At 37.0% G+C, this 284,435-nt stretch overlaps 5 protein-coding genes, 2 long non-coding RNA genes and 90 other non-coding genes across 98 annotated transcripts; 94 read left to right on the top strand and 3 right to left on the bottom strand.

Moving 5' to 3' along the window:
• Positions 1-10,376: 10,376 nt before the first annotated feature.
• kcnk10a (potassium channel, subfamily K, member 10a) lies at positions 10,377-65,080 on the bottom strand. Its single transcript, NM_001318375.2, has 7 exons — positions 65,018-65,080; positions 57,665-58,047; positions 30,364-30,481; positions 26,961-27,121; positions 21,153-21,345; positions 15,973-16,115; positions 10,377-13,148 (listed from the first exon to the last, which is right to left on the bottom strand). Exons 1-7 carry the CDS (start codon positions 65,070-65,072, stop codon positions 12,492-12,494), a joined length of 1,710 nt encoding a protein of 569 aa, NP_001305304.1. The 5' UTR covers positions 65,073-65,080; the 3' UTR covers positions 10,377-12,491.
• Positions 65,081-113,040: 47,960 nt separating this feature from the next.
• Positions 113,041-132,842, top strand: meis2b (Meis homeobox 2b). The gene is given in 13 exon segments (NM_130910.1): positions 113,041-113,478; positions 113,601-113,833; positions 114,618-114,759; positions 114,950-115,000; positions 115,407-115,457; positions 115,615-115,761; positions 117,339-117,453; positions 124,614-124,753; positions 126,606-126,682; positions 129,191-129,249; positions 129,332-129,421; positions 129,509-129,595; positions 131,641-132,842. Coding segments are annotated over 12 exon segments (1,182 nt in total). The 5' UTR covers positions 113,041-113,460; the 3' UTR covers positions 129,568-129,595; positions 131,641-132,842.
• An 8,525-nt stretch (positions 132,843-141,367) lies between these two features.
• On the bottom strand, positions 141,368-166,919 carry LOC147832125 (uncharacterized). Its single transcript, XR_015518175.1, has 4 exons — positions 166,772-166,919; positions 166,135-166,319; positions 143,351-143,484; positions 141,368-141,981 (listed from the first exon to the last, which is right to left on the bottom strand). It is a non-coding gene; the product is annotated as an uncharacterized LOC147832125 (long non-coding RNA).
• Positions 166,920-169,106: 2,187 nt separating this feature from the next.
• On the top strand, positions 169,107-176,438 carry znf770 (zinc finger protein 770). Its single transcript, XM_087298043.1, has 3 exons — positions 169,107-169,208; positions 172,314-172,456; positions 172,538-176,438. Exon 3 carries the CDS (start codon positions 172,568-172,570, stop codon positions 176,189-176,191), a length of 3,624 nt encoding a protein of 1,207 aa, XP_087154169.1. The 5' UTR covers positions 169,107-169,208; positions 172,314-172,456; positions 172,538-172,567; the 3' UTR covers positions 176,192-176,438.
• Positions 176,439-182,541: 6,103 nt separating this feature from the next.
• On the top strand, positions 182,542-182,839 carry LOC147832124 (signal recognition particle RNA). Its single transcript, XR_015519304.1, has one exon.
• Positions 182,840-183,076: 237 nt separating this feature from the next.
• On the top strand, positions 183,077-183,188 carry trnal-caa (transfer RNA leucine (anticodon CAA)). The gene is made up of 2 exons: positions 183,077-183,114; positions 183,154-183,188. It is a non-coding gene; the product is annotated as a tRNA-Leu (tRNA).
• Positions 183,189-189,577: 6,389 nt separating this feature from the next.
• trnal-caa (transfer RNA leucine (anticodon CAA)) lies at positions 189,578-189,689 on the top strand. Its single transcript has 2 exons — positions 189,578-189,615; positions 189,644-189,689. It is a non-coding gene; the product is annotated as a tRNA-Leu (tRNA).
• Positions 189,690-189,781: 92 nt separating this feature from the next.
• On the top strand, positions 189,782-189,893 carry trnal-uaa (transfer RNA leucine (anticodon UAA)). Its single transcript has 2 exons — positions 189,782-189,819; positions 189,848-189,893. It is a non-coding gene; the product is annotated as a tRNA-Leu (tRNA).
• A 1,644-nt stretch (positions 189,894-191,537) lies between these two features.
• On the top strand, positions 191,538-191,649 carry trnal-caa (transfer RNA leucine (anticodon CAA)). Its single transcript has 2 exons — positions 191,538-191,575; positions 191,604-191,649. It is a non-coding gene; the product is annotated as a tRNA-Leu (tRNA).
• Positions 191,650-191,741: 92 nt separating this feature from the next.
• On the top strand, positions 191,742-191,853 carry trnal-caa (transfer RNA leucine (anticodon CAA)). Its single transcript has 2 exons — positions 191,742-191,779; positions 191,808-191,853. It is a non-coding gene; the product is annotated as a tRNA-Leu (tRNA).
• A 352-nt stretch (positions 191,854-192,205) lies between these two features.
• trnal-caa (transfer RNA leucine (anticodon CAA)) lies at positions 192,206-192,317 on the top strand. The gene is made up of 2 exons: positions 192,206-192,243; positions 192,272-192,317. It is a non-coding gene; the product is annotated as a tRNA-Leu (tRNA).
• A 267-nt stretch (positions 192,318-192,584) lies between these two features.
• On the top strand, positions 192,585-192,696 carry trnal-caa (transfer RNA leucine (anticodon CAA)). Its single transcript has 2 exons — positions 192,585-192,622; positions 192,651-192,696. It is a non-coding gene; the product is annotated as a tRNA-Leu (tRNA).
• A 120-nt stretch (positions 192,697-192,816) lies between these two features.
• On the top strand, positions 192,817-192,928 carry trnal-caa (transfer RNA leucine (anticodon CAA)). Its single transcript has 2 exons — positions 192,817-192,854; positions 192,894-192,928. It is a non-coding gene; the product is annotated as a tRNA-Leu (tRNA).
• A 556-nt stretch (positions 192,929-193,484) lies between these two features.
• Positions 193,485-193,596, top strand: trnal-caa (transfer RNA leucine (anticodon CAA)). Its single transcript has 2 exons — positions 193,485-193,522; positions 193,551-193,596. It is a non-coding gene; the product is annotated as a tRNA-Leu (tRNA).
• Positions 193,597-193,892: 296 nt separating this feature from the next.
• trnal-caa (transfer RNA leucine (anticodon CAA)) lies at positions 193,893-194,004 on the top strand. Its single transcript has 2 exons — positions 193,893-193,930; positions 193,959-194,004. It is a non-coding gene; the product is annotated as a tRNA-Leu (tRNA).
• A 584-nt stretch (positions 194,005-194,588) lies between these two features.
• trnal-caa (transfer RNA leucine (anticodon CAA)) lies at positions 194,589-194,700 on the top strand. The gene is made up of 2 exons: positions 194,589-194,626; positions 194,655-194,700. It is a non-coding gene; the product is annotated as a tRNA-Leu (tRNA).
• Positions 194,701-195,228: 528 nt separating this feature from the next.
• Positions 195,229-195,340, top strand: trnal-caa (transfer RNA leucine (anticodon CAA)). Its single transcript has 2 exons — positions 195,229-195,266; positions 195,295-195,340. It is a non-coding gene; the product is annotated as a tRNA-Leu (tRNA).
• Positions 195,341-195,432: 92 nt separating this feature from the next.
• trnal-caa (transfer RNA leucine (anticodon CAA)) lies at positions 195,433-195,544 on the top strand. The gene is made up of 2 exons: positions 195,433-195,470; positions 195,499-195,544. It is a non-coding gene; the product is annotated as a tRNA-Leu (tRNA).
• Positions 195,545-195,664: 120 nt separating this feature from the next.
• trnal-caa (transfer RNA leucine (anticodon CAA)) lies at positions 195,665-195,776 on the top strand. Its single transcript has 2 exons — positions 195,665-195,702; positions 195,731-195,776. It is a non-coding gene; the product is annotated as a tRNA-Leu (tRNA).
• Positions 195,777-195,868: 92 nt separating this feature from the next.
• Positions 195,869-195,980, top strand: trnal-caa (transfer RNA leucine (anticodon CAA)). The gene is made up of 2 exons: positions 195,869-195,906; positions 195,935-195,980. It is a non-coding gene; the product is annotated as a tRNA-Leu (tRNA).
• Positions 195,981-196,332: 352 nt separating this feature from the next.
• Positions 196,333-196,444, top strand: trnal-caa (transfer RNA leucine (anticodon CAA)). The gene is made up of 2 exons: positions 196,333-196,370; positions 196,399-196,444. It is a non-coding gene; the product is annotated as a tRNA-Leu (tRNA).
• Positions 196,445-196,536: 92 nt separating this feature from the next.
• On the top strand, positions 196,537-196,648 carry trnal-caa (transfer RNA leucine (anticodon CAA)). The gene is made up of 2 exons: positions 196,537-196,574; positions 196,603-196,648. It is a non-coding gene; the product is annotated as a tRNA-Leu (tRNA).
• A 120-nt stretch (positions 196,649-196,768) lies between these two features.
• Positions 196,769-196,880, top strand: trnal-caa (transfer RNA leucine (anticodon CAA)). The gene is made up of 2 exons: positions 196,769-196,806; positions 196,835-196,880. It is a non-coding gene; the product is annotated as a tRNA-Leu (tRNA).
• Positions 196,881-197,612: 732 nt separating this feature from the next.
• trnal-caa (transfer RNA leucine (anticodon CAA)) lies at positions 197,613-197,724 on the top strand. Its single transcript has 2 exons — positions 197,613-197,650; positions 197,690-197,724. It is a non-coding gene; the product is annotated as a tRNA-Leu (tRNA).
• Positions 197,725-198,020: 296 nt separating this feature from the next.
• Positions 198,021-198,132, top strand: trnal-caa (transfer RNA leucine (anticodon CAA)). Its single transcript has 2 exons — positions 198,021-198,058; positions 198,087-198,132. It is a non-coding gene; the product is annotated as a tRNA-Leu (tRNA).
• A 120-nt stretch (positions 198,133-198,252) lies between these two features.
• trnal-caa (transfer RNA leucine (anticodon CAA)) lies at positions 198,253-198,364 on the top strand. Its single transcript has 2 exons — positions 198,253-198,290; positions 198,330-198,364. It is a non-coding gene; the product is annotated as a tRNA-Leu (tRNA).
• Positions 198,365-198,484: 120 nt separating this feature from the next.
• trnal-caa (transfer RNA leucine (anticodon CAA)) lies at positions 198,485-198,596 on the top strand. Its single transcript has 2 exons — positions 198,485-198,522; positions 198,551-198,596. It is a non-coding gene; the product is annotated as a tRNA-Leu (tRNA).
• Positions 198,597-198,920: 324 nt separating this feature from the next.
• Positions 198,921-199,032, top strand: trnal-caa (transfer RNA leucine (anticodon CAA)). Its single transcript has 2 exons — positions 198,921-198,958; positions 198,987-199,032. It is a non-coding gene; the product is annotated as a tRNA-Leu (tRNA).
• A 296-nt stretch (positions 199,033-199,328) lies between these two features.
• Positions 199,329-199,440, top strand: trnal-cag (transfer RNA leucine (anticodon CAG)). The gene is made up of 2 exons: positions 199,329-199,366; positions 199,395-199,440. It is a non-coding gene; the product is annotated as a tRNA-Leu (tRNA).
• Positions 199,441-200,024: 584 nt separating this feature from the next.
• trnal-caa (transfer RNA leucine (anticodon CAA)) lies at positions 200,025-200,136 on the top strand. Its single transcript has 2 exons — positions 200,025-200,062; positions 200,091-200,136. It is a non-coding gene; the product is annotated as a tRNA-Leu (tRNA).
• A 528-nt stretch (positions 200,137-200,664) lies between these two features.
• On the top strand, positions 200,665-200,776 carry trnal-caa (transfer RNA leucine (anticodon CAA)). Its single transcript has 2 exons — positions 200,665-200,702; positions 200,731-200,776. It is a non-coding gene; the product is annotated as a tRNA-Leu (tRNA).
• A 92-nt stretch (positions 200,777-200,868) lies between these two features.
• trnal-caa (transfer RNA leucine (anticodon CAA)) lies at positions 200,869-200,980 on the top strand. The gene is made up of 2 exons: positions 200,869-200,906; positions 200,935-200,980. It is a non-coding gene; the product is annotated as a tRNA-Leu (tRNA).
• Positions 200,981-201,100: 120 nt separating this feature from the next.
• Positions 201,101-201,212, top strand: trnal-caa (transfer RNA leucine (anticodon CAA)). The gene is made up of 2 exons: positions 201,101-201,138; positions 201,167-201,212. It is a non-coding gene; the product is annotated as a tRNA-Leu (tRNA).
• Positions 201,213-201,304: 92 nt separating this feature from the next.
• Positions 201,305-201,416, top strand: trnal-caa (transfer RNA leucine (anticodon CAA)). The gene is made up of 2 exons: positions 201,305-201,342; positions 201,371-201,416. It is a non-coding gene; the product is annotated as a tRNA-Leu (tRNA).
• Positions 201,417-201,768: 352 nt separating this feature from the next.
• On the top strand, positions 201,769-201,880 carry trnal-caa (transfer RNA leucine (anticodon CAA)). The gene is made up of 2 exons: positions 201,769-201,806; positions 201,835-201,880. It is a non-coding gene; the product is annotated as a tRNA-Leu (tRNA).
• Positions 201,881-201,972: 92 nt separating this feature from the next.
• Positions 201,973-202,084, top strand: trnal-caa (transfer RNA leucine (anticodon CAA)). Its single transcript has 2 exons — positions 201,973-202,010; positions 202,039-202,084. It is a non-coding gene; the product is annotated as a tRNA-Leu (tRNA).
• A 120-nt stretch (positions 202,085-202,204) lies between these two features.
• trnal-caa (transfer RNA leucine (anticodon CAA)) lies at positions 202,205-202,316 on the top strand. Its single transcript has 2 exons — positions 202,205-202,242; positions 202,271-202,316. It is a non-coding gene; the product is annotated as a tRNA-Leu (tRNA).
• Positions 202,317-202,408: 92 nt separating this feature from the next.
• Positions 202,409-202,520, top strand: trnal-caa (transfer RNA leucine (anticodon CAA)). Its single transcript has 2 exons — positions 202,409-202,446; positions 202,475-202,520. It is a non-coding gene; the product is annotated as a tRNA-Leu (tRNA).
• Positions 202,521-202,640: 120 nt separating this feature from the next.
• trnal-caa (transfer RNA leucine (anticodon CAA)) lies at positions 202,641-202,752 on the top strand. Its single transcript has 2 exons — positions 202,641-202,678; positions 202,707-202,752. It is a non-coding gene; the product is annotated as a tRNA-Leu (tRNA).
• A 92-nt stretch (positions 202,753-202,844) lies between these two features.
• On the top strand, positions 202,845-202,956 carry trnal-caa (transfer RNA leucine (anticodon CAA)). Its single transcript has 2 exons — positions 202,845-202,882; positions 202,922-202,956. It is a non-coding gene; the product is annotated as a tRNA-Leu (tRNA).
• Positions 202,957-203,308: 352 nt separating this feature from the next.
• On the top strand, positions 203,309-203,420 carry trnal-caa (transfer RNA leucine (anticodon CAA)). Its single transcript has 2 exons — positions 203,309-203,346; positions 203,375-203,420. It is a non-coding gene; the product is annotated as a tRNA-Leu (tRNA).
• A 296-nt stretch (positions 203,421-203,716) lies between these two features.
• trnal-caa (transfer RNA leucine (anticodon CAA)) lies at positions 203,717-203,828 on the top strand. Its single transcript has 2 exons — positions 203,717-203,754; positions 203,794-203,828. It is a non-coding gene; the product is annotated as a tRNA-Leu (tRNA).
• A 120-nt stretch (positions 203,829-203,948) lies between these two features.
• On the top strand, positions 203,949-204,060 carry trnal-caa (transfer RNA leucine (anticodon CAA)). The gene is made up of 2 exons: positions 203,949-203,986; positions 204,015-204,060. It is a non-coding gene; the product is annotated as a tRNA-Leu (tRNA).
• A 92-nt stretch (positions 204,061-204,152) lies between these two features.
• Positions 204,153-204,264, top strand: trnal-caa (transfer RNA leucine (anticodon CAA)). Its single transcript has 2 exons — positions 204,153-204,190; positions 204,219-204,264. It is a non-coding gene; the product is annotated as a tRNA-Leu (tRNA).
• Positions 204,265-204,384: 120 nt separating this feature from the next.
• trnal-uaa (transfer RNA leucine (anticodon UAA)) lies at positions 204,385-204,496 on the top strand. The gene is made up of 2 exons: positions 204,385-204,422; positions 204,462-204,496. It is a non-coding gene; the product is annotated as a tRNA-Leu (tRNA).
• Positions 204,497-204,848: 352 nt separating this feature from the next.
• trnal-caa (transfer RNA leucine (anticodon CAA)) lies at positions 204,849-204,960 on the top strand. The gene is made up of 2 exons: positions 204,849-204,886; positions 204,915-204,960. It is a non-coding gene; the product is annotated as a tRNA-Leu (tRNA).
• A 282-nt stretch (positions 204,961-205,242) lies between these two features.
• Positions 205,243-205,354, top strand: trnal-caa (transfer RNA leucine (anticodon CAA)). Its single transcript has 2 exons — positions 205,243-205,280; positions 205,309-205,354. It is a non-coding gene; the product is annotated as a tRNA-Leu (tRNA).
• A 584-nt stretch (positions 205,355-205,938) lies between these two features.
• On the top strand, positions 205,939-206,050 carry trnal-caa (transfer RNA leucine (anticodon CAA)). The gene is made up of 2 exons: positions 205,939-205,976; positions 206,005-206,050. It is a non-coding gene; the product is annotated as a tRNA-Leu (tRNA).
• Positions 206,051-206,142: 92 nt separating this feature from the next.
• On the top strand, positions 206,143-206,254 carry trnal-caa (transfer RNA leucine (anticodon CAA)). Its single transcript has 2 exons — positions 206,143-206,180; positions 206,209-206,254. It is a non-coding gene; the product is annotated as a tRNA-Leu (tRNA).
• Positions 206,255-206,374: 120 nt separating this feature from the next.
• Positions 206,375-206,486, top strand: trnal-caa (transfer RNA leucine (anticodon CAA)). Its single transcript has 2 exons — positions 206,375-206,412; positions 206,441-206,486. It is a non-coding gene; the product is annotated as a tRNA-Leu (tRNA).
• Positions 206,487-206,838: 352 nt separating this feature from the next.
• trnal-caa (transfer RNA leucine (anticodon CAA)) lies at positions 206,839-206,950 on the top strand. Its single transcript has 2 exons — positions 206,839-206,876; positions 206,905-206,950. It is a non-coding gene; the product is annotated as a tRNA-Leu (tRNA).
• A 92-nt stretch (positions 206,951-207,042) lies between these two features.
• On the top strand, positions 207,043-207,154 carry trnal-caa (transfer RNA leucine (anticodon CAA)). Its single transcript has 2 exons — positions 207,043-207,080; positions 207,109-207,154. It is a non-coding gene; the product is annotated as a tRNA-Leu (tRNA).
• A 296-nt stretch (positions 207,155-207,450) lies between these two features.
• Positions 207,451-207,562, top strand: trnal-caa (transfer RNA leucine (anticodon CAA)). Its single transcript has 2 exons — positions 207,451-207,488; positions 207,517-207,562. It is a non-coding gene; the product is annotated as a tRNA-Leu (tRNA).
• A 120-nt stretch (positions 207,563-207,682) lies between these two features.
• Positions 207,683-207,794, top strand: trnal-caa (transfer RNA leucine (anticodon CAA)). Its single transcript has 2 exons — positions 207,683-207,720; positions 207,749-207,794. It is a non-coding gene; the product is annotated as a tRNA-Leu (tRNA).
• A 324-nt stretch (positions 207,795-208,118) lies between these two features.
• Positions 208,119-208,230, top strand: trnal-caa (transfer RNA leucine (anticodon CAA)). The gene is made up of 2 exons: positions 208,119-208,156; positions 208,185-208,230. It is a non-coding gene; the product is annotated as a tRNA-Leu (tRNA).
• A 120-nt stretch (positions 208,231-208,350) lies between these two features.
• trnal-caa (transfer RNA leucine (anticodon CAA)) lies at positions 208,351-208,462 on the top strand. The gene is made up of 2 exons: positions 208,351-208,388; positions 208,417-208,462. It is a non-coding gene; the product is annotated as a tRNA-Leu (tRNA).
• Positions 208,463-208,554: 92 nt separating this feature from the next.
• trnal-caa (transfer RNA leucine (anticodon CAA)) lies at positions 208,555-208,666 on the top strand. The gene is made up of 2 exons: positions 208,555-208,592; positions 208,621-208,666. It is a non-coding gene; the product is annotated as a tRNA-Leu (tRNA).
• Positions 208,667-208,786: 120 nt separating this feature from the next.
• On the top strand, positions 208,787-208,898 carry trnal-caa (transfer RNA leucine (anticodon CAA)). The gene is made up of 2 exons: positions 208,787-208,824; positions 208,853-208,898. It is a non-coding gene; the product is annotated as a tRNA-Leu (tRNA).
• Positions 208,899-208,990: 92 nt separating this feature from the next.
• On the top strand, positions 208,991-209,102 carry trnal-caa (transfer RNA leucine (anticodon CAA)). Its single transcript has 2 exons — positions 208,991-209,028; positions 209,068-209,102. It is a non-coding gene; the product is annotated as a tRNA-Leu (tRNA).
• A 352-nt stretch (positions 209,103-209,454) lies between these two features.
• Positions 209,455-209,566, top strand: trnal-caa (transfer RNA leucine (anticodon CAA)). The gene is made up of 2 exons: positions 209,455-209,492; positions 209,521-209,566. It is a non-coding gene; the product is annotated as a tRNA-Leu (tRNA).
• A 296-nt stretch (positions 209,567-209,862) lies between these two features.
• trnal-caa (transfer RNA leucine (anticodon CAA)) lies at positions 209,863-209,974 on the top strand. The gene is made up of 2 exons: positions 209,863-209,900; positions 209,929-209,974. It is a non-coding gene; the product is annotated as a tRNA-Leu (tRNA).
• A 120-nt stretch (positions 209,975-210,094) lies between these two features.
• On the top strand, positions 210,095-210,206 carry trnal-uaa (transfer RNA leucine (anticodon UAA)). The gene is made up of 2 exons: positions 210,095-210,132; positions 210,161-210,206. It is a non-coding gene; the product is annotated as a tRNA-Leu (tRNA).
• A 92-nt stretch (positions 210,207-210,298) lies between these two features.
• On the top strand, positions 210,299-210,410 carry trnal-caa (transfer RNA leucine (anticodon CAA)). Its single transcript has 2 exons — positions 210,299-210,336; positions 210,365-210,410. It is a non-coding gene; the product is annotated as a tRNA-Leu (tRNA).
• Positions 210,411-210,530: 120 nt separating this feature from the next.
• On the top strand, positions 210,531-210,642 carry trnal-caa (transfer RNA leucine (anticodon CAA)). The gene is made up of 2 exons: positions 210,531-210,568; positions 210,608-210,642. It is a non-coding gene; the product is annotated as a tRNA-Leu (tRNA).
• A 352-nt stretch (positions 210,643-210,994) lies between these two features.
• Positions 210,995-211,106, top strand: trnal-caa (transfer RNA leucine (anticodon CAA)). Its single transcript has 2 exons — positions 210,995-211,032; positions 211,061-211,106. It is a non-coding gene; the product is annotated as a tRNA-Leu (tRNA).
• A 282-nt stretch (positions 211,107-211,388) lies between these two features.
• trnal-caa (transfer RNA leucine (anticodon CAA)) lies at positions 211,389-211,500 on the top strand. Its single transcript has 2 exons — positions 211,389-211,426; positions 211,455-211,500. It is a non-coding gene; the product is annotated as a tRNA-Leu (tRNA).
• Positions 211,501-212,084: 584 nt separating this feature from the next.
• On the top strand, positions 212,085-212,196 carry trnal-caa (transfer RNA leucine (anticodon CAA)). Its single transcript has 2 exons — positions 212,085-212,122; positions 212,151-212,196. It is a non-coding gene; the product is annotated as a tRNA-Leu (tRNA).
• Positions 212,197-212,288: 92 nt separating this feature from the next.
• On the top strand, positions 212,289-212,400 carry trnal-caa (transfer RNA leucine (anticodon CAA)). Its single transcript has 2 exons — positions 212,289-212,326; positions 212,355-212,400. It is a non-coding gene; the product is annotated as a tRNA-Leu (tRNA).
• Positions 212,401-212,520: 120 nt separating this feature from the next.
• On the top strand, positions 212,521-212,632 carry trnal-caa (transfer RNA leucine (anticodon CAA)). Its single transcript has 2 exons — positions 212,521-212,558; positions 212,587-212,632. It is a non-coding gene; the product is annotated as a tRNA-Leu (tRNA).
• Positions 212,633-212,984: 352 nt separating this feature from the next.
• trnal-caa (transfer RNA leucine (anticodon CAA)) lies at positions 212,985-213,096 on the top strand. Its single transcript has 2 exons — positions 212,985-213,022; positions 213,051-213,096. It is a non-coding gene; the product is annotated as a tRNA-Leu (tRNA).
• Positions 213,097-213,188: 92 nt separating this feature from the next.
• trnal-caa (transfer RNA leucine (anticodon CAA)) lies at positions 213,189-213,300 on the top strand. Its single transcript has 2 exons — positions 213,189-213,226; positions 213,266-213,300. It is a non-coding gene; the product is annotated as a tRNA-Leu (tRNA).
• Positions 213,301-213,652: 352 nt separating this feature from the next.
• On the top strand, positions 213,653-213,764 carry trnal-caa (transfer RNA leucine (anticodon CAA)). Its single transcript has 2 exons — positions 213,653-213,690; positions 213,719-213,764. It is a non-coding gene; the product is annotated as a tRNA-Leu (tRNA).
• Positions 213,765-214,060: 296 nt separating this feature from the next.
• On the top strand, positions 214,061-214,172 carry trnal-caa (transfer RNA leucine (anticodon CAA)). Its single transcript has 2 exons — positions 214,061-214,098; positions 214,127-214,172. It is a non-coding gene; the product is annotated as a tRNA-Leu (tRNA).
• Positions 214,173-214,292: 120 nt separating this feature from the next.
• On the top strand, positions 214,293-214,404 carry trnal-caa (transfer RNA leucine (anticodon CAA)). The gene is made up of 2 exons: positions 214,293-214,330; positions 214,359-214,404. It is a non-coding gene; the product is annotated as a tRNA-Leu (tRNA).
• Positions 214,405-214,496: 92 nt separating this feature from the next.
• Positions 214,497-214,608, top strand: trnal-caa (transfer RNA leucine (anticodon CAA)). Its single transcript has 2 exons — positions 214,497-214,534; positions 214,563-214,608. It is a non-coding gene; the product is annotated as a tRNA-Leu (tRNA).
• A 120-nt stretch (positions 214,609-214,728) lies between these two features.
• trnal-caa (transfer RNA leucine (anticodon CAA)) lies at positions 214,729-214,840 on the top strand. The gene is made up of 2 exons: positions 214,729-214,766; positions 214,806-214,840. It is a non-coding gene; the product is annotated as a tRNA-Leu (tRNA).
• A 352-nt stretch (positions 214,841-215,192) lies between these two features.
• On the top strand, positions 215,193-215,304 carry trnal-caa (transfer RNA leucine (anticodon CAA)). Its single transcript has 2 exons — positions 215,193-215,230; positions 215,259-215,304. It is a non-coding gene; the product is annotated as a tRNA-Leu (tRNA).
• A 282-nt stretch (positions 215,305-215,586) lies between these two features.
• Positions 215,587-215,698, top strand: trnal-caa (transfer RNA leucine (anticodon CAA)). The gene is made up of 2 exons: positions 215,587-215,624; positions 215,653-215,698. It is a non-coding gene; the product is annotated as a tRNA-Leu (tRNA).
• Positions 215,699-216,282: 584 nt separating this feature from the next.
• trnal-caa (transfer RNA leucine (anticodon CAA)) lies at positions 216,283-216,394 on the top strand. Its single transcript has 2 exons — positions 216,283-216,320; positions 216,349-216,394. It is a non-coding gene; the product is annotated as a tRNA-Leu (tRNA).
• A 92-nt stretch (positions 216,395-216,486) lies between these two features.
• Positions 216,487-216,598, top strand: trnal-caa (transfer RNA leucine (anticodon CAA)). Its single transcript has 2 exons — positions 216,487-216,524; positions 216,553-216,598. It is a non-coding gene; the product is annotated as a tRNA-Leu (tRNA).
• Positions 216,599-216,718: 120 nt separating this feature from the next.
• trnal-caa (transfer RNA leucine (anticodon CAA)) lies at positions 216,719-216,830 on the top strand. The gene is made up of 2 exons: positions 216,719-216,756; positions 216,785-216,830. It is a non-coding gene; the product is annotated as a tRNA-Leu (tRNA).
• Positions 216,831-217,182: 352 nt separating this feature from the next.
• On the top strand, positions 217,183-217,294 carry trnal-caa (transfer RNA leucine (anticodon CAA)). Its single transcript has 2 exons — positions 217,183-217,220; positions 217,249-217,294. It is a non-coding gene; the product is annotated as a tRNA-Leu (tRNA).
• Positions 217,295-217,386: 92 nt separating this feature from the next.
• Positions 217,387-217,498, top strand: trnal-caa (transfer RNA leucine (anticodon CAA)). The gene is made up of 2 exons: positions 217,387-217,424; positions 217,453-217,498. It is a non-coding gene; the product is annotated as a tRNA-Leu (tRNA).
• Positions 217,499-217,794: 296 nt separating this feature from the next.
• trnal-caa (transfer RNA leucine (anticodon CAA)) lies at positions 217,795-217,906 on the top strand. The gene is made up of 2 exons: positions 217,795-217,832; positions 217,861-217,906. It is a non-coding gene; the product is annotated as a tRNA-Leu (tRNA).
• Positions 217,907-218,026: 120 nt separating this feature from the next.
• trnal-caa (transfer RNA leucine (anticodon CAA)) lies at positions 218,027-218,138 on the top strand. The gene is made up of 2 exons: positions 218,027-218,064; positions 218,093-218,138. It is a non-coding gene; the product is annotated as a tRNA-Leu (tRNA).
• A 352-nt stretch (positions 218,139-218,490) lies between these two features.
• Positions 218,491-218,602, top strand: trnal-caa (transfer RNA leucine (anticodon CAA)). Its single transcript has 2 exons — positions 218,491-218,528; positions 218,568-218,602. It is a non-coding gene; the product is annotated as a tRNA-Leu (tRNA).
• A 352-nt stretch (positions 218,603-218,954) lies between these two features.
• Positions 218,955-219,066, top strand: trnal-caa (transfer RNA leucine (anticodon CAA)). Its single transcript has 2 exons — positions 218,955-218,992; positions 219,021-219,066. It is a non-coding gene; the product is annotated as a tRNA-Leu (tRNA).
• A 92-nt stretch (positions 219,067-219,158) lies between these two features.
• Positions 219,159-219,270, top strand: trnal-caa (transfer RNA leucine (anticodon CAA)). The gene is made up of 2 exons: positions 219,159-219,196; positions 219,225-219,270. It is a non-coding gene; the product is annotated as a tRNA-Leu (tRNA).
• Positions 219,271-219,390: 120 nt separating this feature from the next.
• trnal-caa (transfer RNA leucine (anticodon CAA)) lies at positions 219,391-219,502 on the top strand. Its single transcript has 2 exons — positions 219,391-219,428; positions 219,457-219,502. It is a non-coding gene; the product is annotated as a tRNA-Leu (tRNA).
• Positions 219,503-219,594: 92 nt separating this feature from the next.
• Positions 219,595-219,706, top strand: trnal-caa (transfer RNA leucine (anticodon CAA)). The gene is made up of 2 exons: positions 219,595-219,632; positions 219,661-219,706. It is a non-coding gene; the product is annotated as a tRNA-Leu (tRNA).
• A 324-nt stretch (positions 219,707-220,030) lies between these two features.
• trnal-caa (transfer RNA leucine (anticodon CAA)) lies at positions 220,031-220,142 on the top strand. The gene is made up of 2 exons: positions 220,031-220,068; positions 220,097-220,142. It is a non-coding gene; the product is annotated as a tRNA-Leu (tRNA).
• Positions 220,143-220,670: 528 nt separating this feature from the next.
• trnal-caa (transfer RNA leucine (anticodon CAA)) lies at positions 220,671-220,782 on the top strand. Its single transcript has 2 exons — positions 220,671-220,708; positions 220,737-220,782. It is a non-coding gene; the product is annotated as a tRNA-Leu (tRNA).
• Positions 220,783-221,739: 957 nt separating this feature from the next.
• Positions 221,740-221,851, top strand: trnal-caa (transfer RNA leucine (anticodon CAA)). The gene is made up of 2 exons: positions 221,740-221,777; positions 221,806-221,851. It is a non-coding gene; the product is annotated as a tRNA-Leu (tRNA).
• Positions 221,852-221,950: 99 nt separating this feature from the next.
• On the top strand, positions 221,951-222,062 carry trnal-caa (transfer RNA leucine (anticodon CAA)). The gene is made up of 2 exons: positions 221,951-221,988; positions 222,017-222,062. It is a non-coding gene; the product is annotated as a tRNA-Leu (tRNA).
• Positions 222,063-253,715: 31,653 nt separating this feature from the next.
• Positions 253,716-262,973, top strand: actc2 (actin, alpha, cardiac muscle 2). The gene is given in 8 exon segments (NM_001002066.1): positions 253,716-253,758; positions 254,326-254,470; positions 256,482-256,721; positions 256,953-257,037; positions 259,485-259,646; positions 259,733-259,924; positions 262,358-262,539; positions 262,617-262,973. Coding segments are annotated over 7 exon segments (1,134 nt in total). The 5' UTR covers positions 253,716-253,758; positions 254,326-254,341; the 3' UTR covers positions 262,761-262,973.
• A 5,395-nt stretch (positions 262,974-268,368) lies between these two features.
• Positions 268,369-273,790, top strand: gjd2b (gap junction protein delta 2b). 2 transcript variants are annotated; one of them, XR_015517486.1, is made up of 3 exons: positions 268,369-268,688; positions 270,643-271,917; positions 271,967-273,790. XR_015517486.1 is itself a non-coding variant. In NM_194420.1 (2 exons), exons 1-2 carry the CDS (start codon positions 268,618-268,620, stop codon positions 271,484-271,486), a joined length of 915 nt encoding a protein of 304 aa, NP_919401.1. The 2 variants fall into 2 exon arrangements, 1 of the variants encoding a protein (NP_919401.1); NM_194420.1 differs by lacking the exon at positions 271,967-273,790 and having other exon boundaries at positions 268,618-268,688; positions 270,643-271,486.
• A 3,597-nt stretch (positions 273,791-277,387) lies between these two features.
• LOC147839038 (uncharacterized) lies at positions 277,388-281,251 on the bottom strand. The gene is made up of 2 exons (XR_015518170.1): positions 280,001-281,251; positions 277,388-279,493 (listed from the first exon to the last, which is right to left on the bottom strand). It is a non-coding gene; the product is annotated as an uncharacterized LOC147839038 (long non-coding RNA).
• Between the last annotated feature and the right edge of the window lie 3,184 nt (positions 281,252-284,435).

Genomic DNA, 284,435 nt, shown 5'->3' with positions numbered 1-284,435 from the left:
CAAGCGTGCTGCAGCCTGGAGGGTTGCGGAAGCAAAAACTCGGGCCTGGGAAGAGTTCGGGGAGACCATGGAGGAAGACTATCGGTTGGCTCCAAAGAGATTCTGGCAAACTGTCCGGCGCCTCAGGATGGGAAAGCATCTCCACATCGACGCTGTTTACAGCGGAAGTGGGGAGCTGTTGACCAAAACTGGGGATGTTGTCGGGCGGTGGAAGGAATACTTTGAGGATCTCCTTAACCCCACTGACATGTCTTTCATCGAGGAAGCAGAGACTGGGGATGCAGGGGTGGACTCGCCCATCACCCAAGCTGAGGTCACTGAGGTAGTTTGCAAGCTCCGCAGTGGCAAAGCAGCGGGGGTGGATGAGATTTACCCTGTGTATCTTAGGTCTCTGGATGTTGTGGGGCTGTCATGGCTGACACGTCTTTACAACATCGCATGGAGGTCGGGGACAGTACCTTTGGACTGGGCAACTGGGGTGGTGGTTCCCATCTTTAAGAAGTGCTTTAACTATAGGGGGATGACACTCCTCAGCCTCCCGGGGAAAGTCTATGCCAGGGTACTGGAGAGGAGGATCCGGCCAATGGTTGAACCTAGGATCCAGGAGGAACAATGCGGTTTTCGTCCGGGCCACGGTACACTGAACCAGCTCTATACCCTTACCAGGGTGCTCGAGGGTTCATGGGAGTATGCTCAACCAGTCCACATGTGTTTTGTGGACTTGGAGAAGGCATTCAGTCGTGTCCCTCGTGGCATTCTGTGGCGGTTGCTCGGGGAGTATGGGGTCAGAGGCGATCTGTTGAGGGCCGTCTCGTCCCTGTATAAACAGAGTAGGAGTCTGGTTCGCATTGCCGGCAATAAGTCAGATTTGTTTCGAGGGCATGTTGGACTCCGGCAGGGTTTACCCTTGTCACCAATTCTATTCATAATTTTTATGGACAGAATTTCAAGGCGCAGCCTTGGGCTGGAGAGGGTCCGGTTTGGGGAACACATGATTTCATCTCTGTTATTCGCAGATGATATTGTTCTGTTGGCTTCATCAGACATGGACCTTCAGCATGCACTGGGGCGGTTTGCTGCCGAGTGTGACGCGTCTGGGATGAGAATCAGCACCTCCAAGTCCGAGGCCATGGTGCTCCACCGGAAAAGGGTGGTTTGCCATCTCCAGGTTGGAGGTAAGTCCTTACCCCAGGAGTTTAAGTATCTCGGGGTTTTGTTCACGAGTGAGGGAAGGATGGAACATGAGATTGACAGGCGGATTGGTGCAGCGGCAGCAGTAATGTGGTCGATGTACCAGTCCATTGTGGTGAAAAAGGAGCTGAGCCGAAAGGCAAAGCTCTCGATTTACCGGTCAATCTACGTTCCTACTCTCACCTATGGTCATGAGCTTTGGATCATGATCTAATCACGAGAGCCAACCCTCACTACATCCTCACTGAGCAAAGACAGCATGTCAAGTGATGCCTTGCTCATCTAGATAGGAACCTGCATGATTCGCACATCAACACAGCCACTTAGTTATTCTTTTTCTTATTCATAACTAGGAGGGAGGAGGGACTCCCTCCCATCAGCCACGGACATGAAGCAATACTTTCGAGGCTAAATAATTAATAAATGACTGAGTGCATGTGGTAGCTCACCTCCAAATGCATACCATCTGTACATTAAACAATGGACTTAAAAGCAGACACAGAAACACAGAAATATGCATGAGTTTCTTGGAGATGAAATAGGCCGCGTACTTCTGTGAGAGAGAGAAAGGAAGCAACAATTGCCTTCCCAAAGCATGATGCGGAGCCGCTCTTGTTTTCTCTTCCTTTAAGGCAGCGCTCTATGAGCTTTGGATCATGACCGAAAGGACAAGATCTCTGATACAAGCGGCCGAAATGAGTTTTCTTCGAAGGGTGGCAGGGCGCACTCTTATGGATAGGGTAAGGAGCTCTGACACCCGTGAGGAGCTCGGAGTAGAGTCGCTGCTCCTCCACATCGAGAGAAATCAGCTGAGGTGGCTCGGGCATCTGTTTCGGATGCCTCCTGGACGCCTACCTAGGGAGGTGTTCCAGGCATGTCCCACCGGGAGGCGGCCTCGGGGAAGACCCAGGACACGCTGGAGGGACTATGTCTCTCGGCTGGCCTGGGAACGCCTCAGGATCCCCCCGGAGGAGCTGGAGGAAGTGTCTGGGGATAGGGAAGTCTGGGGTTCTCTCCTGGGACTGCTGCCCCCGCTACCCGGCCCCGGAAGAGCGGCAGAAGATGAATGAATGAATGAATGAAGAACTGACTTTCAACTTTGCAAGGGTTCTGGCATCATTACTGTAAGACTTCTGGCATCACTATTGTATCATGTGCATTTTTTTATATTGCAAAACAAAATAAGTCTTTTTTAACAAGGAGGTCCATACAGATTACAAAGACAGATGCTGATGAGATTGGAAACTGGTTAAGATGTGTGTGGACTTTGGGGTTTTATTATGTGGTCACATGTTGATTGGTCAGTTTGTACAGTACATCTCAGTATTTGGGCTTTGGTCAAAAAAGATACAAAATAGGGGGTAAACATTGCTCTGGGATTTTTCCTGCTCTGCTTCTCTACTGCTCTCCTTTCTCTGGCTCTATTGCTATCAGGCTGTCTTTGGGGCCTACTCTCTGTTCTTTGTATCTCTCTCTCTCTCTCTCTCTCTCTCTCTCTCTCTCTCTCTCTCTCTCTCTCTCTATCTCAGGTAACTTGAATTATATTTAAACTGAGTTCAATTAATATAATAAGTTGTTTTATCATTTCATATATTTTCCTTTTATACAGTTATTTTGTAACCAATTCAGTTTTAACCATAGAGAATTATTGTCATTATAGAATTTGATTTGCAAGTTTTTGTGATTTACTTTTGATTTAACATCAACACTTAATTGCTCCATATTGCAATACAATACAATCACGTAATAGCAATGCTCTTGTACATTTCAGCTATTAATATTGCTCTTATTTCTGTTTTTGGAATAAGAGTGCAGAAATATGGTATGAATCAAAATGTACAGTTTTTTCACCATTATACAGATAACTTTTTAGTCATTCACCAAAACTACAATTTAAACTAGTTTATAGTTAAAACCCATCCTTACACTACATCTCTCTGTTTACAGATATGAGACATACACACACATACAACTCACACTTTATTAGATGGACCTTACCAGTACCGCGTTGGACCCACTTTTGCCGTCAGAACTACCTTAATCCTTTGTGGCTTAGACTCAACAAGGTAATCTAAATATTCCTCAGAGAATTTGCTCCGTATTGACATGATAGCATCAAGCAGTTGCTATAGATTTATTGGCTGCACCTCTGTGATGTGAATCTCCTGTTCAACCACATCCCAAAGGTGCTCTGTTGGATTGAGTCCTGGTGACTGTGGAGGCCATTTGAGTACAGTGAAGTCATGTTCAAGAAACCATCAAACTGAGATGATTTGCACTTCATGATGCTTTATGGCGTAATATCCTACTGGAAGTAGCCATCAAAAGATGGGTACACTGTGGTCATAAAGGGATGGATATGGTTACCAACGATACTCAAGTAGACTGTGGCACTGACACAATGCTCAAAGTGACCCAAGAAACTATCCTCACACCATTACTCATCCACCAGCCAGAACTGTTGATACAAGGCAGGGTGGATTCATGCTTTTATGTTGTTGACACTAAATTTTGACCCTACCATCTGAATGTCGCAGCAGAATTCGAGACTCATTAGAACAGGCAACGTTTTGCCAATCTTCTTTTGTCCAATTTTGGTGAGCCTGTGCAAATTGTAGCCTCACTTTCCTGGTCTTAGTTGATAGGAGTGGCACCCTGTGTGGTCTTCTGCTGCTGTAGCCCATCCAGCTCATGGTTGGACGTGCTGTCCATTCAGAAATGCTCTTCTACATACCTCGGTTGTATTGAGTGGTTATTTGAGTTACTGTTGCCTTTCTATCTGCTGGAACCAGTCTGACCATTCTCCTCTGACCTCTTTCATCAACAAAACATTTGCGCCCAACTGCCACTCACTGGTTATTATCGCTTTTTCAGACCATTCTCTGTAAACCCTACAGATGGTTGTGCATGAAACTCCCAGTAGATCAGCTGTTTCTGAAATACTCACCTGAAATAGCCCATCTGGCTCCAACAACCATGCTATAAATTGTGATTTATGTGTGTATTCCATTAAAGGGCCATGAAACCCCCCTGTTTCAGCAGGGTGTTTTCACACCTCTACTTTGGAGAAAGTCAGAAAAGTGGGCGTGTCCAGCTCTGTTTAGGGAAGAGTGTCGAAGACAAAAAAGGGAAGACTTGTAAAAAGTTGCATTGTGTCGGTTAGGGCATGGGCTGATTTTCACAGAGGCAGAACAAACACACACACACACATACACACACACACACACACAGGGGAGAAAAACAGTGACTGCGTTTACATGGACATAAGTAATCAAATTATTTCATAAATTATTAAATGGTGGACTTTAACTGCAGAATGGCTCTTTCATTCAGAAATTTCAGTCATGCCCCTTGTGACAAACAAGATATTTGATTCGAGGAACTGCTCTAAGCAAGTATTTTTCATGCAATGTTTGTTACCGCACAGTGTATGAGATAAAAAACCCTCTGCATTTCTCTGAAATTTTTACAATCAGTAGGTAGCATCAGAAAGCCGTGTGTGTTATTCCTGTCACAAAATGCGGCGAAAATCCTATACGACGGTAAATTTGATTGTGGTGCTAACATGTTTACACTCAGAGAGCAGCATTCACAGTGGATCTTTCAGTCCAAAATATTGTAGTGATATTAATGTACGGTAAACTTTAGTAACTTAAAAATAATTTGACTAAGGTCTGTCTTTAAACACTGAAATAGTACTGCTGACAATATAAACTAACTTTGCCTCTGAATAAACAAACAAAGACCACTAGTCGCTCACTTACCAAATCTGTAGAGACAGAACAATCAACACCAACTAGAGCCATTTCATAATAGGAGGAGACGAGCAGCAAATCCGGATCTCACCATTTCCAGATGAGAAAAGCTCTCGGGTAAAAAAAACATTCCTTAGACACGAATTGTTGTCGAGCGTCTCGTGCACTGTAATCCAAAAGTGAGTCCAGCTGCACTCTCATAGAGAGAAAATGAAAACAAAACCTTCACTGTAGTAAATTATAAAAGCATCTGTGCACACTTGTTTTGGAAACACAAGGTGTCATCTCTGTGCCGTCTGAACACTTTAACAGGTGAAAACAGTCTTCGAAGCTATCATGCATATTATCGAAGTTGCAGCGCATACACAATAGAGCGCACAGATTAGTTTGAACTAAGTCTTACTCATGAGTTAATGCAGCACACTCAGAGACGTTATAAGGCACTCCCAGGTACAGACGTCCAGTCTACATGCTGGAATACACGCTAAGATCTCATGGCCGTGACGCAGCTTCAAAAGTTTGTTTCAAACCGGAAGTACGAATTTGCTCGAAACACTTTTTAGTGAAATATATGTGTCCTAATAGTGTTTTCAGCAGCATGGGACACATATATAAGAGTCAACAGCTCAAAAATGTGTTTTGGTGTTTCGTGACTCTTTAAGTTAGGCTATTTCATTTAGCAAAGTGGGACCTTTACCCTGACAGCTTTTCATGTTGAAGATTGAACTTTCAATTTAACAAAGTGACATTTATTGACAATTTAAGTGCTTTGAAACAATATTGTAATAGAAATAAAAAATATAGAAATAATTTAACAAAATTACAGATTTTTTTTCTTTCTAACTGTTATTAACAAGGACAGCAGACTATGTATTATTTCAAACTAAAACAACAATAAATAAAAGTCTCAACATCCAAAGTTGATCCAATAATGGAAGTCTAAAAATGAATCCCAAAATATTTTTAAAAAGGGTTAATTAACAGATTGACAAAGAATGGAAAATGGCATTTTATCCTCAGAGCCATTAGATTTAAGATTTTAGTACACATTAATGAAGCCACACACACACAACCACAGCTCCCAAAGGAGATTACCTCTACATTTACCTCCATTTACAGCTTCTTCACTATTATTGACTCAGATGTCAAGGTCAGTAATGCTGAGAAGAGTTGCTTCCCATAGCTCAATAATGTAGGCTGCGGCTGCCAAGCGAATGTAAATTTCTCTTGCTGTGATGGCACTAAAAGCCTGTGTGAACAATTTACCCAATCAAATATTTACATAAATCCTTTTTTCATTTACCTTTTATTGAGCGTTTGAATCAATGTCTGGCATTGTTTGGCTAATTTGGATTCAAGGGTCTATTATAAGAGGGATATCTTGCCCATCAAGGTTGCACAATATTTGCTTTTTTAATGTGTCGGATGATCTTGCATCTGGACACACATCTGAAGGTGAATGTTACCTCGGGATTTTTAAATAGCGCTTTGAGTGTTATTTTGTGGTGTTGTTGGTGCTTATTTGTGGATTCTTATGTTTCAAGTTGACCTTTGAGAGAGGAAACCACACGTTTGATGAGAGCACTGATTCAGGACACTTATAAAACAGATAAAACTAAAAGGAAAGAGAAAATGGCAAACAACCCGTTGATGAATTTTGTCAAACTGTGTTTATTTCCAAAAGGCACTCACTACATTGAATGTAATGGTTGCACAAGATACTGCAGAAACCTCAAACAGCAATTTACTAGCATGTGCAGCCCAAACAGAGCTCAAACATGGACATTTCAAAAGTTTCAAGAAGCATGTTTGTGGTACAATCAATACCATAGCATGATAACATATTAGCACAATAGCATGCTTTAAGAATCCATGTCTCTAAACTGCTTTGAATGCTTTAAAAGTTTTGAAATCTTCATAGCATTTTTTTTCTCATCACAAATATTCAGTCCATCGCTGCATTCGCTCTAGACTATTGCAAACATGAAAAGAGTAAGTAACATTAGCTGAACAACAAGCAGTTTGCTGCAGCTGTAGATGCCTGCATTGGTGGGAATGAGGTACTGAAACGTGTGTCTGCCTCAGGGAGTTTTCATGAGTACAGTCAGCAAGACAACAATCACATCAGACAAAGCTGTATTTGGTTTTAACACAAACACACACACACACACACAAGTATGTCAGACACTCCCAGCGATTAGCACACAATTATTCAGAGGTGCAACAAAATATATATATAAATAATCCAGAAATAGATTAAACAAAAGGAGAGGACAGAAACTTGTAAAAAGTGCAATTTTAAAAACATCATGATATTTCTTCATGTACTGTTAGTATTTTCAAGGATTTCTGGTTGAAATAAATAAATAACACACCTTTTCTCTCAATCCCAAATGGAACTACATTCCAAATAAAGCTAAACCAGGAGTATTCGGTATCTTCCATCCGAATGCAGAATGTCTTGTAGAGTTTCATTCAAACAAGTCTTTTAAAACACTACCCTGGTCATTCTCAGGTCTAAAAGTTTATAACTATTGCAGGGGCATCCAAGCTTAGTCCTGGAGGGCCAGTGTCCTGCAGATTTTAGCTTCAACTTGACTTAACAAACTTGAAAGGATGTTTCTTGTAAGCCTAGTAAGAGCTTTATTAGCTTGCCCAGGAGTGTCTTATTGGGGTTGGAATTAAACTTTGCAGGACACCGGCCCTCCAGGACCGAGTTTGGACATCCCTACTTTATTGTAACAATCTATGGCATCGTGCTTCTCAAGCATGTTCCTGGAGGACCACCGGCTCAGCACATTTTCATGTCTCCTTAACCAAACACACCTGATTCATATCATTAGCTCATTAGGAGAGACTGAAAGACCTGTAATGAGTGTGACAGACAAAGGAGGCATCCAAAACATGCAGTGTTGGTGGTTCTCCAGGAACGTGGTTGAGAAGCATTGCTTTAGACCATGCACTTAGATTGTTACATTAGCCCCTTTCACACATACAGACCTTTGTCTTGGTTGTATGTGTGAACAGGTCCTTTTTGAAAATACCGGTAAATTCGTTCTGTCTATTTTCCGGAAAGAGAAGTTGTAACATTACCGGCAATTTGCCGGAATGCTGCGCTGTGTGAATGCAGAAGGAAGATTCCCGTAATAAGCGTGTGCACGTCTAGAACGTGCTGACATGAGACGTCTGCTTTAGCCAATCACAACAGTCAGACGCATTTACGTCCGCGCGGTTTGTGAGGATAAAAGCCTTTGAATATTTTTCCAGACACATTTAGCTGCTAGAAGTTAGTCAGATCAGGTTTATATGTTCTTCTTAATGCCAACTGTGTAAATATTCATCGATGAGATGCTTATGATAAGCTGTTGTTTGTTTACCTTCAAGCTTTGCGTGCGCCTATGAGCGCCTGCACATGCACATATAATGAACATGTCGACATGCGAAAGTGATCCTGCGAAAGTTGTTCACAATATTGATCATCCACAGAGTTTGTAATTTAGTCAAATGTTTACAAATACAAGCACAGCCGTTTAAAGCTCATTTGTGGTAAATGATTTCAGAATTTACCAGTATTTTGGAATGGATGTGTGAATGCTCTTTTCCCGAAAATTTCCATAACGTCCTCACCTGTGTGAACAGCGCTTTTTTCAATATACCGGTAAAGTCGTTCCGGAAATTTTCCAGAAATTTACCGGTATCACTGTGTGAAAGAGGCTATTAAAGCGCTAAATTACTAGACTGGTCTAAAGGGGTGGCACTTTTGCTTTTTAAAAAATAGGAAAAACCCAGTGCATAGTCTAAAAGTGTTTCTTTATTCTCATAATGAGTTATGAAGGTGCTTTGGGAATAAACCAATCAGAGTCTCATCTCCCTGTCATTTTAAGTGTGCATCACATGGCAGACTGTATAATAGGTTGAACAGTAGAGAGGAAATGGTCAACCTCACACATGAGCAGGCCAGCTACGGAACAAGCTGGATTCTAAAGCCTTCCCCTAAGATTAAGAAGGAATAAAAGAAGGTATTCATTCATATATTTTCCTTTAGCTTAGTCCCTTATTTATCAGGGGTCGCCACAGAGGAATGAACCACCAACTATTCTGGTATATGTTTTACTCCCTGCTCTTCCAACTGCAACCCAGTACTGGGGAACACCCATAAATTATTGCATTTACACACATACACACACACTCATACACTAGGGCCAATTTAGTTCATCACACTTATAGCGCACGTCTTTGGACTGTTGGAGAAACCAGAGCATGGAAGGAGGTAGTGTTTTTATATTTACATATACTATAATATTTAATTACATTTGAATCATTTAATTATTTATATTTAAATATATTTCTGTGTTGTTGCTCATACTGTACATGTAATTGGCAATATGTGCATGCCTTATGAACCCAACTATCACTCACAAACTCTTTAAGAAATCTGCACTATTTACTTTAGAGCAGCTTTAGTTTGGTCAATGGCACGACTAAACATACCAGCAATGTGCCTCAACACAGATCAGATACACTCTGGGAAGCACAATGGGCCCAAATGCATTTGCTATTTAAACAAAGTTTGAAAAGGTTAAAGGTTGAAACTACCAAAAAAACACTTGCGTTGATCATGGCACTGCATTGCAGCAAGTTTATGATAAGACCCTTAATGTTGAGAAATCCCTACCATTAGCCAATAAAGCATTAAGACCAGATTCAGCTGAAAACTAAAAATCTCTTTAACATCCAGTGCTGTTTCAGATTTCATTGTGGAGTCTGTGATATTTATTGTGTATGATAATATAAAATATCTAAAATGTGTCTTGAGAGTCCAAATGTATTGATTGCGTGATGAAGCCTTTTGGAATCCAATTAGAGTTACCTTATGCAAAAATGCTTGCTAAAAATGCTTGGTTGGACAAACCCAAACTTTGGATTAAATATTTGGTTTAAAATACTTTTTAACCCAATTTAGGGGCCTGTCCATAATAGGGGTGGGTATTATGAACAAATTATTTCACAGTATGAGTAGTTTTATTTCACAGTAAAGATATATTTCACAATATATATTATGTAAATAAGTATTTATTCCAGAAAAAAAGCTAATAAAAATAAACTTTAATACTTTTCATTAAATCATTAAAATGACTTGACTTGTTCTGACCTTGTTAAATATAGTAGGGATAAAAATATTGCAATTTTACCCATTTTTTTTAACTCCCTGAGCTGATGGTCTTTTCTGTTTGTTTGTTTTGTAAAATTACAGAGCCAAGCTTGAGATAAATTAAAACAGACTTCTGATTGTTTGACCCAAATTAATGCTTTATCCTAGACAGATATATATATATATATATATATATATATATATATATATATATATATATATATATATATATATATATATATATATATTTTTTTTTTTTTTTTTTTTTTTTTTTTTTCCTCAGGGGTCAAGCACTAGGACCCAGCAACAGGCTGGTAGGGAGCAATTCATTAATTAATTTTCTTTTCGGCTTAGTCACTTTATTAATCTGGGGTCACCACAGCGGAATGAACCTCCAACTTATTCAGCACGTTTTTATGCAGTGGATGCCCTTCCAGCCCCAACCATTCTCTGGGAAAAATCCACACACATTTTTTCACACTCATACACTACGGACAATTCCCAATTCACCTCTACCGCATGTCTTTGGACTGTGGGGGAAACCGAAGCACCCAAAGGAAACCCACGCGAACACAGGGAGAACATGCAAACTCCACACAGAAACACCAACTGACCCAGTCGAGGCTCAAACCAGCGACCTTCTTGCTGTGAGGTGACAGCACTACCCACTGCGCCACTGCATCGCTGGACGGTTGGGAGCAATATTGTAAATAAATAAAGCAGATACTGAATTCAGCTCTGTATGTTTGGTGTCACGGTCAATAAGTCAATCCTTTTTTTTTCATATATTCTGACATATCTAAAACAAGAGTAAGCATAATAAGACATAACCAGGGCTGGAGCAAGCTGAACTGGCACTCTAGGCAATCATGCCGCCCCCACAGATTTTATGCTGCCCTGCTCCTTCATGAAAGTCGAGAACAAAAGTGAGGAGGGATGTCATATCCTCCTTAACAAGATGCCACCCAAGGGCGACCACCCATATTGCCTATGTCTAAAGTTGCGGTCACACTGCACTTTTCTCCCCATTGACTTCCATTTATACGCATCATAAGTTCGTGCATTAAGTTTTGCAGTTCACTGCGGTGCAAAGTTCAAGCTTGGTGAACTCTGACCTGCAAAATTGCATCACTTGGCTGCAAGAAACCAATCGAGGATCAAGGCATGACCTCCTTGTAGAGAAATTAAAAAATATGGACCAATCGCTCGCTTTTTTAAATGTCTAATCATCTTGTTTAATCCAACCGCTTTTCGCAGCACCGTACAACAGATTTTGGCTAGCTCAAACTGTAGTGTGACCACAGCTTAAATCCGCCACTAGACATAACATCTTGTTGTTCTTGTATTTAACTTCCACTTTTCTAGTTTAAGGTGTATAGCACCCACATGTAAATCATTTTACCGATTGCTCATTAGGACCTCATATTGTACACCAAGTTATTCTGTACTCACATTAGCATGTTCAAGTCATGATCCAAAACAGCTCTAAATCTAAATCACAGATAAATCATCAGATTGCTGATTTATTCTCACTAGAGTATAATTTAATTAGCAAGAAATATATTTACCATCAAATCTCTCTATGTTTGATCCAAATTTTGTTGGTATCCCTTTAAAAGAAATGCCTTGAATGGATAAACAAGTAGTTTGTTAAAGTCTACTAGACATTCTGTATTTTACCTTATGGCTTCTCTTCCATGCCATTACCCTAAATGTCCAAACTATAAAAACAGTACTGTGTAGCAACAGCTTTAGATATGTCATGAGAGCGCAGCAAACTGTATGTCAGACATACCGTACAATTAAACAACTAGAGTAGGACTACAAGCCCTGAGATTCCATTGGATAAATTCATACATCTGGATCACATATTGATGCACTTTAACAGGACAGCAGAGCTCTGTGCATATGCAACATGTCAGCAATTTTAATATCATTAACTTCATTTTTAAAGAGTTCCATCATCTTAGAGTACTCAAGTCTCTAGATAAGTTTGTCCATTTAGAATGGGTGGGTAATCTAGACGAACATTGTTTTTGAAGCAATTTTGCTTCTCGACAAGTAACTTCGACAAGTACAACCTGCCAGAGTTATAATTGAAAGTGCAACGCTTTCAGTTGCAATCACCAGTGTAGCTTGCTACAGATTTCTAGTCCATTCCTTGTCCAAAACTTTTGGAGAGACTCTTTCTGACTTATCCAAGCATTATTCATTGGTCTGAAGAAGAGAACCAGATGTCTTCTAGAGCTACCATCGCCATATTTCCATTATCAAGTTATCAGGGCACAGTGAACAGTTAAATGAACAGCAGAAATTGAGATTCTCACATCTCAGATCAGGGTATGGGCTAAACAAGGCACTATCCGGTATGTTATATCACTACACAGTTCCTTCTATGGATCCACCTGCAAACGGAACTCTTTATCCTCAAGTTTTGTCTCTGTTTCTTCCTCTTTGGTCTGTGGCGGAAGAGGCACGAATCCATTTTGTTTGTTGGGACTCTCCACAAAGAGAGGCAAGTTGGTGAGACTAATGTTGACCTCTTTCTCAAGCTCCTCATCCTCGGCCTCCTTCTTCTCTTCGTCCATAGGGGGAGTGTCACAGCTGAAGGAATCTAAGGCTTTCCGACCATCATCCAGGATGTTTTTCTTCAAATCCCTGTTCTTGTTCCGCTTGGCGAGTTTGGTGACTGAACCAAGCCGGTTAAAAATGTTGTCTTCAGAGTACGCCTGGCTAGGGTCGCTCCTGCGATGCTCGTTCTGTTCTACTCTCAGACGCAGGTTGTTGAGCTTTGTGTCGATACTCTCCTGGGAGGATGTCTTGAAGTTGGTGGCATCCAGGCTGTTGAAGGCAGCTCGTCGTTCAGGGGACAACATGTCGAGGGAATGGGCACGCTGGTCAAATCCCAGCTGCCTGCGCTCCATGCTGCGGATGGTGGCAGCCCTCTGAAGTTTATCGTGAACTTCTACACTGAGTCGTCGCCTGGTCTCACGCAGCTCCGCTCGAACATTGGCCTTCCACTCAGCAGCGTGAGCCTTAATTTCACCCACCTTCAATAAGAAGATAATGGTAAATATAACTGTACATTTTGTTTTCCTGCATTCATATTTACATGATTTTAAGAAGTATTTTTTGTCAATCAAATCATAAGTGAATTGCACTTAATACAGATCTGAAATGTTTTGATTTGGATCACCTTTAACAAGAAATAGCCAAAAACACATTTGGATTCCTCTCATAGTGTTGATGATGATGTGGTTGAATGTGCTCAAACTGCCACAAAAAAACACATATTTTTCAGCTATAAAGCTACTTCTAAAACTTTACTTGAGTTGATGTTGAAGCACTCCAACCAGATGTGATTTAAACTTCAGTGTTTGAAATTGTAAGTTTAGTTTGAAAAAAGGATGATATGCGCCATTTTTATGAGACCCAGCCAAGATTTCAATATTGAGTAAAATATACAGGCTTGGGATGTTTGCACTGCGTAGACTGATCATTAAATGGAATTTGCAAGAAGTATACTGTATAGAGCAGAAGTTTTCTTATTTCACAATGCTTTATTGTAGATTCTACCTTGTCATCCACCACGATTGGTCAATATGTACAACACCTGCACATTGTTGACACACACCAGTGGTCCTCAAGGACCGCACTGTGGACTAGGTTCCCAAATTGAACCCACAACCAGCTAAATGCGTAATAACACACACATGCGCTTGCGCTTTACACAGTTGAATGAAAGCCGGGAGTGCCCCATGAGACACATGACAAGAATTGAACAATCAGCTTCAGCTTCCATAGAATATACACATTTCAGTAGACTAAGGCCCAATCCCCATTTCTATTTTTGTACCCCTTCCCCTTGGCCTCTAAAACCAAGTGTGAAGGAGAAAAACTTCAAAAATTGCCCCTAAGTAATGGGACAGCATTACAGGACCTGCACTTGTCATCACATGCAGACATCCCAAGTCTCCCGGAAGTTCCGGGAGTCTCCCACAAATGCATAGAGACTTCCGGATGCCCGCAAATGAAAGATAACCTCCCGGCCAGAATTCACGAATATCCCGCCCGGTCCTTAAATACGTTGCACACTCCTCTCCATCGCATCCCTCCCAGCTCTTCAGGTACATCACTCGCAACTCACCCCCATCGCTCTTCAGGTATGTCCCTCGCGCACGCCCCCATTCAGATAAGTCGCTCACCATCAACTCCCGCAACCTCCCGCAAATCAACTCTTTCTCCACCAGATATGACTATTCCCAACTTGGGATGTCTGTCATATGTCGTCGCTTTGTCAAGCTTCATATGAAATCAGACGATCGTGACTGCTGTAGTTATTCCAGTTGTGTTATTTTTTAGTATTTATCTTCAGGAAATCACTGAAGGCATATACTATGTTATCATGATGATCTAATGTGGCAATAAGATAGTAACTATACTGTGCATTTACACACTGGCCATATTCGTCTATGTAAACACATAAAAACAACATTAACATTATAGCAGACACTGTAAAAAGGACATTCCCAGCCAATAGACTTTTCTGTCAGGGTATTCGAATGACATCGAGTGACAGAATGTTGTGGGACTGCTGTTATTATTAGGGATTATAGACAGCGAAATTTAGCTGTTTTTATTTTAGTGATTATTATTATTTTTTTTTTAAAGCATGACGGTAAAACACGAATGCGGTTATGAATTTATTAAAACATGTGCTTGTTTGTTCTTAAAATTTGTAATAATGAAAAAAAAAATACTAATTTGTCGATCTCCTTACTTCCGTGTGCAGCTATCCCGCTGTTGTATTCTGGGAAATTTTCTTACCCCTTGGTTTCGAGTGTGGTCCTAAAAAATCTCTGTTCGATGAGCTATATAACACTACTCCTTAGCCTTATGACCTATGTCAAGCTAAAGAGAATTGGGACACCAATTGGCAAGGAGAAAGGCTAAGTGGTAGAATTGGTATTGGGCCTAATTATCTCAGACGAACACAAAACACCCAAACACTGCACTGCTTTGTAATTTTCCCCATAAATAAAACCTGTATCAGAGAGACAGCAATGTTTTGAGGTCGATGGTCGTCTAGCAACCTACAAAACTCACAAACCCAATCCCCCTTCCTCCCCCTCTGGTCCGCAGTAAAATTGTCAAGTATTGACCAGACCACTGGCGTGCACAATAAAAAAAAAAAGAAAACATCCATGTTACACCTTGAAAAAACACTTTTGTTATACCTTAAACGTGTGAGTGTACATATTCTCATTACATTTATTATTAAAACTATTTAACACAGCATATGTAAACCCTGAAATAAATTTTGAAAGAGACATGATTATATTGTGTTCATATTGTCAAACAGGCACACTTAAAAGACAATCTTTTTTGTTTGACGATTTGTTTGGTTGATGAGGATTATTATTTTTATTAATATTATATTACATGTATCAAGATCTATCCCATTGTTTATTCCTTATCTACTCCTAAAAAAAATAATTAATAATACAAAGCATGCCAATATATGTTCACTATTCTAGATATTCTGTTTATTTACATTTATGTTTTTATTAGTTAATTTTGAGAAAATTAATCAAAATAATACAATTGACCATTATATCATTTAGGTCAGGGGTGTCCTGGAGGGTCGGTGTCCTGCAAAGTTTAGTTCCAACCCCAATTAGTCACACCTGAACCAGCTTATCAAGCTCATTCTAGGTATACTAGAAATTTCCAGGCAGCTTGTGTTAAAGGAGGATGAATAACTATACTATGCAGGACACTGACCTATCAGGCCTGAGTTTGGACACCCCAGGTTTAGGTTGAAAAGCTTGGCTTAAAAACTCAAAATAAATGCACTGCTATCAAAAATCTCACCTCCATTTTTGTCTTTTTAGAGAGCACCCTCAGCCAGTCTCCAATCATGCTTAAAACTGCTGCAAAGTAAGCCAGTCCAACCAGGATCCAGAACCACACCAGCGGCCTGTACCACTTGCGATACTCTATTCGTCTATTGCCTCCTGTAAGAGAAGCAGAAATGACACTTTCATTTCAGAGGAGGATGCATTTGATTGTCTTTTAAACCTACAAGCGACTATTTTAGAGGAATACATCAAGCCCCCCTTTCAAATCCATGTAAGCTATTTTCCTGAGAACAGCAATCATACTCTTGACAATTCATGATGCCTGGAAATGCAGAAAGTGAAACTTTTTTCTAGACTGTGTTTTATACAAATAGTGAATTGAAAATAAAGAAAATCAAATAAATTGTGTAAGCAAAATAATTTGTACGTAAAATTTGTCTACCACAGTATAGACAAATATACACTATATATATATATATATATATATATATATATATATATATATATATATATATATATACCACAGTATACCACAATCCAACAATTCCTTTACAGGGATTCTAACTTCTTGTTCACTAAAGGCCCAATAGTAACTTTATATTATTAAATATTTATATATATTTTTAAATAACAGCAAGCATTTTTGTGTTTAAAAGATGTCTAATAGACATACAAATATATATGTCTTAGTATATGTCTTAGCGAAAACAAATCTAAATCTGGACTGTCAGTTGAAATCTAATAGATGTCAAACAATTGTCCAAAAGTTCACAGGGATATGTTACTACAAATCTGTGTATTTTGGAATATTGTTAGACTTTTAGACTATTCTATTAGATATTAATCCATGTTTTGTCTTTTAAACACAAAATAGTCAATAATTTTGTTATTTAATCAAATATTTTTATTTAATTAATATATTTAACACAATTTAACTATATTTTCCTTATTTGCTCATTTCCAAATGACACGTGAAGATTAAATAAACTCATTTGTTTAATCTTAAATTATAGCTAAGATACAACAAAGCAGTATCTAACAAAAGGGGAAGTGATCATAAACCATTTTTTAAATAAAACTTTAAATATGTTTTGTAATTTACAACTGTTGTAATTTCCACCAAAGATAACATTTTTCTAAATACATTTTGTTCAAACGTGTGTGAAGAAACAACAGCATCAGTGAAGCATTCTTGCAATGGAAGCAAACAAGCAATTACAAAGCATTTTAAGATGAAGGGATGCTCCTTGGTTTTCATCTGCAATAGCTAATGTAATGCTTTTTTGTGTGCAAAACATTTACCATCATCAATTATGTTGCTTGGTTTGTAGGTACATTGATTGTCAAGAAAAATATACAGCTTAAAGTGTCTAATAAGTTTGACCTTAAAATAGTTCATTCTTGTTTTTTTTTTTTTTTTTTTTTTTGCCTAAATAAAACAAATAAGACTTTCTCCATAAGACAAAACTATTATCAGACATACTGCGCTCTGTTAAACATAATTTGGGAAATATTTAAAAAAGAAAAAAAAATATTAAAGGGGGGCTAATAATTTTGACTTCAACTGGATGTTTTGTTGACCTGTGTACTTACATTATCCCAAAAGTTTTGAAGAATGTTCAAATCTTTTTAACTACTGATACAGACCGTGTCCTGTCTTGCCATGCTAATGCTGTCATACTCCCTCAATTTCTGTTTTTTTTTTTTTTTTTTAATAAAAAAACAGGGAAACACCACAAACAAAATGTTGTGTATTTTAATTAGACTGTCTAAAATGTTCTGTGTGTGATCAAACACAAGCAGAAAAAAGTGGTGGAAAGTGGCATTAGGACATAATGAAGATGCCTCCACACTTAGTCATGGCGTAATCAAAATGTGCTTTTGTTAGTTGTGAATATGCAACCGCTAGTGGTGGAATTGACATGCTAACCTAAATGTTGTGATCTGTCTATGCCAGCTGTTTCAAACTTCTCAAAAACTATTTCAATGATTTAAACTTTAAAGCTACTTCAAACTTTTAGACAAGGCATTCTCAAGCCACCATAAAGTTTGTATACGCAGTTTATTTTGAGTCATTCCTGGCATTCGGTAATATTTTAGTCCCCCATATTTTTTGTTAAGTTGTTGATGACTAAAATTACATTTTAAAAGCATTTTCCATTAATTTACTTTGTACATTATAATATTTTTTTTTTCATGAAAGCATTTTTAGCATAAGAAATATAATATTTCTGTCACAAACCAAGCTATTTGTCATGTCCCGAGGCACATCTTTAAAATTGCATGTAGAAAAAATTTAATGAAAAAAAAACACACTGTCTATATTTTTTACATTTATTTGTGTTCTTTTCTGGTGATGAATAAAAATACAATTAAAATAAAAATTTATATATTATAATATTTTATTATTATTAAGAATTTTCATTAAGAATTTCATAAAGAAGATCTTTTTCTGCTGCAGTTTTTATTTATGTTCCAGGAAATAATGTTTCAGACCGGATTTACCTGTTGCTCCTGTTTACTGTAGGTTCTGTTCATTAATATATTTGGTAAAATAGGCCTTTATCAGCATTTTTAAAGGTTATCAATGGTCCATTTACCTTTAGAAGTTGACTTTTTTGAATTCTGTTTCAAAATTGAATTAGTTTGGTTTAATGAAGTTTAAGTTCATCTCAGTGTGATTAATGCCTTTGCTAAATGTTTTGGTCAATTCTTAGATCTAATTTTAAATGATTAATTAATTCATTTTTTTTTTCGGCTTAGTCCCTTTATTAATCCGGGGTCGCCCCAGCGGAATAAACTGCCAACTAATCCAGCACGTTTTCACGCAGCGGATGCCCTTCCAGCTGCAACCCATTTCTGGGAAACATAAATACACACTTATTTACACACACACTACGGACAATTTTTCTTACCCAATTCACATGTACTGCATATCTTTGGACTGTAGGGAAAACCGGATCACCCAGAGGAAACCCACGCAAATGCAGGGAGAACATGCAAACTCCACACAGAAACATCAACTGACCCAGCCGAGGCTCGAACCAGCAACCTTCTTGCCGTGAGGCGACAGCACTACCTACTGCGCCACTGCGTCACCCCTAACTTCAAATTAATTAAAACAAATCAAAACTGAAATTAAAGTGTCACGTCAACCCTAAAAGGTTAGGGTAATTAGGCAAGTTATCGTATAACGATGGTTTGTTCTATGGTTTGACTATTGGAAAAAAATAGAGCTTAAAGGGGCTAGTAATTTTGTCCCTAAAATGTTTTTTTTTTTTTTTCTTAAAAATAGTTTTTATTCTAGCTGAAATAAAATAAATAATTCTTTCTTCGGAAGAAAAAAAAAATATTATCAGGCACACTGTGAAAATGTCCTTGCTTTGTTAAACATCATTTAAGGAATACTTCAAAAAGGGAAAAAAAAATAAAGGGAGGCTAATAATTCTTACTTCAACTGTATAAATCTAAAACATATTAAAAATGTTATATTTTAGCCATTAAACTGATTTGAGGGACAAATGAGCAATAGGTAAATGTTGGTTTTATAGCAAAAGCTTTGTAAAATACAATGAACAACTCAGTTTTGTCCGTTACGGGGTTGAGAACAATAGGTGTCCAAATAAAAATAAGACAGAAAATAATATAAAGGCTTTAATGCTTAAGGTGAGAAAATATGATTTTTTGAAAGTTTAAATTGTGCCTAATTATGCAGGTTATTTAAAAATATAATCAATACACTTTTAAAAATGAGTTTACTCAAGCTGAAATATTACAGAATTCTAAGAATGAACCTTTTCTAGTTTTCCATTGCTGTTTCTTGTGGTTTAATGGCCCGTTTCCGCTGAGTGGTACAGTACGGTACGGTACATGTCACCTTTATCAGGCTTTTTCCACTACCAAGGGTACACTATTGGTTGGCGTGGTGTACGACAGAAAGATTAAGTCTATGTCATTCTCGCTCGAATAAATGTCTGCAGTAAAGCTGTACAGGTCATTCACATATCATATGAGAAGCACTTCTAACAAAACAGATGCTTTATACAGATAAATACTTGTGTATAAATGTTTATTACTAACTTTTCTATCAACATAATTTGATTATAACTGCAGACCAATAACAGTGCGAAATAGCCTAGTGTAACATCTGCAATTATATAAAATAAATAAATGCTACATAAATGAACACATACAGACCCTTACAGTCTCCGATATGTCACCAATTACAGAAGAACTACACACAACATACGTTTAGGCCTTCTTTAGGTTCAAAAACAACACAAAATATAGCCCACAGTCAGAGCGGACCTCTCATCTTTGTCTGTAATCTTCACCAGCACATGTAGCCTCTGTTAGAGAGTATTTCTGTCATTCCAAGTTCCTAATAGTCCAAAAGGTGATTATAATATTTAAACATGGCAGTCTGTTCGTGATTCAGGTTGCTAAAACAATTAGCTTCTGTGTTTTGTCAGGCTTCTCCTTTAGCCTGTGATGTATCTCTTTAACCAATCAGCGTTCAGCTGCGCTTGTAGCTCCACCTTTTGGTACCCTTTCTTATATTTGGTATCCTTTCGCAAGGGTGCTGAAAAAAGTGGTACACTTCGGTTCGGTATGCATTTTTGAACCAAACCGTATCGTACCGTACCACACAGTGAAAACAGGCCATAATAGCACTTGTTGGATTTATCCTGGTCAGATGAAGTCTGAGCACTGAATCATACACAACTAGCATTATTCAATAACATCTGCTCTTTCTTTATCATCAATACTTCATCTCCTGCTTCTGCTCCTCTCAAGCTTTTCAGTCAACTCCTATATTGATAGGAGATTGCTAATTCAGTTGAACAGGTTTGGGTATTGGAAACTCTGCTGACTTGTTGTCCATATACCTGGAGAAAATTCCTGACAAGGTCTGGTGTCTAGGGCTTGATCTTATTTATCTGGCATGGAGAGTTTGATCTAATGATAGACATAAATTAACCAAACCAAAGAATACATAAACCAACCAGGTTTTGAAACAAGCACTTCAAATGAGCAATTTGTGAAAATGCCCTAAACATATTGCTGGAAAGACTTTCAGAAAGAAAAATGACAGAAATCCACAGGTCTACTGTTAGAGTGTGCTAGTGGGCAAATTACATGTAAATAACTCAGCCAGACATGTTGTTGTTGTTGTTGTTGTTCTGTTCATACCTGCGACATAATCTCCGATTCCAACAGTCGTGAGGGTGATGACCACGAAATAAATGGCCTCTAGCCCAGTCCATCCTTCAATGTGCTTGAAGATAATGGCTGGTATGGTGACGAAGAGGATGCAGCCGGCCAGGATGAAGAGCAGTGTAGAGGCCACTCGGATCTTGGTTTGGCTTATTTGATTGTGTTTGCGCTGGAGGGAAGGAAGGGGGTGAAATAGAGAGAAAACAAGAAATGCTATATCAACACGAACAATGAAGAGACACAGAACAACAGCCATTCTTAGTCACGCTAACAGGAGGTTCGTAGCCAGCAGCGGCCACATGTGGCATGAGGAGATATTTCGTGACTTTGCGAAGGTGACATGTGTTCATTAGCTCTCGGAAGGGCCTAATGATGATCTGAAGGAGACTGATTGGCTCTAATGAGGTGCGATCTCAGCTGGTTCTGCAGATGCCACTTGCTCAGCATGATGGAGCCTGCTGCTATCAGGAGCCCCGGTTCACTGTTTATTTACTAGACCCGAGCCTCTGCTGTGCAGGATCTGACTAACCTAACACAAACAAGGCCTGCGATACTCCTGACTAATGCTTCCCCCAGGAAGTCTTGGAAAGAAGTGACTTTGCATTTTGAAATATGATAAACATCTCACTTGGCATGCTAAGGCTAGGTTGAACATTATATTGGAATAGTCAACATAATACTGTAAGTTGTATTTGTTTAAAAAAAAAAAAAAAAAAAGTCACAGCCATGTTTTAAGCTGTGTCTGTACCTAAAGTCTGTGATGGGTACATATAGTATTCCATTTTCTGTGAAAACTTTGTCTGGCCGAAATTAGCAGAGTGACTCTGACTTTCAACAATGACTCATCTAGGGGTGCATTTCCCAAAACCATCGTTAGCCAACTAAGGTCGCAAGTTCCGTCGTTACAAGCATAGTTCGTTGATTTGTCATTTCCCTAACTCCGTTGTTCCAATGAACATTCGCAAACTGCGTCGCAAACTTCTGCGCTTGCAACTACACCTCTAGAGCTGTAGTTATAATCATAGTTCCTGGCTGTGTTCTATTCCCAGTTATCCCCCCTATGCCCTATCAGGGCTCAAAATTGCGACCATTTTGGTTGCATATGTGCTTGAAAATTAATCTATGCGACCTCATAATATATTTGGGAGCATTTGAGCGACTGCAGATTTTTTTCTAAAAACGTGCTAAATCGCTCTTTTCTGCCTCTATATTGGTTCATATTATCAGGTAATCACTCAAGGCATTCTGCTGTCAGATGACAGGGAGGGAGCTTTAATAACAGTGGGAAATGCAAATGGCTGAAGAGTGAAAAGCAGTTTTGCAAACCCCACCTAAAGTTGAGGCGCAGATGAGAGCGATCAGGTGAATGTTGATCTGCCAGCCGAGATCAATCAAGCACCCGAATCTCAATGCGTTGCATTCACTGCGTGTTTAGCGCAAATGTAAGCTATAAATGTAAAATCTAATACTGTACATATCATCGCCAAAGAAGCTCGCCTTTACAAAGTTTACACTGACACCGTGGCTTATAACAAAGAGCGGTTTTGCGCTGGTAGTCATCGCGAGAATCCTGCTCTGCCTGCACATATTTTGGTCCGGCAACTCGTCTGCTTTTCCACTAATGAAGAAAAATGAAGATCAGCTCATAACTAGACTGTACATTTAAATTGACAAACTGAAGCCAAAACTTTTAAAGAGTGATAAAAGTGAGACTTTTCTTACGTTCTTTTGTCCGTTCTTTCTTGAAATGTGTATTATTTTGCTATTTAGTTACTGATGACTGCTTTACAGCTTTCGGCATTGAATTGAATGATTTATTATTTTATTTGTTTTGTAGCAGAAATATTATTTATTAAATTGACATGCATATAAAAACAGTTGTGAAAAATAAATATGTCTAACTTTAATGGTTAATTTTTTGTTTGATGCAAACCATACATTTATTTTTTATTAAGTAACAGAATTTTACAGCAGATAACTTACATTCAAGCACATTCAAGGCAGTATCGAAATGAGGAATGTAGTTTATTGTTAGTATTATTGTCATTTTCATCATCATTAATATTCTATAATTATTTGACATACATATTGGAATTATTGCACACAAATATGAATGTCATCTCAGCATCAGTTAGATAGTTGTTTCTGTTTTTTTTTTGTTAATCCTAATTGATGATGTTTTCAAATAAAATAAATCTCTCAAAATACAATTTGCAATGGTGCTCATTCATTTTTGGTGGGCGCTCCTAAATTTTTTCTGGTGCTCCTAAAATTTTTCTGGCTCTCCTAAATATTTGAAGTTGGGAGCAACGGTGCTACCATGTAAAAAAGTTCATTTCGAGCCCTGCCTATTCATTTAGAACATTCTAATATTTAAACTTGGAATGATTAAAAATAAAAAAATGCATTAAAGTCATGTCTCTTTGGTGTATTTTACTTTTAAAGTATTTTAACAGTTCAATATTCCTGTTTACAATTGTGTTCTCTTCACAGTGCACTTTGAAAACATTGATGTTATTTGGAACACAGCCTCATAGGGAAAGCTATATGTGACCTATTATTTAAAAGTGAAATTTGTACTGTATTTGTACTGTATATGACATGGACCTGTTGGTTAGAACATTTCTGCAGTGGTTTGCATGTCAAATTGTAAAAGTAGACTTTTCAAAAAAAAAAAAAAAATTAACAATATCCTACTTAATAAAAATATTAATAATAATAAAAACAATAATAATAATAATTATTATTATTGTTATCATTGTTATTAGTAGTAGTAGTATTATAATCATCATCATCATTATCATCATTATTAATATTATTATTATTAATGTAGGCTTTTTTTTCATTTCTTAATAAATAATAAATATAAAATTTCATTTTTTAATAAATAGCCAAAAAAATTTTTATTTATTAATATGATATAAATATGATGTCAGAATACGTTTTAGCTTTTTTAAGTGATTTTGTGTTAATTTAGAATAGAATATGCAATGTTCTTAATAATATTTGTAAAGGAAACATTGGCCCTATATGTGCAATTTACATATATTTCAGTTAATATGGAAAATGAGTTTTTACCAAAACTAAAATTGTTTTTTCTTTTTTCCTTTTTTATAAAGCGCGTGCATGTAAAACAAAATAATTTGCACAAATAAATTTTGGGGTTCTTCTCTAAAGAAGTTGTTAGTCCACCCGGTACAGCATCATTATGGGCGTTTTACGTTACAACCAACATGGTTCAAGCGATGGACCTGCGACAGAGAAACTACGGCTTTTTAGAAACACTCGTCACTATATCGTTTTTTTCACTCGTCTACATAGTTCAGCTGCGAGTCACGTTATTTTTTGGGAAATGCACTCCTGATTTCAAATAAACTAAAAAAAAGGCAAAAGTGTCTAGAAAATGAGCCCACTTTATATAAACCTCTTGGCATTGTGTACACTGGTTTTAAAGGTGACATAAAATGAGAAACTGTTAAATTATGTATAAACTGTACAAATACACCTAGGCATGATTGCATAACAAGAGTTCAGTACATGGAAATGACATACTGTGAGCCTCAAACACCATTAATTCCTCCTTATATAAATTTCACATGAGCAAAAGGCCATAATAAACACGAATCTGAACATAACAGTGGCTGTTAAATGAAGCCCTGGATCATTAAAATGCATGGTCTCATAGCATTTGATTGGCCACAATATTTTATAGTGAGATAACAACAATGATACAAGTGTTTCCTTACATTTTAAGAAGTTCCTTACATTCCTTACATTTAACGCAGCTTATTGTTTTTACTTATTTTGAAAGTATGACAGGCAGGACAGGAGCTCTTGATAATGTGTAATGCGACAGGCACACAGCACCTAATCTCATCACAGTTCATCACAACACTAAATAAGGGGAATATGGATTATATGTTTACTTAGAACCTACTGAAGAGGCATAAGGTCTGTTTAATTGTATCTGTTGTAGGGATGTCCAAATCCGATCACGTGATCAGAAATCAAGCCAGATCACACGGTTTCGGACTTGATAGGAATCAGTTGTTACCTCTCGATCGGGACTCATATATTCTCAGAACTTTTCTAACACATCTACACATGTGGTGGCACAGAGTTAGACCTCTTTCCTGACTTCACAGAGAAACAGCAACAAGTGCGGCATGACATCACTTTGTTGCAGAGATGCTATTGGTTAAATGTCGACAAAGTAGTACACTGAAGCAGCTTGAAGTGGAAACCGCCAGTATGTCTGTGGTCTGGAGATATTATAAAGTTGATGATGACAACATTGCCATAGCAAACTGTGACATATGTAATCTTGGGATTGCCTGCCGGGTATATTAAGTTGAGGTGCTATTTGTTTTAATGTAAGATTTTTGTTTGTATTTACAGTTGCACTAAAGTCCAAAAGTGAAAAATTGATGTTATTTATTACTTGATTGTTCAAGCTACCTCAGAAGTGCTCTGTTAGTTAAATATTTGTGAATTAAATACAAAATAAGGGATACTCTGGATCTGTTTATTCACTCTTCTTTATTCTTTATCATGTATTATAAAAGTATCGGGTTGGGGTTTCGGTATCGGTAGATACTCGAAATCAAATGACTCGAATTAAAAAAAAACCTGATTGGGACATCCCTAATCTGCTGTTAGTTTAATTTGTTTATTGTGAAATTAGAAGTTTAAATTAGTAATGAGACAATGGACGCATATAACTGTTGAGTAAGTGTTGTAATGCATGTTTATGTGTCATGCCTAATCATTCAGCTTTTACTGTGATTTTATCGGAGTGAAAAGAAAGCAAAATTTTGGTCATCATTCGGATAGGGCCATAAAAGTATGATGATCTGTTCATGCAGAGGTTGAAACTGATTCCTGCCTTTGTTTACATATGTGTTAAATCCACAAAATACAAATCTAAATACATCAAGATCAGTCCCCTTTGTCAGGTAGAGTTATATTTTAGCCTATTTTACATACAAAGCATAACTCATAAATATGCTACTTGGTTGCTCACCTCAATCAGATGCTAACGTGACTTAATGTGACAAGGAATTTACTCAGGAATAATTTTATGAGTATATTTTAGCAAACATCACACTGTGTGAACGTCAGGAACTGACATGAGCAGCAGGAGCATGAAAGCAGACCTCATTAATATGTACATGTAAAAAAAAGTTAGAGAATTTCATCCTACAGCCAATTCCTAGGGCTGTAAATGGACATACAAAACATTTTCTGGATATGTTTTTGCACTTACCTAAGTCGCATACCGCATACAGTTTAAACATATTGTATTAGTGCATTTTCAGTGCACCTTTAAGATGCAATTTAACAAGTAAACAACACTAAATTCATGTTTAAATGAGATCTGAAATGTTCAGAGTTTGTCATGTTTTGAGCATTTGTTGAAAAAGTAGTTGACAATCCACTTGCTCAGATTGCCTTTGAATAATTTGTTTGAATGCATTCAAACAATTACAAATGGCCACCTACTCTCTGCCTACTGACTTCATTCTAAAGCATCGCAGGTGATGTTATTGAAGTGCTTTCACTGTCTAAAATTAAAAATATTAGATCTGAAAATCAGAAAAAGCCTATAAATACACCCACTCACAGGCCCTCCTGTCAAAGAACTCTAGAAAAGTGGTTGAACATGGACAAACAGATAGACCAAAACACTGCAAATGAGAATGTGTCTCACTCATCTACCGATCAATTAAAGCACATATTTAACAGGCATAAAGCCTTTGTTTCTATGCACTACAGTTCACTTACCCTGAACATTTTTTCCACTTTTGCGATGCTCTTCCCAAAAATAGTCCCTAGTTGATCACCGACACCAGCCAGCAGAAAGCCAAAGAGTGGGATGCCAAATATTGCATAAAGGATGCAGAAAATTTTCCCACCCTCTGTGCTTGGAGCAATGTTACCATAACCTTAGAAAAACAAGAGAGTGAGGTGTCAATAAACACAGCTGGAAAGAACAGTGTCATTAGTATGTCGCCTTACACACAGTATATTCAATGTGGCATATGAAAGATGTTTACTTGGTATTAAGTTCATGAGCTTTGCAAACCACAAAAAAAAAAAAATCTAAACAATGCATCACAAACATCTTTCATTTTTTCCAGATATCCATATATATATCCAATATGACCAAATATTCAGTCTCTGTGTTTAAGGGAGAGCTCACTGAAATATGCAATCTGCTGTTAAAGGTTCAAAAAACCATTGAGTACTTTTTAAAAAATTTTAACAGACTTGTGTGTGCTGAGCATTAATTAAGACAATGTTAGCAGCTGTTAGCTTTAATTGTGGGGAAAACTGGATAATTTTCAGCTTTTGTCAGCTAATTTCATCTTCTGGGTTTAAAATAATTTTTGGGGTGAGAACAAAATCAGTTCTGTATGGCGAATCTGCTAGAGGAGTGATGACGAGTCAGTTTCTCATTATTATTCATAGCGGAGTTTTCTTAACCTATAAGAAGACCCTGCTTCTTAATTATTCATGAGAGCATGTGCTTTACGAATGCAAGGCAGACCTGCCAAGCTGTGACACCTGATGACTGGGTGAGACGTGTGTCCACGTACGGCAAGCAGTATTTTGTCTATCATGAAGGGTCGTAACGTTATGTGATTGTTTACATGATTCACAGGGTTTGTTGCATGTGTTTCTCTGCGATGCTGTCAGGGCCAATACAGCAAAGCTGTTGGTTTGTAACGAGTATTTTTGAGCTGTACGAGAATTGGAGGATGGCGGATTTTGTCTTTTATCAGTTGAGTTTGTTACCATTCAGACACATTGCCTATTATCTGTGCTGCTGTGTTCGCCTATGTTTACAATCCTCCAGATTATCGGCAGGGCTAATGGTTAAAGATAGACAGGGCAAGAGAACACTGTGTCTGCAAACAGACCTGGGGATTCAGGAGAAGAGAAGTCCTACTCATTTATAGTCTTTACATGGTTATCTTTATAATGATAGAACAAATTATGAATATGTGTATATGAAATTATGAATAACATATGTAGCGGGGCTAAATGGGGGTTATTAAAGGGGTTAAATTACTGTTTATTTCTTTGCATTTGAACTCTGTTAACTATAAAATCATGCGTCTCCTACGGTTTGTATCTCATTTTGTGAGCCAACTGCAATCTTCATATTGACAACTGTGTTCTCTTCATAGTGCACTTTGAAATAATTATTAGCATTTTGAACATAGCCGTGGCTTATGATGAAAGGTGGGTGACCTATGGAAAGTGGAATCTACGTTATGTCTCCAAAGCTCATGAAAACAAAAATATGTAGCATACATAACAGTTTTAATTTATAGTAGCATAAGCTATTTATTAAGAAATGTATACTGTTGCATTAGGCCAATATGCTAGGACATTTCTACAGCGGTTTATATATATGTATATATATATATATATATATATATATATATATATATATATATATATATATATATATATATATATATATATATATATATATATATATATATTTCTTAATGAATAGCTTATATAATATATAATTTTGATGATTTATCTATGATATTAGAATAAGTGTTAGCTTTTTGTAAGTGGCTTTTATGTTTTAGAATAGAATATTGAATATTGTTAATATTATTTGTAAAGGAAACATGGGCTCTATATATGCCATTCAAATACATTTTAATTAACGAAATTAACAATGAGTGCATGTTTTTACCAAAACTAATATTGAATTAAAAAAAAAAAAATGTGTGTGTGTATAACAATAAAACTTGCACAAAAAAAGTCCTAGGGTATTTCTTTAAAGAAGTTGTTACTCCACCCTGTTTAGATCGTCATTATGGAGGCTTTACGTTACAACTAACGTGGTTTAATCAGTGGATCTGCAATAGAGCAAATACGGTTTTGGGAAACACTCTTCACTACATCATACTTTTCCCAAATGATGCATTATACTATGATAGGTCAGGCACAAGTTATGTCGTTGTTTGGGAAACGCACCCCTGGATCTTTATGTTAATTTAATTCAGTTTGACTGTTGTATTGGCACTTTTTTATAAACTGCTATTAGTTGCTAATAAAAGTAAAGATTGTTGTGCATCTTATTTTGTTAATATTTCAGTATTAGTGTTTGGGACTCAGTTTCTGAATGGTTTAGGCACATGCCACCAGTTTGGCTGTCCGAGCCTTACATCATAATTATTTTTTTTAATATTCACGGTAATATAATATACTAAGGTAAAATAGGGTGGAAGTTTGATAATATCAAAATGTGGATACCAGCCAAGCCTAATTTGTATATGTTTGTTTAACTCTAAAAGTGCTTACAGCCACTGTTTTGCATTTAATTAATCACCAAGGACCACATTTCAACTCAAAATCTTAATTAATGTTTTACTGCAGAAGCCTGAGAGTGAGTAAATTAACAGCAAGTTTTCATATTAAAATGAACTATCTCTTTCATTTCAGCCAGATATGCAGGTTTAACGCTTGTAAGAAATTACCACCTATAGTCTCTGTGGATCAGAATGTGACTATTGAGAGGGCGTTCAAAGGTATAACAACTGAAGTGTAAAAACTAATCTTGTTCATTCCTTTGCGCACTGGCCGCTGGACGGCTGAGCCAATAAGAAATGACACTGAGAGTCCTGTCAGCATTTAATGCTAACCTGTATTGCACAACAGCTTCTTTAAGTAATCAATCACAGGCTCTGTCAGGTAACACAGCGAGCAGCTTATGGACTTCAAGTGTACTACATCAAACCTCCAATGGAATGCTACAATGGCAGTGAAATACTGCCTCCCTATACATGCACTATGGTGGTGTGTTTCATATGTATTATTTACAGACTTGATCTCATCATTTATTAGATCTCACTGTGCCCATAAAATGTATCTAAAATCAATAAATTGCTCTGAAAGCATCAGTAGTTTCATTGGGATTGACAGCAGAAGCAAGCAGTTTCACACATGGGATATAAATGGGTCTGAAGGAGAAAATAATGATTGATGGTGGTTGTGGGGTCTGGCATATTGACTGAAATTGAGACCATAAATGTATGACACAAGCAAATGCCTCGTATTTGGCTTCAGTTGTGCATTTTAATGTGCTTTGGAGCCATATAAAAATCTTGTTCCTTATGGTAGGAGTTTGAAATGTTTAAATGGTATAGAGGTGTGTTACCTATTGTTGTTATCACAGTTCCAGCGAAGAAAAAGGAACTCCCTAAGTCCCAGTGACTGGAGTTATAGGAGGTGTCTCCAATAGGACTGACTCCAGCGTTCACTGCATCTACAGAATGCTGGAAAGAGATAAGACGGGAGTTTAGGTCATTGCCTGAGCAGCACATCTTAAAAATGATTAATAGTCTAGTTCAGTGACAGCTCTTTTAATGTGGTAATGAAAATACAATTGGGTCTCAGGCCACACAAAAAATAACTAATGACTTTAGCAACAAAATTAAACTTTAAAAGCTGTATATTCTGTAGTTGAAAGCATTAAAAATGAACTAATGAAAAGAGTAGAACAGTTTAGGGATTTGAACAATATATCTTCTGTAGTTTTTACTTCACTTTACATTACACATAAAATCAAACATATGGAAATATTAAAGAATTAAATGCATTTACCCCTATATTTACAGACAGTTGTACAATACAATATATACAATATAAGTACAATGTAATAACGTATGTACACAATAAGTAAGTGTATTGTACCAAACAGTTCATTTAAATGTAATTACATAGTAATTAAGGGCACTTGGTACAAAGTGGGACTAAAAGCTTTTAACTATTGTATTATCATTTTATTTACAGTGCTCAGCATCTATAAGTACACCCTTCACATGTTTTAAATTCATATGTTTATTAGGAAGCTATATATATATATTTCTATTTAATTGTATTATCTTTCAATTTCTAAATGTGTTTAATGACTAAAATATCCTTTTAATAAATACATGTTTAATAAATCAGATTTGTCTAAATGCGCCAAAATACCTTGCCTGTTTTTACTGAGAAATGGATACAAATATTCATTTTCAAAATGCAGAGTACTCAATTATGCTGAGCACTGTATGCCATTTTTCTCCCACATTGCAGCGCTGCCCTTAATGTTTTAAGTACCTTTAGGAGCTCATAGTGCAGAAGAGACATCCAAAGTTTTGTAATGATACTCTGGTGTATTCATAAAACAGTGAATATTCCAACAAAATTTACAATGGTAGATGCCCAAAATGGTTCATATGCAAAATAAATGCAAGCTCTACCCTTGTATGCTGCTCTAAATAAAAAAAAAATAATAATAAAATAAAATAAAAAATAAAAATTCTTGAGCAAAACCAATGACTTTTTTTTTTTTTTAGCAAAAATTTTTTTAAATTTAAATTTTTAAATTTCCTAACCACAAGGTGATCTTGTGCCAAAACTGTGTAATCTCAGGTTTACATTATCCACTTTTGTCGTGATGTATCGGTTACGTATGGTATACTGTTTCTAGGTCCAAGCCGCTTCTCATTTTAATTGAGAAAATATTTGTTTATGGCAACTTTTTTGTCATATCACACATTAAGGTGAATTTTATATAAAATCATGGTGTACACAACAGTCTCTAGACTTGTATCACTTTCTTATGGTCATCGGATATTAGGCAAGGATATATATATATATATATATATATATATATATATATATATATATATATATATATATATATATATATATATATATATATATATATATATATTTATTTATTTATTTATTTATTTATATATTTATATATAGTTGAAACCAGAAGTTTAAGTCCATTCTAAAAAAGAGTTTTTTTTTTTTTGTTTTTTTTTTATTTTATGTCTGATGATTATTCATACTAAACGTTTTCTATTTTAGGTCTGTTAGGATTACCTAATTCATTTACATTTGCCAAATGCCAGAATAATGAGAGAGTCTTTTTTTTTTTTTTTAATTTGTAGAAAATCAAAATGTTTACATACATTTCCTGTTTTTTTTTTTTTTTTTTTTTTTTTTGAGTGGACGTAAACTTCTGGTTTCAACTATATATATATATATATATATATATATATATATATATATATATATATATATATATATATATATATATATATATATATATATATATATATATATATATACAGTTGAAGTCAGATTTATTTGCCCCCTTTGACTTTTTTTTTCTTTTTTAAATATTTCCCAAATGATGTTTAACAGAGCAAGGACATTTTCACAGTATGTCTGATAATATATATATATATATATTTTTTTTTTTCTGGAGAAAGTTGTATTTGTTTTATTTCAGCTAGAATAAAAGCAGTTTTCATTTTTTAAAAGCCATTTTAAGGTCAAAATTATTAGCCCATTTATGCAATTTTTTGATAGTCTACAGAGCAAGCCATTGTTATACAATTCCTTGCCTAATTACCCTAACCTGCCTAGTTAACCTAATTAACCTAGTTAAGCTTTTAAATGTCACTTTAAGCTGTATAGAAGTGTCTTAAAAAAGATCTAGTAAAATATAATTTACTGTCATCATGGCAAAAATAAAATAAATCAGCAATTAGAAATTAGTTATTAAAACTATTATGTTTTGAAAATGTGTTGAAAAAATTTCTCTCAGTTAAACAGAAATTGGGGAAAAAAATAAACAGGGGGCTAGTAATTCAGGGGTGCTAACAATTCTGACTTCAACTGTACATATATATATATATATATATATATATATATATATATATATATATTGCAATCATGATTTTCACAAGTATTACAGCGCTTTGTAAACATTTATTATTGCCATTTGTTGAGTCTCCCCATACAGTTTGATAGAGCACTTGGACCTGGAAGCTGCTTCGCATGACGTCACACTCATCAATCGGATGGTCAAAACCCTACAGCAAGTTTGGTCTCAATGTCCAACTGCCTAATTCCAAATCATAGCAGCATTTAATTTCTCAGACATTCTACTACCGGACAAATGCAGATTCAGTATGTCTGAAAACAAACTCTAACAGAACCCAGTGGGGGCAACACACTGATCTGACAAAATCCAATGAAGTGCCTTTTGTCGCTATGTACAATGGCCTTTAAATTTATCAAAAATTTACACAATTATTTTCCTTCACTTTCGTCAATCGGTGAAGTTTTTTTCTTCGCCACTGTCGCCACTGGCTTGCTTGATTTGGGATGTGTGGAGTTGTGCTTCAATAGATTTGCTCTTCAGTAGTTGGATTTTCAGTAGTAAAATTTAAATCACACTGAACTGAACTAAACTAAACCTAAACTCTGAAAACTGAACTGACACCGTTTCAATTCTCTATAATCTTCTATGTTAAGCTGCTTTGACACAATCCTCATTGTAAAAGCGCAATATAAATAAAGGTGAATTTATTACATTAAATATTGAAATGAAATGATCAATTTAACACAACCTACCAATGCCTGAAAGAATTCTGAAAAGATGAAACAGTTAATAGCTCCTCCTCTGACAGGCAGACTGTAGTTTCTGACATATTGTGATGGTCAAGGCATCCTACTGAGCACATGATCCATATGAGCTGTCCAGCAATAATGAACCTGTGATGATCAGATGTATCATTAATAGAGAGGAACAGAGAGTGCGGATCAGAAACAGGTCACTCAGCCCAACAGGAAGCCTGCAGAGCAGATGGAAGTACTACAGCGAGATCAACAGGAAGCGGCTCAGGTGTGACTAACGAGCATGTGGGCAGCTGAAGGGCAGGAAGACAAGGGCAGATTCAGAGTCTGTCGGTCTAGACTGCACGCGTAATGACAAGCTTGAGCCAAGAGAATAGAATGAAAATTTGACAGAAAGGGATTTTGAGATTTGTGAATAATCAATAATTGATTGGGGGTGAAAAGAAACTAAAATAGCCGATTCAATCGTTTGTATCTTTCCAATTAATCAGCTGAAGATTTCATTCTCAGTCCAAGAATGGAAACTACTGTCCTATTGTTGGGGGATGTTTGAGGAGCTCAATTCTTTTTTTAAAATGTATGGTTTTAACTATTTTTGTGCAAATGAGTTTTACCTCAACACAGACTGCAGGAAAAGCACAAATTTGCATTCCATCTGTCTCGGCAACACTCTTGAATTGATTTGAATAACATCTTACTCCATCTGTATATCAGAGCAACTTGTAAGTGTCTTAATCTCCTACTAAGAGACGTTTTACCACTTTTTTAAAGTGGTGCAAACTTGATTTTAAAAGCGACACAAATCTTTTTTAACAGCACAGAACAGGTGTACGGATGTCTGAAAGCTTTCAAACTTTTAACATTAAATGATAGAGTTCAAAATCAAAACAATTCTGTGGTCATTGACTCAGTAGAACCAAAATGAGTAAATAAATCAATTCTAGCTATGATTTTGTGAGGATGTCATCAAATGTCCGCAGCTTTCACCGATGACATGCTATATGAGAATGAAAATTATTGATTTTTCTTATTCAATTTGATCTCCTATTTTTATTTATGAATAACAGCAACATCTAACAAGAAATTAAAGTATATAAAATTGATCATGGCAAAACTGGGCTGATATTGTGTAGTCTGAGCTATAGTGATGGGAGTAACAAACCTTTTCACAAGCTTTTATATCAATACAATTGTCTTATCACTTAATATCATTAATAAATAGCTGTTTCTTTATACTTTTGCAAAACCTGTATGTTGTTTACATGTTAAGCACTTTTAAACAAACCAACTAGTTACCATTAACCAACATTATTCTGATTTTGAATTATAATATTCCTTACCCTAATGCATCACTAAAAGTAGTAAAACTGATTCATGATCAGGTTGAAATTATGAAATCAGTTTAGTGAATCAATTCACATACAAGAATCTTGGAGGGGAAAAAAATACAATTAATTACTGTCTTTAAGTCCCTAAAAGATAGAAGGTACTTAAATTTTGCTATAGGCAAGGCAAGGCAAGTTTATTTATATAGCACATTTCATACACAGTGGCAATTCAAAGTGCTTTCCATAGACAAGAATAAAAGAAACAAGTTAAATAAAAAAAAAACAAATAATAAAAATGAGTTTAAAAAAAGCATAAAAACAGGTAAAATGTGATATAAAAGAATGAAAAAGAAGAGAAAAGCATAATAGTGCAATCTGTCGGACGCAGCACAGTGTTCATTCAGTAAAGGCACAGCTAAACAGATGTGTTTTCAGTCTTGATTTGAATGTGCCTAATGTTGGAGCACATCTGATCATTTCTGGAAGCTGATTTCAGCAGCAGCTATAAGTCTCAGCTTTATCACAAAATGAATTTGCTTGAAAAATTTAAAATAAGCATCAGACAATACACCCATATTTTTATCCCTAAATATATTTTCAACAAGGTGAAAAGAATAAGGGAACTTTTAGCCTGTTTCCACTGAGTGGTACATTTCGGTATGCTTTTATGTTTGTTTCAACTGTCAAAAGGTACCAAAAAGTGAACCATACCATACCACTTTTTGGTACCCTTAATTTCCAAAGGATCAAAAGTGTACCAAATGGTGGAGCTAGATGGGTTGCTGAATGCTATTTGTTTACAGAGATGTGTCACACTGGAAGCATCACTTTTAAATACCCAGCTGAGACATTACACCATAATGCACAAACTTGAGAGTGATGTGCGAAAAACAAAGGAGCAAATGATTCTTTCAGCAACCTAAACAATAAACAAACTGCCATGTTTAATTATTATCATCATCGTTTAGACCAGTGGTCACCAAACTTGTTCCTCGAGGGCCGGTGTCCTGCAGATTTTAGCTTCAACCCTAATCAAACACACCTGAACAAGCTAATCAAGCTCTTACTTGGTATACTTGAAACATCCAGGCAGGTGTGTTGAGGCAAGTTGGAGATAAACCCTGCAGGGACACCGGCCCTCCAGGACCAGGATTGGTGACCCCTGGTTTAGACTATTATGAACTCAGAATGATGGAATTACTTTTTAGGTTACATGTACTGGTAAAGACTAAAGACACATATGAGGGGTTTGCACTGACTGGACTATATGTTTTGAGTTGTTTTTGGACTCAGATAAGGACTAAAGGTATGCTGTGTGTAGTTTTTCTGTAATTGGTTACATATCGTAGACTGTAAGGGTCTGTGTGTGTTCTTATATGTTGAATTTATTTATTCATTTTATATAATTGCAGAAATTACAGTAGGCTACATTTTACATAGATTATCATTAATCTACAGCTGTAATAAAACATTGTTCATAGAAAGGTTAGTAATAAACATTTATACACAGTGCCGTTTATTTATAAACTAGTTTTGAAAAGATCATGTGCTTATGATCAGCACGGCTGGCACCACATTAGCTCCATGATCTTCCCTATTAGATGATTATGGATGCATTATAAATAACCACAGCTTTTCACAACAGTTATCTTCGCCTTGAAGTTCCCGCCTTTCCACCCCTACTTCCAACCCTTTTTCCAATAGGGCGACACCGACTGCAACTTTTTGTTGTGCCACATGCCTACCTAAAGGGTACCATTGGTACCCTTTGGTAGTGGAGACACAAGCCTGACAAAGATGTCCCGTACCGTACCATACCTAACTGAACCTTACCACTCAGTGGAAATGAGGCATAAAATAGACCCTTGATAACCTTGATGAACACATTTTAATAGAGCTGGCACTGTCAAGTTTTCCCCCAATTTAACCACAAACATTCTGTCAGTAAGATAAGACTTAAAACAGGCTAGGCCAACCCCATGGAATCCAACATGATGTGAAATGAACAACCCAGGGTGATTCTGAAAACGTAGTCACGTGGACGTTTCTGGAGACCACCAAAATACGTCCAGGGAGGTAAGTATTTGTGCAGTTTTTGTTTTCCGAATCCGTGAGAGGCCACCGTGTGTGCTTTTTCGCATCTCGAACATCTCTTGAACATCATATGCACTGTTCTCGCGTAAACCCACCGGCGGCTGCTGTCCAGTAACCATCTGTCTGTCTGACTGAATAATTGACTGGGCGACAAGCCAATCAGCCGACCCACCCTTATCCTCCTTCCCTAAACCTAACCAGTTTTACCGATTGACCCGCCCGCCCACTTGCTTCCCTAAACCCAAGCAACGATTTACAAAAGTCGTCCAGAAAAAGAAAAGCACTCATTTGATTTTTACCACGTTTTCAGATTTCACCACATTCTCACCCTGTTATGAACTCGTTCACTTAATTTTTTGGATTCTGTTTTTTTCTAACCTGATTTCTGGAAAAAGCTCTTCCCCAGACTCGAACCCAGTCATCCTCATCGCGGTCAGCTCCTCTGTGCATCTCAACTCCGCCAACATACACAGAAAAGCCCTCCACACAGAGGTGGGCGAGCGAGCGTGAAAAGGAACAGCGTCATATATACCACCCCTTAGCGTTTGCTTAAAAAAAATTAAATGCAGCCATACGCATCTCCGGCTACATAAATCACGGTCTCCAGAAATGTCCGCGGGACTACATTTTGAGAATGAGCTTGGGTTGGAAATGAAGGTGGCCAATGTTATTAGGAAGCAAAATCAAGTTTTAAATAAACTAAACTTGAGGAAACATCATAAAGGCAGGAGTGTTTTTGCCTTTGCTTCACAAACCTTTCCTCAACTGCATGAATCCACAGGGTCATTATCATCTCTATTTCATATCATCTTTTCTGAAATCAGGTTGTTGTAAAGGATCTAAAAATAACATACATTCTAGTGTTTTTGTTGGGATATCATGAAGTGATGCAGGGTTAAGTTGCTGTCCACTATGACATACTATACAAAATCGAAAACAATTGATTTACCACTATTGGTGCGGTTGTGGTTTAATGGTTACAAAGTTGTATTTGTGACAAAGGGTCATAGTCTCATTTCCCAGTACCTACAGGAATTAAAAGTGGGGAGTGAATGAACAGCACTCTCTCGGGCATTTGATTCCCAGCTTGAGCAGGGCACCTAACCCCCTGCTGCTCCTTGGCCCCTGGAGAGCAATGACTGGTCAATGTTCTTTGTGTGTGCTCTCACTCCTCACTCACAATCTGTGTGTACACTTGGAAGGATCAAATGCAAAAGGACCCATTTTAATTATTAATACATACTTGACAATGCTCACTTAACTTCATTCTTGCAAACTGACCTCTGTTTTTTGTTTATGCATCCGACAGATCAAGCCAAAATCAAGCAGATATTGTGTAGTCTTAACTTTCATTATGCATTCTATTTTATAGGCCATAGATACATGTATATGGGTGCCAAATGTATAGTAACAAAAAGGCATTTTGCCATATTTAATGATTTAAATACTCTCTTAAAAATAAATTTTATTGTTAAGAATGCCTTACAGTGTCATCTCTTCTTCATTTATAAAACATGTATAAAAAGTGTTATTTTTCTCTAAAATAAATCCCTTTGCCTGTGTTTTACTCTAAGGCGTAATTGATTTGTTTACTTTCCTGCTGGCTCGAATGCCACATAACATAGATTTATTTATTAGTACTCATGCATCACAGTGAGTGCTGCAGTAAAAGTCATGTAGAACTTGACAAAATAAAATATTTCAATACACTGAATTGTGATCTGATTACTGAAAAGCTCTGTCAATAACATGTAGGAAAATTCGCAGTCATTCAGAGGCCATATTCACAGTCTTAAATACCGATGCCTAATTCACATGGGGCTTCAGCGTCAATGCTTGTTGTAGGGATGTCTGACCCGATTGAGGCTTACTCTATCATCATAGCAGCGTCAGCCAATGAAATTAGTCCGCAATCGGCTACTGCCTGAGCTGGGGTATTTGCATAAAGCAATCTGATTGGCTGGCACTTTTGGAAATTCCCAATTTCTACAGCAAGCAATGCCACTGAAATGGTAAATTAAGCAAATTAAGGTGGTATGATTAGCAGTAAATCTCCTCTGAACACCAGAGGGTGTTCTAATGCAGAAACACCAAAATAAGAAGAAGAAATTCCCATAGCATCGCATTATAAACAGAATTCTGAAGATTAAAAACAGTAAACAGAAGATTAAATAGAAGAAACAGAATTTAACTGCTTTCATTGATTAAGGGTGAGTTTGTGTGTAGTAAATGCTGCTTCATATAAAAGCATGTGAAATCTACATGAAAATTCCTTGGATTAATCACCCAGCCCTATTAAATTACCTCATTGTGATATTTATAGAGGGTGTTATATTTTCAAAACCACTGAAATGTGACTTGTTATAGTACATTCCTTGACAGGTTTTGTAATCCCTCTTCAAAATGCTATGCATTTTTTGCCAGAATAAGAGATGTGGAAAGTATAATGGCAAATGCACTGGAACATTTCCCTTCCTTTCCTGCCAAGTAGAGTTATGTAACTGGAGGTACAACATTTAAACAAATGCAAAAGCAATTCCTAGAGCTGTAGACCAGTCAGACAAGGTGTTGTAAACTAATGCGTGAACACTTCCTGGCAATTTTAGCTGCAAACACCTTTCAAGAGTTAATGTACAAGCATTAGTGCACATGCTCTATCTCGTCCTCAACTCAAGGAAGTGCTTTGGCATTCCTTCAAATTTTTCACCTCCAGTTACATCATTGTCAGACTGCAGTGCATTTACACGGCTCACAGCCTGAGCAGAGCGAATGCAACAGCTTAGCTAATCCACACGCTAGCCTGAATCATCAATGCTTTGCAGCATTTATAATCAGCAATACCAAAAGTTACATCGTTTGCAGCAGATCTGTTTTACATTTGTCTTTGTCTTGCATTTTCCAGCTGAAATAAAGGCAGAAGCGGACACAAAGCCACTGTCATTTCCAGCTCGCGCAAGCTCTTACAGAGTCAGCAAGACCGTGCTATTCTGAAATGGTGCTTTGTTACAAAGCTTTCAAATGCTGCTGGTTCTAAATTAAATTAGGGTTTCAGGTTATTGATTCAATTATGGTTTTTAACCTCCACGCCTCAGACATTCCAGAGAACATTGAGATAGGCGGGCCTTACATTTTCCCCTGACTATACTCCTGATGGAGCCCCATTAGTGCAAAAATGACTCAAGATTCCCCAGTAGATGCTTTTAAGTCTTGATTGCTCTTTATCAGCAGAGCTGCATGTTCATCGCCACACATTTATCAAAGTAGCTTCTGGGCCTGTAATCTAACTTCCTAGGTGTAATATCCTTACCATTTCAGAACCAAAATACTGAGAACTGAAAAATCATACTCAAGTAAAAGTATCATTACTTTCCAAAAAATGTATTTCAAGTAGAGTAAAAGTATCTGTTGTAAATATTACTCAAGGTATAGGTAAAACGTAGTCCTTTTAAAAGAACTCAAGAGTAGTGAGAAGTGAGTATTACGCTGTGAAAAGTTGAAGTGTTTACATGCAGTTTGTGCAGGGATGTGTAAAATTATCATTCTGTAGTACATTTAGCGATCTTCCTATATTTGCTTGTTCTTTTCTTCATTCATTTGTTCCTTCCTTATTTCCTCCCTTTATTCGTTCACTTATTCATTTGTTCATATTGTTGTTCCTTCCTCCATTAAGTCCTTTGTTCATTCATTCATTTATTCATTCATTCATTCCTTAGTTTGTTCAGTCTTTCCTTGAATCCTTCCTTTATTCATTTGGTCTTTCCTTCCATCATTATTTCAGTCCTTCCTTCCTTTGTTCAGCTGGTCCTTCCTTCCATTCTATGTTTGGTCCTTCTTACAAGAGGGGAGTTCATTCTTTATTTGTTCCATTTAGTGATTGTTTAAGGCTATTTAGTGATACAGTTGACATTCGTAATTTTCTTATCAGTGAAATGCAGTCTATAAAAAGTCTCTGGGTCAATGTGTGTAAACACTTTGGACATCTTCTTAGACATGTTTAACGATTTCAAAAGTATTGCTGCATTTATAAAGGGATTTACTTTCTATGTGTAAACTGATTGGACTGGAATCACAAGACTGATTTTTCTACTTTGGGCAATCACCTTAGACAAGAAATAAATAAAGTACTGACTGCAGGTTAAAGAAAATAATAGAGTAAAAGTCTACATTTTTAAAACTACTTAGTAAATTACAATTCCTGAGAAAACTACTCAATTATAGTATTGGAGTATTTGTAGTTTGTAACTTTACAACACTGCCAAAATCATAAACACCAAAACTATAGTGACAACTCAACACATTTAGGCATTTAATATAGTTAGAATTATTACAGCTGATCTTCTGTTTCTGGTGTTGTGACTCACTGAGAGAATAATGAATCCAGCAGAAGAGTTAGACAGTGACAGAGCAGTGCAGCTTTTTGAGCCATATGAACATTGTTCCGAAAGCTGACAATCTATCAGTGACTAATTTGTCTTCAGTTTTGAATATGTAAATTCACCAGGCAGACAGCAAGACAATTAGTCATGTTAAAAAAAGTGCTTGCACATCACATAAGCTTCAATTGTCCAAACCCAATATATTTATTGCATCCTGCATTTAATCTTTTAATTCAAGAGTTTACATTAAGCTGATGATTGATTATAAAGCTTGTTTGGCATGCTGTCCTGGCAGAGAGCCCTGAGCTCATAAGGTCCTCGAGCGCAGGGGCTACCTCCTGTTTGCAAGGCAAGAGGGGAGTTTGAGCTCAGGTGGGTCCCAAGAACTCCCCTGCTGTAGTAGCTAATGAAAAGATAGTGATTGCTCTTAAGAGATAATTACTTACTAGGAGCATGTCTATGGTGCCGATTTGGTTTAGTCAATTAACTTAAGTTGCATGTTTTTGGATGGTGAGAGGAAACCTGGGAGCGCAACGAGAATGTGCAAGGAGAACATGTAAACTCCGCACAAAACGTTGACTGGCTTGGTAAGGACTAGAACCAGTGACATTTTTGTTGTCTGAAATTGTATTATTAGTAAGCTAAAACAGAACTAATGCTTAATTAAATAAGATTAAAGATCTTATTTTTGCTTTTGTTAACATGACAGGTTAAGTTTACAGTGGAGTTTACAGTAAACACAATAATTCACTTTTATTTGTATAGTGCTTTTACAATGTAGATTGTCTATTAAGCTTCACATAGAAGATTATAGTGATTTGAACAGTGTCAGTTCAGTTTTTTAGAGTTTTAATGCAGTTCTGTTTAGTTCAGTTCATGGTGGTTTAATATTCAATGCTGAGAGTCCAGACACTGAAGAGCAAATCCATCGATGCACAGTTCTACAAGTTCTGAACCATGTAAGCCAGTAGCGAATAGAGCATTAAAGGGTTAGTTTGTCCACAAATTTAAAATCTGTTGATGATTATTCACCCTCGTGTCATTCCAATGCCCTCAGGAGGTATTCATTTCTATGCAGAAAACCAATTAAGATATTTTATATTAAAATCGAAGAGGTCCCTCAGCAACTAAAAGTCTCGAGACTTTCAAAGTCCAGAGTAAAAATGGAAAACTTTGTCAAAACGTTCTTGTGACTTCAGTGGTTCAGCTTTAATCCTGCAGTTCCAAGAAGACTTTTGTGTGCCAAAAACAAAACAAAACTAAACTACATCTTTTGTCTTGCGTCAGGTTGTCAGGGTGCACATTTACTAAATATGCAGTATGACATATTGCCATTAGATTAAGCAGTACAACATGCAAGCATCATATTGCCACATGCTGATATACTTTATGATGCAGAAGAAATAAATGAACAAAGTTGTTTTTCACTGGGTTTTATTTTTGGCCATATGGTTGCTTTGTTGGGCTTTGAATATTTTGTGACTGTTGGTGTCTATTAATGATAAGAGAGCTCTTAGATTTAATTAAAAAAAAATCTTCATTTGTGTTTCAAAGATGAACAAAGGTCTCAGTGGATTTGAACAACATGAGGATGAGTAATTAATCAGATTTTATTTTCTAACTAGCCTTTTGAAATAGAAGCACTGCTTACCAGACATTTCATTTACAAAGAGTTTAAAATGTACAACAAAGACTTTGCCTGAAACACTGCTTTATTAGAACTAAATATGCTTTTGTTATACTTCTCTGGGCTTTCACATAAACGCCACCACAAAGTCGTAATCATGAGTCGTAAACAAAGTCACTTGAACACATCTGATGTTACTAACACAACTTGCCACATCATAAAAACAAACTCCCAGGGAAACTTCAATTCAGCATTTCATTTTTGCAGAAATGGCACCAGAGGCTCTTTTTCTTTTCCTTTTGTCTCTGCAGACCTTGCAGAGTTTGTTGACACTATTGCCACCAATGTACGGTACTGATTTGATATTGATTTCAGATTAGTGGTGTACAGTCCTGCCTGTGGACAGCCATTGTGCTGCAGAGTTTAGCTCCAACACAATTGCCTAGAAGTAAGTTCTTTAAGAGTTTCAAGACCCTGATTAGTTGGTTCAGATGTTTGTTTGCTTGTTTGTTTTTTAAAGGGTTAAGCTTTTACTTTGCAGAACAATCGCCTTTATCTGTTAAACTCCCAATCATCACAAATATTGCAAAATACCTATTGGAACCCGCATGGACCCAAGATTCTTAAAAAGATCAGTCAAGTTTGGTAAAGGAAAAATCATGGTTTGGGGTTACATTTAGAATGGGGTATACAAGACATTTGCAAAGTGGATGGCAAGATCAATCGCCTGAGGTTATCAAGACGTTTGAGCTGCCCATTACATTACAAACCAGAGAAGAGACAAATTCTTTAGCAAGATAGCACTCTTTCTCATACTTCAGCCTCTACATCAAAGTTCCTGAAAGCAAAGAAGGTCAAGCTGATTTAGGATTGGCCAGCCCAGTCACCAAATGTGAACCTTATTAGGCATACACAATATTATTTTTCAACTGCACCATGACTTTATATTCTATACTGGACATTATTTCTGTTAAGTGACAAGACTTTTATCTAAGCAAAGTCAGAGCTTACTGTCCTAATTAAATAATTAAAAGTCAAGGCATGATCATATTTTATTTTGGTAAAATAAGCGTAACCTAGATGCCTTTGCCTTTAATATTAGCCACATCTGATACCAAATAATCAACTAGAAGTCAAGTTATTATTTGTTGGTCCGTGTATCATCCGTTCATTTGATTATTCCTTTTATTACGGAAAACGAAACATCAGAAAAACGATGAATATTTCGTTTTTCTGTTTATTCTGTAGGCAGAAAAAACGGAAACTCATCTGTTATTCTGCTTATTAACTTAAAACGAAATATTAAAACAAACACAAAACCAAAACGAAATAATAAGTCAAAATATGGTCCGTGTACGGTCCGTGTACGTTTTGTTCATTTGTTTTCCATTTTCAAACGGAATAAAGGAAATGGAGAAAACGGCCGTTTTTCCGTTTTTCTTTTGCTCACGAGAAAACGAAAAAACGAGATTTTGGCTGGATTTTCGTTTTTTTTGGTTTAGGGTAGGAAAACGGATAAACGACTTTAAAATTCATTTTACACATGTAGGCAGTGCTGAAACGCCCACTTTCCTCTAATTGGTTAACCAAATCTGCGCTCGTGACGTCAACCTCAAAATAAAAGCCTTACACGCAGGCTTTTAATTATTATTATTTAATTATATATATAAACAAAGTTTACATATTCTATCATTTGAACCACACACAGTTAGCAGGCTTACATTCATTACGTATGTATAAATTAAATAAAAACGTAAATCAGCAGTATTCTTAGACATTTGTCATTAAAATAAGGTCATATTTCACTGCCAAGCTTCTTGCTGCTGTGCACCTGATGCAGAGCAAAGATAGCCATTTCCGAGCAGCACCTGGTTTACATGATTGTTTCAGAGCTATTGTAGGCCTAAATAATAGCCTACTCTGTATAAAATAATAATTTAATATTATTATTATTATTATTATTATTATTATTATTATTATTATTATTATTATTATTATTATTATTAGGCCTATTATTATTAGTATTGTTATTATTATTATTTACTTAGTTATTTAATGGTTGTAAGAACACAATGGACCCTGCATGGGGCTATAATAAATGGTACCATTTGTTTCTATTGGATTTTCTCCTATTTTAATTAAATATATGCCTTTAGCCTATTGTAAATATTTATTTGATAATTAATACTTTTTTATTGCAACGTCAAAGTAGGCCTGTCTTATTATTATTATTTTTTGTTATTATTTTGTCGTTGTTGTTGTTATTATTATTGTAGCAGGAACATAGCCACAGGTGTGGCAGAGTGTGCTGGTGCCGCCCAAAGTGGCATCTTGCACCTGAAAATAGATGCCTTCGCGCTCAAGCGCGCGCAAAAAACTTGCACAGGCAAAAGTAATGATGAATGTGTTGAAGGAAAAAAAAATCATTCTAATTATTTGTTAATAAAATAGTGCAACATTATTCTCAGTCAGTGTAGGCTGAAAAAATTAAGATCGCCAGCATTTCAAGGGTGTTTTTATTTTTAGTTCATTGCTGTGACGCGCTATATTTCACTAAGGCTGCATGAGACTGCGCATCTTGCTTATTTTCTCTATTTTACATACAGAACATATCATACAGTCCAGGTTCTACCGTTCTAGTGAGTGTGGGGCATTGCTTTACGGTGGTAAAGTGGATTATTTCTTGGCAAATTCATAATGATTCACTTTGTTTAGTAATAAATTTCATAGTTATAAAATAACTACATTTCAAGAATATGTTAACACTTTCAACTATTTAGGATTATTTATTGCATCAAAAGTAATTTCAAAGTAACATTAAATGTACGTATAAACTGCTTAATTTGTGTGTGTAAACACCTAAGATGCAAAAAGCTTATTTAGACCAGAATAGGCCTACTAAATGCAACGGTCAATGTATGTAAACTCATGACCTAAAATGTCTTAAATGACTAAATTTAAGTCTTTTTAAGTTTTTAAATAATTTAAGTTTAACATAAATGATTTAAACTTTAAACTTCAAATTAACAGAGGATGGCAAATAAATTGTTTATTAAATGGAGGTCAGGTGTCTATCTTAATTATAATTATTAAATATTATGACACTACAGTGGTGTATTGGAGAGTACGCACCTTTTAATTAATTAATTTTAAATAAGTGGTTTATCCTAAATAAAATGCAATGGGATCGGTGTGCAATGAATAGTTTGAAAACCCCTGGTTCAGACTAGACGAGCTAGCTGTCTGTGCGCTGCGCTAATAACTTGGCATTTGCTCTTTTCGGTGCTGCCAGATGCATTTATAATGCATAAAAAATAAAAAAGGTAATTCGGTAAAGCGCGCGAAGCGCACTATATGCATATGTCGAATTAAGTTCTCTTTTTCTTTAATCAAGACTTTTCCATTCGAGGAATTACAGTTATTAATAGCTTAGTCCTTATAAACGATCAGTTTATAAAATACACAATTTACGGATCAAGCCTAATGAAGAATAAGAAGAATATGCTACGCATTATGATCCTTGAATGATCAGAGCGCATTTATATAAACTATATATTTTATATAATCCATAAATATTAAAAAACATTATACATTTAAAGTAATGGAACATTATATGTTATAAAATCTAAACTATTATTTAGGCTACAGGCTGTTCACCGCGTGTGTCAAAGAAAAGACATGACACAATCTCTATAAAAACTAGTTGTTTATTTACAATATCTAAAGGGATATAAAACATCTAACATGCATCTCCATTCTCAGCGAGTTTCTGTGTTCTGCATCCTTCACAGACCGAGGTCTCATTCCGAGGTAATCTGTAAATATTCTCATTTGGTTCTGGCACATTCTTGATTAAAGGTAAAACTGACCGGCGCAATGGATGATTTGTCATCTAGGGTGACTACAGTTATAATACAGGTTGTGGAACTATTTCACTTTAATTTCATATTATTATTTTATTAAACAAACAAACCAGTTTTTGTTTTGGCTCTGCATGCAGCGTATTGGATCTTTGAAGCATTGCACTTCAAATGTTATTCCTTCTTTTTATTTTTATTGTATTTTTTATATTTTTAATTATACAACACAAAATTGGTTCTAAACAGATACATTTTCCTATAGGCTATGATGAAGTGTACATTTTTGTTCACACAGGTCCTATACAAAACTGTGTGGATGGATGATTTGTTTCTCCGTGAAAATCACTCATTTAATAAGCAAAACAGGCCAAAATGTTGTTTAGCTTGCGTCAAACTGGATGGACAATTTACAAACATATTGAATACAAAGGCTGGTTATTTTATGCAATGAGGGACGTATTACAAATTAAAGAAAATTATTTGCATATTAAAACGAAAATATATAATACAACAACAGATCCTACCTCGTAAGAAATGACTTTAGATAATGTAAATAAGCATCAAGTTTTTTTTTGAGATTGTGTGTCTAATTCAGTAGTGTAGTGCGTTCGCGTGGGTTTCCTCCTGGTGCTCCGGTTTTCCTCACAGTCCAAAGACATGCGGTACAGGTGAATTGGGTAGGCTAAATTGTTCATACTGTATAAGTGTGTGTGTATGTGTGGAGGTTTCCCAGAGATGGGTTGTGGCTGGAAGGGCATCCGCTGCATAAAAACTTGCTAAATAAGTTGGCGGTTCATTCCGCTGTGGCGACCCCAGATTAATAAAGGGACCAAGCCGACAAGAAAATGAATGAATAATGTGCAATACTAATTTAAAATACGTATCACTAACCTTATATGTAAAATAGCAGGGCCCGCTGTAGCACTTTCTCAAGAAGAACAAATGTCAAATTATTAGCGCAATGCACATGTAACTAGCTCATCTGTTTGTCGGAACTACTAGACACAATTTTTTTATCAACTATAATGTGTTTAATTGGTTAATTTGAAATTTATTTAATTATTCCAGCAATAATTGTTGAGTGAAAGAATGCGCTAGAAATATGCATTGCGGCTCCCTTTATTGTACAGGCTTATTGCACTTAAACTTTTTTAGGTTCGGCTCTCGAATTAGTAAGGTTATGAGTAAATGTTATTTAAAATATTTAAAGCCTGCCATCTAGCCTACAATAACAGCAAATTTAATAATAAAAAAAATAATAAGACAGGCCTACTTTGGCGTTGCAATAAAATAGTATTAATTATCAAATAAATAATTACAATATATAATTAAAATAGGAAGAAATAAATGAAAACAAATGGTACCCTTTGTTTTTATAGCAGGGCCCAAAGTGTTCTTATTCTGGTTCTGGTAACAACTATTAAAAAGAAAAAAAAACACACCAAACAATAAAAACACTAGTTACTGATAATAATAATAATAATAATAATAATAATAATAATAATAATTATTATTATTATTATTATTATTATTATTATTATTATTATTATTATTATTATTATTATAAAGCCCTTGCTCTGAAACAATCATGCAAACCAGGTGCTGCTCGGAAATGGCTATCTTTGCTCTTCATCAGGTGCACAGCAGCAAGAAGTTTGGCAGTGAACTATGACCTTATTTTAATGACAAATGTCTAAAAATACTGCTGATTTACGTTTTTATTTAATTTATACATACGCAATGAATGTAAGCCTGCTAACTGTGTGTGGTTCAAATGATAGAATATGTAAACTTTGTTTATATATATAATTAAATAATAATAATTAAAAGCCTGCGTGTAAGGCTTTTATTTTGAGGTTGACGTCACGAGCGCAGATTTGGTTAACCAATTAGAGGAAAGTGGGCGTTTCAGCACCGCCTACATGTGTAAAATGAATTTTAAAGTCGTTTATCCGTTTTCCTACCCTAAACCAAAAAAAACCGAAAATCCAGCCAAAATCTCGTTTTTTCGTTTTCTCGTGAGCAAAAGAAAAACGGAAAAACGGCCGTTTTCTCCATTTCCTTTATTCCGTTTGAAAATGGAAAACAAATGAACAAAACGTACACGGACCGTACACGGACCATTTTTTGACTCATTATTTCGTTTTGGTTTTGTGTTTGTTTTAATATTTCGTTTTAAGTTAATAAGCAGAATAACAGATGAGTTTCCGTTTTTTCTGCCTACAGAATAAACAGAAAAACGAAATATTCATCGTTTTTCTGATGTTTCGTTTTCCGTAATAAAAGGAATAATCAAATGAACGGATGATACACGGACCTTTGTTGTTCCTTAAACTTGGATAGACGACAAGACTTTGGTCAGTTTACTCACTCTCAATTGGTATCAAAGTTTTATAGATGTGTTATTCCGTTAAACACAAAATAAGATATTTTGAAGAACTTTTAAGCATTTACTTGCTTAGAAAAACTATTTCAATGGGTTTCTTCAAAATATCTTCCTTTGTGTTCAACAGAAAATAGAATCTTAAACTTGTTTGAAACAAGTAAAGGGAAGTAAGTGACAATTTTTCATTTTCGGTAACTATCCTTTATTACTCCTTAGAACCAAATGGATGCTAAGTATATAATCATTCTTTCTCTCACACCATCTCCCGCCTTTGATAGAGTTTTGCTAAATTCAGCATTATTAAATTGCATTTTCCACTGTAAGCGATGCTGCAGTATTCAGCAAGAAGAATTTTCTAGAACAGATTTTGCATGCATGTGATGCCAAACAGTGCTTTCTATATAGGAAGCTCACTAGGCATTGGAACAAAACCAGAGTCAATATCTGGAAGGTCTCTGCAGTTGGGCGCCACTTTCCCTATTTTATGAGGAGCTGTGAGCACTGGTCCCTGAAAAACCAAGAACTAGCAAAAGAGAGCATGACGCAGTGCAAGACAAATAAACTGCTCCTGTCAAACATGAGCAGAACCTGACCCCTGTATACTAGGCTATAAACAGATTACAGGGACTGTAATTAAGTGTAGGTCTGTAGAGAGTGTAGAAAAAATCAGAAATGTACAAAGAGAACAAAATTTGCCAGGGACATAAATAAGTTTGGCCTTGAAAAAAACTAATTTTGGCAACACATATAGTTGAAGTCAGAATTATTAGCCCTGTTGATTTATTAGCCCCCCCGTTTATTTTTTTCCCTAATTTTTGTTAAGGGAGAAAATATTTTTAAACATTCTAAACATAGTAGTTTTAATAACTCATTTCTAAAAACTGATTTATTTTATCTGTGCTATGATGCATTAAATAATATTTTACTAGATATTTTTCAAGACACTTCTATATACTGTAGCTTAAAGTGACATTTAAAGGCTTAACTAGGTTAATTAGGGTAACTATGCAGGTTATGATAAATTGGCAAGTTATTGTATAACGATGGTTAGTTCTGTAGACAATCGGGGAAAAAATATAGCTAAGGGGCTAATAATTTTGTCCTTAAAATGGCTTTAAAAAAATTTAAAACTGGTTTTATTCTAGCCGAAATAAAACAAATAAGACTTTCTCCAGAAGAAAAAAAATATTATCAGACATACTGTGAACATTTCCTAGCTCTGTTAAACATCATTTGAAAAATATTTTAAAAAGAAAAAAATATTCAAAGAGGGTTAATAATTGTGACTTCAACTATATATATATATATATATATATATATATATATATATATATATATATATATATATATATATATATGAATATATATATTCATTCATTTTCTTTTTTGGCTTAGTCCTTTTATTAATCTGGGGTTGCCACAGTGGAATGAACCACCAATTTATCCAGCACATGTTTTATACAGCGCCCTTCCAGCCGCAACCCATCTCTGGGAAAGATCCATACACACTCATTCTCACACATACACTCCGGACAATTTAACCTATCCAATTCACCTGTACTGCATGTCTTTAGAGTGTGGGAGAAACCAGAGCACTAGGAGGAAACCCAGGCAAACTCCACACAGAAATGCCAACTGACCCAGCCGAGGCTCGAACCAGCAACCTTTTTTTGCTGTGAGTTGATAGCACTACCTACTGCGCCACTGCTTTGCATATATATATATATTTGATTTGAGTTTTTCTAAAAAAAAATAGAGTTAAGGTCTAAGCAAATGCAAATGTGGGCCTAGGATAGTTTACCAAAGTGTAAAAATGCCACATTCATTTACGAACCTACTTCCCAACCGTTAGACATTGAATTACATTACGCTTTTTACTTTAAAGGTTCTACAGAACAGAGAACAGAACTCTGGAACCACTTGAGGGTGAGTAAACTTATCACACTTTGGTAAACTAAAGTTCATGATATTTTTGCTTTTATCATATGTTGGGTGTTGAGAAGCTAAAAAGTAGGTTTGAGGATAGTTCATCCAAATGTATATTCCTGTCATTAGGAAATAAACATGAAAATGACCCCTATCATGATTCATATGGCACCAAAAATACCTGGAAAATAGAGCTGTCCTCCATCGTAACCTGCGACATCAACAAAAACAACTGTGTGTCAGGCTCAGACTATACAATTTTAGCACGAACCGTTTGACTTTGGGTCTTGTGGTGATTCATAAACATCTCAAGATGCTATGATTCAAGAATTTATTGCTCAAATCAATCAATCACTTTATCTCATAAAGTTTGTCATACACTGCAAAATATAAGCAAAATAATCTGCCAATGGGGTGACAATCTTACTTTTCCTTTAAACATTTTTTTTTTTACTTACCCCATTGACAGATTATTTTGCTTGTTTGAAGGAAAAAATCACAAAATTTTGGAATATTGTTTCTTAAAACACGTATTTCTTGTCTAAAAAATTCTTCTTGATTTAAGAATCTTTAGATATTCAGACAAGAAACAAGTAAGAAAATCATTTTTTTGCAGTGTATATAGGACAACAAACTGATTCTGCATTTGGTATGCTTCGCAATGTCCCAACAGAAAGATTAAACATGTTTCATTTGGAAAATGATGCTCTATGATGCGTTTCATCACATCTGCAATGTTGACCAAGAATAGCACAGAAGCCTCTTCATAGATAACTTGCTAGGTCTAATTTTGCAAAACAAACATTTTTTATAAATAAGAAACAACTTAATCACACCGGGTCGTTGAAAATAGATACTTCAGTCTACATTTTTGTGAAACAACAAAAAATGTACATCATTATATATTTGACAGCACTTTCGAAATTAGGGTAAAGGAATGGTTAAATGAAACTGCTCTTCAAATAGCAAAAAAAAAAAAAAAAACAACTTATTAGTGTCTAGCATTTGAAATTGAATACATTTGCATCATCTATTTTTCTCCATATGGACTTTTCTGGCATGATCAATTTGCTCATTAAATCAAGTTTTAAGAAGTTGATGATTGATTATAAAGCTTGTTTAGCATGCTGTCCCAGGAGAGAGCCCTGAGCTCACAAGATCCTCGAGCCCTGGGCAAGAGAAGAGTTTGAGCTAGATCTCGACAACTCCCCTGCTGTAATGAACAGATAGTGACTGCTCTAAAGAGATAACTACTCAATAGGAGCATCTCTATGGTGCAGATTTGGATTAGTCAATTAACTTAAGTTGCATGTTTTTGGACGGTAAGAGGAAACCCTGGGAAAAACCCACATAAACACAGGGAAAATGTGTAAACTCCACACAGAAACATCGGCTGGCTTGAAAAGGACTAGAATCAGTGACGATCTTGCTGTGAGGCAACAGGGCTAACCACTGGACCACCATGTCACCCATCTAGGAAAGGAGGCGGAATAGGGGTGGATCGGGGGATTCTTGGGAAAAAAATGGCTGTTATAGGAGACTTAGGGTATTTATAGTGGCTTAGGAATTGTCTGATTGGTTAATCATAAATTGGATAATGCGGGACCAGCTGCAAGCAATCATAAGCATGTGATCCTCTCGAAATTAGTTTATAAATAAACTTCACTTAAAGCAGTGGTTCTCAAAGTGGGGGTCGAGACCCCCCGAGGGGTCGCAGGACAATGAAGGCGGGACGCCTGGTGGTTTCCAAAAATCTATTTATTTTTATTAAACCAAAAGAATGACCATATTTTATCCATAACCAACTGAAGAGAAAAAATGGTTACTATATACTATTATATAGTTACTATAGTAGCTTATAGTTACTAGTTCTATTAAATTGCTACTTCTCAGGTAATTACATTATGTTAAAGACACAGCAATAGCATCAGATGCAGCAGATTGATTTTATAACACCAGGTTAAACTTTCTGGCTCATTTACAGCACTGACATACATACAAAAATAAAACAAAGAATAGACTTTGGTCGATTGGTATGTGTGCGCCATTGCATGCAAGGTTTATGTAATTATAACCACCTCCGAGGATATTGGGGGTCGCAAGTAACTGGCATTGTCATTTTGGGGGTCGCGGGCTGAAAAGTTTGGGAGCCCCTGACTCAAAGTACATGGTTCCAGTGCATTTTTCTTTTACTTTTGCTTTTAAAAACACAATTGATTGGGTTATGGAAGGATTTGGGTGAGTGGTTCACTGGTGATTTGTACCACAATCCCTTCCTTCTCACAGACATGTACAATAAGGATGTGTATCTCAAACATACAACAAGGCATACTCTAAGTAACTATTACAGAAAGTCCGGTCATGATATCTGTTTTTTTTCATACAATATATTGCACTAAAATATTTAGCAATAAATGATTTTATTGTCATTTTAAGATCATTTTATGTCACTCATTATATAATTCCAGAATGAGAATATAATTGTTACAATCGAGGTTGGGGGAAAAAGGAGCGATGACTCAAATGCAAAGAAAACGGGTATTTATTAATGGTAAGAATAAAATAAACAACAAAATAAACTACTACGAGGGGGAAAACATTGATGAAATAAACAAATAAACACACAAACAAGACTGGGCAGGCTGGCAGGGATCCGGACGGTAACACACAAGACTGGAACAGAACAACGCAACATATGATGATGAACTGGCACAGGACAGCAGACATAAGGAGAATATAAGGAGAAGTAAATTAACACAAACAGATGAACACAATTAACTAATAATGGGTTAACAAGGAGGGTTGGACTACACAATAGAAGGGAGAGCACATGACAGAAAGAGACAACACAAGCCATGCGCTCACATAAAACGAGACTAGAACACGCAGCCAATGAGAGAACTCATTAACCGCGTGTTCATGACAACACAAGCACGCGGTGCATGTAAACATACACCACGTGCTAAACACAACACCAACAGAAGACTGAACGCGAGACACGAGAACACGATGAATGAAAACACTCACCGTGCACTCACACACGCAGCGTGCATGTCTCATCCCAGCGCCGACCAGAACCGAAACCAACTAGACTGAGATGCTTGCAATGAAACACTACGCTGCAGACAGACGAACGTGAACACCCGCAATTGCAAACACACATAGACCTCACAAGTCTGCATCAACCGGGAACGTGCACAGTCTAAGCACCTTCACAATTGGCGCTCATACAGAGACACCTACAATGACAGAAACAGTACAAGACAGAACTAGTGTCCAGACTCTGCCATCAAAACAAGAATTTACAAGACCAGCGTGGCAGAACCCTGACAATAATATCATCACAATGCAAGTCCACTTCTCCAAAGAACAGATAATACTTCATTCTTAAGAATATTTCTTTTATTTATAGTCATTTTAACAACTTAATAATTAGGCTTTGAAATCAGAATGTAAAAATGCATATCCTGGGCTAAAATGTTGCTACAATTGGTTATGAATTGGCAATATATATTGCATTACTAAAAAATATTGAAGTCAAATTCATGTATTGTGCGATAAGTCGATACAGGCAGTGATAGGCCTAATTACAGTTTTGCAAATGTACACAGCGTCCTCTAATGGAATTGCCAATTTAAATGTGCAATGAAATGTGCAATGAAATCAACCCCGTAGCAACGTCTTTTATGTTACACAAATAACACAGCTTGTGCCAAAAGCAAGGTTGTACAGTGTATAATTTTCATGAACAGTTCTTAAAAAATTGTTTATTGTAAAGAATATTTTAATTATCGAAATTTCTTTTTTTTTCAATGAAGATGCCTTGATGTTAAAGTGAAAATATTTTTTAAAAATGAAAATAAATGTTTCAAAAGTTAAAGTATGCAGAAAAAGATCATTTTGCTTTTCTCAAGCATGTCTAATGAAAATATATATTCTAAAAAAGCAATCTAAAGACTAGGGATGTAACGGTATTGTAAATACCGTCATACCGCAATATTAATTTTTTTCGATATTACCGTAGTCGCATGACTCGGTAAAACTATAGGTCTTTTGAGAAAATTTGCTCAGGCGAATGAAGCGAACGGGAGGTAGCGGAAACTACAATTCCCATCAGCCCTTGCGGTCTGTTGTCGCTACAGATACAGTAATGCGGAAATGGAGTGTGCTGCTAGAAGCGGGCATCAAAAAGAGCTGGAAATGATCGAACCTGAAGCGGGTGTTGTCGTCGCATGCGTACTGAATAGCGGTGTTGTCGCGCGCGTTCTGATCAGCTGTGTTGTCACGCGCGTACTGAATAGCGGTGTTGTTGCGCGCGTTCTGATCAGCTGTGTTGTCGTGCGCCTACTGAAGGGCGGGACGGAGGGTGTGACACAGCACACTGTTCAGATTGATACAGACATGAGACCTCTATCTATCTCATGGCTTGTCCTCTCAAGTGGGGGAAAGACAATGCACAACGTTACCCACTGCTGTCAACCTGGGCCAAGTCATATCTCTCTGTCCCAGAAACCTCAGTCCCAAATGAGAGGGTTTTTTTCTGTTGCAGGGGACATTGTAAATGCCCAGAGATACCAGCTTTTACCAGATTATATTTATATGATAATTTTCCTTAAAATCCATCTCTATCTAAGTGAGTGAGTGATTAAATGTTGAATGTGATGAGTTTTTAACAATACTAAATTGAAACTTTATTTTTTTACATGGTTTAATAATTTTTTGTTATTAAAATTGAAGTTCCTGTTTCAAAGCTTACAGATAGATGGCTAATTTGTATGTCATTGACACTTTTGGCACTTTTTTGGAGTATTTTCATAAGTTTTGTTTTTTCCTGTAAATGATTCAATAAATACCGTACCGTGACATTCATACCGAGGTATTACCGTACCGTGAAATTCTGATACCGTTACATCCCTACTAAAGACATTTAACCTTTTTTTCACCACTTTAATTTGTAGATCATTTTTTTTCTTTTACCTATTGATTGTTGTGATAGGCCTAAATATTAATTCATTCATTTTCTAAGTCCCTTTATTAATCCAGGGTCGCCACAGCGGAATAAATCGCCAACTTATCCAGAACATGTTTGATGCAGCGGATGCCCTTCCAGCCGCAACCCATCTCTGGGAAACATCCATACAATCTCAATCTACGCAGATTGAGGCATGTATTTCCAAAGAACCTGAGCTGCTATTTCGAAACAGCAAACAGCGATTGGTCAGAAATCAACATGACTTTAAAGTCCACATGACAAGAATTAAAGAATCAAAACTCAATCATCTAACACAGTGACAACAGTTACAGTTACATAAGTATTGGTCAGTCTGAATCCTGAAAAAGAAACTTAAAAAACACAAACATGTTAACAGGTACAGCCTGGTGACTACATTTGATTTGAATGACTGCAAGTCGAAGAGGAATAAAATGGTGCTATCCACTTGTTAAGTGTGACGTCACGCGAAGCCGCTTCCGGTTCTAAGGGCTCTATTCAGCTGTATGGGGAGACTCATGAAATGGTAATAATAAACGTTTACAAAGCGATTTAATACTTTCGAAAATCACGATCGCAATATATATATGTCCATGCCTAATATCTGATGGCCAGAAAATAATTCATTTTTTTAATAAATTGTTACAAATTTTGGTATTTGTGATGCAGCAAGCCCAGAGATTGTTTTGCACACTATGACTTTATATAAAATAACCTTTATTGTGTGATATGAATTAAAAGTGATCATTAACAAATAGTTTCTCAACTCAAATGAGTGGCGGCTTGGACCCGGAAACAGTATTACATACGTCACCAACACGTCATCACTTAACAAGCAGATAAAAAGCCTAACCCATACAACAGGCAAAATGTGTTTTAGAAATGTCATAAATTTACAATTTACATTTTGATCAAAGCAAACTAACAAAAAAGCCCGATATTCCATGACTTGGACAAAATAATCTATAAAAAATGGAATTGAACTGGAACTGGTTTTTCATGATAATCCAGAATTTGACCAAGCTTGACCAAAAAACATAACTAGGGTTTAAGAAATTGAACCTCAATCTCTGGGTTTCCTCTTTAAAAATGAGGCCATTCCAGCAAATGAGAGTTATTAGAAACCAGTTATCTGAAACCAGAATGGATTTGCTTCAACAAAGCAAAAACAGATAGATTTCAGGCATCACGGGCACTATTCATCAAATACATTAATTCTACACCAACTGGCTTGCTGTTATAAATCTTCTATGACAGTCTGCTCTGATGTTTTTACATTTATTTTTGTCGGCCGCTCCATTTAGCTCTGTCCAACCGCTGTGCCCTGGTCTATTGCATGAGGGAAGCTCACATGTCAGACAGATCTATGAAGCTATATTGTTACACTAGATCTGAGATCCCACAAGGGAGGCTGCCTAAGGTCTACTACAGATGAGCAACAGTTTTACCTTGATGAGCTCTTCCAGCTCATCGGGGGTCACGCAGGGATGCTTCAGGAGGAAGGCAGCTTTCTTCAAAGTGATAGAGTCTTTTTGGTAGCGCTCAAAGTGTTGCTCCAGAGCTCTGAAGACCAGACCGCCGGCAACCAGGTAGGCTACCACCACCACAAACACGGCAAGCACGGTCTTCCACTTCATGACTGTGAGAAGGGCTGAACCGTCCGCCACCGCTTCCATGCTGGCCACCATACTAGCTGGTCGGGAGACAGAAAGCCGAGGTAATGAGCAGCCCATGGGGTTCTGCATGGTGGCCACGCTGGCCTGCACCAAGCTGGACTGCAGCATCCCTGGCTGGACCTTCTTTGGTGGCACCAGGTTGGTCTGCACTGGCACTGTTGGAAAAAGATACAATTCAATTCATGTTTATTTATATAGCGCTTTTACAATGTAGATTGTGTGAAATCTACATTGATTGTTTGAAATCTACATTGATTATGTGAAATCTACATTGATTGTGTGAAATCTACATTGATTGTTTGAAATCTACATTGATTGTGTGAAATCTACATTGATTATGTGAAATCTACATTGATTGTGTGAAATCTACATTGATTGTGTGAAATCTACATTGATTGTGTGAAATCTACATTGATTGTTTGAAATCTACATTGATTGTGTGAAATCTACATTGATTATGTGAAATCTACATTGATTGTGTGAAATCTACATTGATTGTGTGAAATCTACATTGATTGTGTGAAATCTACATTGATTATGTAAAATCTACATTGATTATGTGAAATCTACATTGATTGTGTGAAATCTACATTGATTGTTTGAAATCTACATTGATTGTGTGAAATCTACATTGATTGTGTGAAATCTAAATTGATTGTGTGAAATCTACATTGATTGTGTGAAATCTACATTGATTATTGTGTGAAATCTACATTGATTGTTTGAAATCTACATTGATTATGTGAAATCTACATTGATTGTGTGAAATCTACATTGATTGTTTGAAATCTACATTGATTGTGTGAAATCTACATTGATTGTTTGAAATCTACATTGATTGTGTGAAATCTACATTGATTGTGTGAAATCTACATTGATTGTGTGAAATCTACATTGATTATGTAAAATCTACATTGATTGTGTGAAATCTACATTGATTGTGTGAAATCTACATTGATTGTGTGAAATCTACATTGATTGTGTGAAATCTACATTGATTATGTGAAATCTACATTGATTGTGTGAAATCTACATTGATAATTTGAAATCTATATTGATTGTGTGAAGTCTACATTGATTATGTGAAATCTACATTGATTGTGTGAAATCTACATTGATTGTTTGAAATCTACATTGATTGTGTGAAATCTACATTGATTGTGTGAAATCTACATTGATTGTGTGAAATCTACATTGATTATGTAAAATCTACATTGATTATGTGAAATCTACATTGATTGTGTGAAATCTACATTGATAATGTGAAATCTACATTGATTGTGTGAAATCTACATTGATAATGTGAAATCTATATTGATTGTGTGAAATCTACATTGATTGTGTGAAATCTACATTGATAATGTGAAATCTACATTGATAATGTGAAATCTACATTGATTGTGTGAAATTTACATTGATAATGTGAAATCTACATTGATTGTGTGAAATCTACATTGATTGTGTGAAATCTACATTGATAATGTAAAATCTATATTGATTGTGTGAAATCTACATTGATTACTGTGTGAAATCTATATTGATTGTGTGAAATCTACATTAATTATGTGAAATTTACATTGATTATGTGAAATCTACATTGAATATGTGAAATCTACATTGAGTGTGTGAAATCTACATTGAGTGTGTGAAATCTAGTGAAGTTTATTCATAAACTAATTTCGAGAGGATCACTTGCTTATGATTTATCGCGGCCGGTCTCGCATTTGCTAATCACTATCTTCCAATCATATGAGCCCTAAGCTACTATAAATAGCCACAGTTTTCAGTTCACTTTATCTTCGTTTGGAAGAAACCCCCCTCCTCCCCTATTCTCCTCCTTTACCTCTGATTGGGCGGCACGGCGGCCCAGTGGTTAGCACTGTGAGCTCCACAGCAAGAACATTGCCAGCCCTGGTTCCACAGGATCGGTGGGTGTTTCTGTGTGGGTTTTCCCCGGGTTCTCCGGTTTCCTCCCACCATCCAAAGACATTCAACATACATAACAATCAAGCTTTGTCTAATCCCTTGTGTTCCCTTAGCTACCGCAGCAGAGGAGTTTTGAGATCCACCGAGCTCAGGCTCCCCTCTTGCTCTGCCAACGGGAGGAATCCCCGGGCTCGAGGAGCCCTTGAGCTCGGGGCTCTCTCCCGGGACAGCATGCCAAACAAGCTTTTATAAATCATCAGCTAAGTGTGAACTCTTGAACATTGATTGTGTGAAATCTACATTAATTGTGTGAAATCTAAATTGATTGTGTGAAATCTACATTGATTGTGTGAAATCTACATTGATTGTGTGAACTCTACATTGATTGTATCAAATCTACATTAATGTGCCGTTATGTCATATGTAATTTACAGAACTGGACATCAGGTCAAGTGTTGGTTATTGTCTAATTCTAAACTAAAATCTAAACAAAACAAAAAAAAAGAAGTTTAATGTAGTTTACACTCTTAAAATGAAGGGTTCCCATGGAGTTTTCTTTGCAGTGATGATTATTTTGGCTCTTACAGTGTGGACAGGGCTTTACAATAACATCCAAATGATAGTAGATTTTAGAGACTTAGATTTAGAGACAGCCACTCCCATTAGCCACTTTGGCTGGCTGAAACTCATTTTTAAATTGCCAGTGCTGGCTCGTCACTACAGATTAGACTGTTAGTTTATGACCGTTCGTCTTAGAATCGAGAAGCAGCACAACTGACAAAAAAGCTTTTCGTGCGAGCAAAAGAAAGCAGGTGAATAACAAATGAGAGGATCATGCGCACGGTGAGAAAGGGTTTCCTCACTCACTGACGAGGGCTTTAGTGTCACGCGCACAGATGATATGATGCGCGCGAGTGTTTAAAAGCTTTGCCTGGAAACGAAACTAGTGTGATGCTCGTGCACCCAGAGTCCTTCAAGGGCTCGAGATTCTTTGTAAGCAGCAGCAGTTGTTGTCGCTTTAGCTTTAACCATTTTTCGAACAGATTAATTGGCCTAACATTAACCGTGATCGCAGCATCATCCTTTCAAAATCGCTCACAGAATGTTTTTTGACCCCATTCTTTGCTTGCTGTTATTCCTTTTTAAGTTTAATAATCATTCTTTACAATAATATTGCTTAATAATGTTGTTGTATGCATAGTTAACTGGTGATCTGGGATCTTGAACCAGAACAAACCACTGTGCATAGTTTTATATGCGTGAGAATATCATTTTTAAATGTCAGCTGTTTTGTTGAATAAAAAGTGTATGTATACAGCAGTATTTTGCTTGTTTTTACACATTATTTAAAAATTGTGGCAAGGAAATAATTAGCTTGGTAAGGCCAAAATAGCATAACCCATTTGCTCATGCTCATTGAGTAAGCTCATAAACAAAAAAACAGTTAAATGAACGAGGAGACTAGTGGAAAAAACACTCAATCTAAATGAAGTAATTTTAGCATGCCGCAACCCATGCCAAAGACAAATTTATGCATATAAATATATTTTTCCAACAACAAATTTGTGGCTAGTTAAAATGGCGAGTGGCTAGTAACGGTGGAAAACTACTAGCCACAGTAACTGGTGATCAAAAAAGTTAATATCAAGTCCTGAGTGTGGACATGAACCAAAAAAAAAACCCGTAATAAAATGCTGGGTTCCACACAATCCCTTCATGTCATCTGCAAATCGAAGTTAACTTCATGTTTCTTTATAGTTTTAAGTTGATTGAACATAAAACAATAAAGTTGTCCCTAAATAAATTGAGAGTTGTGTAGTGAAATTTTGTTGGAGTTTATAATAACTTGCTGTCTCTTAAGTCATGATTAGAATTTGATTTACAGAAAATAAGAACATACAGTTGAAGTCAGAATTATCCGCCCCCTTTGATTTTTTCTTTTTAAAGAAATTTTCAAATGATGTTTAACAGAGCAAGGAAATTTTCACACTATGTCTGATAATATTTTTTTCTTATGGAGAAAGTCTTATTTGTTTCATTCTGGCTAAAATAAAAGCAGTAAAAAAAAATAAATAAAACATTTTAAGGTCAAAATTATTAGCCCCTTTAAGCTATATATTTTTTCGATAGTCTACAGAACAAGCCATCGATATACAATAATTTGCCTAATTACCCTAACCTGCATAGTTAATCTAATTAACCTAGTTAAGCCTTTAAATGTCTCTTTAAGCTGTATAGAAGTGTCTTGAAAAAACTCTTGAAAAATTTCTAGTCAAATATTATTTACTGTCATCAAGACAAAGATAAAATAAATCAGTTATCAGAAAGAAGTTATTAAAAACTATTATGTTTAGAAATGTGTAAAAAAAATTTCTGTCCGTTAAACAGAAATTGGAAAAAAAAAATAAACGACGGGGCAATAATACAGGGGAGGTAATAATTATGACTTCAACTGTAAATAAACCTCAAAGTACAACATAAAAGCAAATTTATTGCAGCCATAGCTTCGTAAACCTTTCATCTGTTTTATAATTCAACATTGCAATATAAACATCTCTCATTTGCTTTGCTTGTATATATAAAGGTGTGTGTGGAAGAGATTATTGGTCAGGGTTAACAAAAGTGACTTAACAACATAGGGAACCAAATAATTGAAATAAAGAATATGTTACTCTCACAGTCGCATGCAATCCGTCCCATATGGTAGACTGGTTGTTGTACACTACTATATAAGATACATATGATCAATTCCTGTATCTTGCATTATAACCATACCATACATTACACAGCTAGTGTCAAAAGCAAGGTTGTACAGTGTATAATTTTTGTGAACAGTTCTTTAAAAAAATGTTTAATGTAAAGAATATTTTAATAATCGAAATTTCTTTTTTTTTTCAATGAAGATGCCTTAATGTTAAAGCAAAAAGATTTAAAAACTGTTAGTTAGAAGTAAAAGTTAGAGTATGCAGAAAAAGATCAGTTTGCTTTTCTCAAACATAATGAAAAGATTTATTCTAAAAAAGCAATCTAACGACATTTCAAGGTATTATAAATGCAAATAGAGACTCTTTATTTGTAGATAATATTTTCTTTTACCTTTTGTAGATTTGGTCATTGTTCCTGAGGATGAAAGCAGGACGCACAGCCTCTTCATGATGGAATCTACAGTAATTTGGTTGGCTTACAACAACTGACAGATGAGTTTGCGACAATACCGTAAAGTTTGGACTCACAGCCCAGAAGCCAAAAAGAACAGATAGACTATGCATTCCCTGCTTTTTTTTAATTAAACCTGATAAATCTTTGAGTCTTGAAATTCCAAATTCACGATTATTTTGTATTTATTTTTCTGCATTTCATGTTTCCCTGCTGTCCACTATCATGTAATAACAGGCATGTTTCTGTTGCAAACCAGTGATTTACCAAGTCATTTATCTACACCATAAAAGTTGACACTTCAAGGACTAAATAATAAAATGATTAAATAAATAATTAATTAAATAAATAAATCCCACAAGCAATTATTCTGACTTAAAGTTACATTAAAATATGTTTGTTTGTTTTTTTCCACATTGATGCCTCTTGTACATTGTCTTATCTTTTAGGTGAAGCCTGTCATTTCTGGTAAAAAAAACAAACAAACTTGCTAGTATAATAAAACTTAACTTAATTCAGAATTACCTAGGGGTATAAAGAATTTCCAGCTTGATTGTATATCAAAAATAGTTATTTTTTGAGTTTAGGGTTTGTTTCCCTCTTATGCTCATTTTACTTTCATTGTGACAGAGTGATTTTAAATGAATGCAAACAAGTTTAGAAAAGGAGTTGTTTCTCAGTACATGGATCCACATAAAGCCTCTGATCACTGCTGCATACACCACCCCTCACCCACACACACACTTTTGTTGGCTTTGAAAAACCTATTACAGTAGAAAGCAGCAGTACTGGGTGGAGCAAGATAAGCTAGAGTTCCAAACCACTGGCTACATTTATGAACACATAACAGAATAAAATAAAAAAATCCACCAAAAAAAATATATTTCTGCTTTAATACTATCAATATATATATATATATATATATATATATATATATATATATATATATATATATATATATATATATATATATATATATATTTTACATTATTATCAGATAAAGCAATTTTCTCAACTTTCTTTAAGTCAACCAATGCCAACACCTGCAATATGATGTAGTATTGCACAGCTGTTTATGTGGACTGTCCCTGCAGCATGACCGCAATAATTCACTGTGACAATCCGACCGCTTGTTTACAAGCCGTTTTGAACCTTTCTTCAGATTCCCCAAGGCAAATTATTACACTTATAATTAGCCTTCCATAACTGATTTGAATTTTGATTGAAATAGAATCCAAAATGACTTTGAAACTATTCATAGACACAATATGAATTAGGGGAGAGTTTTGTAAAAAAATCTAAAATTTCCAAATAAACTAATTCAGTTTTAGTTATTTTATTTTATTTTTTTAAAGATCACAAAGTAAATGTTGATCACCTAATCAGCAACATAAGGCAGTGTCGTGAGTAGCCTAGATGTAATTTGTCGGTACATATAGTAAGATTAGGTAATGCTCGTGTGTCTCCCACGTTTCATTATGCGTCCCCCGTATCTCTGCATAGTACTCGAAGACTTGTAGACGCGTCATGGTAGCAGAATATCTCTAAATTGTGCATTTTAATGCTCATACAGACTTATACAGAAGTTTATTGGCTTTTTTCCTCTTAAATCTTGCTAGAGTAATACAGTAAACCTCAGTAATAATAGTCACTTGATCACGTCGTGATTGAGGAAGACCTCTCAAACATCAGGCTGTTGTGATTGAAGCGCGTGGATGTGAATCTTAATAAAGGTGTCCACTGAAGAATTGAGGCGGACAGAAGAGATGCATTATTACAATCAACTTAGATGTTAAACCTTTGATATTGCACCACTAACTGATCAAAGTCAACCTCACCCATTGGTACTCCATCATCATTTTGCGCATCTTGGTTAAAGTGCTTTTAATGGGATTTGTTGGGTTCCCGAATCACTCATCATGACAACTGGCTGTCAGAGCGCGTGTATGCTTCGTTATGCTCATAATAACTTCTGTCTAAGATGCAGGATGAACAATATACGGCATGTATGACAATGGCATTTTGGAAAGTAAATGCACCTACCAGGTGGAGGGTTCCAGTTGCCCGGCTTCCTCGGGTTTTCCGTTGGAAATTTCATTTTGAATTGCAGTTTAATTCATGATATGGTCGCGTTTGCTGAAGAAATGAAGAAAAAAACAATTCAGGAAGATGCGGCGTAACTGTTGAATCATGCTATTTTCCTGGAAGTCATTCTTTTTAAACGTGACAGGGAGGTAAATGGGTGCAGGCATGAGATCATCTTCACAGGCGTGTAGAAGGATGGTTGTGCTGCCGCTAGACTCGCATGCATCTGCCTCGATCTCTTCATGGCACTTAAGAGTTCCACATCACTCCGCCTTTAGCCAGCTGCACCATTTTCCGCGCGTCAGAGACCCTTTGTGTGTGAGGTAAACAGTGGAGGTGCTGCTGAAGTCCACGCGCTGTTGGGGGCATCGTCTGAACCTTTCTCGAATTGACTACATCGAGAAAGCTGTTCTCGGTAGCCGCAGTATGTGGCAAGCTAGTTTAACATTTATCCCCTCAGACTTTTTCAGTTTCGTGATTGTTTCGTTTTTGTTTCGTTTGTTTTTAATAAAACGTATCAATGCATGACCATTTTATTCAACACAGGCTCATAGGAAATGATGCAGTATGACGCCAACAACTTTTGTTCTTTTCACACAACTGATATTTACAGGCACATATTAAGGAATGTGTATAAATAAATAAAAAAACTTAAACGTGTCTATAATTTGTAATTGATAATAATGCAATGTAATCGAATCGAATGGAATTGTGCTCATGTCCACTGTTCAATGCACCATCTCTCTCCGATCAGAAGAGCAATTCTCCACTGATCAAATAAAAATGGCCAAGTTTTCAAAAGGATTCCCTTCAGAGAGGTAGTCTCAGCCTCAGACGTCATCCCAAGCACCCACCACAGACCTTTCATTAGATGTCTAATGCACATGGAACATTTTCCTGGAAACCTCATCCTCTGAATGGTTTAAAAAAGTAGGATTTCCAGAAGTCGAGTGTACAGTAATCTTATTCAGCCCATCTGAAAACAAGTCTGAGTAGATAAAAAAGCTGTAAGGATTATATTGATGACAGTGCTCATTAATAAATGTATATATAATATAACTTTCTAAGACACTGATGAATCAGTGATTGTGACAATGAGCATTTATCAGTTTGACTCATTGTTAAAATATACAACACTCACTGTAAAAAAAAAAAAAAAAAAAAAAAAACTTTCACAGGTGATGTCGACAAATAAGAGTAAAAACCTAAAAACATTCTGTCATTTTGGTCATGAACTATCATAGTACGATGCATGGTAAATGAACGATGTAGTGATGAGTGTCATAATGACTGAGTAACAACTTTTAGAGAAAATGAGCATAATTATTATTATTTTTTTTTTTTTTGTAGAAAAATATATTGTTTTACACCAACACTTTAAAAAAAATCCAATATTAGTTTCGTTAAAAACATGCACTCTTTTTCTGTATTAATTGAAATATATGTAAACGGCACATATGCCTATGTTTCTTTTACAAATATTATTGAGAATATCCTTTAATCCATGCTAAAACATAAAACTACTAACACTTTAATCTCATATATAAATCATAACAACTGTTAATGATTGTAATTTACAGTAGGCTATTTGGTAAGAAAAGTCATAATAATAATAATTATTATTATTATCATCATCATCATTGTTTTCTAATTGTTAAGTAGAATATTGTTTATTTATTTATTTTTTTATTTTTGGAAAAGTCTACTTGACACATTCAAACTGCTGCAAAAATGCTCTAACCACTAGGCCCATGTCATATACAGTAGGCTACAGACACATTTCTTAATACATATAGCCAACTATAAATTAAAACCAATAGCATATGCTATATATTTTTGGTTTCGCAAGCTTTGAGGATGTTTAAATAATTAAATAATAATCACCATAGCTTTCGTCATGAGCCATGGCTGCATTCAAAATATCATAAAAGATTTCATAGTGCACTGCGAAGGAAACGCAACTGTCAAAAGGAAGATCGCTAGAACTGAACTGTAAACATTTGTAAAAATCTGTAAAAAGAAGACCTTAATGTTTTTTTGTTTTTTTAACTTTTTTTTTTAATCATTCCGAGTTTAAATGGGGAACATTCTAAATGAATAGGGCACAATAGGGGATAATGAATAGGGATAATTGGGAATGGAACACAGGCAGGAACTATATGCTTAACTACTACAGCTCTAGAGGTGTAGTTACTAGCGTATAAGTTTGCGACGCAGTTTGCCAATGTTTATTGGAATGATGGATTTGGGAAATGGAAAATAAACAAACTATGTTTGTAATGATGGAACGTGCGACCTTAGATGGCTAACGATGGTTTTCGAAAACGTATTTTGTGGATACAAACAAATAGGCCTACAGCAAAACCTTGCTTATATAAAACAAGTAAAACTTTTACTCAGTCATCCATCATCTCCATCTGCCTGATCTTTATGTAGACACCTATCACCAAAATAATGAATAAATCTCAGAATTCAATCCCAAGTCTACATGTCCTACTGATTTCCTATATGTTTTGCTAACAGATCAGTAAGGTGTAGGAACGAATTTTACTCTCACTTAAATGTGCCATGTAATAAAACAACAAAAGCTTATGGAGAAAAAGACCCAGGGTAGACTTTGCCCTCTTTCCTGAACCTTGGTATATAACTCTGGTATTGTTAAAACTCAGGTGTAACCGGTAATAAGGTTTTGTTCACAATCTTTAATAAATTTTGATTAAATCCCAACAGATGAGTTAAACTTTAAGTCACTGATTAATTGGCTGCGTCCGAAACTGCCTACTACTCAGTAGGTACTGCATTTGAATTTAAACGTACTACTCGGCCGTTAGAAAAGTACGTTCTATACAGTATGAATGTGAAAAGTATGAATGGAATTCGGACGTACTACATCCGTAATTTTGTCATGGTCATGTGACCTACCTGCGTCAGTTGCGTCACCTCACTTCCATTCATGAATTCTCTCACGGGGCATTATGGGATAGCGCAGTGTGCATGGGATGCGCACTTCAGAATCTCGCCGGAAGTAGTAAGTCAACCGGGTACTTCTCGCCTACTGATTTTTGAATTCTATGAATTCGGACATACTACTCGGCTCGCATACTGATTTTAGCATACTATATAGGATGGAAGTATGCGGTTTCGAACGCAGCCTTAGTCAAAATAAAAAAAAAAACTAAAAAAGAGAGAAGGGTAAAAAGTCTGTATCAAGACCGACTCATAGTGCACCATGTATAATGTGGACTTCCATATATACTCTTAGATTTATTTTTGAGTAATAAATGTTTTGCATTTACTTTAGAATTGTGTTTTATTGCTACGTTTCCATCCACCTATTTTTATGCTCACTTTGGATCTGCGCATAAAAAAATGATTGATGGAAATGCCAAGAAGCCCATAAGTTTTGATTATATATATACATATGCGCATAACTGAGTAGGATGAACTTTTTATTCAATAAGAATAGATGCACATAAACTGCGATAGAAACACATTTCAAACAAATGTCAGTATGTGTATTAAAAAAGGTCCATTTGACTTTGTTATAAGATCAACTGTTGATAATAATGTGTGTGAATGGATAAACTAGCATGCTGAGCACACTGTAAAACATCTGAAATGTTGTTTTGCTCATTCTAAAATGCCATTTCATTTAACCATTTCAATATTGGTGTTACTATATTGTTAATGACCTCCAGAACTTTCAAGAGTATCTGTGCTCCGCGTCTTATGCCTTCAAACGTCACTGCGTGTTCACTGCGTGTCAGGATTGTCTTCTGAGGCACAAGTCATTTATTCAATCAAGAAAAGATTCACACAGCTTCTCTGATCACAGCCAATTCCGTTTTTACTGTTGATATTTGGTGCCAGATAATAAGAAAGTGACGATTTTGTTCTCTTTGACTCGTTGGATGGAAACTCTGCTTTATTTGCATGTCTTTTATGCGATAATCTAGTTTTACGCATAAAGTTTATTTACATTTTTGGATGAAAACATTGCTATTGTTTTACTGTAATTGGCATGATACACTTTTATCTAGAAAATAAAGTGTTAAGTTTTGATGCATTATGAATTCTCCCAATATCTTTTTTGGATTTTTTGGAGGCGCAGTAGTGCTGTAGTGCTGTTGCCTCACAGCAAGAAGGTCGCTGGTTCGAGCCTCGGCTGGGTCAGTTGGGTTGTTTCAGTGTGGAGTTTGCATGTTCTCCCTGCGTTCATGTGGGTTTCTTCCAGGTGCTCCGGTTTCTCCCACAATCCAAAGACATGCGGTACAGGTGAAATGGGTAGGCTAAATTGTCCGTAGTGTGTGTGAATGGATGTTTCCCAGAGATGGGTTGCAGCTGGAAGGGTATCCGCTGCGTAAAACACTGCAGCCGGCAGGGTTACATGGTCACCCACCGAAACTAAGGAGAACTGCACCCAGTCAGTACCTGGATGGGTGACAACATGGGAAAGCTTATTTGCTGCCGGAAGAGGTGTTAGTGAGGCCAGCAGAGGATACCCAGCCTGTGGTTTGTGTGGGTCTTAACGCCCCAGTATAGTGAAGGGGACTCTATACTGCTCAGTGAGTGCCGTCTTTTGGATGAGAAGTTAAACCAAGGTACTGACTCTCTGTGGTCGTTAAAAATCCCAGGATGTCCTTCAAAAAAGAGCCGGGGTTTAACCCCGGCATCCTGGCCAAATTTGCACACTGGCCTCTGGCCCCATATCATAATTGGCTTCATCATTCTGTCCCCTCTCCACCAATCAGGTGGTGTGCGGTCTGGTGCAAAATGGCTGCCAGTGCATCATCTAGGTGGATGCTGCACACTGGTGGTGGATGAGGAGATTCCCCCCATTGAGTAAAGCACTTTGAGTGCCCAGAAAAGCGCCATATAAATGTCAAGAATTATTATTATTATTATTAATATTATTATTATTATTAAACATATGCTGGATAAGTTGGTGGTTCATTCTGCTGTGGCGACCCTAGATTAATAAAGGGACTAAGCCGAAAAGAAAATGAATGAATGAATAAATGAGATTATGTGGAGGCTGGTAGATCTTTGTACGTGATATCCAAACAAACTGGACGAGACTGTTTGCAGCAGTCGCACTTCAGCTCGGAGACTATTCGATTTCTGGTTCTCACTGACTAAGTCGTTTCCATACAACTTGCTAACTGAACTATACTAGTACGAGTACTACACTGTACGAGTGAGCAGGAGGCAACCGGGCTAATTGGGTATTATTTAACCCTGCATCCTCTGACTAACTTCAGAATGTCAAAATCATGTGAAAACTCGGCACTGGGTCCCTGATGAACATATGACTGAAGAGTATGGGAACAGAAACTCTAAAGTGATTTATGAACGACAAATGTGACACATTAATAATTAGAAATACACTCTAAATTTGACGAGCACTTAAAATCGGAGTCAGATTGAACTTGGAACTGGAAACAAATTGAAATAAATGTAAATAAATACCCGCATTTTTTTCAGACTAAAAAAGGAATTTAACCTTCGACCATTCATCGGATTCTGTCCTTGGGACGATGGAATCTTACAAAGGATGTTGATGTGTTGTTGTTGTTGTAAACTTTTGAAGACATTAGTGAATGAATGATTGCGTGACAGACTTATATTCTCAGGACAATTACACTCACATAAACCTGGCATTGCAAAAACAACATGTGATTGGTTAAATTACCTGTCAGTCATACAACACAGTGGGCAGTCCTTGACCATTCAAGTTCCCAGACCTCCAGTCATCAGTCTGAGGTTTGGCTACGTGAGGGAATTCCATACTTACTGCAGATCCTTCTTTGGCCTTTGTACAGCATTTCTAACGGTTGTTACTGTCTATTCCACATGGTGTCTAATTATTATTATTATTTTTAAAATGTATTTTTGGCATTTTTGCCTTTATTAGATAGGACAGTAATGAGACAGAAAGCAAAGTTGGAGAGAGAGAGAGTGGTGTAGAGTTGGGAAATGTCCTCGAGCTGGGGTTCGAACTTGGGACGCCCTGACATCTTACTGCACCATATATCAGCATACTAACCACTACTGCGCCAACAAATGTCTAATCTTTTAATAAAAAACTATTTCTAGCGACATACCAAAAAGAGATACTATTTTGTTTAAAGAGTTAAGTGTTAACATGGCTTGCCATAGCAGCATGGAGACACCACACACATAAAGCACCAGCATCTGTCTCACCTCACCCCATAATACTGCACTGTTGCGTCAAGTGCTGCTGTTGTCAGAGAAGACTCATCATGTGTGTCATATCATGTTCGGACAAAAGTGCTGCCATTTATACAGACTGGTGCAGGTATGAATTCCACTGGCTGCATGACCACATGAGAACCCTCCTGGAGACTAAACAGCAGAATATTAGACATCAAGAAGAGAAAGAGTCTGCGGTAAAGCACTGACTCCATCTGTTCATTCAGCATTACAGCACTGAATGCAAATATGAAGTCATCACATTACATAATGAACACTCAATGTTCAATGCATAATAGCTGTTAAGTGTCTTTCAGTGGAGCTTTCAAAAATGTAATTTTTCAAATGTATACTCTTATTTATATACTAGTATGTATTTTAAAATGTAATTTATTAGTTTGATGGTAAAGCTACATTTTAAACGGTCTTCAGTGTCACATGATCATTCAGAAATCTAAAAGGCAGACTTATTTTTTTTTACTTTTCATTATTTCAGGATCTGCTAATGATTTTTAAGAAATATTTATTTAAAGGGCAACTATTTTAACCTTTTTTAAGATTTAAGATAAATCTTTTGTGTCTCCAGAATGTGTCTTTAAAGTTTCATCTCAAAACACTTTTTTTCACTGATTTTCTGCTCTGAACACAATGTATAGCTGTTTTGTTGCGTGTAAGCTAGCTCTCCCCGTCCATCATTCCCACATGACTGTCAGAGTGTGCCTTAAGGTGCTTTCACACCTAGACTTTTGTTTCGGAACCTGTCTCGTTTGTCACGTTGCGGTCGGCCTCAAAATGGGAGAGGTTTGGATTCTATTTTGATGAAATAAGGGACTTATTGTCAGTATATCTCCTCAATATGACTGTGGACACACTATACCTGCACATAGTTCTAGCCAAACAGCTTACAAAAGAATATTTTCATTTCTAGGTGCCCTTTAAAATGTTTTTGTTTAAAATTGATTATGTAACAGTATATGCTACATGGTGACTTGGGGTACAAAACTAAACACTTAAAAAAAACCTTCTTTTGCCATTTAAAGTTTCATTTAATTTATTAGCAATTTATTTAAAAACATTCTGGAAAACGTTGCTTAAAATCATATATTTACACACACAAAAAAAAAGACTCCAAAATGGTGAACTGTCAGAAATGGAACGCAGAAAAGTGTGTATGTAGTGTGAAAGCAGAAAACCCACGCCAGCACAGGGAGAACATGCAAAGTCAGAACATGCAGAAATGCTAACTGACTGCCAAGATTCAAACTAGTGACCTTCTTGCTGTGAGGTGAGAGTGCTCGCCATGTCACAGGGAAATGTCTTTCATTCACAATTCTTATTTTAAATAAGGCTAGTGGTTTTAAAAATATAATTAACGTTACATGTCATTTTATTTATTGGCAGGTTTAGTTGCTAGCTACTGTTAAAATCAGTCTTTATTGTGTCCTGTGCTGATACCACAGTGATGTCAGTCTTTGGATCAGCATTGCTTTAATCGCTTAATTTAAGTTAAACACAGTTTTAGTCTGCAGTAACTTATTTCCTTTCCAGTGATTTGGGAGTTTTTTTTTTCTTCTTCTGCTTATTTAGATTGTTTATCAATGTGTTCCATGATCTGTTTCTCATTCTTCAAGGCACCAAACACTATGCTAAAGATGTGGCAGCCAATGTTTTGAATATTACTTTGATTTTCTATGGTATTACAGCATTTACAGTTTTTGTGGCAAGACAGTTTCTCTTTAAAACAGTCTTTTAAAAAGTCTTTGAAATCTTCTTATGATTGTCTTATGTTGCACATGGGCAAAAAATCCATTGTTTGTCAAAAGTATTGACTTTTCTTTCATGCAAAAAATATATTAGGTTATTAATCAAAAGGAACATTGAGTAAAAATCATTTTCCAGCAAGATATTTGGTAAATTGTCTTCTGTAAACATCAAACCAGTTGAACTTTGCTGCTATGGGATTTCCGCCTGAATTTTGCCTTCCCAAATTTAAAAGCTTCCCAAATCCACATACAATGTAAAAATTTGGTATCATTTTAAAGAAAACCCTTTAAATTTTCATAAAACACTATTGAAAGTGTTGAAATATCTGTATATGTTGTCTGTGTTATAATAAACACCTAAAAAAGATGCTCTTTTTTGTATTTTTTTTAGAAACTCAAATTTGAAAGTGTATCTTTTAGGTTCTGTGTGGTCTAGCGTGCTATAATTAATTTTGGTGGTTCCTGCACATGTCTGTAATCATAGGAAAAAAGAAAAATGTCTCTACCATAATCTATGCAAATGTTATTGTACTCCAACTGATGAGAGGTGCTCTACAAGCCACAGGGACTGATCATTGTTTTCATATTTCACTATTCTTTTGTTTGATCAAACATAATTCACTGTGTTTGGACCACGTCAGACATATAAAAGGATTACTTATGCACATCATCTGAAAAACCGAGGACAAATGGCCCTGAAGTGCACAGCATAAGTTAAGAGATGACAGCTATCTGGGGCTGCTTATTGATCATAAATGTTTTGTTTTTACTTCTGCGCCATGGAAACACCGCGATTCTTTCGACAACTGTTTGATTTGGGAATATAATTCAGTAAAAAGAATGCTAGAACCGCATGAGCACCGGCAAGAGCTTTTATTTGAGATATAACTTGTACTTGTGTCATATTGTGTCATATGAACCATATAAAAATGAACCAATGTTCAATACCCAGCTCGGGTATCCAAAATACTGTGTATTTAAGTGTAAATAACTTTTGTACAGTAGGATAAAAACAAAAGTTATGCATATGTGCATAAGGGGGTCTGGTGCAATGCTAGCCCTTCAAATCTTAAAGCAAAAGTCGATGACGTCACAGTACCGGGTCCGCGGAGTTTAACTGGTTTTAAGTGACAGCACATTAATTTGCTAAGCACATCATTTGGACACATGTAAAGGTGATTTTCTCAATATTTAACCTTTTTTCAACCCTCAGATTCCAGATTTTAAATATTTGTGTCTCAGTTTAGTATAGTAAAGAACCCCTTAAATAAAGTAAACTAAAGCAATGTGCAGAACTGTTTGAAATTATGATAAAGATATGGTGTGAAAAACGCCCCCGTCTGATTATACTTTAACCTGTCTTTTTCTGCACTGGTTGTTTTGTGAAGCACAATATTTATGATAATAAAATGAGAAGTCTTTATTTAATTGACAGATGTCTTAAGGGAATACTGTCACGTTAAACTGTACCAAACTTTTACCAAATTAGTTTACTGTTCTACATTTCACCATAAATGTTTGCATTAATTAGACACAATAGATTGGAATCTGTCTCATGAAACAAGACATTAACAATTCAATCAAAAGCCCCAGGAGGTTTGTACAGCCCATTCGGAGCTCAAGTTGCAACCAGGTGGTCTGACCTCCATTTATACCTAACTCATTTTATTTGCAGGTTCTCATGTTCATTTGTTATTAACATAACAATATGACATTACATTTTTACATGTTTCAATAGATGTTCATCCACAAAGTATGTATGTTAATATATGTTGCAGGGGTAAAGTGAACTTTTAGCTTGATATTTATTCATTATCATTTTTAGCTTTTTAATTTTTTAAAGGGGAACTGTATAGAATTGAGGAACACTTGTTATTGGTCACACCAGGAGGCGTTCAGTAAACTCATCCAGCAAATCATTCCTCAAACTCATTCATTTAAGATACTGAATGTGTTTCAGTGTCTGATATATTAGCATTTTTATTATTAAAATAATTTATTATATTATTTTAGGTTTTATTTCATTTCATGTTCAAGCATACATGCAGACAAACACAATATAATAGATAATATATAATATTTATTAATTATATGGTTGAGGTCAGAATTATTAGCCAACGTTTATTTTTTTTCCCAATTTCTGTTTAAGGAAGAGATTTTTTAAACACATTTCTGAATACTATAGTTTTAATATCTCATTTCTAATGACTGATTTATTTAATCTTTGCCATGATGACAGTAAAAAATATTTTACTAGATATTCAAGACAATTCTATACAGCTTAAACTGACTTTTAAAGGCATAACAAGGTGATTAGGCAAGTTATTTTATAATGATGGTTTGTTCTGTAGACTATTGAAAAAAAAAAAAATTGCTTAAACTGCTTTTATTCTATATAGTCGAAATGAAACAAGTAAGACTTTTTCCAGAAGAAAAAATATATTAAAAAAAGTAAACGGGGGCTAATAATTCTGACTTCAGCTGTATATATAATTGTATTTACATTATTTTTTTTTAATTACTGTGTCTAAAAAATGTTATATCCCAATAAGAATTTTAGTTGATTGCCTCAATACTTAAAATTACTACAATCACAATGCATAGAGAAATTAAATGAAACCTTTAAAATTGTTTTCATTTGAGTCAAACATGGCCCTTTAAGCTGTTAATAAACATGTTTTACTAACAAACAAGAACATTTAGTTAACAATAAGAATTACTCTGCAAAAAAAAAGGAAAAAATAAATTAAAAAAAAAAGCTAAACATAATCTGATGCAGGGCGACGCAGTGGCCTCACAGCAAGAAGGTCGCTGGGTCGCTAGGTCGCTGGTTCGAGCCTCTGCCTTTCTGTGTGGAGTGTGCATGTTCTCCCTGGGTTTGCGTGGGTTTCCTCCGGGTGCTTCGGTTTCCCCCACAGTCCAAAGACATGCAGTGCAGGTGAATTGGGTATAGGCTAAATTGCCAGTAGTGTATGAGTGAGTGTGTGTGTGTGTGTGTGTGTGTGTGTGTGTGTGTGTGTGTGTGTGTGTGTGTGTGTGTGGATGTTTCCCAGACATGGGTTGCAGCTGAAAGGGCATCCGCTGTGTAAAAACGTGCTGGATAAGTTAGCAGTTCATTCTGCTGTGGCGACCCTGGATTAATAAAGGGACTAAGCCGACAAGAAAATGAATGAATGATCTGATTCATTATGAATGCAGTAACACCATATACCACACATACCATATGTTTAACTATTTCGTATTTACTCGGTTCATTATTTCCTTACCATGTGCAAACTTCTTGATAATTATTAACCTCTTTGGTTGAAAAATGTAGAATTTTTTTCAAAATACATTAATTCATTCATTTTCATTCATTTATTCAATCCTTTTCTTTTCGGTCTAGTCCCTTTATTTATCTGGGGTCACCACAGTGGAATGAACCGCCAACGTATCTAGCACATGTTTTTATGCTGTGGTGCCCTTCCAGCTGTAAAAAAATCTCTGGGAAATTCAAAATACATGTACATACAATTACTCTGCTTCTCTGATTTAAACAGAATGACTTACTATTCATTTTTAAACATTTAAGTCAAGTATGCTATATGTATGTCTTTTACTATTTTGAGTGGACATTTCATTATATAGTCACATCCAGCACTGCTTATAAAGAGCTCTATTACATTCTTCTTTTATTCGCATTTTCCACCACATTGTATATTGTATACATTATATCTAGCACTCATCCAAAAACGCAGTTGTAAGGCCTTATGGCGTGTTTAGTTCTGTCAGTTTCTGACAGGATTTGTTTATGGATGAGAGATCAGTGGAAGTGTAGAGTTGAGTTAGCCAGCAGGAGGCGCTTGTCATGCTTTCTAATTGTGTTTTAATGGGCCATCTTGATTGTGAGGACAATGCACTGTTAAAAACTAATTTCTTGATTTAAATTCTGGCTTTGTGTAAGAATTAAAACACCTCAGGGTATCATGACAAAATAGACAAGCTAATTGAGAATAAATAAATAAATAAATAAATAAATAAATAAATAAATAAATAAATAAATAAATAAAATGTCAATGACAACAAAAAAGAGATGGGTAAGGAGCAAATCATGGCATGTGTTAATGTATGCTTTTATAATGGCTTCCTTAAACAACTCTTAGTATTGGCAGCCTTGTATTTGCTTCAGTACCTTGGATAGTTATACTAATACTGCATGGATGAATCTATTGGTCTCACTATCACATACAAAGTAATAAGTCGTAAATGCGTGTTCACCAAAATAGTTAAGTCTGGATTCACGATGACATACTTCACAATTTAATGGTGTTGTAATCTATTCAAATAATTATGGAAAAAGATCCTAAAATAATACAGAATTATCATTGTTAAAACAGTGTACTCCCTACCTCCATCTGCTGGGCATTTGAAAAATTACATTGGTGAAGAGTTCAATATTTTGCGCCATCTTGTGGCTAATGTGTATCTTTAGGAAGTGCAGTAAACACTTTAAACGTACACTTTTTTTTCTTTTTTTTTACAAGAGGACATTAGCAGGTATATTTAAAAATTTGTAACAAAGGCTTAAGATCACTATTTTGCAAATTATACAATTAATGATCAAGGCTTCTGCTGCAAATTTTATTTTGTGTTCTAAAATATTCATTCATTTTACTTCAGCTTATTCCCTTATATATCAGGGGTTGGAATGAACCACCAACTATTAAAGCATATGTTACGAATGTCTTTCCAGCCACAGCCCAGTACCGGGAAACACCCACACACTCTCATTCACACATGCACTGTGGCCAATTTAGATTATTACCACGTCTTTGGACTGTGGGGGAAACTGGACCACCCAGAGGAAACCTCTGACAACTGGCCCAGCCGGGACTTGAATCAATATCCTTCTTGCTGTGAGATGACAGTTCTAACCACTGAGCCAGCATGCTGACAGTTCTAAAATATGATGATACATATTCAGCAAATTTGCATGATTTATGAAAGCATGGACATTGAAGTAATCATGTTTCCAATGTTGAAAAACTCTTTGATCCACTTTAAATGTTGACTACTGCAAACCATTTTAATTTACCAGCTTAATTTGTTAATATATCGGAAAATATTACAGTTTTTTTTTAGTAGCTTTGGTGCATTTCTCACTACACTATTTACATTTGCACAACAGGTCATGCATTTCTCAAAACAATTAGTCATTTGTGCACATCCTAGTAGCAGTTTCTCATTCTTTTCAACAAACTGCAAATGCTTTTGGACATGCATCAATTGCTTTCATACAACTCTCTGCTGTTTAGAACATTATCATCTGCTTATGTCATGTCAGTCAAAATTAACTAAACTTGTAAATGCTGAATAGTCATTCCATATAAAACTAATAGTCCTCATTTCATTACTTGAGTCATTACATTCACAAATGTTGAACTAGTTGTCAAAATATGTCAAGCAAATTTTATAAAAAAAAAAATTTCATCTTTATTTTCCTGAAAATATCTTTGAAATTGAACAATTTGATGAATGATTTACAGACCTGTGTATGTTGTAGGCTCAGTTCCAATATGTTCTGCAATATTGTGTACAGTTGTGCACAGCTCTACCTAAAGGGAGTTTATGTTTGTTGTAAATGAGGGTGTGTTTGTTCTTTTGCACAATGCTGTGAATAAATTAGAATTGCAAAGAGCAAATGCAGTAAAAACGTGAAACATACAGATTCAGTGTCTTGTACTCAGATAACTCACTCAATGCAGTGATGTCTAACTTTACTGTAGTTTTCAAATGGCTGTGCAAATGGCATATATAGTGCTGTCTTGAGCATTTTCAGGAAGTGTTACCAAAATCAGACTTTTTTTCATTGAAAAAATGTAGAGTAAACTATCATAATGAAAATATGACTAAGCCATTTGACTATCTTGTTCATAAACAATGGTGTCAGGACTTTTCATTTTGATGGCACTGACACTTTGATTGACATAATTACTTGCTTTTGAGGAATGAACTATCCATTTTGAGCATGTGACGCACTTTTGTAGGTTATCAGCTAGGTTTTGCAGTTTGTACTAATTGTTTTGAGAAATGCATTAAATGTTGTGCAAAAATGCACTAGTGTTGTGAGAAACGCACCAAAGCGACTGAGAAAAAGTGTAACACAGTTTTAATGTGATGTTTGATCAAATAATGTCTTGCTTAACATTCTACAGTAAATTTTACAACTCATGTTAAAAGTCTTGGGGTTATACTAGATGGTGTGCTTTTGTTTAATTCACATATTAGTAATATTTCACGATCTGCTTTTTTTCATTTGCGTAACATTGCAAGACTTCACCCTTCACTATCCCAACAAAGTATTGAAGTGCATGTACATGTTCTGGTTACATCAAGGATTGATTATTGCAATTCCCTCCTATCTGGTAAACAACTTCACAGATTTAATCCAGAATTTAGCAGCTAGGAACACATAACTCCAATTCTCTTTCACTTGCGTTGGCTTCCTGTTCTTTATTGTGTACAATATAAAATGCTTTTATTAACTTACAAACCTCTTCACAATTTGCACCCGATTACCTCTCTGATCATCTTCACTGATACACTCCTCGGTGCTCCGTGAGATCTTCAGCAGATGAACTGTTGTCAGTTCCAAATTTAAGATCAAAACATTTTGTGGCAGGGTTTTTAGCTGCATAGCACCACAGTTATGGAATTCCCTGACGTTATTCGTCAGCTGGACTCTATCGCCAATTATAATCCCAGGTTAAAACCTTTCAGTTCAGGGTTGCTTTTTATGATTTTCTGAATTAATACTATGTTTTATTACTCTTCTGTCTTGTTTTCATAATGTGCCTGTGACATACTGTATGGTGTCTGATTGATTTGAAAGGTGCCTATAAATAAAAGGTATTATTATTATTATTATTATTATTATTATTATTATTATTATTATTATTATTATTGGCGCTTGTGGTAAATATGAACAAAAATGTTTACATAAATACATCTATTTATATTTATCCTTTTTATCTTTCTAGAAAAATCTCAAAAATCTACCCTTCCCCTGAAATGAAACAAATAAAAACTATAAGATGAACTATAATAAAAGGTTTTTATCTTTTTTGAACCTCCATTTAACCAAAGCACCTCTAAATCTTCTCCTTCATTACAGCTGGTTAGGTTTGAGGGAAAATTGGAAACAGATTACACCAGATTTTTCCATACAGATTCTTAAAGATTCTTCTGGCCTATTTTAGTGCTCTTTCCTTTCCCTTATCAGTTCATTTTTCGTGTTTTCTACAGGATTGAGGTCAGAAGATGTCAATGGCAGAACCTTACTTTTGTGCCCAGTGACCCATTTTAATGTTAATTTATGAAGCTTGTTTTGGATCTTTCTTATGGAGGATCCAGTCATGGCCCATTATAAGACCTCTATCATTAGGTTTTATTTTCTGATAGAATCCTGCAATATATTTGGGCATGTGTTGCTTTTCTATGTGTGCAACAAACCCATCTTGTATGTCTGCTACTGAAACATTTTTTTTTTCATCTTATCATTTACAGTTTTCTCAGTGGCTTTTGTCCATTTTCACAACAATATTTACATTTGCACAACAGTTAATGAGTTTCTCAAAACAATTAGTGCAAACTGCAAAACCTATTAATAACCTGCAAAAGCATGTCACTTGCTCAAAATGGATAGTTCATTCCTCAAAAGCAAGTATTGATGTCAATAATAGAGTCAGTGTCATCAAGATGAAAAGTCCTGACACCATCGTTTATGAACAAGATAGTCAAATGTTGTTGTCATGTTTTTTTTTTTTTTTTTTTTATGACGGTTTACTCTTTTCATTTTCTCATGGGCTTTGGTGCATTTTTCACAACACTATTTACCTTTGCACAAGAGTTAATGCATTTCTCAAAACAATTAGTGCAAACTGCAAAACCTATTGATAACCTGTAAAAGCGAATCACTTGCTCAAAATGGATAGTTCATTCCTCTAAAGCAAGTATTGATGTCAATGAAAGTGTCTGTGTCATCAAGATGAAAAGTCCTAAAACAATCATTTGTGATCAAGATAGTCAAATAGCTTTGTCATGTTTTCATTATGATAGTTCACTCTGTTCATTTTGTCCAATGCAAAAAGGTCAGATTTTGGTGACATTTCCTGAAAATTCTCAAGACAGCACTATATAATATTTGCACAGCCATTTGAAAACTACTGTAAAGTTACACATCACTGCACTTCTGAGGTATCTGAGTACAAGACTATGAATATGGGTTTCACATTTTTACTGCATATTTAAAATTCCAATTTATTCAAAGCATAGTGCAAAAGAATAAATACACAACTTTATTTACAACAAACTCAAACTTGACGAGTTTAGATGCAAAAACCTCTGAAAGCCATGATATTTTCTTCTAAAATTTGCATTTTTCTCCCACTCTTGTATGTAGGCTCAGTAATTTTAAATTTATAGTGACATATATGTTCTTTTAATTGCCTTTCAAGTGAAATATCTGAACCTAAATATTGGAGATTAAGAAAAATTCTCATCGTGACAGAACATTTCAGACGGCATTTAGAGGTTTTTGCATTTGAACTCTTCATTTCCTTTGGGTAGAGCTGTGCACAACTGTAAACAATATACAGTACATGTTGAAACTGAATCTTCAACATACACAGGTCTGTAAATCATTCATGAAATTGTTCAATTTAGAAGACATTTTCAGGAAAAAAACGTAAAAATTTTTACAAAATTTGCTTGACAGATTTTGACAACTAGTTCAACATTTTTGTATGTAATGACTCAAGTAATAAAATTAGGACTATTAGTTTTATATGGAATGACTATTCAGCATTCACAAGTTTAGTTAATGTTGACTGACATGACATAAGCGAATGATAATGTTAATAAACAGCTGAGAGTCTTATGAAAGCCATTAATGCATGTCCAAAAGCATTCGCAATTTGTTGGAAGGAATGAGAAACTGCTACTATGGTGCGCACAAATGACTAATTGTTTTGAGAAATGCAATAACTGTTGTGCAAATGTAAATCGTGTTGTGAAAAATGCACCAAAGCCACTGAGAAAAACCTGAAAGTTCCAGTAGTGTCTGACACCTAAATATGCTTGATTTTTATTTCTGAATGAGTGCAAAAGCTCACACTATAAAAAATCCAACTCACAAATTGTTGGCTCAGTTTAAAATTCTAAGTTAGGTGGATATATTTTTAAGCTCAGAGTTTAATTTACCCATAAAAAACATTTAAACTGCATGTTTGTTCAGAGAAAGTAAAAAAAAATAAAATGAGCTGAAGAGACTTTAAATTTTTTTTTTTAATTTGAGCATTTCCTACTGTAAAAAAAAAACGTTGAGTTAACCTAAAATTTTAAAGCAACTGCTGCAAAGAAAATTTATATAGTTTCAGTTTATATAGCTTCAGTGGTTGAAGCTGTGCCAAATTAGCCCATAAATTATACTTGAATTGTCACCTCACAGCAAGAAGGTCGCTGGTTCGAGCCTCGGCTGGGTCAGTTGGTGTTTCTGTGTGGAGTCTGCATGTTCTCCCTGCGTTCGCGTGGGTTTCCTCGGGTGTTCCGGTTTCCCCCACAATCTAAAAGACATGCGCTGTATGAATTGGGTAAGCTAAAATGTCTGTAGTGTATGTGTGTGTGTGAATGAATGTGTACTGTATGTGTTGCCCAATGATGGGTTGCAGCTGGAAGGGCATCCGCTGGATAAAACAAATGCTAGATAAGTTGCCGGTTCATTCCGCTGTGGCAACCCAAGATTAATAAAGGGACTAAGCTGAAAAGAAAATGAATGAATAAATGAAATTTGTTTTCAAGGCATCACAGTGGTGCAGGGGGTAGCATGATCGCCTCATAGCAAGTAGGTTGCTGGTTCGAGCCCCGGCTAGGTCAGTTGGCATTTCTGTGTGGAGTCTGTAAGGTTGCATAAATGTATGGGTGTTTCTCAGTGTTAGGTTGTGGCTGGAAGGGCATCTGCTGCTATAAACATATACTAGATAAATTGGTGTTTTATTCTGCCTAATAAAGGGACTATGCAGAAAAGAAAATGAATGAATGATGATGGTTTTCACTTAGCTTTTCTGTATGTAAATCCTTTTAGGTCCTTTACTGTATGTACATTTCTTTTAGGTCCGGTCCCAGACACTGACTCATTTGCTTTGTTGTGCATTTTCTGTTTGTAAGGCATATTGCTTTATGTTTTCTGTCTTGATTCTTTAGTGTCTTCCTTGGTCTACCAGTTTGCTTCACTTCTACAGTCTTCCCATTTGATTTGTAATTGGTCCAGATTTTAGACACAGCTGACTGGGAACAACCATCATCTCTTAGAACATTTTGTGTAGATTTACCTTTCAGAAGTTTGATAATCCTCTCCTTCGTTTCAACTAACTCGTGTTGGAGCCATGAGTTATGTCAATAAGCTCGGTTCAACACCTCACTAAAGTGTGCAAGCAGTCTTTTGTGATGAGATAAAGTTGTTTGTTTTAAAAATGCTCTGTTGGAATATTTAACCAATTCCATGTGTGTTCAATAAAAAAGGGTCAGGAGAGGTTTTCTTCAATGTCAAAAATCGCAATGATTTATTGTCTACAAAAAATTAATTTGATTTAGAGAATTCTGGAATCCTCAACGTAATGCAAAGGTTACATTCAGGAAGTGTGCAACAAATTTCATTTCACGCTTTTATACATAGCTGATATTAACAGGTGGAGTTTAGTATAATTCGTCACTTGTCAATCGTTCTCCAGTCCTTCATTGGCCGCACCCATACATACGTCCTCTTTTTCTGTGAATTCTCTGCACAACATTAAAAGACTTTCTTAACTGCAAAAAATCTGTGTTTAGTTTCAACACATTTCTGCTGACAGGAAGTTTCGCTGCAGAGCTCAAGATAAAATCAGGTCTTTGCATTTCTATCAGCTTCAACAAAACTGCTTCATTAGTATGCGATGCGATGGCGCAGTAGGTAGTGCTGTCACCTCACTGCAAGAAGATTGCTGGTTCAAGCTGCACCTGGGTTAGTTGGCACTTCTGTGTGGAGTTTGCATGCTCTCCCTGCGTTCGTGTGGGTTTCCTCCGGGTGCTCCAGTTTCCCCCACAGTCCAAATACAGGGTTCTTACGGGTGCTGGAAATCCTGAAAAATGCTTGATTTTTATTATAGTGTTTTTAAGGTTAAAAAAGTGCTTAGATTTTGGACAGTGCTTGAACCTGCTTAAATCTGAATTTAACCCCCCACCACCCACCCCACCCCGGAATTATAAGCGCCCCTGTTTATTTATTTCCCTAATTTCTGTTTAACAGAGAGAACATTTTTTAACGCATTTCTAAACATAAGTTTTAATAACTTGTCTCTAATAACTGATTTGTTTTATCATGATGACTTCTATACAGCTTAAAGTGACTTTTAAAGCCTTAACTAGTTTAATTAGGCTAACTAGGCAGGTTAGGGTAATTAGGCAAGTTTTTGTATAAGGATGGTTTGTTCTGTAGACTGTCGAAAAAAAATAGCTTAAAGGGGCTTATAATTTTGTCCTTAAAATGGTGTTTAAAAAATTAAAAACGCTTTTATTCTAGCCAAAATAAAACAAAAAGAATTTCTCTAGAAGAAAAAACATTATCAGACATAATGTGAAAATTGTCTAGCTAAGTTAAACATCATTTGAGAAGTATTTAAAAAATAAATTAATAAATAAATAAAAAAATTCAAAAGGGGGCTAGAAATTCTGACTTCAACTGTATGTGTTTTTTTTGGGGGGTTTTTTCTACACAACTGAACATTTGAATAAACTTCCAAGTGTGGTTCCCTACTTTTTGCCAGGGGTTGTATAAATTGCTTTTGTTTATGTTTGATGACTAATGGAGTTTATACTTTGTTCATATGTACAGTCCAGTTAAACAGAGAACCATGGCTTGACTTTGTTTGTACTCACAATAATAAAAAGTATACAAAAATTAATGTATTATTCAGAGATTATTCTCATAAAAATTTTTAGGCATTCCAAAAAAAAAAAAAAAAAAAAAAAAAGGCCATACAAAAAAATTGAGTTTTCTTGTTCATTTTCATTTAATGTTTTGGTGATATTTTATTTATCCAGGAAAAAAGGTTGCCAGTATAATGTTGAGTATGACTATACTAACAATCCACCTATCTAATTAAATAATGAATGAAATAAATTTACCATCTGCAAACTAAATTTATTTTTATAAGTTGTCACTCATTTCTTATTTGTTTATAAATTTATGATTTATCCATTTTAATTTGTTTTGTGTAATTAATCAAAATACTAAAAACATAGATCCACAATTTCTATTTATTTGCATTACTTGTAATCAATTAAAACTTGCCTCTCATTCACTATACCTGACCCTTTAATAAAATGCCATTCAATTAAAATCTAATTACACTTTGCTTTACTTCTAAAAGAATGCAGCGATGTTTATTGTGTTCACTTATTTACTCAACAGCATTTATAAAACATGACGACACCGCTTTTGCAAGACAAAGACTCGGTTCAGAGGGTTGTGAACTAAGTGATTGATACTGACCAATTATCTGAATTAAGAGCATCATTTTTTATGAATGTATATCGCTATCATTCACGCTTGTCTGAATGTGGATGGTCAACATGTGCTGTCAACTGACCCAATTAGTGTTCGTGCCACTGTCGTGTCCAGCCAAGCATAGCCCCCGTCCAGGGGTCAGACATGAAGGTCAGGCATCTGTCCCGCTCCCACTACCCTCAGTCTGGTGACATCATCATGCACAGACTCACACCGAGCTGGTGGTGCATTTGAGGAGGAATCATAACAATGGCATGGCATGAACACTGAGACATGGTAGTTTTACGCAAAGCTATTCACTTATTGATTTTATGACAGAATTTTCTTGTATCTGTGTGGGAGAAATGTTCAGATCTAATATCACGTGACAGTGAGAGAAAAAGAGAGTGACTCATTGTTGTAGAGAAATTATAAAACACAACTTGCATATGCAAGCTTATATACACCTTATTTTTCATATGTTCTATTATCAATTGCAGGAATTATAAGAGCAATTATTATTAAACTGCAAACAAGTTTAATAACTGCAAACTTTTTTTGTTCAAAACTAGATACAATGAGGTGTCTTTATTCTTATCACAGTTCATCCATTAAATATTAAAAGGCAAATTAACAAATTACTTTCAGCAGTTATTAAAGAACGTCAAAAACTTTTCTTGCTGTATATAGACTAGACTGTAAATAAATTCTGGTTGACTTAAATTTTTAAGCTAAATCAAATTAAACTGAACTTATATTATGTTAAACTGACTTAAAACAGCTTGTGTAACTTATAAACTTAAGTTAGAATATGATTACCTTAATTTAATAAGTTACAGTAACCTAAAAACAAAAGCTGTCAGGATCAACTCAATTAATTTACAGTGTATAAACGTCTTATAGAGCGACACAGTGGCACAGTTGGTAGTGCTGTCACCTCACAGCAAAAAGGTCACTGGTTCGAGCCCCGGCTGGGTCAGTTGGTGTTTCTGTGTGGAGTTTGCATGTTCCCCCTGCTCTCACTTGCTCCGGTTTCCCCCACAGTCCAAAGACATAATGTACAGGTTAATTGAGTAAGCTAAATTGTATGAGTGTGTATGAATGGGTTGCGGCAGGAAGGGCATTCACTGCATAAAAACATGCTGGATAATTTGGTGGTTATTCTGCTGTGGCGACCCCGGATTAATAGAGGGATGAAGACAAAAAGAAATTGAATGAATGAAATGTTTTAAATCTTTATGCAATATTGTAAACATGTCTAAAATTACTTGATATTGCATTTAATAGGAAAAAAAAGCATAACATTCAAATTCAAAATAGCTTTTGCCACCAATGTGATGTGAATGTCACATTAACCCTTGTGCACTGTTTGATTTTACTACTCCTTTGTTATGTTAGGGAAGAAAACATCCACTGAATTAAACTGCTGAAACAATGCATCAGATAAATATTTGTTTTTCAATTTGTTTATGTATAAATCTGTCAATCAACCTCAAACCTGATCAAAACTACTAAATGTTTTTAAAGAATTACAGGATTGTAACTCTTTAATTGCCAAATCCATTTATGATGTCACTGATTTGGTGGAAAAAAACATGTCTTTTTTTTTTTTTTTTTTGATTAAACAGGGGAGTACAGAGTTATACATAAAACAGTATACAAGGGAATTAACAACAAAAAATAATCATGTACATTAAGTATTTTTTCAGCAGCTGGAATGTCTTAATATCTTTGGTATTACTTTGTTTAGAAGTAAGGGAATCTTAAAACATTTTTAGATCAATGAAGAATAGTTTACAAGTTAGTACAGTCAGCATACATTTTGTTTTGTGGATGTGATAATTTCCAAATAAAATTAAGATTTTTTTTTATTTTGTCCAATTCCTCCTTACGCTGTCGCTGACAGCTGTCGAAACAAGCGTGCACTGCATTTTTGAAGAACAATGTCGTCCAAGCGGGAAAATGAGATCTCTATCCACACCCGAAAAAGTAGGCTGGCCAGCATGGGATGTTTGGGCTACAAATTAAGATGCTTTAGACAGCCCAATATGCAGAATCTGTCAGGCTTCTGTCAGTAAGGTGCGAGCTAAGCCACCAAACTTTCAAATGTCATCAAACACGTCCCCCCGCGGATTACGCCATTTTACAGAAAGTAAGTTGATATTCCACTCATCGTGCAATGTTACCTGTTAACATCGTTTTGTGTTTATAGATTTAATGACATAATTTGGCTTTAAATTCACTTCATATAATCAGACATGTATTTGAAATGCCTCCTTTTTGTGGTGTGGTTTAATGTCACAGATCAAGAAAAAAAATCATAATATTTAAAGAAAGGTATAATATACAGTGACAAATGCTAGGTCAATTAGCTATGCATTACATATACATACTGTATATTTTATTCTCACTAAAGTGGCTTGAATAAAAGACCTTATATAGAATAAATCTCAGGTCACAGATAAAGCGTACAGTGTAACAGTGTAATTGTAATTCACTGCTGTAACAAACTGATGACATATGATGAACAAACTGTGCACATTAACTTAATTATTAGCTTGATTATGTTGCTGTGTTGTCAGTTTAATGGTAAAAACATATGTATTAAAACCAAATAGGGATATTTATAAAACAATTTTAAAAGATGAACGGATGAGTAGGAGCTGCAGAAAAAGTTGTGGTCTGACTTGTGATGGTGTTAATGGTCAGTCTTTGTTATCACATATATGGAAGGCAGATCAGTGGAAAGTTGACTTTACAAGAACTGGTTAGTTGAAGACTGCCATAGTGGCCTACTTCTTGGAGCTGGACTTTGTGTATAAAATCCTTAAACTTGGCTCTTTTGTTCTTTATTTTCTATGAGTAAAGCCTGCGCTGAGAGGCACACTCTCCGGTTACTGATCGGTTACTTAGGAGCGGAAGCCATATACAGGGAAGTGCTTTCAGCCACTTATAATGTTCTTTATGCAGCACTGATCATGTATTTGAACTAAATATGGTCAGTTAAATAGACCTGAGCATTTATTCAAACAAGCATAAAGCTTAATATTTGCGGTACTTTTGAGCTCAAATTATAATAAAGAAACACATTAACCTTCAGAATGGTGTGGGACACAAAATTAATCCAGTTGGGCCTATTGATTACCCCTTATCTGGAATTTCTTTGCAGCCAACTGGCGGCCCCCCAGTTTGAGAACCACTGGTCTACTAATTATTAATAATAATAATTCCTTACTTTATATAGCACTTTTCTGGGCACTCAAAGTGCTTTACACATAAAGGGGATTCTCCTTATTGGAAGTTGGACGCCCGCTGCTGGCCTCACTAACACCACTTCCGGCAGCTACCTAGCTTTCCCATATGGTCTCTCAACCTGGTACTGACCGGGCACAGCCCTGCTTAGCTTCAGTGGGCAACCATGTGAGAGTTGTTAAATGAGACGTTAATCTAATTATGTGCTATACAAGTAAAACGGAACTTTCAAAAAGCAACTTATTATACAGATTTATACAGATTAAGGCAAGTAATTTGATTACTAATGTCCATGTTAACATAGCCACTGTGATATGGTTTCAAAAGTGATCATGGAACGTAGGATGAATTGACACTGTCATGTAAGCTTGAGGTCAAACGTGACTGGGTTGATTTTGTTGAGTATTTGGGAAGGGTCCACTGTGACCGGGACTCAGCTTCTTGTAAGGTAGCTATGGCATTCATGGCTATAGAGTTGGACTTCCAAAGGTTCAGCTATGAGTACCAAAAATGGCAGGGATTGTAAGTGGGGGGAGGGGGTGAATACTCCAGCATTCTGTTCCACCCTTAATATCTTGGTGAAGGGTATTTCCTTGAGCTAGGCACATTTGTCCATTTCCTGATGGACATTTAAGCAAGGCATAGTGATTTTAAACTGTGGTATGTAAATAGTGCAGATACTGATTGGCCGGACAGAATCATTACTACCTGCCTCACATAATTTGCTAGATGAGGCACCAATTGCACTAGACCTGGGGCCTCATTTACGAAGACTTGCATTGAACTCATAATGAAACATTGCGTATGCACAAAGCTGTAAATGTGTGTACTCAGTTAAAAATTCAGATGTATGAAACAGTGCATTTGCTGAATCCCATGCATATTCTCTATGTACATCTAAATTAGTGTGAAACTGAGCACACGTGAATGAGCGCAAAATCACTCCCTATCTCCTCCCCCTAATACATGTGGTAATGACTCTACGTTGGCATAACCGAACGAAAAAGCAATGGCAAAAGCAAGCTAGAAGAGAAATTTTGAACAGAATATGAATTGGAGGTGCTCCTTTCGAAAGGTAGACCGGAGAAAAACGGTGCTATTTGCAAGTTTGTCTTCCAGAATTAATTATAAAAGAAAACAAAATAGAGTGGGAGAGTTTAGCTGACACGGTTAACGCAGTGGGGTCTGACAGCCTGATCTCACGAGGAAACGTAAGTATTTTACATTTTGTCAGTTTAGTGAGTTCAGTCATACAAAAATGTACGATTTTAAAAAGGAGGCATGACACCCAACCCCACCCCTAACCCCAACCGCCATTGGGTGAGGAGCACATTGTACTGAATTGTACGAACTAGATTGTATGAGTTCATACGAATTAGCTACTAAATCAAAAAGTTGCAAATTGTCATGGGATTGCGTTGAGTCTGAACATCGCACTGTGAGTGAATTAAAACAGAAATGGTCCAATGTAAAGGTGTAAAATTTTGTAGTGTCTATTTAGGCTAAGTGCAAAAAGGCACACCTGGTTGGAATAAGCTAGTTGAGTGATTCCTGTCTATCACCGTTAGATTGACAGAGACAGCATAACTAAAGAGAGCAGCTAACAGCAGCTTGAGTGGCGTAGCTAGTAAAGAACATAGCAACATCTTTTGACACAATCGATCATGAACCCGGTTCGAATCCAGCATCTGATGAACTCATTCTTCTTTTTTCCCCGATTACAAATCAGATTTTGCCTACTCTTCATCAAGAGGAAGACAAGAAGGAATCATTATTAGTGTGTGTATTATGTTCAGTGCATTTGTGCATCACATATTATTTGTACATTTGTTGAATGAAAATGTTTCTGATTCTTGTATGTAAATTTTGTCTTCAGTTGGCGTCTTTATTGCAATGTGCGTGCAGTCGATCGCTCCAATTAAATTGGGAAAACCGACGATTGCTGCAAATTGCGCTTTAATGTTTGGTTGGTCAACTGCATGGTATGGAAACCTTATATACCTGCTAGACATGCGGATGATCCCGTCCCATACAACTGCCATTGCACAACTCTATGATACTTTGTTTTGTGCAATTTAACACAATTGCCTCCAGGAGTCGCCAATGGAAACAAAACAAACACACGCAAGAAATGCACGTATGCCAGACATGAAGTTAGCGTGAAACAGCGCACATTCTCACGGTGATATCATCGTTTGTAAATCCAAACGTGAGCGTGAAATCTGCCATAATTAAAGTTTTTGTGTGTACGCAGTGTTGATACATGAGGCCCCTGGTGACTAATTTGGTCCCTACTGCTTCTTTCATTTATTTGTTTACTTTTTGTTTCTTCATATTTCTGCCTGCCTGACAGATTTGGCTGTCAATATTAAATTGACTAATAATCTAGAGGTGCTAAAATCTTTCCTTGCCAGTCAGCCTGTATGACACGGCGATATGTGCCAGCCTCTGGACCTGCCACTAACACGCCAACACACTTGTGTGCTGTGTGTTATGCTAGACCTGTTCTAGTCAGAAATTGGACTGGCAAACTCTGGGATGATTTTTATACCAGAGATTGCAAGTCATAAATTTTAAACACTGTGAAGAGAGGAAGGACTGTTTGTTATTCAGTTCTGTTTTTTCCACAACAACTTCATCACCTGGTCTTGTCATTAAAGTAGTAAATACTTACATCTACAATCAGATAAAGCATGTCTGATATACAGTAAAATTAAGCACAGATTAATCCCAAGCTCTGGAATTGTGAAATTAGGAAATCAGTTTTATTTATATATAGCATATCTAATCAATTTTAATTTAAATATTGTACAATAACACAGACAATAATGTACATTTGATAATTCTGAATTTTTCACATTTGAATATTACCAGTATCGAATTCAACAAATTTTATTAAAGTTCTTTGAACATGCAAATGCAGGGCAGTGGTGGAAAAAGTACAAAAAAATCATACTTGAGTAAAAATACCATTACTTGGCCAAATATGTAGTGAAAGTACAGTAAAAGTATCTGAATTACTCAGTATTACTCAAACCAAAAGTAAAAAGAAGACCTTTAAAAATACTCAAGAGTAGCGAGTATTACACTGTCAACAATTAATGCATTTACATGCAATTTGTGCATATGTGAAAACGTAACATCCTGTAGTGCATTTAGAGATTGTTCAAGGCCATTTAGGCATTCTAAACAGTCTCTGGGTCTTTGCATATAAAGATCTTGGACACTTCTAATGCTTCAAAACACTTTGCTGCTTTTATTAAGTACCCATGTCATGAGGTTGTTCAAAAGGATGCAATTTAGTTTGTATGTGCGATTTCATTACACAGGAATCAAAGGACTGATTTTTTTTTTCTCAGCCAATCCCCATAGACAGAAAAAAATAAAGTAGTGATGCAATTTGAACAAAAATAGTAGGAATAAAAGTACAGATACAGCACTATACATTTATTAAATTTAAAAAAATTAATAAACTTATACAATTCCTGAGAAAATTTACTCAATCATAGTTATTTTAAGTGTTTGTAATTTGTCACTTTACACCACTGCTGCTGGGGTATGAATTACACAACTGCTTGATTTAAATTTATAGGTGTTTTAAAAAGTCCTTGAATCTGCTTTTTTTTTTATCAATGTGTGGGAACCCTGTTTTTTTATTTCTAAATTGACACAAAAGTGTTAAAATACTTAAAAATTACCTTATCTCTTGGCACACTTACCTAAAGCACAATGACAGCCAACAAATGAAATAATGACAAGTACTTTAAATCAGGACACAACAAATAACTGCGCTCAACAAAAGAAAAGACTCACCGATGTTTTGGATTACCTGAGGGTTAAATTCATAAATTCGTTACGGGCTGAAATAATATCTGTTAAAATATTCAAGCAGTGTTGTTCAAAACTAGCGTTTGTCAAGCCAGAACAACATCTGGAGAAATTATGTTGGTCTAACCTGGATTTAATTCCAGTAATTCACATTTATTTGTGACTTAATGGTCCATAAACCTGGAAATATGTTTTTTGCCTTTGTTGGAAAATCATGAGCTCACCATTGACCAGCAGCCACTAGATGGTGGTACGTGTTCGATTTAGACTGCAATGGCTTGCATCACTAAGGCTCCAACCACACGAACATGGCATTTCTGATCATGCGCTTATGCCCGTGTACATGTCAGCAGAGGAAAAATTAATCGTGGCCCAGAGGCATAGCATTTAATGAGACAAAATGTCCCAATTAACCTTTTTAAGAGTGCCATTTTCAAAAGATATGAATGTTGCCTCACTGTTTAAGACATTTATGGTGTAACCCATCGGCCAAGGATTTTCTCACTCGAGGCAAACGATGTCATATTTTTTAGTGTTGCGCTTAAATGATTCCTCACGTAAGTGAAATTTACAAAAGACATATTGAAGGAGCTTGACATTTTCAAATACATAACTGTGATTTGCGCCTCACACATTGTTATCGTACCGCATGCAAACACACTCGCAAATGAACAAATACTGGAGTGACCTACTTTCTGTAAGATATTGCTTTAGGAACACTAACAAGGAGTTATTAAAATGCAGTTTCTCACTAACAAAAGCGGAATAACGCGACCAGCTTTGTAGAGACTTGTGTCATGTTGATGATTAGCATGGTCCTCAAGAGCCCAAGTCAGACTAGTCTTCATAAATGACCGAGCATTATTATTATCATTTCCGAATTGACAAATCAGAAACTCATGAGACTTGACAGATTATGTATTCACTTTTGGTTGAGAGCCTTGTAATTTATTTACATTGTTATGATAGCACAAGCTGAATATATTTCCGCGAGATCTGGCCTTTCTAAATCACAAATGTGTTTTTATATACTTTTTTAAAATCCGTCTCTGCACACTTCATACAGGTCTGTCAGTAGAGCACATTATTTAATTATTACTTCCAGGCTAATGTAATATAAATCACAGCCAACGCTCTGTGCTGTGTTTTTTTATGATACATACATAACTGACTAAATCTTTTAAAACATCTCTTTTTTTCACAGAATACTGCAAAACTGAGACTTAAACAAAGTACATATTTAATAACATCTGAATGCCTGATCTTTAGGGATGACGAATATGAGAAAATGTTTTAATTTTAAGGAAGTAGTAGAAATAGACGTAGTTTTAAACATATCAGTGTTGCTATTTTTACTCCTAATTTGCACTGAACCCAGAGTTTATTTAGATAAGCAACTAACGGCAGGTACATAAACATGTTTAAAGTGCTTCTTTTATGCATTACCTTCCATGTGTAATGCAGCTGTTTGTTAATGGAAAATGTATGCAAAAAGGTTATAGACAAACAACTCACCAACTAAGAATAAATGTAATGTAAAGAAGTTTAAAACATTTACACAGCAGGCTACCCTCTACACTGCATAGCTTTGCTGACTTTGAATCTCAAACACTGTAGTTGGTTTGTGTCATCAATGTCACATCAAGAAGCATTTACTGTTAAGACAAAACGTTTACATTATTGCAAAACTCCTGTTTGCAAAATGAATCTCTTATTGGTTATAATGAAAGAACTACACACTAAACAAAACTAAATACATCTGATTGACAATTGCATTCTAGGTGAATCGAATAAAGTGGCTGTAGTGTATGTGTGTGCATGTGAGAGTGTGTGGGTGTTTCCCAGTGCTGGATTGCAGGTGGAAGGGCATCTGCTGCGTAATAACATGCTGGATAAGTTGGAGGTTCAGTCCGCTGTGGCGACCCCTGATTAATAAAGGAATTGTGGCGATTATAAAATATCTAGATTTTTTTAAGGTATTTTTGCCATCTTCTTTTGAATTTACACTCACTGGCCACTTTATTAGGTAGACCTGTCCAATTGCTCGTAAATTTCTAATCAGCCAATCACATGGCCGCAGCTCAATGCATTAAGGCATGTAGACATGGTCAAGCTGATCTGCTGCAGTTTAAACTGAGCATCAGAATGGGGAAGAAAGGAGATTTAAGTGACTTTGAACATGATATGGTTGTTAGTGCCAGATGAGCTGGTCTGAGTATTTCAGAAACTGCTGATCTAATGGGATTTTCACGCACAACCATCTCCAGAGTTTACAGAGAATGGTCCAAAAAACAAAAAAAATTCAGTAAGCGGCAGTTCTGTGGGCACAAATGCCTTGTTGATACCAGAGGTCAGAGGAGAATGACCAGACTGGTTCAAATTGATAGAAAGGCAACAGTAACTCAATCGAGGTATGCAGTGGAGTATCTCTGAATGCAAAACAAGTCAAACCTTGAGGTGGATGGGCTACAGCAGCAGAAAACCACAACGGGTACCACTCCTGTTTTAATTTGCACAGGGTAACCAAAATTGGATAACAAAAGTTTGGGAAAAGGTTTCCTGGTCTGATGAGTCTCAAATTCTTCTGCGACATTCAGATGGTAGGGTAAAAATTTGGCGTCAACAACATGAAAGCATGGAGCCATCCTGCCTTGTATCAACGGTTTAGGCTGATGGTGGTGGTGTAATGATGCAGATATTTTTTGCCACACTTTGGGCCCATTAGTACCAATTAAACATTGTGTCATTAGCCCCTTTCACACACACAGACCTTTCCGGAATATTGCCGGCAAATGTATGTGTGAACAGGTCCTTTTTGAAAATACCAATAAATTCGTTCTGGCTATTTTCCGGGACGAAAAGTTGTAACATTACAGGCAATTTGCCGGAATGCTGCGCTGTGTAAATGCAGAAGGAAGATTACCGTAATAAGCGCGTGCACGTCTAGAACGTGCTGACGTGAGACGTCTGCTTTAGCCAATCACAACAGTCAGACGCATTTACGTCCGCGCGGTTTGTGAGAATAAAAACCTTTGAATATTTTTCCAGACACATTTAGCTGCTAGAAGTTAGTCAGATCACGTTTATATGTTCTTCTTTATGCCAACTGTGTAAATAATCATCGATGAGATGCTTATGATAAGCCGTTGTTTGTTTACCTTCAAGCTTTGCGTGTGCCTGTAAAACAGCCTGTGAGCGCCTGCACACGCACATATTATGAACATCTCGACATGAGAAAGTTATCCTGCGAAAGCTGTTCACAATATTGATCATCCACAGAGTTTGTAATTTAGTCAAATGTTTACAAATACAAGCTCAGCCGTTTAAAGCTCATTTGTGGTGAATGATGTCAGAATTTACCGGTATTTTGGAATGGATGTGTGAATGCTCTTTTCCGGAAAATTTCCGTAACGTCCTCGCCTGTGTGAACAGCGCTTTTTTGAATATACCGGTAAAATCGTTCTGGAAATTTTCCAGATATTTACCGGTATCATTGTGTGAAAGGGGCTAATGTCACAGCTCACCTAAGTATTGTTGTTGACTATGTCCATGATTTTATGAACACAGTGTGTCCATCTTCTGATGGCTATTTCCAGCAGGATAATGTGTCATGTCATTAAGCAAAAATAATCTCAGACTGGTTTTCTGAACATGATGAGTTCACAATGAGTTCACTGTACTCAAATGGCATCCACAATCACGAGATCTCAATCTATTAGAGTAGGGGTCACCAATCTCGGTCCAGGAGGGTCGGTGTCCCTGCAGAGTTTAGCTCCAGCTTACCTCTACATATAAACCTGCTTGAGTGTTTCAAGCATGCCTTGATTAGCTTGTTCAGGTGTGTTTGATTAGGGTTGGAGTTAAAATCTGCCAGACACTGGCCCTCCAGGAACAAGTTTGGTGATCCCTTAGAGCATCTTTGGGATGTGATGGAACATGAGATTCGCATCATGGATGTGCAGCTGACAAATCGGCAGCAACTGCATGATGCTATCATGACAATATGGACCAAAATCTCTGAGGAATATTTCAATATCTTGTTGAATCTATGTCATGAAAAATTAAGGCAGTTCTGAAGACAAAAAGGTACTAATAATAAAGTGGCCGGCGAGTGTATGTTTGATTGTTTTATGTTTGTTTGTTTGTTTGTTTTATGTTTGTTTGTTTGTTTGTTTTGGTCACCTTCTTTTTATTTTAGGACCCTGATTGACTTGTTAGTCCTGATGGGATTGAAAACATATCTCATAATTACAGAGTAAAACAGTCATGCTGAGGTCAGTTTGCAATGAAGATTGGGGTTGATCAACTACTTATTCCAATAAAGTGTAACCATAAAATCAACTCCATTGTTACTGTCCAACAATGTGTAGAATTACTGAGGATAGAAGAAACCCCCACTTGATGAAATTGAGACATAGTCATTTTGTTTGTGTTTTTAGATTTTGGATGTTTATAAACCTTAATGCTGATTAAAATATATTATATATTTAGTTTGAAAGTTTAGTTTTGTCTTTAAGGTTTATGCTTAATTTTTGAGCAGGCAAAGGAGGAAAAAAATATTTTAAGTATAAATTCTACAAAATGTGTATTATTAATATTCCATTTAATAATCTGTCACCTTAGAATTATAAGTTCTATCTGTGTTCTAATTGATTTTGAGATAGTGAGCTTCAAAGCTTTTGCATTACATAAAGCAAACAATATGTGTGAAACAGTTCTCTTTTATACATTAACATGACAGAGATCCTAAGGGTTCTCTAAATGTAAATTATCAAAGTTATCTGACATTTGCAAATTGGAGTAAATAAACCACGCAAATGCAGATAGAACCTTCTAATTCTAAAATTTATATTTTTTATCTATTATTAAATTTAATCCTTAAATTCTATCTGGCAGATCATTTATTCAAGCATTACTTTTCAAGAACTACAATCAAAAATGTATAAGTTTGTGTTGTAATAATATGTTGATTGTTTTATATAAAATGTATTACATTAATATTTTAGGATGAATAATTTTTCTAGTTTAAATTATTTTATTTTCTAGTGCAGAGGTTAATTTTATCTAATTAGTATGTTAACATTTATTCAATTGTATGCTTTATTTGAATTATTGCATTATATTTATTGAACTATATGCCCCATAAATAAAATTGAGTATTAGCTTAATATTACATTTAAAGACTTTAAAAGAAACAGACGATGACCAAATGAGTTTAATAAACACTGAAAAGTGTTTCTCTTACTATATGTAAACAAATAAATATATTTCACATTTAATATATGCATTTTTTTACATCATTTTTTTTCAACAATGTAAAATTTAACATTTTATCTCAATGTCCGTGACAGGGTGGATAACGCGGTCACCTCACAGCAAGAAGGTCACTGGTTCGAGCATCGGCTGGATCAGGTGGCATTTCTGTGTGGAGTTTGCATGTTCTCCCCGTATTGGCGAGGGTTTTCTCCAGGTGCTCCAGTTTCCCCCACAAGTCCAAAGACATGTGGTACAGGTGAATTGGGTAAGCTAAAATTGGTCATAGTGTATATGTGTGATTGAGTGTGTGTGGGTGTTTCCCAGAGATGGGTTGCAGCTGGAAGTGCATCCGCTGCGTAAAACATATGCTCACTAAGTTGGCGGTTCATTCTGCTGTGGTGACCCTAGATTTATAAAGGGATTAAGTCGAAAAGAAAATGAATGAATGAATAAATGAATGAATGAAACTCAATGTCAAGAAATGTTTCTAAATCATCACATTTACACAAATCTCAATGTTGTGTGGTGTGGCATTATTTAGCCGACTCTGATTTTGTGTGATTTTGTCTTTCTGGTGTTTCTCGCTGTCAACAGAGCAGTCTGACGAATGACAAAGAAAGCTGATCCTGATTGGTCCTAATACGTGCATTAAAATGCTGATTGGCTTACAGAAAGAACCTTATGGAGCCAAGCTAGAGTTCAACTTTGTAGATAAAACCTTTTTTGTTTTTTAAATAAAAAGTCTTAAAAAGTAAACAACTTATAGACCTTTTTCTTGGCTGCTGCTTGGAGTGCCCCATATCAATCAGCGTCGTCAGAATGGTTAGAACGTTCGTTCACAGCGTTTACAATAGGTAATTTGTGCTCTGAAAATGGGTTTCAGTAGCGTTTTAATAGATTACAGAGTGCTTTTGTGATACACAACTTAGAAATGTGTCTATTAAAGCCATTATAATCTGTCAGATGTGGTTCAAGCACATCAGAAATACGAGAAAAACGTTCTCCTAGTTCACGTGTCTGCCGTCAGAAATAGTGTGTGTGTGTGTGTGTTCCCGGCCTGTCAGCTGTTAGCTCAGCGACTCTTAAATACACACACACACACACACACGCTATACTTCACTCCATTATAGAGCGAACCAGATTACTGGCATGAAATTTAACAGGTATGTAAATCATGCAATTTACAAAAATGACCAATAAAAGTCTGTCATTGATGCTCTGCTGGCTGATTTGCTGTTCATACAAATCGCGAGCCATTTATGTTTCATTTTGTGTGTTGTTTTTACCACGGTTTGTGTTTTTCTGTGATTTTGAAATGACTATAGCCTTTATTTTCACTTTGTCACAGTTATTAAATCTGTGGGTCAGTGGGACAGTACAGGCTATGTGTGTGTGTGAAACATTTTGGTGAGCTACATTTGTTTGGGTTGGTTATATATTTGAAAGAAAGAGAAAATGTTAACTTCAGCAATGACGAGGCTTCATTTAAATGGCAGAAGATGCTGTCTGACAAATAGGAGAAAATTGCTCACAGCAGCTGTATGAATAACAACGAATTGTAAAACATATATGGCTGCAATATGTCTGTTTATCAGCACTGGTGGGAGGTGTGTGTTGCCCTAATGTGCTGTCAGGGATGATATACAACCATATAGCACTGCTACGAGTGTGATATTGCGTTTATACAACAGTAGAAAAAGAAAATCAAACGCTAAGAGTTTAAAAATTATTTTGTATAGGAACTACTTTTTTTCTGCCATTCTTTCACATCTGCAGCTGACGTCAAAACAGCAGAAACCGCTGCTACTTCTCCAACATTGCTTTAGAGCTAGTATTTGAATGATTGTCTAGCGTAATGTCTAAAGTGATGACAAAACAGGTGATTTTACTCACATTTTAACGTTATAAGTCTAAACGGTCTAGAGACATGTTCCAGTATTTCTCAGTTGCAATCAGGATATCACAATAATTATGTTATAAATACAGCACTACAACATACAAAAGAGAGAGATCGACTTAGAATGTCATTACCTTATTTATAATGATTTGATCAGCTGTAGTTTGAAATTACACTAAGTTTTTCCTCCTTTAAGGGCCTATTATGCAGTGTCTGTCGCCCAGAGATGTATAGTAACAAAGTAAAACTACTTCACTACTGTACTTGGGTACTAAAAGCCTGTATCTGTACTCTCCTGGAGTACTGTTTTTTCTCTTTCTTTCACTTTTACTTCAGTACATATTTTCGAGGAGTTTAATACTTTTACTCTGATAGATTTTTTATGTGCTCCATCGTTACTTGTTACTAGGGGTATCAAAGTTATTGATATCGGTTCAGTATTAGATCATAACCGGTTATTATGATATGACGTCATTTATCTCCTATGCACAATTTCGCAGAGGAATACTATGGCGAAGAAGGCGAGGGCGAGTAAATAACGCTCTTACTACAATGAAGGCGGTACAACTCACGAGCCGTTATTTCACAACTATGGACAAATGCTGTAAAACTCCATCTCTCTCTCACTTTGGACATTTGACCCACTGGCCTGTTTGTGAGGTAACTTTTCCTCTCCTCTTGGCTGTTAAAGCGATACTTGTGGATCCAGACATGAGCGTCCCTGAGGAGCAAGTTTTCTCCTCTGTGTCTATTATGGATAACCTGTGATAACTGAGTAATAAGCGCATACACACTGTAACCGCAGCTGTTCTTCCCGCCATCGGAGAACAGTGCTTTCATTTCTAAAACCGATCGCCGCCGATCGCAGGTGAAGACGATAACCAATCATAGGGGTGTAAGACCTCGCCTGTCTGCTCTCAGAAAGCAAGCAGATAATATTTACAGTAGTTTATTTGCTATAAATGCTCCTGCTGTCTTCTGTGCATGTGTAGGAGTTAAGTTTGTTACACTCAGAAATAGTGTTTTTTTTGAGCAGGTCAAATTAAGGGTACACACTGTAAAAAATTGCTGTTAAAAAACGGTCAGATTCTACGGTAAAATAATGTTTTTTCACTAAAACAGTAATATTCTGTTAAAAACAGTGCTTTCTGGGTAACATTTTTGTTTTCGAGAAAGTAACCAACTGCAGAAAACTGTGAGCTAACAGAGTTCAGATTCGATGTTTTGAAGTCTGTGTTTGAAATCACACATTGTGTCCTTGTTCACTATTTCATACACTAGTTAACTAATATAGTTCACCTGACAGTTTTAATGAACACTAATGAGTGAATTCAGACACTGATGAACACCTGCTGTTAATAATCACAATTACTGAAGAAAATAAACAAGAAATACAAACAGTGACTTGAGTTTCAACATTAAATAAAATCAAATAAAATAAAACAGCTTCAGTCTGAGCAGAGGATCATTAAACAACTCCACAAACAACAGCAGACACACACTTATTACTGACTGATTTGACTTCCATACTATTCTCATTGAGATCCAACAGAAATTAAGGTGTTTTTTGTGTCACCGTAATGGAGTGAGGGGCTGGTTTAGTTGGGCTCTTCACCCTTGAACTCATTTAAGAAGACTTTCCAAGTGCTGTAATACAGAGTTTACAAAACGTTTGTACTATAGCAATAAAGTTGGGAAGTCAATAAATAGAGAAATCTATTTGTCTGAAATTAGTTCTGATAAATGTTTTGGTATAAATCTGGATGAAAGGTCACATGCAATAGATTTTATGCTTAGATGCAGGTATTAATTTAATTAATGAGAAGTGAAAACAGAAAAGATACCTCCGTAATTACTTAACAGTTAAGAAATAACATACAAAAACAGTTCAGTTATGACACATACACACTCAGACTTCATGAATCTGACCTTGTATCTCAACAATGGTAACATCTCAAATGTTTCATGCTGCAATGCATGCTGGGAGTGGCACGGTACAAATATCCCAGCATGCATTGCGGTATAAATAAATTTTGTATAATGGTCTAACAGTTTTCTTTATTTGTGTTTGATTCTGCTGTTGTTTATGTTTAGACTTTCAGTTGCCTGTTTGTGAGTTAAACTGTTAATTTTGTTAAATTTTGTTAAATTTGTTGTCACCATTATTGAGGTTCATATGCTGATTATTGATGTCTCTTTGAGTGCAATTTATACCATAGAGCAGTGTTATTGTCCAAGATAATCTTAAAAACTTCCAGAAATCATTGCCATATATATACATATAATGTAAAACAATAGATTTAACTTTGAATAGGAGCAGTAAATTTTATTATACGAAATGAGAACAGACTCAGCCATTTATTAGCAACATGAACATCACCAGATCTTATTTAGGTTTTTGGCTGGCTTGCCACATCAAAGGAGCTTTTCAAACAAAGTTCTTAACAATTGCAGCAGCAACGATATATACATGTTAAAAATGACAGGGCTAAGAGCCCAACTAAAGCAAACTCTGTTCTCCATGATGGTGACGTAAAACTTCAACTTTTTCTCAAGAAGAACTTTAGTAGATGTTATACAAAAATACATGTATTAAGTAATAAGTGTAGCTGGTGATGATGTTTGTAGAGTTGTTTAATCATCCACTGATCATTTAAATGATTAAATCATTTGTTGTTCTTCAGGTTATTTCATTATAAAGCTGTGACTAAAGTTTTGTATGTTCTGTTCTTGTTTTTTCCCTTCAGTATTTCTTCATTTGTTCATTGTTAATCCTCAATTATCATTTAATTAGTCAGTTAATTAATGAATTTACTTCAGCTTTGCTCCATGTTTCTTGAACACTCAGTAGTGTGGACACTTCAATTAAAACTGAAGTATATGCTCTGGGGTTTAAAGGGTTAAAGGTGTGAGAGGTAAAAACACAGTGTAAAAATGTATTTTAACAGTAATATACTGTCAATTTACACAACGGAAGTAGACTGTAAAAAAACAGTATATTGCTGGCAACCACAGCTGCCAGTAGATTACTGTTAAATCAAGGAAAAACAGTATTTTACTGTAAAACCTGAAGCCAATTTCTTCTGTCTGTCACCGTTGTGGAGGAGAGTAGAGCCAGTGTATGAGTTAAAGATGAACAATGAACTGCTGATGTTATTCTGCATGTTTCTCTATTTAAAGATAGCGGCTGTTTAGTTGCTGATGCAGTCAGAATCTCTCTGGTGATTCCAGATTTACATGTATGTGTGCTGTTGTGAAAAATAAGACATTAGAGTTAAACCGAACTTTTCCAATTAACTAAAATAAGTTATCATTATAAGTATGCTTCTAAGCATATATAGCACATTACTTCATAAACTCATTCAGCAGTTGACCAAGTTGAGGCAGTTGCTTTCAGTGAGCAAAATGAGTTCACTTGAGTATTGTGTAAATCAATGTAGTCCATGTATTTTTACAGCAACATACTGTAAAATAACAGTACATTGCTGGCAACTGCAGCTGCCAGTATTTTACTGTTTTTTAACGGGACAATTTTTAACAGTGCAGTTCATATAACTTACTGCTGTATCAAAGGACAAAATTGTATTACAAATAATATGTAAATGTAATTATTTTTTATAGATTTTTATATTCTAATTCTGTGCTAATAATTTAATAATGTATGGAATGCATCGTCAATGCAGCAAGATGCACCGAGATATCGATTTGAACCAAAGTGATAGCATGATAATCGTAACCAAACCAAAAATGAGACCAGTGTAGATTCACACCCCTCCTCATTACAAGTATAGACCTTTTTCTTGGCTGCTGCATGGAGGGCGCCATAGCGACCAGCGTCTTCCGGAAGAATGTTCAGAACTTCCGTTTACAGCGTTAACTGGTAATTTGCAATCCAAAAATGGGTTTCAATAGTGTTTTGCGTGGATTACAGAGGGTTTTTTTTTTGTGACACAACTTGAAAAGTGTGTGTTAAAGCTGTTATCATCTGTCAGATCTGTGGTTTAAGCGCAAGAGAAAAACAGTATTGTAAGCCATGTTTCTTTTCGTTCTGCTTTATCACATTCCCCAAAAAAGTTACTTAAACTAAACAAAATAATATTATGTCTTTTGACTGCTTTCTTTAATAACTACATTACACAATACTTGTACTTTTACTTTTAGTACTTAAGTACTACGTTTTGAAATAAACTACTTGCAATACTGAAGTACAAAAAATGTTGAATACTTTAGTACTTCCACTTAAGTATGGGCTTAAAGAGCACTTCAACTTCTACTCAAGTCACTTTTTTAAAAGAGCACTTGTACTTTTACGTATGTCTGGGTCTCTAGTACTTTATACATCTCTGCTGTTGCCATCTTGCACCAGAAAGTCAACCATATTTGCACTGATCAGTATGACAGGCTGATGTCTGTCGATACACTTACTAGACTCTGCGAAACTATAAATATTTAAAAAAGGCACTATCCCTAAAAATAAACTGCATAGTTGGAATCTACACAACTACATTCTGGCCTAAAAAAAGCCTCAAAAGTACATTATGTTGTCCAACAGCAGCAATATTTTTCAAACTGTTGCGAGTTTATTGATCTGCTGTCACTCTAAGTGGGCGGAGTGATACACAAGGCTGAGGAGGCTCTAGGAGTGCTGTTATTGCAGATATTGCCCGGCTATCAAACAGATTCGAGAATTTTTACAAATAGTACTAAAAAGAGTACTAAAAAGTCATACTCAAGTAAAAGGACCATTGCTTACCCCAAAATGTAGAGTAAAAATATCTGTTAATAATATTACTCAAACTATGAATAAAAGACCTTTTAACAGTACTCAAGAGTAGCAAGTTTTCCATCAACTTTTAAAGCCTCGTGACTAAATAAAGGGCTTCAATATAATTGTGCACACCAACGCGCAAAACGGCAGGCGTAAAAGCGTCATTAAAAAAAAATAATGCCTCATACTCGTTTTTTTTTTTTTTTTTTTTTTTTTTGACGTGCCGCGTCAAAACCTATAGCGCCGCCATATTTGTACAGTGCTCCCTGGACAAACATCATTCAACCACACTACTCAAGACAGTGTTATTACATGAAGATGCTGGACTTTAGCGCTGGCTGTGGGTGTAGTAACGAGCAAATAAAGAAAACTAAGCACAAAGGCAGAACATGTCATAAGTAGGATTTCATTTTTTTTGCGTTTTGTGAGAGAACGAGTCGTTCATAACAGAGATTCATTCACAAACGAATCGCTCCCTTCGTCAGTATGAGAAGTGAAAGCAGGAGAGGAGGTGTGTTTCAGGACATGATAAGATCAAATTTTACTGGAAGGGGTGGATAACACATTTCCATACATACAAACACAAGCTTTTTGTCAGGAATGCCTGTGCGATCACTGATCCATCCATGTAGAAAAGTAATGTAAAATTTAAATTTTCGTAATTCAAAAAAAAAAAAAAAAATGTGCATATTAACCTTCAGGAAAACTCCCGATCATATATATATTTGTATATGTGTAATTCTCTGGCTCTGGATGGCCACAGTCCTCCACTGCACCTTGGTCCTGCATTCATTTCAACGGAGCGCTACCCTGTACTAAAATGGCGGCTCTAACGACGAATCCCTTCTAATAGAAAACAACAGGGTAGGTGACATCTAATGTATATATCTATGCATAACAACAAGGTGTCAACTTTGTCTTTTTCTTCTGTGTTACAAGCGGGTGTCAGAAGCTTAAAGGTGTGTAGCGCCATCTAACGTCAAGGAGTGAAAATCGCTTGGGTTTAAATTGGTCTTGAAAAACGCTGACAATAAATGTAAATGAAAAGCGTCCCGGTGTGTATGAGCCTTTACACTGTGAAAGGTTGATGAAAGGTTATACGCAATTTGTGATTGTGTGTGAAAACGTAACATTCTGTAGTGCACTTAGATTTTGTTTAAGGCCATTGCAGTCATCAAACAGTAGGCATCCGTCATATCATCAATGACATGCAGTCTAAACAGTCTCTCTGTCATGATTTTGTGTCTTCTGTGTCCCGAGGTTGTTCTGTATGATGTGATTTGTTTGGATGGGAATTGCAGGGCTGATCATTCTACTTTAGCAAATTAACATTTGCGAAAAAATAAAAATAAAGTAGTAACTGCGGGTTGGAGGGAAATAGTGGAGTAACAGATACAACTCTAAAAATATATTCAGGTGAAAGTATATATTTATAAAAATAGTAAAGTACAATTCCTGAGAAAACCTACTCAATTACAGTAATTTTAGTATTTTATTTTATTTGTTGCTTTACACCACACATTAATATATATAATTTAATTTAAACAGCACACAATTTAATTTACGGTTTAATAATAACATTATAAAGCCATATATTAAACCTTTTAATGTGTAGTTGCTTGAAACCCCTTCTTTGTCTTTAGTCCATATATATTTAAAGATCTGTGTTATTGGTTAGTGGTGGTTTGATCCAGCTCAGTTTAATGTCCTCCAGTGGATGAGAACCGAAGGGTGATTAATGTCTTAATTTCCTATTATTAAAGAGCAGAGAGGGGATGCAGGCTGCAGATAGTCAACACGCCATAAATCTCAGCAAAATGAACGGTCAAATAATCACTCTTCAGAAATGAAACCTCCACACATTAATGCTACCACACACACATGCACGCGCACATGCACACACTTGTCTGGGTGTTTCTGTGATCTCACTCAATGAAAGGGTAATTACCACACAGAATTATAGGGTGGTTTATTATATTTCACCTCCTTGTGTGAACCATTTACTGTACTAAATACAGATTCACTTCTTCTGAATGGCCCAGAGACTGTTATGACTTCAAATGTAGCATGATCTACTCTGCTCTGTGTTTTTATCTGTGCTAACATCTCATGCACGCACACATTCAGCCTGTATGCTTACGGTCTGAGAGAGAGAGAGAGAGTGAGAGAGAGGGAGAGAGATGAACTCTGCTCCTTTGTGCAGGGCAGACAGAGGGAAAGGACTAATCACATGCACTGGATTGATTACAGTGATGATTAATAGGGTATATGGTTTTCATTAACAATTTGATTTATCACAGATCAGGAGGCTGAATAATGGTAATGGTCTCCACTCCCTCATATCTCTCTCAGCAGATGAAAATCCAGCCCTCTTTCACTACTTTGTTTTCCCGTTTCCTTATTTCTACAGATGGAAGGATTCATTTAACGCCGCCGGATCCTTTTTGTCTGAGTTTCCACAACAAAAGTTGCATTTTCTTTCTTTCTTTTTGTATTTTGTTAATATACTTAATTGTTTATACAGCTCATTTTAATTGGATGGTTGTTGGTTCTGAATAGTGAAAAGGTAAAATCTTGATATTATTAGGTATGCGTTTTTTGAAGAACAGAAAAAGAAGAAAAAATTGTAAACATACCTTAAAAATATACCTTAAGAAATCAAAGTGTTAGATTTTAGAGCACAGCAACCCAACATCTTTTACTTTCAGCAAATAATTTTCAATAAGAAACTAACTTTGTAAAATGACGTTTAATGTACATGTTGATGGAGTGTGAAAAGCTGCTCATTTAATCACAGATGTTCTCATTGCTGGATGTTTATAATTTATGTCTTTGACTTGAACTACATCAAGGTTCTGCAATCTTACTGCAGTTAATGAATTTTCCCTCAAGATCATTTCTTTGTACTGGGTTACCTTCAGTCATGGAAGAACTGCTTTTGGTTCCCTAAAGAACCTTTCAGTGAATCTTAAATAAGCTATATATACATATATATACACACACACACACACACACACACACACACACACACACACATAAGTATATATATATATATATATATATATATATATATATATATATATATATATATATATATATATACTAACAGTCAAAAGTTTGGGGTGAGTTTTTTTTTTTTTTTTTTTTTTTTTAAGAAAGTTATTCTGTTTATCAAGGCGGCATTTATTAAATGTAAAAACAAAATGGTTAAATTGTTAAATATTTATTACAATTTTAAATAACTGCTTTTGTATGTAGTTTCAAATGAAAATATTACACCAGTCATTATTGCTTTTATTACTATTATCATTAATAATAATATTATTATTAATGATAATAATTATTAATATTACAGTGATTTCTGAAGGATCATGTGACTCTGAAGGCTAAAGTAATGAACCTGAAAACTTTGCTTTAAATTACTGGAATTAATTATTAAATTAAATTATAAACAACTTTTGAACAGTTATTTTAGAGTGCAATAACATTTCACAATTTGTACTTTTTTCACAGAGATGGATTGTGGCTGGAAGGGTATCTGCTGTGTAAAAACGTGCTAAATAAGTTGGTGGTTCATTCCGCTGTGTCGAACCCAGATTTTAAAAAAAAGGGACTAAGGCGAAAAGAGAATGAATGAATTTGTACTGTATTTTTTATTAAATAAACGCAGTCTTGGTGAGCAGGATAAGCTTATTTTAAAATTACTGGCCGCAAACTTTTGACCGGCATAGTGTATATACTGTAAACTATATGGAAACCTTGTCGACGTTAAAAAAAGGCTTTGATGAATTAAATGTTCCCACAAATGTTAAATGCCCTTCATGGAATTATTGCTAAATAATATCTTTCTTTCATAATAAGAGATTAGGTTTAGTTATTTAAAATGCATGTTTAGTTCAGTGTTATTTGCAGTTTCATTGTATTGTAAAATTTAGCAGTTTTTACTGAAAAATCTTTCTTCATCATTTCTACGCTTAAAAGATAATGATAATAGGTGTTTTCTTGCAGATTTCTAATTCAAAATTTGTTGCTGGTTGATTTAACCAATAGTTCCACTCCAAATTCACATTATTTATTGCATATGTGTTTTTACCAAACATTATGCTGAGAATAAAAACTGGTTCAGAAATGGATTTAACTAAGTTATTAGTAGTGAAGTTAAAAATAATTAAAGGACAAAGGAACTTTTGCATGGATGTTTAATGGGTATTTAAGGTTTTTGTTCTTTTTTATATCATGCTATTAGCCTTTTTAATGGAAAGCCTCATCCCAAATTCACCCTGTTGGTTGTAGCTGTGTTACTGGTTGGGGTTTTAACCAAACATTAACAGTTGAAGTCCAAATTATTAGCCCTGTTTATAAAATTTTGTTTCTGTTTTTGAATATTTCCCAAATGATGTTTAACAGAGCAAGGACATTTTCACAGTATGTCTGATAATATTTTTTTTTCTGAAGAAAGTATTTTTTGCTTTATTTCAGCTAGAATAAAAGCAGTTTTTAATTTTTAAGCACAATTATTACATTACAAAATCATTAGCCTCTTTAAGCTATATATTTTTGAGTGTCTACAGAACAAACCATTGTTATACAATAATGTGCCTAATTACCATATCCTGCCTAGTTAACCTAATTGACTTAGTTAAGCCTTTAAATGTCACTTTAAGCTGTGTAGAAGTGTCCTAAAAATATCTAGTAAAATATTATTTACTGTCATCATGGCAAAGATAAAATAAATGAATGATTAGGAATAGGTTATTAAAACTTTTATGTTTAGAAATGTGTTGAAAAAATTCTCTCCGTTGAACAGAAATTGGGGAAAAAATAAATCGGAGCTAGTAATTCAGACTTCAACTGTAAATAAAATCAATTCAAATCTCAAAATTATGGAAACATTTCAAAAGAAACAGCAAACAACATCTAAATTAAAAAAAAAAAAAAAAAAACATTAAGTCTTCCATAAGCTTTTAAAATTAAAAACAAATCTATATAGGGCTTTAGATCCACACAATTTCTAATCCACAAAAAGAGAAAGAAGGTTTTTAGGTCAAAAATATTCTTCATGTTGTTGGAAAATGGTTCTTTATTGAAATAATCTTTTGGGAAACAAAAATGATGCCTTCTGTGACATCAAAACACAGTTTTGAAGGCTTTCTATTTTAGATTATGCTCAAGTAATCTTTATTTTCCACTATGGAAAATCATTTTGACCCACCAATAAATGTGCTCTTAGATTTGATTCCAGTATAAGAAACTATTTTAACATCCAAACAAATTGCCTTTAATGGACACGCTGATGGAGTGTGAAAAGCTGCTCATTTAATCACAGATGTTCTCATTGCTGGATGCTTTATAATTCAAGCCTGTGACTTGAACGGCATCAAAGTTCTGCGATCTTGCTGAATTAATTTTCCCCTCAAGATCGTTTCTGAGTTCTGGTTCACCTGCAGTCATAATGAAAACAACCGGGGTCCAAACGTATGGAACAAAATGTGATTTTTTTTTTTTCTTTCCACTTTTTGGAGGGAGGATAAGGCTTCTTTATGAGAGGCTGGAGAGAATCTCTTTTTTGGTGAGGTCAGGCTGTCAGCACATGCGCTGTAAGTCATTGAGCTGGAATGCGCTCGGTGTACTCCCACAATACTGCACACACAGTGATGTTTGTACAGGCCTGCTCCTGTACTCTCTTTCAGAAGACACAGCGAATATACACACTCTGCATCCTGCCAGCAAAATGACACTGCTCAATAAATCTTGTTCCACATATGCTGCGTGTGAAATACAGGTCACTGTGTTGTCATCCCTTCCGGATACCTATTTTGAAGGATGCATATGCCCATATCGAATATGCACATATTTATCAGCACAGCAGGCACAAAGGCAGAGACTTTGGGCAGTCCTCTTCTCCCTGTCCTGACAACGCTAATGATGTTCAGGGCAGCAGCGGATGATGTCTGACTCTCAGCCAGCCAGGCCTCGGTGGTGTGCGTGCTTGTTTTGGGGGGCTGGCTGGCTGGCAGAACCTGGTTTTTGAGGATGCACACGGGCTCAGACTAGGGTAACTCATTACAGTTTAAAGCAGGCTGGGTGACAGCGCGAATCAGTCAGCAGCCTCCATGCATACTGTAAGCGGGGAGCAAAATACAAAGGAGGAGAAGAAGCGAAAGAGGAAATGAAGTCGGAGTGCCAAGAAATAATGTGCATCGGAAGAATTTAGCCTGGGGCATGGCGCGCTGAGCCCGTGTCGGTATCATTAGCGTATTTATAATTCAAATGTATGCCTTTAATAATTCACGCGCGCTGCTTTTCAAAGAGGCGCGCGCGAGATTATGTACAGACTGATGAAAGGATGGAACTTTCCCCATCTCTCCTGAAAAGTAAATAAAATCTCTCTCATCCTTTGCCTTGGAACATTTAATATGCATATTTACAATTATTTCCAAATCTTTTTCAAAAACGCTTTGTGTTTATTTTGCTTTGAATGTAGTTGATTTTTTTATTTATTTCTCTTTACATTGTGATTGTGTGTTTTGGGGTGCATTACGCCTTCGAGCGCATTTGCGATGCACCAATATTGTTTTTGACTAAACGTGCTTGGTTTTCCACTGACAAAGAGAAAAGTCAAATATAGTGTATGTTTTGCTGGCTAGTCTTTCAAAGACGGATGCACCACTAGGTGGTGATAGAAGGTAAAGTGACTTTGAAATTGATTGTTGCGCTGGAAAACACAGCACACGTGAAGCTGAAAGCCTAACGGCAGGTTTGTGGGACTCGCTGGATCCGAAGAACTAGAAGAAAAGTATCGTGCGGCTCAAACACACATCCTGACGGGTCAAGCAAAGGTCAAAACTTGAAATTACAGTGGATTATCGGTTTATCAGCATGGGCGACGAACACTGACATTTAAAGGTAGATTAGTTAAATAACTGTGTTGATGATGATGATAATAACACATTTAGGATTTTTGCTTTTCAGGTTAATTTAAAAACATCTTTAAATTCATTAATGTATAAATGAAGAATTATATAATTGTTATTTTATTCAATTGTTACTTAAATTATTTTCTGGTAAGCTGCTTAGCATATATCATTCCTTTAATTGTAATGGCCTGTAAAGAATTATTTTATTTTGATGCCGCTTTAGAAAAGATCATATAATAATTTAATTGTTATTTTACTAAATGAGTTTTTGAAATGTCGCGTTTAGATATATATAAAAAAAACACTCACAAATGTTTTTCTTGCAGTATTCCCGCATATAATGTCCCGCATAATACGCTTTCGAAAGAACATTTGAAAATTATATTTTGGCCAGAATTAAATTCTTTAATAAAAGATTAAAGCAGGCACTTATAATCAGCAATATGTAACAAGCTAAATAAAGAAAAGGGAAAAATGAATAAAAGCATAGAATTTGCTGAAAGAAATATTTAGAATTTGCTCAAATGTGAAAAGTGTTTTACTACAGTTCTGTTTGATAGAACTTAGGATTTAGTCAATTAAATAGTGTTTCTAAAATATGTCTTTGCCATTTTTCCTCTCACTGTATTTATATTAGCTTAAAATGCTCAATTCAAATTAATATGCAGTAAATAAATAAATGCAATTCTAAGTAAGTCATTTGCAAATTAAAATAAATTATTATTTACACCAAATTGCAAGCGTTTGCTGCCCAATGGATCTCATTTTTTTAGTAGGCGTTTAAATATGATGATGGAATTGCAGAGAGACAGCTTTACAGAATTCCCACAGTGTCATTTATGCGCAAAAGCGCATGGAATAAAATGAAGATGTATAACTTGTCGAGGTTTTATAGCTTCACATTTAAAACCTATTTCTAGCTCCATACATTAGCAATAATTTCTTATATAGCCACTGTAAAACCAAGTAAATCTATAACTTTGACTCTTGCGTTTATTCAGTTATTTAATAATCGTAGAACAATACAATTGAAGGTGGGTGTATTTTATTCATTATTATTTTAATAATTTTTTTTTTCGAATCAAAATTACGAAAGCTAAATAAAAAATAGCCATGCTTTTAAACTTGTTAATTTAAATGTAAGTTCTTGAGCTCTGACGTGCAGTTCCTTGAATGACAGTTAAACAACGAAGCAAGCTCTGTTAAATATATTTTTAAAGACTCAAATGCTGTGATGCTCAGCAATTTGTTGAAATAAGGTTCATTCCCAGCGCGACTCAGTTCACTGATCTGATTTTAGCACTTTTAAAAATAAAGACACTCCACCCCTAGTAACAAAACGCAGTGGATGGTGGTGCGTCATCCGCGCGCGTATCCAATGTGAACACTCGCTGGCAGCTCGTGGTCATTGCGCTCTTCTTTCTCTTGCTTTATGTAGAGGTGTCGAGCTGGTAACACCCACCACGCTTCCCAGGCTCAGTCATCAGGGCTTCAGTCCTTCAAGAGGAACCTGCTTCACTCACCAACACAATCTGAGGCAAAGCCTGGGTCGCAAAAAAGAGACCATGAGATCCGGATAGTTTTTTTTTCTTTTTCATTTCCTTTGCAGCGTTTGCCATGCCAGACACGAGCATCCTATAATTTGGAAAGATTCTTCTGACTTCGGGAAGTCTGATAAGCGTAAATTGCATTAGACAGTCAAATGATTCAAGTGGAGGCATATATTTGACAGGCTGTATGAAGTAAATGTGCCGGTCTTTTATTTAAGTGAACTCGTGCTAAAAAGGAAGCGATCAGAAACTCTTCACAGGACATTCTCTTATCATCTTAACGGATTACCGACAGATCAGTCCTATTAAACCGGATACACAAAAGGAATTAAATCACCCAGATTGTTTCCTCGTTGGATTAGATCGCAGTTTGCTCTAAGCATCAACAGAAGTGTCATATGCTGATGGCTCAACGGGTAAGCTCGTTTACAGATCAACAACTTGAGTTGTAAAGTTTGCCTACTTTGTTCTTATTATGCAATGTCAAATCCTGTTTAACTTTGTGTGTTGCATATGATCAAATCTCTGTCTGATTCAGTACGAAGACCTTGCCCACTATGGTGGCGGGATGGATGGAGTTGGGGTTCCGACGTCGATGTACGGGGACCCGCACGCGCCTCGGCCCCTGCCGCAGGTTCATCATTTGAATCACGGGCCGCCACCACATGCCAACCAACACTACGGGGCCCACGCACCACACAGCATCATGCCCAGCAGCATGGGCTCAGCTGTCAACGACGCACTTAAAAGAGACAAGGACCAAATTTACGGGTACTTATTTGCAATCATTATTACATGGCTTACAATCTTTAAACTGTATGCACCACTAAAAAGGCTACACAATACACTTTTTGCGGCATTGTCATCTTGGTAGACATTTTAGGTTCCAGAAAAGTGCAAGTCAGTGAACAGATTTTTAAAAGATGATTTTTCTTAGCATTAGGTAAAAATCTAAAGATCATTGTTTCCTACTATTGTAGATTAAAAGCTAGGCTATTTGTGTCTTTATGAAACCATGTAAAAACAAAATGTATATGTGCGTTTGACATTTGCCTTTGCATAGGCTATACGATATAGTAAATGCACAAGTGTCAAGTGTCCTGTATAAACTCAGTGAATTTTTATATATATATATATATATATATATATATATATATATATATATATATATATATATATATATATATATATATATATATATATATTATAATTAAAACTAAAGTACCCTTTCTGGGTAGTAAATTGCAACTATAACGCAATTATTAAAGCAAATGAATTAAAGCAAATAGCAAAACGTGTTTTTGACATATAAAATTATCCTTTTTCATATAGTATAAAATATTTTCAAAATCCAAATAACAATTTTTGCACTTAAAAAACAATTTGTGCAACCAGATTTTTCTTTTTTATGTAGCCTAACCGCAACAATAAACCAATAATAATAAAAAAAAAAAAAAAAAAACTTTTTTGACGTGTTATCCGCATAAAGGCCCAGTTATTGATACGGTGTTTTGATCTGTTAAGTTTATGTAAATGTTTATGTTGATTGTCAAAGGCACCCGTTATTCCCGCTGCTGGCGCTGGTGTTTGAGAAGTGCGAGCTGGCCACATGCACACCGAGAGAGCCGGGAGTCGCTGGAGGAGATGTGTGTTCATCTGATTCATTTAACGAGGACATCGCTGTGTTTGCCAAACAGGCAAGTTATTGATTTCGGTAATACATTGATAACGATTTAACCGATTACTACGATTTTGCTATTTGTATTATATGTGGATGCTTGGCTGAAAGTGTCATGTTGTTGCTTTTTTATTTGCTATCGGCTTATTCATTTTATTTATTTTTATTTTGGGTTGTTGTTCTGACAAACTTTGTGATCTCCTCCTCAGATTCGTGCAGAGAAGCCGTTATTTTCCTCTAACCCAGAGCTGGATAATTTGGTAAGTGTAAGATTTTATTTGGCGCTGTTTTGTTTCAGGTAAATTCGCTTCAAAGCTTTATGCGAGGATTCTTTGGGGGAAAGAAAGGAAGCTTTAGTGATTTATGAGGCCGCGTGTTATCAGAGGGCGCGGGGGTCTTTGCCCAGGGCTCCCTCAAAGCATCGTCTCTGGAGAAACCTATTTACACTTCTGCTATTGTCATAACATTACAAAGCCAAGACAATATGAGACGTGCGAAGTTTGTGAGTGGACTGTGATTTCTCGCGCGATTAGAATAGCTAACCAATTATGTGTTCCTTTAATTAGGCTATTATTAGTTTTAGTAGCTAAATAGGCCTGTTATAGGCTATTAGCAATCATTGTTTTTGGTTGTTCTTAATATTAATAACATTTTTTCCCCCCATAGATGATTCAGTCAATACAAGTATTACGATTTCATCTTTTAGAACTCGAAAAGGTATGTCAGTTAAACTATATTAAAAATGTAATATATATATATATATATATATATATATATATATATATATATATATATATATATATATATATATATATATATATAGGACTTAAAATGAAATGTAATCATTTAAATGTTGTTATTTCTTTTTCATCAGGTGCACGAGCTTTGCGACAATTTCTGCCATCGGTATATTAGCTGTTTGAAGGGCAAAATGCCCATTGACCTAGTAATTGATGAACGGGATGGATGCAAATCTGACTTCGACGACCTCTCAGGATCATCAACAAATCTCGCAGATCACGTGAGTTTTAATTGGCTTTCTATGACATCATAAAACAGGCCAACTAGATGACTGTTTGTGTTTACAGTACAGACAATTTATGAAGTGAAGTTTCGAACAAAGAAAGTGTCATTTGCTTTGTGTTGCTTAAACAAACCTGGTCAAATTTATTGAATCTGTTGAAGTTATTTGTATTTCCTTTTTTTCCTACATGAGACATGCAGAGTCTCACCCATGCATTTCCCTAATGTTTTTTTTTTTTTTTTTCCCTCTCTCGGGGGTTTCCTTCATTATTCATCTCCACAACATATTTTATTCGAGAGTAATAAGAAGGAAAATAGTAATTGCTTAGTTAGTTGCATATGCTAATTTATTTAAAAATTATCTAAATCCATTTCTCTTTGCTGGTTATGAATCATTAAGACATTGCCCCAGGACATATCTTATTTCAGAAGAGGTATGATCATGATGATGATGATGACGAAGGCAGTCATGTTGGGTGCAGGTGTTGCTAAGGGTCAGGGTATTCCCCCCACTGTCCACCCCTCTGTTAGCCCTAATGATCAGCGTTAGATTTGCACGTGAATGCTCCATTGTCTTTGAACTGATTGGATTGTTATTGTCAAGCAGGAGGGGAGTCTTCTTTCACTCCGAGACCATCAGTGTGTTCTTTACAGTTGTGCTTCCTATTATCAACACACTACCCCCTGTCACAGGAACAAAACCACTGAATTAAGAAAAACAGAACTTTGCATTCTGCCTATAGGTCTGTCCTGAATCAAAATGGAAAGGATATCATATTTTAATGATTGGGACTGACATTAAATGCCCGTAATAATTCGGATTTTCAATGTAAAATGGTTAGATGACTTTCCTCCTGCAAAGAGCTGGACAGCATATCTGCGAAGTCTAACCATACTTCAATTTTATTTGATGAATATGTACCTTTGTACACTTGACGATAACTGTAATCTTTTATTGATGCTCCTGTAATGTCTTATCGATTTACAAGTGTGCAGTGTGACACAAAACAATTTGAATTAGGTGATGAAAGGAGACACTGGCCTTCTGAAACATTATTAACAGCGAACACACACACACACACACACACACACGTGCATAAACACACAAAACCACAGACTGCTTTTGTGTGGCCTAATGAGAAAACAGTGAAGGGTCTTATTCACACAGCTTTATTGTTGTAGGAGCTTATTCTGGCCTTTCTTAGAGCTCTTTAGCTGATCACCATCAGGCAAACAGCTGACGCTAAGGGCCTGAAGAGGAACGGCTGCTGTTTGCCTTCACGTTGAGCCCATCTAAGTGCTTTATACCCTGTTCTGGATAAAAAGGGGACGCTGCTGGTTTCTTTCGAGCATTTACCATCAGACATCAGGACAAGCAGCTACTCTAGTATTAGCTCCACTGGTTTTTTGTTGGGTGTATAAATATAGAGCTGGCCTGCATTTTATTTTTAAACAGACATGGTAACTAGGCATTTTAAAGGGTGAAATTAATTGTATGTATTTGTGGTAGTGGTACTAATGTGGTCTCATCTTTCCCCATTTTGATCCATGGATGTTCATGTTACTGAATGTCAGAATCCAGCATCCTGGAGAGACATGGACGACGCTCACTCCACTCCCTCAGTTGGCACCCCGGGACCCTCCAGCGGAGGACATGCCTCCCAGAGCGGAGACAACAGCAGTGAACTAGGTAAGATAAGCTGCCTGTTTAACTGTTACTTAATGATATGCATTGCTGAAAAGATTTTAAGACTTGCTACTCTTGGATTTTAAATTATGTTCATAGGACAAAGATAAAAAGGGGAATAAGAGTAACACACCATTGTTTTCTGAAATTTTTAAAATGTACACTGGTTAATTAAATTCTTTAAATTAAAAAAAAAATAACATAAATTATCATTAATGTTTTACAGAAAATGTTTTACAGTAATTATTTACTAATTTTTTGTTAAGGGTAGCAGAAGTAAGACCAAAAAAAAAAAAAAAACTTAAAATCCTAACATATATAGAACAACAATCATTCGATGATATTAAAATTAAATTTGTTAACATGCAATGTATTGTTTTTCAGATGATAAAAACTTTTCAAACATAATACAATTGTGTAAGATCACTTATTATTTTAAATCTTGTAATAAGTAGAGGTCAAAATAAGCCATTTCATTTTTATATGAATATACATTTTAAGATTAAAGTAGACCATTTTTTTATATGCTTTACTAATACCAATACTAACAAAATATACTTTGTTATTATTCTTATTATTTTTGGGACATGAAAATGGGATGTCTCATCTTTGACCCTTATACATTATAAACAGTAAAAACGGTTACATAGAAAGAAACTAATTTCATTCAGGTCAAAAATAGCATAACATTTCACAGAATCAATCTAAAAACATTAATTTATATCAACAAACTATGTTAGTGGTTAAATCAGTTTTTTTTTTCATGCTTTGCTTAAAATCTCTCTCTATAGTATTTTGCTGAATTTCCGTTCATTTATAATGCCTGTGGATGTAAACAGTATTTACTAATGAAAGTCATGTGTCATTGTTCTTGTCATCATTGCGATGCTCCACTGAGCGGGTTTTACGATTTAACTGTGGACGCAATAGGTGTGTAATGTTCTTGAAAGGTCTAATTTAATTTACCAGATCTTCCATTTGCATGTCACATGTTTTTTTTTTCTTAATTTACACTGCGGTGTGCCACAGCATATTTATAGTCCCTTAGTGCCATTTACCTTTTGGGGGAATTTTTATTTTATTATTTTATTTTTTTATGACCTGTTTTTGTTTGTAATTGCTTCAGCTAAAATAGCCTTCAGGGTTTCTCGCCTCCTTTTAACCATCAGACATCAATGGCCTGACCATTATGCAGTACAATAGCAGGATATTCTGCAAGACAAGAGAAACCAGCAGCAAAAATCAGTGGCCAGATTGTTCTTCAATGACAATTCAGCCTCAGTGTGACAATGTGAAAGCCCTATAGACTAGCTTTAAAATGTTTGCCATAGCAGCAATGCCAGTGGTGTTTCTGCAATGCTACTCAGTATAAAAGAGAGAAAAGCATTAGGGTGGTGGCATTTTCCCCACACCAGGCTTTTTTTAAACAACAGTGGGGGGACATCCAAGGCCCACGGCCTTTTGACCCCAAGGAGCATGCATTGAAGAAGGGGAAGAGGAATGACCCCTGCCGGCCTGAAGGACAGAGCACTTCAAATACTAGTCACAATGGAGGAGTGATATCTGGGGTGATCAGAGGCAGAGGCTGGGTCAGGATCAGGGACATCTACCTGCTGCTCCTCCAGGAGCCACTTTGGATCAGTGTTCCTTTCTTTATCATTCAAGAGATCGGTAAAGCAAACAACTTTTCCATCACAAGTGAATGGGGGGTCTTACGTCAGTCGAGTCCAGAGGGTTGCTGGGCTTCTTCAAAGAACCTGTCTCTTGTAGGGGGTTCCCTTTGTTGCTTGCACATCAGTAGAAGTTGCTCCTGTTGAGAACCTTCAAGTTAGGTTAGGCTCTTGGGTCAGAAGAAGGAAGGGGTGCTTTTTGAGGCTTTTTTAAACTTACTGACTTACCTCAGTAGGATTTACAATCCTACTCCTGGAGGGCCAGTGTCCTGCAGAGTTTAACTCCAACACATGTCTGGATATTTCTAGGGAATCTAAAGACCTTGGTTTGCACATTTAGGTGTACTCAATAGGACTTGGAGTTAAACAGGACAGTGGCCTTCCAGGAACAAGTTTGGGCACCCCTGCGCAAGAGCGAAGTGGTTTTCACAGCTATCCTAAACATGTGCTTGTTGGTGGGAATGCAAGCCTAGGAATGTCCATCACAAAGGCCGAAAGGCAACAAAGGGAAGCTGCAGGACATTCCAGGCCAGTGTTCACCTCTAAGGCCGTTGAAAGACTCTGGCTGAGACAGGATGTTTACATCTATATCTGAACCTTTAATGGAGGTTAAATCCCAGCATGAAGTATAGTGGACCAACAACAAGTGTCAAGAGCCGATGCCTTGCGTTTTTGCAGTCATCAATACCTCCCAACTGTGGTCCAATCCCATGTTCCTTCAGATCATATCATGGCCACGGGGGACAAGAGGATAAGAGCATCTAATCAATATGCTTTAAGCGAAACGATTAGCGAGAACAAAATCATCTGTGTTCGTCCAGTAATTATCCAGTCTGTTGCGTCCAGTAGTCAGAATTATGGCCCCTTTGGAGAAGTATAGTTCGTGATAGATTGAGGTCATGGTGAGCTCATTAAGCAAGCAAACAGGATTTATTCTGTGATGCGTGTGGGGTGGCAGTCATCAGACCCGGCTAGTTTGCGCCAGGCCCCTTTGTCTTCGGGACATTCATCTATCTCTACTTCATCTAATTATCAGCATCAGAACAACGCAGAGCGCTTCAGCTTTGGACCTTGTCATCTCTCGGATCTTGAAGGTACTGTGATGTGACGCGACTGCCGTCAGGCTCGGCTTGAAGGATGTGGGAAAACCAGTTTAAAACTTCTATTTAGGCTTGATGTGTTTTATATGCATATGCAAATGACACAGATTTGCACAGACCCCTTCAGAAGTTATGCTTTATATGTGCGAGGAAATGAGAAAGAAAATAGTGGTAAATTTGAGCAAGAAGCCTCTTCTCCATGTCTTAGGGTGCTGTTTTTCTCCAAACAGCCCGAGGGCCTACTCCAGCCTTCCTCCAGGCTGCTGCGGCCCCCCTCTGTGCTGCGCGTGCAGACTCTGGGGCCGGGAGTGAGGTTGGGCTCTGGGAGCTGCAGAGAGCAGCAGCCTTTAAAGAGAGTGCAGTCACACAGGCTGCATGGGCCAAGTTGCCAGGGAACAGTCAGAAGCGATTAGCGTTGGGCTGGATCAGCCCTGCGGCCTTCGTTTTCTGGAACAGGAGGAGAGAGGCTCGAGGAGAAGGGGGGGGGAAGAGAGTGTTTGAGTCTTCCTTAGATGTAAGGATCTCACCCAGCTCTCTTTATCTCTCATTTCACTTTTTATGTAATCTTTAAACTTTTCTTTTTGTATTTACTCTAATCATATTATTGTTCTAATTTTATTCTTAAAAAGTCACCTGTGTTTTATACTGCCACAATGTTACTTTCATATTTGATTCATCATTCTTTCTAACACCTATATAATATTTTCCCTTTATTTATTTTTAATGTTACTTTTCTAATTTGTTGTACTTTTACATAAATTATTATTATGGTTGTTAATTATAATTTTCATTATATGTATTTATTTTCCTCTTATTATATTTTACTTCCCTATATATTTTTTAACAAACAGCCTTGATTTTATATATATATATATATATATATATATATATATATATATATATATATATATATATATATATATATATATATATATATATATTTTTTTTAATATTATTCTTTTTTATATATTTTTTTTGTATCTCTCTAAGTTACCTTGACCACTGAAATATACAGATACACTAAACACACTGAAAACATTGCATATTTTCTCTTTTTATAAACGTATGTACTTATTTTTTAAGATTACTTTTTTATATTATATTATATTATATTATATTATATTATATTATATTTTCAAATTTCCTTCTTACCTTTCATAATATTTTACTTTATAGGGCTTTTACACTCCTCCTTTGCAATGACACTTAAACTGTTACCTTCAGACTGGTCAATATGCAAACTCCAGAAAGCATAATGAGAAGACGCCTGCATATGTTGTGCAGACAGACAGACATTGTGAGACCACTGTCCTGCCCTTGACTTGCATTTTGATTACAGCATCAGTCAGCCTGAAGTCCATCTACCACCCCCACCCCACTCCCCTTATATTCAAATGTCATTATTCATTAACTGAAATATTAATGCATGAATATGGCGCATACAGTTGCCTTTGATTGATGCATCCCCAAAAACAAGGAGACACAGCAGGGCCAATCTTAAGAAAAGTAGGGTTCCTGTCCCGCCTCCGGGGAGGAGTCCCTCAGATACATTATTCACACACCCTCCGGGCAGGCTTTCAAGGCATCTCTACCCTCAGGGCAAGAAAAATAAGCATGACTGTTAAAAGTAAATCATCTTGCCTGATGCACAGTTAATGGAAGAGGGAGAGAGGGATGGAAAAAAGAAAGAAAGAGAAAAGAGGGTGGGGAGGAGGACAAGACGGAAACCTTAGTTTAAAAGCGGCCTCCTGCCTGCCTCTGATCTTAAACTAGATTGGATGGTAATGGAATGAAAGCAGGCTTGATGCTATCAGAGAGCTCACAGTTCAGAAAGCATTGTTTGTTGTGCATCAATTGATCTTGCAGTATAATGCCTCAATCCCTTCATGCTGGAATTATAGTATTATGAGTTTCCTATAGTTAAAAAGTATTATTAAACTATTAATTAGATGGGATTTTTATGAATGTTCCAACCACTTTCTTTGGACATCATTTGAAACATATAAATGGCCGCTTAGTAACTCAAATGTTGTTAAATTCAGCATATAGCCAGCACTATCTGTTGACATAATATATATATATATATATATATATATATATATATATATATATATATATATATATATATATATATATATATATATATATATAATTATTAGCCACCCTTTGAATTTTTATTTTATTTAATTTTTTATATTTCCCAAATGATGTTTTATATTTTCCAAATGATGAGCGAGAAAATTTTCACTGTATGTCTGATAATATTATATATAGCTTGAAGGGGCTGAAAATATTGACCTTAAAATGTTTTTTTTATTTATTTTTTTTTATTATAACTGTTTTTATTCTAGCTGAAATAAAACAAATAAGACTTTCACCAGAAAAAAAAATCTATATATATATATATATATATATATATATATATATATATATATATATATATATATATTATTTATTTATTTTTTTTCTGGTGAAAGTCTTATTTGTTTTATTTAAGCTAGAATAAAAACGGTTATAATAAAAAAATAAAAATAAATAAAAAAAGAAACATTTTAAGGTCAATATTTTCAGCCCCTTTAAGCTATATATTTTTTTCTCGATAGTCTACAGAACAAACCATCGTTATACAATGACTTGCTTAATTACACTAATCTGCCTAGTTAACCTAATTAACCTAGTTAAGCCTTTAAATGTCTTTTAAGCAGTATAGAAGTGTCTTGAAAAATATCTAGCAAAATATTATTTACTGTCATCATGCCAAAGATAAAATAAATCAGTAATTAGAAATGAGCTATTAAAAACTATTATGTTTATAAATGTGTTGATTTTTCAAATCGGGGAGAAAAATAAACAGGGGAGCTGATAACTCAGGGGGCCTAATAATTCAGCCCTTAACTGTGTATTTATTGCATTGTTTTATGATTACGCATAACAAATGAATGAGAGATTTCATTTAGGTATCCATATCAAATTAAACTTAAGTTATTTATATAGATAGAAAGCATAGAAAGTCATTAAGATTAACAGATATGTTGACGAAAAGTTAAACAACATAAATATTCTGACTTGCAATTATTAAATTATATGAAAACATAAGTAAACAAACTAAATTTATTGTATTTTAAATTAATAAATGCTTGCTGACAAATGGGTAAAACATGGTTCTGACAATATTTGGGTGTATCAATTACACTGAATGGCATTGTATTAGATGTCTCTGAAAATGAAGGGTGAAATGAATCACATTCATTCAAAATCAAACAAAAAGTGCTCTGAGGGTAGCTTATTCATCAGAATAAACAGCATAAATCAGTCCAAGGCACTTAAATTATGTGGAAAACATAATAATTTAAGAAAACATTTAGTATTTTTCCACATTTTTCGAGTGTATGATTTTTGCTGTTTATTCGAATGACATTCATTATTTTCTAATAATAAAAAAGTGTAAATAACGATGTATTACATTGTATAACAATGGTTTGTTCAACAGAACAAACCATCGTTATACAATGAATTGCTTAGTTAACCTAATTAACCTAGTTAAGCCTTTAAATGTTACTTTAAGCTGTATAGAAGTGTCTTGAAAAATATTTGAGTTATTTAAATTGTCATGTTTAGAAATGTGTTGAAAAATCACATTTAAACAGAAATTGGGGAAAAAATAAACAGGGGGGGTAATAATTCTCACTTTAACTGTATGTGTGTGTGTGTATATATATATATATATATATATATATATATATATATATATATATATATATATATATATATATATATAAGTCATAGTTGTGGTTTGCAATGCTGGTACTTTAAGCAGTAATAGTTTAGCATCACATGTACTATCCCTCCACTGTAAACCAGCTACCAACACAACTTCTAAAGTCGAAAACAGTTTTTGCATCAACCGCTAATGGCCCTTGCTTTATTTATGTTTTTCCCCAGCTTTCTCTCCCCCCTCAACTTTATTTTGGAGTGCTAATGCAGATCAGATATTCTCTTTGCAGTGCCAAGTCTCCATTCCCCACTCAAGCACAGAGCCTGGACATTCATTACCCCATGTCAAAGACAGAACTCACATTGAATTAATAGCACTAGGGTTGGTGCAGAGCTTTCCTCGAGATCTCTGACATTGAGACAGCAAGAGAGCGGGAGAAATCTCGCTCTGTTGATTAGCGTTCCCTCTCACTGCATGGATACTCCTGCTCGCTGCAGTCCTTGTGTTACTGTTGCTAATCAAAACAAGCCCCCCGCGTGGCTCTTTCACATCGTGTTTGAGAATAGCAATGGAGATCGGTCTGAATAAACAACCGAAGGTGATGTTTTATCTCATTAAAGTGACTTTCTTCTTTTGCTTTTTCTCTCTCGCCTCTGCTTTCACGCTGTTGTTTATCAGGAGATGGCTTGGATAACAGCTTGGCATCTCCGGGAACTGGGGATGAGGACGATCAGGACAAAAAACGGCAGAAGAAAAGAGGAATCTTCCCCAAAGTGGCGACCAACATCATGCGGGCATGGCTCTTCCAACATCTCACGGTAAGAGCGGTCTTTGGAAGTCTTCCGAAATCAGACCAGTGTGTCCAATGTGTCTCTTGGTGAATTAGCTCAATTCCACAGTTCTCAGTTCAGTGACCTGCATCCAAACTGCATTAAAACTAGCAGGGTATGTTATTATCTGTCTTTTGGCCCTCCCATCCATTTGGCTTGTCAAAACGGAGGGTCACATTTGCCTCGGGGTGAGTACCTTCCACCAAAACTTGCCAGTTAGGGGCTGATTTGTGGCATTTTCAGCCCCCTCAAATCTCAGCACATTTTCGCTGGTCCACCTCCTTAAATTCCCACCATTCTCTGCGTCTTCCTGTTTTCCATTCTCCTTCAGAATTCCTGCACTTTCTAAGGACTACACAGGTCCTGTACACATAGTAATCCTTCCCTTTTTACCCACCTTTAGAGTTTAGAGATAAAAAAGGAAAGCCTAATTGAATTATCCTCTCTCTGTTCCCAGCTCCTTTTCAAAACGATTTGTGAAGCAAAAGTGTTTCCCATTGCAGGATGTGTCCTCTGACAAAAAAAAAGTGTTAGAGGGGACTTTGGCCTCTGAATGGCCCCCATTGCAACACCCAGGCGATCATGCATTCATTTGGGGTCGGGGCTGAATGAAAGCTGCAGGATTACGTTTTGTCGGGTTCTACTTTGAGCCAGTGTGCGACGTTTGAGATGGGGGGGCTCTTACATATGGTCTAAGCCTCCATCTTTTGTGACCTATTCAGAGGTCCGCGATAAAGACCCCCTGTGCTGCCAATCTTAAAGAAAGGTGGAACATTAAGATTCAGTGGAACATTACAGTTATAACTGTTAGTTTCACTGAAACAAGATAGAGAGATCTCCTTTGGCATGCAAATGAGAACGAGGAAGGCGCTTTCTTAACAGACATAAGTGCAATTCATGCAAATATGAGTGATCCTTTAAAAGCAAGCTTGTCGGTCAGCTTCATCTTTAGAGCGTGCAGGTTCCTCGCTAAACTCTAACGAACAATCACAGCGCAACCTGCTGAGAGCTTTTTGATAAGAGTTTAAAGATGGATCCCAGAGCACGGCTCGCATTCGACTGTCACTGGGTTGTGTAGAAAAGGGGCGGGACTTACAGTCATTCATCAGCACAATGACAGCTAGCAAGCCAGGAGGTGAGCAGGGAAATCTCCATCAGAGTGAGACCAAGAGAGAAGGAGAGAGAACATGGGACGTGTAACAGGACTCATCCTTCACCAGTGACCACGGGAGGTGAGGCCATGACAGTGCCAAAATTGGTGCACACCCACGACCCTGTGCTGTCTATACATTCACCCCTGCCTGCCATCTGCTGCCCTCCCTCTGCACTCACAGTGAGAGCAAGAAGATCAGGGGCCAAGGGCCACCGTAGGGCCACCAAGGGCCAAGCCCTATTCAACCCTAAACAAAACTCTCCATTGTCTCTCTTTCACACCCACTCGATCATTTGTCAAGTAATGTCAAATAATGTCAAACAAAACCACGAGCGCTCAGCCAATAAGATTCTCCAGCTCTGGGATGCATATGGGAAGTCTATCATACATAATGATGTAATTTCCTGAAAGAGTCATATGGGATCTACGTTCTTGCCGGTAGTCCTAAACGGGGCTGGTAGACGCTTGAAGTCATTAGTCATTGAAACAGATGAGTTTTTAAGGAAAAGTAAGGTCATCTTGATTTGCTTTATTAATGGAGACTGCGAGGAGAAATACACAACAGTAAAAAATTAAGACATTTGCATGTTCCATTCATTATCGCGTTATGGATCATCAGAGAGCAATATTATTAACTGATGAAGTTTCTTAACGTGTTTTTTTTTTCTGCTTGTTTCTGTCTTGCAGCACCCCTACCCATCTGAAGAGCAGAAGAAGCAGCTAGCACAAGACACAGGCCTCACCATCTTACAAGTGAATAACTGGTGAGTAACCTTTAACCTCTGACTTTTGACTTGCCAGCTTGACCTCTCAGTACTTAAAGTCAGGGTTGGGGATCTCTGTAACATTTCCATTTCAACTCCGGTGATCCTGATTTCTCACACTATTATTAGACGGTGTTCAAAGCCCCAGTGAGACAAATAAAAGTACGAATAGGAGCAATGATGAGGTTTGCCCAGGGTCTCCGAGGGACTTTTAGAAAAGTTGTCGAACGTTATATTGGTATCCTGGAATGACGTTCGGGCACAAGAGTTCCCCTGAACCTTTGTTGGTTTAGTATTCATCTTGCTCACAAGATATTTAACTGGATTGAACTAAAGTGATACCAACTATCACATGTATGATATGGACATTCTTTTTACAAATGTTCTTTTGCATATTTAGATGTTTGATTTATTTATTTATTATTTTTTTATATAAATTGGATCCAGTGTTACACAGTCAACATTATCTATATGAATACATTTTTATTTACTTTTTGCTATCTTTTGAAAATGAATTTTAAATTTAGACTTGTTTTTCATTCATGACAATTGAATCTCTATTTTAAAATTTGTACACACATAAGCTGTATCATTTACGCTAATTATATTTCCTTTTTTTTTTTTTTGACAGATAATCTTTTATAATATCATTTGTACCACAATACCTTACGTTGCACAAGTATAGTAGTAGGAATGGCTAAAAATATACAACATCAGTCAAAATTATTATTTTTTTATGCCAAAAATCACTGGAATATTAAGTAAGCTGCACAATATATCACTTCAGCATCGATATTGCAATGTGATTATTTGCAATAATCACATTGCAAGTATGTTGAGTCAGCAATGTTGAGTCTGGATTATAACTGATCATTTTACAAGTGTTTTGTGAGGCCTGTAACTATGTGAGGGTTTTGAAAAAAATTAGGCATTAAAAAATGTACTGTTCGTAACTTAAAAAAAATGAATAACGATTAATTTTATTGAATTGTTCATAAAACAAAGACTACACAGTATAAATTTATATTTAACTATACAATTACTGCATACATGAATACCTTTTCACTCTTCAATAAAACAATGTTTATTTAATCAGCATATTTTTCTGTATTGAATTTATCTATGCTTGTAGATTGTTTGTTATATGTTATGCACCCCCTATGGATCATTCAAATCAATCTAAAATTATAGATTCCTTCTAAACAGTTTTTCAACTTATCTAGAGAAATTCCATTTATATCCCCCCAAAAAAAGAAACATCGCAATATGTAATTTTTCCAATATTGTGCAGTCCTACTGTAAATATATAAACGCTTTTTCTCTATATAATGTTCTCAATATATACATTTTAGCCCTCAGATTCCAGACTTACAAAAAAAGCTTATTTATTTATAATGTATAAATCTCAATGTAAAACAAGATTACTGGTTTTGTGTCTAAAACAAGCATACCCAACTTTGTGTTATAGAAAAATATTAAATACAATTTTTAAAAAGAGAGGAAAAATCAAAAGCAAAAAATGAAAATTTTTTTTTTAATTTTGTAGGTTGTAATTTATTATTATTATTATTATTATTATTATTTTGCAATATTTGGCTTAAACTTAATTGTATTATCATTAAATTTTGAATATGTTTGGTGACTAAAATATTATTTTAATACATATATCTGTGTAATAAAACTGTTTTGTTTAAATGGGATGTACTTAATTATGCTGAGCGCCACAATACAAGCAATTAAAACATATATATTTTGTACTTTCAAAATATTTGCTAACAAAAGCTTTAGTAATTGTATGCCTTTTCAGCTACAATATAAGTTGTTCCCAAATGTTTGGCTTGCAACATTTGGCTAAGACTCATTGTCTATGAATAATTCCTTCCCCCAGTGCATGTCATGGGCATTTCCTACCTCTCTGTTACGAGCTGCTGAAGCATATTAGCGTCTGAAAAGCAGTTAGGCTAATCATACCCCCAGGCTACCAGGCCAATGCTATATCAATTGAATATTTATTGAGCAATGACCCCTTTACTCGATTCACTAATATATCGCAACAAGAAGCGCAATTAAAGCAAGTCTTAAAAAACAGAGATTAACTTTAAAGTGCTGAGGAAAGGAAAATACATCACAAATCAAATAAATCAGTTTGTTTTTATTGCCCGCTATAAAATTCACCATTAAATGGAATGTTTCGCAAACATCACCTGTAAAAGGTGTTAGAATGTCTTTATTAACAAAACCCTAGCATGTTTACATTATAAATTAGAGAATTTCTTTTGGTCTGCCACTTAAACAGTACATTAGCTTTTTTTGTGGACTCCTGACAGGTCCATTAACCCAAAGGCCCAGGAGAAGCTGCACTGCATTATTGGATATTTTGCAGTAAATCATAGCAAAAAGCACACAGTAGTAAAAGTCCTAAGTGTTTAAATTAAGAGTAAAATATACTGTGTGTCGTCGGTGATATAAATAGATTGGTAAATGTGTTCTTGCTCTTCTCTTTGACAGGTTTATCAATGCTCGAAGAAGAATCGTGCAGCCCATGATTGATCAGTCTAACAGAGCCGGTAAAGCACAGGATTATTTTGGTCCATCTTTAGTATCAGTGCGAGCGTATATCACATTTATATTGTGTTTTTGTGTGTTTAGTAAGTCAAGGAACCGCTTACAGCCCTGATGGTCAGCCTATGGGTGGCTTTGTGCTAGATGGCCAACAACACATGGGTCTTCGGCCTGGCGGTGAGTTGCGTTTTTGATTATAATAACGCATAAGTCACTTTAAGTGCTGCCTTTTATTGTTTTTTAATTTCATTTCTCATCTCGCAGGTCCCATGGGAGGAATGGGGATGAACATGGGTATGGATGGACAGTGGCACTACATGTAAACGCCTCCCCGCTTCCCAAACCATAAACGTAAGAAAACGCATACTTAGAGCATCCTCTTTCTTTCTTTTTTCGCTCGGCGTGTGAAATCTGATTATGGTGGCAATTCTACCACCCCATACCCCCCACCCCCCTCACACACTCGCGCACCTCAGCTCCATCTTCGCTGCCTGTCTCTGACAGTCCACAAATCAAGACGTATCGCTCGCCGCGAGCGGCCTGGCATGGAGAATTTTATTTAATACCCACACTGTGCTGCCCAATGAGCCTCTCCATAATGACACTTACCTTGATTAATAGAGCTCTTTATATGTAAATAGGCACCGCATCCAGTTCTCCAATCGTGCCAACACAGCCCTTTCCTCTCAAATAACAACCCTAGCCTGTGCTAATGAAGGGAGAAGAGAGGGGAGGTGAGCGGAGGTTAACACCCCCCACCGAAATACAGACACATAGAGATATCAGCAGCTCCGGCTTGCGGGAGCCAGATACATGCAGACTAAATAATTTCCAGACTATTTAATCCGATCCTTTTTTTTTATTGAATTATCAGCGAGTCGTTACTGTAATTGCGTCATTTAGAGGAATGTTACCTCATTCTTAATTCGCTCTGGTTAAACACCATATGCCGGAGGACCGGCACGATCATTATGAAGATCTGTTTTCATGCATAAAGCGGATTGAGACACATTTATGATCTTAGAGGCAGGTGCATGTTTATTTAAAGGAATATTGGGATTTGCTTACAAGAGAGGTTTAATCTAAGCCAGCTGGTAACACTAACTAATGTTAAATAACAATAAGCATATGTTATGGTATTTGTTAATTGTTTTCAGCTCATTTGTGTTACTTAAGGAACATTCAGTTATAGTGCCAGTCAGAATAGCTTTTAGACATACATTTTTGCTTACATTAAATGACAATGGGACATTATATCACTAAAATTTTGACAAATTCATTTTACAATTAGTTTTGTCACAGTAAAGATGACACTTTACTTAAATGTAATATATTATAATATAATATTTAAGATTTTATTGTAATATTTAAGAAGAAGATACCAAATGTAATCAACTGGAAGAGTTAAAGTCTTATTTTTTTATTGTCTTGTTTGTTATCGTGCAAAAGGCTTAGCTTTTAAAATAATTCTGAAGTTTATGATTGAATAAATGTAATTTTGTTTTTGTTTTTTTTAATGTAGAGCTCTTTCGTGCAGAAAAGTCCAAAGTAAAGTTCACGGGCCAAAGTTGGCCCATTTTACCCTTTTAATTGGGCCATTTTACCCTTTTAATTGGCCCATCATCCCATTTGAGAGGGATGGAGAGGTTTGGGGCGAATGCCTTAACACAGAGATCGTCATTTCTAATTTGACGTAACCTTTTGTTTTTTTATTAATGAGCAACAAAAAAGTAAACTGAAATTAAATGTTTTTAATTCAATGTTGTAAATGAATCTGATTTTTAAAAATGTAAATACTGTCACTCGAAGGATAGAGGACTATGAAGAAGACATCAGCAAGCAAATCAAGGCAAAAACTAGTGTCATTTCATTATATATTACATTATTTTGTTTTTACTGTAATAAATTAATTGTTAAAACAATACTGTATTAGTTAATTTAAAGCAATGTTTTAGTCATTTTTGAACATTATTAAATAAAATTGAAATTGCCCATGGAAAATTACCCCACCTTTATATTTACCTTTGCTCCACTAGCCTCAAATCAAGTTTGGTTTGGGTAACCTTGCTGCAATCATTTTTCTTGTTATTTTGTGGGTTTTATGTAAGTTATTATGGCAATAAAGTTGTACAATTGTATATTACTTTACACAGGAATTACTATTTATATTATTTTTCTCTACTAAAATCACTTAAGCCACATATTCTTTACATCTTGTGGTTATACCCATGAAACATTCTTTTAACTTTTACAAATGACCAATTCTTATGCTCATTTTAAAGTTAAATAAACCTAGTAAATCAACCTAAAATAAAACCAAATAAATCAATTCACATTGAGGATGTGGATAAATAAATGCCTGAATATGTATTAATTTTTATCTCTCTCTCTTCTAGGTTTTGATGGTGGCCTCAGGAATAGTCCCAGTGCTGGCCGGAATCATGAGGAGTCACATCACATTCATCCTCACCTGATCACTGATCATCTTCATTCGTCACGAGAAACCTCTCACAGACCCCTCCTCACCTAGCCATCAGAATCTCCAGCCAAAGGACTTCCTGCAGGAACACCAACAGAACAAAATACAGACTTGAAGCATTTGTGCCAAAAGAGAGACTTCTGAAAAGACAATTGGAGATCTTTTCCTTTTAAATTATTTATTTATTCTTGTTATAACGTCAAGAAGCACGGGGGACCACACCATTTGTGCACTTTGCTCAACCATAGAGTGGCGGTCCCAGAAGAAAATACTCCATACCTCCACATGCACAATCGCACACACACTCATATTAAATGCATTTAACAGTGGAATATAGTAAAAGATGCTAAAAGCCCTCAAGAACTGAACTGTGAGTGTACAATGACATTTTGCTTTGTTTTTCTTTTGGGAAATGTTCGATGTTTGAGTTTGTGTCATTGACTAGTTTTAGACCTTTGCATTTATGATTCTACACAGTTTGAAGGAAATGAAACCACTGGTGGGATCACTGTAGCACACATCTGACACAAATTCCAGTATCTGAAACCACAAAGTCTTCCCCACATGAGATGCTTTAAAAAGCATTGCTGAAGAAATGAGCTGTGCGTTTATTTGTTGAATTGGAGAGCAACAGTGCTCTTGTAAGGCTAAGTATGCCTGGAGGAGTTTTTAAAACCACTAGAGATGTTCCATTGTACATAATTATGTAAATGTTATTTGTAAAACGCATCAATGTCAAATAGACATTCAGTCGAGATCCTTTAAAAAAATTAAGATGGGATATTTGTTGTACATTTTGGTCCGTTTTCACTCTTGCTTTTCTCTATGGAAAAAAAAGTCGATTATATGTTTGTTGATGTACTGATACGTTTGATCGATTCTCCCGCTCTGTCCATTTTTTCCTTTTAGGAGTCTTTTAAAGCAGTATTTCTACACAGTCAAAAGTCAAATTCTTGTAATAAAGGCTTCATTTTCGAAACGTTAAATCTCTTGTTTTGGATCTTATGTCATTTTCTGGCACTGAATCGATACTGATGCGATATTCGGTTGAAATTAATTTAAGGAAATTCTCGTAGGCATTGATGGCTCCATAAAGAACATTAAATATCTGTACCTTAACTGACAAGTCTTGAGAATGTTTTATTTTTAATATATAAAGCTTGTAGGTTATTGAAATTATCCAAAGGGGAAAATTATTTTAAGGCAATGCCGTGAATCCCCATTTTTAAATCTTTCATTTTTAAATGTCTATAAACAATATCTTATTTATTTTGATGACAGATCGCAACTGCTGCACATTAATTATTATTTTTAATGCATAATTATTTTCCTTCTCATAAAGAAGCGTGGCCTTTTTAAAATGTAGCCTATAATATTAAGCGTAGCCTAAAAAAGACGGCGTATGAGGCAATTCCTAATAGAAAAAAGAACAAACGAGGAATTTCGATACTGCATAAATAATATCCAGTAAAAGACAGCCCGGAAAGTGTAAAATAATAATTTCTTAACTATAGCTACTCATCAAAACAGTTAAAATCATGTAGGCAAGATGTTTCCTATAAAATCTTGTGGCAATATGTTAAGAAATAAATCACATTAATTCAATATTTTCAAATCAAGCAACTGGACCGCGAGTAATTTTTCAGAAAAACAAACACCGCGCACTTTTTCATCTCCGAGCATCTTTTAAACGCAATTTCGCGGTGACATTTTTAAATGGTTTTCCTCATGCTGTTTGATATCTTAGCTAAGACTGCTCCTACAGACGTTTCCCTGCTTATTTCGACCTCCAGTTTGTGTTTCTCTAGCCTGCAGTACTGGTGAGAAAATGCTGTAGTTTGGTGGTCATTTATCAATGTCAGCGGCGTAACGATCTCACTGCAGTATTGATGAGGAGAATTACGCTGCTGGAGGAGAAGCCACAGGCACAACAATACCTGCAATAACGCGACGCCCAGTGCCCGACCGCGCGCGAGCTTCATCTCATTCCTTTCGATAATGTAATTATTTTAATAAGACTTTCCAATCCGTTTTGTTTCTCCTTCTTTTATTTTATTATTATCTTTTATTCGTGTTGTTTCGACTGCTCAACATATCCAAAGTCTGTGTTTGAAAAAGACAAGTTTTACTGCACATTTCGTTCAGAACAACGAAATAGCATTCATACATTTGCTAAATGGTATATATATATATATATATATATATATATATATATATATATATATATATATATATATATATATATATATATATATATATATATAGCCTATGAATTAGTATGCTCTTATTTCTTACGGTATCTTATAAAAATCTTATAAATAATTACATAGAAAAATAATAACAGATAATAAAATAATATTAATAATAATAACAAAAAGTAGCTTATTTTGGGTGCATGCAAAAAAAATAATAATAAAAGGTTACAAAGAAAAAGACTCAACAGTCAGGGAAAATGACTTATTAATCTTATTTTATGTGTTTCTGTGACTTAAAACTGCGCATCTGGAGAATATAAAAAAACTAGTTTAAAGCTGCATTATTATCTCGAGCACAGCCAGTGTTGATATAGATAACTCAAATGCTGAGTGTGTATATCTTGGTCAGAGATAAATTCGTTGTGAAAGCTGCCGGAAACAAGAGCACAGCTTAATGAAATATGGGTCATCCTTCCCACACTGAGCAACATCACGTTAAAAGACACAACATAAAATGGAGGAAACACAATCCACACTTAGCCTAATAATATCTACACACTGCTCAGCGGCGTAAAAACAAATCCCGTTCCATTATAAAGTATTGTGTTTGTGAAGCTTTGTAAAAATGATTAATAGCTTAATATAAATCTAGTAACCTAATAAGTAATCTTAAAAGAATAATCAATAAGTAATAATAAATTAAAGCAATAAAACAACATTTGGAGGGCTTTTTTAATGTTTTTATTGGAGCATTTTTTTTCTCTTTTTTGGCACAGGGCCGACTTACTGTATGCAACACTGAATATTACTGTTAGTCGTTTTGCCTTTCCAAAGACAGTTCTAAATGAGCCTTGTACATCTTACCTTCAAGAAAAAAAAGAGCGTTGCGCTACTGACAAACTTTTAGGCTCTTGACTCCCGTTTGTTATTAGGAATAGGTTAATTACGTATTGGCAATGTATGACCCACCTTTAATAGCCAGTTTGAACCTGGTGGTTCTGTTTGGTTTTAGGATGACAAGGTTTAACAAATGAAATGTCAAGGACTAAGCGACCAAACAGACAACTCCCAAATGACAAATCATTTGATGGGCAATTAAATCAACATAGGCGGGGCTTTACTGTTCATAAGAATTATAGCTAAATGTGACCACGGCCTACAAAACCAGTCATAAATTTCATTTTTTTAAATGTGAGATTTATGATAAATAAGCTATCCATGCAGGGATGGACAATATTTGGTCGAGACACTTTAAAAATCTAGAATTTAAAAGCTAAAAAAATTCTAAATATTAACAAAATTGGTCTTAAATTTGTCCAGATTAATGTGCATTACTAATTGGAATTTGAGTTGTGATATATTTACAGTGGCAAATGCACAAGATGTCTTTGTGGAACCTGACATTATCTTAATATTATTAGTATTTTTTTGGCATGAAAAAAAAAAATTCTCATATAGTTAATGTATTTTTGCTTATTGCCAAAAATATACCTATGGAAAAACGGTCATCAACAGCCACAAATGTTTAATAGCCTACTAATAATTGACTACAGAATGACTACATTAAATGAGGCAAACTTCTGGAACTGAATTAGAGATTTATAAAATTCGTATTTCAACATATTAAGCAGATATTTACTCTTATATACTTTATATGAAATTATTTTTTTGAAATGCAAATCTTAACTCAAAATTAGTGTAATTGGTAATTTGTCCATCTACAATCCAAATAAATACTACAAAAACTCTGTTCCCTCCACACCATGGTTATTCTGCCTTGTTTTTGGATACATTTTTTTTTCTTTAGGTTTCCTCTCTGACTTCACTCAGCACACATTTAGATGCATGGTGAACAGTAAAAACTCACTTAAAGTACATCTGAAACAAAAGTGCTGGTCTATAATGGTGTGTCATCATGGCATAAATGCAATCACAACTGGTGCAACTTGGTGCAATAACTTCTTAAAGCATGAAATCAAGGTCTATTACTGAATTATTATTGCAATTATGACTTTATGAATCAGCCTGTCACGGCAGTAGCAAGCAACCCAGTTCACCCCTCCTCATTTCGACAATAGTTTAGATCTACAGCCAAGGGCTCGTCCAGACCCGCTGAATCCAACTTGTCAAACACAATTTCTATTGTGTATATCTACCCTCTCTGGATTTCTGGAGTGGTCGTGTTGAGAACCTGGGTCCACGTGAGGAGATGTTTATCCCCTGGTTACAGAGCAGTCGGAGGGATTGGTGTTTAAATTTGAGGCCAAAGGAAATTAGGTGGGGAGGCCTCTTTTCAGCTTTATTTACAGCAGTGCGTGTGCCAAGAGGTCAGGGGTCAAAGTTGAGAACGGGGCCAGCAGGAGAGCTATCTTGCTTCTAACACTGATTGTTCCACATGCCTGGAGTTCTGTGCATTCTCTCTTTCAAGTCCTGGGAAGCTGATCAACGTTAAAGCGCTCTCCCTATATGATGAGCAAAACCAGGTCTTCCTAAGTCCAAGAAGGAAAACAGACTAAGCGTTTGCTGATTGAAGGATGTAAACTGGTGACAAATGGCTAAACAGCATCATTAAAGTGATGTCTGCCATTCAGAATCACCATTAAATTCATTGCACGAGGCCGAGCGTGTCATAAAGTGAAGAGTCCCCCAGAAAGAAAGAGGAAAATGTCAGATTCAGGATTGCAGGCTATATAGAAGGTCCCCAGCTGTGGAGCTGAAGGATTTTCACTTTTATTAAGATCAGAAGGAATTCAATTCGGACAGTCATGCTGGACAGTGGAGCTCAACCGTCGGCCAGATGCACTGGAATTAAAGTGACACATGTCGGTCCAGGTTTTTTCACCTGACAACTTTATCTCCACTTCGGTTTCTTGGATCTGACAGCCTCACACACTGTAGTTTACGTCTGCTGTGCATTTAATCCAGCTATTTTGGTGTTTATTTAAAACTTTTTTTTTGATATATCATAGAATATACTATATATATTTACTGTCTGTTGTAATTAACAGTCCTGTTTTATATGTTCAATTCCTTTCAGACATTTAGAAATTATTACTTTTATTCACAAAAAATGTTAAGGCATTTCTAACGTTAAAGATTTAATTACACTCAATGTTCCTGAAAAAAAAATAAAACTATTAATAAGCACAACTAATGTTAAATCAGTCTAATATCTCACATATCATGTGATATTGAATTTGGAATCATAAAGCTGAAATTTCAGCTCTGAATCATTTTACATCTTTAGTCATGTACAATTGTAATAATATTTCTAAATTTGACAGTTTTACTGTATTTTTGCAATCAAAATGCAGCCTTTGTGCGCATAATAGACTACTTAAAATGTCTTGCCTTGCCCAAACCTTTGAAAGACAAATCACCCTATATTTTTAAAGCATCTTAAAGGGGTCACCCAGAGTGTATCTTAAGGTTTGGTTGGGTTTATGAGATGCAAAACAATGTGTGCTCATGCTTCACTTGTAGAAAATAATGTTAATCTTTCATATATCTCACTTTCATTATATAAAGCTACTAAGCTAACATGAAAACGATTGTCATATTTCCTAGTTCATTCAAATGGCCCCCTCTCAAGAGGTTCTGATTGGTCAGTTAATATGATGTACTGTAATTCGCAGATCGGCTCCACGTCACCAGGAGGCGCCATGCCTATACAAGCACACGCATGGTCTCTGCTGTGTAAATACTGTCAGTCCGTGTCAGTTTGGGCAGACAGAAAATATAAAGGATGCCTGCTCTCTAAAATATAATGTTATTCAAAATAAGCATGTGTAAGTAATATGAAATGTTTTACGATAGGGCTGCACAATTAATCAAAAAAAAGATCACGATCTCAATTCGACCCTACACATGATCTTAAATAAATTTTTCATTGATTCAGCCAATTCGATTTTCATGGGTATAACACTTATAAGTGATAATTCACCCAAAAATCTAATTTCTGTCTTTATGTAATGATCTATTTGTTGCCGCAAAATCACACGTGAGCTGACCGCGAGCTGTTTGTTTACTACCGAGAATGCATGACGTCTACTTCATTGAACACAACCTGCATAGGCTGTGAATAACAAACACAATCTTACGGCAATTCGTAACTTTTTGATTTAATGGCTAATTCGTACGATTTCGTACAATCTAATTTGTACAATTTAGTATGATTTGCTCATCCCCCAATGATGGTTGTGTTTAGGGGTGGGGTTAGGTGCCATGCCTCCTTTTTAAAATTGTACAGTTTCATATGACTGAACTCGTACGAATTACCCTAAACTGATAAATTGTAAAATACTCACGTTTTCTCGTGAGATCAGGCTGGAATAACAGATAATAAAGTTGTAAATAATGAAGTTTGTTGCACGGAGCAATCGTTGAGGGTCGTGCGGGAGGTTTGATTTGCATGTGTGTGTTTTTTTTCTCACAGTGACAGCAGCCACGAGCCGCACTCGGATGTGAAAGTGAAAGCTGTGTGCACATCATTTAAATGATCATAATGATGCATTTTAGAGTTATGATTATGACAAGCATTTGTTATTTATTTTTTTTCTTTCATAGCGAACACAAAGTGTTGTGCATGAAAATAAATGTTTACTGTGTCAGTATAACAACCCTAGCCTATATATAATGTTATGTATAATGCAAGCAGTCTGATAATGACAAAAATCTAGTTTTACCAGTGAATACAAATGGTCTAATAATGTTGTCAATAAAAGATGACAAGCACATGTCTTAAACATAATGAAACAACTTTATAATTATGAACCGTTGTATTCTGATGTCATCATTTTACTGTAAATTAACAAACAGGACATACTGAAAGTCTGTTCAAGTCCACAATAATGACTGTACAAAATTGAGAATTTTAACCAACAGTAGACCAACACATAGGCCTAATATTAGTATTGTTGTTTTACCATATATTTGAGAATTAACAATAATAATAATAATAATAGACTAGTCATATTAACCTTTATTTTACATTTACACAATTGTGAGAAAATCGTGATCTTGATTTTAAGCAAAAAAAAAGAATTGTGATTCACAATTTTGCCATAATCGTGCAGCTCTATTTTACGAGTTCATTATTTGAGATGTAGAACACACAGAAAGCAGCAGCATAGAGAGACACTGCAGCGCTGGTGAAGATTGTGGGTGTTTACAGCGATTTGACGGAAGAATATGGCTTTGTAGCTAAATTGCTAGAGGTGCCAGACAGCATTTCCCGTTGTTTACATCCTGGTTTACGTCCTTGCTACAACATACCGTTAACACTAGAAACTGTGCATGTAACTGATCAATTTTAACAAACAAAAATACTACCAGGTTGTGGCTCACAATCCACAACTACGTCTATTATGAGGAGTTTTTAGCCGAATCCAGCATTGAACCAAGAGAGATGCTGGAAGTTTTCCTTTGTCAAATGCTAGAGCTATATATTTTTTATAATTCTCTGGAACATAATTGAAATTAAACTGTAAGCACTCCTCCCTTTGTGTCATGTCCTTTGGAAGCCCAAATACAGAAACAGGAAGTTCCATGGAAAAGCAGCGTTTGGACAGCATTTCAGCTTTCTCTGCTATAACATTACAGTGTCTCTGGACACACCCATTGAGTGTTTGCACGAAACCTGAAGGGTTTATGACATCATTAACCTGGATATATTTGACAGTCCCTAAACGTTGTTCGCTGTAAGCTTTGCTAAGCTAACTCTGTATAAGCCAATATCTGCCTTTGCATTGAACTTCAAGCGCATTACATTCAGAGATGTTGTTTATGTTAGCTACATAACACATTAACTAGTTTAAAATATGATATCGTAGTCGACCTTCCATTTAATTGTTTGTCAAATATATGAATGAGAATAAATTGGACTCACACTGAAAAATCAACAATACACAAAAAATAAATACATTTTGAGTTTTTAAAACTCACTAAATTGTCAAAGTTACCCACATTGACAAAACAGTAATGCATGTCAGGCCAGTACATAGCAACGTCACTTTAGAAAGAAAAACTATGCATTTGCACACATATTGTCCTGTAGTCCATCACTGGTGTTTTGGTTGTCAAGTAATCAATGTTATAAATGAAATGAGTCAAAATAAATGAATTTAATGTTTTCACAAAATTCATTTTTTTGTCGTGTTCACACAAACAGTAACAGTATGATTAAAAATAGCACTTAAAACCCTGTTTCCAAAGCAATGGTGTTGTATAAATGAGTGTCTTAGAAGTCAAATTATCGATTTTTATTTAAAGATGAATGTGTGAACATCTACAGTAAGTCTCCAGCTGAGTTTTTTTTTCTTTCACCCCCGCCTTCTGAATTTCATTTTACATCTTAACGTGCTCAGGTGCGCACTCATCTACATTCAGAAGCTTTAGTTTCAAGAACTCAAACATTTTTCATCAGAAGACAAATTTATCTAGGCTATGCTCATTTTATAGCTCAATAATTCTAACTGCAGTGCATGTCAACATAGTCCTCAGTCTTTTTTATTTCTCCTCATGTTGAAAGTTCTCCATTAAATCTCCAGCGTAGTAAAATCTTCTCCTGACAATCCCTTGTGGATGCGATCATTGATAAGAGACAAAATATTTTTACATATGGTTTAAATGTAGACATCCATTGTCTGCAACTCCTTATTCCGCCTGAAATATCTTCCTAATACTCTTTTTTTGGTGACATGGTGTATCATTTGTGAGAGGAATTGTCACCCCTGTGAACCTATACAGTAAACACCACAATCGTCTACAGACTTCAGTATGGCAACACATTTCAGATAGTCCAAACAATGCGTTTAATCAATGGAGGTGACAGTAAAGGCCACTGCTCATCTGATTGATACTTTCGTTCCTTGAGTCATGTTTGCCATGGTTTGGCCTTACATTTGGAGTGTCATCTATCAGAAAGTGTTTGTGTTAGCAACTGTTCTATAGCCTAATTGCTCGCACATGTGTGGGGCTGCTTAGATTGGGCATGTGTTGATAAATTAGATATCGTATATCGGTCGGAATGAGATGATGAATTGTGGGTGAAAGGGTGAAGCGAGATGCATGGGGCTCAAATGTGACTTTGATTATAAAACCAATACGGCTAGAGCTCCCCCAAACACAAACACAATCAAAACATGCACTTCTCATTCTGATCCCAATAATGAATATTAGGGGGAGTTTACACAACACCATCTTCACCTAAGTATTGAACTTTGTTTTGGCAATTCATTTATATAACATCTGAGATTTGAGGGCGTGAAAATGCAAAGATTTTACAATGAGACAGACGGAAAAGCCTCTAAATTCTATCTAAGATGTTCAAAAATGAGCATTTTTATTAGACTGCTGTATGTAGGTTCAGAAATGTTTTCTTTTATAGTATTTTTTTTTATTTAACAGTGAGGACCACAATGAAAACAAACCCAGGTCTTTATTGTGTTTGTATCCTTGGCAGTTTTTATTTCATAATTCAATTCAATTCCTTTTAAAGTGGAATAATTAAATATTAACATAGGGAGAAACAGGCTAATTTCAGAAAATTTCAAATGGTAGTTTACATCTTAACTCTTCATATATTTTACAGTGAAAGTTTCTGAATAGGATATAATTTTCATATATTTGTAAAAATTAAAACATCATGTGCATTGTATGTTCAATTTATAGGCTTGTGCATGAGTGTGAAATCAAAGTAAAGACTACACTTTCACAACAGTTTCAAACGTGAAACATGGCATTAAAATGCATGCTTAATTTACTCAGAATCAGATAGATGTGATATATGGGGCATTTACAAATCTCTGTTTTCAATTAAAAGTGATTATTTTTATGTATTTTATTGAGGATGCTCTGATCAGGATTTTTGCAGCTGATACCGAGTACCAATTCCTTGCTATGGTGATCGGTTGATACAGAGTACCGATTCTGATGCTTTGAGCTTTATAATGCATAAAGCACATTTCCCTATAAGTATGAGACTTAAGTGAGGATCTCTCCTTACCTAAGAGAATAAATGAAGGATGCTGCAGGAGAATGATACATGTCATGGTCAGGCATACCTTTAAAGATAATAATAGATGGCACAGACAAAAATAAATGGTAAGAAAAATTGCTAACAATGCAATTTGGAAACATTGCAAATGATGCAGAATTCATCATGTCCCAATCAAGAAAAGGTATGGAGCGTATATTTGATGCATAAGAAGTTAAAATGCACACATATAAATCCATTACATTCATTCATTCATTTTCTTTTCAGCTTGGTCCCTTTATAAATCTGCGGTTGCCACAGCGGAATTAACCGCCAACTTATCCAGCATATGTTTTATGCAGTGGATGCCCTTCCAGCTGCAACCCATCAAAGGGAAACACCCATACACTCATTCACATACATCACTACAGACAATTTTAGCTTACTCAATTCACCTATAGTGCATGTCTATGGACTTGTGGGGGAAACCGGAGCACCCGTAGGAAACCCACGCGAACGCGGGGAGAACATGCAAACTTCGACCCTGCCGAGGCTCGAACCAGCAACCTTCTTGCTGGGAGGGGATAGCACAACCTACTGCGCCACCGCGTCACCCCCATAGATCCATTACTTCTTTACTAAAAGGAAATAGGTCTATAACCTACAGTTTATTGGAAAAAGTGTGCTTGCGATCAGTTCAAGACATTGAGTACCGATTGAGTCATTAAATGTGTTTATCGACCGATACGGATCTCTGGCCAATCGATCGGAGCATCCCTAATTTTGGTTATATATGGTATTTTGGGTTAGTGAAAGTGCTACATTTTAAATCTTGTTTTAGAGTGCAGGTTTTTGACCATTACTGTATCCCTCAAAACTACGAAAACAATATTTTGTGAAAACAAAGATGTGCGCATATGCATTTGACAAACAAAACTACAATGATGGACTATAGAATGCAAGTGCAGAAGCCAACCCAGGATTATTCTGATTACGTACCCCTATATACATTTCTGAAGAGAGTAAAATACTTCCCAAGAGCTAGAGTACGTTGTTTTATTTTTATTTTATTTATTTATTTTTTTTGCAGTTTTTTTTTTTTTTTTTTCGTGAATCTGGTATATATGTATTTTCAGATCAAATCTCTCACGAGTGCCATTTGCCTCTGCTCATTTCAAGTGAATCCACCAGAGGTCGCTGTTGACTGACTGACTAACTGATTGACTGACCGATACCCCGACCCACCCTCCTCCTTTCCTACACCCAACCAATAGTGTCTTAAAAAGCAACAATTGACCCGCTCACCTCCTTCCCCAAATCCAACCACAGTGTTTTAAAAAGCAATCCAGAAAAAGAATAGCCCTTGCCTAATTTTTACCACTTTTTCAGATTTTACCACATTCTCACCCTGTTATTTACTTGTTTATTTTATCTTTTGGCTTCTGTTTTTGTCTTACCCGTTGTTGAAATCGTTTTTCACCGGACTTGAACCATGTTGTCAACTCCACTTTGCGTCTCAATTCTGCCAATGTACATGTCAAGCCACCGGACGACTGGTAACAGCGGAAAAGCAGTCCATATGGAGGGAAAGCTGGAAAGCGAGAAAAGGAACAGCATCATACCATCTCATAGCATTCATTTTAATGATGAAATGCAGCCCCTAATGCCATTAAATAGCACTAATATTGAGCATTCTGATGTGCACTCTATAACGCACCACAATAATGAATGTCCATGTACAGACAACAGCTAAAAATACCCATAATGCATAGTGAGAGTTCGCTCACCAAATAAATGTTCATGTCTGACCACAAGATGGTGTTCACATCAAAATCCTATTGGTGCATAATACTAGTCATATTTATAATCCTATTTATTTACATCTGTGTGAACAGGGCATTTGGACATAGTTAAAGCAAACTTAAGAAAACAAAAAAGAAAAGTAAAAGATTCCCTGATGGCACAAGTGCATTATGTACATGTCTGTTTACATCTGGAATCCATATTTTTTTAAGCAATTGCTCACCTACAATATGTCTAAGTGATGTCTCTTGTTTGATGTAAAACAAATGTTCAGAATATGTCTTTAAGATGTTTATTATATAGAATGTTTGTAAAACAGACATTTTAAAGACACTTATCAGACTTTTGTACACAACTGATGCTTTCCAGATGAAGTTTAACAATGCAGTTACAAGATGGAGAGGCTTAATCCTTAAATGTAAAGATGCTCATCAAGTTCGCCTTTTGTTTTAGTCTGTATATTGTTGCAGCAGAATGAAAATTGCTGTTCATATTACATTTAAGGGTGCAAAATTTATCGCTTTTAGAAAAGTACTGCCTAAAGTGAACTTTAGATTAAACAGTATCAATAAAGCTAAGTGTTAAAGCATTCATGCTAATTCACCTGACTTTTACATTGTTAAAAGCAACACTGTATCAGGTGAGCTGCCAAGCAAGTTTTTGAAAAAAAAACTTCATATAAACAATGATGAGATTTGAGAACGAGATAAAAGCAATGTAAAATCAAGCTAAATTACATAATTGCACTGCACTTTTATGTTATGTTTGCCAGTGAAATCACTATTTGCTGGCTTCAGGGAAGGTTTTAGGTCAGTGGATTGCTTGTTGTCTGCACGTCAAGCTTTGCCTTTCCATGGTATAAGGAGGAATAGTATTTGAAATGTACAACAAATCGAACCGCAAGTAACATATTTCAGATTCTCAAAAATGTAGACAGCACCCTCTTGAAGATTTGTCATCTGAAACGTGCAATGAAATGTACTCGATGAATGTATTTTATGTTTCGCAAAAATGTAGACTAGTGTGAGCTGTTATTTAGGTGATGATATGGACCAGACAAAGACTGTGGACATTTTGTGCTATTTTTGCACAGACATTTGTACAACTGTGTGACTTTTTGTGGAATGGTTTTAATATAGTGATTGAAAACTTGAAATATTTACTTGCTACCTCTTATTTAAGGCTTTCAATGAATATCTAATTAGAACCATTTGTTTAGGAAACAAAGTCTCTCATATACTATATTTACGATAAAAGATATAAACTATAAACTATTACTGTAGATTAATATCATATAGACATTTGCATTTTATTTATTAATATTAATAAAATTATTATAAAACCTGGATTTACACACATTTACATAAGTAAATAAATAGAAGGTATTGTGGATGAAACCATGTGTATGTTAAGTGTTCATTGATATTGTGTGCCACAATCATAAACTGCATCAAAAGTAATAAGAGTTGGTGGTATTTTACTTCCTCTACTGGTAATTTTTGATTTAAAAAATGTTTGGAGTTAGCAAACAAACTGTATCAGTAGAAAGTCATGTTTTTCCAATGAGCTTGGGTAGTTTTTTCTTTATTACGTATGTGGTTGTACTGTGAAGTTCTTCTCGTACAGGATAAAAACATACAACAAAACACAATCAGTGCTGAAGCAATAAACACAAGCTTCGAAATGTAATCCTCACTCACTTCACTTAGAGGCCAGGCTAAAGTTTGACCCCTCTCTCAAATGCACACACACACACCTTTCAGGTTAAGATGTCAGGGGGAAGAGAATGTTTCAGGGCTCCGCCAGCACATCTGGTTCTGCATAAGGGCCTCAGTGGAGCAGCTTTAGCTGACAGACAGCAGGGCAGGCAGAGGTAACGCGGGCCCTGAGTGGGGGTTGGTGAAGGGACGGCTGCGGTTTGGCCAGGGGACATGACTCCAGTTGACACCTGAGTCAGATCTCTGTGAGCAGGACCTGTCCTGCTGGAATTGTCTTCCCACTGGAATACTCTACTGTTCCCACCCTTTACACTAACCCCAGGAATCCCAGTTGAATACATAGAGTAAAACCAGTAGCAATGGCTGAAATCTTAGTTTTCTGACAAATTAAATATGGACTTGGAATATGGACACATGGTTTTTATTCAACAAAATATCATGCAAATACAAGTTTAAAAATTAAATGTTTTTTACAGAAACTGGTATAAATATTGGTGATGCGGTGGCACAGTAGGTAGTGCCATCACCTCACAGCAAGATGGTTGCTGGTCCGAGCCTCGGCTCGGTCAGTTGGTATTTCTGTGTGGAGTTTGCATGTTCTCCCCGCGTTCCTGTGGGTTTCCTCCGTGTGCTCCGGTTTCCCTCACAAGTCCAAAGACATGCGGTAAAGGGGAATTGGGTAGGTTAAATAGTCCGTAGTGTATGTGTGTGAATGAGAGTGTATGGATGTTTCCCAGTGATGGGTAGTGGCTGGAAAGGCATTCGCTGTGTAAAAATGTGCTAAATAAGTTAGCGGTTTATTCTGCTGTGGCGACCCCAGATTAATGAAGGGACTAAGCTAAAAAATAAAATGAATGAATGAATGGTATAAATATGTTAGATTTAATCAAACTTAACATATATATATATATATATATATATATATATATATATATATATATATATATATATATATATATATATATATATATATATATATATATATACATAATTTGATATCTTTATAATAAAAATGCTAAACAATCAAAGCAAACTTTAAGGTGTGAATAATAGTATTACAATAAAACTCAAACTCTGTCAACAAAACAAATTATGAGAATCAGATCTGACCTTTTAAGTAAAAGAACCAGCCTTCATTATTCAGATACATACTGCAACATTACAAATGGTGAAGTTGGATGACTACATTATCCCTATGCTAAAAGAATCTTTCAGGGGTGCGTTTCCCAAAAGCCAACTAAGGTCGCAAGTTCCATCGTTACAAACATCGTTTGTTGATTTGCCATTTCCCAAATCCAACGAACATTGGCAAACTGCGTCGCAAACTTGAGCATTTGCAGCTATAGCCCTGGAGCTGTAGTTAGAAACATAGTTTCTGGCTGCGTTCTATTCCCACTAATCCCCCCTATGCCCTATTAGTTAGAAATATTAAAAATAAAAAAAGCATCAAAGTCATCTCCCTTCGGTGTAGTTTGCATTCAAACTATTTCTACAGTTCAGTTTTAGCAATCTTCATGTTTACAACTGTGCTCCCCTCGCAGTGCACTTTAAAAACATTGATGTCATTTTAAAGACAGCCTCATGGCGAAAGCTATAGGTGACGTATTATTTAAAAGCAGAATTTATGTTACATCGCCGAAGCTTGTGAAAACAAAAAGCATACATTCATTCTTTAAATTCATTCATTCATTTTCTTGTCAGCTTAGTCCCTTTATTAATCCGGGGTCGCCACAGCAGAATGAACTGCCAACTTATCCAGCAAGTTTTTACGCAGCGGATGCCCTTCCAGCCGCAACCCATCTCTGGGACACATCCACACACACATTCACACACACACACTCATACACTACGGACAATTTGGCCTACCCAATTCACCTGTACCACATGTCTTTGGACTGTGGGGGAAACCGGAGCACCCGGAGGAAACCCACGGGAACGCAGGGAGAACATGCAAACTCCACACAGAAACCGAGGTTCAAACCAGCGACCTTTTTGCTGTGATTTATAGTGGGTTATTTATTAAGTATCTGTACTGTATGTGACATATGCCTGCTGGTTAAAACTTTCTGCTGTGGTTTACAGGTGTCAAATTATAAAAGTAGACTTTTAAAAAAAAGTAAACAAATAAACTAGATCCTACCTAATAATAATAATAATAATAATAATAATAATAATAATAAAAATCATCATCATCATTAATATTATTATTAAAGTATGATTTTCTTCATTTTTAATAAATAATAAATATTACATTTTAATTTATAATAAATAGCCTCATTATTTATTTATTTATATGATTTATATGGTATTAGAATACGTGTTAGCTTTTGTAAGAGTAAAGCAAATATAGGTCCTATATGTTCGTGTAAAACAATATAATTTACACAAAGAAATTAATGTTTTTTTTTTCTAAAGAAGTAGTTACACCACCAAGTTTAGAGCATTATTATGGGCGTTTTAAGTTAAAACTAAAGTGGTTCAATCGATGGATCTGCGACAGAGAAAATACGGATTTTGGGAAACACTCGTCACTACAAAGTTCTTTTGCCAAACGATGCATCATACTATGATAGTTCAGCCGCGAGTTACGTTGTTGTTTGGGAACCGCAACACAGATGGGGTGCTAGTTGCTGGGATGAACAAGAAAAGAAACCAAAAAGCCATTCTGGCGACATCCTTTTTATTTACAATCTTCTCATTGCTGCTTTACGGCACTCATTTTCAAGTGTGTTGTTATTCTGACCTGAAGTGACAAGCGTAAGTGCATGGTTTCCTCCACCATTTTCAGTGCGCTCACACCTTCTTTGTGCCTTTCGAAATTAGGCAACTATCAGCCATTTTCTCAGAGGATGACAAATGGACAAACCATTGCTGCAGCTCCGATGTAAGTTTAAAAAGAAAAGTAAAAAGCACTGCAGTGTTTAGATGCGCTGTTTGTCGGAGGTAATTAGTTAACGTTATTACTGAAAGTTGTTTATTCCATACAAACTGTGAAGCAGATTCGTTAGTTCTACTTGTATGAATCGCAGTGCGTTCACAGCATTTGAAAAAGTTAAGATGCTTTGAACTAGGTGTGTGTGGAAAATGCACATGCGTCACGTGTAAACTTCTTGCACAATATGTGCGCATCGCTTACATATGCACTCCTCCATCAGAAATAACAAACTTACACACTAAGCTTATTGGCATTGCTTCTAAGGCATGTGCTCAGCAGCCACATTTTAATAAAAATATAGCGCTTCATACCGAATTCTTTTTAATACCAATATTGACAATGATGATCGGTAAATTAATACCAATACCAATTTTATCGCCCAGCCCAGATTCATTGGATTTACATTTTTTTATTATTGATTTAAACAAACAAATTATGCTAAACATTACCAAATTAAATTTGTTTGTTTAAATTCAGCTAACATAAAGTGTTTGCAATCATCTACTTAGAAAAAAAATGTAAATCCAATATTTTTTTTCAGTGTATCTGTTGTCTTTTGTTTATTGTTATGTTATATTGTAATGTAATTGTATTTAATTTTTTATATAATAATAAAGATTCTATTGAAACAAATTAATCTATTTTAATATTTATCTTTAGAGCTCACCTTTATAGCTCAGTGCTCTGACATGTAATTTTATTTCATTGTTTTAGATTATTTGCAGTTCAGTTTAATAGCCCAATGTGTGACAAATGCATTTTTAATAATTTAACTTTTTTTTTTTTTTTTTGAGTGCAAACATCCAAAAAATAACATTAAAAAAAGGTCATAATAATAATTACATAGAACTCTGAAAATTATGCTATTTAATTAATCTTTAGATGAACCATGGCATGGTTACAATTTAATGTCAGCTAAGACAATGCTTTACACTCACTGTTACTGCCTAATATTTATTATCACAGTGAGCAAAAACATGCATTCATTTTTGTCAGACGGTTCTTGGCAAATCTAATGCTCATACATCAGCCAACATACAAATGCTCCATCCATGCGTCCATATTATGTTAGATGAGATGAAAGCCTGTGGTGAGAATCTCACACGCATGACAAATGTTTTTGCCCTCTGTCTGCAACCAGATCTGACAAGGCCAGAGAAGAGAGGAAGTGCACACAGACCAGTCTCATCACATAAATCTCACACGCTGACCCCTAAAAACACCCCAAAAAAACTACAGAGGGAGATCTTTTATTGGACCTGCCATGACAAAACAGGCATTTTTTCAGACGGCATGGATCCTCTTCAGTCTCTTTTCTACAAATTTATCATTGCTCTTTTCATCTCCAGTTTTGGTCAAACGAGAGACCGTTGGTTTATATCTCAAGAGTTTCCCCCAGAAAACGCGCAATGACATTTTTTAGTGGAATGAAAGATGAAAATGTTAAATCGAGGAAAAAAAAATAAAAAAAACTAGCGATGCTGTCATCGGATGAAGAATTTTAAACCAGCCCTCGGCGATATGAAGTTATTTTAAACAAAACACTTCTGACTGTTTGCATTGTGAGCCAACATAGATATATGAGACACCCTTTAAACGTATTAATGATGTAAACAAGTTCTTCTGAAAGTGTGCAATAAGAAGACTGAACGCTTCATAAACACCGCAGATTTGTTTTTACAGTGATGAGTGGTTTTAAAATAACATTACAGCAAAAAAACCCCTTGAGAGGAAAATGTTCTTACTCAGATTTCCCTCGAACATTTAGGAAGTCTTATTAATTTCATACAAATGCCAACTTTGTTTCAGATACTACTTTCAGATATACTTTTATAGATGGATAGATAGACAGACAGACAGACAGACAAACGGACACTTAAATTAGATTAAAAAGTAATATAATTAATTAGTTGTGTTAAGGATGAAAACATCCAAGTAGTCCTTGTTTTTGTTTACTACATGTAGTTCTGAGAGCTGAGATGTATTAAGGCAAATACAATGCAGTGTTTCCTCTAGGATTGTTTTAAGCTGGTGGCAGGCCTTTCACACAGATCTTACAACCATCTTTGGAGTTCTTTCAATGACAAATGTTGTAAGCACAGTATCTCAAGTTGTAATTGCATTTATGTAATACGAGCATGCTAATCTCTTTGCTTGCGCGTCGATTTACGCGTCAAGTACACGCTGCTCAAGCACAGATTTTTCTGTGCACTCTCAAATAAATGCTGCTGAAGTGTGATTTAGCACATTTATGTAACAAGCAAGCTCCAACATGTATTAGATTTGCTAGAAATATTTATGAATGTCTCCAATAGACCTACAGAACGACAATAATGCCTCCTGAAGTAAAGTGAAACGGATATAAACTCCAGCAAGACAAATATAATGTGTATACACATTTATTGTATATGGCCACACCCAAACCACTTCACAATCATGAGGGGGGTCTTTCCACACCACACTAGATTAAGTCATTGTATGCAGAGCAATAGGACTTTATCTATAAAGTATAATTATGGAAATTGTGTTTATCTTAACTAAAAGCTACGTCTTGCTAGCCTCACGCATCACGCACCTGTCAGTAAGTCAGTCAGCATGTCACCCTAAAGGGTTAAACAAATCGTCACCTTGGAATTCTAAGGTTCTATTTGCAATCTGAATGATTTTGAGATATTGAGCTTCAAAGTTTTTGTATTCCATAGCAAACAGTACGTGTTTAACTTTTTTTTTTTTTTTTAATAAAAAGTCTTAAAAATGTAAACAACTTAAAAAAACATCCCATAATGCAAGCAAGTTGTCATTTGATAAGAATCTGCCTATAACTCAATTTTGACAAAAATGTCAGATAGAACCTTATAATTCTAAGGTGACGAAATAGCGCACAGCACTACTGCGGTTACAGAAAAGTTTGCTCTGTTATAATTCACTTTCCTTTTAATACGTTTTGTGTGATTATAACCCGCTAAAAAAAAAAAAAAAAAAACACGACTCAATGTTTTGAATGAGAAGCTGTAATGTAGCCGTGAAAGGATGAATTTTGGTCTGGCACGCCACCATGGAAGAATGAATATAGCAGAAACCATGGAATGAGTATTAAATCTAAAAACTAAGCTTTTTTTTTTTTTTTTTTCCGTACAGGCCTAACTAGAGGGTTAATGGTGCCAGCTGATGATCAACAGTGAAAATAACAAATTTTACCACTTACCAACAGGGAACAATCAAAAATGCATCATATGTTGTCATGGTTTTAAATTTATTTATTTTTTTAATGTGGTTATAATGGAAGTCATTGGGGCAAAAACAGCCACAAACAGCAAATTAGGGAGAAAAAAAAAAATCTTATGCTGCACAAAAATTAACAATGCATCAAAGGCAATGTTGTTACTAATCTTTCACATTCAAGACTGATTAAAGGTAAAAAAAATCTTGCCCACAACTACATTTTATATTGAACTTATGTAAATTTATGTGTTCTTTTTACCCAAATCAGTGACATCATTGATGAATTTGGCAATTAAAGCATTAAAACCCTGCAATTTTCTAAACAATTCATGCAGAGTTCAGACTGCATGATTTTAACCCTGATTCTGACTCGCCGACAAACGCCTAAAATCACAGGCAAATCAGTGCTTGTGCACGCGAGTAACAATCACACAGTATGAACTATCAAAGACGCGATCTGAGAGAATTGCTGATGAGTCGCCGATGCCTATGAGATATTTGGCATGCTAAATATCTGGAGCTGTTTGCAATTCAAATCATGCCGTGTGAATTAAGTTTTGACTGAAAATAACATCTGCGATTGCCTACAGCCAATGAGAGAGCAGCATTCACTTGTGTGTGTACCTGCAGGCCAGCGGGAGGTTGAGGGAGTAGTTAAAAGCGCTCATTTTCGGTTTGTTTGGACTCAAGAAATGGAGGATAAACTAGTGGAGGTTTGACAGGAGCACCCGTGTGTGTTTGACGTTTCATAGGGAAAGTTAAAAAAGAAAGTTGAGGAGAATTTGCTCCCTTCAAACCCATGTGAGCAAACATGTAAATTTTCTACTCCATTAAAGGCTTCTTTCTCGGTATGTAGTTAATAACAAAAGATATACTATGTGTTTTAGGCTTTGAGACGTAGTTTGGACTAAGTTGTCGGCGATTCTTCCTATTGTAAAGTCATGCAATGTAAAAGCCCCTGTCGCCGATCCATTTTGAAAACTTTGAAAATCAAGCAGTCTGAACTCGGAATTAGTAGTTTTGATCAGCACTGAAGTTAAACAGATTTACGCAAAAACATTTTAAAATATATATTTATCTAATGCAATTTTACAGCAGTTTAATTTAGTGAATGTTTTCATCCTAAACATAACAAAAGGGTAGAGTGTAGCATTGAGTTATTTTTTCCAAAGCATTTTTCCAAAATATGTGTCAAAATAAGATGTCACCAAAAATCATTACATTTGCCGACACACAGAAAAGGTTATGGCCAAATTAAGACTCAAAATCACCACAGAGTGGATGAAAACGTCCCCAATAGCACGTAAGAGTTAAAAATGAAACATTCTAATGGATGGGGGAAATATAATCAATGACCCATAAATTCATTCATTCATTTTAAAACTCAGGAACCTCAGGAGAAAACATCTAAGTAGCAAGAGACCTACATTTTCATTTGTTCTCTATTTAATCTCGTTAGAGTTTGTGAGAAACAACTAAAACTCATAGTGTTTGTGATTTCTCTTTCCCATGGGTCTCTTTGTAAATCTGTGCTTACTCGGTCAAGAAGACAAGATTCATCCATGACTTCATAGGACCTCACATCTCGAGCTGTCGGCAGCCATGTTAGCGTTAGCATAAACCGCTAAGACGCTCTCTGCATAGCACTTTTCAGATGTGAGCATGTGCGAAGACCCTCCGCAGTCGCTGAGTGAGGTAAGAAAACAAACCATTGGAGTTAATGGGCGCAAGCCACAGTCCCATGACTGTATATTTACTTATGTCAGCTTCAGACTCTGAACACTGATTACATCAATCACAACGATCTGTCGCAATTACTCCGCCGAATAAACATGGTCACAGGTTCACACAATCCAACGGCCGGTCAAAACTGTTGTGAATTTAATCTGAATGTAGCTGATCCTGAAAATCAACTGACTGATTCCATACGCCGCCGGTGCTTTCTGGTAAAGCTTTTCTTAATGAAAAAGTAATCTTTAAAAAAACATCAAAGAGCCTAATTTTTCCTGTGCCACACAAACAAGTCAGAGGGGGTGATGAACGAGCGCGCTCAGTGCAGGGTCATCCATCACCTTCGCTGTCCGTTTGCCAGCGGGAACGTGACAGGAACGGTCAAATAACGTTTAGCACACGGGACCCGGTGTTGGGGGGGAGATTACTACTGTCAGGGCCATAATGGATTAGCCTAGGCCAGCCAAGCAGCGGCCAATCAGAAGCCGCCAGCTGCATTAGCATAGCTATCAGAGGGCCAGCCAGTCGGCAACGGGGCAAACGTGATTGACAGATGGAGGTGGCCGCCCGGCAGACATGCAGCCAGACTGAGGCCAAACAGAGAGAAGCCAATTATGGAAGGATGCAAGGACATTCATCATTCAGTTAGACACCTGTCCGGCCCTCACAAAGGAGAGAGCCTCCATCCCTGCGCACAGAAGATGCTCATTAGATTGGACTGGAGGAAATAAAGGAAACCGGTGGTTCATTGTCAGAGCGCAGCGCGGTAAGACAAATGGAGGGCTGCTCTGAAACACTGACGGCTGGCAATCCACGGATGTGAGAATGTATAAACGCTCTTCACATTTGCTCTGCACCCGGTGGGCATTTCTCGCTCGCTTTCATTCATCTGTATCTTCTCTCTTTCTGGACATCCTAAGAGCTCAGACTCCGTGCTTTTTATCGGGGGAGATGTTTGGATAGGGATTCTCTGTAGATCTTGCCGTCAGCAAGCCCTTCAGTTGTTTGTGGAATTCACACTTAACGTCAAATGCCTCAGCACAGAGTGATGATACAGTTTGAGCTGAATCCCCAGCAAAGAGCTGAGACTGAATGAAGGATGGAGGCAGCAGAACTGCAGGTTGTTTGACATCCCAACTCCTCAGGTTGTGATTCCACAAAATCCAGATTAAAAGCGCTTCTCTTTTATCAGATTGCCATGTGAAATGATCATTGATTTATGGGTTAATGACTTCGGCATTAACTTTTTTTTTTTTATTATTTGCAGGGGGACAAGTAAAGCAGTATACTACATTACTATTATAAAAAAAAAAAAAAGTTGTCTGACAAACCACTGTCATGTGGTGCAACTAACATCCAAAAACATTCATTTATTTTATGATGGCAATGGAAAATAGTTCCTTCTTTCTTTACGTAAAGTAAGTTTTTTAGGATTATAGAAATGCTATAAACATATTGATATAGAACCATTGTCTTATTCAAAGAGTGACTAACCTGACAGTTTTACATCTGCATTAATCAGTTTGTCATATAGTACCTTTAATAACTTCTCCAGCATATGTTTTACGCAGCATTCACACACACAAACTACGGCCAACTTAGCTTATTAAATTCACCTATAGCGCATGTCTTTGGACTGTGGGGGAAACTGAAATCGAACCAGTGACCTTCTTGCTGTGAGGAGATCAAGCTACTAATAATATTTTAACTCAATAACTAAATAAAAATCAAAAGTCAATAAACATCTTAAAATATAATTAAAATACAATTTATGTAAATACAATTTAAATTTAATGAAAAAAGGCCTAATATGTAACATATCACACTCACAAAAAAGAAAATGTCATAAATATAATTAAATTAAATTATTATTATTATTATAGGGCGACACATTGGCGCAGAAGGTAGTGCTGTCGCCTCACAGCAAGAAGGTTGCTGGTTCAAACCTCGGCTCGGCTCAGTTGGTGTTTCTGTGTTGAGTTTGCATGTTCTCCCTGCGTTCACGTGGGTTTCCTCCGGGTGCTCCGGTTTCCCCCACAGTCCAAAGACATGTGGTACAGGAGAATTGGGTAGGCTAAATTGTCCGTAGTGTATGAGTGTGTATGAATGAGTGTGTGGATGTTTCCCAGAGATGGGTTGTGGCTGGAGGGGCATCCGCTGCGTAAAAAAAAAACATGCTGGATAAGTTGGCGGTTCATTCCGCTGTGGCGACTGTGGATTAATAAAGGAACAAAGCCGACAAGAAAATGAATGAATGAATTATTATTATTATTATTATTATTATCATATAATTATTTTTATTTAATAATTCATTCTTTTAAAACTGAGGAAAATGTGTAATAAGAACTTGCAAATGTGAATTATTATTGCTTTTCTGAATTTTTATTATTTCTAATTATTCAAATTATTTTGTATTGTAATTATTTTCAAAATATTATTTATAAATTAATTTATGGAACTGTCATGAGTCACAACATTGGATATTTTTTATCTTTTACTTTTATTTTAAAACATTCTATGAGGAAATTTAAAATGTATAGTTTGTCATAATTGTTTGTTATTTTCTACTAAGAGGTTAATAACAAATTACCAATATATGAAAGATGTGGCTCAACAAATATGTAGAAGCATGCAAAATTTAACAGAAATAAAAACAAGGTCAAGTTACATAAAATATTATGCATTATTAATTTAGATGGCGGTCATCACAGTGGTGCAGCGGGTAGCATGATTGCCTCACAGCAAGAAGGTCGCTGGTTCGAGCCTCATGCTGGGTCAGCTGGCATTTCTGTGTGGAGTTTGCATGTTCTCCTCGTGTAGGCGTGGGTTTCCTCTAGGTGCTTCGGTTTCCCCCACAAGTCCAAAGACAAGTGCTATAGGTGAATTGGGTAAGCTAAATTGCCTGTAGTGTATAACTGTGTATGTGAATGAGAGTGAATGGATGTTTCTTAGTAATGGGTGGGTTGCAGCTGGAAGGGCATCTGATGTGTAAAACATGTGCTTGATAAGTTCATTCCGCTGTGGCCACCCCTGATTAATAAAGAGACTTAGCCGAAAAGAAAATGAATGAATAAATGGATGAATGAATGAATTTAGATGGAAATATTTGTTTAGGTTTTAAAATTGTCTTACCATGAAAAAGAAAAAAGAAATTAAATGTTGATTAAGTAATTATTTCATAAATCCATCATGTAATACAGTGACAATTATAAAATAAAAAGATTTGTTTAGATTATAACAAGACTAGATTCGTATAAAATAAATAAATAAAATAAACAGTTGGACCTTATAGAAAAATCCATATGAAACCAACAAAAGCAAATAAATAAAGAATTTGCTGCATCTTTTCATCTTCATAATATTATTAGCTTACTTTATTTTTAGGTATAAAAGGGTCATAAGTACGCTGCAATTTGGATGACTACATTTCCCAAAAACTACCACAAAGACACACTCCGAGCCACAATAAATGCGTGAACATACACACCGGAAAGAAACATCGCTCTTTCCTCAAAATTGATTCTAGAAGATTGATCTCGTCTGGCTGGCCAATCGGTTTCTCATTGGGGTCATGGCTCATTGGTGCGGGTTCCACCCCCTCCACTGATAAGTCTACCGCTGCAGAGAAATTAACAAACGTTTGACATTTGTTCCACGTCCCATTGCTCAATAGCCAAGGCTGAGCACATGTTTAATCAACATTCATGTCCCCCAGGGAGCCCAGAGCTGCTTGCATCATCACCCTCTGCCACATTACCAGCCTGTTCCCGGAGCACCCTGGGATTCCGGGGCAGACAGTTGGCACGCGAACCGGCCGAGGGTGAATCCACATGGGATTTCCACATGGGGGTAAATATTGTCTTTTCACTCCATACTGTATTGAAGAACAAACTGCACCCAGGACCCATGCGGTTTGATTGAAACTCCAATGTTCTGTTAGAGCAAATGTCACTCACGCATGAGCGGCCAAGCTGGAGCCCATGCTGAGAATGAGCCCGAATAAGGAGCATGATGGGATATGGTGTCCGCACTGTGATGTACACCATTGCGAGAGGTGCATAAGCAAGCAGGGAAGGGAGTTGGAGCTGCTGTCAGGAGATGCAGACGGACAGCAAGAAACCGTGGCCAGATCGATCCTCAACATTTGGGCGATGCGAGACTCTGTCATTTCCGAGCAGCTTCGAGGACTGAATGACAATGCATGGTTCATAGATGACTGGAGAGCAGGATCAAAGCTGTTCAAATTAAAATAATTACTGTGGAATGTGCTCATTAAGAGTTTCTGCTTGTTTCTTAAAAATAAAAGCAAGTCTAAACCATCAATGACACATATTGGAAGAAATATGTGCTGAATTGTTTGCGGAAACATAAAATACTGTACATTATGAAGTGGTGTTTTTTTATCTATGTTATTTGTACAACGCAATCTCTCTGCAATTTGTAACTTTTAGATTTAGTGGCTAATTCCTATTCATTTGAACAACTTCATTTATACATTTTATACAATTTGATAATCCCTAAATGAGGGGTAAGGTTTGGAGGTATGCATACTTTAAAAATTAGTATGTTATACAAATAAAATAACATAACGGATTCCGACTAGAGGGGCATCCGCTGTGTAAAACATATGCCGGAATAGTTGGTGTTTCATTCCACTGTGCTTACCCCTGATAAAAAAGTGACTAAACCGAAAGAAAATGAATGAATGAAATAACATAAAATTGTTCGAATTAACCACTTTTCTGACAATACATTGCATAGATCAATTTCCTTATGACATTACACTGGATTTGTATAGAACTGTGTAATATTAAGGCACGGCAAGTTTATATAGCACTTTCCATAAACAATGGTAATTCAAAGTGCTTTACATAAACAGGAATACAATAAACAAGTATAATAAAATAGAAACAACATAGAATAAAAATAATTTAAAATAAATGAAAATGTGTTAAAACAGGTTTTAAATAAAAGAAAGACATAAGAGTGCGATCTGTCAGATGTAGCACAGTGCTCATTCAGTAAAAGCACAGCTAAACGGATGTGTGTAAGAAAAAAAGTGCACCATTGGTCTTGGCCATTTATAAGCTGAAGTTCCTTTTACATTTATAAACTGTGGGTCTATGGGCTGTTTTTAGATTCTGACAGCAAGATAACCTTGGATAAAAATATCACGGTTTCACAGTATTATGATTACTGCTCTAAAATATATATTCTTTTTAAATGTCTGGGTAAAAAGCAAAAACATTTTCCCCCTTTGAACATAATATAATTTATTTCGAGAAACATTTAAATATTTTGAAGCAGTAAACATGTGAGGCTAAATAATGAAAATCAATCATTGATATCTGCTGTTTTCATTAGTTTTACACAGATTTCTTTACTATTTGCACCTTTGCATATCTTTATATCTTTTTCTGATGGAGATACTGGTTGTCCTAAAAAAATAAATAAAAAATAAAAATCTTACATATACCATAGGAAAGGTACGAACAATTTAAGTGGTTTTATAACCTTGGCTTTTCCAAACCGCAGTATTGAAAATGGTCATCGCATATCCCATGCCTATCTGGGTCCTGATTTATGCTATTTGTGGTGTCAAAGTCATTGATTGGATGAACATGGCATGTATATGTGTAGACTGAACATAAAGCTATTACAGTATTTGCAGTTGCAAATATTTTCTAACTGGACTTTAGTTGAACTATAAAGGTTAAAATGAAGTGGTCTGCAGAGCAGAGTTTTATAACCCTCACATTACAAATGATGTGAACTAAATGACGTGTGAAAGGTTACTTTACCCAAAGTTAAAGTCCACATAAACCAACATTACTTAAATGTTGATATGTTTTTCCTGCTAAAACTTAACACTTAATAAAAGGCAAAGTTTTATTTAGGCCCTCCACCTCGTCATGGTTCTCTCACAGTACATTTTCAGATTATGACTGAAGATAAGCAACACCAACATTTTTGTTTCCATGAATCAACTTGCAAAGATGAATTGTTCATCACAGGACTTGCATCATGAGCTAACAAATATAGTGGCAATTTAGTTTGTATGGCCAATTTAATGTGCAGCGTGAAAAGCACTAAGGAATAACCCAAGAGCATTCAATTTTTTTATAAAGCAGTTGGTCAAAAAAAAAAAGAAACGAAAAAGTAAACATGAAGAGTTCACCTTTAATCCGAAGTCTGAGTTGTATTTTGATGACAAAAATTATGCTAAAGTGAGCACATTAGAACAAAACACAAACTGAAAACAATCTGATGGGTTGGTTACAAACGAAATGCACAAGTGAAAATACAATCATGTGAGAAAACTGTTATGAGGGGATCGTTTTTGTACAAGGTGATTTCGAAGAACCTGGATGAATTAAATAATGTTTATAATTATATATAAACATATCCCTAAATTGTATGAAACTGGGTAATATTGAAAAAAGTTAGCATGATGGCTCTGCACTAATCCTAACCAGTGAGACGCCAGACAGACTGAATAAATTTACACAATTGTGAACTGGACAAACACAGAACAACCTGTTCTCCTCAGGAAATGCAACTTTTTTATGAGGTGACGGTTTTTCTTATGATATGATTCATCCAGCAGTATTCCTAAAAAAAACAAGTTAATATAAAGTTTTATACTTAAACCTAAGTGTCAGGACGTCATGTTCTTTGAATAAATTTACATCACTGTGGACGTATTTTAAAACAATTTCCAGCACACAACCTGATTATAGAAATAAAACAGCTGTTTTTCAGTGAGGAAGGCTTTCGCACGATGTCATACATACAGAACATTGTGATTTTAATGTATTAAAGTAAAAAAAATAAAAAATAAAAAAACAACAAAGATGCAGCTCTTCAAACCTAATCCTAATTGATATGTCATGATCCCTGAATAAATAAAAAAAAAAACACCAACATGGCACAACGCAAGCTCAAGAGAAATCATATCCATTTATTTTTAAAATTCTTTAAATAAAGGCTTCAAACGAGAAGGTTCTTCATAGGTCCACTTAGGGCTGAGCTGATAAACAATATTATATCGAATCAAAATTTATGTCAATAACTATGATAAGCTCTGCAGAGATGTATAGTAACGAAGTAGAACTACTTCACTACTGTACTTAAGTACTAAAAGGCAGTATCTGTACTTTACTGGAGTATTATTTTTTTCTCCTACTTCCACTTTTACTTAAGTACATATTTTCCATGAGCTTAATACTTTTACTCCGATAGATTTTTTATGTGCTGCATCGTTACTCGTTACTATGGGTGTCAAAATGATTGATATCACTTCAGTAATAATAGGTCATAACCGGTGATTACGTGATGACGTCATTTATCTCCTATGCGCGATGTCGCAATACTATGGCGAAGGACGGAGGCGCGAGGGTGAGAGAAGGCGGCACAGCACTCCAGTCGCTAGTTTACTGTTAGGGAGAAATGTTGTAAAACTTCACCTCTGCCTATCTCTCGCTCTCTCACTTTGGACATTTGACCCGCTGGCCAGTTTGTAAGGTAACTTTTCCTTTCTTCTCAGCTGTTGAAGCTGAGAATCCAGACATGAGCGTGCCTCATGTGCAATTAAGTTTTCTCCACTGTGTCTATTACCTGTGATAATCGCGTATTCTTCCCGCCATGGGTGAACAGCGCTTATATTTCTAAAGCCCTTTCTGGACAATACCCAATCATAGACCCGCCTGTCAGCGCTTAATAAGCAGGCGGGATAATATTGACATGAGTTTATTAGCTGTAAATGCTCGTGCTGTCTTCTGTGCATGAGTTTTGTTTGATACATCCAGAAAGAGTGTTTTCTTTGAGCAGGTCAAATTAAGGGCACAGTTCGTATATCTGACTGCTGTATTAAAGGACAAAAAGGACAAAATTTTTATTACAAAAAACCCTTTAACTGTCACACCAAGACAAAAGCTATAGAATTTCTTTGATTGCATTTCTTAACTCCTAATGTCGCTAGTTAACACAATCAGTGTATTTTTATTCAACACATCACATTATTTCTAAAATATCAGCCTCTACCAAATGGTTGAGATGTTGGTTTATGGTAAAAGTACCAGAATTAATAAATATACTACAGAAAATATGAACTGTAAGACCAATTTCATTAAAAACATGATAAAAATAAATAACAATTATTACTAAATCATAGCCATAAGCCATAAAATATTTCAGATTTTCATTTAACACAGTAATATACACGTTTTCCTGTTTTTTTTTTTTTTTTTTACAATAAAATCAAAATCAAGTGAATTAGTGAAGCAGGATTTAGTTTGCTTGTTTAGTTTAGTTTCACGAGTGCTTCCAGAAGACAGAACTCCTGTTCATTGTGGTATTAACCAATCAAACTTCAAAACTCCCAAAGTGTGAGTGAATAATGTGTAAGAGAAAACAACAGTGTGATTGTACCTGTGTGTGCGTCTGTGTGTGTGTGTGTGTGTGTGTGTGTGTGTGTAAGAGAGAGTGTAAAAACAATTGCAACCTATGTAATGTCCCCACAATTCACAAAAATGTGTGTGTGAGAGAGAGATAGAGAGAGAACTGTGTGTGTGAGAGTGTATGAATGTGTGAGAGTGGGGAGAGAGTGTACATTTAGGTGTGTGCAGGGCAGTGTGTTTGTGTGTGTGTGTGTGTGTGAGAGAGAGAGAGAGAGAGAGAGAGAGTATGTATGTGAGTGAACATGCTGAATTATCTCATCAGTGAAGGCATTTTCTGGTAAGAGGGCCTGACGATGTGAGCTCTTTTACCATAGAAACTATTTACAGAGAAAAACAGTATCATAAGCCATGTTTCTTTTCATTCTGCTTAAGTACCCCAAAAAAGATATTTAAAATAAACAAAACAATTAGTGTATTTTGACTGCTTTCTTTAATAACTACATTACACAATACTTGTACTTTTACTTTCAGTACTTGAGTAGTAAATTTTGAAATAAACTACTTGCAATACTTAAGTACAAAAAATGTTGAATACTTTTGTACTTCCACTTAAGTATGGTGCTTAAAGAGCACTTCTACTTCTACTCAAGTCACTTTTTGATAAAGCACTTGTACTTTTACTTAAGTATGGGTCTCTAGTACTTTATACATCTCTGAAGCTCTGCACTTTTTACTCTATACCGTCTAATCTAAGAGCCAGGCACACAGCAGAAATGTGCAATAATGTTAATCTAGAATCTAAATGATATCTTTTTAACTTTTATTATCTAAAATGCAAATACAATTAGATTCACTTTATTTGATAAATGAAGCAAGTTTGTCATATAATATATATCAAGTAAAAGACAGAAAATAATATTGTACACACTGCATTGTATATAAATCAGATGAAAATTTTCATATAAGTCAATAATATTACTGTAATTAATAAAAAATAATCTGAATAAATATAGATTTACACACAATTACTCAAGTAAATAAACAGTATTAATGATGGGCTAAATATCTGCGGAAAATCTGCGCGCGCAGATTCCAGCTGGGCCTAGTGATGACGTATATCACACGCTGCCAGTACTTAGCAGTTGGTTGAGCTGCTCCGTCGCCAAAGCTACAAAATGAGTGCCCTGAATACAGTTAAGGGGGAACAAGCTTCCACAAGTATGCAGACAAATTAGTTGACGGGAGAGGAAAGACATGGTGTGGAAGTGGTTCAGCTTTTTAAAGTTCCGATAAACTTGCAGTTTTGGTGATCTGCAAAATGTGTGGGAGAGTGTTGCCAACTAGCAGCGGGAACGCATTTAATCAATTCCGCCCGATAAAACATACTGAGAGTCAGAAGATGAGGCATACTAAAAGTTTAAGCCAACTTGTTGCCTCACCATCCACCTTCCCAACATCAACCCCAAACACAGATGACTATGAGGTGCCGTGTAGGATTTAAATAAAACTTTGCTTATCAACATTTGCACCTATAAATTACTTGTATATAAAACTCTACTATGTTCAAAACATGTATGAAACTTGCGCATATAAACTTGATGCATGCATACACCCTTATACACACGCACATACATACACACTCGATCCTTGCATATACTTGATCCTTGCATAAACATCCAAATTAACACACACACACACACACACACAAACTCGCTGCATGCTGGTATAGCACTTGAGCAAACTTACAAAATAAAATTCACAAACATATTTATCAGGAATCTGGTTATTACAAATCTTATGAAATAGAAAGAATGTGATTAATAGAGGTATTAATTCTGTCAAACAAATATTAGTCTATATAAAAAGACTATATAAAATATACAACTATTTTATGTTAAACCTTTTAATTTAATTAGGTAATTATACACAAATATAAATAGACAGATAGAACCCTTAAAGGACGTTCAAGATGAAAAGCAACCAGAACTATGAAGATACTCAAACAACTCTTATGTGTAGCCTTTACTTAGATTTATTTTATTACTATAATTATTATTCTGTTTTTTTTTTTTTTTTTTTACGATGTGGATGTCATAATTGTGAGATTTTGGTATTATTTTGATGGTTAAATATTCAGCATATACAAAAAACACTGATAAAAGTTTCTGTTCATCACGTTGGTCAAGCTAACCCCCATGAACTATATATATATATATATATATATATATATATATATATATATACACTCTGTTTGTAAAGATTTAATACAAATAAAAAGTGAAGAAAAAAAAAAGTATGAAGAGCCTGGAGGTATTATAGACTGCAAATTCAGTTTGCAGACATTTGTAGGTCCAGAAATCTATTGTGTGCATTCTTAGCATTTTTTCTTGTCTTTCTAATGTTGTCCATATAGATATCAGAATTATATCGTATCGACCAAAATTAAGAAATATATTGTGATATAATTTTTTGCCACACTATCAGCCCTAGCACACCCTCAAATACATGAGAAAAAAAGATTTTCTTGTCCGCTCTCAAATAAACGCTGCTGTAGTGCGATTTAGTGCATTTATGTAACGAGTATGTCTCCAACATTTATTAGATTTGCTAGGAATATTTATGAATGTCTCCATTAGATCTAAAGAATGACATTGGTGCATCCTGAAGTGAAGTGAAAAAGCCATAAACTCCAGCAAGGTAAAGTCATTGTATGCAGAACTATAGACCTTTATCTATAAAAAATATAATTATGGAAACTATGTTTACCATAACTGAAAGCTACATTATGTTTGCTGGCCTCACACATCACACAACCCTGTCAATCAGTCAGCAAGTAACCCCTAAAGGTTTAAACAAATAACGTACAGCACAACTACAATTACAGAAAAGTTTGCCCTGTTAAAATTCACTTAAATGTAATACGTTTTTGTGTGATTATTACCCACTATATAAAAAAATTGCAACAACTGAAGGTTTTGAATAAGCTGTAATGTAACTGTGGTAGGAATTCATTTTGGTTTGGTGCCCCACCATAAAAGAATGAATGTAGCGGAAACCATGCGTCATTTTGGTAATGTCCACACAACATCAAGTTAAAACATCATTGGATGTGGATATTTTGTTGTTTTTAGGTTGCGTTTGGAAACCAAAATGCAATGTCTGCCCAACGTTAGACAAAGAAGTTGGCCTGATGTTGGGCTCTGACGTTAACCCGATTTTCATTTCCAATTTCAAAATGCCAGATCCCACTACATTGGGGTCCAACGTCAATCTGACGTCATGTTGACGTCCTGTGCCTGCTTAGACAAGTGATGTTGACTAAAAGCAGCACAGAAGCTCTTTTGAAAGAGACAGTTTTGGCTAATATGTCCACTATTGGGTGTCACTGGGCCTTTCTGACAAGCCAGTACAAAACACACAGTTTAGTTAAACATTGTTTACACGTTTTTATCTTTAAGTCCATTAATAGTTCTGCCTTCTCACACATTTTGTTAAAAGACTTGATTGGGAAGCAATGTAGGAGCAAAACACTTCTGCATTTCTCATTACATCGAATAAAAAATGCAACTATTATTACAGGTCATGGTTTTGAGTACAATATAAATTGTAGAAAAATGTCAAATATACAGTAAGCATGAAGCTCCACCACTACATTCAACCATCAGTCAGGTGTAAGCAAAATTTAAAAAACATGAATGAAATATCACAAACTCATAAGAATTATTTACTAAAATGCAAAATGCTTAAAAACTCCCATAAAACAGTCAGCTGTGACAGTTTGAGCTTCACAGATACATAAAAGTGTGCAGACTCACATGCAGAAAATTGTTCCACGCTTCACAATAACATATCCGTATACACACATACTGAGGACAGGCTATGGTAATTCAGCTCTCCATGTGGAGAATTACATCAGTATGGGTGTGCGGTGCAGATCCTGTATAAGTGGATGTGCCAGAGGATGATGAATGACTGAGTAAATACCCAGCATCCCAAGAGCCCTGATACAACCAGCCCAAACCCCCATCCATCTGAGCCTGGTCCGCATCACCTCATTTGTCAAGGAAAACCATTTTCTGTGCAGCCGAGCAGCCAGTTTGGGGTTACCGCTCTCTCCCTTATTACAACCGAGGGGATACGTGGAGGTCTCGTACACTTCTTAGGAATTCCTTTCATGATTCTACACAGCGTTTTTCTAAAAGATTCCAAGAATTGCATTTTTGTTTAATCGGTAGACATCCCTCGGTCCCTATTTATCACCTTGCTTTTGCCACTTCCAAAATGATATCGGTCTGCAGGTGCTACCATCCTGTGTGTGTGCGCATGGTAAGATTAAATATAAAAGAAAAGCTATGCAAATACAAATAAATAAAACAACTATAGGAATTCTAGATTTAAATCAATAAATTAGAGGAAAACAAAGTGCTGCTTACCCCTGCAAACTCGCTGTTACACTGTGGTGTGACAATGGTTACCAGTACGTTGCTTTGTGGTTTACGAGGTGCACTGGGTGGTTGCTGGAATGTTCTTGGTGGTTTCTAGGTTGGTTGCTGGTCCATCTCCGAGTCAGGTTTTTTTTTTTTTTTTTTGCTATTTCCTACATCCTTACATCCCTACACTTTAACAAGGAAACATGTATTAAGTTATTTAGAATAAAACTGTAGCTCATTTTTAATGTTCCAATTAACTCCAACATCAACTTTCATGATTCAAGAGAGGAAGCGCAGTGAACAATTGTAGTTAAGACATATCTATAACATTTAGTCACCATAGCCGCAACAATATAGCATAGGCTAGGCTACTGCTGCAGTGTTTACATATTTTCGCAATTTAATGGGCCACAATACTGTTTTTAACATCTATAAAATCTTTTTTGTTTTAAAAACAACATAAGCTATTTGGGAAATACTTATTCTTGTTTAAGGGCCGCTTAAAAAACATAGCCAAGGCCTACGCCATTTTATGGTCACCTGAACATAAAATAGTGCCGTTTCCTTAGCGCGCGTCACTATCGTCACGACTGGTTGAATATACATTAATAAATGAAGGCTACAAAAATTTTGCAATTACCAGGAAACAATTGATGCTGGTCACAACGGCTCTCGTACAGTCTGTACGCAAAAGGTCTTATCATAAAGGCCGGGTTTGTGTGAATGGTATTTAGGCTCGACACAAGCACAGAGAGAAACAAAGACTGAGAGCCGTCGTCATTAATCTTAGTCAGTGGCCGGTGCTGGCGCAATCTGCATGACCGGGGCAGTGACAAATGCCACTATGTGACTGCAGCGTCCAATCTCCCCTGCTTCATCTCCCGTTAATGTCACATCCATCAGGCCAGAGCCGCTCGCGCCATGTCGCAGAAAATTAAACTGCTTACAGATAAGGGCTAATTGCATGGACAAGCGCGCGGTGATGGGGTGGTTGCACAAACTGTGCTCCTCCTGCGTGGGACTTCTTTGAAATATGTGCCTTTTTAATTTTTGAGCGTGCTTTAAAACATTACTATTTTGAAGAAATTGTTAATTGATTTGATTTTAAGATTTTTTATTATTTTAGGTTATGAATAAACTAACCTATATCTATTATTAAACAATTAATTGTGTATAGGACGATTGTAAAAATATTTTTATATATGTATTTATTTACTTTTTTAATTACATCAACTAAGTGATATTATTATTATTGTGTTGTTATTATACGATTATTATTACCACCATCATTATTATTAAATAATTATTTATTTTTATTATTAGTATATATATATATATATATATATATATATATATATATATATATATATATATATATATATATATATATATATATATATATATATATCATGTTTATATCATCATCAGCAGAATTATAATTATTATTCAGATGTATTTGATTTTCTCATATGGATGATACATGTAAATATAACCTAACTGAATTTATTTATTTAACGAAACGTTCTGAAAACTGTTTGCACATAGGCTGTTTGAACTGGCTGCTTTTCATATACGCCTGTGCTTACCTAACAGCTTAACACTGACATCGTGTGGTGAAGCTCTGTTTCTGTGCACAAGTTAAAGCAACACTTTTAAATAAAACAAAATAATAATAATAAAAAACTTTTTATTGTTTTATTAAAAAATATATGTATTATTTATAAAAATAAATAATAAATACATATTTGTAGCTGTTGTATATCTGTATACTTCATATTTGCATACATTAGCCTTATTGATATCACACTGTCAAGCAAAGTGTTTCAGGAAATATTATTTGTTATTTGTTTATTTTTATATAATAATAATAATAATAATAATAATAATAAATAACAATAATAATAATACATTATTATATTAAACACAATGCAATGTAATACATTCTTATCTGAAACTTCAGCCAGGCTAAGATGGTTGGTTTGACTTTGGATGAGGTTTTAATTATCATTACCAATGGTAGGCTACTACTACTACTATTACTTCTATTATTTTAGCCTATTATTATTTTAGTAGTAGAAATAGTAATAGCCTATTATTTTTATTATTATTATTATTATTATTATTATTATTATTATTATTGTTGTTGTTGTTGTTTTAGTAGTAGTACTAATAGCCTATTATTATTATTTATTATTATTATTATTATTATTGTTGTTTTTGTTATTATTATTATTATTATTATTATTGTTGTGTTGTTTTAGTAGTAGTAGTAGTAGTAGTAGCCTGTTAATATTATTATGAATATGATGATTATGATAATTATTATTATTTATTAATGTTTTAGTAGTAGTAGTAGTATTGTTGTTATTATTATTATTTTTTTTTTATTATTATTATTATTATTTTTATTATTATCATTATTATGGCCTATTGTTTTTTTTTTAGTAGTAGAAGTTATAGCCTATTGTTATTTATGATGATTATTATTAGTAGTAGTATTGTCATTATTGTAGCCTATTATTGTTGTTGTTAGTAGTAGTAGTAGTAGTAGTAGTAGTAGTAGTAGTATTAGTAGCCTATTATTATTATTAATATGATTATGATTAGTAGTAGTAGTAGTAGTACATCATCATGGTGCATTGTTGGTAAACTAGATGCGCATTTAACTGAGTCATCCAACTGAACTGGCTCAGTCTGGTAAAACAGTGGATGCACATCGGTATTCTTTACATACATGATACATACATACATACATACATACATACATACATACATACATACATACATACATACATACATACATACATACATACATACATAAATAAATAAATAAATAAATAAATAAATAAATAAATAAATAAATCTAATCTAATAGATCTAATAATATAAATATAGTTTCCAGTCGCTTTTCTGGGCCGATAGGAAAAGCGCGAGGGCGGAACCTTTGAAAATGAATAGTTTGTTTCCTAACGTTTGTGTTATGGAGCGGAAGTCCTTCATTGTCCACCGTGAACGGAAGAGTGTCATTATTAGCGGTACTGAAGAACTCTGCTGTTTTAATAACACAATTGTTGCAGGTAGTATTGAATTTTGTTTATTTATCTTTGTTTTAATGTAGCCTGTCGTAAATGTCTACTTATAATACCGTCAATAAGTATATTTTTGAACGGTGCGTATAATGGACGATGCTGCAAATGTCTTGGGCCACTATTTTTTTTCTCCATCAAAAATAGTCCGTTATTTATGTCTTAAGAATTACTGTACCCGTGCCAAATCTCAGTTTACCTTTCTAAATATTAGCTTTGCTTATAATTGTTAAAATCCAGGTAGGTTATGAGGTTATAACTGTTAAAATCCAGGTAAGTTAGGTTAGCAACATCTCCAAATAGGGCTGCAACATTTTGGAAAAGAGGTAACGTTGGTTTTATAATTGGATATTCAGACATTTTCCTTAATAATATAATTTCAAAAAAGTATTCTTTGCAAATTGTAAAAAGAGAAATCATTTTAGCACCAAATAACTATGTTAGTACAGCATTGTTCACAGTGAATTATAGTTTGTTAATGTTGTTTAAAAGTCATATTTGTATGCTAATTTCGACCGAATATTCAAAGTAACATGGTAAACAATATTGAGACGTCTAAATGAACGAATGTGTGAATATAAAACCAACTTTTTCTCTTATCATTTTGGAGAAACAATTAAATTGTGATTTATCTGATCAAAAATGCGCTGTAAAAATGTGATTTACTATAATTTTATACAAAAGCTGCAGGTTTAATGTTGTGGTTTTAGCAGCACCCAAGAAAGACCAAGCAAAATCACAAAAAACTCTATGCTATGCTAAACACTACACTATGCCAAGTTGTCAGTTGTCATGACAGTTTAAGAAGATAACCACAGTATTTTAAATTCAATTTAGTAAAATCTTATTTATAGGTATATGAAACCTTTACATTAAAATTGTGTTAAATTTTCAATATTGATTGCATTCACAGTGCATTCACAATGCATTCCATGCACAAGATTTTACTTCTCAGCACAATATGAGCAATTCCAGCATTATGGATCTGACAGCTGCAGTAAAAACTCAAAACATAAATTCACATAGAAAGCGCATGTTTACATTATATTGAAACGTTTGTTTATATTTTCCAGAACAACTGACCATAGAGTTAAGAGACCAGAAAAATATCAATCAGTAAACATGTTTTGTACTTTAAATGTGGAAAATAAACGTGTGTTATGAACGTGACAAAAAAAAAGTCTGCTGTTGTACAGTACACAGCATACTTTGTAGAAATTCTATGATTTAAACTGCAAAATTCAAAAGAAACACAAGCTTATGCGACAAGTTTCACATTTTGCTGAGTTCTAAAGTTCAAGTATGGTGACCTGCGAATTTAGACCAGGGGTGTCCAAACTCGGTCCTGGAGGGCCAGTGTCCTGCAAAGTTTAGTTAAGACACATAGTTAGTTGGGGTGTTAATGAAAGATCCAGAAGAGCATCCTGTTCATTTGATTCAGAATTGCACATTTTTGTTAGAAGGCTCACGGGTCAGGTATACATGCATGCTAAAATATCAAGGTGAAAGTCATGATAGCTTGCGTAGAACAGACCCAGCTCACAATGCAACTTTGAGAATAGATTAACAGCAATTATTTTTACTGCGCGATAAAAGTCTCGCATTATATATCGCATATATACGCACACACACACATTAATACAGTTTTGTCCTTTAATTGCAGGCAGATATATGAACAGTACCTTTAATATTTTTTTCTTAAAAAAAATTTTTTTTTGAACGTATCAAACAAAACTCAAGGACATGCACAGAGTAGCATGTGCATTTATAGCAAATAAATAAATGTAAATAATATCTAGTTGCTTTTTGAACATTTTCGAGCAAGTTCTTAAATGCCTCAGATTGGTCATTGTATTCACGCACACAACAGAAAGTGCTGCGATTAGCTCTAAAGGCTGATTTATACTTCTGCATCAAGCTCACGCTTATGGTCCTGCACAAAATTGGGGATTAGTGTTGGCGGTGCTGAGAGCCTCGAGCCTGATGGAGAAAGTGTTTGCAAGCAGGTCAAAGGTCCACACACACACACACACAGAGACAAGAAGAGTAGAGATAAAGTTTAGAGCTTTTATTTTAACCAATGCAGGAAAAGGGGCTCATGGGTTCTGCTGTAACAGTTGTCTGCTTTTTAAGTAGCGTTAGTAGGATCGTTTGAATTACTCCTGCACGCCTCCCTCGCCATTGAAATAATCGCAGCCTTTGCGATATGAAAATTAAACCTATTCAAATTTTACTTTCAGTTTAAAAGCAATTAATCATACAGGCCTGTCTCCAAAAGCCTTCAGAAATCAACCCACAAAGCCGTTATAGTCAAGATTCTTTTCTTTCAAGATTTTTTTTTTTTTTTTATAATCTTAGTGCCATAAAAAAAAAACTAGATTAAATCAACATTTGTTGCAGCCATCTTTTTTCATTTAAAAATGCTTTTGACCTAGAGTACAGTAGGTAAGTACACTTATTAATGTAAAGTTGGTATTATATTCACACAGTCAGACTTTCACCTTCTTAATATAATTTCATAAAAGTATTCCTTGCAAATTCTAAATAGGGAAATGATATTAATAGCTAATGAATATCAAAATATGACATTCAATTAAGTAGTGCCAATTTCGTTTTGCGATTTCAAACTGAATATTCAAAGTACCTTGTCACAAAGTGTCACTGTTCAAAAATGAATGAATGTGCGAATATATTTGGTACTCTTGCACCAGTGGTACACTTGCACATAGTTTTTCAGGTAGCTTTGCTACAATGTTTCCGTAAGTGTTTTGGAGATGTTGCAACAGTTCTTCTGTATTTGTTCTGTGCCTTCATGTCCTTCCAGATGGACTGAAGGTGAGATCAGTTCTCTGGCTGGTGCACTGGCTGCTGTCAGATTCTGTGCACACAAAAATATCACAGGATTTCTAAAATTATAAACAAAAATAATATTTAGATTTTTTTTTCTAATGGCTACACCAAAATATTAAACTCACTAAGTTTTGGTGGTGAAAATACTTTTGGCCTGAGACTTTCACACAGTACTATACATGCATACATACAGACATGAAATGTTGATTTTTCTTTCATTCAATACATTTGTTTTTATAATTTCAGGAACACTGTGTTGAGAAATCTGAAGGAGCAATCAGTTAATGGATGGTCCATGCCCAAACGCTTTACAACCAATGTGCAATGGCAAGGCTTTCCACTGAGAACTAGATGATTGAGCCTTGGATGACAAAGTTGATAAAAGCAAGGTGCACTCGTATTAATGTCCTAAACTAAAATGCATATGGGGGAGTCAACACTGATATATTAACATTAATCTGTCTTTGCAGTGTGTGAAGAGAACTTGGATGCCAAATTAGATGGATGTCTCACTTCCAAACAAGAATGTTGCAGATTGGGACACTGAACAAAGTTCTACATGTGTTTCCAAATCTTCAGAGGATGAATGGATGGGGAAAAAACAAGAATTTGAGAAGGAACAAGAACCTGTGATGGCAACACACAGTATGGACAAGGATGCAAATTCAGAAGTATTGTCAAATGTCTCTGATAATCGTAGTGAAAAGAAAAAAGTTCACGAATGTCCGTTGTGCCTTAAGCGATTTGGTGTCCTATACAAACTAAAAAGGCATTGCCTTATTCACACCAATGAGAGGCCATTTCAGTGTCCCATATGTGTGCATAGTTTTAGGGAACGCTCTCACCTAAAAGTACATCTCAGAACTCACAGTAATCCTGTGATGCAAAGTACAATCCAGAAACATGGATTTAGCAGTGTACCTTGTAATCAAGCGTCAACTGCCCAAAGTGATGCCAATTCAACAGATGAACATAATTCAGTTGAAGTAGATTTAACCAAGACTTACTCAGATGTTGAAACTATTGGTTCAGAGAGTGGTTTAAAAATTATAAAGGGACCTCGGTGCCCTTTATGCTTAAAATGTTTTCAATCGCCATCAAAGCTTAAGCGTCACATTATGATACACACTGAGCAAAAGCCTTTCAAATGCTACGTGTGCTCCAAAACCTTCCATCTAAGATCTCATTTGAAAATTCACAAGTGTAAAGGTAAAATTAGACCCGAGTGCAATACTTTTTTGGGGAATGGGCTGGTAGAAGATAACAGGGTAGAGGGTGAAGATCTCGGAACCAGGATGGCACCTGTGTCCAAGTCATCAGATGTGCGTCCACTTTTACTCACAAAGAAAAATGGATATCAGTGTGAAATATGCTTGAAGGTATTTAGTGTCTTCTCTAATCTAAAACGACATCGGTTTGTTCACTTAGCCTCCAAGCCTTACACTTGCACAATCTGCTGGAAGTCATTTAAGCAGGCCCGTTATCTCCATAAACACCTCAAGCAACATAAAGAAAAAAGGCACTTTCCTTCTAGAATGTGTGATGTCAAGAAGAAAAATGAAGGCAATTCTTCAACACCTGGAGCTTTTGATGGTTCAAATAACAGCAGGCTAAATGCCGGTGATGTGTCTCAAAATGTAAGCACTGTAGACAAGCAACATCTTGAAATGTTACAGTGTGACAACCATCTTAACCAAAATGCCCCTTTAATAAATTCCAGTGCTGACACTCTAAAGGAAGAGGTAATAGAAGAGCAAATTGCAGACGCCAACCCAACATATTTTAAGCACACAAGTAAAAATGTGAATCAGTGCAAAATCTGTCTGAAGAAATTTTCATATCCTTCTAGGCTCTCCAGGCACCTTTTGGTTCACACAGATGATAAACCATTTAAATGCAGCGAGTGCTCGAAATCATTCCGGAATCCGTATCATTTGCGGAGGCACCAGAAGATCCACAAAAGAGAAAAAAAGTATATTGCCAACAAAACAGGGCATCAATTACTCTATTCTTCTAATGTTACATCTACAAGTCTACTTAAAACCGACAGTGGGTATCAGTGTGATGTATGCTTAAAGACATTTAGTGTCCCCTCTAAACTAAGGCGACACCAAATTGTTCATTCAGGCACTAAGCCTTACACTTGCATGATCTGCAGAAAGTCATTTAGTCAGGCCTATTCCCTCACAAAACACATCAAGTTACATACAGGAAAAGTAAACAGTCCTTCCCTGTTGCATTGGCTGAGAGGGTCAAAATCATCAATAACTGGTGCTTTGCAGACAAATAATTGTGGACCAAATGACGCTAATGCGTCCCTGCCTAAGGAATTAGACTCTGTAGATGGCCAAACAAATGAAAAGCTTCAAGACCACAGCCAACTTGACCAAAATGTCTCCTTGACAGAGTCGTCAAATACTGTAAAGACTGAGAGTGAGGATGTTTTGAAGGATTCTGAAGAACCAACCGCAAACTCCAGCCCAACAAATAGCTTGGACAAAAGTAATGATGAGAATCAGTGCGTCATCTGTCTGAAGACCTTTCCATATCCGTCTAAGCTCTCCAGACATCTTTTGACCCACACAGATTTCAAACCATTTCAATGCACAGTGTGCTCGAAATCATTTCGAAATGAGTCCAATTTGCAAAGCCATGAGAAGTTCCACAAGAAAACTGGCAAAAAAAGAATATCTGCCTATTCCGGTCCTGTATATCAGTGTGAAATATGCTTGAAGAAGTTTAATTTCCCCTCCAGGCTAAAACGACATCTTAGCATTCATTCGGGTGCCAAGCCTTACAGTTGCATGATCTGCGGGAAGTCATTCAGACTGCCCGAATATCTCTCTGAACACCTCAAGATACACAAGGGAAAGAAGAGAAACCATTCTTCTCGGTTGCATGGAGTCCCTCAAAAGCAAGGGATGGATGACAAGGGATCAGACACCCAAACAGATGAAAATCAAAGCCAAAATTTATCTGATGTTTCATCAGATACTGAAACACAGACTCCAGGAAACTCCAGCCCAATGTACCCTGAGTCCAGAAGTGGGGGTGTGAATCAGTGTGTCATCTGTCTAAAGATATTTCCTAATCATCCTTTGCTTTTCAAACATCTTTTGGGCCACGCGGATTTCACACCATTAAAGTGCAATGTGTGCTTGAAATCATTTCGTTATCTGTGTAATTTGGAGAGCCACAAGAAGATGCACCACAAAGCGGGTAAAGAGAAAATTGCAGGCAATTCACAACAGGACTGTGCAGATTCTGTAAAAGCTGTCGCATCTAAAGACCTAGATCTGAAAATGCCATCGTCTCAAGATGGAGTTACAGTTCACCAAGATCCAAACATGCTTGCAGATAATGCATCTCAGAAAATGAGTGGTAACTGCAGTGATTCAGGTGGATTGACCTCAAATGGTACTCGTTTTCTAGGAAATGTTGTGCCCAATTCCGAGGTCATTACTCAGTCTAGCAAGAAAACTGTTTTGGGTTTGACGCATAACACTGACATCTCTGTGCCTGCTGAGAAAAAGGCATTTGACATTGTGCCTTTTGGCAGAGTGAGCGACTTTCCACCCAAAACTGATTCATCTCTCCAGCCTTGTGCCTCCAATTCAAGAACCGAGCAAACCTGGGCACATCACTCTGGTAATATTAAAGAAGAAGTTTCCTTTGTGGAATCTGACACTATTAAACATGTCCCAGAGTCTTCCGTTCCCCCTGTAAGTCTGCACACTCAGAAACCAGACAATTCCAACTTGAGTAATGCTAATGTTAGGGGGCAGTTGAACTTTCAAGATCCTAGTGGACACTGTAACAAACCTCAACATGACTTCCTCATTTGTTCTGACTGTGGCCAGAGTTTCCCCACAGAGCAAGAATTCTATGCTCATAAATGTACCAACCTAGAGTCTACAGAGAAATTCAAGAAATTCCATCAGTGTGACATTTGCTTCAAAGTCTTTAATGTACCGTCCAAACTAAAGAGACACATTATTAGTCACACTGGCCTAAAGCCATACAAGTGTCCTCATTGTCAGAAGGGCTTTACACAGTCCCATAATATGAAAGCACACATGTTGACCCACACGTTCGAAGACATACCTCAAGGGTTGTCCAGCTAGGACCTTAGGGCATCAAGGGGCATTTCTCACTAAATCAGCTGTGTTCTATGTATATTTTAGTGCTACAGGTTTTCTGACATATAGACCATAATTATCGTTAAGTTTTCTTTTTTCATATCCTTTTTTTTTACATTTTGTTTTTGTTTTATTCCATTGTACAATAAGTGTCAAAGTACACATTGTGTTGATGTAAAAATGAAACCAGAAGGAACTCTAAAATAAAACAATGAAATTTTGTTGTGATTAAGCAGTTGTTGGCTCATTTCTTTAATAATATAATTAAATCGCCACCACTTTGTACATCAAAGATTTTCTACACCAGTGGTTCACTAACACAGCACTTGTTTTTGCTTTTCGGAGAAGCCAAGAACCATCTTTCCACAAAGTGATCATTTCATCATTGCAGTAGTTCCATCTACATCCACTGGATGGTGCAATGTGCTTGCATTTCTCTCTATTGCCTACCATAATTTTCTAGGGCATTAAAATAACAGATTTTTATGGCCTTTAAAATTCTACCAACCAGATTCACACAATATATTTATGTCTTGCACAATTGACATATGCCTTTAATTACATATTCAATGGTTTAAAATTTCACACACACACACACACACAGATATATAAACACTTTAAGGTATTCAATTTTGCACTTTAACATGAACAAATAATAAACAATCTAGTTATAACAGTATTTATTCATCTTAGGTAATAGTCAAAGTTGTTGACTGTTCATGTTAACTCAGACTCGCAGTGCATTAGCTAATGTTTACAAGCAATAATTTGGATTTTAATAATGCATTAGTAAATGTGAACCTTTAAATAATGCTGTAAGTTTATTATTAAGCTGGGGTTATACTAGAGTTTGAGCTTGCGAATTAATGTCGTATGGCTCTGCGAAAAGGGGCAGGATTTAACAAGATGATCAGACATTTAAAAAAAAAACGAGCGATTGCTCCATATTTTAAATTTCTGATGTCATGATTTGATCCTCGATTGGTCTAAAGCAGTCAAGTGATGCGATTTCGCAGGTCAGAGTTCACCAAGCTTGAACTTTGCAACCTGCAAAACTTGACACATGACCCTGCGTTTCCGGTCTGACGCATTTGCTTATGAATGGAAGTCTATGGGAGGAAAAGGCCAGTGTGACCGCAGCTTTAGTTAATTTTATCAAATGCATTAACTAATGAAATCTTTTTGTAAATTGTGACCAATAAAATATCTATTTGCCAATCTAAGCAAATGTTTATTGCAATGTTTATTTTTAACTTAGCAACCCAAAGTCCAATCAAAATAACGATTCATTACTAACAGGAAATCAATCTGTGAACCTTGGCTTCATTCAAGTTTGACTTGAAGGTCAGTTTAACTCACACTGACCTCCCTGTTATGTCATGGTTGAATATGTTACATTAAACTCTGATTGACATTACTATGCTTTTAATTAAATTAAAATAATTAACAAACATGAACTTAAAAAATGGTTATCTGTTAGCCTAAGATGAGGGTCTTTTGCCTTGAGGGAAAATTAGAGTTTTTTTATTACTATTCTTATTGTTATAGCACAGAATGACTAGCTATGTTAGTTGTGTCCGGAATTCTTTTTTGTTGTTGTTTTTTATTTAGGGTCAGGCAGTGGTGCAGTAGGTAGTGCTCTTGCATGCCTCAGCAAGAAGGTCACTGGGTCGCTGGTTCAAACCTCGGCTCAGTTGGTGTTTCTGTTTGGAGTTTGCATGTTCTCCCTACCTTCGTGTGGGTTTCCTCTGGGTGCTCCGGTTTCCCCCACAGTCCAAAGACATGCAGTACAGGGGAATTGGGCTAAATTGTCCGTAGTGTATGAGTGTGTGTGTGGATGTTTCCCAGAGATGGGTTGTGGCTGGAAGGGCATCTGCTGCGTAAAAACCTGCTGGATAAGTTGGCGGTTCATTCCACGATGGCGACCCTAAATTAATAAAGGGACTAAGTCGAAAAGAGAATAAATTAATGTTTTTTATTTATTTATTTCACCTCGCATTACATTTTAGTTCACACTCTGTCAGTATTAAAGTTAGATTCTAGGTCACCCTCAGATTAAGCTTTGTTCTGATAGTTTACATTTCTGTTGATGAGGTTAACACAAAGTCTAATCCAGGGAAAAGTGTCTATCTGCCTTAGCTACTCTGATGGGATCATTTAGGTCAAATACATTGTTAAATTTTGGCTAATGATGTTTTGTGGTGAGACAAAGGGATTTTGTTCATCCCAACAGATATATCCCCTAGTGGTTTTTCAAATGCTGTAATGTCACAGTTACATATTACTTCCGTGCTCTTTAATGCGTGACCTAGACTAAAGTGGATATTGCTTTGCAGAGAGTTTAACTCACAACTGGCAGGTCATAAGTGAGAAATCCAATTGCTTCAGTAAAATACACTGTCCTAAGACAGTGAAAAAAAATTACCTCATTCTATCTGATAGAAGTCAGAAAGGCTGAGTGATCAAAGGCACCAAACCCAATATTTTTCAGGCCATTTTATTAGGTGCACCTAATAAACCGGGTTGGACCCCCTTTTGCCTTCAGAACTGCATTTGTCTTTCATGGCATAGATTCAACAAAGTACCGGAAATATTCCTCAGAGATTTTGGTCCATACTGACATGATAACATTACACAGTTGCTGCAGATTTGTCAGCTGTGCATTCATGATGTGAATCTCCCATACCACCACATACCAAAGGTGCTCTATTGGATTGAGATCTGACTGTGGAGGCCATTTGAGTACAGTGAACCCATTGTCATGTTCAAGAAACCAGTGTGAGATTATTCACGGTTTATGACATGGCGCACTATCCTGCTGACTGTAGCCATCAGAAGATGGGTACACTGTGGTCATAAAGGGATGGACATGGTCAGCAACAATACCGAGGTAGGCTGTGGTTGATTGATACTCCTGCTGAACCTTTTGACACGACATTGAATATTGTTGATGAAAAGTAAATTACAATTATTTTTTTAGATAAATTTTGGTTATATTCTATTCTGCTACATAAATATTAAAGTCAATAATGTAATTGGTAAAAATAATAAGAGTCGCCTGTTTTCCCAATGTAATCTGAGCTATCTACTGCAAGCACATTGCTATAAAGACACTATCTGAAGATGAATTTGCATATGTGAATCAAAAACATTTTCATTCAATAAATGTGCACATAAAATATGATGCACAAACTTATTAATGATTCCTACTTGTCTTTCTCGTGATAAAAATTTGATATAGCGGGGAAAAAAGAAGAAAGAGTTCATCAGACGCTGGACTCGATCCGAGTTCATGCTCGAACATGTCAAAAGATGATGACATGCATTTTACAAGCTGCGCCACTGATACTGGTTAAGGTGCTGCAACATTTTACAACTATAAATCACACTATTTCTTTTTTAATTCACTCATGATGTTCTGACCCAACTGTGTTAACCGCATCAGCTAAACTCTCCCACTCTATTTTTTTCTTTTATTGTTAATTCCGGAGAACAAACTTGCAAATAACACCGCTTTTCTCCGGTCTACCTCTGAAAGCAGCACCTCCAATTCACATTCTGTTCAAAGTTTCTCTTTTTGCTTGCTTTTGCCATTGCTTTTTCTTTGGGTTTTGCCAAAGTAGAGTCATTAGCATATTCATACGGGGGAGGCAGGGAGGGGTTTTGTGCTTGTGCATGTTGCGCTCAGTATCACGTTCATTCGGATGTACAAATATACATGGGATAGGGCGTACGTAGTGTTTCATACCAGGGGCGTTGCTAGGGTTGAAAGGGATAAGGGGCTTAGCCCCTGCCCCTAACCCCCCCCCCCCCCCCCCCCCCCCCCTCAAAAATAAAATAAAATAAAAAAACCCACTTTCATAAGTGGATTTACTCTAATCTTAATAACAGGATTAGAGATGGTTTAATGATAAATAAATGCTTTTTGAGTTAACAGTCTATAACAATAAATTGTGAAGCTTTGTGACTTGTAACACCAAAAAGGAAAAAAAATGATAAATTACCCACTTCTTATTTACTATTCTGTTATGAGCCATATCATGCCCTTTGAGCCTCCTATCTCCTCTCCTGATTTGTAGTTTCTGTTTGTTTTTTGAAAATAATAATTTCTGCATGTCTTCAAATCTGAAAATATAATTTATTTTATAGACCAAGTTGTTATCCAATGTGATACAAAGCTACACACATGTTTATTTAGACAGAGTGATTAACTGAGGTGTAGTGTTGTCAAGATACTGGAATTTCTAAATTCGATACCTCGCAAAATATTGATATTCAATGGGCTTTTTTTTTTTTTAAATGGAACAAAAATAGTACAAAAAAATAAAGATTTAAATGCTAGAAATGTGTTTACTTCAAATTTCTTTAAAGGGAGATTTTTAGTTTTCCTCAAAATAGGTTGATGTGGTTATTGTAGCACTATGAATGCATGTAATTCCTGTTTCATTCACACTTGAGCAGAAATTCCATATATGCCTCACAAAAGTTGTAGAGTATTCCAGGAAAACCCTAATATTATGGATGAAGGAATCCAGCTATTGCTGGAGTTGAATGAAAATAAGATCTGAATAAATATAAAAAAGGCTTAAACTGATCATTTACATGACTGTGACAATAAATGTAGATGAAGTCAGAATTATTTGCCCCCCTTTTAATTTTTTTTCCTATTTTAAATATTTTCAAAATGATGTTTAACAGAGCAAGGACATTTTCACAGTATGTCTGATAATAATTTTTCTTCTGGAGAAAGTCTTATTTGTTTTATTTAGGCTAGAATAAAAGCAGTTTTACATTTTTTAAAAACCATTTAAGGGTCAAAATAATTAGCCCCTTTAAGCTAATTTTTTTCCAATAATCAGCATAAACTATCGTTATACAATGACTTGCCAAATTACCCTAACCTGCCTTTAAATGTCACTTTAAGCTGTATAGAAGTTTCTTTAAAAATGTCTAGTCAAGTATTACTTACTGTCATCATGGCAAAGAGAAAATAAATCAGTTATTAGAGATGAGCTAATAAAACTATTATGTTTAGAAATATGTTAAAAAAATAAACAGGGGGCTCCGGGGGCATTAGGTATTTTCATAAGAAAGTCGATTTATAATCCGCTGCTAACTGACATAGCATGTTACTGTAGAATATAGCCATAAAATAATATGCTAGATACATGAACTCACTATGATTTAACTATTACAGAAACAGATGTGACTGGCTATATCATAACTAGATAAAGATGTCTATATATATATATATATATATATATATATATATATATATCATATCTAGAAAGCAAGTACAATTTACATTTTTCTGACTAATTCGCATGTATTTACATTAATGTGCAGCACATTTTATTGATTACCTACAGTTATGTTATTTCACCAAAACTACACACATGTTCTGCTGTAAAAACAAGCTTCATCTGTAACTTAGCTAGAACTATTCAGTTTTGCGAAACAGTTGTATTATTACCTCATCAGCTTCAGCTGCTCAAAATAATGAATGATGTGCAGTGGCGGAATATTTTTAAACCATGTGACAACAGAGCCACTCCCACCTGCCGGTAGAAACAGGTACTGCTGAATAGATTACTTTTTAAATACCCGACACAAACGCTGCTTTAGGTAGAATACGCGTGATATACACGTGTTAATTGTCAGAACTTTGATAACAAAATAAATGTTATACAACCTATTTTTATTTAAGTGCAACATATTCCAAAAGATCAGGGGCTTTTGACAATACATCAGGGGCTTAAGCCCCCAAAGCCCCCCCCCTCGCAACGCCCCTGTTTCATACATCTGAATTATTTTCTGCGTACGTACATTTACAGCTTTGTGTGTACGCAATGTTTTAGTATGATTTCCACGCAAGTCTTCGTACATGAGGCCCCATTTAGACGTGTGGGTTCAGATCCAACTTCTGACAGTAGAGTTTTCACATTGATTACATTCAAAAAAGAAATCTAGATATTTCACAAGTTTTTATCGCTGCTGTTGCGCTCTGACATTTGCCTTAATGGCGTGCACTAAACCATAAATGAAGCATGTGTCAGAACGGCCGAGTGGTTTAAGGTTCCAGACTCAAAGTGATTCAACCTTCTCAGGGAATGAGAACTTTGGTCTCTACATGGTGGCGTGGGTTCAATTCACACTTATGACAAAAGATTTTTCCCATTGATTACATTAGAAAAAGAAATGTCGATAATTAACAGGTTTTTAATGCTGCTGTTGCGCTATGGCATTTGCCTCAATGGAGGCATTAGTTATAAAGTGCACTACAGCATGATAGTCATGCTTGTCAGAATGACAGAGTGGTCTAAGATCGCAGAATTGCCGGGTGCAGTGGCGCGCGCCTGTAATCCAAGCTACTGGGAGGCTGAGGCAGCGGATCGCTTGAGCTCAGGGCTTCTGGGCTGCAGTGGGCTATGTCGATCGGGTGTCCGCGCTAAGTTCGGTATCGATATGGTGCTCCTTGGGGAGCTCGGGACCACCAGGTCGTCTAAAGATGGGTGAACCGCCCCAGGTCGGAGATGAAGCAGGTCAAAGCCCCCGTGCCGATCAGTAGTGGGATCGTGCCTGTGAATAGACACTGCAGTGCAGCCTGAGTGAAATAGTGAGACGCAGACTTTAAAAAAAAAAAAAAAAAAAAAAAAAAGGTCGTAGAATTAAGATGATTGATCGTTCTCAGGCAATGAGAATTCTGGTCTCTGAATGGAGGCGTGAGTTCAAATCCCACTTCTGACAAAGGAACTTTCAGATTGATCCGATTAGAAAAAGAGATGTAGATGACTTTCAGGTTTTTAATGCTGCTGTTGCGTTCTTAAATTTGCCTCAATGGAGTGCACTAAACCGATAGATGACATGTGTGTCAGAATGGCCGAGTGGTCTAGGGCACCAGTCTCAAAGAGATTTGACTTTCTAAGCTAGTGAGAATTCTGGTCATCAACTGGAGTCGTGGGTTCAAATCCCACTATTGACAATAGAGTTTTCACATTGATTACATAAGCCAATCTAGATAATTTACAAGTTTTAAATGCTGCTCTTGAGCTATGGCATTTGCCTTAATAGAGGCAATAGTTATGGAGTATCAGTCTCATGTTTGACAGAATGGCCGAGTGGTCTTAACTTGATTGATCACTCTTAGCCAATGAAAATTCTGGTCTTGCCATGGAGGTGTGGGTTCAAATCCCAATTCTGACAAAATAGATATTAGATTGATTCGATGAGAAAAAGCAATGTAGAGGATTTCCAGGTTTTCATTGCTGCTGCTGCGCTCTTAAATTTGCCTCAATGTAGTGCACTACATCATAAATGAAGCGTGTGTCAGAATCGTTGAGTGGTCTAAAGCGCCAGACTCAAGGTGAATCAACCTTCTCAGGTCATGAGAATTCTGGTCTTCAGCTGTAGGCGTGGGTTCAAATCCCACTTCTGACTATAGATTTTTCACATTGATTACTTAAGGATATCTAGATAATTTACAAGATTTTAATGCTGCTGCTGCGCTCTTAAATTTGCCTCAATGTAGTGCACTACATCATAAAAGAGTTGTGTGTCAGGATTGCCGAGTGGTCTAAGGCGCCAGACTCAGGGTAATTCAACCTTTTCAGATAATGAGAATTCTTGTATACAGATAGAGGCGTGGGTTTAAATCCCACTTCTGACAATAGAGTTTTCACATTGATTACATAAGGAAATTTAGATAATTTGCAAGATTTTAATGCTGCTGCTGCACTCTAAAATTTGCCTCAATGGAGTGCACTACATCATAGAAGAGGTGTGTGTCAGGATCGCTGAGTGGTCTAAGGTGTCTGACTCAAGGTGATTCATTCTTCTCAGGTAATGACAAATCTGGTCTCCAGATGGAGGCGTGGGTTCAAATCACACTTCTGACAATAGTGTTTTCACATTGATTACATAAGGAAATTTAGATGATTTACAAGATATTAATGCTGCTGCTGCGCTTTGAAATTTGCCTCAATAGAGTGCACTACATTTTAAAGAAAACGTGTGTCAGAATGGCCGAGTGGTCTTAGGCGCCAGACTCAAGGTGGTTCAATCTTCTCTGGAAATGAGATTTCTGGTCTCCAGGTGGAGGCGTGGGTCCAAATCCCACTTCTGAAAATAGATTTTTCATGTTGATTACATCAGGAATTTCGGAAAATTTACAAGCTGTTAATGCTGCTGCTGCGCTTTGAAATTTGCCTCAATGGAGTACACTACATCATAGAAGAGGCGTGTTGTTGTGTTCAGCATTTTATAAGATTTATTGAATTGCGTGCACGTGCATGTGGTGCGTGCGCGTGGAAAATAAAGCGGAAGTTTTAGTGTGTTTATCTGGACTAATGTGTAGACTGAGTTATTGAGTGTCCATAAAGTTCATACACAATATTGGCGACGAAGATGGCTGAATTTAGCTTACCTGCACCACCACCTTTCCTCCCAGTGCCTGGCAACCCGCCTATTCCATTGGTGAACTGATTAGATGATTTCACAGTGTACCTTGAGGCAATAGATTTCACGGACATCTCCGATCGGAGAAAAATCGCTCTGCTTCGCCACTGTCTCGAGGCGGAGGAAAAGAGAATATATCGTGCTCTGGGACATGCAGAAACATATGATCTCCTCGCGAATCACTTCACCGGGCAACAGCGCGTGCTGCTGCGCCAATACAAGCTGTGCAAACGGCTCCAGCACTCGGGTTAGTCCGTGCAGAATTACGTAACTAATCTGCGAGATATGGCACGCTCATGCAATTATGGGACTCTTCAAAATCACATTGTTCGGGATCAGTTTATCGAAGGGATATTGTTTGACAAGACCCGGGAGAAACTGCTGCTGGAACCTGATGAATTAACTTTAGATCATGCTGTTGCTATAGCTGTGCAGGTGGAGGCGGCAACTGAATGCTCTACGTTGCTGGCAGATGCGCGCCCCCTGGCGGACGCACCGTTACAGCAGATGGGATCTGTCTGTCTCACAAACCACGGCTCATTATCCCCACATAGTACAGAAACTGAAGAAACATGTTTTCCAGTGCAGCTTACACAGCATTAAGGAAATCATAGAAGTTTAGTTTTCTGCAGCAATTGTGGATCTAATTCACACAACTCTATTCAAAATTGTCCTGCACGAGGACAGATCTGCAGGAATTGCCAAAAAAAAAAATCACTTTGCAAAAGTATGCCGTTCTGCACCAGCTGCTCAAGTGTGGAAATATAAATTTATATCATCTAATTTCAACTTAACAATAATCTACGTATAACTAAAAAGTTATATTCTCTGGTTTTTAATTATATTATTTCATTGACATGCCAGCTAGGAGGGTCATTTAACCTTTGCCTTGCTGACTACAGGCTAAGCCAAAGTGATGCAATTATCAGTTTCACAGCATGGGGTGTCTATTGTTTTCTCTTTTCGATCAAATGGTCAGGCGGTGTCTGTCTCCAGACCATGATGAGATCAAAGCCTGAAAGAGCAGTTTACCCTGCCGACCACAACTCTTAATTTGCATGCTTTGTTTAGCCATATCCCCTCCTCCTAAGAACACAATATAGCCATGAAATCTTTGTCTTAAATCAGACTTGTGTGAGACTTGTGAGAGACTTGTGAAAGAACTTGCAGACTGCGGACCTCTAGTAGGCTCTTGCAGACACATGGACATCTTAAAGACGCTGTATGACTGCAGATTAACCAACACATCTCAATAAAGGAATTCTGCTTGTTTCGAGTCTCCTGGACTGGGTTCTTCTCTTTTTTCACTCATTTATTTTTTTACAACTCCTAAGCATCACAGAAGCGACACCCACATGCTCCGTATAACTGCACTGAAATCAGACATGTTTCAGGAGGGCAAGCAGCTTTTAGGACATGTACTGTACTCCTTGGTGAGGAGCCTTCCACTGTTGCTGGATACGGGTGTGGCAGCTTCTCTGCTCAATGCCAACACATACCACAAGTTCTTCTCCCATCTACCACTGCAACAGCCCTCTACATCTCTTTGTGGTTACGACAGCTTTAAGATCACTATGTTGGGTGTTCTTCATGTTCCTGTCCGCTATGGCTCTAAACACATACCATCATTTCCCTTCTATATTACTCAGCGCGGTGCCAACCTTCTGGGATTGGACCTTTTCACATGTTTAGGATTCACACTGCGAGACAACAAGGGGTCGGATATCCACCACATCACCACTACATGGCAGCAGAGATGGCCGGCGCTGTTTAATGGACTGTGGTGCTTCACAGTTTTCACCCACAGGCCTCTGGTGGATCCGGAGGTGTCGCCAGTCATTCAACCCCTGCGCAGAATCCCTCTCGCACTGCGGGATGAAGTGACTGCAGAGCTTCAAACAATCCTGGCGATAAGAGGGATTGAACCAGTCAATGCTGCCCCCTGGATCTCTAACCTGGTCATTGCTAGGAAAAAGTCTGGTGGAATTCGGTTATGTGTGGATTTGCGATCTGTCAATAAGGCTGTTATACCAGACAAATACCCTTTACCCACAGCGGAGGAGCTGACCACTCATTTCTATGGGTCAAAAGTGTTTACAAAACTGGATCTGCGACAAGGCTATTTGCAAGTGCCACTGCATCCTTCTAGCAGAAACCTCACAGCGTTTGTCACACACACAGGGGTATATCGCTACACATGCATGCCATTTGGCTTAAGCTCCGCCCCCAGCTGTTTTCAAAAGGTGATGACAACTGTCTTGGCTGGTATCCCCGGGGTTGCTGTTTTCTTGGATGACATTGTAGTGCATGCAGCAGATATCCAAACACATAATGATCGTCTCTACAGGGTGGCTACCGCGCTCATGGAGCATAATCTCACACTGAATGAGGAGAAATGCACATTTGCTACGTCAGCCATTGATTTTGTTAGGTTTCGTCTCACATCCCAAGGCATTGCCCCGCTTCAGTCAAATATCGAGGCCATTCACAGAATCCCAGAACCCTCCTCCACTTCCCAGGTAGCTTCATTTTTGGGCATGACAGCCTACTACCTGCATTTTCTACCTCAGTACTCCCGAACCACAGCATCCCTCCGCCAATTACTAAAGAAAGATGAACCGTGGAATTGGACTGCAGAATGCACAGAGGCTGTCAAAATTCTAAAATCTCAGCTAACCACATCTCCCATTCTAGCTCACTTTGACCCAAACAGTCTGACTATTGTCACTTGTGATGCCTCCACACAGGCACTGGGAGCTGTTCTTTCACAAGAACAGGATGGTGTTGAAAGGCCGGTAGCATTTGCGTCCAGGGCCCTGACGCCCACTGAACAGCGATACTCTGTGGGTGAACGGTAAGCCCTTGCCTGTGTCTGGGCCTCAGAGAGGTGGCATCTCTATCTTTATGGCAGACGTTTCACACTCTGCACAGATCATCAGGTGCTTACCACACTCTTATCAGCTTCCAGCTCAGGTCATAAATCTCTGCGCCTACACAGATGGGGTGAGCGCATGAGACAGTATGATTATCAACTCAAATTCACACCTGGGAGAGACAATGTGGTAGCAGATCTCTTATCCAGATCTATTACTGCATCCACACCAGCAGTCCCACCAAGCAGTAACGATGCGGAGCCAGAATTTATTCAGATGCTCCATGCACCTTTGCAATCGGCTGTTTCCTTGGAGGAGTTGCAGAAAGAGTCTGAGCAGGACACTATACTATCAACTATCCGCACATATATACGCTCAGGGTGGCCTGCACGAGTACCTGAGGAATTGGTGCCATTTGCGAGGGTGGGGAATGAACTGTCATGCTGGGGTGATGTGTGTGTTTCCAGGGGTCTCTGTACAGTAGTGCCAAGTAGCTTGCGTGCCTGTGTCCTATCAATGGCGCATGAGGGCCATTTAGGCATTTTGAAATTTAAGCAGAGATGCCGGGATCTGGTCTGGTGGCCAGGCATTGACCGGGATATTGAAGGACTAGTCAGAGACTGTGAACCATGCCTTCTCAGTGGAAAGACTGGGCAACCAGCTCCAACCCCTTTGCAGCCAGTTGCATGGCCATCACGTCCATGGGAGCACCTTCAGGTAGATATCTGTGGTGAAATTCATGGTCATGGAGTTCCCCCTCATCAACGCTTTCTGGTTGTCATCTATGATCTTCATTCCAAATGGCCAGAGGTAGTGCCAATGGGAACAGTTACTTCCCAAACTATCACACAGATACTGGATAGCCTGTTTGCTCGTTGGGGCATGCCCCGTGCTATAACTACTGACAATGGTCCCCAATTTATGTCTGCCGAATTCTCTACTTTCCTAAGCAGTAAGGGGATCAAACACATTCGTGCCGCGCTCTATCACCCGCAAGCAAATGGCGGAGTGGAAAGGTTTAACCAGAGTCTTAAGAATGGGGTTCGGGCACATCTGGTACAGGGATACTCATTCCAAATGGCACTTAACCTAACCTTACTGCACTACAGGGCTAGTCAGCACAGTACCACTCACGTTTCACCTGCTCTGCTCATGCTTGGCCGGGAGATAGAACTGTCCTTAGACCAGCTCAGAGCACGTGGTTTGCCAGCAACGACAGTAAAGGAGCCCCAAGCAGAAGCCAAAGTGGCTGTCACTACAAACCAGGATCGTATGAAAAATAACTTTGACAAACGACACAGGGTTAGACATGCTAACATCGAGGTACTGGACTGGGTGCAGGCCCGCAGACCCCACCGTAGCAGTAAAATGGCATCTTTCTGGTCTGAACCTCACCAAGTAGTCCGTCGGTTAGGCTCAACCACATATATGTTGAGTGATGGTTCTCGCTGGCATGCAAGTAGATTGCAGAAAGTGCCTATTCCCCTTACTACAACAAGAGGCCCAAGGGCAACAGAACCAATGGGGGCAGCAACCCGAGGAATAAACTTTCCAACCCCACAACTTGAGCCAGTACAGCAGCAGCTATACCAGGCACCTCAGGGTCGTCAGCTCAGGGAGCCCCCACAACAGGCAGAGCCTGATCCGCCACCACTCTTGGCAGACACTGACCCCTGTCCTTCCCAAACATTGCAGGATCCTATCCAGGATGTTCCAGAAATGCAACAGCAGGAGGGTTAGGGAGGTAGACCAGTTCGGGCGAAGACTCGTCCAGCCTATCTTAAGGATTATATCATAGACTTTCATGCATAAAGGTTAAGATGTGTCTGCTGTTTTGGCTGCCACATTAAAACTTGTTTTACTAAGTCATCAATTGTTGTGTGGGGGATTGTTGTGTTCAGCATGTTATAAGATTTATTGAAGTGTGTGTGCGTGCATGTGGTGCGTGCGTGTGGAAAATAAAGCGGAAGTTTTAGTGTGTTCATCTGGACTAATGTGTAGACTGAGTTATTGAGTGTCCATAAAGTTCATATACAATATGTGTGTCAGAATGGCCGAGTGGTCTAAGGTGCCAAACTCAAGGTGATTCAACCTTCTCAGGTAGTGAGAATTGTGGTCTCCAGTTGGAGGCGTGGGTTCAAATCCCACTTCTGACAATTGATTTTTCACATTGATTGCATAAGGAAATCTAGATAATTTATAAGATTTTAATGCTGTGGCTGCGCTCTGAAGTTTGCCTCAAGCATGTGTCAGAATGGCCGAGTGGTCTAAGGCGCCAGACTCAAGATGATTCAATCTTCTCTGGAAATGAGATTTCTGGTCTCCAGTTGGAGGCGTGTGTTCAAATCCCACTTTTGACAGTTGATTTTTCACATTGATTACTTATGGAAATCTGGATAATTTATAACATTCTAATGCTGCTGCTGCCGTGCTTTGAAATTTGCCTCAATGGAGTGCACTACACCATAACTGAAGCGTGTGTCAGAATGGCCGAGTGGTCTAAGGCGCCAGACTCAAGGTGTTTCAACTTTTTCAGGTAATAAGAATTCTGGTCTCTAGCTAGAGCCGTGGGTTTAAATCCCACTTCTTACAATTAATTTTTCACATTTATTACTTAAGGAAATCTAGATAATTTTCAAGATTCTAATGCTGCTGCTGCCGTGCTTTGAAATTTGCCTCAATGGAGTGCACTACACCATAAGTAAAGTGTGTGTCAGAATGGCCGAGTGGTCTAAGGCGCCAGACTCAATGGCTGTTTCTCAATTCCAAGAACGCAGAGAATGGACTTGCGTTCTTGTAGAGTGCGGTCTTGCCAGGTGTCCTCGGAAGAACGAACTCAGGAGACCGCGAGGGCAGAGAACGCGTCCTTTGAGAAATGGGATGCTGCGTTCTTACTGATGGTCATGTGACCTTCACGCGTTTTAAATGGAAATTATTTAAACATTACAGCCTTCATACAACGATTTATTGTTTCCCCCTTCTTCAAAATATATACTTTGCATAAAAACATTATAAATATACTCTGCACAATATAAATAAAACAAATTTTAATACGAATTTCATCAACCAAACACCCTTAATGTGTTTATTCCTTTATTAAGATGTTGATGTTAATGTTTACTTACACCGTTTCATTTAGGGAAACTCCTGAGGTAAATAAGTGATATCTCTGAACTTTAATAATAAATCTAAATAAAATGCTGCGCTTCCCACCTCCAGTCGCAATGACTTCTGGGACTTCCAGAGCGAGCTCGCTGCTGAAGTCTGCATTGGTGCGTCCTCGATATCAAGAACACATCCGGGAAGTTTCACGCGTCCTCCGTACTTGCGGTCTTGAGTATTGAAACTGAACTTAGGCAGCTGATGATGACGTTTCACGAGAACACGAGGACGCAAGACCGCTGAAGAACGCATATTGAGAAACAGCCAATGTGATTCAACCTTCTCAGGTAGTGAGATTTCTGGTCTCCAGGTGGAGGCGTGGGTTCAAATCCCACTTCTGACAATAGAATTTTCACATTGATTGCATAAGGAAATCTAGATAATTACAAGGTTTTAATACTGTGGCTAATGAATGGCCGAGTTTTCTAAGGTACCAAACTCAAGGTGATTCAATTTTCTCTAGAAATGAGATTTCTGGTCTCAAGCTGGAGGCGTGGGTTCAAATCCCACTTCTGACATTTGATTTTTCACATTGATTACATAAGGAAATCTAGTTAATTTACAAGATTTTAATGCTGTGGCTGCGCTCTGAAATTTGCCTCAAGCGTGTGTCAGAATGGCCAAGTGGTCTAAGGTGCCAGACTCAAGGTGTTTCAACCTTCTCAGTTAATGAGAATTCTGGTCACTAGCTAGAGGCGTGGGTTTAAATCCCACTTCTTACAATTAATTTTTCACATTGATTACTTAAGGAAATCTAGATAATTTTCAAAATTCTAATGCTACTGCTGCCGTGCTTTGAAATTTGCCTCAATGGAGTGCACTACACTAAGAATAAAGCGTGTGTCAGAATGGCCGAGTGGTCTAAGGCGCCAGACTCAAGGTGATTCAATTTTCTCTAGAAATGAGATTTCTGGTCTCCAGTTGGAGGCGTGGGTTCAAATCCCACTTCTGACAATTGATTTTTCACATTGATTGCATAAGGAAATCTAGATAATTTATAAGATTTTAATGCTGTGGCTGCGCTCTGAAGTTTGCCTCAAGTGTGTGTCAGAATGGCCGAGTGGTCTAAGGCGCCAGACTCAAGATGATTCAATCTTCTCTGGAAATGAGATTTCTGGTCTCCAGTTGGAGGCGTGTGTTCAAATCCCACTTTTGACAGTTGATTTTTCACATTGATTACTTATGGAAATCTGGATAATTTATAACATTCTAATGCTGCTGCTGCCGTGCTTTGAAATTTGCCTCAATGGAGTGCACTACACCATAACTGAAGCGTGTGTCAGAATGGCCGAGTGGTCTAAGGCGCCAGACTCAAGGTGTTTCAACTTTTTCAGGTAATAAGAATTCTGGTCTCTAGCTAGAGCCGTGGGTTTAAATCCCACTTCTTACAATTTATTTTTCACATTTATTACTTAAGGAAATCTAGATAATTTTTAAGATTCTAATGCTGCTGCTGCCGTGCTTTGAAATTTGCCTCAATGGAGTGCACTACACCATAAGTAAAGTGTGTGTCAGAATGGCCGAGTGGTCTAAGGCGCCAGACTCAATGTGATTCAACCTTCTCAGGTAGTGAGATTTCTGGTCTCCAGGTGGAGGCGTGGGTTCAAATCCCACTTCTGACAATAGAATTTTCACATTGATTGCATAAGGAAATCTAGATAATTACAAGTTTTTAATACTGTGGCTAATGAATGGCCGAGTTTTCTAAGGTACCAAACTCAAGGTGATTCAATTTTCTCTAGAAATGAGATTTCTGGTCTCCAGCTGGAGGCGTGGGTTCAAATCCCACTTCTGACATTTGATTTTTCACATTGATTACATAAGGAAATCTAGATAATTTACAAGATTTTAATTCTGTGGCTGCGCTCTGAAAATTGCCTCAAGTGTGTGTCAGAATGGCCGAGTGGTCTAAGGCGCCAGTTTCAAGATGATTCAGTCTTCTCTGGAAATGAGATTTCTGGTCTCCAGTTGGAGGCGTGGGTTCAAATCCCACTTCTGACAATTGATTTTTCACATTGATTACTTTAGGAAATCTAGATAATTTACAACGTTCCAATTCTGCTGCTGTCGTGCTTTGAAATTTGCATCAATGGAGTGCACTACACTATAAACGAAGCGTGTGTCAGAATGGTCGAGTGGTCCAAGGCGCCAGACTCAAGGTGATATAACCTTCTTAGGTAGTGAGAATTGTGGTCTCCAGCTGGAGGCGTGGGTTCAAATCCCACTTTTGACAGTTGATTTTTCACATTGATTACTTATGGAATTCTGGATAATTTAAAACATTCTAATGCTGCTGCTGCCGTGCTTTGAAATTTGCCTCAATGGAGTGCAGTACACCATAACTGTAGCGTGTGTCAGAATGGCCGAGTGTTCTAAGGTACCAGACTCAAGGTGATTAAATTTTCTCTAGAAATGAGATTTCTGGTCTCCAGCTGGAGGCGTGGGTTCAAATCTCACTTCTGACAATTGATTTTTCACATTGATTACATAAGGAAATCTAGTTAATTTACAAGATTTGAATGCTGTGGCTGCGCTCTAAAATTTGCCTCTAGCGTGTGTCAGAATGGCTGAGTGGTCTAAGGCGCCAGACTCAAGGTGTTTCAACCTTCTCTGGTAATGAGATTTCTGTTCACTAGCTAGAGGCGTGGGTTTAAATCCCACTTCTTACAATTAATTTTTCACATTGATTACTTAAGGAAATCTAGATAATTTTCAAAATTCTAATGCTACTGCTGCCGTGCTTTGAAATTTGCCTCAATGGAGTGCACTAGACCTTAAATAAAGCGTGTGTCAGAATGGCCGAGTGGTCTAAGGCGCCAGACTCAAGGTTGTTCAACCTTCTCAGGTAGTGAGATTTCTGGTCTCCAGCTGGAGGCGTGGGTTCAAATCCCACTTCTGACAATTGAATTTTCACATTGATTGTATAAGGAAATCTAGATAATTTATATGATTTTAATGCTGTGGCTGCGCTCTGAAATTTGCTTCAAGCGCGTGTCAGAATGGCCGAGGGGTCCAAGGCGCCACACTTAAGGTGATTCTACCTTCTCAGGTAGTGAGAATTCTGGTCTCTAGCTGGAAGCGTGGATTCAAATCCCACTTCTGACAATTGATTTTTCACATTGATTGCATAAGGAAGTCTAGATAATTTACAAGATTTTAATGCTGTGGCTGCGCTCTGAAATTTACCTCAAGTGTGTGTCAGAATGGCCGAGTGGTCTAAGGCGCCAGACTCAAGATGATTCAATCTTCTCTGGAAATGAGATTTCTGGTCTCCAGTTGGAGGCGTGGGTTCAAATCCCACTTCTGACAATTAATTTTTCACATTGATTACTTTAAGAAATCTAAATAATTTACAACGTTCCTATCCTGCTGCTGCCGTGCTTTGAAATTTGCATCAATGGAGTGCACTACACTACAAACGAAGAGTGTGTCAGAATGGTCGAGTGGTCTAAGGCGCCAGACTCAAGGTGATATAACCTTCTTAGGTAGTGAGAATTGTGGTCTCCAGCTGAAGGCGTGGGTTCAGATCCCACTTTTGACAATTGATTTTTCACATTGATTACTTATGGAAATCTGGATAATTTAAAACATTCTAATGCTGCTGCTGCCGTGCTTTGAAATTTGCCTCAATGGAGTGCAGTACACCATAACTGAAGCGTGTGTCAGAATGGCCAAGTGGTCTAAGGCACCAGACTCAAGGTGTTTCAACTTTCTCAGGTAATGAGAATTCTGGTCTCTAGCTAGAGCCGTGGGTTTAAATCCCACTTCTTACAATTATTTTTTCACATTTATTACTTAAGGAAATCTAGATAATTTTCAAGATTCTAATGCTGCTGCTGCCGTGCTTTGAAATTTGCCTCAATGAAGTGCACTACACCATGAATAAAGCGTGTGTCAGAATGGCCGAGTGGTCTAAGCCGCCAGACTCAAGGGGATTCAACCTTCTCAGGTAGTGAGATTTCTGGTCTCCAGCTGGAGGCGTGGGTTCAAATCCCACTTCTGACAATTTAATTTTCACATTGATTGCATAAGGAAATCTAGATTATTGATATGTTTTTAATGCTGTGGCTGCGCTCTGAAAATTGCCTCAAGCGTGTGTTAGAATGGCCGAGGGGTCCAAGGCGCCACACTCAAGGTGATTCTACCTTCTCAGGTAGTGAGAATTCTGGTCTCTAGCTGGAAGCGTGGGTTCAAATCCCACTTCTGACAATTGATTTTTCACATTGATTGCATAAGGAAGTCTAGATAATTTACAAGATTTTAATGCTGTGGCTGCGCTCTGAAATTTGACTCAAGCGTGTGTCAGAATGGCCGAGTGGTCTAAGGCGCCAGACTCAATATGATTCAATCTTCTCTGGAAATGAGATTTCTGGTCTCCAGCTGGAGGCGTGGGTTCCAATTCCACTTCTGAAAACTGAATTTTCACATTGATTGCATAAGGAAATCTAGATAATTTACAAGATTTTAATGCTTCTGCTGCCGTGCTTTGAAATTTGCCTCAATGGAGTGCACTACACCATGAATAAAGCGTTTGTCAGAATGGCCGAGTGGTCTAAGGCTCCAGACTCAAGGTGATTCAACCTTCTCAGGTAGTGAGATTTCTGGTCTCCAGCTGGAGGCATGGGTTCAAATCCCACTTCTGACAATTGATTTTTCACATTGATTGCCTAAGGAAGTCTAGATAATTTACAAGATTTTAATGCTGTGGCTGCGCTCTGAAAGTTACCTCAAGCGCGTTTCAGAATGGCCGAGTGGTCTAAGGTGCCAGACTCAAGATGATTCAATCTTCTCTGGAAATGAGTTTTCTGGTCTCCAGCAGGAGGCGTGGGTTCAAATCCCACTTCTGACAATTGAATTTTCACATTGATTGCATAAGGAAGTCTAGATAATTTACAAGATTTTAATGCTACTGCTGCCGTGCTTTGAAATTTGCCTCAATGGAGTGCAGTACACCATGAATAAAGCGTGTGTCAGAATGGCCGAGTGGTCTAAGGCGCCAGACTCAAGGTGATTCAACCTTCTCAGGTAGTGAAATTTCTGGTCTCCAGCTGGAGGCGTTGGTTCAAATCCCACTTCTGACAATTGAATTTTCACATTGATTGCATAAGGAAGTCTAGATAATTTACAAGATTTTAATGCTGTGGCTGCGCTCTGAAATTTGCCTCAAGTGTGTGTCAGAATGGCCGAGTGGTCTAAGGCGCCAGTTTCAAGATGATTCAATCTTTTCTGGAAATGTGATTTCTGGTCTCCAGTTGGAGGCGTGGGTTCAAATCCCACTTCTGACAATTGATTTTTCACATTGATTACTTTAGGAAATCTAGATAATTTACAACGTTCCAATTCTGCTGCTGTCGTGCTTTGAAATTTGCATCAATGGAGTGCACTACACTATAAACGAAGCGTGTGTCAGAATGGTCGATTGGTTCACGGCGCCAGACCCAAGGTGATATAACCTTCTTAGGTAGTGAGAATTGTGGTCTCCAGCTGGAGGCGTGGGTTCAAATCCCACTTTTGACAGTTGATTTTTCACATTAATTACTTATGGAAATCTGGATAATTTAAAACATTCTAATGCTGCTGCTGCCGTGCTTTGAAATTTGCCTCAATGGAGTGCACTACACCATAACTGAAACGTGTGTCAGAATGGCCGAGTGGTCTAAGGCGCCAGACTCAAGGTGATTAAACCTTCTCAGGTAGTGAGATTTCTGGTCTCCAGCTGGAGGCGTGGGTTCAAATCCCACTTCTGACAATTGATTTTTCACATTGATTGCATAAGGAAGTCTAGATAATTTACAAGATTTTAATGCTGTGGCTGCGCTCTGAAATTCGCCTCAAGCGTGTGTCAGAATGGCCGAGTGGTCTAAGGCGCCAGACTCAAGATGATTCAATCTTCTGTGGAAATGAGATTTCTGGTCTCCAGCAGGAGGCGTGGGTTCAAATCCCACTTCTGACAATTGAATTTTCACATTGATTGCATAAGGAAGTCTAGATAATTTACAAGATTTTAATGCTACTGCAGCCGTGCTTTGAAATTTGCCTCAATGGAGTGCAGTACACCATTAATAAAGCGTGTGTCAGAATGGCCGAGTGGTCTAAGGCGCCAGACTCAAGGTTATTCAACCTTCTCAGGTAGTGAGATTTCTGGTCTCCAGCTTGAGGCGTGGGTTCAAATCCCACTTCTGACAATTGAATTTTCACATTGATTGCATAAGGAAGTCTAGATAATTTACAAGATTTTAATGCTGTGGCTGCGCTCTGAAAATTACCTCAAGTGTGTGTCAGAATGGACGAGTGGTCTAAGGCGCCAGTTTCAGGATGATTCAATCTTCTCTGGAAATGAGATTCCTGGTCTCCAGTTGGAGGCGTGGGTTCAAATCCCACTTCTGACAATTGATTTTTCACATTGATTACTTTAGGAAATCTAGATAATTTACAACGTTCCAATTCTGCTGCTGTCGTGCTTTGAAATTTCCATCAATGGAGTGCACTACACTATATACGAAGCGTGTGTCAGAATGGTCGAGTGGTCTAAGGCACCAAACTCAAGGTGTTTCAACTTTCTCAGGTAATGAGAATTCTGGTCTCTAGCTAGAGCCGTGGGTTTAAATCCCACTTCTTACAATTAATTTTTCACATTTATTGCTTAAGGAAATCTAGATAATTTTCAAGATTCTAATGCTGTGGCTGCGCTCTGAAATTTGCTTCAAGCGTGTGTCAGAATGGCCGAGGGGTCCAAGGCGCCACACTCAAGGTGATTCTACCTTCTCAGGTAGTGAGAATTCTGGTCTCTAGCTGGAAGCGTGGGTACAAATCCCACTTCTGACAATCGATTTTTCACATTGATTGCATAAGGAAGTCTAGATAATTTACAAGATTTTAATGCTGTGGCTGCGCTCTGAAATTTGCCTCAAGCGTGTGTCAGAATGGCTGAGTGGTCTAAGGCGCCAGGCTCAAGATGATTCAATCTTCTTTGGAAATAAGATTTCCGGTCTCCAGCTGGAGGCGTGGGTTCAAATCCCACTTCTGACAATTGAATTTTCACATTGATTGCATAAGGAAATCTAGATGATTTATATGATTTTAATGCTGTGGCTGCGCTCTGAAATTTGCTTCAAGCATGTTTCAGAATGGCCGAGGGGTCCAAGGCGCCACACTCAAGGTGATTCTACCTTCTCAGGTAGTGAGAATTCTGGTCTCTAGCTGGAAGCGTGGGTTCAAATCCCACTTCTGACAATCGATTTTTCACATTGATTGCATAAGGAAGTCTACATAATTTACAAGATTTTAATGCTGTGGCTGCGCTCTGAAATTTGCCTCAAGCGTGTGTCAGAATGGCTGAGTGGTCTAAGGCGCCAGACTCAAGATGATTCAATCTTCTTTGGAAATAAGATTTCTGGTCTCCAGCTGGAGGCGTGGGTTCAAATCCCACTTCTGACAATTGATTTTTCACATTGATTACTTTAGGAAATCTAGATAATTTACAACGTTCCAATTCTGCTGCTGTCTTGCTTTGAAATTTGCATCAATGGAGTGCACTACACTATAAACGAAGCGTGTGTCAGAATGGTCGAGTGGTCCAAGGCGCCAGACTCAAGGTGATATAACCTTCTTAGGTAGTAAGAATTGTGGTCTCCAGCTGGAGGCGTGGGTTCAAATCCCACTTTTGACAATTGATTTTTCACATTGATTACTTATGGAATTCTGGATAATTTAAAACATTCTAATGCTGCTGCTGCCGTGCTTTGAAATTTGCCTCAATGGAGTGCAGTACACCATAACTGTAGCGTGTGTCAGAATGGCCGAGTGTTCTAAGGTACCAGACTCAAGGTGATTAAATTTTCTCTAGAAATGAGATTTCTGGTCTCCAGCTGGAGGCGTGGGTTCAAATCCCACTTCTGACAATTGATTTTTCACATTGATTACATAAGGAAATCTAGTTAATTTACAAGATTTGAATGCTGTGGCTGCGCTCTGAAATTTGCCTCTAGCGTGTGTCAGAATGGCTGAGTGGTCTAAGGCGCCAGACTCAAGGTGTTTCAACCTTCTCTGGTAATGAGATTTCTGTTCACTAGCTAGAGGCGTGGGTTTAAATCCCACTTCTTACAAGTAATTTTTCACATTGATTACTTAAGGAAATCTAGATAATTTTCAAAATTCTAATGCTACTGCTGCCGTGCTTTGAAATTTGCCTCAATGGAGTGCACTAGACCTTAAATAAAGCGTGTGTCAGAATGACCGAGTGGTCTAAGGCGCCAGACTCAAGGTTGTTCAATCTTCTCAGGTAGTGAGATTTCTGGTCTCCAGCTGGAGGCGTGGGTTCAAATCCCACTTCTGACAATTGAATTTTCACATTGATTGCATAAGGAAATCTAGATAATTTATATGATTTTAATGCTGTGGCTGCGCTCTGAAATTTGCTTCAAGCGTGTGTCAGAATGGCCGAGGGGTCCAAGGCGCCACACTTAAGGTGATTCTACCTTCTCAGGTAGTGAGAATTCTGGTCTCTAGCTGGAAGCGTGGATTCAAATCCCACTTCTGACAATTGATTTTTCACATTGATTGCATAAGGAAGTCTAGATAATTTACAAGATTTTAATGCTGTGGCTGCGCTCTGAAATTTGCCTCAAGTGTGTGTCAGAATGGCCGAGTGGTCTAAGGCGCCAGACTCAGGATGATTCAATCTTCTCTGGAAATGAGATTTCTGGTCTCCAGTTGGAGGCGTGGGTTCAAATCCCACTTCTGACAATTGATTTTTCACATTGATTACTTTAAGAAATCTAAATAATTTACAACGTTCCTATCCTGCTGCTGCCGTGCTTTGAAATTTGCATCAATGGAGTGCACTACACTACAAACGAAGAGTGTGTCAGAATGGTCGAGTGGTCTAAGGCGCCATACTCAAGGTGATATAACCTTCTTAGGTAGTGAGAATTGTGGTCTCCAGCTGAAGGCGTGGCTTCAGATCCCACTTTTGACAATTGATTTTTCACATTGATTACTTATGGAAATCTGGATAATTTAAAACATTCTAATGCTGCTGCTGCCGTGCTTTGAAATTTGCCTCAATGGAGTGCAGTACACCATAACTGAAGCGTGTGTCAGAATGGCCGAGTGGTCTAAGGCACCAGACTCAAGGTGTTTCAACTTTCTCAGGTAATGAGAATTCTGGTCTCTAGCTAGAGCCGTGGGTTTAAATCCCACTTCTTACAATTAATTTTTCACATTTATTACTTAAGGAAATCTAGATAATTTTCAAGATTCTAATGCTGCTGCTGCCGTGCTTTGAAATTTGCCTCAATGAAGTGCACTACACCATGAATAAAGCGTGTGTCAGAATGGCCGAGTGGTCTAAGGCGCCAGACTCAAGGTGATTCAACCTTCTCAGGTAGTGAGATTTCTGGTCTCCAGCTGGAGGCGTGGGTTGAAATCCCACTTCTGACAATTGAATTTTCACATTGATTGCATAAGGAAATCTAGATGATTGATATGTTTTTAATGCTGTGGCTGCGCTCTGAAAATTGTCTCAAGCGTGTGTTAGAATGGCCGAGGGGTCCAAGGCGCCACACTCAAGGTGATTCTACCTTCTCAGGTAGTGAGAATTCTGGTCTCTAGCTGGAGGCGTGGGTTCAAATCCCACTTCTGACAATTGATTTTTCACATTGATTGCATAAGGAAGTCTAGATAATTTACAAGATTTTAATGCTGTGGCTGCGCTCTGAAATTTGACTCAAGCGTGTGTCAGAATGGCCGAGTGGTCTAAGGCGCCAGACTCAATATGATTCAATCTTCTCTGGAAATGAGATTTCTGGTCTCCAGCTGGAGGCGTGGGTTCCAATCCCACTTCTGAAAATTGAATTTTTACATTGATTGCATAAGGAAATCTAGATAATTTACAAGATTTTAATGCTTCTGCTGCCGTGCTTTGAAATTTGCCTCAATGGAGTGCACTACACCATGAATAAAACGTGTGTCAGAATGGCCGAGTGGTCTAAGGCGCCAGACTCAAGGTGATTCAACCTTCTCAGGTAGTGAGATTTCTGGTCTCCAGCTGGAGGCGTGGGTTCAAATCCCACTTCTGACAATTGATTTTTCACATTGATTGCCTAAGGAAGTCTAGATAATTTACAAGATTTTAATGCTGTGGCTGCGCTCTGAAAATTGCCTCAAGCGTGTTTCAGAATGGCCGAGTGGTCTAAGGTGCCAGACTCAAGATGATTCAATCTTCTCTGGAAATGAGTTTTCTGGTCTCCAGCAGGAGGCGTGGGTTCAAATCCCACTTCTGACAATTGAATTTTCACATTGATTGCATAAGGAAGTCTAGATAATTTACAAGATTTTAATGCTACTGCTGCCGTGCTTTGAAATTTGCCTCAATGGAGTGCAGTACACCATGAATAAAGCGTGTGTCAGAATGGCCGAGTGGTCTAAGGCGCCAGACTCAAGGTGATTCAACCTTCTCAGGTAGTGAAATTTCTGGTCTCCAGCTGGAGGCGTTGGTTCAAATCCCATTTCTGACAATTGAATTTTCACATTGATTGCATAAGGAAGTCTAGATAATTTACAAGATTTTAATGCTGTGGCTGCGCTCTGAAATTTGCCTCAAGTGTGTGTCAGAATGGCCGAGTGGTCTAAGGCGCCAGTTTCAAGATGATTCAATCTTTTCTGGAAATGAGATTTCTGGTCTCCAGTTGGAGGCGTGGGTTCAAATCCCACTTCTGACAATTGATTTTTCACATTGATTACTTTAGGAAATCTAGATAATTTACAACGTTCCAATTCTGCTGCTGTCGTGCTTTGAAATTTGCATCAATGGAGTGCACTACACTATAAACGAAGCGTGTGTCAGAATGGTCGATTGGTTCACGGCGCCAGACCCAAGGTGATATAACCTTCTTAGGTAGTGAGAATTGTGGTCTCCAGCTGGAGGCTTGGGTTCAAATCCCACTTTTGACAGTTGATTTTTCACATTAATTACTTATGGAAATCTGGATAATTTAAAACATTCTAATGCTGCTGCTGCCGTGCTTTGAAATTTGCCTCAATGGAGTGCACTACACCACAACTGAAACGTGTGTCAGAATGGCCGAGTGGTCTAAGGCGCCAGACTCAAGGTGATTAAACCTTCTCAGGTAGTGAGATTTCTGGTCTCCAGCTGGAGGCGTGGGTTCAAATCCCACTTCTGACAATTGATTTTTCACATTGATTGCATAAGGAAGTCTAGATAATTTACAAGATTTTAATGCTGTGGCTGCGCTCTGAAATACTCCTCAAGCGTGTGTCAGAATGGCCGAGTGGTCTAAGGCGCCAGACTCAAGATGATTCAATCTTCTCTGGAAATGAGATTTCTGGTCTCCAGCAGGAGGCGTGGGTTCAAATCCCACTTCTGACAATTGAATTTTCACATTGATTGCATAAGGAAGTCTAGATAATTTACAAGATTTTAATGCTACTGCAGCCGTGCTTTGAAATTTGCCTCAATGGAGTGCAGTACACCATTAATAAAGCGTGTGTCAGAAGGGCCGAGTGGTCTAAGGCGCCAGACTCAAGGTTATTCAACCTTCTCAGGTAGTGAGATTTCTGGTCTCCAGCTGGAGGCGTGGGTTCAAATCCCACTTCTGACAATTGATTTTTCACATTGATTGCATAAGGAAGTCTAGATAATTTACAAGATTTTAATGCTGTGGCTGCGCTCTGAAATTCGCCTCAAGCATGTGTCAGAATGGCCGAGTGGTCTAAGGCGCCAGACTCAAGATGATTCAATCTTCTCTGGAAATGAGATTTCTGGTCTCCAGCAGGAGGCGTGGGTTCAAATCCCACTTCTGACAATTGAATTTTCACATTGATTGCATAAGGAAGTCTAGATAATTTACAAGATTTTAATGCTACTGCAGCCGTGCTTTGAAATTTGCCTCAATGGAGTGCAGTACACCATAAATAAAGCGTGTGTCAGAATGGCCGAGTGGTCTAAGGCGCCAGACTCAAGGTTATTCAACCTTCTCAGGTAGTGAGATTTCTGGTCTCCAGCTGGAGGCGTGGGTTCAAATCCCACTTCTGACAATTGAATTTTCACATTGATTGCATAAGGAAGTCTAGATAATTTACAAGATTTTAATGCTGTGGCTGCGCTCTGAAAATTGCCTCAAGTGTGTGTCAGAATGGCCGAGTGGTCTAAGGCGCCAGTTTCAAGATGATTCAATCTTCTCTGGAAATGAGATTCCTGGTCTCCAGTTGGAGGCGTGGGTTCAAATCCCACTTCTGACAATTGATTTTTCACATTGATTACTTTAGGAAATCTAGATAATTTACAACGTTCCAATTCTGCTGCTGTCGTGCTTTGAAATTTGCATCAATGGAGTGCACTACACTATATACAAAGCGTGTGTCAGAATGGTCGAGTTGTCCAAGGCGCCAGACTCAAGGTGATATAACCTTCTTAGGTAGTGAGAATTGTGGTCTCCAGCTGGAGGCGTGGGTTCAAATCCCACTTCTGACAATTGAATTTTCACATTGATTGCATAAGGAAATTTAGATAATTTACAAGATTTTAATGCTGCTGCTGCCGTGCTTTGAAATTTGCCTCAATAGAGTGCACTACACCATGAATAAAGCGTGTGTCAGAATGGCCGAGTGGTCTAAGGCGCCAGACTCAAGGTGATTCAACCTTCTCAGGTAGTGAGATTTCTGGTCTCCAGCTGGAGGCGTGGGTTCAAATCCCACTTCTGACAATTGAATTTTCACATTGATTGCATAAGGAAATCTAGATGATTTATATGATTTTAATGCTGTGGCTGCGCTCTGAAATTTGCTTCAAGCGTGTGTCAGAATGGCCGAGGGGTCCAAAGCGCCACACTCAAGATGATTCTACCTTCTCAGGTAGTGAGAATTCTGGTCTCTTGCTGGAAGCGTGGGTTCAAATCCCCCTTTTGACAATCGATTTTTCACATTGATTGCATAAGGAAGTCTAGATAATTTACAAGATTTTAATGCTGTGGCTGCGCTCTGAAATTTGCCTCAAGCGTGTGTCAGAATGGCCGAGTGGTCTAAGGCGCCAGACTCAAGATGATTCAATCTTCTTTGGAAATAAGATTTCTGGTCTCCAGCTGGAGTCGTGGGTTCAAATCCCACTTCTGACAATTGAATTTTCACATTGATTGCATAAGGAAATCTAGATAATTTGCAAGATTTTAATGCTGCTGCTGCCGTGCTTTGAAATTTGCCTCAATGGAGTGCACTACACCATGCATAAAGCGTGTGTCAGAATGGCCGAGTGGTCTAAGGCGCCAGACTCAAGGTGATTCAACCTTCTCAGGTAGCGAGATTTCTGGTCTCCAGCTGGAGGCGTGGGTTCAAATCCCACTTCTGACAATTGATTTTTCACATTGATTGCATAAGGAAGTCTAAATAATTTACAAGATTTTAATGCTGTGGCTGCGCTCTGAAATTTGCCTCAAGCGTGTGTCAGAATGGCCGAGTGGTCTAAGGCGCCAGACTCAAGATGATTCAATCTTCTCTGGAAATGAGATTTCTGGTCTCCAGTTGGAGGCGTGGGTTCAAATCCCACTTCTGACATATGATTTTTTACATTGATTACTTTAGGAAATCTAAATAATTTACAATGTTCCAATCCTGCTGCTGCCGTGCTTTGAAATTTGCATCAATGGAGTGCACTACACTATAAACGAAGCGTGTGTCAGAATGGTCGAGTGGTCTAAGGCGCCAGACTCAAGGTGATATAACCTTCTTAGGTAGTGAGAATTGTGGTCTCCAGCTGGAGGCGTGGGTTCAAATCCCACTTTTGACAGTTGATTTTTCACATTGATTACTTATGGAAATCTGGATAATTTAAAACATTCTAATGCTGCTGCTGCCGTGCTTTGAAATTTGCCTCAATGGAGTGCACTACACCATACCTGAAGCGTGTGTCAGAATGGCCGAGTGGTCTAAGGCGCCAGACTCAAGGTGTTTCAGCTTTCTCAGGTAATGAGAATTCTGGTCTCTAGCTAGAGCCGTGGGTTTAAATCCCACTTCTTACAATTAATTTTTCACATTTATTACTTAAGGAAATCTAGATAATTTTCAAGATTCTAATGCTGCTGCTGCCGTGCTTTGAAATTTGCCTCAATGGAGTGCACTACACCTTAAATGAAGCGTGTGTCAGAATGGCCGAGTGGTCTAAGGCGCCAGACTCAAGGTGATTCAACCTTCTCAGGTAGTGAGATTTCTGGTCTCCAGCTGGAGGCGTGGGTTCAAATCCCACTTCTTACAATTGATTGCATAAGGAAGTCTAGATAATTTACAAGATTTTAATGCTGTGGCTGCGCTCTGAAATATGCTTAAGCGTGTGTCATAATGGCCGAGTGGTCTAGGGCGCCAGACTCAAGATGATTCAATCTTCTCTGGAAATGAGATTTCTGGACTCCAGTTGGAGGCGTTGGTTCAAATCCAAATTCAGACAATTGAACTTTCACATTGATTGCATAAGGAAGTCTAGATAATTTACAAGATTTTAATGCTGTGGCTGCGCTCTGAAAATTGCCTCAAGTGTGTGTCAGAATGGCCGAGTGGTCTAAGGCGCCAGTTTCAAGATGATTCAATCTTCTCTGGAAATGAGATTTCTGGTCTCCAGTTGGAGGCGTGGGTTCAAATCCCACTTCTGACAATTGATTTTTCACATTGATTACTTTAGGAAATCTAGATAATTTACAACGTTCCAATTCTGCTGCTGTCGTGCTTTGAAATTTGCATCAATGGAGTGCACTACACTACAAACGAAGAGTGTGTCAGAATGGTCGAGTGGTCTAAGGCGCCAGACTCAAGGTGATATAACCTTCTTAGGTAGTGAGAATTGTGGTCTCCAGCTGAAGGCGTGGCTTCAGATCCCACTTTTGACAATTGATTTTTCACATTGATTACTTATGGAAATCTGGATAATTTATAACATTCTAATGCTGCTGCTGCCGTGCTTTGAAATTTGCCTCAATGGAGTGCAGTACACCATAACTGAAGCGTGTGTCAGAATGGCCGAGTGGTCTAAGGCACCAGACTCAAGGTGTTTCAACTTTCTCAGGTAATGAGAATTCTGGTCTCTAGCTAGAGCCGTGGGTTTAAATCCCACTTCTTACAATTAATTTTTCACATTTATTACTTAAGGAAATCTAGATAATTTTCAAAATTCTAATGCTACTGCTGCCGTGCTTTGAAATTTGCCTCAATGGAGTGCACTAGACCTTACATAAAGCGTGTGTCAGAATGGCCGAGTGGTCTAAGGCGCCAGACTCAAGGTTATTCAACCTTCTCAGGTAGTAAGATTTCTGGTCTCCAGCTGGAGGCGTGGGTTCAAATCCCACTTCTGACAATTGATTTTTCACATTGATTGCATAAGGAAATCTAGATAATTTACAAAATTTTAATGCTGTGGCTGCGCTCTGAAATTTGCCTCAAGCGTGTGTCAGAATGGCCGAGTGGTCTAAAGCGCCAGACTCAAGATGATTCAATCTTCTCTGGAAATAAGATTTCTGGTCTCCAGCTGGAGGCGTGGGTTCAAAACCCACTTCTGACAATTGAATTTTCACATTGATTGCATAAGGAAATCTAGATAATTTACAAGATTTTAATGCTGCTGCTGCCGTGCTTTGAAATTTGCCTCAATGGAGTGCACTACACCATGATAAAAGCGTGTGTCAGAATGGCCGAGTGGTCTAAGGCGCCAGACTCAAGGTGATTCAACCTTCTCAGGTGGTGAGATTTCTGGTCTCCAGCTGGAGGCGTGGGTTCAAATCCCACTTCTGACAATTGATTTTTCACATTGATCACTTATGGAAATCTAGACAATTTAAAACATTCTAATGCTGCTGCTGCCGTGCTTTGAAATTTGCCTCAATGGAGTGCACTACACCATAAATGCAGCGTGTGTCAGAATGGTCGATTGGTCCAAGGCGCCAGACCCAAGGTGATATAACCTTCTTAGGTAGTGAGAATTGTGGTCTCCAGCTGGAGGCGTGGGTTCAAAACCCACTTCTGACAATTGAATTTTCACATTGATTGCATAAGGAAATCTAGATAATTTACAAGATTTTAATGCTGCTGCTGCCGTGCTTTGAAATTTGCCTCAATGGAGTGCACTACACCATGAATAAAGCGTGTGTCAGAATGGCCGAGTGGTCTAAGGCGCCAGACTCAAGGTGATTCAACCTTCTCAGGTAGTGAGATTTCTGGTCTCCAGCTGGAGGCGTGGGTTCAAATCCCACTTCTGACAATTTAATTTTCACATTGATTGCATAAGGAAATCTAGATTATTGATATGTTTTTAATGCTGTGGCTGCGCTCTGAAAATTGCCTCAAGCGTGTGTCAGAATGGCCGAGTGGTCTAAGGCGCCAGACTCAAGATGATTCAATCTTCTCTGGAAATGAGATTTCTGGTCTCCAGTTGGAGGCGTGGGTTCAAATCCCACTTCTGACAATTGATTTTTCACATTGATTGTATAAGGAAATCTAGATGATTTATATGATTTTAATGCTGTGGCTGCGCTCTGAAATTTGCTTTAAGCGTGTGTCAGCATGGCCGAGGGGTCCAAGGCGCCACACTCAAGGTGATTCTACCTTCTCAGGTAGTGAGAATTCTGGTCTCTAGCTGGAAGCGTGGGTTCAAATCCCACTTCTGACAATTGATTTTTCACATTGATTGCATAAGGAAGTCTAGATAATTTACAAAATTTTAATGCTGTGGCTGCGCTCTGAAATTTGCCTCAAGCGTGTGTCAGAATGGCCGAGTGGTCTAAAGCGCCAGACTCAAGATGATTCAATCTTCTCTGGAAATAAGATTTCTGGTCTCCAGCTGGAGGCGTGGGTTCAAAACCCACTTCTGACAATTGAATTTTCACATTGATTGCATAAGGAAATCTAGATAATTTACAAGATTTTAATGCTGCTGCTGCCGTGCTTTGAAATTTGCCTCAATGGAGTGCACTACACCATGATAAAAGCGTGTGTCAGAATGGCCGAGTGGTCTAAGGCGCCAGACTCAAGGTGATTCAACCTTCTCAGGTGGTGAGATTTCTGGTCTCCAGCTGGAGGCGTGGGTTCAAATCCCACTTCTGACAATTGATTTTTCACATTGATCACTTATGGAAATCTAGACAATTTAAAACATTCTAATGCTGCTGCTGCCGTGCTTTGAAATTTGCCTCAATGGAGTGCACTACACCATAAATGCAGCGTGTGTCAGAATGGTCGATTGGTCCAAGGCGCCAGACCCAAGGTGATATAACCTTCTTAGGTAGTGAGAATTGTGGTCTCCAGCTGGAGGCGTGGGTTCAAAACCCACTTCTGACAATTGATTTTTCACATTGATTGCATAAGGAAGTCTAGATAATTTACAAGATTTTAATGCTGTGGCTGCGCTCTGAAATACTCCTCAAGCGTGTGTCAGAATGGCCGAGTGGTCTAAGGCGCCAGACTCAAGATGATTCAATCTTCTCTGGAAATGAGATTTCTGGTCTCCAGCAGGAGGCGTGGGTTCAAATCCCACTTCTGACAATTGAATTTTCACATTGATTGCATAAGGAAGTCTAGATAATTTACAAGATTTTAATGCTACTGCAGCCGTGCTTTGAAATTTGCCTCAATGGAGTGCAGTACACCATTAATAAAGCGTGTGTCAGAAGGGCCGAGTGGTCTAAGGCGCCAGACTCAAGGTTATTCAACCTTCTCAGGTAGTGAGATTTCTGGTCTCCAGCTGGAGGCGTGGGTTCAAATCCCACTTCTGACAATTGATTTTTCACATTGATTGCATAAGGAAGTCTAGATAATTTACAAGATTTTAATGCTGTGGCTGCGCTCTGAAATTCGCCTCAAGCATGTGTCAGAATGGCCGAGTGGTCTAAGGCGCCAGACTCAAGATGATTCAATCTTCTCTGGAAATGAGATTTCTGGTCTCCAGCAGGAGGCGTGGGTTCAAATCCCACTTCTGACAATTGAATTTTCACATTGATTGCATAAGGAAGTCTAGATAATTTACAAGATTTTAATGCTACTGCAGCCGTGCTTTGAAATTTGCCTCAATGGAGTGCAGTACACCATAAATAAAGCGTGTGTCAGAATGGCCGAGTGGTCTAAGGCGCCAGACTCAAGGTTATTCAACCTTCTCAGGTAGTGAGATTTCTGGTCTCCAGCTGGAGGCGTGGGTTCAAATCCCACTTCTGACAATTGAATTTTCACATTGATTGCATAAGGAAGTCTAGATAATTTACAAGATTTTAATGCTGTGGCTGCGCTCTGAAAATTGCCTCAAGTGTGTGTTAGAATGGCCGAGTGGTCTAAGGCGCCAGTTTCAAGATGATTCAATCTTCTCTGGAAATGAGATTCCTGGTCTCCAGTTGGAGGCGTGGGTTCAAATCCCACTTCTGACAATTGATTTTTCACATTGATTACTTTAGGAAATCTAGATAATTTACAACGTTCCAATTCTGCTGCTGTCGTGCTTTGAAATTTGCATCAATGGAGTGCACTACACTATATACAAAGCGTGTGTCAGAATGGTCGAGTTGTCCAAGGCGCCAGACTCAAGGTGATATAACCTTCTTAGGTAGTGAGAATTGTGGTCTCCAGCTGGAGGCGTGGGTTCAAATCCCACTTCTGACAATTGAATTTTCACATTGATTGCATAAGGAAATTTAGATAATTTACAAGATTTTAATGCTGCTGCTGCCGTGCTTTGAAATTTGCCTCAATAGAGTGCACTACACCATGAATAAAGCGTGTGTCAGAATGGCCGAGTGGTCTAAGGCGCCAGACTCAAGGTGATTCAACCTTCTCAGGTAGTGAGATTTCTGGTCTCCAGCTGGAGGCGTGGGTTCAAATCCCACTTCTGACAATTGAATTTTCACATTGATTGCATAAGGAAATCTAGATGATTTATATGATTTTAATGCTGTGGCTGCGCTCTGAAATTTGCTTCAAGCGTGTGTCAGAATGGCCGAGGGGTCCAAAGCGCCACACTCAAGATGATTCTACCTTCTCAGGTAGTGAGAATTCTGGTCTCTTGCTGGAAGCGTGGGTTCAAATCCCCCTTTTGACAATCGATTTTTCACATTGATTGCATAAGGAAGTCTAGATAATTTACAAGATTTTAATGCTGTGGCTGCGCTCTGAAATTTGCCTCAAGCGTGTGTCAGAATGGCCGAGTGGTCTAAGGCGCCAGACTCAAGATGATTCAATCTTCTTTGGAAATAAGATTTCTGGTCTCCAGCTGGAGGCGTGGGTTCAAATCCCACTTCTGACAATTGAATTTTCACATTGATTGCATAAGGAAATCTAGATAATTTGCAAGATTTTAATGCTGCTGCTGCCGTGCTTTGAAATTTGCCTCAATGGAGTGCACTACACCATGCATAAAGCGTGTGTCAGAATGGCCGAGTGGTCTAAGGCGCCAGACTCAAGGTGATTCAACCTTCTCAGGTAGCGAGATTTCTGGTCTCCAGCTGGAGGCGTGGGTTCAAATCCCACTTCTGACAATTGATTTTTCACATTGATTGCATAAGGAAGTCTAAATAATTTACAAGATTTTAATGCTGTGGCTGCGCTCTGAAATTTGCCTCAAGCGTGTGTCAGAATGGCCGAGTGGTCTAAGGCGCCAGACTCAAGATGATTCAATCTTCTCTGGAAATGAGATTTCTGGTCTCCAGTTGGAGGCGTGGGTTCAAATCCCACTTCTGACATATGATTTTTTACATTGATTACTTTAGGAAATCTAAATAATTTACAATGTTCCAATCCTGCTGCTGCCGTGCTTTGAAATTTGCATCAATGGAGTGCACTACACTATAAACGAAGCGTGTGTCAGAATGGTCGAGTGGTCTAAGGCGCCAGACTCAAGGTGATATAACCTTCTTAGGTAGTGAGAATTGTGGTCTCCAGCTGGAGGCGTGGGTTCAAATCCCACTTTTGACAGTTGATTTTTCACATTGATTACTTATGGAAATCTGGATAATTTAAAACATTCTAATGCTGCTGCTGCCGTGCTTTGAAATTTGCCTCAATGGAGTGCACTACACCATACCTGAAGCGTGTGTCAGAATGGCCGAGTGGTCTAAGGCGCCAGACTCAAGGTATTTCAGCTTTCTCAGGTAATGAGAATTCTGGTCTCTAGCTAGAGCCGTGGGTTTAAATCCCACTTCTTACAATTAATTTTTCACATTTATTACTTAAGGAAATCTAGATAATTTTCAAGATTCTAATGCTGCTGCTGCCGTGCTTTGAAATTTGCCTCAATGGAGTGCACTACACCTTAAATGAAGCGTGTGTCAGAATGGCCGAGTGGTCTAAGGCGCCAGACTCAAGGTGATTCAACCTTCTCAGGTAGTGAGATTTCTGGTCTCCAGCTGGAGGCGTGGGTTCAAATCCCACTTCTTACAATTGATTGCATAAGGAAGTCTAGATAATTTACAAGATTTTAATGCTGTGGCTGCGCTCTGAAATATGCTTAAGCGTGTGTCATAATGGCCGAGTGGTCTAGGGCGCCAGACTCAAGATGATTCAATCTTCTCTGGAAATGAGATTTCTGGACTCCAGTTGGAGGCGTTGGTTCAAATCCAAATTCAGACAATTGAACTTTCACATTGATTGCATAAGGAAGTCTAGATAATTTACAAGATTTTAATGCTGTGGCTGCGCTCTGAAAATTGCCTCAAGTGTGTGTCAGAATGGCCGAGTGGTCTAAGGCGCCAGTTTCAAGATGATTCAATCTTCTCTGGAAATGAGATTTCTGGTCTCCAGTTGGAGGCGTGGGTTCAAATCCCACTTCTGACAATTGATTTTTCACATTGATTACTTTAGGAAATCTAGATAATTTACAACGTTCCAATTCTGCTGCTGTCGTGCTTTGAAATTTGCATCAATGGAGTGCACTACACTACAAACGAAGAGTGTGTCAGAATGGTCGAGTGGTCTAAGGCGCCAGACTCAAGGTGATATAACCTTCTTAGGTAGTGAGAATTGTGGTCTCCAGCTGAAGGCGTGGCTTCAGATCCCACTTTTGACAATTGATTTTTCACATTGATTACTTATGGAAATCTGGATAATTTATAACATTCTAATGCTGCTGCTGCCGTGCTTTGAAATTTGCCTCAATGGAGTGCAGTACACCATAACTGAAGCGTGTGTCAGAATGGCCGAGTGGTCTAAGGCACCAGACTCAAGGTGTTTCAACTTTCTCAGGTAATGAGAATTCTGGTCTCTAGCTAGAGCCGTGGGTTTAAATCCCACTTCTTACAATTAATTTTTCACATTTATTACTTAAGGAAATCTAGATAATTTTCAAAATTCTAATGCTACTGCTGCCGTGCTTTGAAATTTGCCTCAATGGAGTGCACTAGACCTTACATAAAGCGTGTGTCAGAATGGCCGAGTGGTCTAAGGCGCCAGACTCAAGGTTATTCAACCTTCTCAGGTAGTAAGATTTCTGGTCTCCAGCTGGAGGCGTGGGTTCAAATCCCACTTCTGACAATTGATTTTTCACATTGATTGCATAAGGAAATCTAGATAATTTACAAAATTTTAATGCTGTGGCTGCGCTCTGAAATTTGCCTCAAGCGTGTGTCAGAATGGCCGAGTGGTCTAAAGCGCCAGACTCAAGATGATTCAATCTTCTCTGGAAATAAGATTTCTGGTCTCCAGCTGGAGGCGTGGGTTCAAAACCCACTTCTGACAATTGAATTTTCACATTGATTGCATAAGGAAATCTAGATAATTTACAAGATTTTAATGCTGCTGCTGCCGTGCTTTGAAATTTGCCTCAATGGAGTGCACTACACCATGATAAAAGCGTGTGTCAGAATGGCCGAGTGGTCTAAGGCGCCAGACTCAAGGTGATTCAACCTTCTCAGGTGGTGAGATTTCTGGTCTCCAGCTGGAGGCGTGGGTTCAAATCCCACTTCTGACAATTGATTTTTCACATTGATCACTTATGGAAATCTAGACAATTTAAAACATTCTAATGCTGCTGCTGCCGTGCTTTGAAATTTGCCTCAATGGAGTGCACTACACCATAAATGCAGCGTGTGTCAGAATGGTCGATTGGTCCAAGGCGCCAGACCCAAGGTGATATAACCTTCTTAGGTAGTGAGAATTGTGGTCTCCAGCTGGAGGCGTGGGTTCAAAACCCACTTCTGACAATTGAATTTTCACATTGATTGCATAAGGAAATCTAGATAATTTACAAGATTTTAATGCTGCTGCTGCCGTGCTTTGAAATTTGCCTCAATGGAGTGCACTACACCATGAATAAAGCGTGTGTCAGAATGGCCGAGTGGTCTAAGGCGCCAGACTCAAGGTGATTCAACCTTCTCAGGTAGTGAGATTTCTGGTCTCCAGCTGGAGGCGTGGGTTCAAATCCCACTTCTGACAATTGAATTTTCACATTGATTGCATAAGGAAGTCTAGATAATTTACAAGATTTTAATGCTGTGGCTGCGCTCTGAAAATTGCCTCAAGTGTGTGTCAGAATGGCCGAGTGGTCTAAGGCGCCAGTTTCAAGATGATTCAATCTTCTCTGGAAATGAGATTCCTGGTCTCCAGTTGGAGGCGTGGGTTCAAATCCCACTTCTGACAATTGATTTTTCACATTGATTACTTTAGGAAATCTAGATAATTTACAACGTTCCAATTCTGCTGCTGTCGTGCTTTGAAATTTGCATCAATGGAGTGCACTACACTATATACAAAGCGTGTGTCAGAATGGTCGAGTTGTCCAAGGCGCCAGACTCAAGGTGATATAACCTTCTTAGGTAGTGAGAATTGTGGTCTCCAGCTGGAGGCGTGGGTTCAAATCCCACTTCTGACAATTGAATTTTCACATTGATTGCATAAGGAAATTTAGATAATTTACAAGATTTTAATGCTGCTGCTGCCGTGCTTTGAAATTTGCCTCAATAGAGTGCACTACACCATGAATAAAGCGTGTGTCAGAATGGCCGAGTGGTCTAAGGCGCCAGACTCAAGGTGATTCAACCTTCTCAGGTAGTGAGATTTCTGGTCTCCAGCTGGAGGCGTGGGTTCAAATCCCACTTCTGACAATTGAATTTTCACATTGATTGCATAAGGAAATCTAGATGATTTATATGATTTTAATGCTGTGGCTGCGCTCTGAAATTTGCTTCAAGCGTGTGTCAGAATGGCCGAGGGGTCCAAAGCGCCACACTCAAGATGATTCTACCTTCTCAGGTAGTGAGAATTCTGGTCTCTTGCTGGAAGCGTGGGTTCAAATCCCCCTTTTGACAATCGATTTTTCACATTGATTGCATAAGGAAGTCTAGATAATTTACAAGATTTTAATGCTGTGGCTGCGCTCTGAAATTTGCCTCAAGCGTGTGTCAGAATGGCCGAGTGGTCTAAGGCGCCAGACTCAAGATGATTCAATCTTCTTTGGAAATAAGATTTCTGGTCTCCAGCTGGAGGCGTGGGTTCAAATCCCACTTCTGACAATTGAATTTTCACATTGATTGCATAAGGAAATCTAGATAATTTGCAAGATTTTAATGCTGCTGCTGCCGTGCTTTGAAATTTGCCTCAATGGAGTGCACTACACCATGCATAAAGCGTGTGTCAGAATGGCCGAGTGGTCTAAGGCGCCAGACTCAAGGTGATTCAACCTTCTCAGGTAGCGAGATTTCTGGTCTCCAGCTGGAGGCGTGGGTTCAAATCCCACTTCTGACAATTGATTTTTCACATTGATTGCATAAGGAAGTCTAAATAATTTACAAGATTTTAATGCTGTGGCTGCGCTCTGAAATTTGCCTCAAGCGTGTGTCAGAATGGCCGAGTGGTCTAAGGCGCCAGACTCAAGATGATTCAATCTTCTCTGGAAATGAGATTTCTGGTCTCCAGTTGGAGGCGTGGGTTCAAATCCCACTTCTGACATATGATTTTTTACATTGATTACTTTAGGAAATCTAAATAATTTACAATGTTCCAATCCTGCTGCTGCCGTGCTTTGAAATTTGCATCAATGGAGTGCACTACACTATAAACGAAGCGTGTGTCAGAATGGTCGAGTGGTCTAAGGCGCCAGACTCAAGGTGATATAACCTTCTTAGGTAGTGAGAATTGTGGTCTCCAGCTGGAGGCGTGGGTTCAAATCCCACTTTTGACAGTTGATTTTTCACATTGATTACTTATGGAAATCTGGATAATTTAAAACATTCTAATGCTGCTGCTGCCGTGCTTTGAAATTTGCCTCAATGGAGTGCACTACACCATACCTGAAGCGTGTGTCAGAATGGCCGAGTGGTCTAAGGCGCCAGACTCAAGGTGTTTCAGCTTTCTCAGGTAATGAGAATTCTGGTCTCTAGCTAGAGCCGTGGGTTTAAATCCCACTTCTTACAATTAATTTTTCACATTTATTACTTAAGGAAATCTAGATAATTTTCAAGATTCTAATGCTGCTGCTGCCGTGCTTTGAAATTTGCCTCAATGGAGTGCACTACACCTTAAATGAAGCGTTTGTCAGAATGGCCGAGTGGTCTAAGGCGCCAGACTCAAGGTGATTCAACCTTCTCAGGTAGTGAGTTTTCTGGTCTCCAGCTGGAGGCGTGGGTTCAAATCCCACTTCTTACAATTGATTGCATAAGGAAGTCTAGATAATTTACAAGATTTTAATGCTGTGGCTGCGCTCTGAAATATGCTTAAGCGTGTGTCATAATGGCCGAGTGGTCTAGGGCGCCAGACTCAAGATGATTCAATCTTCTCTGGAAATGAGATTTCTGGACTCCAGTTGGAGGCGTTGGTTCAAATCCAAATTCAGACAATTGAACTTTCACATTGATTGCATAAGGAAGTCTAGATAATTTACAAGATTTTAATGCTGTGGCTGCGCTCTGAAAATTGCCTCAAGTGTGTGTCAGAATGGCCGAGTGGTCTAAGGCGCCAGTTTCAAGATGATTCAATCTTCTCTGGAAATGAGATTTCTGGTCTCCAGTTGGAGGCGTGGGTTCAAATCCCACTTCTGACAATTGATTTTTCACATTGATTACTTTAGGAAATCTAGATAATTTACAACGTTCCAATTCTGCTGCTGTCGTGCTTTGAAATTTGCATCAATGGAGTGCACTACACTACAAACGAAGAGTGTGTCAGAATGGTCGAGTGGTCTAAGGCGCCAGACTCAAGGTGATATAACCTTCTTAGGTAGTGAGAATTGTGGTCTCCAGCTGAAGGCGTGGCTTCAGATCCCACTTTTGACAATTGATTTTTCACATTGATTACTTATGGAAATCTGGATAATTTATAACATTCTAATGCTGCTGCTGCCGTGCTTTGAAATTTGCCTCAATGGAGTGCAGTACACCATAACTGAAGCGTGTGTCAGAATGGCCGAGTGGTCTAAGGCACCAGACTCAAGGTGTTTCAACTTTCTCAGGTAATGAGAATTCTGGTCTCTAGCTAGAGCCGTGGGTTTAAATCCCACTTCTTACAATTAATTTTTCACATTTATTACTTAAGGAAATCTAGATAATTTTCAAAATTCTAATGCTACTGCTGCCGTGCTTTGAAATTTGCCTCAATGGAGTGCACTAGACCTTACATAAAGCGTGTGTCAGAATGGCCGAGTGGTCTAAGGCGCCAGACTCAAGGTTATTCAACCTTCTCAGGTAGTAAGATTTCTGGTCTCCAGCTGGAGGCGTGGGTTCAAATCCCACTTCTGACAATTGATTTTTCACATTGATTGCATAAGGAAATCTAGATAATTTACAAAATTTTAATGCTGTGGCTGCGCTCTGAAATTTGCCTCAAGCGTGTGTCAGAATGGCCGAGTGGTCTAAAGCGCCAGACTCAAGATGATTCAATCTTCTCTGGAAATAAGATTTCTGGTCTCCAGCTGGAGGCGTGGGTTCAAAACCCACTTCTGACAATTGAATTTTCACATTGATTGCATAAGGAAATCTAGATAATTTACAAGATTTTAATGCTGCTGCTGCCGTGCTTTGAAATTTGCCTCAATGGAGTGCACTACACCATGATAAAAGCGTGTGTCAGAATGGCCGAGTGGTCTAAGGCGCCAGACTCAAGGTGATTCAACCTTCTCAGGTGGTGAGATTTCTGGTCTCCAGCTGGAGGCGTGGGTTCAAATCCCACTTCTGACAATTGATTTTTCACATTGATCACTTATGGAAATCTAGACAATTTAAAACATTCTAATGCTGCTGCTGCCGTGCTTTGAAATTTGCCTCAATGGAGTGCACTACACCATAAATGCAGCGTGTGTCAGAATGGTCGATTGGTCCAAGGCGCCAGACCCAAGGTGATATAACCTTCTTAGGTAGTGAGAATTGTGGTCTCCAGCTGGAGGCGTGGGTTCAAAACCCACTTCTGACAATTGAATTTTCACATTGATTGCATAAGGAAATCTAGATAATTTACAAGATTTTAATGCTGCTGCTGCCGTGCTTTGAAATTTGCCTCAATGGAGTGCACTACACCATGAATAAAGCGTGTGTCAGAATGGCCGAGTGGTCTAAGGCGCCAGACTCAAGGTGATTCAACCTTCTCAGGTAGTGAGATTTCTGGTCTCCAGCTGGAGGCGTGGGTTCAAATCCCACTTCTGACAATTTAATTTTCACATTGATTGCATAAGGAAATCTAGATTATTGATATGTTTTTAATGCTGTGGCTGCGCTCTGAAAATTGCCTCAAGCGTGTGTCAGAATGGCCGAGTGGTCTAAGGCGCCAGACTCAAGATGATTCAATCTTCTCTGGAAATGAGATTTCTGGTCTCCAGTTGGAGGCGTGGGTTCAAATCCCACTTCTGACAATTGATTTTTCACATTGATTGTATAAGGAAATCTAGATGATTTATATGATTTTAATGCTGTGGCTGCGCTCTGAAATTTGCTTTAAGCGTGTGTCAGCATGGCCGAGGGGTCCAAGGCGCCACACTCAAGGTGATTCTACCTTCTCAGGTAGTGAGAATTCTGGTCTCTAGCTGGAAGCGTGGGTTCAAATCCCACTTCTGACAATTGATTTTTCACATTGATTGCATAAGGAAGTCTAGATAATTTACAAAATTTTAATGCTGTGGCTGCGCTCTGAAATTTGCCTCAAGCGTGTGTCAGAATGGCCGAGTGGTCTAAAGCGCCAGACTCAAGATGATTCAATCTTCTCTGGAAATAAGATTTCTGGTCTCCAGCTGGAGGCGTGGGTTCAAAACCCACTTCTGACAATTGAATTTTCACATTGATTGCATAAGGAAATCTAGATAATTTACAAGATTTTAATGCTGCTGCTGCCGTGCTTTGAAATTTGCCTCAATGGAGTGCACTACACCATGATAAAAGCGTGTGTCAGAATGGCCGAGTGGTCTAAGGCGCCAGACTCAAGGTGATTCAACCTTCTCAGGTGGTGAGATTTCTGGTCTCCAGCTGGAGGCGTGGGTTCAAATCCCACTTCTGACAATTGATTTTTCACATTGATCACTTATGGAAATCTAGACAATTTAAAACATTCTAATGCTGCTGCTGCCGTGCTTTGAAATTTGCCTCAATGGAGTGCACTACACCATAAATGCAGCGTGTGTCAGAATGGTCGATTGGTCCAAGGCGCCAGACCCAAGGTGATATAACCTTCTTAGGTAGTGAGAATTGTGGTCTCCAGCTGGAGGCGTGGGTTCAAAACCCACTTCTGACAATTGAATTTTCACATTGATTGCATAAGGAAATCTAGATAATTTACAAGATTTTAATGCTGCTGCTGCCGTGCTTTGAAATTTGCCTCAATGGAGTGCACTACACCATGAATAAAGCGTGTGTCAGAATGGCCGAGTGGTCTAAGGCGCCAGACTCAAGGTGATTCAACCTTCTCAGGTGGTGAGATTTCTGATCTCCAGCTGGAGGCGTGGGTTCAAATCCCACTTCTGACAATTGATTTTTCACATTGATCACTTATGGAAATCTAGACAATTTAAAACATTCTAATGCTGCTGCTGCCGTGCTTTGAAATTTGCCTCAATGGAGTGCACTACACCATAAATGCAGCGTGTGTCAGAATGGTCGATTGGTCCAAGGCGCCAGACCCAAGGTGATATAACCTTCTTAGGTAGTGAGAATTGTGGTCTCCAGCTGGAGAAGTGGGTTCAAATCCCACTTTTGACAGTTGATTTTTCACATTGATTACTTATGGAAATCTGGATAATTTAAAACATTCTAATGCTGCTGCTGCCGTGCTTTGAAATTTGCCTCAATGGAGTGCAGTACACCATAACTGAAGCGTGTGTCAGAATGGCCGAGTGGTCTAAGGCGCCAGACTCAAGGTGATTAAACCTTTTCAGGTAGTGAGATTTCTGGTCTCCAGCTGGAGGCGTGGGTTCAAATCCCACTTCTGACAATTGATTTTTCACATTGATTGCATAAGGAAGTCTAGATAATTTACAAGATTTTAATGCTGTGGCTGCGCTCTGAAATTAGCCTCAAGCGTGTGTCAGAATGGCCGAGTGGTCTAAGGCGCCAGACTCAAGATGATTCAATCTTCTCTGGAAATGAGATTTCTGGTCTCCAGCAGGAGGCTTGGGTTCAAATCCCACTTCTGACAATTGAATTTTCACATTGATTGCATAAGGAAATCTAGATAATTTGCAAGATTTTAATGCTGCTGCTGCCGTGCTTTGAAATTTGCCTCAATGGAGTGCACTACACCATGAATAAAGCGTGTGTCAGAATGGCCGAGTGGTCTAAGACGCCAGACTCAAGGTGATTCAACCTTCTCAGGTAGTGAGATTTCTGGTCTCCAGCTGGAGGCGTGGGTTCAAATCCCACTTCTGACAATTGATTTTTCACATTGATTGCATAAGGAAGTCTGGATAATTTACAAGATTTTAATGCTGTGGCTGCGCTCTGAAATTTGCCTCAAGCGTGTGTCAGAATGGCCGAGTGGTCTAAGGCGCCAGTCTCAAGATGATTCAATCTTCTCTGGAAATGAGATTTCTGGTCTCCAGTTGGAGGCGTTGGTTCAAATCCCACTTCTGACAATTGATTTTTCACATTGATTACATTAGGAAATCTAGTTAATTTACAAGATTTTAATGCTGTGGCTGCGCTCTGAAATTTGCTTTTAGCGTGTGTCAGAATGGCTGAGTGGTCTAAGGTGCCAGACTCAAGGTGTTACAACCTTCTCTGGTAATGAGATTTCTGTTCACTAGCTAGAGGCGTGGGTTTAAATCCCACTTCTTACAATTAATTTTTCACATTGATTACTTAAGGAAATCTAGATAATTTTCAAATTTCTAATGCTACTGCTGCCGTGCTTTGAAATTTGCCTCAATGGAGTGCACTACACCATGCATAAAGCGTGTGTCAGAATGGCCGAGTGGTCTAAGGCGCCAGACTCAAGGTTATTCAACCTTCTCAGGTAGTGAGATTTCTGGTCTCCAGCTGGAGGCGTGGGTTCAAATCCCACTTCTGACAATTGAATTTTCACATTGATTGCATAAGGAAATCTAGATAATTTATATGATTTTAATGCTGTGGCTGCGCTCTGAAATTTGCCTCAAGCGTGTGTCAGAATGGCCGAGGGGTCCAAGGCGCCACACTTAAGGTGATTCTACCTTCTCAGGTAGTGAGAATTCTGGTCTCTAGCTGGAAGCGTGGGTTCAAATCCCACTTCTGACAATTGATTTTTCACATTGATTGCATAAGGAAGTCTAGATAATTTACAAAATTTTAATGCTGTGGCTGCGCTCTGAAATTTGCCTCAAGCGTGTGTCAGAATGTCCGAGTGGTCTAAAGCGCCAGACTCAAGATGATTCAATCTTCTCTGGAAATAAGATTTCTGGTCTCCAGCTGGAGGCGTGGGTTCAAAACCCACTTCTGACAATTGAATTTTCACATTGATTGCATAAGGAAATCTAGATAATTTACAAGATTTTAATGCTGCTGCTGCCGTGCTTTGAAATTTGCCTCAATGGAGTGCACTACACCATGAATAAAGCGTGTGTCAGAATGGCCGAGTGGTCTAAGGCGCCAGACTCAAGGTGATTCAACCTTCTCAGGTAGTGAGATTTCTGGTCTCCAGCTGGAGGCGTGGGTTCAAATCCCACTTCTGACAATTGATTTTTCACATTGATCACTTATGGAAATCTAGACAATTTAAAACATTCTAATGCTGCTGCCGTGCTTTGAAATTTGCCTCAATGGAGTGCACTACACCATAAATGCAGCGTGTGTCAAAATGGCCGAGTGGTCTAAGGTACCAGACTCAAGGTGATTCAATTTTCTCTAGAAATGAGATTTCTGGTCTCCAGCTTGAGGCGTGGGTTCAAATCTCATTTCTGACAAAAAAAAGTCCACATTGATTACATAAGGAAATCTACATAATGTACAAGCTCTTAATACTGTGGCTAATGAATGGTCGAGTTTTCTAAGGTACCACACTCAAGGTGATTCAATTTTCTCTAGAAATGAGATTTCTCATCTCCAGCTGGAGGCGTGGGTTCAAATCCCACTTCTGACAATTGATTTTTCACATTGATTACATAAGGAAATCTAGTTAATTTACAGGATTTTAATGCTGTGGCTGCGCTCTGAGATTTGCCTAAAGCGTGTGTCAGAATGGCCGAGTGGTCTAAGGTGCCAGACTCAAGGTGTTTTAACCTTCTCAGGTAATGAGAGTTCTGGACTCCAGATGGAGGCATGGGTTCAAATTCCACTTCTAACAATTGTTTTTCACATTGATTACTTAGGGAAATCTAGATAATTTACAACATTCTAATGCTGCTGCTGTGCTTTGAAATTTGCCTCAATGGAGTGCACTACACCATAACTGAAGTGTGTGTCAGAATGGAGGAGTGGTCTAAGGTGCCAAACTCAAGGTGTTTCAACTTTCTCAGGTAATGAGAATTCTGGTCTCTAGCTAGAGGCATGGCTTTAAATCCCACTTCTTACAATTAATTTTTCACATTGATTACTTAAGGAAATCTAGATAATTTTCAAGATTCTAATGCTGCTGCTGCCGTGCTTTGAAATTTGCCTCAATGGAGTGCACTACACCATGAATAAAGTGTGTGTCAGAATGGCCGAGTGGTCTAAGGTGCCAGACTCAAGGTAATTCAAACTTCTCAGGTAGTAAGAATTCTGGTCTCCAGCTGGAGGCGTGGGTCCAAATCCCACTTCTGACAATTGATTTTTCACATTGATTGCATAAGAAAATCTAGATAATTTAAAAGGCGCCAGAAATTTGTCTCAATGGACTGCACTACACCATGATTGAAGCGTGTGTCAGAATGGCCGAGTGGTCTAAGGCGCCAGACTCAAGATGATTCAATCTTCTCTGGAAATGAGATTTCTGGTCTCCAGCTGGAGGCGTGGGTTCAAATCCCACTTCTGACAATAGAGTTTTCACATTGATTACATTAGGAAATCTACATGATGTACAAGATTTTAATGCTGCGGCTAATCAATGGCCGAGTGGTCTAAGGTGCCAGACTCAAGGTGATTCAATTTTCTCTAGAAATGAGAATTCTGGTCTCCAGCTGGAGGTCTGGGTTCAAATCCCACTTCTGACAATTAATTTTTCACATTGATTACATAAGGAAATCCAGATAATTTACAACATTCTAATGCTGCTGCTGTCGTGCTTTGAAATTTGCCTCAATGGAGTGCACTACACCATAAATGAAGCGTGTCTTAGAATGGCTGAGTGGTCTAAGGCGCCAAACTCAAGGTGCTTCAACCTTCTCAGTTAATGACATTTCTGGTCTCCAGGTGGAGGAGTGGGTTCAAATCCCGCTTCTGACAATTGATTTTTCACATTGATTACATAAGGAAATCCAGATAATTTACAACATTCTAATGCTGCTCCTGCTGTGCTTTGAAATTTGCCTCAATGGAGTGCATTACACCATATAGGAAGCGTGTGTCAGAATGGCCGAGAGGTCTAAGGCGCCAAACTCAAGGTGATTTAACCTTCTTAGGTAGTGAGAATTTTTGTCTACAGATGGAGGCATGGGTTCAAATCCCACTTCTGACAATTGATTTTTCACTTTGATTACTTAAGGAAATCATAATTTACAAGATTTTAATGCTGCTGCTGCACTTTGAAATTTGCCTCTGTGGAGTGCACTACATCATAGAAGAGGCGTGTGTCAGGATCGCCAAGTGGTCTAAAATGCCTGACTCAATGTGATTCAACCTTCTCATGTAATGAGAATTCTTGTCTTCAGATGGAGGCGTGGGTTCAAATTTTACTTCTGATAATAGAGTTTTCACATTGATTAAATTACAAAAAGAAATGTAAATAATTTACAAGTTTTAAATGCTGCTTTTGCGCTATGGCATTTGCCTCAATAGAGGCATTAATTGTGGAATAACAGTGTCATGGTTGTCAGAATGGCAGAGTGGTCTAAGGCCCCAGATTTAAAGGGGATTAAACACTCTAAGGCAATGAAAATTCTGGTCTCTGTGTTGAGGCGTGGGTTCAAATCCCAATTCTGACAAAATAGCTTTTAGATTGATTCGATTAGAAAAAGAAATGTAGATGTTTTCCAGGTTTTCATTGCTGCTGTTGCACCCTGAAATTTGCCTCAATGGAGTGCATTACACCATAGATAAAGCGTGTGTCAGAATGGCCGAGTGGTTTAAGAGGCCACACTCAAGGTGATTTAATCTTCTCAGTTAATGAGAATTCTGGTCTCCAGCTGGAGGCGAGGGCTCAAAACCCATTTTTGACAATAGAGTTTTCACATTGATTACATAAGGAAATCTGGATTATTTACAAGATTTTAATGCTGCTACTGCGCTTTGAAATTTGCCTCAATGGTGTGCACTACACTATAAAAAGAGGCGTGTGTCAGGATCGCCGAGTGGCCTAAGGTGCCAGACTCAAAGTTATTCAACCTTTTCACGCAATGAGAATTCTTGTCATCAGATGGAGGCGTGGGTTCAAATCCCAATTCTGACAACAGAGTTTTCATATTGATTATAATAGAAAAAGAAATGAAAATAATTCAAAGGTTTCTAATGTTGCAGTTGTCCATTGCAGTTGGCCTCAACAGAGTCTTTATTTGTAGAGTGCACCACACAGGAGCTAAAACTGTGTGTCAGAATGGTGGAGTGGTCTGAGGCGGCAGACTCAAAGTGAATCAATTTTCTCAACAATAAGAATTCTGGTCTCCAGATAGAGCTGTGGGTTCAAATCCCTTTTCTGACAGTAGAGATTTTAGATTGATTCTATTAGAAAAATAAATGCAGATTATTTACAGGTTTTTATTGGTGCTGTTGCATTCTGAAATGGAGTCTTAATGGAGGCATTAGTTGTGGAGTGCACTACAGCATGATTTGTCATGTTTGTCAGAATGGCGGAGTGCTCTAAGGCCCCAGACTTTAGGTGATTGATCATTTTCAGGTGATGAGAATTCTGGTCTCCAGTTAGAGGTGTGGGTTCAAATACCACTTCTGATCACAGGCATATTGATTAAAATAGAAAAAGAATTAGAAATAATTCAAAAATTTCTGATGTTGCAGTTTGCCTCAACAAAGTCTTTATTTGTGAAGTAAACCACACTTTAACAAGAAACTTGTGTCAGAATGGCCGAGTAGTCTAAGATGCCAGCCTGAAGATGATTCAACCATCTCAGGTAATAAGAATTCTGGTCTTTGGATGGAAGCCTGGGTTCAAATCCCACATTTAACAATAGGGTTTTCACATTGATTTGATTGGAAAAAGAAATTTAAATTTTTCAAAAGTTGCAGTTGTCCTTTGTATTTTGCCTCAGTGGAGCCTTTATCTATGAAGTGCACCACACTACTGTTAGACGTGTCAGAAAGGCCGAGTGGTTCAAGGTGCCAGACTTAAGGTGAATCAGCGTTCACAAGTAATGAGGATTCTAGTCCCCAAATGGAGGTGTAAGTTCGAATCCCACTTCTGACAATGGAGTTTTCATATTGCTTATAAAAGAAATGGAAATAAATCAAAGATTTCTAATGTTGCAGTTGTCCTTTCCAGTTTGCCTCAACAGTCTTTATTTGAATTCTGGTCTCCAGATGGAGGCGTGGGTTCAAATCCCCCTTCTGACAAAAGAGATTTTAGATTGATTAGATTAGAAAAAAGAAATGTAGATAATTGACAAGTTTTTAATGCTGCTGTTGTGCTCTGAAATTTGCCTCAATGGAGTGCACTACACCATAAAAGTAGCAAGTTTAAGAATAGCCAAGTAATTTAAGGCACCATATTCAAGGTGAAACAAGCTTCTCAAGTAATGAGGATTCTGGTCTCCAGATGGAGGTGTGGGTTGAAATCACACTTTTGACATTGGAGTTATCATATTGAATTTGATAGAAAAATAAATGGAATTTATACAGAGGTTTTTAATGCTGCTGCTGAAATTTGCCTCAATGGAGGATTTATTTATAGAGTGCATTACACCATACTATGAAACGTGTGTCAGAATGCCAGAGTGATCTAAAGGCTGGTTTATACTTCTGCGTTGTGTGATCGACGTGACCCACGGCGATCACACCTTGCACATTGTGGTGCATTTATACTTCTGCAGGCTGTTTCTGTTGCTCTGCAATATGTTCTCCTCTGTTGAGTTTCTTCGTTGGTGTTTTGTTTATTTCTAAATGCTACCTTAATGTACAAGTGGCTCAAACTTTCTTATTTTGAGGCTGGAACCGGCAAACGTACAACGACTTTAATCATATGATAAACAAAACAATAGTCTCCATTCAGAGCTCCTTCAAGGGATTTCACACTTTTAAACACTTGCTCCATCAGACTCGCACGCCTCTCACCCCTGCCCACACTTATCAGCGCTACCAAGCCGACCAATCACAGAGCTTGCACTACGCATCGTTGTGACATGTGGTTACATTTTTTGAGAGGTGTGCGTCAGCATCACTGACAGCCATGGCAAGAGCTATGCGTAGGCTGCGGTGTAGTTTAAGCGTTTGCTTGATGCAGAAGTTTAATTTAGTCTTTAGGTGCCAGCCTCAAGGTTATTGAAACTTTTCAGGTAATGAGAATTCTGGTCTCCAGATGGAGGCGTGGGCTCAAATCCCACTTCTGACAATAGAGTTTTCACATTGATTAGATCAGAAAAAGAAATGGAGATAATTCAGACATCCATAATGTTGCTTGTGTTCTCTGTAATTTTGTCAAAACTTAGGCTTAGTTTTTGGAATGAACTACAATGGAATTTTAAATGTGTGTCAGAATAGACGAGTGCGCTAAGGCACCAGAGGCAAGGTATATCAACCTTCTCTTGTAATGAGTATTATGTTTTCCAGGCGTGGAATCAAATCTCACTTATGACTTAAGTGTCTTTAGATTCATTTGACAAGAAAAAAAAAGATAATTTAAAGCTTTTTAATGTTGCAATTGGGTTCTGAAATTGAGGTTTTAGTTATGGATTGCACTACACAAAAGCTTTAAGGGCCCTATCATAGACCTGACGCAGTGTGGTGCATGGCGCGGCGCAATGGTCTTTTGGTAGGTTCAGCTTGCCGCCAGAGTCGTTTTGAGGCGTTGCGCTACGCTGTTTAAATAGCAAATGCATTAGCGCTCATTTGTGCGCCCATAGGCGTTCTGGTCTAAAAAGGAAGGCGTTCTGAGGCGGACCGCTGGCGCGTTGCTGTTTTGAGAAACTATAATAGATTTTTCATTGGACCAAAACTAACCAGGTCTAAACTCCGCCGCAGAGTTGCGCCTTGCTTACGCACTGCTTAATACGCACAAGAGAGCAATAGGCAAATATCTTTACATATGAAAAAATGTAAATAATAAGGATATATATAGGATATAATAAGAATAGATATAGAATATAAATATAAAGGATTAAAATATTACAAAACATATTATTTTCTAGCCTACAATGATATACGCCTAAATACAGATTCAGGTAAAATAACAGTGCTGGTATTGTTGGATCTCAGTGCTGCATTTGACACTGTCGATCACAGCATACTTCTGGATATGCTGGAAAACTGGGTTGTGCTGTCTGGCACGGTCCTCAAATGGTTTAGATCTTACCTAGAAGGTAGAGGTTACCATGTCAGTATAGGTGACCATAGGTCGAGGTGGACACCCATGACGTGTGGAGTCCCACAAGGCTCGATTCTGGCACCTCTCCTGTTCAACCTTTACATGCTCCATCTAAGCCAAATAATGAGAAAGAACCAAATCTCCTACCACAGCTATGCTGATGACACTCAGATCTACCTAGCCTTACAGCCTAATGACTACAGCCCCATTGACACCCTCTGCCAATGCATTGATGAAATGAGCAATTGGATGTGCCAAAACTTTCTTCAGTTAAACAAAGAGAAAACTGAAATTATTGTGTTTGGAAACAAAGATGAGGTTCTCAAGGTAAATCCGTACCTTGGCACTAAAGGTCAAACGACAAAAAATAAGGTCAAGAATCTTGGTGTGACTCTGGAGTCAGATCTGAGTTTCAACAGTCATGTCAAAGCAGTCAGTAAATCAGCATACTATCATCTCAAAAACATAGCAAGAATCAGATGCTTTGTTTCTAGTGAAGATTTAGAAAAACTTGTTCATGCTTTTATCAGCAGCAGGATGGATTACTGTAATGGACTCCTCACTGGTCTTCCTAAAAAGACAGTCAGACAGTTGCAGCTCATCCAGAACGCTGCAGCCAGAATTCTAACCAGAACCAGAAAATCAGAGCACATCACACCTGTCCTCAGGTCTTTACACTGGCTGCCAGTTACATTCAGAATAGATTTTAAAGTATTATTACTGGTCTATAAATCACTAAATGGCCTAGGACCTAAATACATCACAGATATGCTCACTCAATACAAACCTAACAGATCACTCAGATCTTTAGGATCATATAAACTAGAAGTTCCAAGAGTTCTGTCAAAACAGGGTGAATCGGCTTTTAGCCACTATGCCCCTCGCTGCTGGAATCAGCTTCCAGAAATGATCAGATGTGCTCCAACATTAGGCACATTCAAATCAAGACTGAAAACACATCTGTTTAGCTGTGCCTTTACTGAATGAGCACTGTGCTGCGTCCGACAGATTGCACTATCATGTTTTTCTCTTCTTCTTCATTCTTTTATATCACATTTTACCTGTTTTTATGTTTTGTTTTGTTTTTATGCATTTTTATTATTTGTTTTTATTTTTATTTTACTTGTTTCTTTTATTCTTGTTTATGTAAAGCACTTTGAATTGCCATTGTGTATGAAATGTGCTATATAAATAAACTTGCCTTGCCTTGCCTTGCCTACATAAATATGAAAAATCACTGCTTTTATGTCTTCTTCATCTCGGGAGGCTTTTTCAGTTCATTCATAACAATTTGCTTTTGTATAATGTTATTATTATTAGCAGTATTATTTATTATATCCATATTTATATTTGTTTTATTAAAAACAAGCTTAGATTTGCCCACCTGTCAGGTTTTAGACCATATGGGGCACAGCATGTGTTTTAGGATATAACTTAGGTTTCTGAGCACATTGTGTTATTATTATTCATTTATTCGTTTGCTGGAAATTAGAACTGAATTTAGAAATAGTTTTGAAAATAGTTTTTTTTTCTCTAACAATGTCAGACATTTTGCATTAGTAGAACTTCTTGTAAGAATATCATTTTTATGATGAGTTGCCAGATGCTTTTCTCATTTGCAAGTTGCTTTGGATAAAAGCGTCAGCTATTTGACTAAATGTAAATGATAACTTTAGAACTTATTCCAAAATAATCCCTTGCTTGAAATATGTTTTTTTTTTAAATTCTCTATTCAACTAAAATCCTCAGGGCTCAGATGTTCTCATTTTCCTGTAGTGTTTGCCCAATTGTACATGTAGGTTTAACCGCTTTCTCTGTGGTGTGAGGATCCCCTTTCAAATCCCTTTATCCCTTTTTTATTTCAACAATGGCAGCTCAGTGTCAATGAGACTGTTCCAAAATGACCCCAGAAAGTGAAGTAGAGTGCTGTATGTTTTTATTATGAGCCTGTAAAAGATGTCAGCCAAGTACACCTCTCAGCAGGGCTCTGCCACACTCAGTTTAAGAAGCGGAGACAATGTCAGATTCCCTGCAGGCGACAGAAATCCAACGGTTTAATTTTCTTTAAGTAGGCCCAGTCATGCAAGGACACACACATAGATCAGGAGTCCTGTAAATAAATAAAAATATGTTTAATGATTACATAAAGCACACACTTGATTTGATTTAAGTTTTGATAGATTAAAATCTATGTGATTAATTGATTGATTCATTCATTCATTCATTTGTTCAATCTATGATTTATATACATAAATACATACATACATACATACACACTTTTTAGCTCTCAAATCTGATCTGTGTGATATTCTACAAGTATCTGAACTGTTTTTTGCTTCTGAAATTGGCTTCTTTGTATACCAATCAGAGGACTAATCTCATAATAGTTTGGCAAACATTACAGCTGTTGAACTTCATACTGTACATCTGAGACTTTATTAGGCAAGACTGTAGTTGTTTTGATTGCAAATATGGGTTTTATTAATAGGGCTATAATGCATTTGTCAATGTGTTTTGATGAGATTTAGATTCGGAACTTCCAGTGTATTAATGCTTGACAACCTTTCATTGCCAACTTAGAGTAATTATTGTGAAATATAATTAAATGTGTGTAATATCTAAAGCAAAATTTAGATTTTATCCCAATCATTTGTTATTTGCTTCATAGGAAATAGATTTGACTTATTATGCATTACAAAAGGTCACACTTTGGTTTTTGGATCTCTAACAACAGGTCAACATGCATGCAAGAAATACTTTCATTGTCTTATAATATGCATTTATCTTTGCCTAATTATCACAACAACTCCCACATAATTTGTTCAGTAATTCATTTTTTTTTCCGAACCCCTCCTTTACGTGACGCTAATTTGTGGTGATTGGTCCAATGACCTAGTCTGTTGTGACTGGTTAACTGCATTCAGCATGAAGCTGAAAGAAACCATGGTGGAGAGTAGGGTTGGGTACCAGAACCCCTGAAACTGGTATACACTGGACTGCCTAATTTCAGTGCCACTGATGCTGTAACAAAAACGTAAAGCAGGTCACTGATGACTCAGGACACTGTTCATTTTCCTGCCATGCCACAGAGAGAGAGCCATATAGTTTCATATTTTAAATAGCATGTGAATGTGCGCGTCTGGTGTGTGATACTATCAACTGTCATGTCCGCGCCGTGCCGTGACTCTGAGCAGCACATCCAGTGTTTGATGCCCTTAAGAAGCATCAAGGGGTGCATCAAAGGCACATGTAAGTACGCGTTGTGTCACACCAACTCTAAATATTTAATTCTAAACAGGCCAAGGATGGAGTTGGGGATGGGATTCTGGTGCCCAACTTCCGGGGATTGAGATCCAATGTCATCAGGACCCGGGGTATGTTGTGGGACTACTATATAGCAGTTATTAATGGAATTATAGATAGCTGTTTTTATTTTAGCGTTTTTTAAAAGCATGACGGTATTACACAAGCGCCGCTATGATCATATTTAAACCTATGCTTGTTTGTCGTAAAAACTTGTAATAATAACAAAAAATCTCATTTGTGCATTTCCTTACTGTGTGCAGTCATGCAGCCGTTGTTGGTGGTGTATTCTAGGAAATTCTGTACTGCTTGTTTTCAAGTGTGGTCCTAAAAAATCTCTATTTCAAGGGCTATCTAGCCCTTTCCTTTAGCCCTACACCTTTAATGGCCTGTTTCCACTGAGTGGTATGGTGCAGTTTGATACGCTTTTATGGCCATTTCCACTGTCAAAAGGTGTACCGAACCGAACTCTACCACTTTTTTTGGGAATCTTTCGAAAGGGTACCAAACAGATTGCCAGAATAAAAACAAAGGATCCACAATATTTAAAATACATAGCCGAGATATTACAGCGTAATGTTAATTATATATACATATAATAACGAGCCATGGTCAACCCGGCTCAAACAAACCTTGTCATTGTCTTGATGAACAGCCACAAAGCCAAAAAGAAGAGCAAATATACCCTGTGCACCTTCAAGCCAGTCTAAAACACGACCGGTTTTGCTTTCTTGCTTGCCGGAAAAAAAGAAGCACATTATTTTTTCAGCTAACCTGATTTAACTGCCATGTTTAACTATTATCATAGCCTTTTAGATTATTATGAACTCAAAATGATGGAATTACTCTCTAGCAGAGGCTACATGTGCTGGTGAAGATTACAGACACAGATGAGAGGTCTGCTCTGACTGTGGGCTATATTTTATGTTCTTTTTGGACCTAAATAGGGAATAAATGTATGCTGTGTGTAGTTCTTTTGTAGTTGGTAACATATCTGAGACTGTAAGGGTCTGTATGTGTTCATAGATGTTGCATTTATTTAATTATTTTACACACTTGCAGACGTTACAGTAGGCTATTTTGCACTGTCATTGATCTACAGTTATAATCAACTCATGTCAAAAGATATGTTAGTAATAAACATTTATACAGAAGTATTTATGTGTATAAAGCATCTGTTTTGTGAAAAGTGCTTCTCATATGATATGTAAGCGACCCGTACAGCTGTACTTTAGACATTTTCTCGAGCGAAAAAGATGTCGATGGAAACTTTCTGTCATACACTACGCCCACCAAAAGGGTATCCTTGCTAATGAAAACCCAAGCCTGATAAAGGTGAACGGTATCGAACTGTTCCAGTCAGTGGAAAAGAGCCATAAGCTTGAGAATTGGAGCACCTCTACGGCTTCTAGTGAATGCGCAAAATGAGGGGTAATGAGAAGGGCTAAGGGATAGAACCGGGATTGGGCCTAAAAATAATAGTAAGGCTCTCCTCATAAAAACAATCATTGATATCACTTGTGTCCATACCACTCCTGGTGCTTCTCTTTATTTGAACTCTTGATCCAGTATCATGAACCCAGGATCCCAAAATAAGTGACAACTATCTCATTAGTCATGTTATAATTTCTAATCTGTTATGTCAGCCAAAGTGATTTATCCACAGGCACCACAAACATACTCCTCTCATACCCCTTCCCCACATCTATTGTGACATTGTCAAAATCCTAAAGATTGCCTTCTCAGCCAAGCCTGGATGAAGTTACACTCACACGCATTCCAGTGGTCTGAAGCCACAGGGTTCTCTATCAGGGTCTGTCTGTCTGATGGCCCTCTGCTGTGTGCTTGTGCATGTGGTAATAATAGAAGGTTAAGTGTGTGATGATGCAGGGACGAATCTTTGGAGCTGGGGTAAGAATGAAAGGCATCTCTAAGGGTAGTAAGCCAGGATATTTTGGACGGACTGGCCAAGGGTTTTTTCAGGTTCCAGTTTCAAGGCTGTCTCAAAGCACAGAAACCTTACACCACATGAACTAACTTAATGTGACTCAGCTCCACAACTTCACAGACAACCATAGTGGGTCAGGTATTCGGGACTGGGAGGTCATTGTTTTGTTTTGTTTGGAGGTTTGTTGCTGTTGGTTGATTATTGATAAGTCTCTAAGGGTGCTTTCATTTACATTTACATTTACATTTAGTCATTTAGCAGACGCTTTTATCCAAAGCGACTTACAAATGAGGACAAGGAAGCAATTTACACAACAAAGAGCAACAATGAATAAGTACTAAAGGCAAGTTTCAGGTCTGTAAAGTCTAAGAAGGGAAGTGTTAGTAGTTTTTTTTTTTTTTTTTTTTTTTTTTTTTGTACAATTAGTGTGATATTCAAAGAGGCAATTGCAGATTAGGAAGTGAACTTTCACACCTGCCTTATTTAGTTCGGTTGAATTGCACTAGAGTTCGTTTTCCCTCTTGGTGCGGTTCGTTTGGGCAGATGTGAATGCAGCTGTCGCACTCGAATCCGCACCAAAAGTACACAAAAAATCGCGTCGAGACCTCCTTGAAGAAGTGGTCTCGGTATGCTTTCAAACAAACTCTAGTAGTTCGCTTGTGGTGAGAATATGATTCGAACTATAACATACCCAACTGCAAAAAGTACTGCGCCTTTTTGGACTAATTCAGCTGCTGTACGCCGATGAGCTGTGAATTATGGGATGTGGAGGAAAAAAAATTGTTGCTGCGCTTTTCCAACAGTTTAAACAGAGAGAGAGAGAGAAGGAAAACATTACCTGATGGATCGTTGGTAATATTTGCAGAAGTTCCATTGACATTTTCCCTGGATGTGAATTTTGATCAATTGAAAAGCAGTTTAGGAAATATGTTTAACAACATCTGGCCAAGGAATGATAATGATTTTGTCACATGGCTGCATTTTGGTTTTTTTCCACTGGTTCAGACCAAAGCAATCAGTGTGGTGTGAAAAGGACTCAAAGATGGCAAAAAATGCTACAATTTATCATTTATTGCCCTTGGTCTGGACCAAATAAAGCAAACTACCGATGTGAAAGCACTCTAATTGTACTTGAGTCATTTAATGTTAAATGGTGCTTTGAGTAATACTATCACTTGTACAAAATACATAATTGATGTACACACACCCAAATAACTTTTTGGCTCATGTTGGACTGGGTTGTTTATGCTAGGGTCATTTATGTCTCAAATCCATTCATTCATTTATTCATTCAGTACACTTAGATGAGTAGGAAAGTTGCATAGACTAGAAATCTACAGACCAATCTAGAAACATGGGTATAGCATGCTATTGTCTGTATTATTTGTATTGGTAACTCTTTGTGATGGTTCATTTGAATATTAGTAGACTATCTGCTTAATATATGTTAATACTGCTCCTTCAACAGACATTTAACTGGCTATAAGAGACTTTGCAAGTACATGTCAACTTACAAAAACCCTAACCCTAACCTAACAGTCTACGTATAATCTACTGAGTTTGTATGTAGATGCAACATAACTAAATTCAACAAACAGACCATCAAAATAAAGTGTGACCTTTCTATTTTTAAATGACCAGACATATTGTAATAATGACAGAGCAACTTTCTGCTAACCTTCCTTAACATAACAGCAAAGCTGTTGCAAAGACCCATTGCATGATGGGAGTTTAGCAAGGTGTTTCACTATTTCTTGGTTGCTAACAGACTGTTGCTAATCCAGATGGCCTAATTTTCCAAACCATTACTTCAGCTTTCATAACATTGACACATTTCTCAAAATGCTCAACAATATTTGTCTGTTACCACACAAATACCAATTATCTCAACATCATCTGCAAAACTCTATGGGCCCTTTTATACACCCGGCGCAATGTGGCGCGAGGCACGACTAAATTGTTGTTTGCTAGTTTCAGCTTGGCGCAAGAGTCGTTTTGATGTGTTGCGCCACCCTGTTTAAATAACAAATGCATTTGCGCTTATATGTGCGCCCATAGGCGTTCTGGTCTAAAAAGAGAGGTGTGTGAACTGAATTTAGAAATAGTTTTAAAACAAATCTTTGCGGTTAACAAACAAAATTAATTATTTGTAGGCTAATTGATGTCTGTGCCTACAAGGTTTCCCTATCCACGAAAGCAAAAGTGAAAGTTAAAGATTTATCTCTCATTGTTGCGCTGTATATGCTTTGTTTAACTGTTTTCTTGCTAGTGAAATGTTCAGTTTTTTTATTCTCAAAACACACCTATAACTCATTAAGAAAATAAGCTCAACCTTTTAGACCACGTGCCATGGCGCAAAGCGGATTTTTCCATCCTTATATTAGCAAAAGTGGATTCTCACACGCCCTGAATGTGTTTGTGCCCTGCGCTTTGCACTTTGAGCATGGACGTCAAAATAGAGCCCTATGTATATATGTGTAAGCAGCCATTTTTGCAATATTTCAAAATATATGTTGCATATGTTACATATTTTATGTATATGTAATCCAAATATGAATTTGTTTGAGCATACAGTTGTACAGAATTGTTAGACCGCCTGAATTAGCCCCCTGTTTATTTTTTCCCCTGATTTCTGTTTACAGTTTTTCTCTATTGGTTTGGCTCATTTCTTGAAACGGGAATTACATTCTCAAAACAACATGGATAAATCTCAAAACCACTTGGCAATTGTTCACAACAGACTTGATTTTCTCATTCATTTATTCAAATTGCAAATGTCTAAGTACATGTTTGCAAATTATTAAATACAGGTAGCCCATATTTAGCACAATTTCCAAGTGAATAGATCTAGTTGATCTAAGCTGATTGTTCTCTCCAAAATATGTCAGCGTCATTTCAATGGATAAGTCTTCGCATGCTAAATAGTCTGTTCAATTGTTAAAATTAGTCAAGAACATAATACCATGAATGCCATATATGAATTCGCGGAACATTTGATACATTACAGCAACTGACAGTCAGGTGAAACTAGAACTTGACTAACAAAGGAGGAATTTCACACATCTCAGATGACCAAACAAGCACTGTAGGCTGCATATAATTTTCATTGTTTTGTTAATGTGGTTATATTGCAGTACATTTTGTTTTATTCTGATGTATGTTAAAAACTTTGTGTGTGATTAATATTAGTTACCGTTTCATTGGCAGTATGAGTGCAATGTGTGATGTTGTAACGAGGAGACTGACACGGAGGGATCCATTATGCAGTATTTATTAATCACACTCTTACTTAAACACACAATATGCACAAAGGTGCAAACCCACATCAACAGTAGTAGTAGTAGTAATGGTCTTAAGGCTGGCGGCAGACAGACAGAGTGATTTACCAGGCATGGGTCAAAGGCAGACGGTGTGATTCAGAGTCCGTGTATCAGGCTTGGGTTGTGGGTAAGGATGGCTGACGTGAAACTGACGTTTCGACACAGTGTCGAGATCCCGAAGCGCAAGTGTTTCGAAACACTGCACCGAAGCATGATCCGAAACACCCAGGTCACGTGACTAAAGTGTTTCGAAACACTTGGTCACGTGACTAAAGCGATTCAAAGCATTGATCATTTCAGAGGCGTTTCAAGACCCGGAGAATCTGCATTTGACTATATAATAACGTACTTATAACTTATAACGTATCTGTGTCTTGTATGGCTTAGTGGACCGTGCGTGTGTTCAACAGTACTGTGTTAAAAATTTGTTTTGGGTTCGAATCCCGACTAGTCCAAATACTATAAAATCATGATTTTATATATTTTAATCATGTTACTGTTTTATGGTGTAGTCTAGATAGGATACAGCTACGGATATGCCATCAATTTAGCATCATTTTTGTATCACTGTAAAACAATAATTCATATTTTTACAGTACTGTGATGGGTTTAGGTTTTGGATAGACGTTAATAAAATACAATGGGAAATTTAATTAATAATATAAATAATTATTGTTAACTCCTGGCCACAACTGTATCTGATCTAGCAACAACCCTGTTTTATGAACAAAACAATACAAATTTATTTACAAGGTGTTTATTCGTATGTCAGAGCAATGTTGAAACAAAACGATACAATAACAAAGCATTACCAACTGCTATTAAAGCATTTCAAAACAATTGTTTTAGTTAGGATTCGATCCCATCATTCCCGCATGTTGGTCATGAACTCTAACCGCTCGTCTAAACCACTTGCAGATACAAGGCTGCAAAGTAGGGTTTGATACCCTAATTTGCTCAACTGTTCTTTGCCGATGCTGTTTCAGTGAAATACAAATAAAATGACCACTAGGTGTCGCTGTAGAGTGGTGTTTCGAAACATTTCGAAGCTTCGACACATTTGCTTCGATAGTTTCAGTGTTTCACGAAGCCTCGATTTGCCCACCACTAGTTGTGGGCAGGCAGCGAGTATCAGAGTCCGTGTATCAAGCTTGAGTCGTGGGCAGGCAGAAGGCAAGCAGAGTCAGAAACGGGCTGGAGTAGTACACAGAAGATCAGGCAGGATATAACCCTCCGTAATGCTGGCCAGGGCTGAACAAGACTTCGCACTGACTAAGAGTTTGAGTGCGGCTTATAAAGGGTACGTGGGTCGTTAACTGGATTCAATTCAGGTGTGTGCACAATCAGTCTAGGTGGATGATGTAATGCTTAGAAATCCGGGGATGGTGGCCTCTGCTGGCCAGCGAGGGGAATGACTGGGACCGAGTCGGTGACAGATGTCAAACCTTTGAGGCTACAACAGATTTTCTTGTTTGCTTTGATCTGGTTAAAGAAACTAGGTTCCACTTCATTTTCATTATCACTATTCCAGTAGAGCAGAAAACAGGTCTTACAAATATGTCAACCATTTCTCTTTGGGTTGACACATTTCCTCCAACTTTTTTCAAAACAGTTAACACAGATGTCATTCAAGCAGTCCAAACTCCTTTGTTTTAGCTATGGTAACCAAAGAGAAACCATCTATTCCTAACCATTAGAAACTACCAAGATCAGTATATATTCACTGAAGCACCAGTTTGACACTCTTTCACACAAAGTTTCATGTAGCAATCAGTCTGCGAACATTGAAAACGGTGGAAGGTCTGCGTTGTTCTGTGCCAGCATGGATGCATGAATGGAGGAGGTCAATAGTGGCTATGTCCTATACTACCAATAGATTTGACTGTATATTGGTTTACATGTGTTTTCACTAATATTTACAGTATTTTAGTACTTTTGTCTGTTTTTTTTTTCTTCTTCACAGTATTTTAATTTTTAGCCACAATTTGAAAAATGTCCTGTATTCAATATAAATTTCTTCAAAGCATTTCTTATTCTGGATCCAACTCTTTTGCAAAATGGTAAATTTTACAGCCCAAATAGAAAGACAACAAACGGCATTGGCAATAGACTACAATGTCAAGCAATGGTGCACTAATTCACACTGAGTTCAGTATTTTGTATTTTGTAGTCCATTGTCTAATGATTAATTGAAAGAGCTCATATACTTGTTTGCAAGTTGTGTTGTTTGAAGGTAAATCTAGCTTTTGACAAAAAACAGTACAGTAACCATTTACAAAAACTGGGCTAAGACTGTAATGTGGACATGAGGGATATTTCAATGGTCCTCTGCGACAGTGACAAAACAACTAAACATTCTCAATGCAGTGCTTACGCAACACCAAAGGGACAAAGGATTTTGTGGGCACTGACTATTTAAATGAGAAGGAAATTTAGTTTTGACACACAAGTGAGCAGTTTGGGAAATATATGAGCTTTTGCAAGTGAGCTGTAGTGTTGTGCTAAACTATAAAACTGTTTGACAAAACAATCCTAGAGTGTAAAGAATGTATTCCTGTTACAAGAAATGAACCAAACCAAATGAGAAAAACTGTTACGGAGAAAAAAATGGACACATTTCTAAACATAATAGTTTTAATAACTCATTTCTAAGAACTGATTTATTTTATCCATGCCATGATGACAGTAAATAATATTTGACTACATATTTTTCAAGACACTTCTATACAGCTTAAAGTGACATTTCAAGGCTTAACTAGGTTAATTAGGTTAGCTAGGCAGGTTAGGGTAATTAGGCAAGTTACTGTATTTCGATAGTTTGTTCTGTAGACTATCAAAATAAAAATATTGCTTAAAGAGGCTAATAATATTGACCTTAAAATACATACAAAAAAAATTTAAACTGCTTTTATTCTAGCTGAAATAAAACAAATAAGATTTTCTTCAGAAGAAAAAAAATATTATCAGACATACAGTACTGTTAAAATTTCCTTCCTCTGTTAAACATCATTTGGGAAATATATAATAAATAAATAAATTATAAGGGGGCTAATAATTCTGACTTCAACTGAATAAGTTTCAAGTTTGAGCAAATTGGTTTATTTCAAATGTTTCTTTAGTTACTCCCTTCTAAGGGGGCACAACAATTGCATGTGTGGCTCAAACACTTTAATGAGTATTTGTCACCATTTTCCTGTCTTGTTAAAGACAACATCTTGGCAACTCTTGAGTTTTACAGTGCACATGCATGTGTGTGGTGTTGTGTGTGAGTAAGCTGTGTCAAACAGCAGCTGTTTTTTAAATGACCATCCCCCTAAACACACACACAAACACAAACACACACACACACACACGCACGCACGCACGCACGCACGCACGCACACACACACACACACACACACACACACACACACACACATACAAACCAAATCAAACTGAAAGGAACAGGAAACACCAGGGAGTCAAGAAACAGTTGTTCTGTCCTGATTTAAGTCCTTCAGCAGATGAAACAACAGGAAGAAGATTTTAAGCACAAGGATGTTTCTAAACAAATCTCAGGACTGCTGGACCACATGTGACAAAAAACTCCTCAAGTCACCTGGAGCCAAAAAGAATGTTTTTATTTGGTTAAAATAATTCATGCTTTAGTTTGCGTGGGTTTCCTCTGGTTGCTCCGGTTTCCCCCACAATCCAAAGACATGCGGTACACGTGAATTGGGTAGGCTAAATTGTTTGTTGTGAATGCATGTGTATGTTTCCCAGAGATGGGTTGCGCCTGGAAGGGCATCCGCTGCGTAAAATATATGCTTGATAAGTTGGCGGTTCATTCCGCTGTAGTGACCCCAGATTAATTAAGGGACTAATATATATATGGATAAGGCCAAGGAAACACTTTTTGAAGGCAAGTTTCAGTACAAAACAATTAATGTGGCATCACCAGGCTCTCCAGCGTTTTCTCCAGAACGCGGCCATGCGTGTTGAATCTGAAGGGAGTCGCTCCACCTGTGGTAAAATAATGTATAAAAAAGGGAGGGTTTGGTAAAACAAACAAACAAACCAAAAAATAAATAAATAAAATTAAAATGTGACTGCTGAGAGTGCAGGCAACTAGGGACACCAGCCCTCGCGGCCAAAAAATGGGACCGGAATGCTCCCATCCTCCTGATTAGCCAATCCAGGCCTGGAGAGAGATTTCACTTCACTTGTACAAATAGTAGAAATGTAGCAAACACATCGCTTTAAACCTTCTATAATCTGTATATACGGGGTGTAAAGCTTTGGGGTCAGGAAGTTTTTAGATAACATTATACTTAAAATATTTTTTTATCTGTTTTTTAAAGCTAAATGTAGGTGTAGGTTATAAAGTGGAGTGTTTATTGCAGAACTCCTATCATACAAATGAAGGAAATAAACCCTTAGCCAGGTAATAAAAAGTAACATCCACTCACGAAAAAAAAAGTATATATATATATATATATGTGTGTGTGTGTGTGTGTGTGTGTATGTGTGTGTGTGTGTGTGTGTGTGTGTGTGTGTGTGTGTGTGAGAGTTGTTGTTGTTGTTGCTTGCTCAAACTACTTATTTAAAATGAGCTGAAACAACTAAGTTCTTGAGATTTTGTTGGGACAACTAAATTGTTTTATGTTGAATCCACTTTTTTCTGAAAATGTCTTTAAAATTGAACAATTTGATGAATGATTTACAGACCTGTGTATGTTGCAGGCTCAGGTCCAATATGTACAGCAATATAGTTTACAGTTGTGCACAGTTCAACCCAAGGGAGTTTGTTGCAAATAAGGGTGTGTTTATTCTTTTGCACAATGCTGTGAATAAATTAGGATTGTAAAGAGCAAATGCAGAGTAAATGCAGTGATGTCCAACTTTACTGTAGTTTTCAAATTGCTGTGCAAATAGTATATAGTGCTGTCTTGAGCATTTTCAGGAAGTGTCACCAACATCTGACTTTTTTGCATTGAAAAAATGTCCAGAGTAAACTCATAATGAAAACATGACAAAGCCATTTGACTATCTTGTTCATAAACAATGGTGTCAGGACTTTTCATTTTGATGACACTGACACTTTGATTGACATGAATACTTGCTTTTGAGGAATGAGCTATACATTTTGAGCATGTGACGCGCTTTTGCTGGTTATCAGCTAGGTTTTGCAGTTTGCACTAATTGTTTTGAGAAATGCATTAACTGTTTTGCAGAAATGCACTGGTGTGAGAAATGCACCAAAGCGACTGAGAAAAACTGTAAAAAGTTCAGTGTAATGTAAAAAAGTCATGAAACATATCAGCAAGAAACGTATAGCTCATCCATTATCCTCCTATGCTGTTTCAGATGCAGCATTTTGACATTTGGACTTCTACTTATGCTCCATGAGATAAGAACACACTTTTTGGGTCATGAAAGGGCGTTTGCACTATATTATAAATGACAAAAATGTCAACATATATTAAAAACATAAGAAAAGAATCATATTTTAATATGCTTTCACAGACAGAAATCTTTACCGAATGTTTTTGTTTGTGTACTATGGTGTATTTGAACCGATCTAATTTGCATGGATGAATTGAATAGCTGTACAATGTGGAAAGAAATCAATATATATTGTGTTTACTTTTTGGTGAATCTGTTCGTGTACTTTACTATAACAATATCTCTGAAAAAAACTATACCCAGAATATATGATTATTAGAAACATTATAAGCAATGTCTATAAAGAGACACAAGTGTTAACTGTATGTTTGTTACCAACTGCAGTGGTGCACATATCTATATCATGCATATCTACACCACAGCGGAGAGTAGAAGAAGAACAAGGGTGGTGACAGGTTATTCCTGTGGAGCTGGCAGAAGTTCAGCTCTCCACACATAGAGCAAGATCTGCTTTCAATGTGCCACTATATAATGTCTGGCTCTCATCCAGCCTTCATCTGAGATTACACTTGACACAGACCACTCAATCCCCAATCCATCAAACTATACCTCTGGCCTCCATGTATTGCAGTTATTGTTCACCAATTCACAACTGTGTGAAGTTCTTGGTTTTTTTTACTGCTAACAAAATGCATTTTATTTAGTTTCCCACCCTTAGGGATATATCTTTGATCACCTAACATAGCTGAGTGTAATAAATTATTGAGTGTCAGTTGTTATGAGTGATGAGAAAGCTTAGTGACATGCTCACATTATAATTATGTAATTAGCCATTTATGAAATGTGAACGACAATGTGAGAACATTGCTCACTACAAATACAGGATATCTGATTAAGCGTTTTCTGGTGTGCATGATAAATGCACTCAATTGATTTTATTAAACTGGTGGATGAAATACACTCAGCTATATTTGCATGACAACAGTGTATCCAAAAACATTAAGTTTTTTCCTTGTGTTTTGAAAAATGTCTTTACAAAAATGTTTTCAAATCTGAAAATAACCAAACATTATGTAATATGTATGGCAGGCCAGTCATCTCATCTTGCTGTCATCTTATTAGTTAACAGTAGGGAAGTGACTTCAGTTGTTGCCATTTGTGTCTAGTTAGTGCCTATAAATTTTGTCTCCGCAGTTGGATATAATGTTAAGTTATTCTACACTTTGCTGATAAAGCATTATGAAACACTTGAGCAACAACACTATAACATACTCTGTGAAATGAATAGTTATAATAGTATATAAGCATATGAAAGTTTTTAAGTGACCCCTCAGGCCAATATATATATATATATATATATATATATATTAGGGCTGTCAAATGATTAAAAAAATGAACGTAATTAATCACATTTTTTTTGTAATTAATCATGATTAATCACGAAAAGCCTTATTTATTACAAAAATAAAAATACAGGTATGTAAATGCCATTTGAATTTCAAAACAATCTATGTCAATAACAAAAAAATGTTTTCCATGTTGGATTCTAAGTGGACTACAAACACACACACACAAGTTGCGTGTAGGGGGAAACACGGCTGTCTTTGACAACTTGTGACTTCAACTGTCACTTTCACTACAGTACATTCAAATGGACACCAATACTCCGCTTTTGTGATTAAGATAATACTGATTAAGAGTATAAAAATGTAAGTAGCGATTTTTGATTACTTTAATGGATCACGCTAGTCCCGAAATGTGGAGATTTTTCTATCCGCTTGCCATGCGGTATCAAATTCCATTAAAATATCCTGAATGAAAATATGCTAAATGAGAGTGAACTGCTGAACTGCAGTTAAAGTCTAAAGATTAAAAATGAAACACACAAATTTCATGAAACTCTGGAGGAAATGCAGGATAGCCTGGTGATGGTAAATTAATTGTTTTAAAGAGCCCATATTATACATGAAATAGGGTCATATCTTGGTTGTAAGGGTCTCCAACAACAGTTTAATATGCATGCAAGGGTCAAAAAACACTTTCATGGTCTTATAATCTGCATTTATTTTTACCTAATTATCCCAGCGACTCCTGTATGAATCTTCCAGTGATTCATTTGTTCCCAAACCCCTCCTTAGCGCGAAGCTAATCTGCGCTGATTGGACCAATGACAGTCTGTTGCGATTGGTCGACTGCCTTCAGTCAGAGAGTGAAATGCCAAACAGCTAATCAGCAATATAAAAGTAATCACAGTTCATACACGATCGATAGTGTAGGCGTGGATTTTAACTGCCAGTGGGTCAATGTAAATACAGACGATGGACTTGAAAATACAGATGACTAACTATTTTATTGAGCAAAAACTCCAAAAACTGTCGAGGAGATCTTTTAGCTTCTCACTCTGCTCTTTTCACAGACACACACACACACATATTGCACACACACACACACACACACACACACATACACACACACACACGCACTTAACCCTGCTCCGGACGACAACACGCGCGCACACACACACACACACACACCTCCGGACACACACACTACTCCTCGTCCACAGAGCTCCGTTAACAAAGCAGCACGCGTCGCGTTTTTAACGTGACTTTGCACGCGATAAGAGAATATAGCCAGTTAACCTGATACAGTACACGCGGTTACAAGTAACAAATCACAACTAAATACATTTGCAAGCTAGAGTCAACGAGGCAACTTTAATCGCACGTACTTACATTTGTGAAATGGAGGAAGAAAAATCCATCCTGACGTCCATCAGTAAGTTACTCTTTACTGATCCTTCCTTTAAAAAACGCAGATGAAGTATTCTTTGTAGCATGTAGTTTCCAGAAGTTTCCAGTAGTTTCCAACTGCTTGACTATAATGCTGAGGTTTCATCTTTGGGTAGAGACTCAATATATCCATCTGCAGTGTGACTTCAATCGACCGGCATGTTTGTGTGTGTGTGTGTTTGTGGGTGTGTGTGTGTGTGTGTCTGGGTTTCTGCGTCAGAGGGCGGGGCCTCAGGTTTGAAATCTCCCGGGTTTGCGCGTGCACGTGAATAACTTGGTTTCGTTCGTACGTCATGGCGAAACACCTAATGAATCGGTATCAAGGCGACTCGTTTGAAGCACTATGAGTCGACTCTTCTATAGATGAATCAACAGTTTTAAACACTGTACACTAACAGATTTAAGCCCTAGCTGGATACTTCACTTCACTTAGAGCTGTGTTACACACTACATGGAGGGGAATTTTCAAAAACCCATAATAAGGGCTCTTTAAACTTAAACTTTCCTTCTAAAAGCACGTTCTTGGTCTTATCCAAATTTCTTTGCATGTTAAACACAAGCAGGTTCAGAGCAAGCTGAACTGGCACTCTAGGCAAACGGCAATCACACCGCCCTAAACCAGAAATTGACCCATTCGCAGAAGAAAGTAAGGGCCGTTAGGGAGTGGGTGGGTGTAGCGGATGAAAGTGACCGGGGGTTCACTTACTATTCTGCTACGTAAGGTGGCTGCCTAGGTCGCCTCTATGCACGCTCCATCCTTGAAAAAAAAAAAAAAAAAAAAACCTGCAACTGCGTTATTTGCATTTTTAACTGTTAAATATTTTAAATTAAACACATGCGCTAACGCGCTCATTTTGACAGCCCTAATATATATATAGTGAGTGAACGGCCTGGTCCTCACTAGGGCTGGGTGATTTTTTAGATTATTTATATTTTATATTTATATTAAATCGAGAAATCGCAATTTTACAAAAATGGATACATTATAATGGCACCAATGCGCTTTGGTTCACTCTCTGTATGAAGCAGGTTGCACACCAGAAGCGCCGCTCGGCGACGCGCTGCACAGCACCAGGCAGCGCCATGGTTTTCAGAATTTTAAACAGGTTTCTATACCGCCCAGCCACGATTCGAACACAGTTCATATTTCAGCCGCGCCTCAGAGCGCCATCTGATTAGTTTCATGTTAAATATGATGCGAATGTGCGCGTCAGGTGTGTGATATACTTTAAACTGTCAAGTGAGTGCCGTGTCACAGCGTTTCTGGTGTGTGACTTGCTTGACTGTCTGTTAAAGCGTGAAGTCATGTAGGATTTTACTTGTTGCATTAGTCTGAGTTTACATCTGTGTGGATTGTCAAGACATATTCCCCCATCAAGTCGATAAACTCGATTTCAACATGAATGAAGGGCGTAAAAACCTGCCATGTGAAAAACCGTGCCAATCTTAATTCAAACCGCGCTGATCTTTTGGTTTGAACCAGAGCAGAGGTGAGCAGCAGCGGTAGCAATGAAAATGAAAGAACCCGCTCCCATGACTTTATTTAGCGGACCTAGTTGAAAACCAGACAGATCAAGCAGCATATTTCAGAGAGTGGTGCAAAGCGCATGAAATGATCGGTATTTAAAAAGGGGGAAAAGAAAAATAGATTAAATATATTATTTTATGTTAGACACACATCTGGTGCTTTTATTTGCCCCTGCTATACGTCCACAACTTCACACATTGGGTAACATTAGGCTTTACAGTTTTCATGTTCAGTCCTTTTCTTCCACTGTATCTTTTTAAGAAAAAGGCAGCAGCATTACATCCTGTCATTCAATCAGAAGAGGACAAAGTCAAAGCCGAGCTGACAGCCAATCTTTCCTAGGCTCAGCAAAACTTGCAAAAATACCTCTGTATTCCTGCAACTGCAATATCTACACATATCTTTTTCATTCCAAATAATCTTCTGCAACGATATTTAACTCGTGAATTTGTTTTACATTTCTTTACACCTTGTTGACCAATTTATGTATGGCATGGCCATTAACCAGATGGTTTTTTAAGTTACTTATAAAGAGAATGTTACTTCAGTCATGTTGTTGTAATGTTTTAAGTTGACTAGTAACACACACACACACACACACACACACACAAAAAAAAAAATCGAAATCGAAATCGTGAATTGGTCAAACTTTATGAAAAATCTAGATTTTTTATGTTTTTTATTTTTTTTGCCATATCGCCCAGCCCTAGTCCTCACATTCATCCACCACACTTACCCCCTCCCTCACGGTCCCCGGCCCTCCCTGCGAATAAAACGGCGTAATAGCCATTTACCTAGAGCGCCAGTTCAGCTTGCTCTGGTCCTGCGTATGTTTAACGTGCAAAAAAATATGGATAAGACCAAGGACACGCTTTAGGACAGAAAGTTTCAGTATAAAACAATTAATGTTGCATCACCAGGCTATCCTGCGTTTCCTTCAGAGTTTCATGCAATTTCAGGTGTTTCATTTTTAATATTTAGACTTTAACAGCAGTTCACTCTTATTCAGCATTCATTCAGGATGTTTTAATGGAATTTGATACCGCATGGAGAATGGAAAGAAAATCATTTCTGGACTCGCGTGATCCTTTAAGTTAATCAAAAATCACTGTTTACATGGTAGACTCTTGATCAGTATTATTTTAATCAGCAAAGCTGAGTATTGGTGTCCATGTGAATGAAAGTGCCAGATGAATTCGCAAGTTGTCAAAGACAGCCCATTTCTCCTCCTTTAAGCTGCGTCCATGAGCCCTCAAATGTTTCATTAAGTTTGACATGTTTCCCCCCTTTTGTAAAGCGTTTGCTTCACGTTGGTGTGTGTCAGAATCTTTGGTTGTGAAATACAGCCATACTTTAGAACGCTTAGTTTAAGCAAATTTGATGAACTTGATTGTGCTTGTTAATGAATCTGCAGGGATCCCTCTTGCTCACCGGCACTGCGTGCGTTGTCTGTGTTTGTGTGTGTGTTTGTGTGTGCATGTGTGTGTGTTTGTAGTCCACTAAGAATCCAACATGGAAATAATATTTGTTTGTTATTGGCCTTGATTGTTTTGAAATTCAAATGGCACTTACATGCCTGTGTTTTTTTTCTGTAATAAATAAGGCATTTTGTGATTAATCATGATTAATCATTTTACAGCCATAATATATATACACACAGGTTTATGCAAAAATGTGGGCACCCCTCTGTAGCTGCATAATTATGTGCTATTTCTTTATGAGAGGATATGACAGTGAAATGCCATTTGGTTTCTAGAGAAAGCTAAATAATGTCATGTTTTTTAGAAAGAAATACTCAGTGTAGCAGTATTGAGATTTGTGAAAATATTTGAAACTCAGAGCTGATTGATTACACAAAAATTTATTTGAGTGAATCTTATCAATCTTAACTCGGGTGCAATCTGTCATGAAAATGGATTTAGGAAAGTATATATAAAGTAAAGTAGCAAAATGAGGCCCTCAAAATAACTTCCTATTGGGCTTAAAAGTGCAATAATTCAACATAAATTAGGAGAAGGTTTAAAGTCTCTATCTCCAGTCAGAAATATAGTAAGATAATGGAAGGCCACAGGAACAGTACTTGAGATGGAAGAAGGATGTGCTAGACCAAGAAAAATATCTGAAAGGCAAAGGTGAAGAATGGTTAGAATGGTCACAGACAAACCACAGACCACCTCCAAAGTGCTCCAGGAACATCATGCTGCTAATAATGCCATTGTGCATAGTTCCACATTTTGGCACATTCTTCACAAATAACAGCTCAATTTAAGGTGATGCAGAAAAAGTTTCTTCTTTGGTGGAGAAAGAACACAGCATTCCAGAAGGAGAACCTGCTTCCTACTGTAAAATATGGTGGACGGTTCATTATGTTGTTTGCGGGTGGGGGTCAAATACAGGTGCTGGAAACCTTGTAAGAGTTAAAGGTTGCATGGATTCCACTTAATATCAGCAGAATCTAAAGAACAATTAGGCTGAAGTTATGACAGGATTGGAGGTTTCAGCAGGAAAATGACCCAAAGCGCAGTTCCAGATCTACCAAGTAATTCATACTCAGACAGAAAAAAAATGTTCTAGAATGGCCATCCCAGTCCCCAGACTTAAACATCATTAAAAATCTATGGATTGATTTGAAAAGGACCATTCATAATCGGCACCCATCAAACCTGACTGAACTGGAGAATTTTTTGCAAGTAAGAATGCTCCAAAATGCCTTCAGCAAGACTTCAGAGTCTTATCCTTGACTGTAAGAAGCATCTACAGGCTGTAATGGAGCTAGTGGTGTCACTTTGAAGGCAGAAAATATTGCATGCAGCTCAGAATGCAACTGCACCAAATCTGCATCCAGACCCCTCTCGAAAAAGTAGCAAAGTAAAACCATGTTTTCCAATAAGAAAGGAGAAAACAATGTGCACGCTGACATCATGGGACTAAAACTCCAGAGGCCACACAACCACACTCTACACCCTAGCTGTGGTTTTCAAAAAGTTTGCGTTTCAGTCCAGTAATAATGCTTAAGAACAAACAGCAAAAACAGATAAAAGGAGGTTTTGAAAATACCCATGTTTGTGTGGTAAGTGCCTCAGAGTCCCATTGAAAGATCTTGCTGACAACAGGCAACATATGCAGTGACAAGACCAGGTGGCATAACTATCCAGAGAATGTGACCCTAGAATAATATTGTTTCTCAGCTCACAGCTCATCTAAAAATGATGACCTTCAGTTTTCTTTTTAAAGTAACTAATAAGCACAAAAGGACATTTGAGATGTACTTGTAAAAAATGGCAGGGAAACTAACTGCGTAGTCTTTTAAGATTAGCTAGGAACATTGTGATTACCACAGTTCTGGAAAACCACAAGGAGATTCCCTCATCATGACAGTTTTTGAAGTGTCAGTGGATTACTGGTCGAGCTGCAGTAGAAACGGCAAGAAGATTAAGCATAACTGCTGCTGGGCCCTTACAGTCTGTTTTGCTTCTAAAAGGGATTAAAGTTTACTGTAAGTTCAAAGTGAGTGATCTGCAAGTCAGGAAGACTTTTTTTTCCATAGCAACATGAATATAAAGAGTATTCTTCAGTATTACCAAACTATTTTGGGATTTTTTATAGATATACAGTTGGAGGCAAGAGTAGGGTATCTATTTTCTTTCTTTTCTAAGTCTTATTTATTTTTATTCAGCTGGAAGCAGTTAAAAACATTATTAAATCACTGTTGTCCACAACAATATATTATACACATACAAATATATTGTCACCTTGGAATTATAAGGTTCTATCTGTGTCAATCACAGAGCTTGCACTATGTGTCGTTGCGATGTGTAGATACATTTTTTAAGAGGTGCACATCAGCGACGTCAGTGATGCCAATGGCCACGGTGAGAGCTATGCAACCACACATATAGGCTGCGCCATAACACGTGTGCACTTGACTCAGAAGTATAAATCAGCCTTTAGCAATGACCTAGAACACCCAAGTAACCCCCTAGCAACACCTTAGCAACCGCCTAGCAACCAATCAAAACACCCTAGCAACGACTTAAAACACCTTAGCAACTGCCTAGCAAATAATCAGAACACCATAGCAACACCTTAGCAACCACCTAGCAATGCCTTAGCAATCACTCTGAACACCTTAGCAACCACGTATGTAGCAACATCTTAGGAACCACATCCGAGCAACTGCATAACAACAACTTGCAACTACCAAGCAATACCTTAACAACTACCCGAAACACCCAAGCAACCGTCTAGCAATGCCTGAGCAACCACCAAGCAATCACTCAGAACACCCTAGCTATAGTAAGACCTTGATTAGCTTGTTATAATGTTTGATTAAGATTGGAGCAAAAATCTGGAGGACACCGGCCCTCCAGGAACAAGTTTCAAACTTTCAGACAAGGCTTTCTCAAGCCACCATAAAGTTTGTCTACGAACTTTACTTTTCTAGTTCCTTTTGTAATACATTTTCATGCCTATTATTGTCACTGCAGTTATTTTATGTCCAATTCTGCAAATTCTGTTAAACACTACTTTGAGACAGTGTTCACAGCTAAAGAATGCTGATTAAAAACGCGCTGGTGAAAAGACCGTCCAATTTTGACAGGGAGACTAAAGTAAGGAGCGTGATGTAAGCACAACAGGAGGGTTAAAAATATGTGTCCGAAAAACAAAATCTCCATCTAACAGCACAAAAAACAACAATTTGACAAGAGGGCTAATCATTTTGCCTTCAACTGTGCAGTATATACACAAACATTGACATATTTGCCCACAAGCGGTTGAAATAAATATCAAGGTTATTTCTGCATCAGCCAAATCCCCCTTAACACTGAAACAAGTTCAAATAGAGCAAACCCTAAGCCCCTGCCGGCTGACAGATGCTCAGACAGAGAATGTTGGGGATTATTCAAAAAGCAGCACGTTACATCAGATGAATTGAACATTATGAGAGGAAACCATCATTACTAGGAGACACAATGTCGTGCAAATGAACGTTTCAGTGGAATCGCAGCACAGCACACACTTTCTTTTGACCTCCATAAATCCAGAAGTGAAGCGAAATGCTGATACAGGAGTGATGAGGTGAAACCATAACACTACAACTCAGCATTTTTTGGCTGAATACTTACAGTGCACACCGGTGCTGGTGAGTGATGTGGCTTCTACAATCCCTATTTTAACAATCCTCTATTCGTCATAATAACTCTGCTAACCTAAGGGTGGAGGGTCTTTGACATGGATTTTCAAGTGTGCTGATTTGGAACTTCAGGTGTTATTTAAGTCTCTCCTAAAAAGGCAGCCAGTCAGAATCAGAGCAGCTCACTATGAAAAAATGCAACTTAATCATTAGAGTTTAGATGGGTGATGATTACTCTAAAGCTTATAATAATAATAATAATAATGATAATAATAATAATAATAATTCCTTTTCTTTTCAGCTTAGTCCCTTTATTAATCTGGGGTTGCCAATGAATCGCAATAAATATGTTTTACACAGCAGATGTCCTTCCAACTGGGAAACACCCAGACCTTATGTCAAACAGAACTTAAGGTTTTGATATCAAATTATTCACATGTGACAAGTTTTTTTTTTTTAAATTTATATTGTTTGATATCAAGGTGTCTGCTATGGCAGTGGTTTTTAAACTTTTTTCATCAAGTACCACCTCAGAGACAATTGTCTCTCTTAGTATTACCATAATGACCAGTATTGAAATCCAGTAGCATTGCAGGCCTAATTAAGCAGCTACACCTCTGCAGTTCAAAAACTAAACAGATTATTTCTTATTATTATGAATATTTATTATTGTCAGCCACTTGCATTATAAATAGTTTGAAAATTAACACTGCACTGTGCTTAAAGGTAAAAAATACACTGTAAAAAAAATCCCATAAAATTTACGGTAAAAAACTGGCAGCTGTGGTTGCCAGAAATTATTTTGGGAATTATTTTGGGAGTATCCAGCGGAGTATCATAACTAAAACCTTAATATATTAAATAAAAAATAATAAATTACTGAATAAAAACTGAATAAATTCAGATTTACACATTTACTCAAGTAAATAAACAGAATTAATAATGAGCTAAAAATCTGCAGAAAACTGCGGAATTCTGTGGAAAATCTGTGGAAAATCTGTGGAATTCTACGCGTGCAGATTCCATGTGGCCCTATATGTTATCATATTCATATATAAACTCTAAATAAATAAATTTTAAAAAATATGGTGCATGTATATATAACATATTTGCATTTCTGTAAAATCTAAACATTAACTTGTATTTCAGATACATAAATTGGATTTACATATTTAAATTAGAAATTAGATCTGCCTACTGCACATTAGAGTAGGCTATTTGTTTCAGAAAAGCAAGTGATTATATCTGTCAACATTGGGATATAAAAATATGAGCCCAACAACCATTACAAATATTGGGAGGAAATTAACTTTAAACATTAGAAAATTTTAAATAAAATAAAAGGTTTAGCTTAATAAAATCAATTTACTGGTCACATCGGTGTTACTGCACGCGCCAAAGGGTAAAAAGTGTGTTTTTTTTTCTACTTTGATTATTACTCCGTGTACCACTTGAAGGAAGCCTGCGTACCACTGGTGGTACACATACCACAGTTTGAGAACCAATAGGGGACTTGGTCTGAATAGGGCATTTGTACATTTATATTGTCAGATCACACACTGATATGATATTAGACTTCAGATAGATAGATATATAGACAGACAGACAGACAGACAGACAGACAGACAGACAGACAGACAGACAGATAGACAGATAGATAGACAGATAGACAGATAGATAGATAGATAGATAGATAGATAGATAGATAGATAGATAGATCGATCGATACATTGATTGATTGATTGATTGATTGATTGATTGATTGATTGATTGATTGATTGATTGATTGATTGATTGATTGATTGATTGATTGATTGATTGATTGATTGCTGGTTCAAGCCACAGCGACCGATGTGGCATCCTCGGATTAAAACAGGGACTAAGCTGAATAGAAAATCAATGAATGTAATGCCTTTTCTACAACTTTAGTGTATATTATACCACAATACACTAATAAAACTACAGTAAACAACAGTACCTACAGTGTATCACTTCACTATTCTTACAGTATTCTGAACCAAGTGCTGTAAACTCTAAGTACTATAATATATACAGTATAACACACTGTATGGTTCAAAAACAGTACACTATATAACCTACACATTACTATAGTATTATTTTATATACAATTCTCTTTTAAACCCTTTTTACCCTTCGAATTCATCTTCATTTCGAAATTAAAATCCCGTCAAATCTAAAGAATGAGACAACATTTAGTGTAAATGGTGGATTATTTGTTGTTTAAAGAGCGTGTTGTATGATTTATATGCAGTTAATGTCAGAATGATTGTCGCCCTGTTTAATTTGTCTCTAATTCCTGTATGTATGACAAACATAATTTATATATTTTTATTAGCTCATTTCTAATAACTGATTTATTTTATCTTTGCCATGATGACAGTAAATTATATTTTACTAGATATTTTTCAAAACACTTCTATACAGCTTAAAGTGACATTTAAAGGCTTAAAGGTTAATTAGGTTTACTAGGCAGGTTAGGGTAATTAGGCAAGTTATTATATAATGATGGTTTGTTCTGTATACCAGTGGTTCTTAAACTGTGGTACGTGTACCAATAGTGGTATGTGGGCTTTATTAAATGCTGAGGAATCAAATATGTCATCTGTATGTACATACATATATTTCAAAATGTATCAAAAATGATTTTGTATGAATATGATGACATGTAGCCTATATTTCTAAGTGTTGATACTTCACATTTATGTACAGGAGTTTTTTTTTTTTACTTTAAGAATAGTAACCTAACATTTTTAACTTTTAAAAGCACAATTTAAATTAAAATTTGACATTTATTTATTCATTTATTTATTTATTTATTTATTTAAGTATAAGTATAAGCACAGTACAGTGTTAATGTTCAAATAATTTAGAATGTTTAAAGTGGCTGATAATAATACTCTTAACAATAAAAAACAATCTGCCTCATTTTTGAACTGTACAGAGCTGTAGCTGCTTCACTGGGCCCACTACGCTACTGTATTTTATTACTGCTTATTATACTTGAAGAGACCTTTTTTTCTGAGGTGGTACTTGAAAAAATTTAAGGACCACTGCTGTAGACTATCGAAATAAAATATAGCTTAAAGAGGGTAATAATCTGGACCTTGAAATGCTTTTTAAAAATTAAAAACTGCTTTTATTCTATCCGAAATAAAACAAATAAGACTTTCTCTTAAAATATTATCAGACATACAGTGGAAATTTCCTTGCTCCGTTAAACATCAATTGGGATATATTCAAAAAAGAAAAGGGGCTAATAGTTCTGACTTCAACTGTAAATATAGACTATGACATCCAGAGTTTACGGGATGGCATTTCTATGGTATTTCAGTGTGCTCCGCGTTGATTAATAATGACATCACTCGCCCCCTGCAATGCCTTTCCGCGTCTCTCTCCATACATGGGCGCAGGACCAAAAGCCTAGCGCGGGTCTCGGGCTCTCCTCTCCGCGCCCTTCCATTCATGGCCACTCCACTCTCAATGGCGCTCGGGCTACCAAATATGGAGAGGGAAGTCCAGCGACCCAGGGCCACTCAGTGTCTATAAATTGGCCGTGACTCAAGGCGCTTTCTACCATTCACTCTCCAAGGGAACCAGCTCCTGGTGCTGATCTGGTAAGTACAGCTAAAGCTTTCAGAAATGTCAGACTTCATTTAATGGGATGATCTTCTGAATGCTAGGATTTAAACTAGGTCAGTTCTATGGCTGAAATTACAATGCAAGTAATTGACTTGAGCTAAACAAACATTTCAGAGGCTTAGAGTTGCCAGTTAAGAATACTTTGCTGACTTTGAATTTTAGTGAAGTTTTAATTTTCTTACTTTTAAAACCTTGTTATGAGGAGAAGTCAATCAAGGACAAGCATGTCAGCAGCATGAATTACTAAACTGCTCTCTTAAAAATAAAGACCCAATAAGATTTTTTATTATTTTTTTTTTTGCAGCAATACAATAGTATGATTAATTTTGTTACACAGTCAAATAATTATTCATATATCAGCAAAATAATAATATTCAATGAAGACATTTTATGGACATTAAATCATAAAGTCATTAATGACAATTGTTTTAGATCAATATGATTTATAATGAAGTGAAAACACAACCCTGGCTGGAATGCAAACAAACTGTCATGTATGTTCACAGAATTTTCTAACATTTGTGTGTCTGATCTTCACTCAGAACCCCAGCTGACACCATGTGTGATGACGATGAGACCACTGCTCTTGTGTGTGACAATGGCTCTGGCCTGGTGAAGGCTGGCTTTGCAGGAGATGATGCTCCTCGTGCTGTCTTTCCCTCCATTGTCGGTCGTCCTCGCCACCAGGTACAATGTTTATTTCTTAATGCAAGAGAGCAACATTATACTTTCATTGAACTTAGTCTGACTTAGCCAGAGCTTCACACATGCAAGGTCTGGACTCTTTTCCATTCCCTATTGGTTATGGATCACTTCATGTAAAGAAATACATCACAATGTGTTTTGTTCTGCATCATTTTTATGAACATATACATTAAAACATTGAGACTTCTTATAGAAAAAAAATTTATGTAGGAAACTTGAAAGTAATTTACAGAGTGTATACCATTAGCAACACATGCAGGTTCATTCATTCATTTTCTTGTCAGCTTAGTGTCTTTATTATTCCGAGGTGGCCACAGCAGAATGAACCGCCAACTTATTCAGCACATTTTTACGCAGCGGATGCCCTTCCAGTCGCAACCCATCTCTGGGAAACATTCACACATACACACTCATACACTACGGACAATTTAGCCTACCCAATTCACCTGTACCGCATGTCTTTGGACTGTGGGGGTACCCGGAGCACCCAGAGAAAACCCATGCGAACGCAGGGAGAACATGCAAACATGCAAAACACAGCAAAACTAACTGACTAGTACAAAAAAAAAAAACATAATCCTTATTTCAGTATTCCAGTATTTCAGTAAATCCTTATGTCAGTGTTACAAAAAAAAACATTTTGTTGGGGTAACATAAGGTTATTCGTTTTTTGGAGAGGTCTGCTACGCTATAACAAAACCATTTAAACTGTGCCAAGTGAAAATGTTTTTTTTTTTTTTTTTACAAAACGAATGCCTGAAGTTGAGTGAACAGAAAAAAAAACTCAATCTTGATTTCCTTTCACTTTTTCTTGCTTACTTGACTTTTGAAAACATCAGTTGCACTGATCTAAAATGTCTTAAATGAAAAGTATTACATTATTGGAAAAAAAAAACAGACAAATGACAGGAGGCAAAATAACAACGACAGTAAACAAGACAAGGATCAAAACATGGCAGGACAAACAGGAAAAATGCTTTATAATGACTCACAGGGAAAAAACAAGACTCAGCCAAGAGTCTGTAAATGAGGTGTCCTAATAAGTAGTCCATCATGAACTTCCAGCTGTGTATGTGATCAGGAAATTGGTTCCTTTATTTGAATCATAGTTTGAGCATTTGACTCGTTATTGAAATCTTACAGGATTTTCAGTTGTTCATGAAAATTAAATATCAAATACATTTGATTTCTCATTTGAGAATGAATTTTGATTTATTATTTGATCGTTTGAGCATTTTTGTAGTTTTGAAAGTTAGATTTATTATTTGATCTTTTTAGGCAGTTTAATTTTCTTTCTTTCTTTTTTTTTTTTTTTTTTTTACATACGCTAAGCATTGTTGTAACCTACCAGGTTAATTAGGTTAATAGGCAAGTTATGTTAATTAGGCAGATCAAACATGGTTTGTTCTGCAACAAAAAAAATATATATTTTTTTTTTTGAGGAGTCTCATAATATTGACCTTAATTTAAACATGCCTTAAACATACTATTGACTTTTATTTAAAAATAAAAAAAATATATTTATTCCAGCTAAACTAAAAGAAACAAAACTTTCTCCAAAATAAATATATACAGTTGAAGTCAGAATTATTAGCCCCCCTTTGAATTTTAAATACTTTTTTTTTTCATTTCTCAAATGATGTTTAACAGAGCAAGGAATTTTTCACAGTATAAGATATAAGAATATAAGACTTGGGAAATATGTGATAAAGAATAAAAACACTGCAGGAGGTTGATTATACTACATGTTAATTCATTTTTTTAGTTAAATGGATTTTTCTTCCATATGAGGGGTTTGCCATAATGCCAGTTTTAAGCTGTCAGCTAGTGCTGAGACTACAATGAATTTAGTTTAACAGTAGAACACATAGCCAAGGTCAAGTGATTGATTCCTTTCTATATACCATTAGTTGTATTGAATAAATGTTGCTGCCAAATGCATAATGCAAATACTGTATGTACTGAACTTTTGACATCATCTCGTCCGGAACAGGGTGTGATGGTAGGTATGGGACAGAAAGACTCTTACGTGGGTGATGAGGCCCAGAGCAAGAGAGGCATCCTGACCTTGAAGTACCCGATTGAGCACGGCATTATCACCAACTGGGATGATATGGAGAAGATCTGGCACCATACCTTCTACAATGAGTTGCGTGTGGCCCCTGAGGAACACCCCACGCTGCTCACAGAGGCTCCACTTAACCCCAAAGCCAACAGAGAGAAAATGACACAGGTAATTCTGCTTGAAAATCTTCAAAATGTGCATGTGTAACCCCGACGGTCTTACACCACCCAACCGCTTCGAGCTGATATCGAACAGGCGACCTTCCGCATGGGTGTCTGTTGCTCTACCAAGGAGGCTAAAGATCATAGCCTCTAGCATCTAGCAACAACTCTACAAACTTAAAATGATGCAGAAATACTTAAATGACTTAACCTGTTGTTTGCGTTGTTTAATTTGCAGATCATGTTTGAGACCTTTAATGTTCCGGCCATGTATGTGGCTATCCAGGCTGTGCTTTCACTGTATGCTTCTGGCCGTACCACTGGTGAGTGTTTGTGAAGACATGAACTAAAATACCACATTCCTTTTAAGATTCCACAGGACCAACACAATCTCATGACAAGTAACCATTTTAAATGTAGTTAATTTAGTGACAAATTTAAATGAAATCTCATTAGTTTCATTCGACCATGCCTCGATGACACCTATGTTAGGGGTAGGCTTTCATGCTGTTCTAAAAATCATACAAATTTCTTACAATCATCTTTAACCTGCGAAAATGGAGTGTTTTGATACTGATAACGACCCTGATTTAGTTTGGAAATGCTTGCTTTATAAAATAACATTTATTTTAAAAGAAGCATACAAGTATAAATGACACCTAAGTTCCAAGACTGTGTATGGAAAGACATAACTTCTTCAGTCGGAACAAATGACTTCGACAAAGTTTGGGAGGAAGATGTTTTGATTGTGTAGCCAGCATGATATGAGATCTATATACATAAACATAGCTAATTCACTTCTGTCCCAGAACAGTTTTCAAGCAGCACTCAATATACTCTGGCTTCAAGCCAAAAATGTAAGCTTGGAGCCGTCCTCTGTTACAGTATGCCAAACATGCATATGTGCCTTAATTTTTCATTTTTCATTTTTTTCAAATTTTAAACTTGTAAATTATTATCAGTGGTGTAAAGTAACTAATTACAAATACTCAAGTAACTGTAATTCAGTAGTTTTTTTCAGGAATTGTAATTAATTAAGTACTTATCGGTACTTTTACTCCTTACTCAGTCTGCAGTCACTACTTCATTATTACTTGTCTATGGGGATTAGCAAAGTCAGTCCTGTGATTTCTGTCCAATCAGAGCGCACATAGAAGGTAAATCACCTCATAATGTACTACCTCAAGTCATGGCTGCTTTATAAATGCAGCAAACCTTTTGTAAGCAGTAAAAGTGTCCAAGAAGATGCCCAAAATCTTTACATGCATTGATCCAGAGACTGTTCACTGATGAGAAGATGATGGATGTTTACTGTATGTTGACGAAATGGCCTTAAACACCCAACAGGCACAAGTTTGACGTTGTACCCTAACGTCATGGGAATGTTGCATTTTTTTGGAAATAAAAATAGGGTTGACTTCAGAACTCAACATCAGGCCAAAGTCAATGCCCAACCTAAAACCAACCAAATATCAATATCTGATGATGTTATAGCTTTACGTTATGTAGACTTTACCACTATAAATTCTATTAGACGTTGGATTTTGAATGCTATACCTGATGAATAAATGTCAGTATTTAATGTCAATATGTTGCTGGTTTAAGATGTTGGATCGACTTTGGATTTTGGTCACTTGCCTAAAATCAACCAAATATCAGTGGTTTGATGACATTATTGGACGTCAAAATAACATTGTCCTTAGATGCTGACTAGACATCGAATTTTGGTCACCTGACAGAACTTAAATCTAAACTACTGTAATATTAACATCTTGTGAAGTTGTGTGCCTCCTGCTGGGCAATAACTAAACACAATACAGAATGTTAAGTTTACACACATGCACAAATTACATGTAAATGCATCAGCTTTTTACAGTGAAATACTCACTACTCATTACTCTTGAGTATTTTTTTGAAAAAGGCTACTTTTACTCTACTTGCACTACATTTTAGGCAAGTAATAGTGCTTTTACTTGAGTATGATTTTTCAGTACTCTTTCCACTATTGATTATCACATATGCTGCAGCCGTTGTACCATCCCTGGGACAAGTTCTCGAACATCCCTCTACTTTTCAATTTTTCATTCCTGTTAGAGTTAGAGCTGTAAGCAGGCCCAGATTGGCAAATCGGGAGGACCAGGAGAATTCCCGGAGGGCCGATCCGTTTTTTGGCCTCGAGGGCCGGTGTCCCTAGCTCCAGAATCTGTTGCTCTCAGCAGTCACACTATTTAAATATAATTTATTTATTTACTTGACCACATCCTTCTTATTTATTATTTTACAGAAGCTCTGCTCTTTTTATCTATTTTCTCGTAGCCTCGTGAGCAAGATGCAGCCTGCAGGTTAATGATGATATAACAAGATAAGTCACTATTCAATGTACAGCTGTTGTGGTACAGTGGTTAGCACGTTAGGTTATGACATGGCCTGCCAGGGTTTGGTCCACGTCTATAAAGATTTTTTTTTTCATTTTTATTGTTAAGACATATAATACTGTAAGGGTTGTTGAACATTTGAAGTTTTAAAACAGCTGTTTTCTCAAAAAAAGACGTGATAGTGTAATTAGAAACTGAATTGGAAATGACCTTATTTTAAGATAGTCAGTGGTGAACTGAGGTGGGCCGGTCTAAGGCTTGAAACTCCAGGGCTGAAAAAGAGTCCCACTCCGGCCCTGGCTGTAAGTCTGTAGTCCTCCAATCAGAACAGGTTTAGAAAACACTGATCAAGATTGAAAGAGCAGGGGAGCTCACTTTTTTGTTGTTGTTTGTAGGTATTGTGCTGGACTCTGGAGATGGAGTGACCCACAATGTTCCCATCTACGAGGGTTATGCTCTGCCCCATGCCATAATGCGTCTGGATTTGGCCGGTCGTGACCTGACTGACTACCTGATGAAAATCCTGACTGAACGCGGCTACTCTTTTGTGACCACTGGTATGAATAAGCTGTCATTAATAAACCATGTATTGCACTTTATATTATACTAATATTCGGTTAACACTGGAATTGGCTTCCCACAGCTGAGCGTGAGATTGTGCGTGACATCAAGGAGAAGCTGTGCTACGTCGCTCTGGACTTTGAGAATGAAATGGCCACTGCTGCTTCCTCTTCTTCTCTGGAGAAGTCCTACGAGTTGCCTGATGGCCAGGTCATCACTATTGGAAATGAACGTTTTCGTTGCCCCGAGACCCTCTTTCAGCCTTCCTTCATTGGTGCGTGATATTATTTAATTTATCCATCTTTAATATTCATACTTGTCAACATTGGGATGTGAAAGTAAGGGATATGCCCACCATAATAAGGGATTTCCTTGACCCCCTTTGAAAAAATCCCCACATTACCAAATATCTTCTTCTGGAGCTGTTTCATTGTTTATAAACAGTTAAATGGTCAGTAATATGTTTTATTATTATTATTTACAAAAGACAAAAATAAATAGTATATTAGCAGCAAATACAAACACTTCAGCTTATTAAAATTAATAGCTTTTATAATGAAATAGAATCAAGCTATCAAATCTCACTAGCCGTTGCTTCACTGCATAACTTACACATTCTGATTAAAGAGCAATGAATGAATCTCTTATTTAGATTTTGTTCTGTTTGATTACATTAACAGATGTGTCACTTTAAAATGCACACATCTAACAACATAATGAAAGCATTCAATTGCTTTCCTTACTTTTTATGCTCATTAAGGACAAAATTAGTTGTGCTTGAAAAACTCCCCACCAAGATCAACATCTTTAGATACTATTATTGATAATTATGTGTATATGTCTGTTCAAACACGTACTCAAAACCCAGACTTTCGTTCCTCTTCAAATCACGTGTACAGAATCCGTTTGGGAAACGGATCCGTTTGGAGCGCATCTGCTGACAGTTATGCATCACTGTATGGCTGTTTTGAGGATTATGAAGACGAGACAGCACCTGTAATGAAAAGAAAAGGGAATCCCGCCGTTTTTATATTTGTTTCAAAGTTTTTTCATGCCTAAACAAAGCACAGAACTGACTCACATTTAAGAGCAAGGCGGTATGGGTTGCATATAGGGAGGATTGGTGCTTTAATGTTTATTTGCCACTCTTCAGAGAAAGACTGAAAATACGGGAGAAATATGAGAAAATACCTTTACGGGATGATAGCGAGATAGAACTGTAAAAACTGTAAGATAGAACTGTCATACTGACAAGTATGATAATATTGTGTGTTGTCCTAAACTAGTTTAGAAGGAATAATACATATAGACTACTGTATTTATTGTTACTTTTTGATTAGCTTTATCTAAAATTGAAGCATTCAGATGCAAAAACCTCTAAATGTGTTTTTAAAATTAGCATTTTCTTAGCCTCCTATGTTTATGTTCAGTTATTTAGCTTTAAAGGCAATAAAAAGAACTTATTCATCACTGTAAAAGAAAAATTAGTACATACAAGAGTCGGACAAAAATATTAGTTTTAGAAGAAAATGTCAAATTGCATTTTGAGGTTTTTGCATCTAAACTCTTCTATTATTTATTTCAGAGCCTAGTCATTCAGTTTATATTTGGTGTAATATTTCAGAATTTTAAGATTTTTTTTTCATTTAAAATGTTCTTTAAGTAATTTCTTTAAGCAATTTTCATATTTCTTTTATTATTAATATATGTTACTTTAAGGAAAAATAGTTTAATTATTTTCCAAATATTTCCCAAGTGCAGATTTTAAAACTTGGTTTTAATAACTCATCTCTAAAAACCAAGTTCTTTGTCTTTTACATGATGACAGCACATAATATTGCACTAGTCATTTTGTAAGATTCTAGTAATTACCATGAAGTGCAATTTGAAGGCTTAACTAGTTTAATTATACTAATTAGGCAAGTTATATTAATTAGGCAAGCAATTGGACAACAGTGGTTTATTCTGTAGCTATTCATTCATTTTCCTTTGGCTTAGTCTCTATTTCAGAGGTCACCACAGCGGAAAGAACCATCAATTCTCTAGTCATTCATTCATTCATTTTCTTTTCGGCTTAGTCCCTTTATTGATCGGGGTTCGCCACAGCGGAATTAACTGCCCACTTATTCAGCATGCTTTATGCAGTGGAGGCCCTTCCAGCCAAAAGCCATCACTTTGAAACCCATACACACTCATTCACACACATACATGCCCTATGAACAATTTAGCTTACCCAATTTAACTGAACTGCATGTCTTTGGACTGGGGGGAAAACTGGAACACCTCTAGAAAAGCTACACGAATGCAGGGAGAAGGTGCAAACTCCACACAGATACACAAACTGACCCAGCCGAGGCTCGAACTAGCAACCTTCCTGCTGTGAGGCAACAGCTCTACCTACTGACCCCCTTACAAATATAATAATTTCGTAAGGGGGTTAGTAATATTGACCCTAAAAGTAAAAATAAAACTTCTTTTACTCTGAGCAAACTAAAAGAAATGTAAAATGAAAGACATATATAAAATATAAAATATTCCTGCTTTGTTAAACATCACTTGGGATATATATGTAAACTATAATATAAATTTCACTGTATGGGCTAGTATTATTATTATTTTTTATTAGCAATTTAGCCTTTTATCTGGCATTTGCTTTTATTTTTTAATAAACAGATATTTTAACAACTGCTTCTTTTGCCTACTAAAGGTATGGAGTCTGCTGGCATCCATGAGACCACCTACAACAGCATCATGAAGTGCGACATTGACATCCGTAAGGACTTGTATGCCAACAACGTCCTATCTGGCGGCACCACCATGTACCCAGGTATTGCTGACCGTATGCAGAAGGAGATCACAGCTCTGGCCCCCAGCACCATGAAGATCAAGGTACAGCATTTCTTAAACTTTCCTGTCTTATTGACAAGCATGTAGATGTATGATAACAACCGTCTTCCTTCTCACAGATCATCGCTCCCCCTGAGCGCAAATACTCAGTCTGGATTGGTGGCTCCATCCTGGCTTCCCTGTCCACCTTCCAGCAGATGTGGATCAGCAAACAGGAATATGATGAGGCCGGTCCATCCATCGTCCATAGAAAGTGCTTCTAAATGTAATGATGCCCAGGATACGCTACTGATTTTGAATGATAACCTGCTCAAATTCTCAACATTACCTCCGCATGTTATGCATGCAGGCAGATTTTGCCTTTATATTTCCTTGTACAGTATGTTTACACCAAAGTGCACATTTTTTGTAGTTATTTACTTGTTCCTAAATTAATTTGTATGTGAATATTTATTGGTTTTTAAATAAACAATAATAAAAAGAAACTTTGAGGAAATAGTTTTTTTTATATTCAAAATTGTATTAAATCCTCTATTAATGCATATTAAATGCAAAAATAATGCTAAAATAATGCATTTGGGTCCTTATTTTTTACAAAGACAACTATTTTATAAATGTTCGATGTCTTGGTCATTTAGAAAATATGTTTGTATTAGAATATATATATATATATAATATATATATATATATATATATATATATATTACATTATACAAATTAATAAATATGTAAAATAGGCACTATTCTTTTAAATAAACTGCATAGTTGCAATTCTCACCTGAAAAAAACCTCCAAAGTACATTTTTTGTCTAATAGCTGCAGTATTTGTTAAACTGTAGTGAGTTGAGTGTTGTTACTGCAGAATAATGCACTGCTATCAGCCAATCAGATTCGAGAACCAGACAGAACTGTTGTATATGAGCAATATCACACGAGTAGCAGTGTGCTATGGCTGTATATCAGCACTGGTGGGAGGCGTGCGTTGACGCGAGGCCGCAGGACTGCGCTGACCAGACTTCTCACCAGACTGCTGTTGTGTTTGCGATAAGGAGGGACAAGGCTGAATCCACCTTCTTATTCGCAGCTTCTTATTGACTCTATCCGGACCACCTTAAAACCACGAGGCTTCCATTTTTCAGCTTTTTAATTCGTGAACACACTGAGCAAGGGCTTATTATGCGGTTCTGGCGCCATCTTGTGGATAGACAACATCAACCGCCACCGACGGGCTCTCAGAAATTGTAAATATTTAAAAATAGGCACTATTCCTACAAATAAACTACATAGTTGCAATTTGAACAACTACATGTTGCTAAAATACTCTTTGTGGTTTCTATATAAATGCTATATTATTCTGAAGAATAGAAAATTGCAGTAATAACATGGTAATTTGTGATAACGTTCAACATCTAGAAATCTTGGTTTCACATGAAAAATTTGATTGTTTTCATAAAACAACAATTGTCAGATCCAATCAAACAGATGTTGAATGATGCTGAGAGCCAATTAATCTTTATCATTTACTACAAAACAGTAACACTCTTCTCATTAGGAGGCTACACCAAATACAGTATAGCAGAAAAGCCATCTGTGATGATTTCATATTTGCAACTTCAATTATCACCCAGTTTAAAAATAGCAGCCGCTCTCTAGGAGGCGAAGTGAGATCAGAGGAGAGACGCGGCTCATTGTCAAGATGCCCTCTTCAGGCTGATGAGAAGATTTATTTTTATCTTATCTACACTATAAATATATGTGCATATTGATTGGCCGGTGCTGAGTTTTACAGCTTCAGCTATTAGTTGAATTGCAGGAGGGATATCCCACGTTGTCATTAAATGTTTTTATCTCTCCATCCTTGTAAAGCGATTACTCACCTCAGGCATTACCATAAATAGGCCTACCTCTTTATCACCCTCAGGAAAGTGCAAGTGAGGGTTAAGAAACCGGGCTTGAAGTGAAGAGTTCAGATTATCCAACTCAGGGTACTTTAACACAACAACAGTGTACTCGCTTCTCATGCAGATGGTGACAGTTGCATTTGCACATTTCAGTTCACACAAATTGAAATATTAAATTGAAAATATGTCAACACTGTGTAGACATGCTATTTTAGAAAAAACTGTCATAGGCTAAATTACAAAATAAAAAATCTGAATGTGAAAAAGGCTTGTGCGGAATACTGTTGTACAATGCTCCAGTGCAGTATAGGTTATGTTCAAAAGCTTTAAAATGCTGCCTCTGGAGGGATCAAGGCACATCTGAATACAATTTACGCATCACTTACTTTCTCGAGAGATATCTTTCTTTTTAGCGAATTTCTAAGGCAGCAAAGATGTGTCCTTAACATGCGGTATCCAACAGTTTTGTGTGCTCCATTTCTGACAGTTCAAAAAACAAACAAAACAAAGATGATGTATTAAAGCTCTGCTTGAGTGTAACCATGTTCCACTTTTTATGGCATTCTAGCGAGAAGTTGGTATTGTACTAAGTAAATATTCCCTTAGTTATCACCATAAAAGCTAAATTCTTGGTGTTGCCAATTTTATTTTTGTTTTTAAATATATTTTTTTTATTTATTGAGAATTGATGTGTGTGCCTGTTTTTTGACAAACATGTTTCTAGCCATATCTAGAGTGTGTGTGTGTGTGTGTGTGTTATTTTAATATGCTTTTTTATTATTATTTAAAACTTACAGTGCATCCGGAAAGTATTCATAGCACTTCAAGTTTTCCACATGTTTTTATGTTACAGCCTTATTCCAAAAATGATTTTTTTTTAATTGTTTCAAATTTACTAAAAATAAAAAACCTGAACAATCACATGTACATACGTATTTACAGACTTTGCTCAATACTTTGTTGATGCACCTTTAGCACAATTACAGCCTTAAGCCTTTTTGAATATGATGCAACAAGCCTGGCACACCGGTCTTTGGCCGTATTTTTTTTTTCTGGGCTCTGGCTGGGCCACTCAAGGATATTTATCGAGTTGTTGTAAAGCCACTCAACTGATATTTATTTGGTGTGCTTTGGGTCATTGTACTGCTGGAAAATGAACCGTCACCCCAGTCTGAGGTCAAACTCTAAAGCAGGTTTTCAGGATGTCTCTGTACATTGCTGCATTCATATTTCCCTCTACTTTGACTAGTCGTCTAGTTCCTGTTGCTGAAAAAACATCCTCACAGCACGATGCTGCCACCACCATATTCACTGTAGTGATGATATTAGCCTGGTGATAAGTTGTGCTTGGTTTTCTCCAAATGTAACACCTGGCATTCACTCCAAAGAGTTCAATTTTAGTCTCATGAGACCAGAGAATTTTATTCCTTTTGATCTGAGAGTCCTTCAGATGCCTTTTGGCAAATTCCAGGCAGGAAGTGGCTTCCGTCTAGCCACTCTGCCATAAAGGTCTGATTGGTGGATTGCTGCACAGATGGTTGTCTTTCTGTAAGGTTCTCCTCATGCCACAGAAGAACACTGGAGCTCAGACAGAGTGACCATTGGTTATTGATCACCTCCCTAACTAAGGCTCTTCTCCTCCAATCACTCAGCTTGGAAAGCCAGCCAGTGCTAGGAAGAGTTCCAAACATCTTCCACTTTCAGATGATGGAGGCCACTCTGCTCATTGAAACTTTCAGTGCAGCAGAAATTTTTCTGAAATCTTCCCCAGCCTTGTGCCTCAAGACAATCCTGTCTTGGAGATCTACAGACAATTCCTTTGTTCTCATGCTTGGTTTGTACTTTGACATGCACTGTAAACCCTGGGACCTTGTATTGACAGATGTAGGCCTTTTCAAATGATGTCTAATCAACTGAATTTACCACAGGTGAACTCCAATTAAGCTGCTGAAATTTCTCAAGAATGATCAGTGGAAACAGAATGTACCTAAGCTCAATTTAGAGCTTCACGGCAAAGGCTGTGAATACTTACAGTATGTACAAGTAATTTTTCAGGTTTTTTTATTTTTATTAAATTCAAAAAATATTTTTTCACATTGCCTATATGGGGTATTGTGTGTAGAATCTTGAGGAAGTAATTTAATTTAATACATTTTAAAATAAGGCTTTAACATTACAACATTTTTAGAAAAGTGAAGCGCTATGAATACTTTCCGGATGCACTGTAATTTTTTTATTTATTTATTTTTTATTTATTTTTTTTGCTGTTGTTTTTGTATGCATGGTCAACATTTTTTTTTTCCTTTTATATTTTTAACCTTGTATATCAGAAGTCGAGTAATGCCACTTTAATCGGTTATCACCAAAACTCTTTATTTTGTTGTGCATGATTAAATCATTATGCTGTCTCAAAAGTCCGTATGAAATCAATTTTTCGAGGTGCCTTTGTGCACAAACGCTGCATGCAGAGTCACTGCCTGATAGTGCAGCGAGGCAACAAGCCAGCTGCCTGACATTTCGGACACAGCCAGACTATGCTATATCTATAGCTTGTAATCTAGTATTTGTCTTGAACATTTAAAAAAAAAAAAAAACATGTTAAAATATCTGCTAAACTGGTTAATTAAAGTTTTAAGAATGTCATCGCTTAAGGTTTGTCTAATTAAACACCAAATTGGCACCTCTGGCTCAATATTATCCCCAAATTATTATTTTAGTATCCATTTTTGGTCACACTTTATTTTGGACACACTTTATTTTATATTGCATCTACATGCCAACTAATTCTCATTAGATTAAAAGACTGTTGGGTTGGGATTAGGGTTAGTGTAAGTTGATATGTACTTGTAAAGTTTCTTATACTTAGTTAAATGTCTGTTAAGGAGCAGTATCAGCTCATATTAAGCAGCCAGTCTACTACTCAAATGGACCAACAAAATAAAGTTTTTCTTTAACAAGTAAATCTACAATGCCCGATATGTGTATCAACAAATTGCAAGTAACCAATTTTAATGTTAAAAGTGTGTATTCAGAACAGAGTCGCTACTGTGACCTCCTCTGGCAAACACTCAACATCAACTCTGCTCTAATAATCTAATTAGCTGGCTAGCTAACATTTTGTAGGGGAAAATGCAGTTTCTTTCTAGAATTCTAAAGCTATACTGTATATGCTAATGCTAATATAACACAATCTATGGTTCATCTTGCAAAAAAAAAAACAAAAAAAAAAAAGACTAAGCATTTGATTCTGTATGAATACTTATTGGTTTAATTATTTATCTTTCACATGTAGCTCCAAAACAAAGTGTAGCATAACGCTATATACTGCCATAAAAAAATAAGAAAAAGTAGTTTCCTCTTGTGAAAAAATTTCCCTTAGTTAGCATTTTTAGAATCCATCCTCTGTCTAGCTTGTAATTAAACTATGTTTGCTAAAACAAGTATACTAATGCAACCTTTATCGCCTAAAATAGAACGCGAATATTAGAAAACGCGCGTGTTACTATCGTGACCTCCTTTGGCAACTACTTGGTTGGCGTTTTTTTTTTTTTTTTTTGGGCGACAGCCCACACGACTAGCCTTTAATCTAATTTGCATCATCAATGCTGGAAAGCTCAGCTAAAACCTGTACTCACCGTTTGACTCCTTTCTTTCATTTCAGGGGGGTTTAAGCCTTAATTACCCCCCATGATTTGCGCCTTGTTTGCTATCGCGCGCCCACCCAAACGCTAAACTCTAATCTGCTTCCTGTCTCGCTTATGGGTGTGTGTTGCAAACATCCCCGGCGATTTGACTTGATCGCCAATGATTTTATTACGGATTAATCAGCGCATCTCTGGCATATTCGGGGAATAATGAAACGGAGAAATCCTGCTGTTCTGATTTCTCTCCAACAACCTGTGTGCGCGTGACGCAAGGGGAGGAGGGAGCCAGAGTCTACTTAAAGCGGGATTAGCACGAGCCAAACATTACACTCCCCTCCGTTTAGACTCAGAGCGACCTGTCGTCCTGCGCGCGAGACAGAAAATAGGAGGGCTTTAGACTAATCAGGACTTCAGACGAGCGCGCGCTCCGGAGCGAGGCGTGGACGGCAAGGTGGACAGCAGCGACTAAATCAATGCATTCGCCCGACACTACGCTCGCCTTCAGACGCGAAACAGTTGCTCGCATTTGATTTCACACGGTTCTCTGTGTTACATTCGCCTCCGAATGAACAGCCATGGGGGAATGGACAATTCTCGAGCGTCTCCTGGAGGCGGCTGTCCAACAGCACTCTACTATGATTGGGAGGTGAGGGGAAAAAGTGTTGTGGAAAATGTTTATTGATAAAGTAGTACATTAAACAAAACACTGAGGTCATTACGCATTGACCCTTCTGACTAAGGGCGATTGGCTTCTGGAGCCTAATGTGTGCTTTGCACAGGAGACGAAAGTGTTCGACGATTTAAGTTAACGCGTTTGTTGTTGCTGTTTGAACATTTAAAAAAAAAAACAAAGAGGTTATGGTTTGTCTGGTTTGAGCCATCTGTAAGATTGCTGTTTTATGTCAGATCTGGTTTGCTTTCAAAGAAATGCCGTGCGCGCACTGTCTGGAAGCGCGCGTTTGACTGTAGAGAGAGTTTCAGCACTGGACAGCTCCCCGCGTCAGGCTGCAATCTCCAACGCACAAACGTTAAGAGTTAAAATGTGTATCGATTAGCTGTAAGTTATTAGTTTATTTATATTATTAGCTATATTATATTTTACTGTGAAATACATATTGAGTTATATGTTGTATAAATCAACAGTAATTTAATTATAATATAGATAATATAATTATTAAAGTAAAAAATAACTCTTAAGTCACCTTTTAATTCACTTTCAAAATAGTTATCAAACCTTGAAAAGTCACATTTCATTGCGTTTATTTCATTAATTCGTTATTTTAACGTGTCAACATATCAGAAAATATTCACGTTGAATATAATGTATGTTTTTGAGTGATGAATGACTGGTGCGTGCTGTTATATTGATTTGATTATTCGGTTGTATTAAAGCCACCTCATAAATTATGTTGAAAAATCCCAGACATTCTCAGATATTACACATCTCATTTGCTTATATTTGATTAAAATACAGTGCTCAGCATAAATGTCTACACCCCATTTGATAATTAAAAATTTTACTAATTTCTCAGTAAATATGGGTATATATACTGGTGCATTTGAACAAAACCGATTTATTACACAGATATATTTTTATTAAAATAATATTGTAGTCACAAAATATCTTTTGAAATAGAAAGATAATACAATTAAATTTAAGCAAAAGTTACAAAATTTTATATATATTTTTTGTTTCTCTTGATTTTTGCTATTTTTGAAAATTATATTTAACAATTTTCCCTACAAATACATTTGGGCTACTCATTTTTAAACCATTATATTGTGTTAGATGAGCTCTTCAATGCTGACTGATCTAATGTATATGCACACATATAATATTGTAAAGCATCTTATAGAAAATATTAATTTAAATGAATGATCTGGTTGGGGTGGCTGACAGAGCACTGTACATAACTTTCTTTAATTTTTAACCTAATGTGACATGTACATTCACAAGTGTTTAATTATGCATTTTATGTACATTAATGACTTCACTTTGCACAATTTCAGTGCCGTGTGTATTTTGATAGTGTTTTACAAGTGTAAACATACACTATAATATTCATCGCACACTTATATTTTGTACACATGTATTGCTTATGACTTTAGGAGTGTCAGATTATATGAAATTCAATTCATCATGAGCTCTCCTGTTTCAAAAAGTGTATTATGTGTCAGCACACTGCATGGCAGTCACTGGAATAATAATGTTCCCAGATAACAGAATGGACCATTAACATTATATTTGTTCATGTAATAGACTTATGACTTGCAATCCCATGAAGCCTAATATATGTTACTATGTTTTATTAATGTATCCCTAGCAAACACAGCCACCTGATTTTAACAGGTTTAGAGCTGATCTATTTTGTGTTCTTCAAAGAACCATTTGTACAGAACATTTTGTAGTCTAATAGAATGCTTTTGCTACATTAAAACAACAAAATTAAATCTAATACAAAGGTTTTTTTATGGACCATTAATGACAAATAATAATAATAATAATAATTAATAGTGAAGTGTTTAATCTTTCATTTATAGTCTTGATTTACTGGAGCAGATGTTCTTTGAGCTTAAAATGTTCCTTTCCTCTCCTGTAGGATCCTGCTAACTGTTGTGGTGATCTTCCGGATTCTAATTGTGGCGATTGTTGGAGAGACCGTGTACGACGACGAGCAGTCAATGTTTGTGTGTAACACTCTGCAGCCAGGCTGTAACCAAGCTTGCTATGACAAAGCGTTCCCTATATCTCACATCAGATACTGGGTTTTCCAGATCATCATGGTTTGCACACCCAGTCTCTGCTTCATCACATACTCTGTGCATCAGTCGGCCAAACAGAAGGAGCGGAGGTATTCTACCATCTACCTGTCCCTCGACAAAGACCCCGATACGATGAGGCGAGACGACAGCAAAAAGATCAAAAACACCATTGTGAACGGAGTACTTCAAAACACGGAGAACTCCACCAAAGAGTCCGAGCCTGACTGTCTAGAGGTCAAAGAGATCCCCAATTCAGCCATGAGAACTACCAAATCTAAAATGAGAAGACAAGAGGGCATCTCCAGGTTTTACATCATTCAGGTGGTGTTCAGAAACGCGTTGGAAATTGGCTTCCTGGTGGGCCAGTATTTCTTGTACGGATTCAACGTGCCCGCCGTGTACGAGTGCGACCGCTATCCTTGCATCAAAGACGTCGAATGCTATGTATCAAGACCTACAGAGAAAACTGTGTTCCTCGTCTTCATGTTTGCTGTCAGTGGGATTTGCGTAGTGCTCAACCTGGCTGAACTCAATCACCTGGGCTGGAGGAAAATTAAAACAGCGGTGAGGGGGGTTCAGGCCAGGAGGAAGTCCATCTATGAGATCAGAAACAAGGACTTACCGAGGATGAGCATGCCGAATTTCGGAAGAACCCAGTCCAGTGACTCTGCCTACGTTTAATGCTTTCTTCGTGTAGATTATTAGAGTGGTGGTCCTCAATTCTGGTTCAGAAAGAGCACAGGTTGCACATTTTGGATATGTTCACCCCACCTTATGTAGCTTATTCTGCAATACGGAAGTAAGCCTTTTTTTGTGATTGTTTTGGAACTTCCGATTCATTTGCTATATGGGAAATGACTAGGAACAATAAACAACAGTAAATGATCACAATACTTGCTCTACAAGCAATGTTTAAACAAAATGTTTAAAAAAAAAATTAATAAGAAAATAGTTTGCAAACATCAAGTTTGCAACATCAAGTAGCATAATAAGCTATTTTCTATGGCTAAAAACAATGGAAGTGAATAGGACTGGAAGTCTCGTGCCTATAAGGTTCTAATGGCTGGGCCCACATTTACAGCGCTCAGCATAATTAAGTACACCTTTATTAAGTTTCTTCTATTAAGCACCTCTACTATTATTAAGTACACTTCATTTTAGAAAATGAATATTTGTATCCATTTCTCAGTGAATATAGGCAATGTATTTTGATGCATTTAAACAAAACAGATTTATTAAACAGACATATTTATTAAAATATTTTTTCAGTCACCAAACATATTAGAAATTGAATGATAAAACAATTCAGATAAAATATTGCAAAAATAACTTACAACCTACAAAATTTGTACATTTTTTTGCTGCTCTTGATTTTTCCTCCTTGATTTTGACTGTTATCGTAGGTTATTGTGATAGATTGGCTCCAGATTTAGCTTCAGTATTGACTAATCTAATGTATATGCACAAATGTAATATTGTAAAATTTGATTTAAATTTTATTTTATATTAATTTAAAAGATAGATTTGTGAGGGGTGAACTTATATATGCTGAGCACCGTAAGTGAAAAAATAAGCTCAATAGAAAACCACAGTGACTTCACATGTGCAACCAACCACATGGAACGTGTGGTTTTGGAACATTTTCATGTGTAAAGAAATGTGTATAACATGATTGGTGTGTTGTACATGTGATTTTAATGTGAAACTCTGCCATGAAACTCCCTATCAAGTTATTCCAAGCCTTTATGTCCTTCTTTAGAACACAAAAGCAAATGTTTGCAAATTGTTTTTGTCCATGCAATGGGAACTCTGTCAAAAACAACATTGGATCTCTCAAAATATCTTGTATTTGTGTTCCATGGAAAGACATATGTAAGTGTTAGTGTAAGCAAATGATGCCAGTGGCATCCAAAATGTGCATTTCTTGAGGACACCACTAGATTAGATTATATTAAGACCAGATACTTTATGAACTGTTCATCTCGCCTGTTTGATGGTGGGGTAGATGGATTTTATTTGTCTTTTATGGACAAACTGAACAAACGGACCAAACAAACGTTTGTTTCCTATCATTTACTGAAGGGCACTGATGCAACTTTTTTTATCGGTCGGAATGGAAAAGCTTACGATGACATTATTTCGATATTTTATTTCTTCGTTCACACGATCAGCTGAACTCGAAATATGTTTTGCACTAAATACGGATTTAATGAAGCCAAAATGAACCCAAACTGTGCTGTGACGGTTTTTACATTTCATTATCTTGTATTTCATTCTGGTTTTAGATTGCACTTACAGGTTTTAGTTTTTTTCACTGCAAGTAGACTGCAGATCTAATATGTTTATCAATACTATATTCATATCTCTCTCTTTCGGCTTAGATAGATTGGCATCTTTAATGATTTGGTTGCCTGTGCTTGCACCACTGACCTTAACATAAGTTATTGTTTTGTTATATATATAAGCTGATTTGCAGATCAGTAGCCGGTGAACTGGCCTATGCTGCATAACGCTGAACTCTCTATCTTTTTTATTTATTTCTTAGTATATTGGACTGTTTTATTGATTTATTTATGTTTGACACCAAAGCGCCCATTGCTTTCATTTGTGGGAATCGGATATATTGCTTTTATGTATTCAAGTGCCATATATGTACATAGATATATACATATTATAGAATATTGTAATCCTTATTGTGAGGTATGAATTCTATATGCGTGGACTGCTTAAAAGGATGTTCCATCCCTTTAATGTGAGAATGGAAGAGTGAAAAAAATCATTCATACATATTTTGCATTCATGAAAAGTATAATATTGCATTTAAATATATAGAAAGCACAATTGATAAGAAACCAGTGATTACGGGGTTGAGATTCACTTCCCCTGGTGCTTCAATTTCTCAAAAAACATGATGTTACAGTAGCAACTATGTGAGAATTTAAAAAAAAAAAATCCAACAATAAATGACAGAATTCATGACTGAAATATGTGTGCTTTGCATTACTTTATTTATAATATTTTTTTGATAGGTTTTAGACTTTCAGGGTCAGTTTACTTAACACTGTATTAAAATAATAACTTTAGGTGCATCCCAAATGCATACTCATGCACTATTCAATGCCATTTTGTAGTTTAAATAGTACAAGTAGTGCATTCCCACTGAAAACTCTAAAAATAATAAGTTAACTTTAATTACTCTTATGATGCACTTATTCAACCATTAAAAAGAAGTGTGAAATGTTGGACACTTCACGCACACCGGCCGATGCTTTGGTCACGTAGTTGAAGGGGCATAGCTTTCGGGCACTGATTATTTTATTTATTTTAGATTGTGAAAGCAGTATTAATAATAATTAATAACAATTTCTTACATTTATATGGCACTTTTCTGTGCACTCAAAGCGCTTTACACAATGGGAGGAATCTCCTCATCCACCACCAGTGTGCAGCATCCACCTGGATAACGCGATGGCAGCCATTTTGCACCAGACCACACACCACACACCAGCTGATTGGTGGAGAGTATTCTCCTGCAAGAGTGATTATACTGCCTCCCGATGTGGTTATACCCACGGCAGGTATTATTTGGTAGTTTGATCATTAAATTGCTAATATGGCAACTATCAAACATAATCTGGGAAACATTTTGATTGTCCACTTAGTAAATAAAACAACTAGTGTTCCATTTGGGAAGACACTACAAAGCAGGCACACAACCTCATAAGACGTTAATGTTAGGTTAGATTAAGGTCATGACGTCAAGCGACCAAAATTCAATGTCTAGCCAGCGTCTAAGGACAACGTTCATTTAACGTCCAATAACGATGTCAAATTACGTTGATATTTGGTTGATTTTAGGTTGTGTTGGAAATTGACCAAAATCCAACATCTGTTAGATGTCATAGTGGTATCTTCCACACAATGTCAAGTTGTAACATGATTAGACATTGATATTTGGTCGATTTGACATTGACATCGGCCTGACATTGGGTTCTGACATCAACCTGATTTTCATTTCCAAACAAATTCCAACGTCCTCATGATGATGGGGAACAACGTGGATTTGACGTCATTTTGAAATCCTGTGAGAGCAGGATACATTCATGTACTATGCTGCTGAATGTGTGCAAGTGAATAAGTACAAAGTGGATAAAAACATAACGTATAGTGTGCTATTTGGGACCCAGCTCTTGTTTTTATATTAAATTTTGCAAACTATTATTACACTCTTATCTGTGTAAATGACTGAAAACACTGTAATATTCATGCCAGGCTACTAGGTGGCGATGTCATTTCTAAATAAAAAATATACACCTGCGCATATACAGTCCTGTAGGCGTAAGGGTGCCATATACACAAGCAGGACATCAAAGTTTTCACAAATTTGTGTTTTTGTAGTTCACTTTCAATCCCATTTTCATGCCCCCAATTACTTTTTTTTTAAATAAATGCCCCAAAAACAGTTAAAAGTTAAGAATATGTCATATAAATGTGTCCTTAGACTAATGCATCAGCAAAAAAGTGGCATTTTCCACAGGGACTGACGTCCGCGTCATCTTCCTCATGAATCAACTTCCTGTCAGTTAGTTAAAATGCTTGCATGTATTTTTTTGACTGGTTCAGCAACGCCATGCTTAAATTTGATCCGGGCGCCATAATTCTACCTGTCCAGCTTCAGTCATGCTGACACAATGACAGCGGGTGCCCTGCGTACAGCATCGCCACACAGCTCTTGTTATGCGGAGGTCTGGTCCCACGTTGGCCCCTGTGCCAAGGTCAAAGAGAAAGTGCTGAACAATGCAGCCGTGGCCTCAGACCGGGATTTCTCTCCGCTGACAGATCCGGAGAGTCCTCAGACTCACAAAAGTGCCACGATGACGCTTCAGAAGTGAGGAGGGGGGAAATCTAGGCCCAAGCATCCTGACAGATCAATTTGGAATTCAGCAGAGACCTGAGATTCCTCTTTGACAACATACAAACAGCAAAGGACCAACCTGACAGGATGTCAGTGGAGGATGTTACCGTGTGTGAGTGTGTGTGTCTCGTGCAGTTTCAGTCTGTCCCCTCCTACCCTCCTGGCCTCATTAGTTTCGAACTCTTTCTCCAAAAGTTCTGAAAAGTCCTCCAAAAGTTTGTTCTCTGGTGCATTTAAGGGAAATCAATTCTGCTGCACACTAGACAGAGAGGGACATTAAAGTACAAACACCAGAAAAATTACAGTACGCTCTCTTTTAAAAGCTTTTTTATTATTAAATAATTGAATACGCCACTTTTTAAAAGTAAAACTTGTATGATTGTCATACTTTAAAGAACAAAATACATGGTTTAGTTTTCATTTTACAAACAAAAGAATATTTATTCCATTATTCGGACAACTGATACATACTGTTGATTGTCAGGTGATATAAGATAATGTAATATAAAGCAAGATATACACTACCTGACAAAAGTCTTGTTGTCAGTCCCTGTTGTAAGAACAACAAATAATAACTTGACTTAGTTGATCATTTGAGGCAAAAGGTTTAATATTTCTGATGAATCATCTGTTAAGCTGCATCCCAATCATCACACATACTGCAGAAGACCTATGGAAACCTTCATGTACTCAAGATTTTCACAGAAATCGTTCAAGTTTGGAGAAGGAAAAGTCATGGTTTGGGGTTACATTCAGTATGGGGGCTTGCGAGAGATCTGCAGAGTGGATGGCAACATCAACAGCCTGAGGTATCAAGACATTTGTGCTGCCCATTACATTACAAACCACAGGAGAGGGCAAATTCTTCAGCATGATTGCACTTCTTTTCATACTTCAACCTCCTGAAAGCAAAGAAGGTCAAGGAGAATTGTCACTAGACATGAACATTATTGAGCATGTCTGGGGTAAGATGAAGAAGGAGGCATTGAAGATAAATCCAAAGAATCTTGATGAACTCTGGGAGTCCTGCAAGAATATGTTCTTTCTCATTCCAGATGACTTTATTAAAGAGCCCCTATTATAGGTCTTTGAAAATAAGCTTCCATGCAGTGTGTAACACAGCTCTAAGGGAATGAAAACATCCAGCTGTGGTTTAAATCTAAAAATGCAGAATGTTTTGATTCTTTAGCAAAATATTTGACTCAGAGTCAAATAAACGAATCGAGATGGGTTTGGATCTCTTGTTGGATCGCATCAATGCCAATACGGTACATCTCCTAATATGTACTTACAGTTCCGTTAAAATGTGCACGCGCTTTCCCTCCACACACTAGCGGTGGCGCAGGGGATCACGGGACTAATCATGACGATCACTGACAGAGATTCGGCTGCGGGCAGGGCTGGAGCAAACTGAACTGGTGCTCTAGTCAAAAGATGGTCATGCCACCCTTAAAGTAAAAACGAGAGATGGGGTTGTGATTGCGCATATGACAGCGAGAACCAGGGCAGTGGGGGGGATTACCGCAGACGAAAGTGAGGAGATGTCTCTATTCCCCCTCTAGATGCGCCAAACCTGGCTGCCTGGAATAAAGGGTTAAAGTTCATTTTCACAACAACACCACAGTATAGCCAACCTAGTGCTGTGTTTGTTCTAGTCATTTTTAAAAATTTTTAATACAACAACCTATGCTGCAGCGCGGGATTCGCCAACAATTTGCTATTGAGGGAGCAGCAGAGACTATGGGTCTTTGTCAGACTTTGACAGGGACTTTGTCAGTAACTTTTACAGTTAATATGGACCAGTTTCTTCTTTCTCCGAATCATAACATCTAAGTGTCATTAAAATTGTTGCCAAGTTTTGTTGTGTAGTTTGCAAAATATGTGTTTAATTGTGTGTTATAACTTGCAATCGGGCAGCCTGGCTTGTAATCACATCTCTATTATAGATCAGTGCTTGTACTGTATCTCTCAGGTTAAATATGTATGGGGCTTTTCACAAATCTCGTCCAAAACCACTTTAAAAACGCGACGCTAGCTTCTTCCTTTACCGATTTATATGTGTTTCTGAGCTGCCGATCCCCTGCTGTTTGCCTTTGCTATGGCCACCATCAGCCATTCCTACACACGCATGGTGCGGCCAATTTTCAAAGTAGTTCAATTTTTTTTTGCCACTGTGTTTTAATACTGAATGTGTGTTGTTATTACTTGGGGTTAGGTTTAAGAGGAGAGTAATATGCTAGTATTTAACTGCATTAATTTATTGCATTCCTGCGTTGGGCTCTCATATACTCTCTGGCTGCTATTTCATAGCCGTGGTGGGCTTTTCTCTCTGTCTCTTGCTGAACGCAGTCGATCAATTGCAACAGACTGGGTCATCGGACCAATCAGTGCAGATTAGCTTCGCGCTAAGGAGGGGTTTTGGAACAAATTAATCTCTGAATGATTCATATGGGAGTCGCTGAGAAAATTAGGTAAAACTAAACGCATATTATAAAACAATTAAAGTGTGTTTTGACCTTGTTCACATATCAGCCTGTTGTTGGGGACCCCTAAAACAAAAAACATTATCTTTTTAATACAAAATAGGGACTCTTTAATAAGTTATTTGAGACATTGCAGAGTATGGGTGCAGTCCTCCAAGCTCATGGGAGTCATACACAATACTAATTCTTTTTCCACTGCACCATGACTTTATATTCTATACTGTACATTTTTTATGTTAAGTGACAAGCTTTTGTTTAAGCAAACTCAGACCTTACTGTCCAAATTATATAAAAATCAAGGCATAATCATGTTTTATTTGGGTAAAATAGGTATAATCTAGAGGCCTCTGCCTTCCATATCAGCCACGTCTGATACCAAAAGATCAACTAGAGGTCAAGTTATTAATTGTTGTTCCCAAAACTTGGATAGATGACAAGACTTTTGGCAGGTAGTGGATAATGGACCTGTATTGTCAATGTGAAAACTGAAATACTTTGACAAGTAACCTCGAGAGGATGTGACTTCACCTACTGTTATTACAATGTAAACAGTTTGGTAAATTGCTAAATATCATTGCAAAATGTGACCCGGACCACAAAAAAATAAAATAAATAAAAAATCGAAATACTGAGAAAATTTTCTTTAAAGTTTTGCAAGTCATTTTTAGCTATACATATTACTAATTAATAATTACATTTTGATATTTACAGTAGGAAATTTACAAAATAAATTAATGGAACATGATCTTATTCTTAATATTCTAATGATTTTTACATTAAAAAAATCAGCAAAGTTTTGACCCATCCAATGTTTGACAATTACCCAAAATATACTCCATCCAACATAAGACTGGTTGTGTGGTCCAAGGTCACAGATGACGATAAAATCATTCCTGAGAAAAGCTCTAGCATAATTTGTTTACAAACCCCACTTAATTTGACATTATTTATCCAAGACAAATAATTTCATACATTTTTAATTGTGCCTTAAATATTTATGCAATTTATTATTTACACTTTACTCTGTAGGACTTCACATACATAATTCCTCCGAACAAATAAATTAACAGCACATTAACATTTCAAATGTGGAACATGTAAGCAATTCAAAGGATTGTGTGCTAGTTTATTTTTAGCTCTCAGTCAGACTTAGTACTGTGCAGTGCTTCGAAAGCATTTTGAATAATTCAAGCTCAATATCCTGGCACAAGATGTAATTCTCCAAAGCAGTTTAGGGAATGCTGATGCTCAGAACTCCCCCCAAAGACCCCTCCACTTCGTCTATGAAGCCTAATAAAAGATTAAGGCAAAAGAGCTTCAGTGAAATCCATGACAGGAACATCTTTGAGCTTTAGTATTGATGTCCCTGAGACATATGATTCGATAATCCAATGATATACAGCTAGACTCCCACAATAAAAAGGTAGCATGAAATGAAACTTCTGATCATATTTTCTTACTTGCAATGCCTAATGGCCACTAGGCCCGTGTTCAGCTGTTCATTAATGTAAATATATCAGCATTTACACATGAAGATCTGCTAAAGTTTCAAATGAATATTAAAATAGGATAAATGTGACTTTGAACATGGTATAGTTGTTGATGTCAGATGATCTGTTCTATTTCGGAAACCGCTGATCTGTTAGGATCTTGTAAAAATTTAAAAGCAAAGGGAAAATGTCATTGTTTATGCAAAACATATAAGGGAATGGCCACACTAGTAAAAGCCAAAGAAAGACAACAGTAACTCAAATAGTGACTTTTTACAAGCATCTTTAAACACATTACACATCCAACCTTGAAGCAGGTGAGCTACAGCAGAAGAAGACTCCTCTTGATCCACTCTTGTCAGCTAGTAATGAAAGAAATAAAAGCTTTTCAATGCTTTGAAACAACCAAACTAATGATTTACTGTTTTAAAATATCCTAAACACAACATGCTACATCTTACAACCATGTAAATGCAACAGAACCTCAGACAAAATATGCATTAATTTGGATTTAAAGTATGTATAAATGCACTCATTATTAAATAGTTAGTGTCTGTATATTATGTGATTTTTTTGTTATTGTCAAGGCTTTTTTGTTGCTTGTTTAATAGTGGGCTTTTTTGCATTTTACAAATACCTCAGTACTTCCCACGTGCTTGAAATATACTTGCGGTGGTAGCCGAATTGAAACACACCAATTACACAAATCACATTAACATTAACTGTATGCGACAAACAATACATCAATAGATTTTTAACCATAATTGTATTTATTATACACTGTTTTTTTTTTCAATGGGTTAAAGTAAAAAAAAAACACATGTGCACCCACTGACAAATCAAATCTGCTTCTCTTTCTTTTAAGTCCAAAGCTAACTTGAAAGCCACTGACTATGTTTACATGGACACCAATAATTAAATTTTAATGTGATTAAGACAATACTCTGATAAAAAGTTAACAATGTAAACAGCGATGTTTGATTAATTTAATCAGATTAAGGTCATAATGGAACTAAAGAGAAATCAAATTAATACGTGTGGAGTATGCTGATTTTAGACGCATTAATGAAGTGCATTACAGACATGTAAACATCTTAATCAAATTATTACCGACATGAAGGATTTTTTGAATGAATGAAAGTGAAAGAGCCAAACTGCAGTTAAAGTTAACAAATTAAAAATGAAACACCCGAAATTGCATTAAACTCCGGAGGAAATGCGGATAGTGACGCAATGACATTAATCGAATTATGTGCTATAACATCTAAAACAGGATCATTAAAGTAAAACTCAAAAGCAACTCATGAAACACCTAAAGCTGTGGTCACACTTGACCTTTCTCCCCATAGACTTTCATTCATACGCACGCGAATGCGTCAGACCGGAAACGCAGGGTCATACGTGAAGTTTCGCAGGTTGCTGCAGTGCAACGTTCAAACTTGGAGATCTCTGACCTGCAAAATCGCATCATTTGACTGCTTGAGACCAACCGAGGATCAAAACATGACCTCTCTGAGGTAACCTACAGGATTCGTGTGGATTTTGTGGTGTTTGCACTCTAGAGCAGAGGTTCTCAAAGTGGGGGTCGGGACCCCCCGAGGGGTGGCCTGGTGGTTTTCAAAAATCAATTAATTTTTTATTAAACCTTAAGACTTACTGTATTTTATCAATAACCTACTGAAGAGAAAAAAAATAGTTGTTTATAGTTACTTTAAACTATATAGTTACTATAGTAGCTTATAGTTACTAGTTCTATTGGATTGCGACTACTCGGGTAATTACATTATACTAAAGACACAGCAATACTGTCAGATGCAGTAGATTTTGTAACACCAGGTTAAACTTTCTAGCCCATTTACAGCACTGACATACATAAAAGCAAAAACAAAGAATAGACTTGGGTCTATTGGTGTGTGTGCGTCATTGCATACAAGGTTTCTGTATTTATAACCACCACCTCAGAGAATATTGGGGGTCACAAGTCACTGGCATTCTCATTTTGGGGGTCGCGGGCTGAAAAGTTTGGGAACCCCTGCTCTAGAGGATAACCATTACATTTTTCAAAATGTTTAGAAACAGAAAAGCTCTGTTTACTGAATTAATGTGACATTGATCATTTTTTATATGCACCAAAGTACTTCAAAAAGCTTTAAGCAGTACTCAATACTCATCAGTACTGTTATCTAAAAATTAGACACAGGTGTAACAGTTTGCAAGGGCTCGTTAATATTGGAAAATATAGGATTTGTTAAAAAAGAAAATGTGTGTGATGGTATATTCTTGGCACATTTTGAGCCCTTTTAATACAAATTGATCATCACTTAACTTACGCATCACACAGAGTGTAGCTTACCTAAGTTAAGCAAATCCAAACCAGCTAATTAGGGTCTTCAGCAAACATCCAAAGAAGTGTTTTGGAGCTGGTTGGAGCTCTAGGATTGGGTATAACACTGTGTCCGAACAACAGAGGTGTGACATTATCCCATTGACCTTTCTGTCTGCACCAGATGCACCATGACAGAAACAATGCAATCTCAATGAAATGGTAAGGTTTGTATGCTAAAAAATACACATTAAACCTCTTTAACATTATTGAAACTACATGCTGACTGACTGATTTTCTGATTCAGTGACTGATAACTAATTGTTTTAATGTTCCATTTCAATTAAGATGTTTGATAGTTATTTTGTTTTCAAGATCTGAGATAAACTTTGTGCTGCTGCTTCAGCCGATTCAAATGTTATAACTCAAATATTATCAGTGGTTATCATATAGTAAATATGGACCAGTAGAGTCCTTCAGCACCTACTGATTGGCTCAGAAGGCTGTCATTATCCATCCACATGGTTAATCAGCTTTAGATCACATACAGTCGTGGCTTGAAGTTAACGAGAATTGTTTATATTATTTATTAATTTCCAATTAGTTGTATTTTATGAACGTCTACCCCAACCCTGCCGTCACAGTAATGTAAAAACAGATTTGTATCTGGAGATTTCTCTATTAGTATACCTGATTAACCATGTGGATAAATGAAATTAGCCTTCTGAGCCTACCAGTAGGTACAAAAGGCTTCTACTGGCCCATATCTATCAGCTGATAACCACTGATAACGTCCACCACTGATTCAATCGAGTTGTTAACATTCAAAGTGGGGCACCTTTAACTATGGCTATAAATGACAAGTTTTATTGGATTTAGACAGATAGATTAACACTGAATAATAACATAATCAGCACCTGAGTTGATTATAGTGATAGTAGTTTAGGTTGTTCTTCCTGGAAATCATTTATAAAATAGAAATTCGCTATTGCAGAAACGGATGGCTTGAACAAAAGCACATAGCAGTGTCATGTTTAGTTCAGACACAATGTGAAGTAATTTCTTATACTGGGTCTCATGCTTTTTAGGCAATCATCCCATTAAATGTCTGCTTACGGTCTAGCTAGGTGCCATGTCTGACAATTAAGGTCTCATTAGATTCAAAGATATGAGCCTGTGCATGTACACTAGAATTATAACCAAAACAATTGATGGCTTCTGCAAATTCAAGGTTCAAAGCGTGTCAATGCGCCCAAGCCATCAGTGTCGTCTGAGGCATCCAAAAGCCTGTCTGGGCTGAGATGCTGTCATCAGCCATCAGTCATAGGGATTTCCGGCAAAGTCATCAGAATCTCAAAGTCACAGTCAGCAAGAACAGCTGCCAAAACACAACAGTGAAAACAACACAGACACGTTTGTTCATCCAAGACATGCATGAGGTCTCTTATGTGCTCAAAAAAGAATACATTGTGACAGACTGGATTCCAGAAATGGAGATAAAAAGGAAGTGTTTTCTTTTCTCTGAGTTAAAAATAGTCCCACAGAGGGTGGCTTAGTGTTTAAAGAGCTAGAATAGAAACCCAAAGGATGTGGATTCTAAGGCCAGACCGGGGCAATTCATTAGCTACCACCATTGTGTTCTTCAACAGGAAACTTAATCCCAGGTTGCCCCAGGTGAAGCCTCCCAAGAAAAACTGTTCAGGTCTGTGTCCTCCTAGAGAAGCAATACAAACAAGATTTTTAGATCTAGTCATTGGCTTCCAAAGGCTTTGTTCTGGTTTCTAAAAGTTTGTTAGGTTGTTGGTAGTGGTTATAATGTTGCTACTGTGTTACAAGAATGCTTTGACACTCTTATAAATTCTCCATGTTAGTGGCTCTATCTCAATGTTTGTTTTTAAGTGATTTTACATCCTTGTGTTCAACTGTTAAAGTTCAGTTTCAATACTAAAAACCAAAAGAACGAAGAATGCCTGAGAGAAACTTGGATGTGTTCTTGATATTGAGGATGCACTGAAACAAGAGTTGAGCACAGAAGTCAATAAAAGGGTGCATCATTTTATTTACCTATATTTATTATTAAAGTTCAGCAAAATAACTTATCACAGGAGTTTCCTTTTAATATCCACATCATGATTCAGATGCTTTTGCTGTCATACTGCTGTGTGTTTATTCTGTAATTCAAATGAAAGTGCATAGCACACATTTACAGTTACATTGACCAAAGACTGTAGGCACATGTTTTTTAGGGGGTCATTTTTAATAAATTTGCAAAAGATTTTAAGAAAACTTTATACACATTATGGGGTCATGAGAGGTCGGGAGGTCGGGAAAAAGCATATTTGTACAGAACTATTTTATACTTTTTTTTTTACCCTCATGAATGAGGGTATCTTTACTGTGATATTGGGACCCTTCTCAG

The sequence above is a fragment of the Danio rerio genome, chromosome 20 (genome assembly GCF_052040795.2).
Source record: "Danio rerio strain M-AB ecotype USA chromosome 20, GRCz13ab, whole genome shotgun sequence".
In the NCBI taxonomy this organism is placed as follows: domain Eukaryota; kingdom Metazoa; phylum Chordata; class Actinopteri; order Cypriniformes; family Danionidae; genus Danio; species Danio rerio.
The sequence above is the reverse complement of the archived record's forward strand: the minus strand, read 5'-3'. Positions and strand labels throughout refer to the sequence as shown.

What these genes read in the sequence shown, in the direction of transcription:
- znf770 (XM_087298043.1), top strand. Translation starts at nt 172,568, where the DNA reads ATGGATGTCTCACTTCCAAACAAGAATGTTGCAGATTGGGACACTGAA.
- gjd2b (NM_194420.1), top strand. Translation starts at nt 268,618, where the DNA reads ATGGGGGAATGGACAATTCTCGAGCGTCTCCTGGAGGCGGCTGTCCAA. An exon ending in CACTCTACTATGATTGGGAG is followed by an intron (nt 268,689 to 270,642) that starts GTGAGGGGAAAA and finishes CCTCTCCTGTAG; the next exon opens with GATCCTGCTAACTGTTGTGG.
- kcnk10a (NM_001318375.2), bottom strand. Translation starts at nt 65,072, where the DNA reads ATGAAATTTCCAACGGAAAACCCGAGGAAGCCGGGCAACTGGAACCCT. An exon ending in AACTGTGATAACAACAATAG is followed by an intron (nt 27,122 to 30,363) that starts GTAACACACCTC and finishes TGTTTTTCTAAG; the next exon opens with GTTATGGTAACATTGCTCCA. An exon ending in AATCGGAGATTATGTCGCAG is followed by an intron (nt 16,116 to 21,152) that starts GTATGAACAGAA and finishes CTTCTCTTACAG; the next exon opens with GAGGCAATAGACGAATAGAG.